The 288,358-nt window shown below is 46.6% G+C and overlaps 1 protein-coding gene, 2 long non-coding RNA genes and 10 other non-coding genes across 15 annotated transcripts; 2 read left to right on the forward strand and 11 right to left on the reverse strand.

Annotated features, from left to right (window-relative positions):
* The first annotated feature begins 14,460 nt into the window (after nucleotides 1-14,460).
* Nucleotides 14,461-151,452, forward strand: BEST4 (bestrophin 4). 3 transcript variants are annotated; one of them, XM_086936124.1, is made up of 10 exons: nucleotides 14,461-14,575; nucleotides 70,049-70,236; nucleotides 79,882-79,976; nucleotides 100,320-100,553; nucleotides 105,574-105,728; nucleotides 109,024-109,101; nucleotides 132,161-132,313; nucleotides 142,539-142,619; nucleotides 147,779-147,933; nucleotides 150,260-151,452. In XM_086936124.1, exons 2-10 carry the CDS (start codon nucleotides 70,085-70,087, stop codon nucleotides 150,690-150,692), a joined length of 1,536 nt encoding a protein of 511 aa, XP_086792250.1. In that variant the 5' UTR covers nucleotides 14,461-14,575; nucleotides 70,049-70,084; the 3' UTR covers nucleotides 150,693-151,452. The 3 variants fall into 3 exon arrangements, with proteins under 3 accessions (XP_086792250.1, XP_086792252.1, XP_086792255.1); XM_086936126.1 differs by having other exon boundaries at nucleotides 14,505-16,906; XM_086936129.1 differs by lacking the exon at nucleotides 109,024-109,101 and having other exon boundaries at nucleotides 14,522-14,575; nucleotides 150,260-151,295.
* Nucleotides 151,453-182,072: 30,620 nt separating this feature from the next.
* Nucleotides 182,073-182,200, reverse strand: LOC147746925 (small nucleolar RNA SNORA35). Its single transcript, XR_015300300.1, has one exon. It is a non-coding gene; the product is annotated as a small nucleolar RNA SNORA35 (small nucleolar RNA).
* Nucleotides 182,201-199,264: 17,064 nt separating this feature from the next.
* Nucleotides 199,265-199,392, reverse strand: LOC147746926 (small nucleolar RNA SNORA35). The gene has a single exon (XR_015300301.1). It is a non-coding gene; the product is annotated as a small nucleolar RNA SNORA35 (small nucleolar RNA).
* Nucleotides 199,393-199,452: 60 nt separating this feature from the next.
* On the reverse strand, nucleotides 199,453-283,622 carry LOC147746927 (uncharacterized). The gene is made up of 6 exons (XR_015307500.1): nucleotides 283,603-283,622; nucleotides 201,467-201,556; nucleotides 201,053-201,121; nucleotides 200,604-200,665; nucleotides 199,879-199,940; nucleotides 199,453-199,540 (listed from the first exon to the last, which is right to left on the reverse strand). It is a non-coding gene; the product is annotated as an uncharacterized LOC147746927 (long non-coding RNA).
* LOC147746928 (small nucleolar RNA SNORD38) lies at nucleotides 199,608-199,678 on the reverse strand. Its single transcript, XR_015300158.1, has one exon. It is a non-coding gene; the product is annotated as a small nucleolar RNA SNORD38 (small nucleolar RNA).
* LOC147746929 (small nucleolar RNA SNORD38) lies at nucleotides 200,023-200,094 on the reverse strand. Its single transcript, XR_015300160.1, has one exon. It is a non-coding gene; the product is annotated as a small nucleolar RNA SNORD38 (small nucleolar RNA).
* On the reverse strand, nucleotides 201,627-201,701 carry LOC147746930 (small nucleolar RNA SNORD55/SNORD39). Its single transcript, XR_015300513.1, has one exon. It is a non-coding gene; the product is annotated as a small nucleolar RNA SNORD55/SNORD39 (small nucleolar RNA).
* On the forward strand, nucleotides 250,927-251,042 carry LOC147746931 (U5 spliceosomal RNA). The gene has a single exon (XR_015300440.1). It is a non-coding gene; the product is annotated as a U5 spliceosomal RNA (small nuclear RNA).
* On the reverse strand, nucleotides 280,917-281,044 carry LOC147746932 (small nucleolar RNA SNORA35). Its single transcript, XR_015300302.1, has one exon. It is a non-coding gene; the product is annotated as a small nucleolar RNA SNORA35 (small nucleolar RNA).
* Nucleotides 281,103-283,560, reverse strand: LOC147746933 (uncharacterized). The gene is made up of 5 exons (XR_015307501.1): nucleotides 283,376-283,560; nucleotides 283,073-283,162; nucleotides 282,644-282,712; nucleotides 281,534-281,595; nucleotides 281,103-281,192 (listed from the first exon to the last, which is right to left on the reverse strand). It is a non-coding gene; the product is annotated as an uncharacterized LOC147746933 (long non-coding RNA).
* Nucleotides 281,260-281,330, reverse strand: LOC147746934 (small nucleolar RNA SNORD38). The gene has a single exon (XR_015300159.1). It is a non-coding gene; the product is annotated as a small nucleolar RNA SNORD38 (small nucleolar RNA).
* LOC147746935 (small nucleolar RNA SNORD38) lies at nucleotides 281,674-281,745 on the reverse strand. The gene has a single exon (XR_015300161.1). It is a non-coding gene; the product is annotated as a small nucleolar RNA SNORD38 (small nucleolar RNA).
* LOC147746936 (small nucleolar RNA SNORD55/SNORD39) lies at nucleotides 283,233-283,307 on the reverse strand. The gene has a single exon (XR_015300514.1). It is a non-coding gene; the product is annotated as a small nucleolar RNA SNORD55/SNORD39 (small nucleolar RNA).
* Nucleotides 283,623-288,358: the final 4,736 nt, after the last annotated feature.

Below are 288,358 nucleotides of genomic sequence, written 5' to 3' on the forward strand. Positions count from 1 at the left end.
TGTTGTATTGACTGCGTTGTGATTCCCTGCGGCGCAAAAGATTGGGGGTAAACGTTGTTGGATGTTGGAAGGGTCAGATTTTCTATCCCCACTCCAAACTAGCCATATACATTGGGGAAAACATTGGACTTGGGGAGGTGGGGTCATATTCACTATTCTCACTCCCAACTAAGCAACATTGTGGAAAGCGTTGGTCACTTGGAGAGGCGAAGATGTCAAATTGATTATTCACACTCTACACTAATCAACGTTAAATGAAAAAGAATTGAAACAATATATGTAAATAAATGAAAAAAAGTCTGAAATGCATTACCTATTAATGTACAGAAAAATTGCAAATACGTATTATTTAAAAACTTGGGGCCTGAATTAGAGCTATTTGGACGGATTATGTACAGATGCCATGATAGATTGCTTTACCCCCGCCATGGCAAAGATACTCTGCCTCTCAAATTTAGAGAATTCTGCCAGCCCAGCAGAAATTTCTTGCATTTCAAGGAACCTCTGTCATGGTGGGTTCTCTAAACGTACTGAAAGCTTGACAAACGCCTCCATCAACATGAAGGAGCCACACGTCAAACTTTCAAAATGTTATGATTTTCACAAAAGAAAATACAGAAGTGGAATTTAGAATGTCCCCCTGCCATGAGGGTGTGGGGATTATTTTGCAGGTTTCACTGCCCCTTATCACTAGGTTTTACGTGAGAGACAGTGAAAACGTGTCTTTTGTCTACCCACTCTAAATAGGGTGGGCAAACAAATAGTAAAGCCTCCGATTGCCATTACTTTGTTGGCCCATCGGTTTATGTCTATAGCAGAGACACACCGAAGGTCAGCCTGACTCTAAATGACCTTCAGTTTGGCAGAGAATGGACTCCGTCACCATGTAATGGACTACCCTCTCGCCGAAATTCTAAATTGGGCCCGTAGGCCTATACATGTAATGTGAATAACAATAGTTCCATAAATGAAATAATATACATTTAGATTAGCATAATAATGTAATTAACAACATTTAAACAGATTTTTTTTTCTTATATATAAATGATCAATGTTTTTAAAAATCTGAAATGTTTTAAACTAAATACTTTATTCTTTTTTATTTAAACAATTAAAAACATTACAACTTTTCAACCAAAAAATGCACAAATAATAAAAAATAAAAAAAAATACTTCTCAGTCACTATCCCTATAAAACCAAACAACTCAAACATAAACCGTAAATAATGCATTTACATAATAAATAAAAAAAATAGTATAAAAAATGTAAGCACCGGGATACCCTCTCAGGTGATAATGTGCTTTGCAAATACGCATAACATAACAAACGTAACTTCAAAAATATTAAAAAGATTATTCAAAACATTCCTCCCATAAGCCTCCAAAAAACCAACATCCTGAAAAAAAATAACAAACATAATTTTTTTAATGTAATTAAAAGCAAAACAAATATTAAACTATTAAGAATTCGAAAACATTGATTTAAAAGACTATCCACCTCAAACCTATATAAAATGTAACAACCAAAAAAAACTTCAATGACAAATGTATTCGAAATAGTAAAAATACCCCAGTAATTCACTAAATTCAGAAAATGAAAGAATATTTAATAAATCATTAATAAAACTAATTACACTGCTACAGTCAGGCTTCATAAGGTAGGTCGAAGCCATGTTTGCATTACGACTGTAGTGAATGACAAAATAGGTGCTGCGGTCCACAAGTGACATTTTACTTACAGGCTCTGGATACACTTGTATAATATAATAAGGACTTAGAGGTAAGTTAGATACGTCAATTAGGGAAACGCCAATTCAACCACGTTTAAAAGGGGGACCACGTGCACTTTACCTCTGGTTAGCAGGGGTAAAGTGTCCAGAGTTCTGAAAACCAGCAAAAAGAAATGGTCCAGCCAAAGGTGAAAAATGTGGGGTGGCCACGAAGGAAAGGCAGATTTCCTACAAAACCTATGTGGCACAGTTGTAATTTACACAAAATTACACATAGTACAATCCTTACACCTTGCAGGCTGTCATAGTGTAAGCATCTCTACTTGAGTTTGTAACTCTAATAAAAGTTCCATACAAAACAGTGCTAGCTCTCTTCTGTGCCTTAGGCCAATACTTACTGTTGTGCTAAAAAAAACATTTTGCGGGAGATACCCAATTACATCCTCAGCACATCTCTCTATAGAGTCAGAAAGTTGGTGTTGATCACTTTTTCCATTGTTCGAGCAATGCAGCTCTACCCCTATTCATGCAGGGCAGTGCTGTATGTAGCTTAGTCAATTTGAGTCAATGTGTAGTAATTTCCATCTGTGATGATATTTTGAAAGCTGCTGATTGGTCCAATGCACGTACCTTCGCTCGTCATTATTGTAAACCCATCCAACACATGTCTGATGCTGTTTTAGGAAGCTTCCAACATGCATAATGTAGCCTCCGGTCTTGTAATGAAATTGCGATTCTCATATTTACATGACTAGAGAATCTGGATTTCATTAAAGACTCGGAGGCTGACATTATCCCTCCCTCCCTCCTCCAGAGGCATTCCAATTAATATTGCTACTTTGTATAATTTATTGTATTGGAATGTTTACTTTGATTTATGACCTTTGAATTTGATCTTTTCTCATGACATGTCTCTTGAGATTCTTTAGTTTAATTCCTTTATCTTTTTTCAGATAACGCCTGATCTGGACTGCGCCTTTTTCAAGCCTTCGTCCTGCCTGACTTCTTCTTTTTCGACCTTCTCCAGTCAAGTTTCAAGTTATGCGGTTTTTTCCTTGTTCCGAAGATTGATTCTTCTCCACTTCAACATTTGAACTTTGAACTTTATCTTCTTTGATGTCCTCATTTAAAAGAGGCTGTGTGTTGTTGGCTTATGACTTTTAGCTGTTGCCTTTGTTCTATTTGGAACTTTCTATTGTGATGCGGCTGCTGGGATCTGCATTAAAAGTTGTATGCATAATGTCAGCCTCCGAGTCTTTAATGAAATCCAGATTCTCTAGTCATGTAAATATGAGAATCGCAATTTCCATCTGTGAGTACAGTATGAATAAGTGTATTTAACTTACACAACAGTTTAAAGTACTTTACACAAATATAAATTAATACAACGTCCAGTTATCATATACTACAAATGACTAAATTCATAGTCTATACATAAAGATCTATACACTTCTCTTACTGTTACTCTGATACTTCCCCTATTAAAAATGCTAACTATTACTTACATAACACGTTTTAACACCTTAAGGATTCATAGCAACATCTACCATCCCACTAAACTCCTTGCATATCATTGTATGGTCCTACATATTAAACAAGAAAAATCATCCTAATTCCAATTTTTTTTTACACCTGAACAAAATATGCTCTTTATGCTCTAAGGTTTCTTCTTCAACATATATAAAAAAAGACAGGGTCTACAATTCCTATTTTTCTTATCAAACCCTGACTATACACCCATCATCTAGTTACGAGGACATGTAACTAGTTTAACCTTAACCTTGTATGCCTAAACCAGTGGTTGTTAACCTTTTGACTTCTGCGAACCCCCACAAAATCCTTTCTGGAATATGGGGGGCCCCAATGAATCATATTGGAATCCACGAACTCCACGGAAGCCAGGGACCCTGGGCTAAGCAATATTGATCATGTGAACCTCAAAATAATATTCAGAAACAAGCACTCATCAAACAAATACACAAATGAAGAACTATTTAATTTAATTTACAAAAACAATATAAAAACACCAACATTTTTATTTTAATGTTAAGGTTGGAGCTTTTCTAAGTTCAACTAAGACCACCCATTGTCTGAACCAAATTCTCTTTGACATATTTACCCTGCTCCCACGAATCAATGAACTTGATTTGAGGAAATCCAATTTAATTGTTAGCCATCAATTTCAAATTACTTCACAAGTACTTAACACAGAAATATTTTCAATTTTCGATTTGCTTTCTTTCTTTACATACACTTAATTAATCTGTTAATATTATTGTATTTTCTTAGCAACCGCACACGGTTGTATGACGTTACAACGCATACTTTTACCCCGCATGCCGTTACAATGCAATTTTTTACCACGACTTGCTGTCGGGGTGCACTGGCATTTGTAATAGTATAATTTACTATTCCAACTCCAGTTTGCTCCTCTATAAATAAAAAAAGGAGGGCCCGGCGGCGTTAGTCGGGACCGCGTTAAGCACCATAGATCTCGTGTCCTGTAATCAATTAGCACTCGCGGCACGCATGAGGTGCCTCCAGCTGAGCGTTATCACACTGGTGATGAGGCGGTAATGTTCACACACTATCACAGAGTAGAGCTTGGCTGCAAGGCCCCCCACAGAGGTGTTGCTGTTCCAGCAATCAGCGCAGGGTTCTGCTACCCTGCCTCCACGTGCCTCCTGGGGCCGGCCCTGTGATTCTGCCACCACCACTTCTCTCCACTCGTACCTGCCCAGCCCACAGTACACCCTGGCCACGTGGTTACTCAGCTGCAGCTGCCCTTGCTGGACGTCCACAACCTGCACTGCCAGGAATTGCCTGAAAAGTCAGGCCTGGCTCTACCTGGTCACATCTGCCCTCACACCGGCGGCTGCAGTTTCTGCTTTGGTGTGGCAGTGCTCGTGGCGCGAGGTGAACCCAGCAACGTCCTATGGCGGCAATCCCGCTGATGGAGCCATTTGTGGTAGATGGCGCACCCTCATTGCTCGCCCCAAAATGGAAACACCGGATGGAAAGCCTTCAGTTCTACTTCGAAGGGGCAGGCAACGCCCACGAACGGCACAGAGCTCTACTCCTACACCTAGGAGGTAAAGACATTCATCGCATCTACAAAACTCTGGTGGAGGCCACGCCCAAGACGTATGTGATGCTTTTTAATGCCCTAAACGCACACTTCGAGTGGGACAGGGACTATGAGCGATTTATTTTATTTATTTTACGCTAAGCTAAACAAGAAGCGAAGGAAGCGTTAGACACTTTCCATGGTCGCCTGATGGAACTGCCCAGCATGTGCAGCTTCCAGGATGAACAAGAGAAAATTAGAGCCCAAATCATTCCTCGAAGCTAAGGGAAACCATCCTCCAGGAGTCCGGCAAATCGTTAGCCTACATTCTCACGCTGGGAAGATCGAAGGAATTGTCAAAGGCCCGGTCATCGCACATGGAAGCTGCACTCCAACGCCCCATAAAGGTCGAGCAAGCGAACATCGTGAAGGCCAAACCCAGCCGGCCACCTGGCAAATGCACACAAGGCAGAGGAAAGGAATGTGGATATTGCGGAGGCACACCCTACCGCATGCAGGACTGTCCAGCAAAAGGAAAAAAGTGTACAGCATGCGGCAGGGTTAACCACTTTGTGGCCGTATGCAGGTCATCGAAAGCTCGGAAGGAGACGGCACAAGTGGTGGGAGAGTCACCTGACAGTGAAGACATGGGCGATGACACGGGAGACTACCCAGTCCACTATGTACTCACAGTAGACCACCCACTGAGGAAAAGGCGCAAACTCCAAAATGCCGCATAAGGATCCACGACCAAGAAGTGCGAGCAACCATAGACACCGGTGAGTCAGTAGAGCTTATGGCCGCCAACGTGTTCAGAAGCCTCAATCCACATCCACAGCTACGAGAAGCCAAAATCCGAGAGTTTGCGTATGGGCAGAAGATGCCCATCCCACTGATGGGATGTTTCAAAAGTGAACTTCGACATCTAGGTCTAAGCATCCCCACCACAGTATATGTGACAGAAGAAGGAAGCAGCTTGCTGGTCAGTGGCTACGCAGTGGAAGAACTGTGACTAACAGCCTGATTCATGAAGTGAAATTGCGCCCGCAATCGCTGCGAAAACGCAAATGCGGGCGCAATTTCCGTAATCGGCATTCAACAAGAAAATAGCGAATTCGCAAACACATATTAGCGAATTCGCTAATATAATCGCAGAATCCCTGCCGCAGAGCATTAGCGATTCGGAAATAGCGACACACCACGGAATCTGCGAAAATAATAGCGAATTCGCAAAATAAATCGCTATCGGCATTCAAGAAAAATCGCAATTAGCGAAAAACCCAAAAATCGCTATTTGCACGGCGCAAAATAAGGACAACTCAAAGCAGGTGGTAACCATGAAAGCCAATGAAATTTTTTTTCAAAAAACCGTTGTCCTATCACCAACAGGTACTGGCCTGACCAATCACACATAAGGACCTTCAGCAGCAGCAGCATTAGGAGTCCCACAATGCCAGGAATGTACATGGTGGTGAGGCGTCGCAGGCTACAGCGATTAGCACGGAGGAGACGCAGGATCCAGGCCAGGATATTCCGCCAGCGGGTCACCTTGCTGGGCCAAACCAGAGAGCAGATATATGCTAAATACAGGCTGAATGGGGAAATGATAATGCAGCTAATACAGGACCTTGACCCCCTGATGCAGCACCCAACAAACCATACCAATGCGGTGCCTACACATGTGCAGGTATTGTGTAGCCTGCACCTCCTGGCCTCCGGAAGCTTCCAGGGGGTAGTAGCGGCTGCTGGGGGAATATCCCAGCCCACCATGTCACGCTGCCTCAACAGTTTTGTTGACGCCATGCTCACCCAGCTACACCGTCACATCAAATTCCCCGCCAGCCAACAGGAATTGGACATGACAAAGCTACAATTCTACAATGTAGCCCATTTTCCACATGTGCTCGGATGTATAGACTGTACCCACGTCGCCATCTGCCCACCAGCTGGCATGGAGTATATGTTCCGCAATAGAAAGTGCTACCACTCCCTCAACATCCAGATGGTCTGCAATGCCAAGACATACATCACTGACATCGTCTCACGGTACCCAGGGAGTACCCATGACTCCTTCATCTTCCGGCACAGCGGACTCCACACAAGGCTGGCCAGGGGAGAGTTTGGGGAAGGACACCTACTTGGTAAGTACACTTTGATTGAAATGTCACATTGCAAAGATGTAACAGCGCAGCACAGGCAATCACCATCTGCTCCTCTCATTCAGGTGACAGTGGCTACGCCCTCCGTGAATACCTCCTGACCCCATACCTCAACCCTGCTACACCCGAGCAACGGAGCTACAATATTGCTCACATACGGACAAGGAATTGCATAGAAAGGACATTTGGCCTGCTCAAGAGCAGGTTCCGCATACTGCACAAGACAGGTGGGGCCATGTATTACAGTCCTGCAAAGTGCTGCCGCATAGTGGCTGTCTGCGCAATACTACATAACATTGCAACCAAGCGCCGGATACCTGTTGACATCTCTGGCAATGAATCTGAGGGGGACAACCGGCCACCTGCACATGCGCGCCATGCACAAGGGGAGACCCCAGCAGAAGGGCACAGACATTGCAACCACATCACAGTGAACAGTTTCTAGTACAACCACTGCCATCACCCCACTAATCAACAATGCATGCAAAATGTAATGATGACACAACGCTAATGTGTGTAGGAAAATAAATGTATTTGTTAAATGCACAAAATGATATATGAGGGTCTGTGCCAAAGTTCAAAATAAAAGTATGTGTTCAATTCACAAAATGAAATATAAGGGTCTGTGCCAAAGTTCAAAATAAAAGTACGTGTTCAATTCACAAAAGTAAATATAAGGGTCTGTGCCAAAGTTCAAAATAAAAGTATGTGTTCTATTCACAAAAGTAAATATAAGGGTCTGTGCCAAAGTTCAAAATAAAAGTACGTGTTCTATTCACAAAAGTAAATATAAGGGTCTGTGCCAAAGTTCAAAATAAAAGTACGTGTTCTATTCACAAAAGTAAATCTAAGGGTCTGTGCCAAATTAGTCCCACAAACAGTATTACGCCTTACTGCTGTGCTTGCCAGGCTTGACCTCAGCCTGTGCCAGTGGTGATTACAGTTCTCTAGGTGTGCCTAGAGCGTGTCCCTCCACAACGCCTCTGAGGGCCTTCCTCCTCCGGGGCGTCAGGCAATGGGGGGGTCCTGGTGCTTCGGGTGGGTAGTGGGGCCTGTGAGGCTGATTGTGAGCTCAGGCTGGACGCCCCCTCACTCGCATCATCACCCCCCACAACAGATGGAATCGGTGGAGGGTGAAGAGCCACGACAGCCGTGGTGAGGGTCTCCAGCACCCTCGTCATGTCCACACTGCACTGGATGACAGTGTGCTGCTGTGTCAGACAGCGCCGCGCCAATAGGGATGTGGCATTTGCCGACACATAGCTTGCCCTGCTGTAGGTGCCAAGCTGGGTCAACAGTTGGCGGTGGTGCCGGCGTTGGCCACCGTACATTCTATTCATGGCACGGGTGTTGGCCTCCACGGCTGCAGCAATGCGGGCCATTCCATCGCCCACACCGGCCAGGTCGGCCCTCATGCCTTCAATGTGGGTAGCAACACATGCCACGTTGCGGCCAATGTTGTATAGTTGGAGGTGAATTGCCCCCTGCTGCCATGCCTGGCGCTGGTGTATGTGCAGCATCCGTCGCTCGATGCTGAGCCGCGCCTGTCCATCACCATTGGCCCGCCTGGTAGCAGCTGCGGAGCGCTGGCGTGACCTGCCACGCCTGCCCTGCTGGCCGGATTGTGAGGCTGGGGGCTGAGTGGACAGTGGCCCAGCCCCGGATGTTGAGGCGCCAGCTGCTGGGGGTAAGGCCACCGGTGTTGCAGGTGTGCTCGTCGCAGGGGGTGTGCCTGCTGGTGTGGCTGTCGCAGTCGCTTGAGGGGCCACAGGAGTGACTGACCTGGCTGCAGCTCTTGGAGGAGCAGCGGTGGCAGGGAGCACAATGGGGCCTGCCATGGCAGCGGATGAGGGCGCTGCAGCAGTTGCAGGTGGGCCGCTGCTGGTGGTAGTTGCTGGTGGTACAGTTGCAGCGGAAGGGGCTGGTGCCTGGGTAGGTGTTGGCACCTCCAGGACGCTGTCGTCGATCACCAGCCTGTCACTGTCACTGGTATCGCCACCTGTGGGGGTAAGTGGAGGACCATTAGTTGTATGCATCTGGCAGACGTGCAGTTGCTACATGCATGCTGGGTGACATTCCCTGAATGGCAGTGGCTTTGTGTGCATTGGGACCTGACTGGCTGCATTGTGGTACTACTACATTGTGGCCAGACTACATCTCCCACAATGCTTCAGGACAATCCTTGATGTGCAACAATTACATGCCTATGGGACATTGGGGGAGCCTATTTGGTCATGGACATCCATAGGGGGCAGGGTCGCAGTCGCATGCCACTTACCTTGGGTGTCTTGTGTGGGGCCAGATGAGTCCAGTGCAGTGAAACCCACACAGGCCTCCCTCTCCAGGGTGTTTTCAACCTGGTCCTCCAGGGCGGTGTTCGGTGGTACCGTCGGACCTCCTCCTCCTGTGCCCGAGGACTCCCCAAGGCGCGCCGTCACCTTCTCCTTGGCACGGCCTCGGAGGTCGTACCACCGCTTTTTAAGTTCTTCCAGGGACCTTGCCGCCACTCCCACCGAGTTTACTGCAGAGGCTATCCCCTGCCAAATGCGCCTCTTCTCCATTTCTGGGACCCTCCTGGAATTGGCACCGAACAGTTGGTCGTGGTTAGCCACGACTCCCTCGATAAGGTGCTCCAGCTCCTGCTCGGAGAATTTGAGCTTTCGCTTTCTCCCAGACGAGCTGCTGGTCCCTGGTGCAGCTTCCTCAGACATGGTATGGTTGTGGCTCTGTGGATCACTCTACTAGCCAAGATGTGCAGCAGCTCTTCTATGTGCTCCCTGTCTCTCTGCCTCAATGTGCAAAATGGTGCTGGGAACCGGCAGCTTCCTGGTTGTGATGTCATCACTGGGCTCGAAATGCGACTTCCCGTTTTCCCGATCTCGCGAGTTTGCGATCTCGCAAATAGCGATATCGCTAATAGCGATATCGCTATTTGCGAGATCGCAGTCCAGCCGCGGGTAGGCCGAAATTGCGATTAATCTGCGATTAATCGCAATTTCGATCGGATCGCTATCGGATTTTGCGATCGCGTGCGAATTGCTTTTTTTTATCGCAATTCTTCATGAATTCGGATTTGCGATTTCTGAATAGCGATTCGCTATTTTTCGCTATTTCAGAATCGCAAATGCCGATTTTCATGAATATGGCGGTAATTTCCTTCTCCCTCGCCGTCCAAGAAGAAGAATTGGCGGCCCTCATGGAAGAGTTTGACAACGTCTTCCCAGGGATAGGGTGCCTTAAGGGTAGAGAGGTCTACCTCCACATCGACCAGTCAGTCCAATCGGTGGCGCTGAGACACCAACGCATATCCTTACACCTAAGACAGAAAGTAGAAGAGGAACTTGAGGCGTTGGAATAGTAAGGCTTTACAGAAAAGGTCAGGGGGGCCACTCTCTGGGTAGCTCCAATCGTAGTAGCCAGAAAACGGAAGCAACCAGGCCAGGTGCGCATCTGCATAGACATGCGCCTTCCAAACGTGCCCATCAAGAGGGAACGTCACTTAACCCCCACCATCGACGACATCCTCAGTGAGTTAAATGGTGCCGTCTGGTTTTCAAAAATGGACTTACACTCAGATTATCACCATCTGCCCCTACCTTCTGAATCCAGATACAGAACCACCTTCACTAATCATGTAGGCCTGAGAAGATACAAAAGGCTGAACTTCGGGATTTCAAGTGCAGCCGAGATGTTTCAGAACACCATTAGAGGGGTCCTGAGCGGGCTCCCAGGAGTCTTAAACGTTAGCGTCGACCTCCTGTTCTATGCTACGTCACTGGAAGATCACCATAGAAGGCTCTGCGACGTGTTTCAATGGATCCGAGATGCCGGCGTCACCCTGCATAGGGAGAATGACCAGTTCCTACAAAAGAAAATCAGCTTCTTTTGGTATATGTTCTCCGACAAAGGAGTAGCCCCTGATCCGGACAAAGTCCGTGACATTCAAGATGCCCCGGCTCCCACCAACATATCCGAAATGTGGAGTTTCCTGGGGATGGTCAATTTCTGTGGCCATTTCAGCCCCGGTTTGACTAACGTCACGAAATCACTTCGAGAACTGACGAAAGCTGGTGCGTCATGGCAGTGGGGACCTGAACAGGAAACAAGCCTTCAGGGACACTAAAGCAGCCCTCTCGGCAGACACCACGCTGTCGTATTTCGGCCAGGCATGGCCCACAAACATCGCTGTAGACACCAGTCCCTACGGCCTAGGCGCTGTGCTCACCCAACAGCAACGCAACAAAGAATGGGCCCCCGTAGCCTACGCAAGCCGGACGGAAACCGAGCAGCGCTACTCACAGATTGAAAAGGAGGCAATAGCCATCCATTGGGCCTGTCGGCACTTTCATTTCTACATATATGGCCACCAATTCACAGTGTCCACCGACCACAAGCCTCTCATCCCCTCTTCCAAGGGTCCGCCTCAAAGCCCCCTCAGAGGATAGAAAAATGGATACCCCAACTGCAAGGCTATGATTACCGGGTAGACTACAAACCTGGTTCATCCAACCCCACAGTCTACCTCTCGAGACACCCGAGGGCAGCGATCAAAGCAGAAGAGGACGAAGCTGAGGAAACCGAGGAATACGTCCGTCTCGTAGCCGAACAATCCCGGCCGATGCCCATGAAGATGTAAATGCTGGTAGAAGCCACAAGGAACGATGAATGTCTGCAGCTAGCCGTCGCAGCAGTCCAACAAATGACTGGCGACCCATCCAGACCAGCATGGCTAGGCGGACGGTCCCGGCGAAAGACATCCTGGAGTCACTGATGAGAGTCAAGGAAGAGCTGTCCACCGACAGTAGCGGATACCTTCTGAGGGGTCGAAGGCTAGTCCTTCCATCGAGCCTAACACAGCAGGCAGTGGACCTTGCACACCGAGGGCACCAAGGCTTGGTAAAAACAAAAAGTAGGCTAAGATCAAAAGTGTGGTTCCCAGGAATGGATCCGATCGTGGAACAGGTCGTCAAGACGTGCCAATGGTGCCAAGTATCAGGCCAGATAAAGCGACCTGCTCCTATCATCACCGAAGCCAACCCACAACATCCCTGGGAGTGCCTCAGCATGGACTTTGGACATTTGCCTGATGGACGCTACGCCCTGCTAGTCCTAGACCATTACACCAAATATCCGGAGATTGAAATTGTGGGAAGCCAAATGGCAGGCGAAGTGATCACCAAGGTGGAAAAGATCCATACATGGGATCTTTGAGATAGTCAAGACGGACAACGGCCCACCCTTTCAGGGACAAGAATTTGCGGACTACCTCGCGTCCTGGGGCATCCGCCATTATCGGAAAGTGACACTGCATTGGCCCCAAGCAAATGGGGAAGTTGAGCGGTTTATGCGTACCTTAACAAGGTCATCTGCATTTCTCATGCCGAGGAGGCGCCCCTGGAAGGAGCGATATACAGCTTTCTGAGGGAATACAGTCTGACGCCCCATCTCACAACGGAGCGAGCACCGGGACCTGCCAGCATGGACCGGGTTGTAAGAGACACGATCCCCCATCACCCGGCATGGGTCCCTTCCCCCATTAAAGGGTTCGAGTCCTAGCGTAAAGAACCACCACAAACGTCTGGGCCAGCGCTAACACAAAGGCGAAAGCGTCAAACATCCATGCAGGAGACAAGGTGTACGTCATGGACAGGCATCCGGGGAGTAAATTCCACCTCCTGTTTGAGCATCTCCAGGGACAGTAGCTCGCAGAAGAGGCACAATGGTCACCGCCCGGAAAGGCACAGGAGAACTTACACGGAATGTGTCCTTCTTCAAAAAAGTACATGTTGGGACCCCCAGTCTCACAGTGAGAGATAGTGGAGATGCAAGTCCAAGCCGGAGAGCATCGGGAGTAGGTGACCTTGGTGCGAGAGTGCTACCAGAGACAGCCCCGAGCACACCAGGCCTAGAGTCTCCGTCTCCAAAAAGAAGTCTGGAGAGTGAACTATCCTGCTCCCCGCCGGAGTCTCCCGGTGGACGCACCAACAGAGAAGAAACTCCGTCTCCGGACCATCCGGAGACAATCGTTCACAGTACCGCCTGAGAAGCAATCCTGTGCAGCTGTAAGAAGTTAAATATTTGTTGGGTTACGTAATATACCACTGCACTGCCAATGGGCACGTGGCCCATCCATGAAATTCCCACAGCCTACCCGCATGAGTAGCATGCTTCTCTATGCCCACTGGCAAGAGCATGGGAGGTAGACAGGTTGTGAGGTGGGGTCTTTCCCAACTCTCTTCAGGTGGATGAGGAGATATGTTGTCACGGCGACTAAGTGTGCACATATAGCCTGATTCATCAAAGACCCGTTTTGCGAGTCCATAATAGCAATTCATAAGGAATCGCTATCACAGACTCGCAAAACGGGATTCATGTAGGAATCGCAAAATAAAATGCGATTCCTACATATTCCTTATTTGCGATTAGCAAATTGCTAATCGCAAATAAGGAATAACTCCCCATTCATTCCTATGGGCCAAAAGGCCCATAGGAATGAATGGGGAGTATTCCTTATTTGCGATTAGCAATTTGCTAATCGCAAATAAGATAGCGATTTAAAGGGTGCCAGGGATGTCCAAAGGACACCCTGTAGCACCCCTTAAATGCCAATTTGAACAGGTGTTGCACACACACATGTCCAAAGGACATGTGTGTGTGCAACATTCAACTTAGAAAAATGCTTTTAAAAGCATTTTTCTAAGTTTTCGCTATTTACCACGAGGTTTGACCTCGCGGTAAATAGCGGGCCGAAATTGCGAATTCGCTATTTAAAAATGGATGATGAATTGCATTTAAGGAATCTCAAATAGAGATTCCTTAAATGTAATTCGTCGCAAAATAGCGAAATCGCTATTACTGATTTTTGCATTTGGGATGATGAATCCCAAATGCAAAAATCACACTCGCAAAGGGCCAGATTCTCAGAATCTGGCCCTTTGCGAGCGCAATTCAGCTTGATGAATCAGGCTGATAGTACCATACATGCCAATATACCCGATGTAGACAGGATACTGTAGATTTTTTTAATCACAACATGGCTTTTATTTTAGCTGTCTCCCACCTGAAATTGCATTTGCTTCAATGTATACCGGCAAAGTTAACTCTCCCAATATTGTTTTCAAATGTTCCCTCTTTAATGTTTCAAAATGTTGGCATGTGTGTAGCACACAGTGTCCTGAACCAGGTGAGTTGGAAGTAATGCCTGGAGCCTGGGGTCCCTACGGTCTGTAACTCATGGCTGGCGATAGGATAGTGAGGGTGTACTCGAGGTCTGGTGGTCCTGAAAAGGAGTGGTACGTTCAGTATGTAAAAAGCATGTCTGTTCCAGATCCCACAGTCCAGAGGGGACTTCATGTGATCACAATGCTCCAGGTTTCACCACAGCTGAAAGCTGTTCTTTGATTCTCAACACTTGGCCTGCTCTCAGAAAAGGGTCGTGTGCATACCTTGCCAAGCTATAAGCAATAAAGTGAGCCCATAAATCAGTGTGATGAATTCCACTACAAGCACTGGAGAGGAGTATTTAAGAGGAAGTGCAAAGCTCGGGCTGGCTGTACTCACTGGACACATGATTGGCAGGACAGTGAGCAAAGACGGCCAAGGCAGCACCGGCAGCACAGGTAGGAGGACGCCCGTCCGCATGGGTGCCCAATGCACATGTCCATATCTGCCCGTGGGGTGGTGTAGTTGGGCATAGAAGGGAAGACAAGCGCCCCTGGTAGGATGGACCCCCATGGAAGGTCTTTGCTGTGCGCCACTCGCCCAAAGAGAGATTGTGACTACAGTGGCATGTTTTTCCCATGTGGTTCTCAAGGTTGGCCTGTGGATTGGCAGTAACAGACACTGATCACAGTACAAATTGACACATGTGTAACCAGCCCTTTATCGCTGTGACTGCACACATTCCCGCTAGGTAATCTGGTCCTGTGCCAGGCTGAAACTATGCCAACACCTCGACTTAGTTATTTTCTTCAAAGGCTGGGTCCTTCTGGCTCACCCACCTGCCTTGCCGCGTCTGAGGGAAGATCAGTGTTTGCAGGTCCCACCGCACAGTCGGAGCTGTGGGACTTGATGGCTCTGCGGGTGAGGTCCCAGTGGGACTCTACTGGCGGATGCCTCCGTGCGCTCAGGCTGAGGAGCCCATTCTCGAAGTTCTGAGTTCCAGACCCACTCAGACTTGGAGGAGGTAATGGTGCCACCACCAGGCTCTTCCACTGTCGTGAGTGAGGCTGGAACTGGCTTTCTGGTCGTATGCGGGGTCCTTGACCTGTAGGACATCTCTTTTCATTGCTGTCATGGTCGTGAGTTATATATAGGTCTCCCAGGTCTTGAAGTGAAAGCCGCAAGCCCCCTGAGTCCAGTCAGGGGAATCACAGCCTCTCTCTTCCCTTTGGGGAAGCAGGGTGGCAGCTCTGATGTCCAAAAGAAGAGGAGATCTAGAAAGACACCAGAGATAGATCCTGTGTCCTCCTGCATGGAAACAGAAAAAAGACGACTTTGGTACCTTCTGCTATATTTGAACAGGAGAGATGTTGTTGCTATGGAGACCTCAGTACTGTCTTCTGAATGGAAATAGAGTGTTCTGGATGTGAACAGAGCCTGGGCGTGAAGAGTACCTCTTACTTCATGGGGACAGAAGCGGGAGACGTTGGCGCCTTCTCCTGTATTTGAACAGAAGTGAGACTTTGGTTCCTTCTCCTGGATAGAAATGGAAGTGAGGGCTGGGGTACCTTCTCCCGGATGGGAATTGAAGTGAGAAACGTGGGTGCCTTCTGGAATGCCAGAGAAGGCTCTTTGAACCCAAGGTACTGCGTTCTCCTCGATGGGAACATAAGGGAGTGCCTTTAGTACTTTCTCTCTGAAGGGAACAGTCGAGAGAGACTTTGGGAGCCGGTATGGAGAATCTGGAGGCTGCGGGGCCCCCATACATAGCTGAAGAGATTCATAGGATGGAAACTCCACACAAAGCCCACGTGTAGGATTGCAGCTCCCCACAAACGAACTGGGCCTCATCGACTTTTAAGACACCCTTTGATCCCAGTGACTTAAACTGAAAACGATAACATTATTTTATACCGCATGTTACCATGTCAGCGTCTCTGATCACCTCTGAGACGATTTAGGCTTCCTAACTAGTCTCAAAGGTTAAAATGCCCCCACAATGAGGCTGGAATGTCAAATCCAGGACTAGTATTAGCCCCAAGCACGGTGTATGTACACCTTCCCTGGAACATTGGCGGGCTTTCGGCTGAGGACTGGAGGTCTCCCCAAAAACAGCCCAGCTCACTTCTTCCATCCATGGTTATCTCTCACTGGTCACAGGTGCGGTCTTTCTGATAGCGGACCCATGCCCTCTCCTAACCCGGCTCTAACTGCGGGTGGCGTCTGAGATTTCTACAATAAACCCGGAGACAGTAAGGGAACAATTGAGGTCTGGAGGCCATGAAAGAGTCTTAAACGCAGCACCCAGAACTGCGTCTGTAGCATGTGTCCGAGAGGGGCACATTGCACCACACAGGTGACATTTATTTTTATATTCCCATCAACTTCAATGCTGTCGGAAAAAAGGCCCTTGTTGTGCTAGACCACATACGTTCAATGCTACTGAGCAGGTTTGCACTAATGGCATGCACTTTTGCACCAGGATTCCTTTCCTCTGCCCTGGTACAGATTCTGCACTCTTCCCTCAGTGCAAATGTAATTTTTGCTCATATGAGTCAGGACAAGCAACAGTGTAAAAGTGCCAGGCACCGATGCACTTCGCTGTGTACACCTGCTCACACGGCCCTGTCAGCGATGCAATGACCCAATAAATCAGAGTGAAAGATTCCAGCCATAAGCACTGGACAGTATTTAAGGGGCAGTGCAAAGCTCAGGCTGGTTTTCAAAGTGGACTCCTCCTTGAAGGGACGGTGCAGCGAAGCCTTCCTCTAGCAGCGCGTGCAGCACAGGTACGAGAGCTCCAGACGCCATTTTACATGACGGGCGCGTGCCCACCTGCCTTCCCGTCGGGAGGTGGGCACATTCGGGAACAGCGACCCCCTGATCCGCGCGCGCTCGTGGCGTCGAGGGTCTCACCTCTGCACCGGTCGCCACAGATCTCCGACAGGCAGGGCTCGAAAATATTGTCGATCCCACTGCAAGATTTTCCTGATTGATCTAAAGGCCGTGAGGTCAACAGGGATCGAATTCATAATCGCCTTTTAATGTAACGGTTGTTTTTATGGTTTCCGTGCTTACCAATAGTTAAAGTCAGCCTCAAATTATGACGTTAATCGGAATTACACTGTGAAATTTGCATTATGTAAATGAACGTCTGTACACTGATGACAGTGGAAACTTGGCATTCTTTTTATATTTATTCATGCTGCTTAAATTGGCCACAGTGAATATTTATAGCATGTTTGTGGGGCTCGGCTGTCTTTACAAGATGCCATTGAAGAGCCAGTGATTATGGTTTAAGTACACCTGAAATAAGAAATGTGTTTTTTTAACATTGCTAATAACTTTGGTGCAATTTGTTGAACCAGGAAAAAAATTGGCAGTCCATGTATCCAGAGTAATTTCTTTATGTTACACTTCATACACATTGGTAAAGGGGGGATAAAGGAATTTGTAGTGATTAAACATGAATTTTCTATTTTAAGTCCCATACGAGCAGAGTTCCACTCAGAATTGTCCTGGTATAGGTCTGACCTACAGACGGTTTAAACTATTGTTCAAGATATATTGTATCTAATATAATAAATATATACATTGAGTGGGCTTTGGGTTAACCCCTTCCAGTTGACTGGATGGCTTCTTGACAATATCATGTCCATGCATCTTATGCCTTTCCTCCCTAGTCTTTACTTGCCCCGGGATTGCAGCATTTTTTTTACCATGATTTGACTGAATGCTTGTGTCCTTCTACTGCTTGCTTAAGAGAACTACTTTTGTTTTTAGCACTCCATGTTTATTTTATTTTATTGCTCTCTACCTCATATGCATCTCCCACACTCAAACCACCGCCTGTTGCCTGTCACTATTTCTCCCTCCCTCCGCAGCTCTTTCATTGTTTTCCAATCACTCCCCATCAAGATTCTTTTTAAACCCCTCCCTGTTCACCCCACCCCAGCTCCCTATTGTCCTAGGGCCCGATTCACAGAACTAACTTAAGACAGAATCCTAAACTTACTACTTTTTTGGTATTCACAGAATGCACTTACTACTTTTGGCATTCACAGAATGAACTTACTACTTTTGGCATTCACAGAAGTTAGGATTTTGTCTTAAGTGTGTCTTAAGTCTGTCTTAAGTTTGTCTTAAGACAAACTTAAGACAAAATCCTAACTTCTGTGAATACCAAAAGTAGTAAGTTCATTCTGTGAATACCAAAATAGTAGTAAGTTTAAGATTGAGTCTTAAGTTCATTCTGTGAATCGGGCCCATAGTCACGTTCTTTTTTTACGATTTTTTGGAGAGGATGCTGGAGCTGCAATTTGCTGCTGGACCTCTCCTTTCACAAGAAGAGTTTCATGGACATTTTAGTAATTTGTTTTTATTTAGCACTCCAAGAGAAGTCCAACATCTTGGAAAGGTAAATAAAACAAGCAGTTGCAATATAATAGGTCTCGCATTTACGAGAGTTTGAGCTATTTGTTTCCAAGCACCCCATGCCGTGCTTTCATGTTAATAGAGGCCACACCCCTTTTTTTAGACAAGCGGCGTTTAAAGAAAGGGGCGCAGCCGCAATTGAAGTGAAAACGTGAAATGGGGTGCTTTAACCAGAAAGGCGTTGATTGAAAACAAATGCTTTTTTGGGGGGGTAAAAGTGCCACCAAACAGCGCTTTCATTTTAATGGTGGCCACGCCTCTTTCATTAGACGCGGCTCGTCTAAAGAAAGGGGTGTGGTCTCTATTAACATGCATGCCGAGTGGATGAAGAACAGCCGCCTGAAACTGAACTCAGACAAGACGGAAGTCCTCATCCTGGGGTCATCGCCCTCCGCCTGGGACGACTCCTGGTGGCCCCCTGCCCTGGGCACCACTCCCAAGCCAATGGACCACGCACAAAACCTGGGCTTCATCCTGGACTCCTCCCTCTCGATGACCAGACAAGTCACTGCCATCTCATCATCGTGATTCAACACCCTGTGCATGCTCCGAAAGATCTTCCGATGGATCCCCACCGAAACCAGGAAGACGGTCACCCAGACACTCGTCTACAGCCGACTGTACTACGGAAACACCCTCTACGCCGGAACCACAGCCAAACTTCAGAAAAGACTCCAACGCATCCAGAACGCCTCCGCACAACTCGTCCTGGACATCCCCCGACACAGCCACATCTCCGGCCACCTGAGAGACCTGCACTGGCTCCCAGTCAGCAAGAGGATCACGTTCAGACTCCTCACCCACACACACAAGGCTCTCCACGACCAAGGCCCCAAGTACCTCAACAATCGCCTGTCCTTCTACACGCCCACCCGCCAGCTACGGTCGACCAGCCTCGCCCTCGCCGCCGTTCCACGCATCCGCAGAGCCACCGCCGGAGGAAGATCCTTCTCCTACCTGGCAGCCAAGACGTGGAACTCCCTTCCCATCCACCTTCGGCTAACCCAGGACCATCTCTCCTTCAGGAAGCAACTCAAGACCTGGCTTTTCGAGCAGTAACGGACCCCTCTACCCCCAGCGCCTTGAAACCCATTCAGGTGAGTAGCACACTGTACAAATGTCATGATTGATTGATTGATTGAAGCGTGGCATTGGGCGCGTGGAAACAACCCTAAAAAAAGTGAAGATTTATTTTTTTTAACATCCGCCTGCATTCGGCGCTGCAAATAAACTAATGGGGCAGCCGCCATTGTGGAGTGCCATGCCATAAAAAATAAAGCATTAGGTGCAAGCGTGTACTGCTTGCAACAGAAGGCAGGTGAAAACAATTTAAACAAAATAGTGCTCGGTGGCTGTAATTAAAGCCTACTGAGTAACAACACATGTAGGAGGGTCAGTCCTTATGGGAGGTTACAAAATGAGACAAGGCAGTACTAAAAAAGGATGTAGCCTTACGGCTTGAGCGGTCGACCTCTAAGCTGAGGAACCAGGTTCAAGTCTCGGCAACAACGCTCAACATTCTTTGATTTTTGGCAAATCACTTAGTCTCCCTGTGCCTAACAAAAATGAATGTGTCCATATGTAATGAAACTGGTGTCTCGGGTCAAGTTCGTGCAATATAAAAGTAAAAAAAAAAGGAGAGACTCCTAAGCCTATTGACCAATGAAGAGCCGGTGTTTACAAAGGACAATGACACACGTCAATAAAAAATATGGGCGGAGAGTGGGCAGAGCTTCAAATCCATACCTGAATACAGCATGACTTGCAGAGTAGTGCATGCGCTGCCCAGGCTCGACCTAAAATGGCTGCTGCATCATGGTTCAGCATCACCAAACAAGCATTTTTATTTTATTTTTGCCAAAGCAGCACAGCATTTGAAAAAAGCACTGGCAAAGCCAATAGGTCTGAATACATTTTAAAAGGTGAGACAGATTGGCTTTCCCAATACAAGTTATTATTTTGTATAAAGCCACTCAGTAGTTTTTAATATATTTGTTGCATTAGCTTCAAAGGGTTAAGATTTTCTAGTTGTGAACAGTTAGATTCGGGAAGGGTTTAAGAACTGTCAGTTGGAGAATTTATTTTAAATGTAAAAAAAAAATACTGAATAACTGATGTTCCCATCATGCATGGGGTTCATAAGTATTTCAAAAGGTGCTGTAATCTGATTGACTCACCTATTGAAAATTTTGCTCCAGTCGGCACTAGATGATCTGAGCAGTTCCAGAGCCCACACGGTGGAAGAAATCTTCTGGGTAGCAATTGAACTCCACCTTAACTCCAGGCAGTCAGGGGACATTGTAAAAAAGTGCAAAAGGCCTTGAGTTGTACAACAAAGATTTAATCTTCACTATGTAACCAAGAATCTGTTCGTTAACAGCAAAAAAAATGCAAAACGCACAAAAAATTGGCAATCTGCAGTGTGTTCTGGGAACATAAAGACTGGAGCATGCCATGACAAGAAGGCATGTTCTGTGCCCATGACCTGCACCCTGCACCCAGGTTCCACCGGCCTTCCACTGGTGTATCTTCCTTTGACCATGTGCCATAATATATCATTAGATACAAGCATTTGCAATGCAATATGTCTAGCATTTGTTAGAGTTGGAGTTATTTGCATTATAAATGTCAATGTTTTTTACTTAGCCATGTTGCAGGGTTCAGTACCATATGTGGCCAAAAAAGGTCCCACTGGACCTCTTTTAGTCACATATGGTACTGCACTTTGCAGAAGATATGGTAAATCCACCTTACCCATAATGCATTGCATGCAAGACAGTACCACAAGTAAATTCAAATAGCTATGTTCATATATACAATTAGTAGCTTTGAAATGTGACAAAATAACTATAATATTAATTCAAGATTAGGTTGTACTCTGTGTGGAGTTGATGAAGGGAAATTTATAGAGAGTCACATATGAATGTGAGATGTGCTAGTGAGTAAAGTAACCACTTCCAGCCTTGCTTAGGATCGAGTGTGTGATCTGCCTGAAGCCTTTTAAGAAAATTTTGCTCCGAGACTATAATGAAAACCTAGGGAATAACAACACATGTAACAGGGGGTGTACTTATGGGATGTTAAGTTAAAAGAAGAGACAAAGGTACTAAGAAGGCACTACTAAGCCTGTTTGGCCAATGAAGAGACACCATTACAAAGGACAGGGACAGGAACCAACTAAAAAGATTGGCAGAAAGGGGGCGGAGCTTTATGCCCATATCGTGAATAAAGCATATCTCGAAGAGACAGCACAAGCGCTGCCTAGACGAGACCTAAAAACACTTACAATCTTTGTGAAAGAGAAGTTATGGTATCAGTATATAACCAAGACTGTAAACAAATCCGTACCAAACGCTACTTGGTCTTTGAACACCTACCTCTTGTCTACAATACCACGACTGTAAGAGGAGCACCGAGAGGAAAGTGAGTAAGTTAGAAGGCAGAAACCAGTCACAGTGGCTTCTTGTCGGGGCTTTCGATCATGCCAATCTCCATTCTCTTGTCTCCCACTTGTACCACAGATAAACAACAGTGTGACTTAACCAAGAAATAGGTATACTTCCAATTATATAAGGAGAGCTTCAGTTTCTCTTACCTGCCTTTGTAGTTGTGGATGTGGTAACAAACACTGGGGAAAACCAGGACTCCAACTCAAAATCTACAAAGATCGCAGAGCCAAGATGACAAAGAGCTGCTGTTGTATAGTGTTTTAGGACCCAAGTGAAATTTTCCTGATTCATACCCTTATATAGGTCTAATTCACATTGCCCTTATAAAAGCATAGAAATCTTGACCATATTTAGACATAGCCCATGCAGTCCAATTACAGGCATGGATACTTCCACAAGTTCCAAAAAGCCACAACGATTTCTTAGAAAACTCGGCTTCAGCAGTCAGGGACATCCCCTTGCTTGAATATTGATTTGTCCTCGAAATCATTGAGTTTTCAAAGAACTACCATTCCTCGGAGTTCTTTGATGACGTTATTATATCCGACTTTACGTCAAACCAGGCACCTTCAAGGTATAAATATGCCTTCACTTGCCCTAGCAAACACACAGTGGTTTGGAGCAGTTCGACTATCTACTTGCCCAACGCAGCTCACTTCAGCAAGTGCCGAAGGAAGCCGACCCTCCAGCTGACGCACTGACAGAGAGGCTGCCTTTCTCTTGCTGAGAATCCAGCTCCAGTGTTTCCAAGCTCCCCTTGCGGGATGCTGGGAAATCGAGTAGCAAGACAGAGATACCAGACCTCCTTCATTCTAAACCAAGGTACGGAGCTGATTAGACCCTAAGAGAAACTCTTGGATAGATTCTTGGCAAAGGAACTAAAACCTATGCTACACCATACTTACTTCTTCCCTCGTACTAGACTTAGGTTAGGTACATTGGGGTAGGCGTATTTTAGAAGCACCAGTTGAGTATTTTTAGTCTTTTTGTTATTTATGTATACATGTTATGGCTTAGAAACCATACCATGCTTTTACAGTATTATTTTATAATACTCTTCTTGCTGTACGCATTGTACTTTACAGCCAGTATTACGATTGTAGCAGTTCATTTCTTTTGCATGAGAAGGAGTAGTTTATTTTCTGTAACTCCAGTTCTGTAGTAGGGGTATCTCTGTTATAGTCATAATCTAGTGAATAGTCCCGCCCATGTGCGTGGACCCCGGAGCAATCAAAAATAATCTCTTAAAGTGTCGAAAAAAATGCAGAACTGCACAGACACTTAAGAGAGAATTTAAAGACATATAATGCAGCCTATAACAGGCTACACTGTCCAGTACTTCAGCTAGAAATTCCACCAAAAATCCACAAAACAGCAAAGCCTGTCCAGATTTCCCTTGCCTTCAGCACAAACCCCTCTGGATGATAGAGAGGAAGACATGGACAGACAAGCCCTATAGGCTGCCATTATGTGGCTCAGAATAGGATACTGTGCCTTTAAGAGAACTTTCCAGAACTTCACAGTATCCCAGAATGCCCTGCAGGTCTCTCTTACTTTCAGTTCTTTTTGAAGGCATAACACGCCAGACCTGTACCATTCCTTACATGAATATCTGTCTCCACCGGGGAGGAGGGCGGGCGCTTATGACTATAACAGAGATACCCCTACTACAGAACTGGAGTTACAGAAAAGAAACTACTCCTTCTGTAGTAGGGGATCTCTGTGTATAGTCATAATCTAGTGAATAGAATGGCAAGCCCATCCCCACACCAAAGCGGCGGTGGAGAAAAGAAACCAACACCACTATTGTGAGAACAAATTCCGCAGCAAAGCCTGTCCAACCTGAACATCCGCCCTGGCATCAGTGTCCAGACAGTAATGCTTAGCAAAGGTATGAACCGACTTCCAAGTGGCGGCCTTGCAAATTTCTGCAATCGGCACATTACGGAGCAAGGCTGTCGTGGCAGCTTTGCCCCTGGTGGAATGAGCCTTAGGCTTACCTCCTAAGGTCTTATTAGCTTTCTGGTAACATAGTTGTATGCAGGACACAATCCACCTAGAGATGGATTGCTTAGAGGTCGCAAGACCCGCCCTGACCGATCCATAATTGATAAACAATAGGTCAGACCTACGAATACCTTTGGTCTTATCCAGATAAAATTTCAACACCCTCCTAACATCCAGGGAATGTAAAGACCTTTCCGCTGGAGATGAAGGATTCTGAAAAAATGTAGGCAAAGTTATAGTTTGGTTGACATGAAAGTCAGAAATAACCTTGGGAAGAAATTTAGGGTGAGTACGCATAACGCCCTTAGCAGCATGAAATACAGTATAAGGTTTATTACAACACGTCGCCTGAATTTCACTCACCCTGCGGGCCGACGTAATGGCCACGAGAAACGCCGCCTTCCAGGACAGGTGGTGCAACGAAGCCTTATGAATGGGTTCAAAAGGCTCCTTCATCAAACTGGACAGCACCACATTCAATTCCCATGAAGGCGAAGGAAGCCTGACAGGAGGGAACACTTTCTTCAAGCCTTCAAAAAAGTCTTTGATCACAGGGATCTGGAAGAAGGAAGTCTGTGAAGGGCTTTTCCTGTAGTCAGTCAATGCAGCAAGATGAACCTTAATGGAATGAACATTAAGGCCAGACCGCGCACAAATGCAGAAGGTAAGGAAGGATGACATCTTCCTTGCACGTCGTTGGGTCAAAGTTCCTGGACACACACCAGATACAAAACCTCTTCCACTTGTAAGCATAGGACGTTCGAGTGGAAGGTCTCTTAGACTCCTTCAGTATGTCCATGCAATCTTCGGGCAGATTTAAATGGCCATATTGCACTATCTCAGGAGCCATGCCGCCAAACTCAAGGACGAGAGGTTGGGGTGCAACATCTGCCCCCCGAACTTCGTGAGAAGGTCCGGCCTGCACGGCAACCGTATGTGTGGAAGGAGGGACCGGTGTAGAAGGTCCGTGAACCACCACTGTCTGGGCCATTCCGGGGCAATCAGGATCATCCGTGCCATGGACCGGGACAGCTTGATGAGCACCGCTGGAATCAGGGGAATGGGCGGAAAAGCGTAAACACAGTTGTTGGACCAGTTGATCCAGAGAGCATTCCCCAGCGCCCCTTGCTGGTAGTACCTGGAGGCGAAGTCTCGGCATTTGCTGTTTTCGGCGGTGGCGAACAGATCTACGTCTGGAGTCCCCCACCTTTCGAAGACTTCTCCTAGTACGTCGTCGTTTATGACCAATTCGTGGTTTTCCTGAATCAGTCTGCTCAGTGCGTCCGCCTGAACATTCTGCACACCTGGCAGAGGGGCAGCCGTTATCGTCAATCCTCTGGCCAGAAGCCAGCGCCAGATCGTCTGCGCCTCCCGTGACAGGGTGCGCGATCTCGACCCCCCCTGCTTGTTGAGGTAATACATCGTGGTCGTATTGTCCATCTGTACAAGTAGAGAGTTGGTCCGGAAGGACGGATGAAAGGCCTTCAGTGCCAAGTGAACAGCTCTGAGTTCCAGGAAATTGATGTGATACGTGGACTCTGTCTGAGACCACGTGCCTTGGATCTGTAAGTCTCCCGAATGCGCTTCCCAGCCTTGGAGAGAAGCATCCATCACGATAGTCTGAGTAGGAATGTCCTTGTGGAAGGGAACCCCTCTGAGGAGATTCTCCGCTGAACACCACCACTTCAGAGACTGAAGAGCATGCAGAGACAGTCGTATCCTGTCGTCCCAAGATCCTCTCCTCTGGTCCCATTGGTCCTCCAAGCACTCCTGCAGAGGTCTCATGTGTAGTCGTGCATGAGGAGTGAGGAAGATACAAGAGGCCATCGACCCCAGTAGAGAAGACACCGTCCTCACTGTTGTAGATGGAGCGGTTATAAGAGCCTGAGCCTTCCAAAGGATCGATCGCCGTCGCTCCTCCGAAGGAGACACGCTTGCTGACAGCGTATTGATGGTGGCTCCCAAGTATTGAATGCTTTGGACCGGGATCGGGACAGACTTGGACATGTTGATGTGCAACCCCTAACTTGTTCAAGAGAACGCACGTCTTCTGGAAGTCTGCTTGAGCTTCCGAGAAGGAGAAGGCCTTGATCAACCAGTCATCCAGGTACGGGTAGAGAAACACCTTGTTCATCCTGAGGTGTGCCGCTACCACTGCCATGCACTTCGAGAATGTCCTGGGCGCAGATTTCAGCCCGAAAGGCAGCACTGTGTATTGGTAATGGTTGGTGCCGACTTGAAATCGCAGAAACTTCCTGTGTCTGTACGCGATGGGCACGTGGAAGTACGCATCCTGTAGGTCTATGGCACAAAGCCAGTCCCCCTGTTGCAGCTGAGGATAAATCTGATGCAACGACAGCATGCAAAACTTTTCTCTGCGAATCCACTTGTTTGCCCGCCGCAAGTCCAGAATGGGCCTGAACTTGTTCTTGTCCTTCTTGCGAACCAGAAAGAACCGGGAGTACAGACCTCTTCCTCTTTGAGACAGAGGTACGTCTTCTATCGCCCTTTTCCTTAACAGGATATCGGCCTCCGCCTGGAGCTCGCGCAGTTGATACTGCGAGCTGACCAGAGGGATCGCTGGAGGAGGGCTGATGAATCGAAGACTGTATCCATTGCAAACAATATTCAGCACCCACTTGTCCTGAGTAATATTTCTCCACTCTGCCAGAAAGAATTGAACGCTTCCCCCCACCGGAGCGGGTAACGGATGACGGGGAAGTAACCGCTCAGGGTCGAGACCCGGCCGGGCCCTTGTTCGCGGTAGAGGACTGCTGTCCACCTCTACCCCTCTGGCGTTTCTGGAAGGGTCTTCGGAACTGCTGCTGTTGTTGCTGCTGCTGTTGTCCCGAAGACTGTCCTCTTCCTTTCCCTTGCGAGCCGAACCGCCGTTGGAACTGGCGGTAGGGTTTCTTGTCTTTGGGCTTCTCCAAGCCCACAGCCGTCAAGGTTTCCGCCTCGGCCTTCATCCGGGCCATTTCGTCATCTGCGTGTTTACCGAAGAGCGTGTCCCCGGAAAACGGCAGATCGGCCACTCGCTGTTGCGCCTCAGGCTTGAGCGACATAAGCCTGAGCCACGCATGGCGGTGTTGGTTGATACCCTGGCAGTAGCCATGTGCAGCCAACAAGGAGATATCCGCCGCGGCACTGATGGCCTGGTTCGAGACCAGCAACCCCTCCTTGACGATTTCCATGAAGTCCTCCTTCCTGTCACGCGGCACAAGGTCCTCGAACTGCTCCATGGAATCCCAAAGCGCACGGTCATATCGTCCCAGTAATGCCGAGTCGCTGGAAGCCTTCATCGTGGTGGAAGAAGTCCCACATGCCTTCCTTCCGGCCGAATCAATCCAGCGGCTCTCCTTATCCGGAGGCACGGTGGAGGACGGGGAGGTAGAATGTTGCTTCCTGGCCGCCTTCACTATCACTGAGTCGGGCACTGGGTCCATCCTCAAGAAGGCCGGGTCCGAGTCCGGTGCCCTGTATTACTTCAAAAGTCTGGACGGGGCATGTTTATGCGGTTGTCAGAAACAAATCACTTCTTGTTTATTCGGAAAGATTTTAGTAACCCCTGAGCTAGCTGGCAATCACAATTAAGTCTAATATATTCGATAGAGACCTAGATCTAGTCGACATAAGTCCTACATCAAATCTATAGGATATATTATTCCAATGCGCAGAGCCTATTGGGAATATAGGAACTACACTACACTGCAAAAGGTAAATATCTTCCTCTGAGGCAAAGGAGGACCTGAGAGGAACCGGAAGGAAAAACAAAATGAAGGTGCAGGAACGTGAGGCCGGGTGCGAAATAGAGTCACAACAACTTTGAAACATTGAGAGCCAAGGATTTCCTGTGTTGATTGCTTCGGATACTGTCTGTATAAACCGGGAATGAGCACCCATCACCCAGAAACTGGCTGCCAGTCAGTCAAGATTGGGACACACCCCCAGGTGTCATCCATTGGTGTACCAAAGCAGCTTCCATAGCCAATGAGGGTTTGTAAAGCAAAACTGTAGGGTAAACGTTCGGCCCTTGATGTGATCACTGATTTACTCCTAGAAGCTTTTGTGACTGATGACCAGTATGCATGAGAAAAGGTTCCTTATTCTAAAGAGCAATAATGCTAATGAAAAACATTGAAATTCCTCGAAAAAACATGTTGAAGAAACGTTATGTTTACGATGCAGCACCCAAAACTCTCAAAATTACTCCAGTGAAGGTGAGCAACACACTCATAACTCCCCACATAAGCACCACACATGACCTCACATATGTCAGAGCACACGGGGCATGGGCAACTTACTCATAACTCCCCACTAGAGCACCACGTGTGACCTCACTTATAGCAGAGTGCATGGGGCCTGGGCAACACACTCATACCTTCCCACCAGAACACCTTGTATGACCTCACATATATCAGAGCACACAGGGCAGGTTGTGTGATGGAACCACGCATGCGCTTACCACGCATGCAGATTCCACACATTCTCAACAGAGCAAGTCTTAACCACGAATATGCCTTTACCACGCATTCCTTTACAAGGAATTATGCGTTGTTAAGGCATGTATGGTAAATACATATCCGTGGTTAAGACTTGACAGGTAAGTCTTAAGCCCCTGACCCCTGCTCCCTGATTCCTAAAACTACCCCCTCCCTCCTGAAAAGCACCCCCCTCCCCCGAGCCCTAGAAACATCCCTTCCTCCAGTCCTACAAACTACCCATTAAGCCCAAAAAACTACACCCACCTCCCTCTGAGCCCTAAAAATTACCCTGCTCCCGCCTACTAACAAAAAACTACCCCAACCCCCCCCCGGCCCTAAAAAGTATTACGATCCTTGCCCCGCCCTGAGCCCTAAAACGGCCCCCCAAACCCCCACCCTGACAGCTAAAACTACCATCTCCATCCTAAAAAAACAATCCCCTTCCCCAACCCTGAAAACTACCCCCAGCCCTAAAAGCAGCACAATCCCCCAGCCCTGAAAACTACCTAGACTCCCCAGCCCTGAAAACTACCCTGACCCCCACCCCTGAAAACGACCCCAACCCCCCTAGCCCTGAAAGCTAGCTATCCCGAACCCGCCAGATCTGAAAAGTACCCAAGCCCCTCCAGCCCTGAAAACTAGCCCTACCCCCCAAAACCATACAAACTACCCCCCAAAACCCAGCCCCAGCACCAGTTACCTCACCGCGTTGAGTCCTCTCCTTTTCCTTCCTGCTGCTTGGTTGCTTTCTGCTTCTGCCAGCAAGTAGCTAGAAGCTTGACCGCGCACTGCCTTAACCACGCATATGCATAGTGTGTTATGCTACTGAAACTTGTATAGCGCGCCTACTCCTGTAGGTGTTAAGGCATATGCGTGGTTAATGCAAGCGTGGTAGAGCTTCCGTAGTCGGAACACACATGGCTGAGGCCGTGGTGTTCCGACTGTGTCCCCACAGGGTATGGACAACATATATGTAACTCCCCACCAGAGCACCACGCATAACTTCACGTATGTCAGAGCACACAGGGCATGGGCAACATACTCGCAACTCCCCTACCAAAGCACCACACGTAACCTCATGTATGTCATAGCACACATGGTATGGCCACCGTATTCATAACTCCCCTCCGGAGCACCATGAATGACTTCTTGTATGTCAGAGCACACAGGGCATGGGCAGCATACTCATAACTCCCCACTGGAGCACCACGCATGACCTCACGTATGTCAGAGCACACAGAGCATGGCTTCCAGTGTTTGCAGTGTTGGGCGAAGGCCCTGCTCATTTGCCCAAGCCCTGCACCTAGAATAGTCTGGTCAATGATGAACTGAGAACAGGGCTCAGAACTCCTTCATACTCATAGCATCTAACAAGGATATACATGGGTCATGCACAATGTCACAGGAAAAGTTATGGTTGCCGGTTGCACTCTTCGCCACAGCGGAAATTTTCAGTAACATTTTTAGGTTTTAAAAAAAAAAAAAAATGTATGCCCTGTTGTAGTTTCCTCCCGGCAACTGCCATTTATCCATTTCAAATGCAGGATTTGGCATAGGGCCATACATGGCATGATTTATTGCACTCAACTGGGATGCCCAGTAATAGCGTTTGATGTCCGGTAACGCAATACCCCCATCGTACCAGGGCAGCGTCAATTTCGCTAGGGCAATGCGAGGACGCCCGCCCCATACCAACTGCCTCTGTAGGCACTCTACCTCGCGGAAATAACTAGCAGGTACGAGATCAAGTGTATTTTGGAGGGCATATAGAAATCGAGGTAGGGACATCATCTTTAAAAGAGCTGCCCTCCCGACCGGGGACAACGGCAGGCCACCCCAGACCGCGACGTCGGACTTAAGCCAAAGAAGCGGAGGAAGCAAGTTACGTTCATATCGAATGGCAGGGCCGAGTGATATGAAAATCCCCAAATATTTAAAACCAATCTGCGATATCTGTATCGGGCAGATACGCGGCAAGGGGGGTACATCCCCAGTGAGAGCATAAACACTAGACTTAGCCCAATTGATCACTAGACCGAAGTTCTTTCCGAATGAACTAAGTACATCAAACACCACTCCCAGTGATTTCCAAGGGGAAGTGAGGTATAATAGAATATCATCTGCATATAGCGATATGCGGTCCTCAAAGTCGGGGGTCCACCTAATACCCTTAAGCGATGGTTCCCACCGCAACCAAGCAGCTATGGGTTCTAAAGCGAGCGCGAAGAGCAAAGGAGACAATGGGCACCCCTGTCACGTGCCCCTCCCGAGAACAAAGGACTCCGAGACCCTGCCGTTGACCACCACCTGGGCCAGCGGTTCCTCATAAAGGAGTTTAACCCAACCGATAAACCTTGGGCCAAAACCGAACTTCGCGAGAGCAGCCCACAAATATGGCCATTCCACAGTGTCAAAGGCCATCGTGGCATCCAAGGAGACCAAGATGGCCGGCTCACGCAACAACTCCGCTCTCGCCAGGACGCCATGAAGACGACGCAGGTTCAACGCGGTATTGCGGTGAGGAATAAACCCGGTCTGATCCGGGTGTATCAAGTCGCCGACCACCATTATCAGCCGATTCGCCAGTAGTTTTGCCAAGATTTTAGGTTCGGCATTTAAAAGTGATATTGGTCTGTAAGAAGCACATAGGTCCCGGGGTTTCCCTTCTTTATGGATCACAACAATGGACGCAAGTCTCTGGTCTCGGGGAAGGGACCCGACATCTTGCGACTCCAGAAACATCTCACGGAGATACGGCGCCATTTTATCCGGGCCCAACTTATACAGCTCAATGGGGATACCATTTGGGCCTGTAGCTTTTCCCGAGCGGATGGAGCGGATATGCGAGCGCTATTTCATCGTTGGAAAATTCCGCCTCCATAAGCTCTCTGTCAGAATCAGACAAGCAAGGCAATGCGATATCTCTAAGCAACAAATGCGAGTCCTCCTCCGGTCTGTCTGAGACTGGCGCGTACACCTTTTGGAAATGATGTGCGAAACCCTCCACTATCTCCACAGGATCCACAACTCGCGCTCCATCAGCTCTCTCTATCACAGGCACAACACGATTCAATCTTTCCTTTTTATCCAACCAGGCAATCAGCTTCCCCGCTTTATCGCCGACATCATACAGCCGCCCCTGCTGTTCACGACTCATGGCCTTGGCCGCATCAGTCACCAAGGCTCTATAATCAAACTGTTTGAGATTTAGAGCGTGTAGTTTATCCTGGTGGCACCAGACTCCAACTCACTCTCCAATTCAGTGATTTCAGCCTCTAGCCGTACTACCTCCTCATTCTTTCTTCTCTTTGCAACGACAGAGCTTGACCACGAATTACCGTCTTGAAGGCTTCCCATAGGGAAATGGAGGAGAATACCGACCCTACATTTTCGGTGAAATAATGATCAATAGACTTAACCACACCCGCCCGGGTTTTAGGATTACGAAGATGCCAGGGATTGATCGGGGCCACTCGACCCTCCGCTCCCAGCTGAATAACAATAGAGAGCCACAATGGGGAGTGGTCCGAAATATCCCTGGCTAGGTGTCTGACCTCCCTCACCAAGACGGCCTGCACTGCCGGGATAAGGACATAGTCAAGCCTAGCAAGGCTCCCGTGTGCACCAGAGGGAAAGTGTATTGAGCCTGTCCAGGGTGCATCAGCCTCCAACAATCCACCAGACCCAGTGTCTCCAGGAAGTTACCCAGCCAAGATTGCGATCTCACAAGATCCCTAGGGGGGCTGCGGTCCTCTCTACCACAGACAACAGAGTTGAAGTCTCCACCCACAACTAAAATACCCTCGGGGAGCCCCAGTACCACCCTCCCCAAATCAGCAAATGTCATAGTTTGTAGGCCTGGCGGAACATACACAGAGAGTATGGAAATCGTCTTCCCCTCCCATCTGCCCGTGATAGCAGCATATCGTCCCCTATCATCTAGGATAGTATCATCTACTTCTAAGGGGAGGGAGCTCCTGATCAGAACACCTGCCCCCCTCGACCCAGTAGTGAATCCCGAGTGGGCGACTAAACAATAACCTCGCCGATTCATTGCATGGCACGTGTTCCCTATCAAGTGTGTTTCCTGCAGCAACACTACATCAGGGGAAAGACGTTTCAAAAACTGTAGTACTATCCCCTGTTTTATCTAGTCCCCCAAACCATTAACATTCCAGCTTAGTACCCTCAACCCCCTACCCCCCATCCCAGGAATGAAAGCAGACTCCCCCCCCACAGTGAACCGGACACCAAAATCAAAATATGCAGTGATACATTGCCTCTAAACCAAACAAAAGAAAGCAAAGTCCCCCCCACCAACCCCCAAAGAAATTCCCTGAACATACCCCCCCACCCTGCACCCCTGCGTTAGACCAAAATGCCACCCCAACTTGCAGTGTGCCTGTTGCCCCAACATGAAACTAATCTACAAGAAGAAGAAGAACCCCGGAAGGAGGGAGAGTCCCGTCTCCCCTACCGCCTCTGGGTGTGAAGGATTGTATGTACAAACACAAAAAGTCATCTAACCACTGCTGCGAAGTCCGTATACTGCACGTGCCGGTCATTGCTCCCTACTCCTGTTCCAGCGGGCCACCTTCTGCGCCCCCCGAGTGCTCCCGGCGATCTCGATGTGTCGGCAGAGTGTCAAGCCAGTCACTAACGACCTCAGGCCGGTCAAAGAAGAGCATCCGTTCATGGTATTCGACGCGTAGTTGAGCAGGAAAGAGCATAGAATATTTCAATCCCATGTCTCTCAGTCTCCGTTTCACCCCCATGAATCCCATCCTCTGCTTCTGTACAGCTTGAGTGAAGTCTGGGTAGAAGCCAATTGCCGCATTCTCAAATTTTGTGGCGCCATTGGCCCGCGACGCCTGCAGGATAGCGTCTCTATCCCTAAAATTGAAGATTCTAGCTATTATGGGCCATGGCGGAGCGCCTGGTTTATGTTTCCCACCCGGAACTCTGTGGGCGCGTTCAACCGCAAAAAAGTTACTGAGGCCCTTGGGAGCCAGATGATTCAATATCAGGTCCTCCACGAGGAGATCAGTAGTCAACTCGGTGTATTTCTCCGGAACCCCGATGATATGAACGTTGTAGCGCCTTGCACGACTTTCGAAGTCTTCCAGCCGGCGGGCAAACAGATCGTTAGAGGATCGTAGATTGCGAACCTCTGTTTGGAGATCGGATATGTCGATCGTAAGGCTGGCGGTCTTGATATCTAAAGACTTGGCCCGTTCATTGGTCTTCACCAGGTTGGTCCTGATCAAGTTAACATCGATAGCCACCGTGTCGAGCTTTAGAGCCAATGTCTCATATTGCTGGCCCATGGATGTCTTCATGCTCGCAATGGCGCCCATGACGCCTCGTAAAGTCAACTCCTCCGTCGCTGAGGAGCCATCTCCGGTCTCATCCAAGGTCTTACCAACACCACTGGGGGATCCTTTAGGGCGAGTGTAGCGATCCATGATGTGTGATTGAATGGCGCCCCCTCGGTGCGTGACTTTGGTCGTCCGTTTCTCGCTTTCTGGCTTGCTCGCCATGTTGAGCGATGCGCCTTGGAGGGGCCTTTGAGACCCGGTATGAATGGCTCCTCACAAATCAGTCTTAGAAGAGTCTAGATACGAGACGCGGCGGGCAAGCGTACAGCCCAAAGTTAGACCATGGGCCACCGAAGTCAGGTGATGACTGGTTTTAGTAAAGAAGATCCAAAAACGAAACCGAAAGTACTTCACGGGTACAAGTCAACTTCCACTGGCCGTTGTTATTCAATTACTACCCGGGTATCTCGGGGACTCGAGTCCCAGGCTGTTCCTCGGTGTAGGCCGTCAACTTTCGGAGTGGAATAAGTCCGGTTCCCGGCATCCAAATCGATTCCTGAAAAGAGCTTTCATGTCAGCAGGGTCATGTCTTTAATAACCCGTCGTCTGCATCAGGATTAGTGACAGGATATATGCGGGAGGCGGCGAGGGTCTCAGGAGCCCAGTGCTCAAGCGACCATCTTGGATGCTCGCTAAGCTCCTCCCCCCACATTTTTAGGTTTTGTATTGTAACTATAGGGTCCCTCTAAACATTTGATCAACCGCTTCTCTCAACTGTTCAGCCTGTGAGGGGGATCATTCTCCTCTGCAATGCAGTTCAAGCCTCAACAATCAGTTTCCAGTTGAACCATTTCTTCAGATTAGAATTTGCAGAACCTCAGCAGACCAGGTGTCATTATTAACACAAAGGTAAGTGCAAGGCAAGAGTCCTTAGCAAGAACTCTAAAGTTGCCAAACATGGCCGCTAGAGCACAGACCATGTAGCCGAGATCTGTTTGGGACCACGAAAGATCTACTTGTGCGTAAGGAAGGGCTGAGATGAAGTGCAATTCTTAAGGTTTTCTCTGATCTGCAGTGGGCAAGCGGTTTTTGAGTTGTTACCTGGACGCTGAATAATTGACATGCCAGGTGTTATATCCTAAGTTTTACATGTATATGTAAATCAGCCTAGGTTCTCCTAGCTGCTCAGCCAGAGTGAGAGATGGTGACGGAATGTGTATGTGACTGTGATGAATGGAATGCCTGGGTGCCTGTGTGGAGGAGTGGTGACAGTTAGAGATGGGCTGAGCAGCTAGGCAGGCTGCTCCTGGTGGGGCTGGAATAGGAGATATTGGAGCTTGGTTAAGAGCTGTTACATGGCTGATCCTTGTTTGATATTACAAGACATGGATTAATAAAGAAGACTTTAAGAACTTACAACCTGGCTACCAGTGTCTTCCTATACAAAGTACAACATCTTTCTGGCGACGAGTGGACCTGGACCCCAGCGTACATATGGATTGAACAGAAACCCAGAGACTACAAAGAAATCATTATAACCAACGCAACTACAAAGAAAAAAAAAAGAAAAATACACCTAGCAGTATGGAGTAAAAGGCAAGCCAGCCCCACCAGTGTCCTGTCATCGGACGGCCCCAACCTGTGTCATGCCTGATCTTACTCCATGGACAAGACCACAGGTATGGTCTGTATGTTAGGGTCTTTTAATTTCTCTGCACCTCTGATGAAACGAAGCATGCACGATTGACTGAGTAAAATATCTATCTATTGTTTCCACGACTCTGAAGATACGTTTTATCTTGGGGAAACAAAGTTGTCATGTTTATGCGGTTGTCAGAAACTAATCCCTTCTTGTTTATTCGAGAAAGTTTGTAGTGACCTCTGAGCTAGCTGGCACACACAATTAAGTCTAATATATTCAATAGAGACCCAGTCAACATAAGTCCTACGTCAAATCTATAGGATATATTATTCCAATGCGCAGAGCCTATTGGGAATATAGGAACTACACTACACTGCAAAAGGTAAATATCTTCCTCTGAGGCAAAGGAGGACCTAAGAGGAACCGGAAGGAAAAACAAAATGAAGGTGCAGGCCCGTGAGGCCGGGTGCGAAATAGAGTCACAACAACCTTGAAACATTGAGAGCTTAGGATTTTCTGTGTTGATTGCTCCGGATACTGTCTGTATAAACGGGGAATACACTCATATTTTCCGACCAGAACACCTTGCGTGACCTCACACATATCAGAGCACACAGGGCAGGTTGTGTGATGGAACCACGCATACGCTTACCACGCATGCAGATCCCACACATTCTCAACAGCTCAAGTCTTAACTACGAATATGCCTTTACCATGCATTCCTTTACAACAAATTATGCATTGTTAAGGCATGTATTGTAAATACATATCCGTGGTTAAGACTTGACAGGTAAGTCTTAAGCCCCCGACCCCTGCTCCCACCCTGAGTCCTAAAACTACCCCCTCCATCCTGAAAACCACCCCCCTCCCTCGAGCCCTAGAAACATCCCTTCCTCCAGACCTACAAACTACCCATTAAGCCCAAAAAACTACACCGACCTACCTCTGACCCCTAAAAATTACCCTGCTCCCCCCTACTACCAAAAACTACCCGAACCACCCCCCCGGCCCTAAAAAGTATTACGATCCATGCCCCGCCCTGAGCCCTAAAATGACCCCCAAACCCCCGCCCTGACAACTAAAACTACCATCTCCATCCTAAAAAAACAATCCCCTCCCCCAACCCTGAAAACTACCCCCAGCCCTGAAAGCAGCAAAATCCCCCAGCCCTGAAAACTACCCAGACTCCCCAGCCCTAAAAACTACCCTGACCCCCACCCCTGAAAACTACCCCAACCCCCCTAGCCCTGAAAGCTAGCTATCCCGAACCCACCAGATCTGAAAAGTACCCAAGCCCCTCCAGCCCTGAAAACTAGCCCTACCCCCCCAAAACCATACAAACTAACCCCCCAAAACCCAGTCCCAGCACCAGTTACCTCGCCGCATTGGGTCCTCTCCTTATCCTTCCTGCTGCTTGGTTGCTTTCTGCTTCTGCCAGCAAGTAGCTAGAATCTTGACCGTGCACTGCCATTACCACGCATATGCGTAGTTATGTTATGTTACCGAAACATGTATAGCGCGCGTATTCCTGTAGGTGTTAAGGCATATGCGTGGTTAATGCAAGCGTGGTAGAGCTTCTGTAGTCGGAACACACATGGCTGAGGCCATGGTGTTCCGGCTGTTTCCCCACAGGGTATGGGCAACATATTCGTAACTCCCCACCAGAGCACCACGCATGACCACATGTATGTTAGAGCACACAGGGGCTTGGGTAACATACTCATAACTTCCCCCAGATCACCCCTCATGACCTCACATTTTTCAGAGCACACGGGCTATGGGCAACATACTCGTAACTCCCCAGCAGAGCACCACGCCTGACCTCAGGTATGTCAGAGCACTCAAGCATTGACAACATTCTCATAACGTCCCACCAGAGCACCACTCAGGACCCCACATATGTCAGAGCACACATGGCATGGGTAAAATACTCATAAGGTCCCACTAGAGCACCACTTATAACCTCACGTATGTCAGAGCACACAGGGCATAGGCATCATACTTGTAACTCCCCACCAGAGAACCACAAATGACCTCATGTATGTCAGAGCGGACAGGGCATCAGCAACATATTCGTAACTCCCCACTAGAGCACCACGAATGACCTCACGTATGTTAGAGCACATCGGGCATGGACAACATACTCTTAACTTTCCACCAGAGCACCCCGCATAACCTCACGTATGTCAGAGCACACAGGGCATCGGCAACATACTCGCAACTCCCCTACCAAAGCACCACATGTGACCTCGTGTATGTCATAGCACACGGGGTATGGCCAACGTATTCATAAGTCCCCTCCGGAGTACCATGCATGACTTCATGTATGTCAGAGCACACAGAGCATGGGCAGCAAACTCATAACTCCCCACTGGAGCACCACGCATGACCTCACGTATGTCAGAGCACACAGAGCATGGCTTCCAGTGGTTGCAGTGTTGGGCGAAGGCCCTGCTCATTTGCCCAAGCCCTGCACCTAGAATAGTCTGGTCAATGATGAACTGAGAACAGGGCTCAGAACTCCTTCATACTCATAGCATCTCACAAGGATATACATGGATCATGCACAGTGTCACAGGAAAAGTTATGGTTGCTGGTTGCACTCTTCGCCACAGCGGAAATTTTCAGTAAAATTTTTAGGTTTTGTTTTGTAACTATAGGGTCCCTCTAAACATTTGATCAACCGCTTCTCTCAACTGTTGAGCCTGTGAGGGGGTCATTCTCCTCTGCAATGCAGTTCAAGCCTCAACAATCAGTTTCCAGTTGAACCATTTCTTCAGATTAGAATTTGCAGAACCTCAGCAGACCAGGTGTCATTATTAACACAAAAGTAAGTGCAAGGCAAGAGTCCTTAGCAAGAACTCTAAAGTTGCCAAACGTGGCCACTAGTGCACTGACCATGTAGCCGACATCTGTTTGGGACCGCGAAAGATCTACTTGTGCGTAAGGAAGGGCTGAGATCAAGTGCAATTCTTAAGGTTTTCTCTGAATCTGCAGTGGGCATAGGGTTTTTGAGCTTTTTCCTGGACGCTGAATTATTGACATGCCAGGGATAGAGGAAGTGACATCACTCATCCTTTGCCATCAGTGAAATCAGAGGTTTGACACTGTTATGTTACCCATCCTTAACTCCTCATATGTTTGCTGCTGTGGAAATAGAAGAAGGGCAAGGAGTGCAAACTAAAGATATCTCTTGTGCACTCGTGAAGTTCATATCTGATTTCAAGCACAAGCCTGGCCCTGGGGGAGAACAGTGTGCTGGAAGTAGGGACTGGATGGAAATGACCAACTCAGGCTTACTGAGGCAAGGATGCGCAGGCACATGCATCAAAGCATTTTGCGATCGCAAACGGTGCGATTCGCAAAAATCAGGCGTTTGCTATCGCAAAATTAGCTTTTGCGATGCATCAAGGGTCAAGGCCCTCGCAATTTGACAATTCGCAAATATTTGAGAATTCTCAAATTGCGATTGCATTTAAGGAATCGCATTTTGTGATTCCTTAAATGCAATTCATGAAAGTTTTTAAATTAGCGATTTCGCAATTTAGGGGAGCAAATTACCATGAAGTTGAAGTTCATGGTAATTTGCGAAAACTTTGAAAAATGCACTTTTGTGCATTTTTCAAAGTTTCATGGTATGCACACACATGCCCCAACATATGTGCATGGGTCAATTTCAGGGGTGTCACATTGTGTCCTTTTGACACCCTGGCACCTTTGAAATTGCATTCTCAATTTGTGGTTCTCTAATTAAGAATCGCAAATTGCGAATGTCTTCCCATTCATTCCTATGGGCCTCTAGGCCTATAGGAATGAATGGGGAGGGATTCCTTAATTGCGACTCGCAATTTGCGAGTCGCAATTAAGGAATGTTTAGAAATCGCAAATTGTTGAGCGATTTCTACATGCATAGGCATTTGTGATTTCTTAATTGCGATTCCTTAAAAATCGCAATTAAGAAATCGCAAATCCCTACAATGATGCATGTGCCTGTTTGTGTATAAAGTGCCAGAAACGGTAAAAGCAGGCGAAGTTTATGTAGCAGAGGTTTGATTAATTGCAAAAATGATCCTTTGTTCAAGGAAACGGTTGTTAGAGGGAAGGTATATGTGAGAAAAAAAAGACCAGAGAGCAAGAGAAAAAGCTACAGAAGAGTCAGGCTGAAGGTCGCCTCGTGGGGAGAGATCGAGCATTCAAGGGGGGTTTGAAAAGAAATGTTTTGATTTTTTTTCAGAAAAGCCCAAGGTTGTCAGTCAGTCAAAATACTCTTTATTCGATTTTTGTTAAAATCATAAAAGGACAAAATACAATACAAATACAATTTTTAAAACAACAATAAATCTGATTACTGAGTTATAACATGTTAATTTCATTTTTTCACAAAATTACAATGATTAAAATTATTACAATAATTAAAATTTGCAGTTAAAACCAGGTTTGGATTAAAATAAGGCTTTCTTAGGTATTCTTTTCTTCCTTGATCTGAATGCAGCTGTTAGATAACATGCAACGCTAAAGATGGTATGCGTATCTGCTAACAATTGAAGGAAAATTAAAGCTGGCCTTACTTGGATGAAACCAGCAGCCCAAGGTTGTCTTCTGGTCTTGTCTCTTCGGGAAGAGAGTTCCAGAGTGGAGGGGACACACCGGAGAAGGACTTGTCTGCAGCTTGGTGGAATTTCAATGTCTTGGCTTCAAGGCAGAAGTCTTCTTTGCTCCTCAGATTTCTTACCCCGTCGGAAATGCTTAGTAGTGAATGAAGGAGGGTGGGGAGTGAGATGGTAGGGAAGCAGGTAGGTAGAACTCTGGAAACACAGGGACATTGATGGGGACACGAGGCATGTGGTGTCATTTGTCTGGCATAGGAAGGCACTGCAGTAACAAGCGGGTCTTAAGATCCTTCTCAAGCCGGTCAAGAAAACCAGAGTCCTCTGGTCAGCTTGGGAGACGGTCCCAGGGTCTGCGAGCACAGATTGAAAATGATTGTCTCCTGGTTCTGTCTATCTGTAGTCTTACTGGGGTTTCTTGACGTGGCTGCTCACATTATGGGGCCCTCATTTATGAGAAGTGACGCACCGCTGCGTGAAAACAGCGATGCGTCACTTTTCACTGCGCCCTCCTTGCGACCCCAATGATGCGTCATATTTACAATATGACGCATCATTGCGCAAGGACTTACAGATACGTCAGTATTTCTGGCGTATCTGTAAGCGCAAAAGTGACACATTGCTGGAGTGTGTCACAAAAGTGACGCAACTCCAGCAATGCGCCCTTTCACATGGGGCAAGCCCCATGTGAAAGGGCCTGCGTCAGTCTTACGCCTGCTGTGAGGCAGGTGCAAGATTTTGACACAACCGCATCCTACAATAGACGCAGTAAAATCTCATAGATTTCAGTGCGTCACTTCTACGACCTTTCTTGCGTCAATATGCCCCCCTTGCATACATTATATCCGGCGCAGGTATAATGTGGCGCAGGGGTTTACAAAGTGACACATCTACCTAGATGCGTCACTTTGTAAATATGGCGCAACAAGGCGCATTTTTTTACGCCACTGTGCATCACAAAAAGTGACGCACCGGCGGCGTAAAAGTGACGCACAGCCTCATAAATGAGGCCCTATCTTTTTACTCACTGGATAAAGAACCGTTGTTAAAAAAAACATTCCATTGGGATTCCGTTGGAAATCTTCATTTGAAAGGACGATCTGGATAAAGTACAAAGCTCAAACCCCTCTGAAATGTGCCTTTTACAGAGAGCATGAAAGCACAAACAAACCACCCATATGCACTGCCAAGGGGCTCGCCTATGGCACCACATAGTGTTTCAGAGGCGGCAGCAGATAAAATAATTTGGGGCATTTTACCAAGAACACGCGATAAGTATCGCAAATCGTACTTTGCACATTTTTCATTATCGCCCTCTATCGCTGAATTACATTGGCGTGTTAGCGGCATATTAGCAACACTTTGCTAACAGGCGATGTACAATCCAGTGATAGACTGCGATAATCATCATTAGAATGTGAAATCCAGCAATGATTTCACAGCGCTAATGAAAAGCTTGTTAATAGGGGAGTATGGAATTAACCAGACAATCCACCTCCCATACAAAACATGCTTAAGTCAGTTTTTACCAGGCATAAGAATCTGGCGATAACCGAGGTTACCACGACTTTTTTAATCGCTCTGCATTTCCAGGGCCGCGTTGTAAATACCGCGATATCGTGTTTGCGACTTTTTTCATGTTGTTTTTGCATCTCATTAGCAATATATATCGCTAACATGAGAAATGTTACAAAAACCTTAGCTAACATGCTCTAATGCATGTTAGCGATGCCTTGATGATTGTGCGATAGGAAAATCGCCGATTTTCAGACGATAAGTGCCGGAAATTTGGCAATACAACTGTTGATAATATGCCCCTTTGTGTGTAGGGCTCTCCACACTTGTGTGGCTGTATTCTACTGTCTATAGGGTCTTCCAGTGCTTTTCCAAACTGGATGCTCTGGGTCTCTATGGTCAGGGGCAGCCGACAGCAAGAAGATGTGGCTTAATCTTTCAGATGTTACCTGATCAGCTGAAACCCAGTCATTGGTCTCTAGTTGCTATCAAGAGCTGATACTCAGGGTCAAGCTCAAGAGGTTTTGAACGGCAGGTCTGCAAAAAGGTAATGTCTTCGATGGCTGCGTCAGTGAGCCTTGGTAGAGAACCATAGCATACATCTCTCTTGGTTACGTTCGCTTTCAGTAAGCCGAAGGGATCCAGATTTGTAGAATGTTCAGAAAGTTTACCAGGAGTTCAGTCGATGAATACCAAAAGTAGTAAGTTCATTCTGTGAATGCCAAAAGTAGTAAGTGCATTCTGTGAATACCAAAATAGTAGTAAGTTTAGGATTGAGTCTTAAGTTCATTCTGTGAATCAGGCCCAATGGGCCCTGAAGGTTATATCCACATTTACAATGAGTGTTTCCGATGGACGTGCCTTCAGGACACCAAGGCACCGGCTGACCAAGGGTCTTCCTTTTTCACTGTGGTTTCTGGACTTCTAAAGAGGGGCTGACCCTCCATGTCTCTCTGTCCTCATTACTGCTGCTGAACCTGACCTGACACTGAGGGATGTCCACTCTCCACCATTGTCAGGGCTTGGAGGCTGACAGGGTGGATCAGAAGGTCCAGGATGTCATCGCCGAGTGAGAGCCAAATGCCATTTGGTGGCTCCAAAGACATTGGCCTGGGCATATACAACCAATGATCAGTGGCCTTTTTTGCCAAAGAATGTGGCTAAAAAACAACTGATTGAAAATGAGTTTGTTGAGAATTTACAGAACCTGTCCTTCACATATGGAGCTTTTTACCTCTTCAAAACCGCTGTGGAGTGAGGCGCACTGTCCTTGATGTAAATTGTAAATTGATACTTGTATAGCACACTACTCACCCACAAGGGTCTCAAGGCACTTGTACAAATACCGCTGTGGAACCCATCCTGGCTTTCCCTGTGAGGGGTCCACTCCTGGGCAGAGGCCAGGCATCCTTAGCATTGTGGGGGCCGATGTGGAGATTAAGCAAGCTATTGCCCAGAGTTGCAAAGTGGGACTCCATGTTTGGAATAGGCACCGAGGCGAGAATTATCAGGTCCGTGGAATTTTGAGCCCAAACCCGCCGAGGCAGGGAATTGAACCCTGGTCCCGGGCTAGATCTCTGCATCAGGGTCTGTCACTCTAACCATCGAGCCACACTTCTCCACTTCTCCACTTGATCCGACAGAGTATATAATTATTTGTATTATTTTTTTGTAACACACTGATATGGCCAATGGTGGTCAAGAGCGCTGGACATAGAGGGGGCCGGGTAGAAGACACTACATGATGGAGAAGTAGTTATTCAATACCAAAAACGTGAGCAAGAAACGGGGTTTCAGTAGTTTATCCGATATTTATTTGGTGGTGAAGTGGCAATGGAAGAGCGCTCCAATCAGGAGAGCCTTAAAGGGACAGGGAGCTGAGCTCATGTAGAGTATCTAAAAAGACAACATAGTGATACAGGTCTGCTACGTGACCTTCAGCATCAGGTCAGGCTGTGACCAGCTTTGAACGATAAGCCGGAGATGCCCCACACAAGCTTTGTGTACCAGGCAGATTTGCTAAGACTTTGCACTAGTGCAGAGTTACGCACTTTAACTGACACAAATAGCGCTCTGCATCACACTGCGTCTAGGGAGCGTTACAAGGGTGTGAACTAGGTGGGTCACTGCAAACACCCATAGGGGCAGATTTATGTCGGACTTGCGCCACGTTTACGCCGTCGTTGCGTGACGAAACGGCGCGTAAACGTGGCGCATCCCTGCGACCTATTTACAACGTGACGCATCTAGGCAGATGCATCACGTTGTAAAGCCCTGCGCCACATGAAACCTGCGTCAGGTTTCATGTGGGCGTTCTGTCGCAGCGTGGGCGTTCCCTCGTAGGAAAGCCCCGTAAAACTCACGCAGTGAAATCTACAAGATTTAACTGAGTCAGTTTTATGACGCTGCTGCGACAAATCCGTACGCCTGCTTGAAGCAGGCGTAAGGAGTGATGCACCACGTTATGTATGGGTGGCCTCTGTACATTGCAGGAGTTGCGTCGCACTTGCAACGCTACTCCAGCAATGCGCCACCCGTACACCACAAGATGCGTCTCGCATCTGCCCTTCCTTGCACCATGGTGCGCCGCATTGTAAATGCAGCGCATCTGTGGTGCCGCAAGGAGGGAATTGCGTGACGCATCAGTTCTGGCGCATCCCTGCTGATTTGCAGAGATGCGCCAGAACTCATAAATATGCCCCATAGTCTTTGACGCAAGTCCTGATCTACGGAGATACGTTGGGCTTTGCATCTCCTTGAAGCAAGCACTTACTTGGAAACATTTTTTATTTCTCCAAACGTTTTGCACATTCCATTTGTGGTGCACTGTACAGCACAGACCCATTGTTAGAAATGTTTTAGAAATTGTGTAGGTATGGGAGTTTGCACTACAGTGGGGGATGCTTCTTATAGAAAACCTATGCTAGACATTACCCATGCATCTTTGCACTGTCCAGCACAGGAGTGGTCACTGCTACATACTCCCTAGCAGAGAAGAACAGTGTGGATTTTATTAGGAATCATTTCCTAGCTGTGGAGTTATGATAATAAGTGTATTTATTACATAATTCACACCCAGAGTTGATTGTCTCTAAGAGCTTTAATAATAGATGCTATGTTAACTTTACTTGATGGCATTCATTTTATCTACCTCGGGAGGATGATGGGCTGTGTCTGCCCTACCAGGAGGGTGAAGCTATGGCCAACACTTCCCTGGATAGGTATCCAGCCTTCTCAGCCAGCTATATTGCTGGTACATGAAGCAAGATGTGACATGCTCAGAATGAGGAGGTGTGTCTTCATGCCTGGTCCTGAAGGTGTGTAGGCCTTTCTCCAGGTAATCCTGGACTGAGCATGTATGTTGCTTTGTAAGTGAAACAGTATTTTGTTGTCAGTCACTGAAGACTGAACACGGACATGCACTCATTCGTCAATCCTAGACTCACAACTTAAGAGTGGTTATGACTATGGACCATCGGAAGACGAGCTGTCTGATTCAGTGGATGACCCAACCAGGAAGTTATTCCCTGTAGTCTTCCATTTTGTATTGACTCTCTATTTAGTGTTTTTATATCAGCATGCTGCCTTCTGGCTTCTTCAGGGCCTGTCAGCCTCAGAGCCAGGGCTACTTGTACAGGTTCCTGAGTAGTTATTCTGAAGGGATGCTGCCTCATTCACGCCAGCTAATGACATTTTACCATCAAGAGGGCAGCAGGCAGCTTCTTTCCAATGCAAGAGGGGAGCAGATGTTGGTGTGATCTGTCTGCTTGGCTGGTTCCACCTGTTTCGTCAATGTGAGCCTGTTTGGAAGTTAGATCACTGCCCAGCAATGATCTCCAAAACCCTCACCCAATATTGACAGAAGGATCTGCTGAGATTTAGATCTTTACAGTAATATCACTCTAATATATTTGTATTACTTAAGCCCTGAGAGTAGCCCCTGGGCACATATGTGGGAGTCCATTACTACTGCAATGGTCAAAGGTAAGAATGCCCAAAAGCCCCGCCACACAGAACCAGTGTGCCAGCAATGCAGAGGGCACCTTACCCAAACAGACACCAACCACACTTTCCTGGCAAAGGCTGACACACCCTGCAAAAGGTACGGAGAATCTGGCATCCGTGTCACTGATAGAGCGCGCGGGTCACCCGGGTCACTTAGATTTCCAAATTTCCCACGCACTGGGCCCTGGCGTGCATATGATGACAGTGTTTTGCAAATGAACCGGGTGAAAACCTCTAACACGCTCTTATCAGTAATCGGGTTGGGTGTCTCCTACACCACTCACTATTCATGTACCTGACTTACCACAGGCACATTACTCCTGACAGATCAGGAGCTAGCAGTGGACAGGTGATAAGGGTTTTCCTAAAAGGGAGAAAATTCTAATTTACACATTTAATACCTTTAATATTACTTTAATGTATAATGACCACAGACACCTTGATGGTTTTAAGGGTTTTATATAGTATAAGTTTAGGACGAAAATGCCATTACAAGTAGGCAAATGCAAAGCAATACATCAATGATTAGTATTAGGACCAGAATGTAACTCTGGATCAAAGTGAGTATCATAGAGTAAAAGGGAACACTATAGGGCATGAATCATATGGACAGTCATCTAATACAGTTTAATCTAGGGCAAGGACGTGAGGAAAACCTAATGTTCAACCTAATAATTTTATACTATTTCCTAAACCTTATGCTATCTTTCTAGCTCACGGCAACCATACTAAGGGAAAGGGAATAAGTGGAACAAGCTAGATAAACAGTCGGGTTTAACAATGTCCTATAGGAAGGGTAAAAGTGGAACATTTACTAATAATCAATTGCATGAAATTACATTCAAAGGAGATATGGAGAATATCACAGGCAAGATTGCTTTAATCAGAGGAGGAAAAGTTGAGGGTATAGTATAGACAGACACCTATGTCAATAGTTACCTAGGTGAGAATGAGGACTAACCCTGGCCACGGGTCAGTTGGGAAAGAAACGGGACAAGGACCCTCAAGGATTCAGGGAATACCAGAAGGTGAGCAGGTACAGCTCATGGACAGTCAGGACAGGATACCCCTCAGGTCTGGGTCAGGACTGGGTTCACCAAGGCACGACCAACCCCTCACAGCATCGGATGCAACGCCAGCGTTACCCCCTCTTCTGCACGGAATCCGCCAATAACCCCGATTGGGTTTTCAAATCTCCCAGCAAAGTGCTTCGCTTAGCACTTAGGACTAATTTCCACCCCTTTGGAGTTTGTGGAAAAGTTTCAGGCAGAATGCTCCGCAGCACTCTGTATCAGGCACCTATAGAGTTCGTAGGGTCAGTGACAGGTCTGCTACTCGGACAAGTCGGACGATTTCTCTAAGCTAAGCTAGGCTATTTATACAAGTTTAGATCCCCAAGACCACCCATAAATGTTGCAAAATGACAAAGTCCCATCTTCTGATTGGTCAAGGGAGGTGGTTTGGTCATAGGTACCACCTATACTGCACGTGACATTACCCCTCCCCCTAACACCTGGTTCCCAGGCCTACGTGTGGGAAAGTACAATAGTGAAGAAAAGGTTTGCAACATTGTTGCGCATTTCAGAATACAAATAGCACATCTTCAAGGGCAAAGGTGCGCCTGGAAAGGTCAGTCCCCTTTTCAATGGCCAACTGGCCAGGTTCCATTGCTGCACGTCCCAGATCTTTGATCACATGATGAGGGATACGTCAGCGTCAAAATGGATTCCATCCTCAATTCAAGGCCCTCATTTACGCGGTACATGAAAAGTAAGCGAAAACAAATTAATAACACGGAATAAAATGAATACACTGTACACCATGACCAACTACTCTTAATCCCTTATTTTATAATACTTATAGCATTAAGAGTTAGTGCAGAAAAGATGCATAGACATAAGCGGCTTAAGATAGCATGAAGCATGATTAGTGACAAGCGGCCATTTTAACATCACTGCGCATGTGCGAACTTTTCCCTCCAGATTGCGAGTGCGTCACGTCACATGGGTATGACCGACGCAAACGCAGACTGGATTTCTGCAAAGCGGCCATTTTATTAATGTGCAAGCTTGATTACGATGAAAAACACATAGGCAAGCCTCCTAGGGACACCCGTCTGTTGGGGAAATACAAATAAATGACAAACAATCGGAGTTAGTACAGTTATGATTTAAGGCGAGGTTCATGAAGAGAGCAAGTCGCGTTACGTGCGAATCCTTGCTCCATCAATCCCCTCTTTGATGATATTTACTATCATCACTACACATGAAAACAGATGCCAACTTCATCCATCAAATTCGTCCATCTCAACCTCAATGAACTTATTGTTGAGCTTTCTCTCCGCCTCTCTGTGTGTATGATTGTTCTTTATTTTCTTATATATCTGGTTTCTTAATTCTTCTAATTCTAAGTCTTCAGCCTTTCGCTTTCCTCTTTTATTCACTACATATTTTCTGCATTTCTGGCATTTGCAACAGATGAATATGATCAGAACAATCACACCTATTCCAACTATTGGCATCAGTATTTTCCATAAAAGACTTTTACCTAAGTTAGAGAACCAACTACCTACAGAGGAGAGACCATCAGTCAGTCTCTTCCAGGCACTGTCAACCTCTAATGGTTTGAGCTCTTTTTCCAAATTAGTAATGTTTCTTATATACTTCTTAATTTCAACACTTTTATCAGGAATGTAAGTGCAACAATGTTGTGCCCTCAGCATCCTGCAGACTCCGCCCTCTTTTGCCAATAAGGTATCAAGAGCAAGGCGATTCTGTAAAACCATTGATCTGATCGCAACCATTTCGGTATTGATCATCAGAAATCCAGCAGCAGTGTCAGTTGATAACCGATCCACTACTGTAGATAATTTGCAGATTCTATGAGTATTCAGAGCTACCCCCATTCCAGGTATCAGTGCGCTAAAAATATCACCTATAATTTCTCCTACACTTTCACGTTTTCTACGCACTAAGCCATTAGTAATCTCATTGCTTCCAGCTGCATTGTTCACATGGTATATTTTCGGAAAGACAATGCCAAAGTAGCAGCTTCCATACCAGTGATCCGGTAATTTGAAATAAGCCTTGTTTCCACATATATAATAAATTCCTGGAAACACAGGTTCTGACCCATTTTTGAAACCCCAACCTCCAATTACCTTGTAATTATGTTCACACTCGCTGGAACCAATGAATACATTGTTATAATAACTAGTCTTTTCTCTATGAAGACAGAGCTTTCCTTTCCGTTCAAAATCCAGCAACAGAGCAGGAGTAACTTCGCTTTGTGAGGTGTTATCCATGTTTTCTGCCCATCTAGGGGTTCTGTTCTGTTCATCATTTGCCTTTTTCTGAAACTTTTCCCTTCTCTTCTCTGCCATTTTCAAGAACATTTTCTCTTGTGCATGTAAGGAACACGTCAAGTTGTCTCTACGAGCTTCATTCAGATCTATGTCACCTATAGTCAGGAAATATTCCCCCATGTAGCGAGTCACTCCCCCAAGGGTATGTACAAGGTTCAGATTCCCTCTAATAGGAAGTTCTGAAAAGATAACGTCAGTGTTCGAGTAATAATACTGTAAAGTGCTTCTATAAAATAAACTAGCTAAAATGCTACAGGAAATTCCATAGGTCAGGGGTAAATGGTGGTATGTCACGCCTTCGGCTACTGAAGTAGGTAGCATCATGCAGACATAGCAATCTTCTATTTCCATAGCTTCTACATAGTGCACTAAAAGGTTTGCGAAAACATTTAAGTGTGTCCTGTTCTTCATTTGGGGATAATGCAGTTCTCCCTCATCTGATGCTTCTAAGTCGGGTTGTGTATGTCTCAGACTCATTGCATTGTCACGTCTTTCTACACTTCGTGGTGTTTCTTCAGTATGTACAACTTCTGCGTCTTGTGTCGTCAAGTCTGTAGGATACATGTTAGGGTCTTTGCTTATCATAAAAAGTATAAACACTGTTAATCCTATCCATATTATTACTAGCACCACTACACTACAGATGCATATTTTACAGCATGTTCTGCAACAACTAAATCTGGACCTTCCAGTGACATTTGAATCAGACATTTTATCTTACAGGTGGCTTTCTCAGCCCCTCTTCGTTTCTTCTCAGCTGAGGTTTTACTTCGCTTCACCTCAAGGAGGGTCTTCGTCAGAACTCCGATCAGCAATGGACCCTTCGTCGCTTTTGCCACAAGCTTCGGGCTCATCAATTTCTTCCAACACCAAATAGGTCCACTCAGGGCTTCGATACAGTCTGTTCTGTTTCTTTACTCTGCCGCCCTTTCGGATGGACTTTCCTCGGGCTTCTTTCCTTTCACTTTCAGCCCGTTGTTGGTCCTTTAGTTTTTCTTCGACTGTTTTTATTCTTATTCTTAGTCTTTTTACATATCGGGGTTCATCCTTCTTTTCGATCCTGTTTGTAGTCGAGGAAACTTGCTCTTCCTCGTGAACCCTTTTGCTTTTTCTTCTTTGTCGCACTATTGCTTCAGCAGTGTCTTTTTCCCTTCCTGTCTGACTAGTTCCAGGTCTTTCATCTATTTCTTCTGCCTGGTCCTTAATCTGACCTAGTTCAGGGGTAGACTGTATTTGATCTTCGTTTGTGAGTGATTCACTGGACTCTTCTTCCTGAACACGTTCATCTATTACTAACTGGCCTGGTTCATGCTCTTCGATCTCTTGATTTTCTTCCGCATGAACTTCTGCTTTGACTACTATCTGTCCTTTTCCAGTCTCCTCTGTCTCAGAAGGAGTGTCGATGACTTGATCTGTCCCTACTTGGCCTATTCCCTGATCAGATTTTATGATGGCTTTGATGATCTGACCTTCTCCTTCTTGTTCTGACTCACCTGCACTGTCCCACTCACTACCTAGGTAAGAGTATTTTCTGGTTCTTATTGGATCAAGAACCTGGTCATCCGCAGGAAACCATTCAACTTCTTGACTTGTGCCTGGTAGTTCGATGTCAGCGGGATCCGGACCCTCTTCTGGAGTCTCCTCAGCTGGACTACCTTCGGCTTCAGTCGCGTTTTCTCCAGTCACCTTCTTCGTGTGACTTGCATGGATCCACTTTGGTACACCAGCACACTTCACAGCAGTTGTGGTGACAAGGATCACTTGTCGAGGCTTGCCCCACTTCGGTTTAAGGCAACTCTTCCGGGTATGTTTCTTCAACACTACCCAATCACCTGGTTTCAGCTTGTGTGCTGGGGTGGTAGGCCATTCGACAGCAGTCTCTCCAATCTGGTGAGAGATAGAACGCACTTGGTCACCCAACTGCCTGCAGTATTCTAGCACCATATCATCAGAAATACTTAGCAGTTTGTGTCCAGGTACCCATGCCTGTCGCATCATTCTTCCCATCAGCACTTCATGGGGGCTCAAGCCTGTCTTTCTGTTTGGAATACTTCTCAAGCTCATCAGCACCATGGGCAAAGCTTCTATCCAGTTCATTTTTGTGGAGTCACACAGTTTTGCCAACCTGGACTTGAGAGTGCCGTTTATCTGCTCGACTATTCCAGAAGCCTCTGGATGATAGGCACAGTGCAGCCTTTGCTCCATTTTGAATGCTTTGCAGAGTTCTTTTAAGACTTCGTTTGAAAAATGTCCACCTTGGTCTGTTTCAATTGTCTCAGGAATTCCAAAGCGTGGTATCAGTTCCCTAAGTAATAATTTAGCTACAGTCAGGGCATCATTCTTCTTGGTTGGATAAGCCTCCACCCACCGGGAAAACAAGCAAACTATGACCAGGACATATTGATATCCCTTGCACAGGGGTAGTTTTATGAAGTCTGCCTGCATCCTAATGAAGGGACCCTCTGCTCTCCCAATGGTACTTTGCTCCACTACTGTCTTCTTTCCTGCATTGAACTGTTGACACACTAAACACCTCTGACAAAGTTTGTCTGCTGTGCTCCTGAATTTTGGACTGTAGAACACCTTTTCAAACATTCGGCACATGGCATCCCTCCCAATATGTGTTGGTTCATGTATTATCCGTGCCATTGCGGTAACCAGTCGTTCAGGTAGTACAGGCATACCAGTCTTGTGGACCACAACACCATCTCCTTTCCTGGGTTGACATTCATCCTGCCTCCACATGTCCCTTTCTTTCTTGTCTGTTGTCTGTTGTAATTCTCTCAATTCATCCCATGTTCCCAATCTTTCAAACAACATCAGTTGGCAGCTGCTTTCACCTCCCCATAATTTAATTAGGAGGGACATTTTGTGTCGGGCGCAGTACTGGGCAATTTGGTCTGCATATCTGTTTCCGGCCGTCACCTCGTCATTTCCAGATCGGTTAGCCGCACACTTGACCACAGCCAATTCTTTGGGCAATTGGATGGCTTCTAGTAAGTTTTGTACTGGTTTTCCATTTCGGATAGGAGAACCTGAGGAAGTCATGAATTCTCTTTGCAACCAGAGCTGGCCGAAGTCATGAACAACCCCGTAACAGTACTGACTGTCAGTATATACAGTTATTCTTTTGTTTTTCCCAATTTTACAGGCTCTTGTTAGAGCAATGAGCTCCGCTACTTGAGCAGATTTAACTTCGAACAGATAGGAAGCTTCCAGGGTCTTTTCCAATGTGACTACAGCGTAGGCAGCACTCAAACCTCCATTCTCATGTCTCAAGCATGAACCATCCACAAACATTTTGAGGTCTTCGTCAACTAAGGCCACTTCTCTGATATCAGGACGGGGTTTTGTGCTAAATTCAGTCAAATCTATGCAGTTATGGTCAATTTCACCTCCTGCCTCTACATCAATGGGAAGGGGCAATAGAGTTGCAGGGTTTAAAATATTGCATCGGGAGATTATTACATTTTCTGCGCCAATGAGAATCCTCTCATACTTAGTCAGCCGACTAGGGGTGAGATACTGTGTCTTGGTTCGGGTGAGCAAGATCACAACTGAATGTGGAACAAATACAGTGACAGGATGTCCTATCACAATGTTCTCACTCTGCTCTAGGCTTGTACAGGTAGCAGCTACTGCTTTCAGGCACCCAGGTAATCCAGCAGCCACTGGATCTAGGGTGGCTGAAAAGTAGGCCCGGGACGTCTAATCAGACCATGTTCCTGGGTTAGGACCGAGAGCGCACAATTGTCTCTCGTGTCACAGAATAGTTCAAAGTTCTTAGAATAGTCAAGCATTCCTAAGGCTGGAGCTGTGCACAGACAATTTCGCAATGTTACCCAAGCAGTCATGCATTCATCATTCCAACAAACTGGGTCTTCCGCTCCTTTCTTTGTCATGTTAATCAAGGGTTTAGCTATAGCCGCGAAACCCACGATCCACTGTCTGCAGTACCCAACAACCCCTAGGAACATTCTTACTTCTTTCTGGGTTACTGGTAGTGACATTTCTCGAATTATTTTAATTCTTTCTGTAGTAACTTTCCTGATCCCTTTCTCTATCTGGTGCCCCAGATATTTTACTGAAGTTTTGCAGAACTGTAATTTGTCTGGTGAGACCTTATGTCCTCCTTTTCCTAGGTGATTCAGCAAGGCAATGGTATCAGTGACACAGTCGTCTTGACTTCTAGATGCCACCAGTAGGTCATCTATGTACTGTACCAGGACAGACTCTTTAGGCAGTACTAAGGATTCAAGACATTTCTTTAGGATCTGGTTGAAAATCGATGGACTTTCGGTGTACCCCTGGGGGACACGATTCCAGACATAGACCTGGCTGTTGAATTCAAAACTGAAAAGGAATTTGCTTTCGGGATGCAATGGGATGGAAAAGAACGCATGGCACAAGTCTATGACAGTGAACCATTCCGCCTCCCAAGGAATTTGATACAGTATTACTGCGGGGTTTGGCACTATGGGACAGCAAGGTACTACAATTTGGTTTACCTTGCGCAGGTCCTGCACTACCCTATACTTTCCGCTAGGCTTCTTAATTCCAAGTATGGGTGAATTACAGGGACTACTCATCACTTCCTGAATGATGTTTGCTTTGAGCAATCTGTTTAATTCCTTTGCGACTCCTTCTTTCACTTCTGCACTCATTTTATACTGTTTGGTATTTGGGTATACAGCATTTGCTTTTATAGTTATTTTAATTGGGTCTACATTTGCCATTAAGCCTACATCTTTTCCAGTAAAATCCCAAACTTCAGGTATTACGCTCGATTGGAGTTCTTCAGGTAGACTTTCAATGGACATGGGCTTAATGTCTGTGTCGGGCCTTAGTAACATCAATTTATATAGGCCATCTTCATCTGGGGTCTGGATTTCAACACCATTTGGTGAGCAAAAGATGGTGCAACGCATTTTGCACAACAAATCTCGTCCTAATAGGTTTACGGGACTGGAATCACAGACCACAAATCTGTGCATTTCCTTGAAATTTCCTATGGAAATTTCCATAGGTTCTGTTACCGGAGTACTGATTATCTGATTTGAAACTCCCACTACTTGGATAGCTTCTCCCGAGAGGGGTAGGTTAGGAACGTCCGCTGTTCTCACAGTGGAACGGGTAGCACCAGTGTCCAACAGAAAGGTGACATCTGTCCCTTCAACCTTTCCTTCAATGTATGGTCCAGTCTGGTCTACCGGTAAGGAGGCACCAAGCACGCACTCCTTGTCCTCCCCTCTCAGGCCCCGTCAGTATTGATCATCGCAGAGAAAAGTATCATTTAACAGGTACTGTGGAATGGGTGCATTTCTTTCATTCTCTCCTTCCCACACTTCGACCCTTTCATTCTGTTGACCCTGATTCCTAAAATTCTGTCTAGGTGCGCGTGGCACCGGGGGTTGATTTACCTGCTGTTGGGTCTTTCGGATCCCCTCTTTCTGCACCTGTGGATTTAAACCATTTACGGGGGCATTACCAGCCTGCAATTGCGGACATTTATCTCTCCAATGTCCCATGTGACCACATCCGTGACAGGGGAATTTTTCCATAGCCTCTTCCCTACTCATCTTTACCCGGGGCCTGCCTCCACCCCCAGCATTCGGATTTGAAGCATTATTACTGTTAGTCATTTTACTTAACTGTTTTTCTTGTTGTTCAGCTAATTTCACCTGAGCCCACATAACTTTCTCCTTTAGGGCTTTCTTTTTGTTCTCGATTTCATCTTCGCAGTATTTGGCATATTTGAGAACATCATCAATGGGTTTCCCTTGCCAACTGATTTTGTTATCCCTAATCCACTGGGATATTTCAGGTCTCAATCCTAACACGAATCGATAACAGAAATGTGTCATATCCTTCAAGTCCACATTATCGATTCCACTGTAAGTTTTGAAGACCTGCAGTAACCTTTCATAATAAGAGTGGACTGATTCATCACGCTCTTGGGTAGTTCTATCTATGCGGGTCCAATCAGTTTCTTTTGCGGGCACCTTCTTCTTGAGGTACTGTATGACTTGCTCATACTTCCTCATTACTTCAGGTGCGGGAGCTCCTGTTATCTCGTCTCTCGCATATTCTTCGCTAGGCCAATCAATTTCAATTTTGCAGTCGGTCCACAAATCTACAGGGACCACAATGTCGAAAAACCCATCCAGGTCTTTCAGAAGACATTTCTGAACTTTTATGAAGCGTTCGACCTGTCGGTACCAATCGACTGGTTTCTCCCGTAATTTTGGAAAGTCATTGGTAAATGATACTATATCTTGTCTGGACCAAGGGACATGGACATATTTTCCCCCTGGGACTTCTCTCATGGGACATAACTTTTCTGGTTTGTCAGCTTCTTGTAAGACGTACTCAGCAGTCCGTGGTCTCTCCTTGCTATCCTCCTTTTTCTTTGCCCACCTTGCTTTCCACTTGTCTAGATCTCCCCATTTCTGTGCTAAGTTTATCAGTTCTTTAATCTGCGTCTTCTTCCCTGCGGTATTCAGGTTTTCTAGATCTTTGTCTGAAAATTCCACTCTGTAGGATTTCTGTAGTACTTTGGATCTGCTGATATCTATTCCCATACATACTGCTGTGTCCATTAATTTGTCATAGTATATTTTTGCGTTTCGAGTAAGGTGTTTGCACATGAACAACAACTCATCTTCCTCCCGGACATTCAATCGTTCCAAACCAACATTCCCTGCGCTCAGTTCCTCTAGCTCTATTCTTAGCTTATAAATATCTAGTGGTTTCGGATGAGGGGTTCCCTTTTCTAATTCTCGGGTCCATCTTTCTATTTCCTCGGGAGTTACCACTGTCGCACTCTGAGTTCCTGATGAGGACTCTATTAGTACGTCTTTGTTCCCAGTCTGAGTTCTCATTCGAGACATACTAGGTCCCTGCTCCCTGTTAGGCAGATCCATCAAGGAAGCCATGGACTTACATTCACTTGCTTGGTCATCAATAATGAGTGGTTCCCTTCTGGGCGGGGGCATCATCGGGGTTATGACTGGAGTTTTAGGAGTATTCATTCTGTCCCCATATAGAGGAAAAACTGGACCAATGGTTACTGGAATGGTCAGGGCTTCAGGATTTGGATTTATCTGAGCTATGGCATGTATGAGATCATTCCGCTGTCCTCTCAGGGCATCCCTTTCCTGCTCGTGTAATACTCGATTCATGGGGGGATCCTGTATCATTTGGGGTACTAGAGAAGGATATAAATTCGGAGCGGATGGAGTGGATAAAACTGATCTTTCCTCACCAAAGGGGTTGTAATTCGGGACCACGGGGTCTGGTCTACCAAATCCTTCTCCTCCCGCTCTTTTCTGTTCTATCCCTGTGGAATCGGCTTCACTAGTGCTTCTTCTTCCTGAAGGTCTCAATGGAGTGGTTAAGCTTTGAGATCGGGTGTCTTCATTATAAGGCGGGGAACCTTTCATAAATAAGTCCTCTAAGAACTCATCTTCCGATTCACCCAGGGGCATCATGTGTCTGGTTTTCTCAGTACATTTCTTCCCTCCCGCCATTTCATTAGCTCCGAACATGGGGAATAACCCTTCTACCATCATATTTTGTCTCCACTGTTTCAATTTCTGCTCCTTGGTTTCCTTTACCATTTTTGGATACCATCGGGTCACCCCTTTGTCCATCCGGGGTCTGTCTCGCTCTAGAGCCTCAATTTCCCATTCCTCTAAAGCTTCATACTGGGTTAATCTAGGTCTGGGATGTAATTCATTCATTCGGGTCCTTAGGTTAAATAGGACTCTCCCGTTAAAAGTACCATCAATGGGAAAGGCTAAAACTCCATCCTCCGCAGTGTACTTTACCCAGTTCTCTAACCATACACAGGTATGATACCCTTTTTCTAACATCATGAAAGAGGCTGGAGTATCTGGCGGAGGAATGATCACGCCCTCCCTAGTTCGTACGGGTTTGTCAGTTTTGAAGAAATTCTTTATTTTGCTGGCAAATGACATTTTTCTCTTTCCTCCGTACATGTTGTGAGGTCTGCCTTTGCTCATCAACTCTTTATGACACCCTAGATTTCGTGGATCAGGCAGAAAATCAGGGTACCACATACACCGCTCGTAACAACCTATAAGCTCGGTGCGGAAAATGTTTACTTCGTTTGTGCTTCCAATGCTAGCGCGACTCCAATTTCTCAACAACCAATCAGTGCAGAGGTTGCAAAGGTTCTTGACCAATGGGTGTGCGGCCTTTTCGCGAGACGCGTTCTCACGCTCAGGCACTCACCCCTCCCTTACAAGTTCGGCTTCACTACACACCCGCTGGTTTAACCAATCCCAGCGCGGCACGGAGTGACGTCAGAGCAGCCCTTCGGCTGACTCCCTCCTTCACAAGGTAACGGAAACTTTGTATTTTCTCTAAGGTACTATGGTTAATTTTAGTCAACAACGTATAACATTCGCCATTGTGTAGGAGTGTTCTAAAGAGATAGAAAGTTCTTCTTTTACTGCAAGTAAACCACTTCTGTCTACTTTTCATACACTTCGGATAGACTTCTCTTGCCTACCCTCACGCAAGCATTAGAAAACCTGCTATTACCCAGTCTCATCCACTTCTTTCCGGGATATATACTAAGCCTGGGGTTCGTCAGCGTTTCCCTTTGCTATCATACAAGCTCCGATGACTCTATTACTCCCTTAGTGTGACCCTTACTAGGTGATATCAGACCAAGGTTTCTATCAGAAGTCCGTCACTTTCATTCATACAGTTTTCTGAAAAAGACCTAATTAGCGCTTCCAGTTCCACTTGAACCATGCACTAACCTTTCCTCCCTACAAATGACCTCAGAACGCGATGGATTCTACTCACCATCCGTTATACAATTCCCCGGGGATTTCAGACAACACTCAACAATCACACACAATTGGTTAACAAAACATATAATATTTAGCAGCAATACATATATAAATCATTTAAAACAGTTTTGAAATCGATTTCTTTTGCAATAAAATATTAAGTAACATAATCAATATTAAAAAACAATTTTAGCAGCACATTTATTTTTCACGGTTTATTTTCTAACTATCTTATCTACCTATCTTACTAGTCCTAACCATTCCTCTGCTTACCAGAAATTACTGATAGAGCGCGCGGGTCACCCGGGTCACTTAGATTACCAAATTTCCCACGCACTGGGCCCTGGCGTGCATATGATGACAGTGTTTTGCAAATGAACCGGGTGAAAACCTCTAACACGCTCTTATCAGTAATCGGGTTGGGTGTCTCCTACACCACTCACTATTCATGTACCTGACTTACCACAGGCACATTACTCCTGACAGATCAGGAGCTAGCAGTGGACAGGTGATAAGGGTTTTCCTAAAAGGGAGAAAATTCTAATTTACACATTTAATACCTTTAATATTACTTTAATGTATAATGACCACAGACACCTTGATGGTTTTAAGGGTTTTATATAGTATAAGTTTAGGACGAAAATGCCATTACAAGTAGGCAAATGCAAAGCAATACATCAATGATTAGTATTAGGACCAGAATGTAACTCTGGATCAAAGTGAGTATCATAGAGTAAAAGGGAACACTATAGGGCATGAATCATATGGACAGTTATCTAATACAGTTTAATCTAGGGCAAGGACGTGAGGAAAACCTAATGTTCAACCTAATAATTTTATACTATTTCCTAAACCTTATGCTATCTTTCTAGCTCACGGCAACCATACTAAGGGAAAGGGAATAAGTGGAACAAGCTAGATAAACAGTCGGGTTTAACAATGTCCTATAGGAAGGGTAAAAGTGGAACATTTACTAATAATCAATTGCATGAAATTACATTCAAAGGAGATATGGAGAATATCACAGGCAAGATTGCTTTAATCAGAGGAGGAAAAGTTGAGGGTATAGTATAGACAGACACCTATGTCAATAGTTACCTAGGTGAGAATGAGGACTAACCCTGGCCACGGGTCAGTTGGGAAAGAAACGGGACAAGGACCCTCAAGGATTCAGGGAATACCAGAAGGTGAGCAGGTACAGCTCATGGACAGTCAGGACAGGATACCCCTCAGGTCTGGGTCAGGACTGGGTTCACCAAGGCACGACCAACCCCTCACAGCATCGGATGCAACGCCAGCGTTACCCCCTCTTCTGCACGGAATCCGCCAATAACCCCGATTGGGTTTTCAAATCTCCCAGCAAAGTGCTTCGCTTAGCACTTAGGACTAATTTCCACCCCTTTGGAGTTTGTGGAAAAGTTTCAGGCAGAATGCTCCGCAGCACTCTGTATCAGGCACCTATAGAGTTCGTAGGGTCAGTGACAGGTCTGCTACTCGGACAAGTCGGACGATTTCTCTAAGCTAAGCTAGGCTATTTATACAAGTTTAGATCCCCAAGACCACCCATAAATGTTGCAAAATGACAAAGTCCCATCTTCTGATTGGTCAAGGGAGGTGGTTTGGTCATAGGTACCACCTATACTGCACGTGACATTACCCCTCCCCCTAACACCTGGTTCCCAGGCCTACGTGTGGGAAAGTACAATAGTGAAGAAAAGGTTTGCAACATTGTTGCGCATTTCAGAATACAAATAGCACATCTTCAAGGGCAAAGGTGCGCCTGGAAAGGTCAGTCCCCTTTTCAATGGCCAACTGGCCAGGTTCCATTGCTGCACGTCCCAGATCTTTGATCACATGATGAGGGATACGTCAGCGTCAAAATGGATTCCATCCTCAATTCAAGGCCCTCATTTACGCGGTACATGAAAAGTAAGCGAAAACAAATTAATAACACGGAATAAAATGAATACACTGTACACCATGACCAACTACTCTTAATCCCTTATTTTATAATACTTATAGCATTAAGAGTTAGTGCAGAAAAGATGCATAGACATAAGCGGCTTAAGATAGCATGAAGCATGATTAGTGACAAGCGGCCATTTTAACATCACTGCGCATGTGCGAACTTTTCCCTCCAGATTGCGAGTGCGTCACGTCACATGGGTATGACCGACGCATGCGCAGACTGGATTTCTGCAAAGCGGCCATTTTATTAATGTGCAAGCTTGATTACGATGAAAAACACATAGGCAAGCCTCCTAGGGACACCCGTGTGTTGGGGAAATACAAATAAATGACAAACAATCGGAGTTAGTACAGTTATGATTTAAGGCGAGGTTCATGAAGAGAGCAAGTCGCGTTACGTGCGAATCCTTGCTCCATCATCACTACAAACTCTCACCTCAATAACAATCTTTACTTTTCGGTAAAGAAAATCTCTTGCACCCGTGTCTCTTGGTGAACATGCCAAAATGCAGTATGGATACTTCAGTTCCCCCAGGGCATTAAGCATTTTTTATTGCCTATTGCCCTCAACTCCTTACTTGCTCTTGCACATTCAATGTGCAAATCACATAGCTTTTCTGTGAGTAGTTGTACCTTACTCCTCCTGTCCTAGGTTTCAATTTCTCCTCAATGGCTATGTCGGATTCACATAACATTTTTTGATAGTAGACTTGTCTTACTCCGGGCTTTGGTGTAAGTTGCGAATGTCCAGGAGTAACACATGCTTACTTCTAGGACTGTTACATAAAGCTCTTTTTCCATGGCTATGCATGCCTTACTCCTGTAAATCAATAAGCAAGATACTTCTAAACCTGAAGTAAGACACAGTAGCTTGCAGGAAATGCTTAGTGAATCAGGCTGGAAAATTCAGGAGTAATTCACACCTGAGACAGTATTCCACACATTTAACTACAGAATTATTTTGTGAATGGACCATCAAAGAGAATCGATAAGGGGGTTAGACTGAAAAGTTGTCATGGAAATCAAGGCAGCTAAAAAACATTGAGGGGCCGATTACGATGAGGCTCGGAAGGCTCCGACTGACGGTTGGAGCCTTCCGAGCCGCATTGTAATGTGCCGGTCGGATTCGTTTCCGACCACCTCATTTTCATTGAGGCGGTCGGAAAGGAATCTGGCCGGTCATTCTGGCTGGCTTCCGACAACCTTTCCGCCCTTGAGATTACGATGACGGTTTCCAGTATGATTTCCAGGCCGGTCTGTCCGACATGAAAACCATTAATATAGGAAAATTTATAGCTAGAGAACGATTTCAACCAGATCTATTAATAAGATTACCTCTCAATGTATGGGATATAAACATGTACTTAAAGAGCACCCTATAGAAACAAGGTAAACACGTACAGAAAGTTAAGATGATAGATTTATTTACTTATTTTATTTTTTTAAATATATATAGTTCATACTTCAATTAATATTACAATGATTCAAATGTGCATTTAGGAATCAAAGTGGTCATTCCAGAGAATTGATTTCAAAAGCCATCATAAATGTATACAAATCGTATGATAGACGAAACGTTGACTCAGGCAGTGCGGCAGATGTCTACAACCCGCTTTTCGGCATACAGGCCTTCATCAGGTAGCCGTCTATTGCACATAAAGCCGATTCTGGATGTAACAAATAATGTACTGTGGGTTCAACTAGATCTCTACTTCGATGAAGATTGTGCAGGACAATGTATATATGCAGAAATATGTAGTTTTGTAGGTATAGGTACTTTAGAAGATTGCGCCGTGAGAATCGTGCTACAGTAGGGCGACCGAACCATGCGTGGTCTCTTAATATAATGGAAAAACCTCACATTGAGGTTATAGGTAGGCGATGATGTCACAACCAGAGAATTAATCAAAAGAACGACTTAAATATACCGGATATGGTTTCCTAACTTGATAATGTAAAGACGTAGCGGCTCATTGTCACCGCGAAACACCACGTATGAGTAGAGATCGGATGAATAACAGCCTCCGGTCCAGAATGATACGGAGGGATTCTCCTTGAGAGTGGAGAAAATGATGTAAACGGAGGCGCTAGGGGGCGCACGGCGACATGGCTGCCTGAGCAGCAGCTCCGCCGGGCGATCGTCAATTCTGGTGGATATCGCCGGTCCCGCCCCGGCCGCCGGCCCCCGGACGCCTCAGCGGATGTGGGAAGTGCTGTAGCACATAATGCGGTGAGGAAAGGCCCCCGGCGGACAGAGATTGCCCCACAGTTTGCGGATGACCAGGGCGGAATGTCCGGATGCCTGACAAGATGGCCGCCGCATTGGGACATAGGCACAGCAGCTTGGCGGCAAGCGGTCACCGATCTGCCGTCCATGCTCCCAGCAGCGCATCGGAGGTAGGGTTTTGAGGACTGGCCCATCCGCTGCCACTGCATCATAATTTGTCGCGCTGCGGTGCGCCAAGGACCCACGTTCAAGCGCTGGAGTCACTGCCTGACAAGATGGCGGCCGCAGCTCGAAAAACGCGGGCATAGCCGACTCATCTCCAGCTCCAGCGGCTGTGCCACGACCCTGGCGGTGGCTCGGTACAGCGGAAGAGAGAACAGAGAGCTGATATACGCCCAGCGTGGAGGGCAGTACTGAGCGCGAGCGGAGAGGGGGGCATACACACGCTCCTACAGGTTAGGTGGTGTTGGCTGATGGCGATGCGCGTTGTGAGCAGCGGACAGACTGCGCTTGTCGGTGCTGCCTGATGCGCTACGTGGGCTCGCCCTTCCATCGGGAACCTGTGGCCACCGCTGCCCTGCCCCGTCAGCCCATGAGAGCCGGTGCTTTCATTTTGTGGCGCCCGGATCGGTGGCTGACGTGTGTAACGGGGGCTTACTAGCGACCACGTGCGTGGCCGCCCCTCTTGGTCCGAAGCTCGTAGACCCCGGCATTGCAGGCCCGCTGAGGCTGGAAAGAGAGACTGCAACCTGGCATGCGTTTGGGCCTGCGGAAGCGACACACCTGCTGCGATGGCTGCTTGAAAAATACTGCGTGTGGAGGGAGTGGGCTGGCAATATCGCGACAACACGCCACCTGTAGGGTCAGTGAGGCCCGAGTTCTCATCTGCACAGCGAGCTGCCACACTGGGTCGCCTTCTCTGCACAACTGAGAGGCCACAAGCCAGCTAAGTGGAGGGGGTTTGTTGGACGGCGGAGAGGTCAGCATACAGCCAGCATTCGGTCACACCACCTCGCGCCCAGGAGAGTGTCACCCTCACCCTGTGCATTTAGCGCTGTGACGATCTTTTCGGCGGCAGACACCCCAAGGGTGGGGTTCACCACGGCGTCAGCGACCAGGCATACGAGGGCATCGGGGTCCACGTGCAGGAAGGCGGTCTCCCCGCCCGCCAGCATGGGCAAGCCGGACAAACACCAACAGAAGCTGCCCTTTGAGGCGAAAAAAACGCAGAAATCCACTGACGGGGTGGTGGAGGATGAGGCAGGGCATGCGCCCAATAACAACATTGAAAAGATCCTGCTAGCGATACAATCGAACCTGCAGGACATTAATGGCAAGTTGGACAACTTAACTTGCAGAATGGACACCATGGCGGCACGACAAGAAAAGCATGGAGAGAGACTGGATGAGGCCGAAACACGCATATCCGCGGTCGAGGATGAGGCGCGGGCCTCCACCTCAAAATGCGCAGATATGGAACGGCTCCTGGAGGTGATCAGGGCGAAGGAGGAGGATTTAGAAGCGCGCTCGAGGCGCAACAACGTACGAATCGCGGGCCTGCCGGAGTCCACCAACACAGGCCGCATGGAAACCTACGTGGAAACCCTGTGCAAAGACCTGTTCGGAGCTGAGGCCCTATCGCCCCTCTTCATCGTGGAGCGTGCTCATAGGTCACTGGCCCCGAAACCACCGCCCGGCGCCACGCCAAGACCGATTGTGGCGCGAATCCTCAACTACCGCGACAGGGATACGATCCTTCGGCTAGCAAGAGAGAAAGGGAAGATCCAGCATCAAGGGAACTCCTTGGAATTTTATCCTGATCACACAGTTGCGGTCCAACAGGCCCGGAAAGAATACACTGCAGTGAAGGCCAAATTGCGTGATTTGAACATTGTGTATTCCATGATGTATCCGGCGCGCCTAAGGGTGGTATGGAAAGAGAAAGCGACTGTACTACCGTCTCCGAAAGCAGCACAAGAATTTATCAAGAGGGTGCAACGGGAGATGAGAGACAACTCGCAAAATGAACAGCGACGTGACTCGGACTAACAGTAAGGGGTTGATTCATGGTCTGCCACTGGTGAGTGTACCGTTCTGTTCCAAATCATGCGTTTTAGCATGGACTCTAATCTCCGCACTTGGCTAGCCTGCTTGATACTGTTTTCCGGTTTGACTGGTTGTGGGGTTGGTTCAACATGCATAGCGTGTCTGGGTGAAGAGGTCCCGCTGGGGCTCAGAGGCTACTGCTCAATGATGCGGATCACTGCTAACTTTGAATTGTGAATGCCTAACGACCCATGCACGCTACATAACGCAGTATTGGCCTACACAACTGAGAGATACTAATACCCTATGGCGTTTGCTCTCTGCAGGCTGGTGCACGTGTGGCAAAAGGATGCCCCCATGTTTGCTGTGCTCTGCTCAATATGCTTTAACTATGGGACACCTCAATCACTGACTGTCAGCGATCCCCGATGCACTCTATGTGGCGAGCAGTACAAGTGGGAGGCGAGGGATTCTGTGCCTTGCTGATTCATTGGTATAACTGCATTGGAGACGCACTGTTCCAGACATGTTGCTCAGCCAGGGGTTCTGTTGTTGGCTGTTCGGGGGGTGGGGGGGGGGGGGGGCGGCGAGTATTCACCTGAACTGCGTTTCATACAGCTTCTTTAGCATCGCCCACACCTGTACACCGGGTGGAGAGTTGTGCCCCTGGCGGACCTCTACAAGGGTATAACCCAGTAAGAGTTTGGTTCTGGGCACTGTATTTATGGTTGTGGAAGTTACAGATTGGTGCACTGGATGGGACTGGCTTCGGCAGGTTGGGGTTGCTGGAGTGGGTGGGTTCAGGGGGGGTGGGTTGTTTGATTGTACTATTAGACCGACAGAATGTGTAATGTCTTTTCGTGCTGGTTCCAAGTTAGTCCTAGCTACTGTTGTGTCGAATGGGGCACCTAAAGGAGAGACACTGGCTGTCCCTATGCAATTGATTTGTAGTGTGCGATCATGCCTTATGTCATTGGATTTTGATGGGGACCAGGGAGGCGGGTAGGCACGGTTTAAACGTTCTTACATGGAACATTAGAGGGTTCTCACAGCCACGTAAAATACGGCAGATATTTGCCAGCCTGACAAGGTGGAATGTGGACATAGCATTCCTACAGGAGTCTCACCTGGCCCCGCATTCGCACGCACAGCTGGGGTCAAGATGGGCGGAGGAGGTTTACAGGGCCTAGTACTCTTCTTACTCTAGAGGGGTGATCATTTTGGTGAAACGGGGGGTGGGTTTCGTGAATCGCACAGTAACACAGGACCCTTTAGGCAGATTTTTAATGGTATCAGGTACATTGAGATGCCCTCTCAATGTACCTGATACCATTAAAAATCTGCCTGAAGGGTCCTGTGAAGGTGACATTGTTGAATGTGTACGGTCCTAACACAGACGCCCCGGATTTCTTCCGGGAGGTATGGGGGCACCTGCAGAAACACAATAGCACGCACATATTATGTGGTGGTGATTGGAACGTGACGCTACGTGACGGTTTGGACCGTTCAACTAACTCAGTGGAATAACACAAGCAATCACGCATACTGGTGGGACACATGATGAAAGACCTGGGTCTAGAGGATCTTTGGAGGTTGAGGAACACCGACGCACCTGGGGCCACACACATTACAGCTTCCCACAACAGCTGGTCTAGGCTGGATTACTGGCTGGGCTCCTCTGACCTGGCACTATGGGTGCGACACCTACAGGTGCTCCCTCGCACACTATCTGACCACAATCCTGTCCTCCTGCAGCTGGACATTCCAAGATACACACCTCCCCCCTTCCAGTGGCGCTTTAACGCGCGTGCTCTAAGTGACGCAGTTTACGCAGACACGATCAAGAGGGCGATTAAGGATTACTTTGACCTTAATGCCCCATCGACTGATGACCCTGGCATCCTCTGGGAGGCATTCAAGGCCACGATTAGAGGGGTCTGTATTAGCACCACAGTGGGGGTTCTGAAGGATATTAGAGCTCAGATACGCAGATGTGAGCAGCAGATGAGGGACCTGGAATCCCTATATGAGTCCACTCAGGATATCATGCACCTGGCCACACTCCGTGAAACACACCCAGAGCACGCAGACTTTCTCGACTCCGAAATGAAATATTTGAACCGCACACATGTGGCTAGAGCCTTTGGGGAAGGAGGTAGACCGGGGGCTTTCTTAGCTCGGAAGATATGTACGGGTCGCGGCCCAACTGCGATCCTTAGGGTGAAGAACGGGGAGGGAGACACACAAACCCATGCTACCGACATATTGAAATGCTTTGTTAACTCCTTTGGATCCCTCTACAAGTCCCAGCCCACTGCCCCGGCTGCTGACACCTATGAATACCTGCACGATGTAGCGATAGGGTGGCTGTCAGATGCACACAGGGAGTACTTAGCGAGGCCTATCACGGCGGATGAGGTTACTGAGATCATAGGCTCACTTCCAAATGGCAAGGCGCCTGGCCCGGATGGGTTCACCCCGGAATTTTACAAACAATATGCAGACATCTTAGCGCCGCACTTAGTGGATATGTATGGCAACTCCTTTGAGAAAGGAGTGCTCCCCCCCACATTACGCGAAGCTATGATTATCGCTCTCCTGAAACCATCTAAAGATCCGGAGGAATGTGACTCGTACAGACCGCTATCTTTAATAAACGTAGATTCGAAAATTCTTGCGAAGCTTATAGCCAAGCGGCTGTCACCACTGATGACCAGTCTGGTACTGCCGGACCAGTCCGGCTTTGTGCCCTCAAGATCGACAGCACATAACACCAGGACTCTATTTGCACTATCACACTATCTGCAACCTTCAGTCAAAGCTGTAGCGGTCATGTTGGACGCGGCGAAGGCATTTGACTCCATTGAATGGCGGTATATGATCACTGTCCTCAATAGAATGGGGTTCCCTAAACGTTTTGTGCAATGGGTCACCCTGCTTTACACGCAACCACGTGCCAGGGTCAGAATCAATGGGTACATTTCGGATCAATTTGCAATTGAGCGAGGGACGCGGCAAGGCTGCCCGCTCTCGCCGCTATTATTTGCGTTAGCACTAGAACCTCTGGCGTGTCTGATACGACAGAACTACAAGGAATCGGCACTGCACTTCATAGCCAGGCCGCTTCACATATCATTACATGCGGACGACATGTTACTGTATGTCCGGGACCCGGAGACTCACTTGAACGCCATACTCCGGGAATACATCAGGTTCGGAGGGCATTCGGGTCTGGCCATAAATTGGTCCAAATCCTCTATAATACCCCTCACTGACACCACTTCTACATTTGTAGTGGACTTTCCGCTGGGGTGGCAACAGGACCCTATCAGATACCTAGGGGTCATGTACCACAGAGATCCGGATGAGGTGCTTAGGGCAAACTACGGGGTGGTACTGTCGAAACTGGAGGACAGTGTAAAACGTTGGATACATCTGCCCCTTTCACTGGCAGACAGGATAGCGATTGTCAAAATGAACATACTACCCAAGCTACTATACCTGTTTAATAACATTCCAGTCACACCGCCGCAGGCTATCTTCCGTCACATAAACTCCCTGGTGCGCACCTTGATTTGGGCGGGTAAGCAGGCCCGTGTGGATCTGCGGACTCTTACACTTCCACTTGCACGGGGCGGATTCGGGGTACCTGATTTCCTCCTGTACTACCTGTGCGCGCAGGCTCAATACGCGGCGTATTGGTATCACGCAGTTCCATACCTCACTCACACCGCTATAGAGGAGAGCGACGCACCCCCTATTCCACTCACAGCAATAATCTCACACACCCGCCCCCCGTTGCATGCTAGAGATATCAACACGGTAGATACTACGATCAAAGCCTGGCATAGGCTAGGGCACCTAGCACACAAGACCCCACTATATGCACCAGCCATGATGCTACACCACCATCAGGAGCTCTCGGTAACTGGGGAAAGCGTCGGAATGTCTCTACTGACCAGGGCCGGTATTGATAGGATGGGGGACGTGTTCCAGGATGGCGAGTTCGTGGGCCTAGACAAACTGGGTTATGTCCATAACCAAACATCCATGTTTCGCTTCACATATTTCAGACTCACTAGAGCCCTGAGGGAGCACTACCCTACGTTCCCATCGGAGCCGGAATGCCTTGCACCACTGCAACTGTTAATCACAACTAATGATTTGTCACACTTGGTGTCTAGGCTGTATTCAGCCGCACAATCGGAACTAGACGGACAGGAGTTCAAGGCAAAGGGGCGGTGGGATGCACTACTTGACACACCATTGTCTGATGAAGAATGGGCTAGCGCATGCGCCCTGACACAGATACTTACACCAAATGGTAATCTGAGGATAATTCACTTTAAATTCCTCCATCAAGTGTATTACACGCCAGCGAAATTGTTAAAATTTGGGTTTCAGGAGGAGGACAGATGTAAAAGGTGTAACCAGGAGGGTGCGGGCTTTGCACATTTGGCGTGGGACTGCGCCAAGGTGGAAGGATACTGGGGGGAGGTAACTGCCACTTTATCTGTTATGCTGGAGGAGGAGGTACACTGTACACCCAAAGTCTGCTTACTGGGGATAGTACCGCAGTTCAGGGCCTTGAAGAGGAAGTTCTGTGCGATAGCACTCTTATTGGCTAAGAGACAAGTGGCGCAATGCTGGCACAGTCGTAAAGTGACGAAGTTAAAAACATGGTTGCATGACATGTCCACCTGTCGTGACAAGTTGCAAACTTATGAAGAATTGTTACCAGCTAAGTCGCGACCAAAAAATATGTGGGGTTATTTGGAGGATTATCTGACCTCCCTGCAGGATGATGAGGAACTTCCACCCATGGACTGAACGGGTTGAATGACTGAATGAGTGCTAATGGGACGGGTGTGGGATGACGGCGGGAAGAGGGGGAACCTAAGTATGTCAACACAACTGCTAGGTAGTACGCTAAGGTTACACTGTACGGTCTGAATTGGGGTATGTTGTTTTATTGTTCTTGTTATTAAAAGAGAAAAAGTGAGACTCAGTTCTAAAACCAGCTATTAGCCATACATACGATAACCTACAGTATTCTGCGACATGTGTAACATTCACTCACAATGTTGGTTAATGACATAAACGTAGCGGGCTGGCCCCAGGGTTGTAGGCTCATGCTGTGTCAACTGCTTGATTTTCAATAAAGGTCTTGCGCAAAAAAAAAAAAAGAAAATGATGTAAACAGCCTCTCGCCCGGACGTCACAGGCTATCATACGGATTTGTATACATTTATGATGGCTTTTGAAATCCATTCTCTGGAATGACCACTTTGATTCCTAAATGCACATTTGAATCATTGTAATATTAATTGAAGTATGAACTATATATATTTAAAAAAATAAAATAAGTAAATAAATCTATCATGTTAACTTTCTGTATGTGTTTACCTTGTTTCTATAGGGTGCTCTTTAAGTACATGTTTATATCCCATACATAGAGAGGTAATCTTATTAATAGATCTGGTTGAAATCGTTCTCTAGCTATAAATTTTCCTATATTAGTTCATTTCCCTATGTTATAGCTAGCTGTTCCTATAGGGGCCCCTTGTTTTCTAAACCGACATGAAAACCATGCCGGAAAGCATCTTTGGGGGCCTCAGCAGGGCCCCCTTTGGTGCACTGCTCCGGTTGCAGGGGCCCCCCTGTTGAGCCCTGTACCTTGTGGCAGGCACGCTGTGGTGCCTGCCACAGGGTGCAGGGATGAACCGCACCTCCCATTTTACTATGGGATTATGCACAACGGCCGGTTTATGGCCAGAATGCATGCTCCCATAGTAAAAAATAGGAATACGACAAAACAGTTTTTGGTCGCATCCTAATGGGAAGATCGGGATCGTTGACCGGGTGTCGGTCGGTCCCATGACCGATGTGGTGTCGGTGGAAGTGATTCCGGCCGACATCGTAATGAGCCCCTGAACTATGTCTAATATGCTGAACTGTCCACCAATGCAGATCCTCACTCACTGTACAATTTGTTTCACTTTGTACCAAACTTCACAGTAACTAGATCCTCTCTCTGCAGTTTTCAATGACACTGTGAACGCCGTGGAAGTAGACCATGACAGTCTCCTACACACTGAAGGTGGCCAATGCCCGCTTCGGGGGCTTCTCGAAGCTGCTCTTCAGGTGGAAGGGGAGTATCTACAAACTGCTCTACAAGGAGTTCTTCGTCTTTATCACACTCTACGCGATCCTCAGCGTCACTTACAGGTACGTCAACCGCATCCAATTTCTTCTCTTAAAAATAGATTGTAACCTGCTAATATTATTTTTTAATTATTTATTCTATATTGGTGGTTGATGTAAAATTTGAGAACTGGGACGGGTAGTAAGTCGGTGTCCATGGCTCTCTTGGGTTGTAGAGGTTTGAACTGTTGATGCATGAACTAGCTAAATGCCAAGTGGTGAGTGGAGTATGGTTTTTCTTCGCCGAGAAGTCCTGCCAAGGGGTCCTACACCGTGGTAAAATCCCAAGGTAATATTTTACACCCAGAATTAAAAGATCCTGTCTGAGACAGCAACCTTGCAAATTGTTATGGTTACATAAAGGAAGTATCTAGATGGTCGATAGAACAGAGTAATCTTGTGTGTTTTTCATGCGTAATACAACAAAGGATCTCCATTTGAAGGGTACGTCTTAATGTCGCTGTCGATCTGTTGAATGTACATAAAAGACCAATGCTTTTTTGGTGATTTCAGCATTAGGATAAGAATTGAAAAGAGCCCTGTTTGCATTATTTGCCTTGATGGGATATTCCCCCTATTTCCACATGCACACGTGTATTCCACATACCATACATTATCATAACTTACTTCCTACCATCCCACATACATCCTAATTTAAACAAACCACCAGGAAACACACACTCGGGTGTTTCGCCTCTCCAAAAAAAAGCTGAAAACTAAAAATCCATTATGTAATCTGCAAATCTAGGCGAGTAGGCATCCTGGCTCCTTCATACAGAATGCTTTCATCCTCCTAGTGGAATTCCCAAACCCCTTCAAAGCTCAACAACTCCTTCACCACTCCCTTGTCTTCCACTTGACTATCTGTGATCCAGAAAACTGCCACCACCGGAAAACCACTAACAACCACATGTTCATGCAAATCCATAATTATGTCCCTCATAATGCCTCATAGAACCACCTTTCCACAACCATCCAAGCAACCTTGACGAAATGATGCTCAGTTGAAATTCCAAATCCTACAAACCGATTTCTAACTTCATACGAAAATGCTACCACAACTCTCAAGGGTACTGACTTTCGTAAGAAAATACCACCACAGCTCTCAAGGGTACTGACTTTCGTAAGAAAATACCACCACAACTCTCAAGGGTACTGACTTTCGTAAGAAAATACCACCACAGCTCTCAAGGGTACTGACTTTCGTAAGAAAATACCACCACAGCTCTCAAGGGTACTGACATTCATAGGAAAATGCTACCACAACACCCAAGGGTACTGACCTTTAGGAAAATACTACCACAGCTCTCAAGGGTACTGACTTTCATAGGAAAATGCTACCACAGCTCTCAAGGGTACTGACATTCATAGGAAAATGCTACCACAACACCCAAGGGTACTGACCTTTAGGAAAATACTACCACAGCTCTCAAGGGTACTGACTTTCATAGGAAAATGCTACCACAGCTCTCAAGGGTACTGACTTTCATAAGAAAATACTACCACAACTCTCAGGGGTGCTGACCTTTAGGAAAATACTACCACAGCTCTCAAGGGTACTGACCTTTAGGAAAATACTACCACAGCTCTCAAGGGTACTGACTTTCATGGGAAAATGCTACCACAGCTCTCAAGAGTACTGACTTTCATAAGAAAATACTACCACAACTCTCAAGGGTACTGACTTTCATAAGAAAATACTACCACAACACCCAAGGGTACTGACCTTTAGGAAAATACTACCACAGCTCTCAAGGGTACTGACTTTCATAAGAAAATGCTACCACAGCTCTCACGGGCACTGACATTCATAAGAAAATACTACCACAACTCTCAAGGGCACTGACTTTCATAAGAAAATACTACCACAACACCCAAGGGTACTGACCTTTAGGAAAATACTACCACAACTCTCAAGGGTACTGACTTTCATAGGAAAATGCTACCACAGCTCTCAAGGGTACTGCCTTTCATGGGAAAATACTACCACAGCTCTCAAGGGTACTGACTTTCATAAGAAAATACTACCACAACACCCAAGGGTACTGACCTTTAGGAAAATACTACCACAGCTCTCAAGGGTACTGATTTTCATAGGAAAATGCTACCACAGCTCTCAAGGGTACTGACTTTCATAGGAAAATGCTACCACAGCTCTCAAGGTTCTGACTTTCATAGGAAAATGCTACCACAACTCTCAAGGGTACTGACTCTCATAGGTAAATACTACCACAGCTCTCAAGGGTACTGACCTTTAGGAAAATACTACCACAACTCTCAAGGGTACTGACCTTTAGGAAAATACTACCACAGCTCTCAAGGGTAATGACCTTTAGGAAAATACTACCACAACTCTCAAGGGTACTGACCTTTAGGAAAATACTACCACAGCTCTCAAGGGTACTGACCTTTAGGAAAATACTCCCACGGCTCTCAAGGATACTGACTTTCATAGGAAAATGCTACCACAGCTCTCAAGGGTACTGACCTGTAGGAAAATACTAACACAGCTCTCAAGGGTACTGACTTTCATAGGAAAATACTACCACAGATCTCAAGGGTACTGACCTTTAGGAAAATACTCCCACAGCTCTCAAGGGTACTGACTTTCATAGGAAAATGCTACCACAGCTCTCAAGGGTACTGACGTTCATAGGAAAATACTACCACAGCTCTCAAGGGTACTGACTTTCATAAGAAAATACTACCACAGCTCTCAAGGGTACTGACCTGTAGGAAAATACTACCACAGCTCTCAAGGGTACTGACTTTCATAGGAAAATACTACCACAGCTCTCAAGGGTACTGACCTTTAGGAAAATACTATCACAACTCTCAAGGGTGCTGACTCTTATAGGTAAATACTACCACAGCTCTCAAGGGTACTGACCTTCATAGGAAAATACTACCACAACTCTCAAGGGTAATGACCTTTAGGAAAATACTACCACAGCTCTCAAGGGTACTGACCTTTAGGAAAATACTACCACAGCTCTCAAGGGTACTGACTTTCATAGGAAAATACTACCACAGCTCTCAAGGGTACTGACTTTCATAAGAAAATACTACCACAGCTCTCAAGGGTACTGACTTTCATAGGAAAATACTACCACAACTCTCAAGGGTACTGAACTTCATAGGAAAATACTACACACCTGTGTCTGGTGAAAAACTCATTATTTTGAACAAAGAAATCCCATTTAACTATAAGTTCTAGTGTTGCAGTTGTTTAAAAAAAATCCCCCAAAATAGGTTTCACTGCAGCCTATCATGGTTACGATGGGCCCAATTCACAGAATGAACTTAAGACTAAATCCTAAACTTACTACTATTTGGTATTCACAGAATGCACTTACTACTTTCGGAATTCACAGAGTGCACTTACTACTTTCGGGATTCACAGAATGAACTTACTACTTTCGGTATTCACAGAATAGATTTAAGACTACTAACTTTACGTCAGTCCTCGGGCCAGAAATTCTAGCCCGGAGGCGGAGCTTCCGGCTTGGGGGCAGAGCTTACGTCCCAGAGGCGGAGCTTGTGGCTTGGAGGCGGAGTTTGCGGCTCGGAGGTGGGATTTAGCCATGGCTGAAATCTCCACCTCTGGGCCGGAAGCTCCGCCTCCGGGCCACAAGCCCCGCCTCCAAGCTGCAAGCTCCGCCTCTGGGCCATAAACTCCGCCCCCAATCAGGAAGTTCCGCCTCCGGGCCAGAATTTCCGTCCCGAGTTCGGACATAAAGTTAGTAGTCTTAAATCTATTCTGTGAATACCGAAAGTAGTAAGTTCATTCTGTGAATCCCGAAAGTAGTAAGTTCACTCTGTGAATCCCGAAAGTAGTAAGTGTATTCTGTGAATACCGAATAGTAAAGACCAAAGGCAATGCACTGCATCCAGAGTCCATTGAGCATGGTTGGATGCTGTATGCAGTGGAATATGAAACAGTATATGATGTCAGTATGGCAGTAGGCTATACTCTGTGCCTAGATACCACTGCTCATGGTTCAAGGCAGTATGAAGCAGAGCCAGGAGTTAGTATGTGGGTATGTTTTACTCATGACAAAAAAAGGTTGTAAAAAAAAGATAAAAATTCCCATAAAAAATCTACTAGTAAGGTGTGTTGTGGTTTTGATGGAAAACCTAAAACTACTGAAATCTTGTAGTTATGTAAATGTATGTAAATGTACATGTATTTATAGAGTGCAAATCACCGACCCGGTATCTAAGCGCTTGCTTAGGGAACCCGTCCTGGTATTCCCCTGTGAGATAACCCCAGGCAGGGTATCCACAAGGTGAAAGCCAGGCATCCCGCCGCGAGGGGCCGTTGTGGAGATTAAGCAAGCTATTGCCCAGAGTCGCAGAGTGTGAACCCATGAATCGAGTAGGCACCGGAGCGAGAATTGTCTAGTCCGTGGACATTTTAGGACTCAAGACCCCGCCGAGCCGGGAATCGAACCCTGGTCCCTGGCTGACCTCTGCTTCCAGGTCTGTCTCCTCTAACCAGTGAGCCACACTTCTCCACGAGTGTGAATTTGCTGTCAGCGTGCAGGCCCATACTCTATTTCTGCTCTCCTTAGCGCGCTGGATCGGGAGAGATGTGGGGGCATATTATCAAGCCTGGGCGATAAAATTATCACTGCTTTCTCGGCAGGAAACTGCCGATAAAGTGGCGATAATGGGCTTGATAATATGCTCTATGGAATTCCAATCGAAGCTCATGTTAAATGTGAATGGCATCTAAAATGAGCTTCGATTGGAATTCCATAGAGCATATTATTAAGCCCATTATCGCCACTTTATCAGCAGTTTCCTGCTCATAAAGCGGCGATAATTTTATCACCCAGGCTTGATAATATGCCCCATAATCCCCATCAGATTGTGGTGCTCCCCGATGGACCCATCTCTCTTTAGGTTAAAGTGTGAAGGTACAGAAGGCAAGACTAAAACATTTCTTCTCAAGAATCTCACTTTAAAGATCAAGGGGGAGATTTACTAAATCCCCACGGAACGCAGCACAGCCTCCCGCAAGACTGCGCTGCATTGTGCGACAGGGAAGAAGCAGGAGCGCACCATATTTTCTCTCTCCTCCCTTTCCTTTGTGCCGGTGCTGATTACAGCTGCTGTGCGCCATGAAACACCTTAGCACCATAGTGCTAGGGTGTGTGTGTGTGAGTCTAGCATAGGTTTTGTGCAGAAAGGTTAACCTTCCTGTACAAAATACTATTCCTAAACACAAGGGAACGTTTTTCCCACTTTGTATGCGTGCTGCACAGTGCAGGACGTATGCAAAGTCGGAAAAGGAAGGAGAAATGAAAGCATTGCTCCTTCCTTGCGCCTAGTTGAAAAGGGCGCCGTTTTCTCATGCTAAATTAGATCTATTGTTTTTAGTAAATTGGGTTCGGCATGAGAAACCATGGGTGGTTGCATGGTAATGACCATGTACTACCCATGTGGTGTCCCCATGGCGCAAAGTAATGAGTTGCAGCGCTATTCTCTGCTTCTCTTTACTTTTACGTTATTTCCAGCGGTAAACAAGTTTAGCGCTGAAAAGTAAATTAGGAAGAAAAGATTTTGCACTTTTTGTATCACGTTTATGATTTTATGATGCAAACATGGCATAAAATCTTAGTAACTCTCTCCCAACTCAATTAATTAAAGTATAGGGATGCACAAGCGGGCCATCGAGTGATAAACAAATAAAGAAAGATTATAGCAATGAACGCAGTAAAGTTCTAGTGAAAAAACAGATTATATTAGCCTCCAATGGGTGGGGAAAGGGTCTCCTTCGAGCATGGACAAAATACACGCCTTTTTAGGGTTTTAGAAAAAAGCTACATGCATTTACTACACCAGTACATGGTTCAAAGGCTCACAGCCAATAGAAATCAAGCACATGAGCGACAGTTGCAACAAAATGCATTTGAAGATGTTCTCACTATTCTACTACAAGGAGTTCCAGTATCTGTTTTCAGTACATGAATTGTTAAATAATATGTTCTTCAGTCTGGGACAGTCGCTCTGTCCTTGGGAAAGTACACTCTGCTTAGTTAGCAACAGGGGTGACTCCTCCATTAAGGCGGAAGAGTGTCGCTCCAATGATTGAAATGTCACCCATTCCCCAGAGATGTAAAATAAAATGGTAACACAGTTCAGGCGCGCAACACCCATTGGGCTCACGGGCCTTCAGGCCCCCCCCCGTCGTGTGTGTCAGCCCAGGCGGAGACAGCTTCGCGGGCTGGCGAGCATTTAATTGCAGCCGCACCCGAGTACTTAACAGGTCTTTAAAAGACCATTTACTTGTAAATGAGGGTTTTGTTGTGTGTTCACCCCTTCTTACAGCCGCTCTGTCTATGGTTGGAAGAATTAGACCCCCCCTCCCCCTGAAATATTTTTCAGCCCCCCAACCCCGAAATATGGCTCTAGTTACCCACCTGATACAGTTAATTTATTGCCATTTTATCTTTAAATAACCCTTGTCACGAGCTGAGTGTCAGGACAGGGCATGGCAGCTGCTGACTGGCAGCCGGAGAAAGAAGTTATGGGCACGGCACTTATGTTTAAAGTGCATATGTCCCTTTGCATAGCCGTCTTGCGACGGCCAGCCAGACATGCGCACTTTAAACCTCTCAACCCAGCTGTCTTAGACAGGTGGGTTGAGGCCAAGCAAAGGCCTCCGGTGCTCTTTGGAACTCTGAGAGCCCACTCCATCCAAATCCTGGTGCTGCTCTCATGTTGTTTGACAGCAGCACCAGGATTGGTTAGGGAAGTAGCCTGGGGCAAGCGCTGGAGGAGTGAAGAACACCGGACGGGAGTGCGGACATGCCAAAAGATAAATGAGTTTTCTTTTATTTTTTTCAATCTTTTCAATATTTTACTGTATGTGCACCAAATTGCCGACATGCATTACATTTACTGTTTTAAAGTTACGATAATGTAATGCATGTCGCCAATTTTGTTGAAGTGAAGTTGCGCCGCATGCATCTGCACCCACCTCCCATTCGCCCGCCCCCACCACTCCACATAGGGGGTAGCCGCCACTGGTTAGCAATGGAAACTCACTTCCTCATCTAGTGAAGCTTACAAATTCTTTATTATGGCAAAGAATAAATCAGCAGCTCGAATCACTTGTTAGAATGCAATATCACAGTTAAGATGGACAACAAGTCCTAAGCTATCCTACGTTTAGCTAAAACCTGAGGGCCCGATTCACAGAAGGAACTTAAGACTCAATCCTAAACTTACTACTATTTTGGTATTCACAGAATGCACTTACTACTTTTGGAATTCACAGAAGTTAGGATTTTGTCTTAAGATAGACTTAAGACAGACTTAAGACAGACTTCAGACAAACTTATGACAGAGTTAAGACAGACTTAAGACAAAATCCTAACTTAAGTCTGTCTTAAGTCTGTCTTAAGACAAACGTAAGACAAAATCCTAACTTCTGTGAATACCAAAAGTAGTAAGTTCATTCTGTGAATACCAAAAGTAGTAAGTTCATTCTGTGAATGCTAAAAGTAGTAAGTGCATTCTGTGAATACCAAGATAGTAGTAAGTTTAGGATTGAGTCTTAAGTTCATTCTATGAATCGGGCCCTGAATGTTCACACTCTAAGCATAGCATTTTAAGCAATTCACATTCACGGCATTGTGGTTTTGATGCAAAACCTAAGACCACTGAAATCTGTTAATTATGGTAAGCTGCTCAACCATAACTCCAAACCCTACCAGGCACTTCTTGTAACCTCACACATGGCATCCCCAAAGACATCATCGAAGATATCTCTTAAAGATTAATGAATTATAAATGCGACTTATGGTTTGCAATTAAATATTATAATGTTTTACTGTTTATGGTACTTTTAAATCCCATCAATGCTTACAAGGCACACAGTATGGCACAAGACTGGAGCAAACCCGCACTTGTGTGTTCTGTAATACAAACCAGTTTTATGCATCACAGTGTACCTACTTTAGCAATGTGCGACAGGGCACTGGCTATATGTGTAAGTGAACAAATGAGTGCATTTGATTGATTGAGTTAGTGATCAGATATCGAAGTAGATGGGTACTGCTGGGAATGGTGTTCTTATACTTCTATAATATGTGCAAATCAGTTCCAATCCTTAAAAAAATATATATATATTAAATAAAATAAAAATAAAATGAAAGGCACTGCTCAATAGAGGTGATCAGAGTTGTCAGAGACCGTAGCGAATTGGGAGCGTGGAGCTCCATGTACCACAGTGTACAAATCAGGAACCACTTGGCAATGGTTTAAACGTAGCAGACGAGAGGCCGCACCAACAATAGCCACAAAATTCTGTGTAAAAACTGTGAGGCAGATTTACAAGAAACTGACTCATCTGTACAGATGCGTCAGTTTCCCTGCACCTGAGTGAAAAACCCTTGCGCCACCATAGATGTGCCGTACTTACAGTACGGCGCACTATAGCACACGGATCGACAGATGCGTCGGAAATTCTGACGCATCTGTTGGTGGAAAAGTCATGCATTGCTGGAGTTGTGTCGCAAGCAAGATGCAACTTCAGCAATGCGTGTTGTTGCTTTTTTCCAATACACTGCGTCACTCCTTATGCCTGCTTCAAGCAGATGTAAGGTTTTGACGCAGTGGCGTCCTAAAAGTCACGCAGTGAAATCTTGGAGATTTCACTGCGTCACTTCTACAAGGCTTTCCTGTGTGGGAACGCCCACCCGGATACATTATACCTGTCGCAGGTATAATGTCACGCAGGGCTTTACAACGTGACACATCTCCCTAAATGCGTCATGTAGTAAAATTGCCGCATTTTTTACACCGCCGTTGCGTCACAAAAGTGATGCAACAGCAGCATAAAAGTGACGCAAGGGGCTTGTACATCTGCCCCTGTGCTTTTCAAAGAATAACTGATACCAGTTCTGAAGCCTTTAGCACTCACTGTACTAATTCGAAGCCATTTGGAAAGCCACTGGGCGATGACTAGTATGGGTTCATCTGCTATTTTCCATTTGTATCCAAGGTACTGCAAAATACTGCATAACTTAACCCTCCAGGATGGCAAATTTTCTTTATATCTCAAAATACACAACAATATTTTTCTCGCTCAAGCCACACCTCTTTCAGTTTATGTAAATTCATTGATCATATGGATGTGAGAGAACTGCCCTTTTAGCGTCATTTATGAGCTCCAATAACTCCTAGCAGAGTCCAGGGGCATAAGGCACTTGGGGCCCGATTCACAGAATGAACTTAAGACTCAATCCTAAACTTACTACTATTTCGGTATTCACAGAATGCACTTACTACTTTTGGCATTCACAGAATGAACTTACTACTTTTGAGATTCACAGAAGTTAGGATTTTGTCTTAAATTTGTCTTAAGTCTGTCTTAAGTCTGTCTTAAGTTTGTCTTAAGACAAAATCCTAACTTCTGTGAATACCAAAAGTAGTAAGTGCATTCTGAGAATGCCAAAAGTAGTAAATTTAGGATTGAGTCTTAATTTCATTCTGTGAATCGGGCCCTTGAACCCCAAAGGAGGGCGAACTCGCATTAATTTAATATATACATTGACTGCACCATTCTTAAAATCAATTCCCCTTGAATAGCAGTGCATTTCTAATATACCAGTGATGGAAAACTGACTTGGAGCGCTGTATCTGATGTCATTGTAGGTTCTTGCTATGCGAAGAACAGAAAAAAATGTTTGAGAAGGTGTCGCTGTACTGCAACCGATCGACAGATCTGATCCCCATCTCCTTTGTGCTTGGTAAGTCTTACTTAATTTTTGCTATTGTTTCTGAAATGCCCTAGAGATCACTTTATCCCTCCATTTTGTAACCGATTCTGCCCAGGGAACAGCAAACAACTGTCATATGGAGGATTTGTTGTAATCCTTCTATAGGTGCATTTCTTCTATGCGCTAGCGATACAACTCCCAAAGTAATCAATGGGTTAAATTGAGGGGCATATTTACAAGCCCTCACCCGCACAGGAGCGTCACATTTTCTGCTGCTCCTGTAGCGTTGCACCATATCCCATATTTACAAGGTGGCGCTAAGCCACTTAACACAGCTTAACTCCACTTTGTAAATAAGCCCCTTTCTGCTGCATTCTGCTGCGGCAAAGGGGCGTGCAGTGGGTGTTGCAGTGGACGTTCCACCACAACACTCATCGCTTTTTTATGCTGACCCATATTTACAAGGTTGGCACAGCGCCTAAAACTAAGGCCAGGGAATACCTGGCCTTAGGATGGTGATACGAGGAGAGATTATTCATTTCTCCTTGTTTTTTGCTCATTTCATGTGTGCTGCATTTTGCAACACACATAGAAAGAGCAAATCATCATCACTATTGTTTATGTGTGGAAAAGTGACCCTTCCTGCACATAAGCAATAATCCCTGCAGGGCAGGCACCCTTGCCACATGGTGGCAGGGTGCCTGGGCCTGCAGTAGCCAGCTTTTTAAGTGCCAGCGCTAGGGGAAACGGAGATGGTGCACCGTATTTTTGTAAATACGGCGCATACCTTCATTTTGAAAATGTCAGAGCCTGGCATTGCCAAATTTGGCGAAATACCGCCATCTGGCATTTTCTTGTAAATATCCCAATGAGGAAGAATAGGTAACTCAAGAGAGGAAAGATAACTTGTGTCTGCAGGGGAAAAAAAAAACATTGTTCTGAAGACAAATTTGAGATTCCTTCAAAAGAAGGTTTCTAAATGGACCTACTGTAAACCCTTTGCCTGAGCATTTCAGCATTTCACAATCGGATTTCATGACAATAGGTAGTTGTCAGAGCAGTTTATAAGCAACTTTTGCAAATATGTTCAAATGAAGAGACACATGATTTTTATTCTATAACTATTAAGGTTATTTGAGGGGCAGCAGCACTGAGGTTTTTAATGTTGCAGTTTATGAAGACCTTACGCAGCCCATTGCGTCACTTTTTGTGACGCTGCAGCGGCATAACAAATGTGCCACACTGCGTCATATTTTCAAAGTGATGAGTCTAGGCAGATGCGTCACTTTGTAAACCCCTGAGCCACATTATACCTGTGGCAGGTATAATGTATGCAGGGTGGGCATTCCCCCATAAAAAAGGCTCGTAGAAGAGGCTCAGTGAAATCTATGATATTTCACTTCACCACTTCTACAAGTTCACTGCTTCAAATCCTTACACCTGCTTCACAGCAGGCATAAGGTCTGACACATTGCTGGAGTTGCGTTTGTTTTGCAGCCCACTCCAGCAATGCGTCATTACTGAGCCACGAGATACGTCAGGATTCCTGACGTATCTGGTCAATACTTGCAACATGGAGCTCCGTACTGTAAATATGGGGCATCCAAGGTGTCACCAGGAGGGCGCAATGAAAAGTGTTGCATCGCTGATTGCAACCAGCGATACAACACTTTTCATAAATGAGGCCCCAAGTGTCAACGGGGCATATTACCAACAACTAGCGATAATTTTTGTCTCTAACTTGTTTAGAGACAAAAATTATTGCCGCACATCGGCGATTTTTATCGCAGATAAACCTTGCTATTAACAAGGTTTATCGCAAATGCGATAAAAAACGGCCGAAATGCATGAATATCGCTGAAAAGTCCGCGATATTCATGCATTATCGAGCAAATGCTCTTAGCCATGTTATCCACCTCCCATTGGATAACATGGCTAAGAACTGCTCAGGGCAGGTGTTAGCTTTTGGAGATATTCGCGCTTAGCGCGAATATCTCCAAAAGTTGGTAATAGGAGATAGCGATGTTAGCGACTGTTTCCAGTCTCTAACATCTTGGCACGCCCACTTTGCATCTCATTAGTGATAAATATCACTGACATGCAAAGTGGGGCCCAAGATGGTCGCTATCTCCTACTAGCTGTCGCTAACTGGTGTTAGCGACAGCTTGGTAATAGGGAGATAATTTTTTCTCCGCTTTCTTGGCTTTTAAAGCCAAAAAAGCGGAGATTAACCCCTTGATAATATGCCCCCAACATTTCCTAGTTCAGTTGAGAGCAGCTTATTGATCTGGAAAGGGTGAAAGTTCTTAAAAGTTTAAGTCATGACCGACATATGACGCAGATGTCAACAGCGTGTGCATAACTCAGTGAGCCAACTAAAAAGCATACATAAATCAAATCAAATCAGATGTTTGTTAAGCGCGACTACTCACCCGTAAGGGTCTCGTCGCTGGGGTGTGGGGGGGGTTCGCGGGTTCCAGTCCATCAAGAAGGGAATCTGTCGAAGAGCCAGGTTTTGAGGTTTGATGCGAAGAATGGGAGCGGACTGCTGGGAATGGTGTTCTTATACTTCTTTAATATTTGTAAATTAGTTCCAATCCTTAAAAAAAAACCATTAAATAAAATAAAAGGCACTGCTCAACAGAGGTGATCAGAGTTGTCAGAGACCGTAGCGAATTGGGAGCGTGGAGCTCCATGTACCACGGTGTACAAATCAGGAACCACTTGGCAATGGTTTAAATGTAGCAGACGAGCGGCCGCACCAACAATAGCGACAGAATTCTGTGTAAAAACTATACTTATTAAAGAATTACTGAATCCAGTTCTGAAGACTTTAGCACTCAATGTACAAGTTGGAGCGGAAGGTCGTTTCAGGCACTGGCCGCGCGAAAGGAGAAGGAGCGGCCTCCCGATCTGGTCTTTCTGGTGTTGGGGCCCAAGGCGTAGGAGAGCTGGGCTCATCATAGGGTCCTTTGGGGTGCGTGGAATTTGAGCCGGCTGTTCAGGTATGCTGGTCCAGTGTCGTGGAGGGCCTTGTGAGCGTGGTTTAGCATCTTGGCGGTGACTCTAGCTTCGATGGGGAGCCAGTGGAGTGTGCGCAGGTGCTGGCAGATGTGGCAGAGGCTTGGCAAGTTGAGGACCAGTCTTGCGGCGGCGTTTTGGATGTTCTGTAGCTTGCAGGTGAGGTTTTTGTTTATTCCAGCAAAGAGTACGTTGCCGTAGTCGAGTCAGCTGGTGACCAGGGCGTGACTGACGGTCTTTCTGTGTTTGAGGGGGATCCATTTGAAGGTCTTACATAGGAGGCGGAGGGTGTGGAAGCAGGAGGACGAGACGGAGTTGATCTGGCGGTCCATTTTGAGCTCTGAGTCCAGGATGATTCCCAAGTTGCGTGCGTGGTCCATGGGGGTGGGCGGGCTTCCGAGGGTGACGGGCCACTAGGTGTCATTCCAGGCATCTGGGTTTGGGCCAATGATGAGTACTTCCGTTTTGTTTGTGTTTAGTTGTAGGCAGCTGTTTTTCATCCATTTGGCGACTGTTTCCATGCCTTCGTGAAAGTTGTGTCTAGTGGTGTTGGGTTCATTGGATAGGGAGAGGATGAGTTGGGTGTCGACTGCATATGACACAATGTTGTGTCCGTAGGTTCTGGCGATGGGGGCGAGCGGAGCCATATAGATGTTGAAGAGCGTAGGACTGAGGGATGACGACTGGGGGACTCCGCAGGTGGTAGGTGTAGGGTCTGAGAGGAAAGTGGGGAGTCTGACCCGCTGCTTTCTGCCAGTGAGGAAGGAGCGGATCCAGTCGAGGGCCTTGTCTTGGATTCCTGCGTCGTGGATTCTGCGTATTAGGGTGCGGTGAGAGACTTTGTCGAACGCCGCTGAGAGGTCGAGGAGGATTAGGGCAGCTGTTTCTCCTTTGTCCAGTAAGGTACGGATGTCGTCTGTTGCGGCAAGGGGGTGCGGTTTCCGTACTGTGTTTTCTTCTGAAGCCAGATTGGGAGGAGTCGAGGATGTTGTGCTCTTCGATGAATGTGGCTAGTTGGCTGTTGATGGCTTTCTCAAAGACTTTTTCTGGGAACGGGAGCAGGGAGATGGGTCTGTAGTTTTTGAGGTCGGTGGGGTCCGCCTAGGGTTTCTTCAGGAGGGGGTTGGTCTCAGCGTGTTTCCAATAGTCAGGGAATGAGGCGGTTGCCAGGGAGCTGAGCTGAATTGTCAGTGCACTAAATTCAAAAGTGCCAAAAGAGAGGACAGAAAGTGACACAAGTGGTCCGATTTAGAAGATGGTGGTAAGGGAACTTCAACACAACACGAAGGGTATCTGACAACCTGTGAGCACCAGTGGCTAGTAAACCCAAGAAAGGCATCCTTGTTGTTTTGGAAGATCATCACCCACTCTGTTAGCGGCATGCTTCATCATCGTTTCTCATCCTGGTTCCTTAAGATCAGAATGTGCTCAACAATAGTACAGAGGTCACTTGTGATATTCTCCTACTGGAGTCTCAATCTAAGTTAAAAATACCTAGAGGACACCCAGGTATCCCTTTAATGTCGGGTGTCCCTCGAGTAAATAAAAATATTGATTTGGGAGTTGATAGGGTGAAATGTCCATACACCCTCATCGGTGTCGACATGTTTCAGCCTGTTATGTGGGCCACCATCGTGCAATTGTCATTGCACATATGGTTCTCTGGAAGAACCCATTGCCCACATAACAAATGTTCCATGTCCCTGAGGTGCTGCCAGACTTCTCCAATCACTTTAGGGACATGTAAATGCCTTTAGGTGGATAGCCACCTTGCCGAGAGGTGGCACAGTCAAAATGGCATCTCTAATTTTGCCAACCAATTGACATGTGATATCATGACCACATGATGTCCTTTTCAATGGTGGAAAGGTGGCAACTTTACTAGTCTGCCCAACGGCATCCCTTGCAGGGAAAATTTACAGTAACCTCTTACTGAAACAGCTACCTTTCCAGTTTGTTGGTCAGATTGTCACAAATGCTTAATTCTGGTTGAAGGAAGTTCCACAGCTATAGAACAATGCGTGGGATGGCCCTGTGTGCTATGTTCAGCCTCAGAAACATTGAGATGGGATTTGGTACACTGGGCAAGAAGAGGCGAGGAATTTATGCTAATACTCAATTGACCAGACATAATGGCTGCCCGCGCATCCAGATTTCCTCTGCTTCGTCATAGGACAGTGACACTGGCGTCATCCTCCATCTTTTGCTTGACCTCTCCTCAATTACTATCAAGGGTCTGTTTGCTGTAACATTTTATGTCGGAATGCAAACCTTTTTGTGACACAAACTGCAGAGAAAGTCAAGCAAGTCCACCAGTTTAGTTGACACAAACTGCAGAGAAAGTCAAGCAAGTCCACCAGTGTCTCGATATTGCCGGCACGACAACAACACACACTGTACTAACTGACTTCCGGTGATTTTCAGCTGCACAGTGATCGGACCACAGCTATCTGGGCTCCAGTGTTATCAGGACCTATTGCAGATCCATTCCCTGGTAGTGAAATTAACTGCACAGCACAACAGGAATCCTGGTTCCACAAGCCGTTGACATCTGTATGTTGCTGCAGCCAGGTCAAATGTGCTTGGTTCATCTGTCGAGAACGATACATGAGCCGGTCATTCTCTGGTAGTGCCATGAGAATCTGGAACCATCCGCCTCCCTCCCTTCACCTAACTACCTGCCTGGTCACCTTCAAAAACGACCTCCAGCTCCTCCTATTTGACAGACACCTTGGTTAATCACCCTCGACCATACTTAAGTACTCTCCCCACCAGGATCTGATCTACCTTCGTTATGTGACCCCACCATCTAAATCGATGCTTTAACTGTGTACTACCTTTGACCAACTGCTGCAATTGTCTCATGTGGTAATTCCTGCATGCATCCACCGATGTAAACGTCCAAGTTTAATGATTGTAACTGGTACTTGTGGTAACCCATGTATCCTGCTACTGTTGTAAAGCGCTACGATGCCTCCTGGCCATGTCTGCAATACATAAAATTGCAAAAATAAAATGCAAAAATCAAATCGGTCAACCAAGAGACACTACAAATGTGATCCATTCTTTCATGTGAAACTAGCAGTAGAACATCCATCCAAGGCCAATTTTTTGACAAGCTCATTAAGCTGCATACATAAAGATGACAACAGCAAACCCAACACCCTAGTTTTCTTGTTATCAAAACAAAAGAAAGAGCAGATCTCACTTATTCAAGGTGCACGTTTATCACTTAGAATAGGCTTTTACAATTTATTTATTTATTTTAAAGGTTTTATATAGCGCTGGTTATACCCGGAGGTATCAGAGCGCTTTACATGAGCATCAGATTGTAGTTACAGGTTACATCGTTACAAAGGTTACACTGTTATTAGAGCATGGCAGCATAGTTACTTGTAAGGTCAAGATAAACAATAAGCACAAATACGAAAGGGGAAAAGCAAGCAAGGGGAAATATTCCGGGGAGGGGGAAGGAGCTGGGGAAGTAGATAGGTAATGAAGGCGGGAAAGAGGAGGGGAGGGTGAAGGACAATGCAAGGGAAGAGGAGGGGAAGGGCGACAGGGACACAAACCGGTAGACGAGTCAAAGCAACGTCCAAAGTCCAGTAAGCTGTGATCCCAGGGGAAGTGGTATCACTTCCCTATCTCTGTTGCGGGAGGCTCCCTTTACGCAGTGGACTCTCTCAGTGGGGTCTCTGAGACCCAAAGGCCTATATACTGAATCCTTCCCCAAAAAGGGGAGAGGGAGTGCTCTGGCAAGGGGTGCCATACCATACCTCAGCCGTGAGTGGCTTCCTTTCCGCAGTGGACTCTCTCAGCGGGTACGCTGAGACTCCAGAGAATAAATATGGAATCTTTCCCCAACAAGGGGAGAAGGAGTGCTTAGTCAAAGGGCACAAAGGACAGGGGGATAGGCAGACTAGCAGGCAAGGTGAGAGATTCAGGGGAGAGAGGCTAGGAGCTAGGGAGGTAGGCAAAGGGAGAAAGAGTACTAAATGGGAACACATTTAATTAATTAATTATTATATACCGCTGGCTAGACCCGATGGAATCAGAGCGCTTTACATGAGGTACAATAATGTTGCAAATTACATCAGTTAAAAAATACATAAGTATCAACAAAAGCATTTAAAGAACACAGGGGAACACGGTGAATGGAGCAGGAAGGATAAGGGGATAAATGTTTGCAAAGAACAAACCACACAACTATAGTCAACGGAACTATGTCATTCTGCAGCTACGGCGTTTTTGCATAATCATTGAATTGCCTCATTAGCCACATAATGGAACCTACGCTGCATAATTTGCAGTCTTTACCCAAAAAAAAATTCTTTCTATTAGTTCATAAGTTACTAAAAATGCAGTGACACGTTCGCGTGCAGTGTAAGGCCTTGAGTGCTACACTGTAACCAATGAGGTGGAATCATTACCTTGCAGTCGCAGCATGTGCAAGAAAGACAAAATAATGGAGTAATGTTGTCACTGAATGTGTCACATTACATAGCATACATTGCCTTTTCTTCGTGTCATAATTTAGTCGACTGTCGTATAATTTGGCCCTCCACTGTCTGGTAATTCCAGTACACACACACACACACATTTGATATATATACATATACATAGATATATACACTAGCAGCCCGTCCCGACGTTGTCCGGGTATGAATTGCTGCCGGCCAGTATTATATTGTTTTGTAGGATTTCGTTGTAATAGCATTTTTTATCTATGACAGGCCTGTGAAACGCTCCGATTCACAGTGCAATGCTGATGCACTTAAGAGTGTGCGTTCAGTAGTGTGTGAACTCGAGTTTCCCTACTTTATTTTTCCTTGCAATATTATATAGCGCGAACTCGACAACATGGCATGAGCACAATTTACATTACAGAAGAACACATTAATTTGTGGTAGGCACGGGGAGACAAAGCAATTTGCCTGGAATCACAGGATGTTGACCTGATGCCGAGATTCGAACGTAGCTCCCCAGCTCTAAAGTTCGCAATTCTAGAACTTGTGGCGGGTGGTGTGCCTCAAAGTGTATGTCGGTGCCGGCCATCAATGAGAGAGACCTGTGCATTTTTCAAATCGATGGTGAAAAAATATGAGTATGTTGCTGGAGATGTGGGCCGCCGTACCACCAATGTACTTACCGGGGGAGGGTAAACACCCATTATTCCGCAACTTTCTTTCCGCAGACCATCACTCCGCATACTTTCATTATGAAAGTACCATGACTCCGCAATGCCATTATAACGCATGGCATTACATTTTACATGCTTTTACCATGCATGCATTTACAACGAAATTCGTTGTAAATGCATGAATGGTAAAAGCATGTTTTTTTTAATGTTTGGATAAGGTAAGTATGGGTATAGGGGTATATGTTTTGGGGTACTGATGTATATGTTTTGGGGTGTTTGGATATTTAAGGGTTCAGATATAGTTTTGTGTTATGGGGTACAGGGGTAGTTTTAGCGTTTAGGTATAGGTATGGGTTTTGGGGTACAAGCGTATTTTTAGGGTTTAGGGCTAGGTTTGGGTTTTGGGGTATAGGGGTATTTCTAGGGTTCGGGGGTAGTTTTGGGTTTTGGGGTACAAGGGTATTTTAAGGGTTCAGGGCTAGGTTTGGGTTTTGCCGTACAGGGGTATTTTTAGGGTTCAGGGCTAGGTTTGGGTTTTGGTGTAGAGGGGTATTTTAGGGTTCCGGGGTAGGTTTGTGTTTTGGGGTACAGGGTTATTTTTATGGTTCAGGGCTAAGTTTGGGTTTTGAGGTGCAGGGGTATTTTTAGGGTTCAGGGGTAGGTTTGGGTTTTGGGGTACAGGGGCATTTTAAGGGCTCAGGGCTAGGTTTGGGTTTTGGGGTACAGGGGTATTTTAGGATTCAGGGGTAGGTTTGGTTTTTGGGGTACAGGGGTATTTTTAGGATTTAGATATAGGTTTGGGTTTTGGGGTACAGGGTATATTTATAGGGTTAAGATGGGTTAGTGTTTAAGGGTGTTGGGGTATTTTAAGGAGTAAGGGTGGGTTTTGATTAGGGGGTGCAGGAGTATTTAAAGGGAGCAGGGTGGACACCCGGAGAACGCGCGCCCCGCACATGCCCACACCCCCAGCACACGATATGAGACATGGCATGAAGGGCGAAATGTAAAAACAACAGTTGATGGACAGAATGCAGAACAATGTCATACATTCACCCCAATACAGAGATCTGGGCCTAAATCCATCATTTTATTTGCACTCCACACCACCCCAGTTCAGACATGGCCATATGCAAATCAGCCTTGACCCTATGTCTCATGGGAACATTCCAGGCCAAACTGCCAAGCCATGTCTTTCCTGGACCAGACTCAGGCATCCTAAGACCGTTTTCTGGCTATCAGCCGTTTTCAGCCAGGATAGCTTGACTCCAGTGGTGTGGAGAGCATGGGACTCACGTCTGAGCATACCCATCCCACTCGGGGTAACAAATGCAAAAACAACAGTTGATGGACTGAATGCAGAACAATGTCATACATTCAGCCCAGTACAGAGATCTGGGCCTAAATACATCGTTTTTTTGCACTCCACACCACCCCAGTTCAGACATGGCCATATGCAAATCAGCCTTGACCCTGTGCCTCATGGGAACAGTCCAGCCCGAAGGGCGGAACGTACCACACGCCCCCAGCACATGCCCACAGCACAACGCAGACACGCCCACATGGGACTACTTTGCTGGCACGGTTCTTTTACCTTTTAAATGTATATGGTGGGCGCCTGCATAGCCTATGTCCTTCTGCTGCAACTGCCCTTTCCAACGCTGTATTGGGTGTTGTGATTGGTGCTGTGGTTCCTGAGATTACCCGCCTCAAAGGTTTGGGCTCTCTCTTTATTACAGTAGTATGGATAATAATTTGAACCTACACTTTAGTGGGCAGATGAGTAAAAAAGAAGTGTCCTTCCTAGGTTTGAAAGTTTTTATTGAGCAAGGTAGAATATGCACATCCTTATTAAGGAAAGAGACTGCTGGAAATTCGACCTTAGAAGCCTTGAGTAGCCACCCAAAAAAATCTAAAAGACAGCATAACCCACGGGGAACTTCTACGTCTAAAAAGGAATTGTAAATGTAAATGTAAATTGATACTTGTATAGCGCACTACTCACCCGCAAGGGTCTCAAGGCGCTTGTACGAATACCGCTGTGGAACCCATCCTGGCTTTCCCTGTGAGGCGACCACTCCTGGGCACCCCCAAGGTGGAGGCCAGGCATCCTTAGCGTTGTGGGGGCCGTTGTGGAGATTAAGCAAGCTATTGCCCAGAGTTGCAGAGTGGGACTCCATGATTGGAATAGGCACCGAGGCGAGAATTATCAGGTCCGTGGAATTTTTGAGCCCAAGACCCGCCGAGGCGGGGAATTGAACCCTGGTCCCGGGCTAGACCTCTGCATCAGGGTCTGCCGCTCTAATCATTGCACCACACTTCTCCACACCAACGTAGATGACTTCTATATTTCAGCATATGAAGCTATAGACAGATTGAAGATGAGGGGCTATTGTGAGAAGCTTCTTTTTAAAACTCTAGCTAAGGTGGAAAAAATACCCAGACACTGCCTACTTAAAGACAAAGCACAGGCATCTGAAAGGGAGGACGTTGTATGTAGATTCATAACAACTTACTCAAGTGTGGAAGGAACTTTGAGAAAAATACTAAGTAGGAATTGGCATATCCTTAAAACAGACCAGATAATAGGGAGGACATTACCTGACTAGCTGCTGATAACATTTAGGCGGAGTCAGTGCAACAGACCTTATTGTGTATACTGCCGCTACTGTCCTTGCATGAAAAAGTACGTAGGGAGTACCATACCTCCCACAAAAAAGAGAATTTTAGAACATGCACGAGCGATAGAAAACAAAGACTTTTTATATCCTGTGTCAAGACACTTCGCGCAGCATCACAATAGTGACAGGAACCTGCTAAAATTCTTCTGTTTGGATCACATCTCTGCAAATGACCGCGGGGGAATAGGGAACTTAAACTTAGAAGGCTCGAATCAAGATACTTAGTTGATATACAAACAGAAATCCCTGATGGCTTAAACACTGAGGAAGAATTTTCAATTCACTTGGGCTGATATGGCAATATAGGAGTTCATGTATGAAGATCGACAGTATATGCTGATGTCTAGAGAATAGAGCTGAGATAATTAATTGAGTAAGTGTCTGCAGCACATGTAAATATTCACCCACGTACAAGCATAATTTTGCACAAAGTTATTTTGAGCTATAACATGATTAATAGGCGCTTTAAATCAAATTGAAAAATAACTATTGATGTAAGTGGTTTGGAATCTTACATGATTCTCTAAGCCCATTCAGGGCTCAATTGTGTTTGAAGAAGCAGTAAACATGAAAGTATGAAAGATATTTCTATCATGAAAAGGGCTCGAGAGAGCACATAAGTTGATATTTGAAGATAGACATAATGAATTATAACAAATTGTGTGTGAATTGTAGGAAGTTTAGTAATTGAATATAATTTTTGAATTAATCATAAGCGCTCACAAAGCTTGCCTTTTGCAAATTGTAAATAGTAACATTTATTTCTTATAATTTGTATACCAAACCGTAGTTTAGAGACTTAAGTTTGAAGATAATATACTCTAAAATGGCGCTCACTTTGTAAAAATATTCACTTTGGAGAAAGTCCCCTGTTTATATCACTGACTTCTACGTGCAGGGAATACTGCTGGCGTTTGTTTAAGAATGGCGATGAATTCAAGCGTATTTGTGCAACGCCGAAACGCGTCCTGTGTTAATTTATTTGATGCATGAATAAACCATCTGATAAAGATACTCTTTCGAGTGTGGCCCGTTCTTTACCCGTCATTGGGGATCGAAGCTGAAGCAAAATATATATTCGTGGTGAAATGATGGGCTGCTCCGTGCCCATTTTTGTGAGGCCACTCCGTAGGGTCAGGCTCCAGAACGGGGAACTTGCTGTAAATACTTATCACAGTGCACTATGGGACCTGTAGGAATTAACAACAGTCATGTGATGTACTTACTTTTAAAAGCGCGCCAGGGCACACCTGCTATCAATAGATTCCTTACCGTGATCAAGGCAGAGCGCCGAAACGTTGGTGAATGGAATCGGTGCTGCTTTCAAACCTGAATAAAAGCCTGCCAGCAGTATTGGGCCTCACTTGGTGTTGTTTTCGTGGTGAAATGATGGGCTGCTCCGTGCCCATTTTTGTGAGGCCACTCCGTAGGGTCAGGCTCCAGAACGGGGAACTTGCTGTGTATACATATATATATATATATATATGTATAAATTATTTCCTGGGTCACTCGGTTTTCGTCGGGGCTTGGCGCCTCTTTTAGCGGTGCGATTTCCACGGCAGAGCCCAGTCGTAAAATATTCTTCTACTCTCCCAAAGAAGAAAGGATTCGCACTCATGGGCACTTTCCAGGTATTTTCTTTATTTTCAATGATGAATGCACAACCAACGCGTTTCAGTGTCTGCTGACACCTTGATCACGGACCGTGATCGAGGTGTCAGCAGACAATCCTAGGATTGACTAAACGTTCTAACCTGTTATTACAGCACACCTCTTATCCCACAATGTCCTTCAAATCATAGCAACAATGGAACAAATAATAGGGCTCTTGAAGAATTTCTTGTCCTCTTTTACTCTTTCCAACTCCAATCTCCACAAGCCAAAGCGTTTTGCCGAGGTTAACAAAAACTAAACAGCTTCATCAGGCTTGATCTTTCTTTTCTGTACCTTTCTCCTGAAACTCGCGTTTCTTATCCTTACACCTCTGCCTGTTTTCTGGCTTTTACAAAGTCCCTCTTCACCTCTTTCGTGAAGTAATTTCTTTCTCCTCCAGACTTATATTTAGCGAGGCAGTCAGCCGTCGGTTGTCATGCGATCCACTCCCTTTACAAATGAAGGGGCATATTATCAAGGGGGTTTATCTCCGCTTTTTTGGCTTTAAAAGCCAAGAAAGCAGAGATAATTTTATCTCCCTATTACCTAGCTGTCGCTAACACCAGTTAGCGACAGCTAGTAGGAGATAGCGACCATCTTGGGCCCCACTTTGCATGTCAGTGATATTTATCACTAATGACATGCAAAGTGGGTGTGCCAAGATGTTAGCGACTGAAAACAGTCGCTAACATCACTATCTCCTATTACCAACGTTTGGAGATATTCGCGCTAAGCGCGAATATCTCCAAAAGCTAACACCTGCCCTGAGCAGTTCTTAGCCATGTTATCCAATGGGAGGTGGATAACATGGCTAAGAGCATTAGCTCGGTAATGCATGAAAATCGCTGACTTTTCAGCGATATTCATGCATTGCGGAGATTTTTATTGCATTTGCGATAAACCTTGGTAATACCAAGGTTTATTTGCGGTAAAAATCGCCGCAGCTCAGCGGTAAATTTTTGTCTCTAACCAAGCAATAGCGATAATTATCTCTATTGCTTGGTAATATGACCCGAAGTCCGCCTCCTTCTCTCGTTCCGTATCGCCGAGTGCAATCTTTATTGTCACGCTGCCGCCCGCTCTCTAACGTAGGTCTCCCCTCGTAATTAGGACGCTGAAGACCGAGTGCAGGCATCCAAGCTATTTAGGTCGCACGACACAGCGGCTGCGCAGCGGTGAAAGCGGACGGTGGCAGAGTCTGCTCTGACCCGTATTTGCGGTACTGCTTTGTGCTGGCGCTAAAACTGTTTTTAATTTGATTCTACATTCTTGAACACATCCTTTTTAAAATATAAATTGTCGCTTGCTTTTAACTTTGGGGATTGAATAGGAGCTTACCTACACCAGTGGATACCTGGGTTTAGCGGTCTGCCTTTCCCGACCCGGTCCGACACGGTAGCTAGTACCGTTGCAAGGAGGGCGTGGAAGGAGAGCCAGGTACTTCCGCCTTACGGAGTGGTTAGCACGCTAGTTGGCAGGGTAGACAAGCTATTTAGGATGCATGACACAGCGGCCGTGCAGCGGGCGCGCCAGCGGCAAGCCCGTCCGCGGCTGAACGGGGCACGGGGCCAGAAGCCCTGGCCGAATTGGACAGGCACTGAGCTATACTTCCCTTCAGTTACATGCGTTATGCCACACCATTAGAGAGTCGCGTAAGCACAGTATAATGGCATGGAGTACGAGTCTTAATTGCAGTCATTGCCCTTTTATGGTGGATTCATATTTGAAATCCAGGGAGATAGGTCAGAAGCTCAGCCTCTCTTTGATTAACTGCAGATCCCTGAGGAAACAAACTGGAAATGTATGACCATTTTGTTAAATGGCCAGCCAGATGTATTATTCCTCACGGAAACCTGGCTAAACGAGGATTCTGCTACGGAAATTCTCGAGGCCTCCCAGTGGTGGGCTACCTGGCGGTACAGACATTGACTCTGTGGTCCTTGAAATCGTCGGGTAGACAATTAAAATCCGCTCCCTGGTTCAGTGGGGAACTTAGAATAGCCAAATCAGCCTGTAAACGCCTTAAAAGAATGTGGAGAAGGAACTTCTCAGCTCTTAGAAAGAGTGAATATAAAGCTAGTCTTAAAAACTATCACTCTCTTATTAGGAAGGCTTAGGCCGCCTATTGTAAAGAGAGGATCGGGACAGCGGAGAACTCGGCTAAGGAACTTTTTACTGTCTTTAAAGAGATATCTTTACTAGCAAGAACCACAGCTCCTAATATTGGCTCAGTGGATTCTTGCAATTTGGTGGCCGACTTCTTCTTGGAGAAGGTGGGGAAGATTTATTATACCTTCCCGGATTCAGCACGCAACGGGCGCGTGGATGATGATGGGACGTCTATCATAGTGGAGGCAGAACGTCTCAGTGAGTTTACCGTCCAATCATGTGACACGCTTAATAAGGTAGCCCGAAGCATTAAGTCAGACTCGCCTAGAGATCCTGCTACTCCCAAGGTGCTAAGAGGGAGCATTGAGATTCTTGAGCCCTACATTAGACACCTCCTTGAGCTCTCTTTCATTTCAGGATAGGTCCCAAAAAAATGGAAAGAGGCGATCGTTCTCCCGTTAAAAAAGAAACCGAATGTTAGCATGAGCCAACTGGAGAATTTACACCCTATCTCATTTCTACCATACTTTGCTAAAATTGCAGAGAAGGTGGTTAATACCCAACTGACAGCCCACATTAGTAAACTCAGCTTACTTCATTTTACTCAATCTGGCTTTCGGTCATCCTACTCCACCAAATCGGCTCTGCTCATTTCCACGGAAATCATCTGTAAATATGTAGACGAGGGAAAGACGGTGGCCTTAATTTTATTAGATCTAAGTGCCCCATTTGACACTGTGGCCCATCATACCCTACTCCACCGCCTTAAGAAAGGAGGTTTGGCAGGCCGAGTTTTGAAATGGCTGGAGACTTTTCTGCATGATCGTAGTTTTCAGGTGTCGCAGGGACCTTACCACTCTAAAACAAGGGGTCCCACAGAGCTGCACTCTCAGCCCTACCCTGTTTAATCTCTACGTCACTCCTTTGGCAGAGATTACTGAAACATTTGGGGTCAGTGTTGTGTCCTATACGGACGACACACAATTGGTGGTGTCCCTAACACAAGCAAATGAGAAGCCAGCCATCAATGTTTCGACGTGCTTACAAGAACTGGCGTCCTGGATGGCTAACAACTGCCTTAAACTGAATGGTAATAAAACTGAAGTGCTAGTGATAGGTAAAGCGCCCTCGGTTTGGTCATCGGCATGGTGGCCTCAGACACTGGGACCAACCCCCTCCCCTTTGAGCAGGTTAGGAATCTAGGGATGTGCTTGGACGCCAAGCTCTCTTTTGAGAACCACACTAGGCGAGTGACAGGAACATGTTCTGGAGTTTTGCGGGGACTCCGGAAGACTATAGATGCGCTGCCAATTAAAGCAAGGAAAACTATGGTTCACGAGCTGGTGACATCACGCTTGGACTATGGTAATGCACTCTACCTGGGAGCTAATACCAAATATATACAGAGACTCCAATGCATCCAGAATGCAGCAGCGGGTCTCGTTCTGATGTTACCCAGGAGAGACCCTTCTAACAAGGCCTTGGCCTCCCTTCACTGGCTTCTGGTAAGGGAGCGAATTCTGTTTAAGGCTCTATGTGTCAGCCATCGTATCCTACAAAGAAAGGGGCCCACCTACCTGCACGATTTACTAACCCCTTATTTCCGAACCCGTCAATTGAGATCAACCGGGACGGGGCAGAGTAGCATTCCTTCTATCAGGAGAGCAAGGATGGGTGGTCGCTACTTGCGTTTTTTAGCAGCCAAGCATTGGAATAAACTCCCCCCGGGGCTCCGCTTGGAGGCTTCGGAGACTATCTTCCGAAAGGAGTTGAAAACGTGGCTTTTCCCCTCTGTAAGCCCTTCTGTCGAACCGTTCTCTGCTTTCTTTGCCCTGTCTGGAAAATGTTCCGCTTTGTACCGCAGCGCGGGGACACACTAGTCAGTGTAGCCATGCGCTTTATACATTTGTTTATTATTGTTATTATTGAGTGCGCATGACTGGATTGGTCGCCCCCAACAGTCATGAGCACTCTGCCTTTCTCCATGTAGGCTGAAATGCAGCCTACATGGAGAACATGGCTGGGCCATTAGCCCCTGGCTGGGCAGCGTCCCGACCAATCACAACACTGCTTGCAGCGTTGTGATTGACTTAGGGGTGGGAGCCTGGCTGTCTGCTTCCTGTTCCTGCCGGAGGCAGAAGAGCAGGAGCAGGCGCCGAGAAAACGCGGGACCCAGCCGGCGGCCAGGTAAGTTTTTTATTTCTTATTAAATGAAACTCTCCTCATTCCCGCCCTCCCCTGACTGTCACAAACCTTGCTAGATCTCATTGGGTTTCTCAGATAAAACAAGGAGGTCTAGTAGGACAAACACAGGGTTATCAGCAATTGGAAATATCAACCTAATGGAATGTTGGTTTTAAGTAGATGGATTATTGTCATTTAATGATGTTTATGACTGCCAGTGAAGATAAAGGTGGGCTGATAAAACAGGTATTTGGAACAAGTGTATAAATAAACAGGCACAGACAGATTTATTACCACAGTTCAAAGATCAAATGTTATTAGACTAGTTCAATAACTGATAAGAAAACCCAAGTTATTGTCTCACAGAATTCATGTTCCCATGACTTGACAGATGAAAACATCTCAGCTAATGGTCAAATCAGTGTGGTCTTATTCCAATGCATAGATTTAACCCTTTGTATCCTGGTTACGGTTAAAACCCTTTGGGGCATATTTATGAAGGTTTCGCACAAGGGTGATGCAAACCCTAAGTCAGATTTTTTAAGAAACACAACAGGCCACCTTGCGGGGCCCTGCATGAATTGACAAATTCTGAATAATGCACAAATCACTGCGTTGCGTTACCCTGCAGAGGGAGACGTTCCATGGGTGGAGCATGGTGTTCTCTCGCATCCACCCATGGATTTTGACACATTCCCAGATTTACCAATACTAATATACCTGGGAGTGTGTCAAAATGCTATGCTTCCCAAGGGGAGGCGTAACAAAGAGAAATATGTTAATTTCTCCTCGGTTTTTCCTCGTTCTACGTGTGCAGCATTTTGCAGCACATTTGGAAAGCTGTAAACCCTTAGGGGATTGGTTTTTTTTTGCAGGAAGATGTTCCTTCTTGCACAAAACCAATCCTGCCTACAAACAAGCACCCTTGCACGGCAGCACAATGTTGCCTGCATTGGGCTAGCCAACCAAAAGGGCGCCAGTACAAGGGAAAGACAGGAATGAGTTGTATTATGTTAAACTAGCAGCCCGTCCCGACGTTGTACGGGTATGAATTGCTGCCGGCCAGTAGTATATTGTTTTGTAGGATTTCGTTTTGATAGCATTTCTTATCTGTGACAGGCCTGTGAAACGCTCCGATTCACAGTGCACTGCTGATGCACTTAATAGTGCGCATTCAGTAGTGTGTGAACTCGAGTTTCCCTATTTTATTTTTCCTTGCAATATTATATAGCGCGAACTCGACAACATGGCATGAGCACAATTTACATTACAGAAGAACACATTCATTTGTGGTAGGCACGGGGGGACAAAGCAATTTGCCTGGAATCACAGGATGTTGATCTGATGCCGAGATTCGAACGTAGCTCCCCAGCTCTAAAGTTCGCAATTCTAGAACTTGTGGCTGGAGGTGTGTCTAAAAGTGTATGTCGGTGCTGGCCATCAATGAAAGAGACCTGTGCATTTTTCAAATCGGTGGTGAAAAAATATGAGTATGTTGCTGGAGATGTGGGCCGCCGTGCCATCAATGTACTTACCGGGGTAGGGTAAACACCCATTATTCTGCAACTTTCTTTCCGCAGGCCATCACTCCGCATGCTTTCATTACGAAAGTACCATGACCCAGCAATGCCATTATAACGCATGGCATTACATTTTATATGTTTTTACCACGCATACATTTACAACGAAATTCGTTGTAAATGCATGAATGGTAAAAGCATGTTTTTTAAAATGTTTGGAGAAGGTAAGTATGGGTATAGGGGTATATGTTTTGGGGTACTGAGGTATATGTTTTGGGGTGTTTGGGTATTTTAGGGGTTCAGATATAGTTTTGGGTTATGGGGTACAGGGGTAGATTTAGGGTTTAGGGATAGGTATGGGTTTTGGGGTACAGGGGTATTTTTAGGGTTAAGGGCTAGGTTTGGGTTTTGGGGTATAGGGATATTTTTAGGGTTCAGGGGTAGGTTTGGGTTTTGGGATACAGGGGTATTTTAAGGGTTCAGGGCTAGGTTTGGGTTTTGGGGTATAGGGGTATTTTTAGGGTTGAGGGGCTAGGTTTGGGTTTTGGGGTACCTGGGTATTTTAGGGTTCAGGGGTAGGTTTGGGTTTTGGGGTACAGGGTTATTTTTAGGGTTCAGGGCTAGGTTGGGGTTTTGGGGTACAGGGGTATTTTTAGGGTTCAGGGGTAGGTTTGGGTTTTGGGGTACAGGGGTATTTTAAGGTTTCAGGGCTAGGTTTGGGTTTTTGGGGTACAGGGGTATTTTAGGGTTCAGGGGTAGGTTTGGGTTTTGGGGTACAGTGGTATTTTTAGGGTTCAGGGCTAGGTTTGGGTTTGGGGGTACAGGGTATATTTATAGGGTTAAGATGGGTTAGTGTTTAAGGGTATTGGGGTATTTTAAGGAGTAAGGGTGGGTTATGATTATGGGGTGCAGGGGTATTTAAAGGGAGCAGGGTGGGATTAGCACACGATATGAGACATGGCATGAAGGGCGGAACGTACCACACGCCCCCAGGGTTTGTCACGCCCACAGCCCAACGCAGACACGCCCACAAGGGACTACTTTGCTGGCACGATTCTTTTACCTTTTAAATGTATATGGTGGGCGTCTGCATAGCCTATGTCCTTCTGCTGCAACTGCCCTTTCCAACGCTGTATTGGGTATTGTGATTGGTGCTGTGATTCCTGAGATTACCCGCCTCAAAGGTTTGGGCTCTCTCTTTATTATATTAGTATGGATACCATAGGCCTCATTTATGAGAAATGACGCATCGCTGCGTGAAAGCAGCGATGCGTCACTTCTCAGTGCGCACTCCTTGCGACATTCCTGATGCGTCATACTGAATGTATGACGCATCATGTCGCAAGGAGTCAGTATTTATGACGTATCTGTATTGCGCAAAAGTGACGCATTGCTGGAGTGTGTCACAAAAGTGACGCAACTCCAGCAATGCGTCCTTTCACATGGGGCAAGCCCCATGTGAAAGGGCCTGCGTCAGTCTTACGCCTGCTGTGAGGCAGGCGCAAGATTTTGACGCAACGGCGTCCTAAAAGTGACGCAGTGAAATCTGATACGACCCTTCCTTGCGTCAATACGCCCCCCCTGCATACATTATACTTGGCGCAGGTATAATGTGACGCAGGGGTTTCTGAAGTGACGCATCTACCTAGGTGTGTCACTTTGTAAATATGGCGTAACAAGGCGCAATTTTTACGCCACTGGCGCGTCACAAAAAGTGACGCACCGGCGACGTAAAAGTGACTCACAGCCTCATAAATGAGGCCCCATGCATTCCAGCCCTTTACCTGTCACGTAGCATAGCAAGTTGGCATGCTGCGCTACGTGAAAGCTTCCTAAATATGCCCCTTAGTTTACAACTACTACTCATGGCAGGGCTCTGGGAGGAAAAATGTGATGGAAATTCAATGTATGCAGGATCTCAAGGTTAGGAAATATGTCCACAGTATACGTATATCAGTATGGTTTACCACAAGAACTTGTTTCCAATGTCCCAGAAGTGCCTGCTTCTACTGAGACGCTGCTTTGACCTTGAAGGCACTATAACCATCCACATTGTTTTCTTCTGCAGGTTTTTATGTGACGCTGATCGTGAACCGCTGGTGGGGCCAGTACACCAACATCCCGCTGCCAGACCAGCTAATGTGCGTCATCTCTAGCAACGTGCATGGCGGAGACGAGAGAGGCCGCATCCTCCGCCGCACCCTGATCCGCTACGCAAACCTGTCCTCCGTGCTAATCCTGCGCTCCGTCAGCACTCGCGTGCTCAAGAGGTTCCCCACGATGGACCACGTGGTGGAAGCAGGTCATTTCCTAGCACATGTCCATAGCCCCTCATTGGTCAGTCGCTGGTGGATGCCCGGAACTAAGTCAAAGCGTTCCCAGTAAAGTAGTCCAGTTCCCAGCCCCTGGCTGTACTAGCCTTCTGGCCAGCAGATCCAGGGACGTAAATTTGCAATGACAGATTTAGGTATGAGAATACTCACCGGAATAGGAGAATCAAGGGCCATATTATCAAGAGAGGGCAATACATTATCGCCGCTTGTATCGGCAGGAAACTGCAGTTAAAGCGGCGATAATGGACTTGATAATATGCCCTTGTGAATTCCCATAGAAGCCCAGGTTCTGGTGTTAACCTGGGCTTCTATGGGAATTCACAAGGGCATATTATCAAGCCCATTATCGCCGCTTTAGCGGCAGTTTCCTGCTGATAAAAGCTTCGATAATGTATCTCCCTTTCTTGATAATATGGCCCCGATCCCCCTTGGCCTCTCTGCATCAAATAAAGTTCTACTCCGAAGCCATTTTGGTCGCACAAGGCTCTAGTCGGTAGTGCCATATAAGGTCCCATCCTTCATTGCCGTATACGGTCCCACACATCACAGTCACATCAAGCTTTCACTTTAGTGTAACTTACTTTTGCTTCATTTGGATTTTTTAATTAATCATTTCGGCCTTGTTTTGAAGTTTATTTCGGTCTAATATTCTGTGTATTTACTTAAGGAGCATTTTATCTGGTTCCCATTTAGTGGGAGCGTTTTGTGTGTCATAAAGACTAGAGAGGCCGACTTTGAAGCTGGGGAACTATGGGGCATATTACCAAGGGCCTTATCGCTGCTTTAGCGGGAATTTTTCCGCTAAAGTGGCGATAATTTTATCGCCCTATTACCTAGCTGTCGCTAACACCAGTTAGCAACAGCTAGTAGGAGATAGCGATCATCTTGGGGCCCGCTTTGCATGTCAGCGATATTTATCGCTAATGACATGCAAAGTGGGCATGCCAATATGTTAGCGACTGTAAACAGTTGCTAACATCGCTATCTCCAAAAGCTAACGCCTGCCCAGAGCAGTTCTTAGCCATGTTATTCAATGATAGGTGGATAACATGGCTAAGAGCATTAGCTCGGTAATGCATGAATATCGCTGACTTTTCAGCGATATTCATGCATTTCGGCCGATTTTTATCGCTTAGGACAGTGTTTCCCAAACTGTGGTCCGCGGACCCCCAGGGGTCCGTGACACATTCCCAGGGGGTCCGTAGGCAACAGTTTTAAAAGCACTGAAACGTTTCTTGTATATTTAGCAGCTTTCCAGCAACAATAAAAGTGTCAGGAGAATGCCATTGATTAATGTACCTGCTGGAGAGCAAGGAGAGTTTTTTTCAGTGGCAGCTTTGATTTAACTAATGTAGCACAGAGGGTTAATGTGCCTACTGCAAAGAACGTGTAACATGCATCTTAAAAAGCAGTATTTTATGTGCCTAGGTTCGTGGTTACTGCTTTTGTCACAGAGTTTCTTTTGTTACTGTGCACTTCATAAGCAACAATCGTAATCTAGCAGAGGGACCTATAAACTGTCATCAAAGAGCTGCTTGCAAACTGCATGGTACCAGTTAGTAACTTATATTTTGTCCCAGTTATTCATTGTCCTGATGCTACTAAAAAGATATATTTGGGTGGAAATACATTTTTTATGTTAAAGTCAATACTAGCCACTGTGTTATGTTCTGAATCCTGAGTTTGTGCTTTTCCAGACCAAGCACTCTTTAAACATTTTATATACACACTGATTTACATGTATGATTCACTGTCTCTATATGTTTGTGATGTAAAGTGCTTGGACATCCTACAATGGTATGAGAGATGCTATAAAACAAATGAAATGCATGTAACAGAGGGGCCTTATTTCAATATAAAATACTAAGGGCCAGATTTACGATCTGTTTTCATATGCGTGAACGGGTTCGCGAACCCGTTTGCGCATGCAAAAACCTATTGGGCCATGTATATAGCCTATTTCACAAGTCACAATTTGTTTGCGACTCTCCAAATAGATTTTGCAACTTGCTATTTGGAAGGGGCATTCCCTTCCAAATAGCGAGTCTCAAAACCATGTACAAATGTTTTGCGGTCGCAAAACAGTCACAATTACCAACTACTTCAAGTAGATGGTAATGCATTCGCAAATGGGAAGGGGACCCCTTCCCCTTTGCAAATGCATTATTTTTTTAAGGGCAGGCAGTGGTCTCAGGGACCTCTGCCTGCCCTTAGAAAATTAAACGAAAACATTTCATTTTTTTTTTTTTTAAATGCATGGTAAACGGGCTGCATTTTTTTTTTTTTAAACTGCTTTATTTAAAAGCAGTCCGAGACATGGTGGCCTGCAGAGCCCAGCAGGCCACCATCGCTGTGAGGGCTGGCATTCCTAACGGGCTCGCAAATTGCAAGAGGCTCATTAATATTAATGAACCTCGCAATTTGCGACCCCATTGGGAATCCCAAACAGTGTTAAACACACTGTTGTACATTTCATTTAGCGACTCGTAATTTGCCACTCGCAATGTGTCGCCAATTGCGAGGCGCTAAAAGAAATGGTCGTACATCTGGCCCCAAAATCCTTAGTACTTTGAATATTTGTTTTGTGTGCACACGTGTGTATTGTTTTCCAATTACTGTTTTAATGTTTGAAATTTAACTCCTAGAAATTACTTGGGGGTCCCCTGCTTCCAGTGGTGACTCAATGGGGGTCCTCAGGAGTCAAAAGTTTGGGAACCACTGGCTTAGGAGATAATAGCAAGGTTTATCTGCGATAAAAATCGGCGGAGCTCGGCGATAATCATATTGCCGCTAACCGTGTTAAGCGATGATTATCGCTTGATCTTGGTAATAGGCCCCTAGGATGGAGTCTGGCGGAGGCACAAGCATCCTGTGATTCTGGGCAAATCACTTTATCTCCCTGTGCCAAAAAAGGGAATGTAATGCAACTGGTCCTCATGTAAGATTTAGGTAAGGTGAGCAACCCAATAAACCCTTGCGGGCTTGGGCAATAGAAATGTTTAGAAAATAGGCCAGCAAGGGATTTGTTTGTGAAACTATTTTTTAGCGAGAATGAAAGGAACTGTACTAAGTCAAGTTACCACACTTTGTCAAATTAGTGACTAAAATATTTTTAGAAAAAACATCAATAATGTTACCACACTAACATATTGAAACAATCGAAAAGAATGAAAGAACCAGGTATTGTTGTATCAAAAGATTATTATTTTCTTTATAGCAAAAAAAGTGCATAGGGTACAAAACAATGCAAGTGCGATAAGAAAGGAATGTGTTTTAGATATTCCTGTACTATATCACAAAATGGGTCTAAGCTGCTTACCTACTACAAACACAATGATTCCAACACAATAATTGAAAATCAAAAGTGGTTACAACATAACAAGCAGGATTTAGACGCAGCGGTCGACGTTTCAGTCTTTTGTGGATGATTTCATAAGACCATCATCAGGACTTGAATTTTAGAGCATATGAAGATGGTTGACAGGTCATTTTTAAATAAGTCTTTGTCTTTTTGTAATATTTAACCAGGTTATAACACAATATTATTGTGTCACAGTTTGTTTCAGGGTCAACCATCTTCATCTTCTAAATCCTGCTTGTTATGTTGTAACCACTTTTGATTTTCAATTATTGTGTTGGAATCATTGTGTTTGTAGTAGGTAAGCAGCTTAGACCCATTTTGTGATATAGTACAGGAATATCTAAAACACATTCCTTTCTTATCGCACTTGCATTGTTTTGTACCCTATGCACTTTTTTTGCTATAAAGAAAATAATAATCTTTTGATACAACAATACCTGGTTCTTTCATTCTTTTCGATTGTTTCAATATGTTAGTGTGGTAACATTATTGATGTTTTTTCTAAAAATATTTTAGTCACTAATTTGACAAAGTGTGGTAACTTGACTTAGTACAGTTCCTTTCATTCTCGCTAAAAAATAGTTTCACAAACAAATCCCTTGCTGGCCTATTTTCTAAACGGTCCTCATGTAAATCGCTCTGATACTTTCGGGTTGAGTTTGCGCTTATATATAATTGCAGCAGAAAAAAATGACTTTGGGGCATATTTACAAGCCCCTATCTCCACAGGAACATCAATTTATACGACATTCCTGTGGCAATAGGTGTTTTTCCTTATTTACAAGGCTGCGTTAAGCCATGTTATTAACATGGCTTAAAGCAGCCTTGTAAATAAGGCCCCCTTACATGCTACCCTTAGCCTGAAAGGGGTGGGAAAAGGGTGTTGCAGTGGGCGTTCCACCGCAACAACTATTCATTTTTGCCCCTATTTACAAGGATGGCGTAAATAGGATGTAGCGCCAAAATTAAGACCAGAGAAAACTGGTCTTAACATGATGAAATGAGGAGAAATGATTAATTTCTCCTCGTTTTTGCTGTTTCTATGAGTGCTGCATTGTGTAGCACACATAGAAACAGCAAAACACCATGAATGTTTATGTGAAGCAAGGTGTCCTTCCTGCACATAAACATTCATTAAAAAAATGACGATTTGCAACTTTTATGTGTGCTGTACAATGTAGCACAAATAGAAGTTACAAATCGCCATTTGTGATTATTTATGTGCAGGAAGGCACACCTTCCTGCACCTAAACAATCAATCCATCAACGCAGGCACCCTTGCACTATGGTGCAAGAATGCCTGTGTTGGCGCTAGGCAGCTAGGTTCAGCGTCAGCGCTAGGGGAAACGCAGGGGTGCACCGCATTCTTGTGAATACGGCCCATCCCTGCATTTTCAGAATGACGAAGCGTTGTGGTAGCAATTTTTGCTTAATGCCATGCTTCGCCATTCTAGCAAAAATATGCCCCATTGCTTCTTCATGTCTCTTATTGGAGGTAGATCACTCCTACCTGAGATCTGTGTGACTTCCAAATATCACAATGACGTCTGCAGAGAATCACCAGCGTTGAGGGAGTGCAAGGCCAGACCCAGTGATACAATGGCGTAACCTTGACTTGTCCATTACAGGATTCATGACGCGGGATGAACTCAAGAAGTTTGACAGCCTTCACTCAGATTTCAACAAGTACTGGATCCCTTGCGTGTGGTTCACCAACCTGGCGGCCCAGGCCAGGAGGGATGGCAAAGTCAGGGACGACGTCGCCCTCCGCCTTCTGATTGACGTAAGTAGGCATGCACAGGTGGACTCACTAAAAGATACCATTCAGGTGACACCACAACTGACCAATTACCTGTCCTACAACATCCAGGCAGCATTCAATGAAAAATGTGTGTCTTTTAGTTGCACCAAATTTTGTTACACTGGTAAGGATCACAAAACCATTCTAACTGCTAAAGTCAAAGGTAATTTTAAAGGACGTTTGATGTCTCAAAAGGTCTGGGTGATGACCATCTTAAAAACATGAAAGTTTACTGGACCGGGAAACCTAGAAGAATTTGTCCACGGCAAAGTGCACCACATGAGAGAAAACCATGGAAATCGGTGTACAGAGTTCAATATCCCCAGTTAGTCATCATTCTGAGCACTTCAGCTAAAATCAGGGTCGGCCTTAGGCATGTGCAAGCTGTGCACCTGCACAGGGCGGCCAAACCCCAGGGGCCGCCACGCCAATATATATCCTTAATATAATAATCCTCTGAGGATGGATACATATTTGTGTGGCGGCCCCTGGCAGGGATTTGGCAGCCTCTGGCTCTGTTCCACTTCCAAACACCCTGACCCCCCCCCCCTCTTCACTGGCCTCCGCGCTCCGCCCCGCACAGACCCCCTCTTACGGGGCCCCCTACCTATGCTCCCTGCCCTGGGCCGCCATGAGCCTAGAGCCGCCCCTGCTAAAATAATCTCATATTGCAAAATACCAAACCCCATAGTACTTACATTTGCCCATCAAGACATTCCCAGACAGTTTACCAACATGTGGATGAGAAGACCCTCAGTGGTCAGTGAGGGTGAGAGGTCAAGCTTTCTTCTTGGAGGGTGACATTGTCAGATTGGTAGGGTGGGCACTTGGGCAATGGGCCGGTATCTGAGTTACAACTGTGGGCCTCTTTTCTAGGAAGAGTGGAGGTCAACTTGGACTGTTTCTGTGCAGTTCAGATGGCACCAGCGGCCCAGTGGGGGGCCTGAGCAGCCTTACCGGGACCAGATTAGCGTCTATTACCTCCCTATACCAAGGGGGCGGAGGTGTCATTCCCAGTCTCTCGCTAGGTCGGCCCATTAATGAATGCAGATTGAGCTGATGGCCTGAGCCGAAGTGGCCTCACTTATATTCAGGTGTGGGTCACCAGTGTGAACTAATGCGTGCACAAAGAGTCCTGGCAACATTGCCTTTTTTTTTACCTCAGTGAACTTAAGACAACATGTGTCTTTTAGAAATCCCACCCCCCTTCTTATCCTAATACTGAAGCAGTGTTTCGCGAAAATGTGCAATCCACAAATGTGGGCTGATTCTCACACAGCAGCCACAAACACTGTGTCACTTATTTACTGAAGTATGGCACTCTCCTACCCCTCTCCTTGGCGCAGAAATGTGCTGCTGTGCGCCACTGAGACACCTTTGCACCATAGTGAACCCTTCCAGTACAAAGTACTATTCTTTGGCACACGTTAACCCTTTTTCCTCTTTGTATGTGTGCTATAAAGTACAGCACAGTTGGTAAAGGAAGGAGAAATAAAAGCAATTCTCCTTTGTTGCGCCTACTTCAAATGGGCGCAATTTTCTGACACTAAACCCTTTCTACGTTACTTAGTAAATTGGACTTAGCGTCAGAAACCGTAGGTGGCTGCATGGCAACGCCCATGCACCACCCATGGTACGCCCCCTTGGCGCTAAGTAATGCAAAGCAGCGCTAAGCGCTGCTTTGCGTCACTTTCAAATTAATTCCAGTGCTAAACAAGTTTAGCGCTGGAAAGTAAATCAGTAATAAAGATTTTGCCCAATGTGCATCACTCTTGTGATGCAAAGACGATGTAAAATCGTATTAAATATACGCCGAAGTAACTTGAAATTTCTTTGTTCCCCTAGAAAAATGACTTGCTTGTGAACAAGTCTTCACATTATTACATGTAGCATATCTGAAATAAACTTCAGATAAAGCATCTAACTCAGAGAGGACAGGACGTGTTGCACTGTGGGAATTTTGCGATTCCTTACTTTTTCTTTCATACATACCACTGAGCCAAATTCCGATCGCAAACGCCGACATTCTGCGAATGTCGGCATTTGCGATCGCAATTTGGAATGATATATATGGCCCTTACTTATTATATAATGACAGTAATTTTCCAATAAAATTCAAGTGTTTAGGTTACCTTGCTCTTTTCCTCATGGAAGGAGGCAGGTAGTGGTAGTTGTTCGATGTGGAGTACAGTCAAGTGGACATACTGGGATGAGCTAGGTCAGTGGTTCTTCCCCAGTGGTCTGGGTACCGTTGGAGGTCTGCTAGGGCTAATCAGGGGGTCCACAACTGCTTAGAACTTTAAATAATATTAACAGGTTAACAAAGTGTATATGCATAAGCAAGATGTACAGTTAAAGCATTTAACACATTCTGTAAATGTGAAGGAATTTGAAATTGGAGGGTAAAAATGAAGTAGGTATCCACGGTTTGATTGGTGGGAGCAGAACAAGAGCAACAAAAAGAATATAGTATGGACGATGAGTGGCCTCTATTGAATTTAGAATAGCTCCAACCTTCCAATAAAATACAAATTGTGGGTTATGTTATATTTGCTTGATGCAAGCTTGTTTCTATTTTTGTGTGCATTGTTTTGTGATTCAAATCCTCAAAATTACTTAGGAAGGGGTTCCCAGATTCAACTAATGACTCAATGGGGTTCCCAGATTCCAATAATGAATCAGTGAGGGTCCCTGGATTCCAATAATGATTCTGTGGGGGTTCACAGACGTTCACCTGGTGGTATGCTGTATGCTATAATCATAGACTAGACAGAGCTTTTGTTTATCCTATTCATTTAGTTACAAAATGCCTAAATTTATGGTCACCTATCACAAAACACGTTTCTCCCAAACTCCCATCCAGCAAGAAGTTACCCAACCTCCGTGACATTCCTCAAGTTTAGCAACATACCCTTTTGCATCCGTTTATGTCAACTTTGTTTACTTTATAAAGATTACAGTATTTTAAGAATTATACTACTATTTCTTTGTATTTGTACCGGCATTCCACTGCAGTCATGTATATTTGGCATTTTTTCTTAACAAGTTTTATTCAATGTTTAATTGTTCATTGATATGGTTTTATATTGCTTATTGTATCATTGTATATTTATACTTTCTGTTTCTTCAATAAACTCATTTTTGAACTAAAGGTTAAGAAACACTAAAGGGCATTAGAGTATCATTAATGATCTTTGTATCGAATAATTTTGCAGGATGACACACAATTTGATGGCACTTCCTCAACTTCTCATCCATTCTTTTTCTGACCTGGCAGGAACTGAATAAGTATCGGGCGAAATGCAGCATGTTGTTCCATTATGACTGGATCAGTATCCCACTGGTGTACACACAGGTATGTGCCTTCCTCTTTCCTCAGTCCATCTTTGCATCTAGAACCTAAAGCTGATGAACCACCCAGGAAATTTTGACATTCTCCATTTATCACCATTTTAGAGCACTTCCAGCAATACAAAAGGGGATATCTACAACAAAATGTCAGTGTGTGGTGTTACGCCAAAATTGGTAACGCTGTGCTCTGACATTTTTAAAACGCAGAGATGCGCCATATTTACAAAAATATGGCACACCCCTGTGTTTCCCCTAGCACTGGCGCTAATAAAGCTGTTAGCGCCAGCGCCCGCACCCATTCATCATGTTGCGAGGGTGCCTACACTGCAGGGGCAATTGTTTATGTGAAAGGGAATTTGCTTTTTCTATCTTCTTTCTATGTGTGCTGCAGAATGCAGAGATAGCAAGAGCAAACAATTAGTAGAAATTAATAATTTCTCCTAGTATCGCCAGTCTAAGACCAGGTATTCCCTGGCCTTCGTTTTTGGCACTGCCCCAGACATGTAAGGATACTTTGGGGCAGATGTATCAAACGTCTTTTTTTTTGTCGCAAACGCTGCGAATCGCAAAATAGCAGCGTTTGCGACAAAAAAATCGGAAATTGCGATGTATCATTGAAATCGCATCGCAAACTTAAGGAATCGCAAAATAGCAGCGTTTGCGACAAAAAAATCGGAAATTGCGATGTATCATTGAAATCGCATCGCAAACTTAAGGAATCGCAAAATGTGCGATTCCTTAAAATTGGTCAGCATTTAAGGAATCACAAATTGCGATTCCTTAAATGCTATGTATGAAGCATTCAGGTTTTGCGAATTTACACTAAGAAATCAAAAATTACCACCAACTTGTTGTTGGTGTTAATTTGCAGATTCTTTTACAAATGCACTTTTTGACATTTGTAAAGGAGCCATGTGGCGCTCATACATGCCCTTAGGGCATGTATGTGCGCCATATGCGCACACATGTAAATTTCAGGGGGCGCAGCAGGGTGTCCTTAAGACACCCTAGCACCCTTGAAATTATTCTCAATTTGCGATTAGCAAATTGCGAATCGCAAATTGAGAATAACTTCCCATTCCTTCCTATAGGCCTCCTGGCCCATAGAAATGAATGGGAAATTATTCCTTAATTGCGATTAGCAATTTACTAATCGCAATTAAGGAATTTTAAGAAATCACTAAAAAATAGCAAATTTTAACATACATACCATTTTGCTATTCTCAAATAGCGATTCTCAAAAAATCGCTATTAGAAAATCGCAAATAGGTATTTTGATACATCTGCCCCTTAGTGAAGAGTGAAAGGAGCCTTATTTACAAGGAGCTGTTAAGCCAATTAAGTGGTTTAATGCAGTTTTGGAAATAAGGAGAAGGTGATATAGCAACCAGAATGTCCTTAAAAGTGCCCCAAAGTTCAATAAAATGATGGTTCTGGATATGCCAGTCGTTTGTGGTGGCACAGACATGCAGTACTGTAACATCTCGCCTTTGTAGGTCCATCGCCTTGGTAACCCAAAGTGAGGCCAGGTATCCAGGAGGACACTGAATCCTTCCTTTTATAAGATTGGTAAAAGTGAAACCATTTGAGCGATCTATGAAGTACATAGCCAGATGAGTACTAGCGAATAACACAGGATTCAGAAGCAGGGTGCATAAGGACCATGATGGTTTGTTCCGGTTCACAACGAGGGACTTGGGGTCAGGTGTAGGGGAGGGGGCGGCAAGGTGCAGTGCCTTCTGCAATAACTACTGTGCAGGGGTGGTTCCTCCATTAGGGCGGAGGGGCGGCACCCCACTGTTTTTTCGAAGTGCTAGAAGCACAAACATAAAATGGTATTTTTCAAATACCATTTTATGCTTCTGCTTCTCGTGCTGCGAGAAAACAGAAGACAGGGGTATGCCTGGTTGGGGGCGGGCGGGAGGGTATGTCTGGTTGGGGGCGGGCGGGAGGGTATGCCTGGTTGGGGACGCGGCGGGTGGCAGGTCGGGGAGGAGTGGCTTGCACCACTTTGACTACCTGGGGCCGATCAAAGCAGTTATGCGCACTCTACATTTTCTCTATATAGGCTGCATGCAGCCTACATAGAGAAAATGGCCTCCCTACAGGTGCCTGCTGGGCGCTGTCCGCGACTCCGCACCAATCACAACGCTGCCCTTGCAGCGTTGTGATTGGCTTACAGGAGGGGAGGGAGCATGTCTGTTCCTGTTTCTGTTGAGGGGCAGGAAAAGGCAGGACCCGGCCCAGGAGCAAAGGCAGCTAGGGACCCAGTCAGGTAAGTTTTATATTTATTATAACCCCACCGCCCGGTGGTAACCCCCGCATAAACCCTTATGTGCCCCGCCCCCCCCCCCACCCATGAGTATTACGAGCAGCGACTGCTACTGTGACATAGAAAACCATCTGGTGGCTCTAGTTGCACTTAACACATTTTGGAAGAAGCCGGTGCCAGACATTAAGAAGTAATATTATGGATATATAGGGTTTATAATGATAGTTTGTAGTACTCTTGTTAATGGCGTCCAACCAAGTTTAGATCGCTAAAATAATCTTTGACATGGTAGCCGCTTTGTCACTCTTGTCGATACCACTGCAAACTAATATGATATTTGGTAGGGCGTGGCTATGCAAGACGGCTCCCGTTGGCATCATCATAATCCTCCTTCATCCTGGGGACTAACTACCTTCTGTATCCCCTTACACCTATTAACTACAGTGCAGAGACTCTCTGTGGCTGCTGGTGAGTCATTTGTGGTTCAGAAAATCCAATGGATGAGACCAGGCGGACTGCGGTGAGATGACAAGCGGTGTGGCGCTGGTGTGAGAATCGGCCCTTGTGTACCGAAGGGGCAGCTGGCATTGGCAGTGGAGGTCTGCTGGAGAGGAGACCAGGGCCCGATACATCTCGGTGACCCGAGGACCATGCCTGAAAGCTGAGAGGGCTGTGTGGGGAGGACAGCACGCTGTCAGTGGGCTGAATTGGGCCGTGAGAACAGACGACATGACGGCGGCGAGTTCTTCAGGGTGGGACGCCTGAATAATACAGCAGCTAATGTTGAGGGAGCACTGTCACTGGGGCCCGCAACAGTGGGAGCCCAGGGCCCTACAGGTGTGGAGGAGGAGTGCCAGTGGATGACAGAGGCATCTTTGAGGGTGCCTAGGCCCTGGCAGAGGATAGCAGGACATTGCTGCATGTGCGGGCCGGATTGATGGTTGAGACACGCCCGGGCTCTGAAGAACCGGGGTTTAACCCAGCGGCGTCAGGGGCACGCCTAAGATCTTCGAGTTCACCTGTCTTGGTATACAGAGACACGGAATTCTTCTGGATGGCATTAGAGACCACGTTTATTAGCTGCAGCTAGTAACAGTGATCCTAGAAATACATCACGGTGTAAATTCTCAGGAGACTGCTCATTTTATTAAGGCGAGACGTCTCCTTTTATACCCAATATTCACATTATAAATGTACACCCACTGCACAAAATTCTAGCCAATAAGGTTAATTTTCAAACAAAGTATCACATAACAAAAACTCAATTTACAGTATCCCAACCCAAAAGTTAATTATTAGGAATGTCCCAAATTCAATCACCGCAAGCCGGACAAACCTATAATAGAAAGCATAGCCCATGTAATGAAGAAACATAAAAAAGAAACAGTAACAGATGCTGAACAAGATAAGGCATGTGCAAGGAAACTAAAAGTTAACGATGTCCTGAACATTGATTGTCAATCTCAGACACAGATCGATCACGGAAATTGGCTTTGCGAGGTCAGTTTCAGGTGAAGAGGTCAGTTTCTTACAGTTCATTTCAGAGACAAAAAGAAACCAAGTTAATGTATACATGAACTAAGAAGGCCAGGCCACTTTGTTCGCCAGGCTACCTTCACAGGCCTACGTGAGGGCAACACAAAATGGTGGCACAGAACAAAATGGAGTCAGACTCGAGAATTACAAAACCTCAGACCCTCCTTTTGCAATTACGTAGGCAATAACCTAAGATTCATGTTAATCTGCATCTAGGTCTATATCGATATTCATTAGGTCATCAAGATGTTGCTGTAGCATCATCTTATTATTCTCTACTTCTCTCGGGACAGGTCTCCGAACACACATAGTAGCACAAAGACTACAAATGGCGGGACCACACTGAATGCAAAGACAACAAGAGAAAAGGATGGTTAAAACCATACCAAGGAATGTCAGAGTCTTCCATCCCCATTTGGACAGCAGTCCCCAAAACCATCCCGTCAATGACCAGTCTCCTTCGTTTACATGGATAGACTCAGAGATTTTATACAATTTAGAGATGGTTTGGTACACTGTAGGGGCATTATCTGGCATGTAAACACAGCAACTGGATCCAATCAATTTACATACTCCTCCTCGATCTGCAAGTATGATGTATAATACCATACGGTTCTGCAAAGTCATAAGGTGGTCAGCTTGAAGCTCAGCTGTCACATCACTAAGAGCACCTGCTGTCTCATTAATAGTAGCTTCAACAACGCGGACAAGCTGTTGAATATGCCTACTATTGATCATAGGACCCCAAAAGGGCAGGAAGCCCTTGAAGAAATCTCCTACTTCGCGTGCTGCAGTATCTTCCTGATTGAAGACACCTCTACCATATCTTGTTCTATGATAGTCTGAAGCAGTAGTTTATGTAGGGGGAAGTAGAAACGCCACATAACACGTTCCTGAAAAATCAGGTGGCAACCATGTGTAGGCTCTGTCCTGACAAACAAAATATGTGCCTTTAGCTGGCACAAACGGTAGAGAAGTCCGAGATGAATAGATATAGGTTTGAGCACACACACTCTTACCTAGCTGAGCTTTCGGATTCCGACCATTACCTTGTAAACAAAAATGGCCTCGGTGGGGTACAATCCAAATAGGGGGAGACCTTTTTCATCTCTCCTTCTCTGTCAAGCTGGTACTATATCCAGTCACGTTCTAACCAATGTAAGCCTGCACCTCATCCTTAGGGATAGCATTATATGCATCAATATCTCGGATCATAGCTACTATTCCCCTTATCAAGGCACTATTGCTCGAGTTATCTTTAAGGGAACGTAAGGGGCGTACCTCATTTGCATAGATAAACATTGTCTGAAAAGCCCACACAGACCCATTAAAAGAAAAAGGCAAAACCAAATATGGCATACCTTTATCTGTCGTATGAGGCATAAGACCACAAACCCAACAATTAGTGGTGTTTACTACTAACTGATGCTAATGCAACAACTGTATGAACGAGTTGTTGACAAATTCTGATCTCCTTGTCTGTTCATGTTCAGGCAACGTATAAAACTGGCGCAAAGAAACAGTTGTGAAAGAAAGCATAGGTTGGGAGGTGGTGCAGATATCTGTTGTGTAGCATAGGCAGTCCAACCTACACAAGCTAACGTGATACTTAAAAACATCAAAAAGCACAATATTATAAAGCATTTGCTATGTATAAATGTACAAAATCTTGTCTTAAGATCTATTCTCTAAACATCTCTTTCAGTTACAACAGACTCCATCCTCGAACGTGCTGCTCGCGGCAATTTTCCTTCTTCACTCAAGTGTGCGTCCAGGCGTCCTAGATGTCCCTAGAACCGCAAACCTTTCGTCAATACGCGGGCCACCCCTTAAGTCTTATACCGCGACCCTGCAGCTGAACCCGGATGGTGGTTCGAAAAAGAAAAAGAAAAATAGTCTCGTCTGAAAGAGTGTAATTCACAAAAAAATTCAGATTTTATTTGTCCTTTTTAGACCTTAAGTTGTAGCGTTCTTTACCAGGCACAGTTTGATCCTGAAAGAGTGTCTCTGGGTGCGTTGTATCAAGTCTCAAACACGGCGGCACAGCTTCTTGCAAGACTTCATCATCCGCACGTTCTGACTGAGTTCATTCCAGATGTGCATCGCTAAAGGGTACAAATCTCGGAACCCTTTCACTCTCGGAATCGGCAACACCTTCCCGGACCCACTTATCATACGGTAAGGGCAAAGGAATCTTCTTGCAATGGGTACCATGTACCAAATTTTTCTTGCCGAACACCTTAATAGCAGTCCGAGTTGATAACATGACTTGGTATGGACCGGTCCATCTTGGTTCCAAGTTCTTTGACCTCTGGAAATTCCTGGTTAGAATCCAGTCGCCAGGTTGAATCGTGTGGCCTGCGTCTACAGAAACTGAAGGCACAGTGTCATGGACCTGTTGGTGAAGAACACTCAATTTAGCAGTCAAATCATGTAAGTAGTCAACCAACATAGGGTACTCAATATCACTGTACTTCTTAGGCCTCGGCACACCCCAGACATTCGCTGGACGTCCAAAAACAATCTCGTATGGGCTAAGTCCCACGCGAGAATGTACTGTCGTTCTCGTGGACAAAAGTGCCAATGGTATGGCATCGGGCCATGTAAGACCAGAGCTCGCTTGCACCTTGGCCAACTTCAGCTTCAGAGTGCCGTTATAGCACTCGACCAGGCCTGCTGACTGGGGGTGATTCGCAGCGTGAAATTTATGTTTGATACCCAGAACCGCACATACTTTCTTCATAATCTGACCCACAAATTCACTTCCATTATCACTCCATACCATCCTCGGCAAGCCATATCTGGGAAAGAATTCTTTGAGCAAAGCCTTGGCTGTAGACAAGGCAGTATTATCCTTTGGGGGTAGGCCTCTATCCATCTGGAAAAGGCACAAACAACCACAAGGACATACTCAAGTTATTGCATCTTTCCATATGAATGTAGTCTATCTGCAGCACCTCAAACGGATACGTTGGAGGAGCAAAAGGACCCGCTGGAGTTGGGGTTCCCTTTCCAGGATTATGCATCAAGCAAATCATGCAGTGTTTAACCAAATTCTCAGCACACCTAGGAATTCCACCATTCTGCCATACCAGAGCCAACAACTTACATATCCCTTTTGAACTAATGTGAGCCAACCCATGAGCCATAGTAACCACCGGAAGCACATATGCATCCGGCAACAACCATCGCTGGTGCTCTGACAACTCAACCCAACAGCCTGTTGAATCCAACATTCCCGTACTCTCTCTCCACATACTCAATTCTTTCTCATTAGCTTCTGCCTGAATCATCTTCACACTTTCTGTTGTATCTTCACACATTCCTCCTTCCACAACCCATCTGGCAGGACCTGCAACATACATCCGACTCGTCACATCTTTCGCTGTTTCTCTCACTACTTCATCTGCAAGCGCATTCCCTCGACCCACATCATCCGTAACCTTCTTATGCACACTACACTTCACTATCGCAATTTGGGTCGGCAAAGTAAGTGATTCAAGAAGTTCACTCACTAATTGTCCATGCTGAATTTTCGTACCATGGGAAGTAAGAAATCCTCTCTCTTTCCACAAGCGGCCAAAACTGTGAGCCACGCCAAATGCGTATTGGCTATCAGTATAAACATTCACTCTCTTTCCTTTTGACAACACACACGCTCTAGTCAATGCTATCAACTCCGCTGCTTGCGCTGAATTCTGTGCAATACGTGCTGTTTCAACAATCGTGTGCAAAGTTGTGACAGCATATGCTGCAGTCGTCTCTCCATTCGGAAGCTTAAAGCACGAACCATCTACCCATAGGGTACCATCAGGATTCGAAAGATGAGTATCTTTCAGATCAAATCTACCCTTCGTTTCCTCCTCTGTCCGGAGAAAACAGTCAAGCTGTTCCTGAGCATCTGTCTCTACAAAAATCGGCAACAATGTAGCTGGATTCAATGTGTTGCACCGCTTGATGTGCACATGGCTAGCCAAAAGCGTCAACTAAGTAGGTCACTTCTTGGCGGCAATACTGCAACTTAGAAGGTGACACTTTATGATGAAGGTCAGACAGGTGTCGCAAAAAAGAAAGAGTAACTTCTTTACAAATCTCTTCATCATCAGCAGCAACCAACAGATCATCAACATACTGGATAAGAGTAGCACCAGAAGGCAATGCAAGAGTATCAAGCTGAGTTTTCAAAGCCTGACTATAAATGGAGGGACTCTCACAATAACCTTGAGGAGCGCGCTTAAACCGGAAACTGCGGCCTCCTAAAGAGAAGCCAAAAATATCCCTACTTTCCTCAGCAATCGGAATACTGAAGAAAGCGTTTTCAGATCACTAACAGAAAACCAAGCAGCTGAATCAGGGATCATAGTCAATAAAGCATTAATGTCCGGGACAACAGGAAACTGTGGCATAACGATCTTATTGACCTCTCGAAGGTCAATCACAAACCCATACACAGGTTGCTGAGAAGAGTCAGTACGCTTAAGGACAGGCAGAACAGGACTGTTACACACATTACCTCTAGTTTCTTCAACCACACCTTTCACAACCAAATCATAGATAATCGCTAAAAGAGCTCTTTCGCCATTACTGGAAATTTTATACTGAGGAATGCGAGGTAATTTAGCATTCGACTTAAGGATAACAACGTAGGGTGGAATCTACAAGAGACCAACATCATTGGGACCTGTAGCCCAAAGTGTATCAGGGAGAGAACGCAGTTCCAGTGGAAGGCGATCCTTAGACAGATACATCGGGGAAATCACTTTCTTACCCACCGTAAGATGTACTCCCGATGGAGAACAATGTAATGTTGCATGCAATCTTTTCAACAAGTCCAAACCCAACAGATTCTCGCCACAGCCAGTCGTTAGAATAAGGGGAGCCTCCAATTCACAGGGACCAATAGAAAGGGGCAAAGGACAAAAAACCGGGTTACGAACTGGGGCGCCAGAAAATCCTACTGAAACATTGGTCAAGCCAGACAAAGGTGCGCCAGGGAGTTTAGAGTGCATGATAGAACTCTTTGCTGCACCAGTATCTAAAAGAAAAGGTTCTGCCACACCTGATGTAATCACTTCAACATAAGGTCCACTCTGGTCTACTGGAACTGACACCCTCCCTTTGTCCATGGCTGTCCTAACTATCATTAAAACCAGCACTCTCACTTCCAACATAATAATCATCAGTGTAGTACTGAGCGGACTGGATGGTCGGAACATTCTGTTGGTCAAAATAATTCATAGAATTCTGAGGGGAAAAGGAACGTTCATTCTGAGGAAACGTACCACGTCCCCTACCCCTAGGTACTTGTTGGAAACCACCACGACCTCTCAGACCAGACATACCATTCGCACGCTGTAGCAAGATCGGGCAACTATTCTTGAAGTGACCTTCTTCTTTACAATAAGCACACTGATTAGGGCCTAGCGGGAGTCGCGAAGCAAAAGACTCAGGCTTCTGCAACAGTTTCTGAAACTGTGGGGGTTGCTGAAACTTGGAAGGTTGCTGAAACTGACGCTGATTAGGGCGAAGCGGATAAGCCTGCAGCAGAAGAACTTTCGTTTTAAATTCTCTAGTCTTCTTCTCTACTTTATCCTTCTCATCTTTATCTCTCTTCTCATAGTATTGTGCAGTAGCCAATATCTGGGCCGAAGAAGAAACAGCCCATGAACTCTCAGAGTCCTTTAACTTATTAGAAAGTTCAGGAAGTAAATTAAAAACAGACTTATCTACAAACAACCTCTGACCACCTCTGTACTCATGTCCTGACCACTATGATCAATGAATGTTTCCTCAAACCTAGTGAAGAAGTCAGACACACTCTCGTCTTTTGTTTGCATGCTGCTAACTTGTCCCAATTCAGCCGCAGAGGAGGCATCATAGTTTTCATTAAATTAATAATCCTACCAGGTAGTTCTGCAACTAAGGGTTCAGGTTTGGCACCTCCTACCTGCCGACCATCTGCAGCAGTAATATTAACCCACGTATCTCCTAACTCTGGCACGTGATCCTCGTGTCGGATCTTCGCCTACAAGGGTTGACGAACTACATTACCCATCAACATATCTATGTCAGCTAAGTTCATAACACACGCATCACCTGCCTGAGACAACTCCTTGTAATAACCAGCAGGATTTTTACGGGGTCGGGCAAGGTCTGCTTAAGAGCCAGGACCTCAGCTCTCTTCCAAGGGACATGCACCCACACTCGCTGAAAATGAGCCGGTGCAGCCGCAATACCATGAGCGGCATTAGCCACAACTGCCTCTCTCCATACCGGGGGAACCTCTCTCATAGGATACTGCTTCACTTTTCTCCTAACAGAAGGGTCAGGTTCGAACAATGACGGAGGTGGAAGTCTAGACCTAAAAGTGAGTAGTGTCTCTACCGCTTCCTCAACATTGGAACATACTATCGTCCCTTTAGCAAATTCAGACTGAACATTAAGCAATTCCAGTGGAATTGAACCCAACTCATTATGTTCCCACTCCTGACGAAGGAAGGTACACATGAGATCAAAAACATACGTTTGTTTTGGTGCCTCCCACTGTAGGAAGATATCCATAACCACTTGTGGACTGCACTTGGAGGTATTCGAAACCCATCTATGAGCAAGGAGATCTAACACTGCCCGCTCTTCGGGACCAGGGAGCTGACTACGTCTCTGCTTACGTTCAGAAACAGGGGTCATATTCAGTGACCCAAAGAAAGGAGACAAAAGACTAGCGACAGTCTCAGTCATTCGTTGCAGAGCAGAAGGAGAAGAAGTTGACATGAGGACAGGAGACAAAGTGTTTTGAGGTGACAGAGACATAGGGACAGAAATAAGAGAAGTTGAAGATAAAGGAGTGTAAGGCAAAGGAGTTTGAGGCAAGGCTGGTGACAAGGCTGGCGGCCCTGGAGGGGGCTGCGCCGGGGGAGGAAGAACCACCTGTGAAGCAACGGGTGGCTGAACAACAACAGTGGGTTGAACGACAACGAGGGGTGCAACAACTGGAGGTAACGGAGGTGCAGTAGCACCCTGCACATAAGGGGGTGGTAATCTCAGTAAATGTGAATCAAAGGACCCTTTTCAGGGTCTTCAGTCACATTTGAAAGGGGAGTGGCAGAGCCGGGTAACATTTGTCAATGGCCATGCAATGTTGTCTATCTGACACTTCAATCGCACGATCTTCTTCATCTTCCTTAACCTGCCTACCAGCTTGCATTACCGATATATTCCTTTCCTTCCTATCTCTCTTAGCTTGCTTAATTTCTCGCTGTTTGGCTTCCTTACGCCAAAGGCGGAAAGAGTCAAACATCGCCGGCCGGGCTTTCTTCATAAATAGCGCAACTTCTAGGTTATCTAAAACATCCGATTCAAAACTACCATGTTGGGGCCATCGTAAAACACCATCTTTCCTTGTATAACGGACCCATACTTCATTAAAGGTAATGGGGCCTACACCATGCTTTGAATAGAGCTCATACTTTGGAGTTCCAACCGGAGGTATCGGACATGAGTCCTCCAATCAGGAATCCCTATTACAACTACAACAAAACCATTTCCTAAATTTGCTAAAACCAGGCATCTTTTAGCTCACTAGTCTTGGTTCAAAATTCAAGGGGTTATCAAAATTAATACACTCGCAAATATACGAACCAGTCGGCTTCGACTATTGTAATGGCCGAATCAAAACCAAGAAACAAAACAAAGTCGTGGGAGCGACCCACTTATACTTAACCAAAATGTCTGTCACGCCACCAGAAGACCGTCTAACGTCTCGCCTTACAAATGATCACAAGAGGATCCAAGACAGGGCGACAGTCAGGGCAGCAGTCCTTCGCAGCCGTTGGAAGGGGGAAGCCTCGCAGAAAAAAACCTTCGGTCCACGTCGACATGCAGGGGTCGATGAAGTGGCGCCCGTCCTCCAGAATATCCTCACGGGGCTCCTCACAATCTTCGGGCTTGGACCAGTACCGCTGAAGTCGCCCCACATTGAGCACCAGTTGAAGAACCGGGGTTTAACCCAGCGGCGTCAGGGGCACGCCTAAGATCTTCGAGTTCACCTGTCTTGGTATACAGAGACACAGAATACTTCTGTATGGCATCAGAGACCAAGTTTATTAGCTGCAGCTAGTAACAGTGATCCTAGAAATACATCACGGTGTAAATTCTCTGGAGTCTGCTCATTTTACTAAGGCGAGACGTCTCCTTTTATACCCAATATTCACATTATAAATGTACACCCACAGCACAAAATTCTAGCCAATAAGGTACATTTTCAAACAAAGTATCACATAACAAAAACTCAATTTACAGTATCCCAACCCAAAAGTTAATTATTAGGAATGTCCCAAATTCAATCTCCACAAGTCGGACAAACCTATAATTGAAAGCATAACCCATGTAATGAAGAAACATAAAAAAGAAACAGTAACAGATGCTGAACAAGATAAGGCATGTGCAAGGAAACTAAAAGTTAATGGTGTCCTGAACATTGATTGGCAATCTCAGACAAAGATCTATCAGGGAAATTGGCTTTGCGAGGTCAGTTTCAGGTGAAGAGGTCAGTTTCTTACAGTTCATTTCAGAGTCAAAAAGAAACCTAGTTAATGTATACATGAACTAAGAAGGCCAGGCCACTTTGTTCGCCAGGCTACCTTCACAGGCCTACGTGAGGGCAACACAAAATGGTGGCACGGAACAAAATGGAGTCAGACTCGAGAATTACAAAAGCTCAGCTTCAGAGGAGAGAGGAATCCTGTGCCCGCCCTGTGTGAAGAGGCAATCACGGTGAAGGAAGGCATGTATGGTTGGACTGCAGGTTAACAGGGAGCCCCATTCTGGACTTCTTATGTGGGGGCCTTGGACGGAGACGGCTCTGGTCACTGGCAAGAACTGATATTGACCGTGGAGGTAGGGGGTCACCTCTATTGGTGGTAGCCCTTACTGGCAGCATGATCTGCTCTTACTGGGCCTTCTGGAGGTGCATGTGGTAAATGGTGGCACAACTCCTTTCTGGGTTTCTGGTCAGTGGACTCGTCCCTGAACTGGGACCCTTGGACCTCAGGGGCAACGGGTACTTAGTGAGCTGGCCTCTGCTATCTGGCCCTTGGGCACAGAGATCAGCAAATGTCACATTCCTCACACTTGAGATTGTGGAGCACTAGGGGGACCAGCCTGTTCCCGACGATGGGAGAAGATAAGCCTGTGAAGTGTGTGCAATCCAATATAATGGACAAGTATACTCTTCTGGTGATGACAAATGGGGCTGCTGGAAATCAGGACAGGCAGGCCCGGACTGAGGACGCGAGGGGCCCGACCATGGCAGACATTATGGCAGAACTACAAGGGACACATGAGGTCATGTTGAACATGACTGACAGAGTCGCAATCGAGGTATGACTTCTAAGCAGTGATGTACGGAAAATATCAGAGAGGGTCACGGACGGTGAGCGCAACAGTAAAGAGCCTGAAAAGGAGGTGTACTCCCCCAATTAGACTGTTGTAGTGCCTCAATCCTTACTTGTGGTGGAGGAACAAATTGAGGACTCGGAGGTTAGGTCCTAAAGAAATTAACTGCGTGTTGTGGGCTTTTCTGAAAGAGCAGAGGGGCAATCTGCTGAATCATTCCTGGAGGACTGGATTGTGAACTGTCTGAATCCCAAGCTGTCGAAGTGCTTCACCACTGAGAGGGTTCACCGGGCACTGGCCCCGGGTGCCCAGACTGGAAGCACCCCTTTGCGCCATTGTTGCCTGCCTCATTAATTTCAGGGATCGGGATGCCCTCCTCCAGCATGTTCGCAGTACAATGGTAGCACTATTATGTTAGTCCCGGACTACACTCATAAAGTACAGGATCTCCGTAGGGATTATCTACCAGTCAAAAAGAGGCTGTGCAACCTTAACTTTCAATACAACATCATGTTCCCAGCTAAGCTCCGGATGCAACAGAATGGTAGGGTGTACTTTTTCACCTCATCTGGCGAGGTAGCTCACGGGTTGGATACTCTAGAAGAAGGGCCCCGGAGACAGCATGTAAGCTGTTGGGCTTGTGGTGGAGGTGAGCCCAGCCGGCAGTTGCCCCGTCTGAGGAGGCATTCCACTGGCAAAAAAGCTGAATCTGGGATGTGTCAGATAGGGAGGATCCTAGTGCCACCTGTTGGAACAATGGAAGATTCCAACTGTGAGCCAGACAGTAGAGACTAATTCTTGAAGCATAGGGGTGATCGGGCTTCCCTGAATGAAAGCACAGATTTACGAGGACCTAAAACTACTGGCTTCCTGGATGCCTGTTTGCCTTAACAAATAAGTTTCTTTGCAGCATTTTATTGTACTAATGTTGATTGAAAGGAGAAGTGCTTTTTGGACTCTTAATGTAATCACTGTGTGGCTGGTGGTATAGGGTGCTGCGATTTGCTTTTTTATTTAATCTGTTCCTAAGGTGGTCAGTATGAGTTGCGCCAGCGGGGGTCAACGAAGGAGTACAGTCCCATAGGGGGGGTTTGAGCGCCTTTGGCCTTGCTCACCAGGTGGGATGCTAGGCCCTCAGCTTGGTGCAGTTGGTGAGGTTCAGGCTTTGGCCTCCGGGGAATGGGCCGGTGGGTGTTCACTGTTGGCCTGGATGTTCGAGTTGTTTTGGGTTCTTGGGAAGTTCTTTTTGCGGGATGTTGGGAATGTTGTTGGTTTAGAATTGCTCTATGATGTATGGTCAGGACATACGGTACAATGCAGGTGTGGGGTTGTGAGAGTGGGGAGTGTGTGTAGTGCACTGTGGGACATGAGAGTGCGGCCTCCTTTGATGGGATGGATGCTGTTTGAAGTTTTATTGTGGAAAATTAGGAATCTGCATTTTGCTAAAGGTGTGAAGCTAGACACTTAAGGGAGATATGTGATTGTGTGCAGTAGTACGCTAGATGCTAGAGACATATGCTTGGTGAACATTTAGGCTCCTAACGTGGATATGCTGGATTTTTTGGGACTGTGTTGAGTACTGCTGCGGAGCATCTTTGTCCAGAAGTGCTGCTGGCTGGTGATTTAAATTGTGTGTTGGATGGCAATTTGTTTTCCCTCGAAGACTGACACTATACTTGCAATGACGAGTGCCATAAGGGAGGTTATGAGTGATCTGGGGTTACAGGATGAGTCGAGGGTTCGTTATCCTCCGGGTCACGTATATTCCTGCTTTGTACCTGCAACGGGAACTTATAGGCGTGTGGACTATTGCTGGATGTCTGGAACTATGATTCAGAATATTGCTAATGTTTCCTATTTGGCGAGATATCTATCTGATCATTCCCCCTTGTTCATCTCCTATCAGGTGAGCAGAAGAGCCCCAGGGTGACACTATGGAGGCTAAGAGTTGAGGCATTGGCAAACCCGGTTTTTGTACATACTGTGGCTGAGGTACTGGATAACTAATTTGAGGGGAATTATGGACGAACGAATGCGAGGGCCACAGAATGGCATGCTATGAAGGTGGTACTGTGTGGGGAATGTATGAAGGTGTTGTAAGGAGTGAAACAACAGCTTTCTTGGATGCTTGCAGTCCTGGAGAAGAAGCTGAGGGGGATATTTACATGAAAATGGTGTGGCACTACAAGCCATCTTGCTGCACCGAGTTGCTTCTTTAGCAAAGTGCAGGGATGCATCGTATTTACAGCAATACGACATATCCCTGTACTTTCCTCCTCACTGGCACACAACTGTCTGCCTAGAACCAATGCAGGCACCTTTGCACCATGGTGCAAGGGTGCCTGTGTTGCAGGGGTGATTGTTTTTGTGCAGGAAGGGAACACTTTCTGCACAAAAACAATCATTGATGGGTTTCTTCCTCCTTCTATGTGTGCTGCACAGTGCAGCACATACAAAGAGCAAAGAACGAGGAGAAAGACATTTATTTATTCAGGCAATTTGTAGAGCGCAACAAATACCCGTGGGTGTCTCAGCCTTGAGGACATAGATGAGTAAAGGCCGCAGGTTGTTTATTGAGTGAATAACCAAGTCTTTAGTAGCTTCCTGAAGAAGAGCAACGTAGGGGAAGATTTGATTTGTGAGGGGAGGGAATTCCATAGTTTGGCCGTGGCTACGGTAAATCTTTCATCTCCCCAGGAATCCTTGTGGGTGCGGGGAACCGTCAGGAGATTGGCCGAAGAGTACCGTAGAGTTCTGCCTGGTGTGTGTGTGGACTAGGCTCTCCTTAGATAGAAGGGACCTGGTTGATGCATTGCTTTATAGGCTCTGCAGAGTGCCTTGAATTTAATGTGGTTGGGGGTTTCACCTTGTTGCACCACTCCCAGGAGAGGAATTAGAATCTGACGCATTCCCAGGTTTACAATACCTTAAAAATCTGGGAATGCAACAGATTCCATGACTGTTGCATGGGAACACCCACAGCAACACCCATGGAATGCCTCTTTCACGCAGAGTAATGCATGAAGGGGGGCCATATTTACAAGACCATGAAAAGCCATGCAGAGTGGCTTTGTGTGGCTTTGTAAATATGGGCCAGCTCAATGCACCACTGGAGCGTCAAAATAAGTGACTCTCCAGTGGCACAAGGGGCTTGTAAATATGCACCTTGGTGTCCTCGAGGAGAGTATGGTTGCAGCGATTGGTTGAGTGGAAGGAGTGCTGGTGGGATTTTTTGAAGATATGGATCACTTGGATAAGTTTGCCTGCGCCAGATATAGATAGCCTCTCCATGTGGAGTGGGAGAAGGCTAGCAGGATGCTTACCATGCTTCTCCACAGCAAAAAAAAAAGAAACCCCCGGTGGTTGGGGTCCAGAAGGTGCAGGAGCGGGAAGTACATACCCAAACGGGTATTACTGAGGTCTTTGCAGTGCATGTACAAAAGATATATGCAGCGCCTGCTGAGTCCCTGCCTATGGTGATAGAGGCATAATTTACTGGTTCACAGATTGCCTCCTTTTTGAGAGGTGGCAGGGATGGTTTAGATGCACCTATAACCTGGGAGGCGATAGTGGTCATGATTTGGGCTCTGAAGATGGCTAAGGCCCCAGGTGATGACGGTCTGCCAGCTGAACTGTACCAACATAAGGCTGACAATTATGCAGGCCACCTGTTGGTGGTATATATTCAGGCTTGCTAGAGGGGTCTGTTATCTGAATCTATGAGCGAGGCACTCATTGTCATGTAACCTAAACCGGACAAGGATACTAAGGAGGTAACTTACTATAACCCGCTCTCGATGTTAAATGTGGATATAAAAATCCTCAATAAAATGTTGGCATCCAGGTTGCTGGAGCATCTGTTACAGTTGGTAGATGAGGACCAGTGTGGCTTTATTCTGTGCACAAACACATTATGTAACCTGCGGAGGCTATTGCTCATCATGCATGCTCCCATTTTGGAGGACCACCACGACACTCTGGCGCTGCTCGACATAGAGTAAACATTTGATTCCCTGTTGTGGGAATTCTTGTGGTGAGTACTGCGGAAGGTAGGCATTCTGGAGTGGTATATCACATGTGTGCAGCTGTTTAATAGCACCCAGGTGGCAAGAGTGCATGTGGGCGAGACAGTATCGCAGCGCTTCTTTTGTATCAGGGAACCAGGCAGGGCTGCCCACTGTCACCACTAATCTTCGTGTTGGCGATGGAGCCCCTAGTGTGCCGGCTGCATTCTGTGATGCAGGGGATTGGGGATCTATAGACGTATCTGGTCCCTATTTTGCTGGCTGTCCTGTCAGAATTTGGTGAAACCTTAGGGTTGATAGGGAATCATAAAAACTCAAAACTGTTCCTGCTGGGAGAATTGGGTGGGAGACCGGTGCAGGATTTCCGCGTCTGGACCTTCCCTGGGAGATGTCCAATGTCTGATATCTCAGGACCAGGATTGCGTGTGAGGCAGCGGCGTTTGAGGCTTAGACGATAGGAAGGGTGCTAGTGGGGCTAAAATCCATGGTGAAATTCTGGAACACTCTTTGGTTATCCCTGATGAACAAGCTGGCGTTGGCGAAAATTCTTATTCTGCTGCACTGTCAATATGTTTTTCGAGGGGCCATGTTCGAGATCCCTTGGAAATATTTAGTTAAAGTGGACAAATTGATTGGCCTCTGGGAGGAAGAGAGTTGGCCTGGCCACTCTCAAGCACCCTTGGAGGAACGGGGGCCTTAAACTGCCATACCTGGCCCTCTGTCAGCTAGCAGCTCAACTGTAGCATGCGGTGCATTGGTTTGATGAGGTACAGAATTGGAGCAGAGGATACTGCTTGGTACGCGTGCTGGAGTGCCCTTGCAAGAACCGTCTTGATGTTGGGGGCTTGGGTTCCGGACCCAGTGCCGTTTATGGTCAGGCAGATGTGTTGAGCCTGGTAGAGGCAGTCAAACATGTATTGCATCGTCCTCCATACACACCAGATATGTGCATTTGGATGCTGCACCCATTTGCACTCATGGCGAAGACAATGGGGCCGATTCACAGAACTAACTTAAGACAAAATCCTAAACTTACTACTTTTGGTATTCACAGAAGTTAGAATTTTGTCTTAAGTTTGTCTTAAGACAAACTGAAGACAGACTTAAGACAAAATCCTAACTTAAGTCTGTCTTAAGTTTGTCTTAAGACAAACTTAAGACAAAATCCTAACTTCTGTGAATACGAAAAGTAGTAAGTTTAGGATTTTGTCTTAAGTTAGTTCTGTGAATCGGGCCCAATGTCAGTAGATAGATGGCAAGCCGGGGGGTGTGACTCCCTGTGAGACGTATACCCGAATGATCAGTTTATTTAGCTGAAGCAGTTGTGTTGTTTGACTTGGGGACCGGACACTTTTTTCGTTTTGCTAAAATCACGGCGACAACCTGAAAAATGTGGCTTTCCTTCCTTGATGTCCCACGGGACTCACAGACATTGGGGATACTGCTGAGTATGGCTGGGGGTCAGAGGCTGATCTGGCATGTCTATAGGGCGCTGCAGGAAGATTTACCTTTGTATGACCTACCGGTGCATAATAAGTGGCATGAGATTCTGGGTGCTCCTCTTTACGAGAAAGAATGAGAGGGTGTCCGTGAAGGAGACCGCCATGAATGCGAAATTTAAACTGCTTCAGTATAATGTAGTCCACCAGGCATATCTAACCCCAACCACAGTGCATGCAATTTACCGGGGGTGTTCGACCTCCTTTCCCCAATGTGCCAGGCAAGGGGTGGATTTTCTATATATCTTCTGAGAGTACCCCACATTGGATACTTTCTGGCAGACTATATTGGAGACCTTGAATGCGGTTACTGGGTGGTCCATTCCCAGGAATGTTGGACAGTGCCTGCCGGGATGATCCCGGCTCGACAGGAGTGAGTTGAAATCAAAGGGGAAGGAAATATCGAGATTGACCGATATGGAATATTTAGCGAAAAAGAAATCAATAACACATATGATGGGCGCTTGGCTAAATGAAAACTGGTTCCCCTACCTAGACATCCTTCCCAACCGCGGCCTTAGGCAGGAGATCTTAAGGCTGAGGGTTGGTTTAAACCCATTGTTAACAAATAAAGATAAACAAATAAAGATCTGAAAAAGAAATTGTTAGATCAAAATGGATGTTGTAAGTGTAATTTGGGGTGCAAAGGAGACCTGGTACACATCCTTCTTGATTGCCTGTTATTATTGGAACAGCGGAAACTGTGGTTACGACCCGTGTTCCTAAAATATGCTATAAGCTCTAGAGCGCAGGCAGCTAACTTATTAACTGAAATACCCACTATCGATATTGCGATTGCTCTTGGGAAATACATAAAAGCAGCATTGAGTGATCTGAGAAACCGGGAATAACATGTATATTCTAAAGCATTTTAAATTAATGAAATTAGTCTGGCAGAAGGAAGTATAATGGGTTTTATTCATAAATGCTGAATGCTAACTTAAATGCAATTTTATGGTTGTCGACAAAGGAAGAAGCGTGTGTAAGAGTTTTAACTTATATTTGACGGATTTTATTGTTATAATGTTTTAACCTTTTGATACTCTCTTGCACCTGTTTAAATGACTACGGTCATAATAAACATACCTTTGACTTTGACTTTGACAGGAAAAACATTTAGCAGAATATTTTTCCTTTTAGGTTTAGTACTTCCTAAGCAGAGGGTTGTCATTAGATGGTTGTCTCCTACGCCCTGAGGGTGACTGATTGGCTGCGACATATAGCTGAATGTGATGTAGTTGAGGAGAGCCATATGCCCAAAACACCCAGAGAAAATTAGCTAGCGGACAACCTGCAGGCCTAGCCAGCAATGCTTGCGAAGCTTCTGGCGTCTCCTGATGCCCTACCTTTGTGAACTGCGGGCTGGAAGAGGGGGTGGGGGGGTTAAGATGCTTCAATGGAGGGCTGGGATTGGTAGGTGCTCATATTGTGTGTCCTAGTGCAGAGCCATCTCTTCGCACAAGCTCTTGCATAAGATCATTTCATTAGTTCACCATGTAGTCTTTCTATGTGATATGGTAGAGCATGTTGGACTTGGGGGATGGGGGGTTGTTTTCTTCAAAAATGATATGCGATGTGATATGTTTGTCATATATAAATGCCAATAAAAATGTATACTATAAAAAAACTAATATGATGTGTGTCCGACTACCCAACCATCTTCCTAATTTAGGAACAATTTGGATAAAGAGAACAAGAACTTACAAGCATCTGTACATAAACATCCCATCTATGCCATCACGGAACACCCCATTCCACCGACAAAGCCCTTGTGTTATTGACCTTACAGAGAGGAGCACCCCAACACAAAGGGGACTTTGGCGGGCGGGAGCCCTGACTGATTTACGCCAGGGATACCGTTTGGAGCACACTGTCATAAATACATTACTGATTAACAGCTAGGCTCTCGCGTCACCAAACTTTAAAGGAGGCTCTAAGTCTATACTCAAAGAGCCTAAAGCCAGATAGGATGGCGCCAGCTGTTGGGATGTTATGTTGCATGCATGCATACATACCTCAGCAATAAGGTGCTATGGGCCTTATTTTTGAAGCCTTGCAACACTTTTGCACCGCCGATGCGTCACTCTTTGTGACGCACCAGCGGGTTAAAAAAATGTGCCATGTTGCGCCCTATTTTCAAAGTGACGCATCAAGGCAGATTTGTCACTTTGTAGACTCCTGTGCCAAATTATACCTGCGACAGGTATAATGTATGCAAGGCAGGCGTTCCGACGCAGGAAAGCCTCATATAAGTAGAGCATTGAAATCTATAAGATTTCAGTGCGCCACTTCTAGGACGCCTCTGCGTCAATATCTTACGCCTGCCTCACAGCAGGCGTCTACGACTGATGCCGGCCCCTTCACATGGGGCTTGTCCCATGTAAAAGGACACATTATTGGAGTTGCATTTGTTTTCAGACACATCCCAGCAATGCAACATTTTTGTACCTACAGATACGTCAGAAATACTGAAGTATCTGTATTTCCTTGCGACGTGGAGCCCTGTACATTAAATACAGTGCATCTATTATGTCACAAGGAGGGCGCAGTGAAAACTTTTGCATCGCTGTTTTCACGCAGCAATGTGAAAGTTTTCATGAATGAGGCCCTAAATGCATATATTTCATGTGAGCCATGGATTATGACAAAAAGGTGAAAAGTTCCAGGATGGTGTTTCAGCCACTTCTTACAGCATGAGAGAAAAATACTGTAAAATCTTTTTTTGCCCTTGTGCCAATACCATTTGCTCCATTTAGTATCACACAAGCTGCAAAATAGTCGAAATGATTTTGCACTGTTTTGCACAAAAGCAAAATTCCTACAATGGCAATCAGTCTCCAAGTATTTTTACTGAGCATACAGTGTGATACAGTTAAATCAATCTCTCTTAATTCGAATGTCATCGACAATCATAAAAGATATATATACAAAATATAAAAGCATACACATCAGTTAATAGAACGACAACACAGAAATATTTCAGCCCAACAAAACTGGATTTCTACAGCAAAATAATCCAAAACAGAGATATCACAGCTTAAAAATCAAGATTTGTGCGGTGGTACACAGTTGCGTTGAGAAAACTTCTCTTTCTAAAACAGACATCAGTACCTGATAGCGATTGTAAAAGGTTAAGGGCAACCCCACACTGTTTTAAATCATGAGCCTTAAAAAGCAGTAATAAATAACTTGCTCTAAAAGATTTATATAAAGTGCAAAATATCATAAAGTGCAACAAGGATTGGGAGGAAACATTATCACAATCACATTTCTTGTTAACTAATGGGCACATGTATCATTGTCAATTGCATTCGCAAACGGTGCAAATCGCAATTTTCGGCCGTTTGCGAATGCAATTGACAAAATTGGGATGCATCATGTTTTTCGCAATTTTAGAAATCGCAATCATGTTACGATTTCTAAAATTGCGATTGCATTTAAGAAATCGCAATTTGAGATTTCTTAAATGCAATGCATGAACATTTTAAATTTACGAATTCGCAAATAGGGAGAGGTAAATTACCATGAAGTTGACCTTCATGGTAATTTGCAAAAACTTTCAAAAATGCACAAAAGTGCATTTTTGAAAGTTTCATTTTACACACACACATGCCCTTAGGGCATGTGTGTGTGAAAAATGCACTTAAATTATATTTCAGGGGTGCAGGGGGGGTCCTTTGGACCCCTCCTGCACCCTTGAAATTGCATTCTCAATTTGCGATTCGCAAATTGCTAATCGCAAATTGAGAATGACTTCCCATTGATTCATATGGCCCTCTTGGCCCACAGGAATCAATGGGAAGGGATTCCTTAATTGTGATTCGCAAATTGTGAATCGCAATTAAGGAATTTTTAGAAATCGCAAAAAAAATGGTGATTTCTTGATGCATAGCCTTTTGCGATTTCTTAATTGCAATTCCTTAATTTTTGCAATTAAGAAATCGCAAACGGTAACAACGATGCATGTGGCCGTAAATCTCCATAATATCCCAGCGGAAAGCACTATATGTGATATATAATACCGGCTCTGCAGTGTGATTCAGTCAATCTTCCTTTTCCCTAACTCTGAAATATGAAATGGCAGCTCCTAGAAGTAAGCATCTTATAAGCAGCACTATGAATGTGATACATTTAATCAACAATTTACATGGAGAAACTTGAAGTATATGAGCTCTTGTTGCCTAGATTTGTGAACTCATGTGACAATAAAATTTAATTTCGACTAGCCGCGTCCTGTAAATTTGCTAGTGGCCATCTCACTAGGGCTGATACTACAAGCAGTGGCAATGGACGTATTACTCTACGATTGAATCTCTCTTCTCATATCACTCCTCGTAGGTGGTCACCATTGCGGTCTATTCCTTCTTTGCATTCTGTCTGATTGGGCGCCAGTTCCTGGATCCACGCCAGGGCTACAAGGGGCACGACATTGACATGTACGTGCCCATCTTTACGCTGCTCCAGTTCTTCTTTTACTCTGGATGGTTAAAGGTGAGTACATGATTAAATCCACCTTAAGGTGCAAAATAACCTTAGCACTGTTCTGTCAATCAACTTACCTGCTAATGAAGTGGGAAAGGACTTGCGCAGGACTTTGTGATACCTGTAAATCATCCGAATGTTTTAAGCTTAGATTTTTGCATTACTAGTAATGTCTTACCTGATATGCTGAATGTATCCAGGAGTAGTCTGCTAATGCATCCTATTTTTCTCCTCCACTCTACCTTTCAATGCACCCCTGCATACCTGTTTCCCCACTTTTGATCAGTGGGATTACCTATGCTTCAGACCTTTATTTCCCTATATCTAAGTTATTTTGTTACTGTATAACATGATTTATGCATTGCTGTCCTTATAATTATTAGTTATTGCACAAATAATCTGATTTCCGTGGTTCAGCGCTCAGACAGGGGCTGGGGGCCAGGGCCTGTTCTGTCCTGGGCCAGTTCTCCACCCGGGCGGCCGAAGCGTTATGCGCACTTACAGAGTGCACACACCACTCACACACAGCAGTAGGAAAATAAAATGATAATAATGTTGTTGTAAGTTCTGGGCCTTAGAGGGGAGTTGAGTATCACACAAAAGTCTCCGGAAAAGAAGGCTAGGCAACTTGCAGTTAAGTGACAAGGCAGTTCAAGGTGTTTTATCCATACTAATATAATAAAGAGAGAGCCCAAACCTTTGAGGCGGGTAATCTCAGGAACCACAGCACCAATCACAACACCCAATACAGCGTTGGAAAGGGCAGTTGCAGCAGAAGGACATAGGCTATGCAGACGCCCACCATATACATTTAAAAAGTAAAAGTACCGTGCCAGCAAAGTAGTCCCTTGTGGGCGTGTCTGTGTTGTGCTGTGGACTTGTGCTGGGGGGGCATGACAAATGCTGGGGGCGTGTGGTACGTTCCGCCCTTCCGGCTGGACTGTTCCCATGAGGCACAGGGTCAAGGCTGATTTGCATATGGCCATGTCTGAACTGTGGTGGTGTGGAGTGCAAAAAAACGATGGATTTAGGCCCAGATCTCTGTACTGGGGTGAATGTATGACATTGTTCTGCATTCTGTCCATCAACTGTTGTTTTTGCATTTGTCACCCCGAGTGGGATGGGTATGCTCAGACGTGAGTCCCATGCTCTCCACACCACTGGAGTCAAGCTCTCCTGGTTGAAGATGGTTGATAGCCAGTAATCATTTGTAGATGATTGAGTCCAGGTCCAGGAAAGTCATGGCTTGGCAGTTCAGCCTGGAATGTTCCCATGAGGCACAGGGTCAAGGCTGAGGTGGTGTGGAGTGCAAAACAAATGATGGATTTAGGCCCAGATCTCTGTATTGGAGTGAATGTATGACATTGTTCTCTATTCTGTCCATCAACTGTTGTTTTTACATTCCACCCTTCATGCCATGTCTCATTTCGTGTGCTGGGGGTGTGGGCGTGTGCGGGGCGTGCGTTGTGTCAAATATTTCATTGTTTTTTCTACCCAGGTTCTGTACATTCCAGCTCCGGGTGTCCACCCTGCTCCCTTTAAATACCCCTGCACCCCATAATCAAAACCCACCCTTACTCCTTAAAATACCCCAACACCCTTAAACACTAACCCATCTTAACCCTATAAATACCCCTGCACCCCAAAAACCAAACCTACCCCTGAACCCTAAAAATACCCCTGTACCCCAAAACCCAAACTTAGCCCTGAACCCTTAAAATACCCCTGTACCCCAAAACCCAAACCTACCCCTGAACCCTAAAAATACCCCTGCACCCCAAAACCCAAACCTAGCCCTGAACCATAAAAATAACCCTGTACCCCAAAACCCAAACCTACCCCTGAACCCTAAAATACCCCTGTACCCCAAAACCCAAACCTAGCCCTGAACCCTAAAATACCCCTGTACCCCAAAACCCAAACCTAGCCCTGAACCCTTAAAATACCCCTGTACACCAAAACCCAAACCTACCCCTGAACCCTAAATATACCCCTATACCCCAAAACCCAAACCTAGCCCTGAACCCTAAAAATACCCCTGTACCCCAAAACCCATACCTATCCCTAAACCCTAAAACTACCCCTGTACCCCATAACCCAAAACTATATCTGAACCCTTAAAATACCCAAACACTCCAAAACATATACCTCAGTACCCCAAAACATATACCCCTATACCCATACTTACCTTATCCAAACATTAAAAAAACATGCTTTTACCATTCATGCATTTACAACGAATTTCGTTGTAAATGTATGTGTGGTAAAAGCATATAAAATGTAATGCCGTGCGTTATAATGGCATTGCGGAGTCATGGTACTTTCGTAATGAAAGTATGCAGAGTGATGGTATGCGGAAAGAAAGTTGCGGAAAAATGGGTGTTTACCCTCCCCCGGTAAGTACATTGGTGGCACGGCGGCCCACATCTCCAGCAACATACTCATATTTTTTCACCACCGATTTGAAAAATGCATAGGTCTCTCTCATTGATGGCCAGCACCGACATACACTTTTAGACACACCTCCCGCCACAAGTTCTAGAATTGCGAACTTTAGAGCTGAGGAGCTACGTTCGAATCTCGGCATCAGCTCAACATCCTGTGATTCCAGGCAAATCGCGTTTTCTCCCCGTGCCTACCACAAATTAATGTGTTCTTCTGTAATGTAAATTGTGCTCATGCCATGTTATCGAGTTCGCGCTTTATAATATTGCAAGGAAAAATAAAGTAGGGAAACTCGAGTTCACACACTACTGAACGCGCACTCTTAAGTGCATTAGCAGTGCACTGTGAATCGGAGCGTTTCACAGGCCTGTCACAGATAAGAAATGCTATCAAAACGAAATCCTACAAAACAATATACTACTGGCCGGCAGCAATTCATACCCGGACAACATTGGGACGGGCTGCTAGTTTGTAAATAAAGAAGGAAAAAAATCAAAGAAACAAAACTCAATTTCCACGACATGGAAACCCACGTGTTACCCGGAATGTGATCCAACAAACAAATATTGTTGTTGGCAGGTTCTCGTGTTCATGAGTCATCTGGAAATTAGATGTCTGATTCGGAGCTGTCCCTGACCATCTAAGCCCCATCTTGGTTCCAACCACGATGGGTCACCCCTCCAGAGCAATTACGCCTGGTGTTGAAGCTCAGCCTGCTGTTTCCTTTGCTTCAGCTTTGTTCCAAGAATGATCGGGTCAGTTCGCCTTTGAGCTTCTTCTTCACCCCCTTCTTTAAGTCTCTCCTCCCTGCTACTCAGCCCCAGGCTACTTCTTGCATGTTGGAGTAGAAGGCCCTCTAGTTGTAAATTACATTTAGTATATCTGGGAACAGTCACATAGTTCTCCGATGCATCACTATACGTTTCTTCTTCTTCTCTTGAATGGACTTTCTTTGCATCTGCACCAGCCTTGAATAATGCATGAGCTGTCTCTCCAAGGCATTTTGTGTACTGTTAGTGGGCTTGGAGCCCTTCCATTACTTATCATTGGTGGGCTTCCAAGCCACTCTCAATTGCTCGCTTTCTGCTGATCAGTTCTGCGGTCAGCACTTCCCTCTTCTCGGGTGTGGCCTTCCCCTCGAGCATGGTCCAAGTCCTTGTGTCCATTCCACTGCTTGCACTTTTGGGACCGATTTGTTTCTTTTTGTTGAGCCACTTTACAGAGTGCATCTTTCCTTGCTACCTTTGTTGTCTTCTCCATCCCATTAACTGTCTATGTTTGCTTGTTCCCCCTCCCTCCCATTGCCGTACCCCCACTCTGGTTTATTTAGCGTTCAGCACTGTTTACAACTGCACCTCGGCCACATCCTGTGGTATTTTTTTTAAACAATTTTAATTTGCCTGAGTTTATCTGTTTAAGGTGTGACTGTGAGGGGACCTTGCACATGTTTGTTTATTCTTAGCTCAAGCACACGTTATCATATTAGGTTGACTGCCTGCTTGTGTTACACACACTCTGTCGCATTCAATTTCCTTTGAGACAAGAAAATGTGCTTTTAACACCCGCTTCACTTGCAATGTTACGGGAAAATTTCTCATTCATCTTTTTAGGTCGAGGACCTAAAGGCTGCGCTTGCGCAGTCTCCGGTCGGAGAGATTGTGTTTTTTAGACGGGGCTTGAACCCGCCTCTCTCCTCCATCTCTCCTCCATTTGCTGGCTTCGTAAACGGAGGCCATCCATTGGAGGAGAGGGGCATCACTCCAATCAAGCCCTGTCTCTTTCGGATTCAGGGGTGTGTTTTTGGTCTTCTTTCCACCTGTGACGTCATCGGTCACCGCTGGAATTCAAAGCTGGGACACAGCAGGGGCGTAACATAGGCCCCCTAAGCGCACAGTGAAGTAATTGACAGACAGCAGGGTCCACTGCGTCATAGTTTTAGTTATGTTCTACTCCCATTATAATATAATAAATAAAAGGTGCGTGGTGCGCCGTGCACATCTAAGTGGTCTTCAGCTAACGTGGGGTAGGGCTGGTATAGAATGGTCATGCGCAGTGTAAGCATGTGAGGCTTCCGGTGCATGCGGAAAACTAAGACTGAGAGGCCATAATATTGCTAGCCATGGCCTTCTGCCGCCCACCTATGTCTGCCATCGAAGCTGCGGATGACTGTAAGTGGCTGTAATTTGTCTCCTTTGACGCACTTCTCCATGGCGCAGCAGCTGCGATGCGCATAGACCTGCTATGAGAGCCCTGCATCCGGTGTCTTTTCTCCCTTCGAGTCAGGCTCTCCTTCCTGCAAACCCATCTCTCTAAGGGAAGGAGGGCCGAAGCCGACCACTGCAAAGTGCTTTGGCCGGTCAGTGATACGGGCTTCATAATTGAAGGTGGGTGGCCACATGCGTTACTGCTAGTGGGTCACGGCTGTAGCGACATTCACACCTCGGTGCTGCACCTCTCATGACGTGGGACCGGGGTACTATGGCCGCCTTCTTCACCTTTCCCAAGCAGAAACTGCTCTCTTCCAGGGAGCGCGGCAGGTGGAGTCAGATCCCCGATCATGCAGGCCTCTCTACTAGCGTGCCAGCGCACATGTGCACCATGAGGTACCCCCACAATGAAAGGGGTACACGCTTCCTGCTCAGTGCTTACTTTCTGCTATGGTTTACATGCACATTATTTTACTTGTTTGTAAAAGTGAGCAGGGGAGTATGTTTTAATGAAAGATGTTAGTGATTTGTGCAGATTCAGAGTGCACATTCAGAGTGCAGAGTGTGAGTGTACATTCAGAGTGCAGAGTGTGAGTGCAGAGTGCGAGTGCAGATTGCGAGTGCAGATTGCGAGTGCAGAGTGCAGATTCAGGGTGCAGAGTGCAGATTCAGGGTGCAGAGTGCAGAGTGCAGATTCAGAGTGCAGAGTGCAGATTCAGAGTGCAGATTCATAGTGCAGAGTGCAGATTCAGAGTGCAGATATTCAGAGTGCATATTCAGAGTGCAGAGTGCAGATTCAGAGTGCAGAGTGCAGATTCAGAGTGCTGGTGCAGAGTGCAGATTCAGAGTGCAGATTCAGAGCGGATTCAGAGTGCAGTTTCAGAGCAGATTCAGAGTGCAGAGTGCAGATTCAGAGCAGATTCAGAGTGCAGAGTGCAGATTCAGAGTGAAGATTCAGAGTGCAGATTCAGAGTGCAGATTCAGAGTGCAGATTCAGAGTGCAGATTCAGAGTGCAGATTGCGAGTGCAGATTGCGAGTGCAGATTCAGAGTGCAGATTCAGAGTGCTGTTGCAGAGTGCAGATTCAGAGTGGAGGTGCAGCGTGCAGATTGCGAGTGGAGAGTGCAGGTGCAGAGTGCAGATTCAGAGCAGATTCAGAGTGCAGAGTGCAAATTCTGAGTGCAGATTGCGAGTGTAGAGTGCAGATTGTGAGTGTAGAGTGCAGATTGCGAGTGCAGAGTGCAGATTCAGAGTGCAAGTGCAGAGTGCAGATTCAGAGTGCAGAGTGCAGATTGCAAGTGCAGAGTGTAGATTCAGAGTGCAGGTGCAGAGTGCAGATTCAGAGTGCAGATTCAGAGTGCAGATTCAGAGTGCAGATTCAGAGTGCAGAGTGTGAGTGCAGATTCAGAGTGCAAAGTGCAGATTCAGAGTGCAGATTGAGAGTGCAGAGTGCAGATTGCAGATTGCGAGTGCAGAGTGGCTCTGTGTGTGTGGGTGGCTTTGTGTGTGTGGGTGGCTTTGTGTGTGTGTGTGGGTGGCTTTGTGTGTGTGTGTGGGTGGCTTTGTGTGTGTGTGTGGGTGGCTTTGTGTGTGTGTGTGTGGGTGGCTATGTGTGTGTGTGTGGGTGGCTATGTGTGTGTGTGTGGGTGGCTATGTGTGTGTGGCTCTGTGTGGTTGTAAATGCAATAGGTCATGCATTTGCGAGCGATTAAGCTATTGGCATTGTAAATGGCAATGCCATTTATTTAACGATTACGCTATTGGCAATGAAAACGACAATGCCATTTATTTATGATTTTTTTTTTAAAATGTCATGAGCAATGCCAATAGCTCTACCTTTAATAATGCCGAGACCATTGCATTGTAAATGCTTGTTTACACCTTTTTTACAGGAATTTTACGGGTTCCCCAGCTTCTAAGGCCACTGATCTACAGATAACCTGTTTTATTGTGTGTAGAATGAGGCAGTTGAAGCTGGAGAACCTCATTCCAGTCCCAGCAGCGCTACAACTTCTTGAGATTGTGGTGCAAGTTAGCTAAGGTAGACATTTAAAAAACAGAATAATCCAGCCCCCTTCTCCCTCCCTTAACATTGCAAGTGAAAGCAGTATGGGAAGCAAATTGTCTTATCTCAAACTAAAGGTACTTAGCATGTGAGGGCTTGTTTATTTACCTTTATTCCACCTTCGACAATGCTACCTCATTGGTTAAGTTAGACCGCTTTAAACAATATTTGTGACTGCATTTCAACCACAACCTAAGTTTTACCCCCTAGAACAATGCTGCCTTTCAATTCTTTTGTCAGGCAGCTTTAAACAATAGTTGTGACTGTGAAATGACAGGATGTGTGTAAGGTAAAGGGGAAAATGTTATCCTTCACTTATTTTAGTTTATAAGGGGCATATTAGCAAGAACCTTGTTAAAATTATCGCAGTTTTAGCGGCAGGAAACGGCCGCTAAAACGGCGATAATGGGCTTGCTAATATGGGTTATAGAATTCCAATAGAAACCCAGGTTATATGTCCTGCACATGTAACCTGGGCTTCTATTGGAATTCGATAACGCATATTAGCAAGCCCATTATCGCAGTTTTAGCGGCAGTTTCCTGCCGCTAAAACTGCGATTATTTTAACGAGGTTCTTGCTAATATGCCCCCAAGTTTAGCCACTATTGAATTGGAGAAAAACAGTTGGACTTGTTAAATGGCAGGTTCTCCATTTTGTCTGTGCTGCAGTTTAAGTGGGTCCATTGCATCCATAAGACAACTTCAGTCCGACAGTTTTGGAAATAAAGTTCTGCGCCAAAGGACCCTTTGTCCAAAGAGAGAATCAGCTGTATATCATCTGGATATGATGTCGTAGCGATTCCAAAAGACGCTATCAGGAAGACTCTGTTGCATTACGTTTCATTTGCGATAAGAAAATGTGCTTCCCACCGCTCTTTACTTGCAATGTTACAGCGGATATTTCAATTTTTTTTTTTTACATGTGTATGTTAATTAATTTTCACCATTTCCATCATTTTAAAATAAATTATTTCATAAATTAAAATTAAACAGTCCTTTCCACTAAACACGATGAGTTTTTACTATCAAACTTCCCATTATTCTCCTTACTTATTACCTACCACTCCCCATCACATTCTCTATATTTAGCACCATCACCCCCTATAAAAAAGTGCGGTTTTCACTATATCATAAAACTTTATTAAGACAGCCGTGGCTCGTGTTGCTACTTACCTTCCACTTCACATTTTAATTCAAAACTCACACCATCCCTCACACATTAATAAATAACAAAAGAATAGAGTCTGTTTCATAGCAATTTAGAATAAAACTTTAAACATACTTCAAAACCATAGTGCTGTCCAACACGGACAATACAGCTAAAGTAAACTAAATCAATATCTATCGCTGATTGGTGGTAAGGTCCCCATGTCTTCCACCATTTTTTAAAGCGTGGAGAGATGTTTATATGGCTTTACCATGATGGTTTTAGTGCAGGCCAATGTTGCCAATCTCTTGTGCACCTCATTTCTGCTGTTGCTCTGCCAGTTGCAGTCCTCACCCCGTACCCCAGGTGGGTACCATTACATTTCTCAGCCTTTCCCGATCATTACTCAGGACACTCAAGTCCCGGCAGCCAGTCTTTTCCCGGCTCTTTGGTTGCATAAGGACTGTGGGAGCAGTTACGTCATAAACGATGGCGAATCACACAAGCTGCCTCTACCCCACCACTTTCGGTGAAATTTTCCCAGGGGTATAGTTCTTGGCTATTTTTTGTCAGCACTCTTTTCAGACACTTTCCCACCTGGGGTTTTTAATTTCCTCTCTTCACCTGGTCTCTTGGTCTGCAGCTCAGGCATAATGGTCATGCAGTTTGCTGTATCAGGTTCTTTACGGGTTAAACGGCGTACTCTCCAGAGACGCAGCAGGGTTCAGCTTCCACCTTGCTCTACTAGGCAACAAACACTTTGTACAATTTTTTTAAAAAGCCAGTGCTCATTCCCGCTGTAATATTCAGTATAAGCCATGGCTGAGACATTGATATCTCAGTGCATATGCATTAAATGGGCAATGCTTTAGAATTTGTGATAAAATACATTAAAATGATGCCTATCCTATTCGCTAATCGGGGTTGAGGTAAAAGCGCATAGTGACCCTCTATTTATTATGTAGGATGATTTGTGCAATAAAATGAGTATTTAGTAAGTAATCCTGTAGTAGGAGGCAAAGAAAGAGCTATATCTTAGCCCCCTAAATCTGATGCCAGACATTGTCTCAGATATTATGAAGCACATTTTGGAATCTCTGATTTGGCTTAAAATAGATGGGAACATTTGAATCCTTATTAGGATAATTGACTGGGTACATCAGTCATAATTACTAATCAAAGAACTGAAAAAAGAATGAGGACTGGATATCGTTTTCACAATTGAAGCCTATACTTTAAAAAATACAACTACAAACGTATACAGCGTACTCATATAACTCTAAGGAAGCGAAACATTATTATTACAACCAGGATGGTGCACCAACTTTATCATCATTTGTGAACTGTAAGTGATACTTGGCAAATGGACCACATCTCAGGGTGGCACTTTGCATCGGTCATAACCACTTTGGGCAAATTAATTTGAAAAAATCCTGCATATGAGGGATTAGTATGATAGCTCTATAAAGCAACTTGATAGTAACTGTTGTAAAATTCCTTATTCCCCATTATGGATCTATCATGGTTTTGATCCAAAGATCTCTTAGCAAGGTAACCTTTCTAATCCAAAGGGTACATGTCTGCTTTGTTCTTTTTTAGGTGCTATCAGAGAGTGTACCCCGACTCATGGTACCCAATATAACTTCAAAACCTGCTCTCTACATATTAAAGACAGTTCTTCGATGAACACTTAGAGGATGGAATGACTTTCATCTTTTCTTTTCATATTGTATCTGGGTTTTTACCTCATCATGCAAATGTATTATTTGTTCTTGAAACATTTTCATTTGTAATGTGAGTATTCATCAGTTGTTTGTCTAGACAACTTGTGCAATGGATTCCTCTGAGGATTGTTTAATTTTCTAATAGTGAATTTATTTCTGTACGAATCATATGTTTTTCTTGATTTTCAAATTGTTTTCCTTTTAAATTGTTTTCAGTTCATCAATTCTCCTTTCCCAAAAATTTCGGACCAATCTTGATCCTTACCCTAGGGGAAGAACGAATGGGGGAAATGACAAGAGTTTTCTCAGTTGAACTGATCGGTAATAAAGAAACAGATTATGAGAAAAGCAAAATTCTCGTGGTGTCTCTAGTCAATGGATGACTTTAACACACCGCAAGATAGATACTGTGTCAGGACTGTAGATTACAGCAAATAACCCTCTCCAACTATGTATTTGAGGGTACTTAAGTTACTCATAAATTCCACATGCACCAGCAACAGAAAGGAACAATACCCAGAACATATCCCTACCCGTACCAAAAACTTAATATAGTTCTCAAGCTATTTGGGCGAAAAACAATGGAATTGAAATGTTTGATTTTGGTGCTACCTTAACTGACTTTTCTCCTCCTTTTCTTCTCCAGGTCGCAGAACAAATTATCAACCCATTTGGGGAGGACGACGACGACTTTGAAACCAACAAACTGATAGATAGAAACCTGCAGGTGAGGGTGGCATTAACCCTATGTCTTCTGTACAGTGTATGTAGAAGATAACCAATACTAAGAAAATTCCCTCAAGACCTATATACTTTTCATTATAAACATAATTTACATTAATTTACTTTGCTCGTCCAATAATGAATAAACAAAGAATGATGAATTCACAAGAAATACAAATGAAATAAGAATGATGAAATACAATACTAAAATGAAATTCATTAGTTCTATGGTTATTGTTGTGCATGAGCAAAGTAAATTAATGTAAAGTATGTTTATAATGAAAAGTATATAGGTCTTGAGGGAATTTTCTTAGTATTGGTTACTTTCTTACCCCTCTTTTCCCTGACCTCAAAGTGAAGTCAAAGTAAAGTCAGAGGGGTCCCCTCCTATATGTGCCCAGTGTATGTAGAAGAGCCTTGATTGGTCTACTTGAGATTAAACTATCATAGCTTCTCTACAGATATTGTTGCCCATAATAGCCTAAGTTTAGCTCGTAGTAGGAAATCCTACTACATTTTAAGTTATCAGCCATGGTGACTGAAATGTCCCCACCAAAATTACTTTGGTTGGGACTGAAATGTCCCCACCAAAGTTACTTTCTCTATCATGGGAGTAGGACCATCAGAGGGAAATTTGAAAACCTACCAGTGCCCATTTTGTGTAGAGAAATTTCATGCATCATTGTCTAAAATGGAGCACAATGTCAGCACATACAGGTTTGCTTCCAATTGCGGGAGGGCCTGTCCTGGGGGGTGGGAACCGAGAGTAGTTGGGGACACTCAGGTTGTTTTTGGGGGGTTGGGGGGTTCACTTGTTTGGAGTGGAAGGGGGGGACAGCTCGTTGTTGGCAAAAGCGCATGGTCGATGGCTTTTATTGTTCTGCCTGTATGTGCAAGGGGACATGGCTAGTACGGGGGCTTTGAAATGTGTGACCTGGAATGTGCGGGGTCTCCATACTATGGTGCGTAGACACAAGGTTCACGCGTATCTAAAGCGTAGGGGTGTGCATATAGCTTTCCTACAAGAGACGCATCTCACCAAGCAGGAGGTAATTGCGCTGCAAAGAAGGTGGAGGGGGCAGCTGTTCAACACGACATATTCGGCCTTTGCGAGGGGGACATTGATTTGGGTACGGGCGGGGGTCCTTTTCCAGGTCACTAAGACGGTGGTGGACCCAGAGGGTAGGTTTGTGGCGGTGGAGGGGAGACTCAGGGGCCGGGTGGTATCTCTCTGCAGTGTGTATGCCCCAAATGTAGATTTGCCCGCTTTTCTAACGACACTCTCGGGCAAACTGGCGAGTTATTTGGCAGGGCCGATGCTCATGGGGGGGGATTTTAACTCTGTGGTGGATATTGATTTGGATAGATCTCATCCCCCGCTGCACACATCCCCAGTACACAGGGTAGCGAAGCGCAGACTGGAATGGCAGGAGAGTTGGGGCCTGGGGGACGCCTGGAGAACACTACACCCCACCACGAGGGACAATTCCTTTCATTCACATTTACATGACCTGCATGTTAGACTGGATGCATTTCTGTGCTCGTCACATATGCTCTCAACAGTGGGTAGCGCTGAGTATTTGGCTCGCACGATGTCGGACCACAACCCTTTATTGTTGTCCCTGAACTGGATGGTGGAAATCAACTGTGTACTAACATGGCGGCTGCAACCTGATACCTTAGATGACTTGCTCTTTAGGGAGGCCTTGGGGGAGCGAATAGCGCGTTACTTTGAGGAGAATAGTGGCTCCGCCTCTACTAGAGCTGTGGAGTGGGACGCGTTTAAGGTGGTGGTCAGGGGTCACTGTATTGGGAACACTGCAGGGGCTCGTAAAACTTTGCTAGATGATCTCGAGAAGGCGGAGAGGCGATTGAGGGAGAAGGAGAGGTAACGCCCGAATCACCCCGAGCTTCAGGAGGGGATTAGTGGCGCCAGGGAAGCGCTAGCGGTGGAGTTGGAGCGGCTGCGTAGCTTCGACCATAAGGCGTATATGACAAAGGCGCATGCGGAAGGTGATAAGGCGGGGTCGATGCTGGCGTGGCTTGCCAACCCGGTCAGGTGGGGCACGCCGATCATGGCGATTCAGGCGGAGGGGTGGGGGGGGGGGGGGGTTTGCCACACCCAAGCCGGGATTCTGGATAGGTTTAGGGCGTACTACGAGGGTTTGTATGAGAGCGGACAGACGGGCGGGGCGGACGAGCTGGGCACCTTTCTCGAAGGGTTGCAGCTACCACGATTGGAGGACTCGGAAGCAGAGGAGCTGGGTCGGCCTATAACGATTGGGGAGATAGGGAGTGCAGTGAAGCAGATGGCTAGGAATAAGACTCCGGGGCTTGATGGTCTCCCGATAGAGTTTTATAGCAAATACTTGGAGTATCTGGCTCCGCAACTGCAATTGGTTTATAATGAAGCGCAATCACGAGGTAGGCTCCCGAGCTCCATGTGCGAGGCCCTTATGATCCCATTGTTAAAGCCTGGCAGAGAGGGCCTGCCCTTTCATCCTACCGTCCATTGTCTATGCTCACGACGGATTACAAGATCCTGAGCAAAATCCTGGCAAATAGATTATTGACCCACATGACCGGTCTGATTCATAAGGATCAATGGGGCTTTATCCCGACACGTAACACTACCCACAATATCCGCAGGCTTACAAGGCTGATGGGGGCCCAGTGGTCGGAAGCCACTACTCCATTCGTGCTCTCTATAGATATCGAGAAGGCCTTCGATAGTCTTGAATGGGACTATCTGTATGAGGTGATGAGGCGTCTCGGGCTGGGGGACGGGTATATCAACTGGACCAAAGTCCTATATACGGAAGCCACTGCTAGAGTCAGAGTGGGTTCATTGATCTCGAAGCAATATCCGGTACGACGAGGCACTAGGCAGGGGTGCTACCTTTCTCCCCTCTTGTTCGCTTTGGCAATGGAACCTTCTGCAGCGGAAGCCAGGTCTGGCCGCCATTATACGGGGCTGATATACAGGGACAGGCCGCATGTCATCTCCTTGTATGCGGATGACCTACTGATGTTCTTGGCTGATGCGGAAGCAGAGTTACTGGGGGCGAGGCGTTTGTTGGAGCTGTTCGGGCGGCTGTCGGGCTTGAGGGTCAATTGGCCCAAATCTTGTCTATACCCTCTGAGACAGGGAGAGCCATGCCCTCTCACGGCGCAGGAACTTCAATGGGAACCGCATTGTCTGCACTATCTCGGCGTTTACATCTACCATACCCCAACGGATATGCTGGATGGCAATATTAACCGCTGTATTACTGCCCTGAGAGGGTGTATGGATTTCTGGGCCACTCTTCCACTCTCACTGGCTGGTCGGGTCTCCCTACTTAAGATGGTGGCTTTGCCCAGGCTGTTGTATTACTTTAGGACTCTTCCGGTATGGATTCCGGGCTCCGTCTTTCGACGCTTGAGATCATTGACCATAGCGCTTCTCTGGGGCACGGGCAGGCGACGAATCGCGCTGGATACCCTCTTGCGACCCAAGAATGAGGGAGGCATGGCGGTGCCGACTTCGAAGGCTATTATCTGGCGGCTCAGCTGCAGACTTTCACTCAGGAGGTCGCGAGGGTGTATCGAGGCCCGGAGCATTCTAGAGATGAGGGCACCCCGCGGCACATGCTGGCATATATCACGCTGCATCAGAAGCTCTTGGTTAGAGATTTGACAGTGGAGGAACAGACGTTCCGACTTTGCTGGAACCGGGCGCGCAAACGAGCAGGTGTTCGCCATATGTATGCTCCGGAAATTCCGCTGGGAATGGTTACAGCCCTGCCTCATGGTGGGGACTGGTCGCGATTACTAGACTGGGAAGATGCTGGGGTTCAAATGCTGGGCGACTTGTATGAGGATGGTGCGTTGCTTCCGTTTCAGGAGTTGCAGGAGCGGTTCGACCTCCCGCGAGGAGATTACTTGTTACATGCGGCGGTAACAGGCGCCATGCAAGACAACTGGGGAGAGGGTTTGCAGGAACCTGCGACATCCATGGCGTGCCAATATACGATGATGGCAGCCGGGACCTTTAAGGCGGTAACCTGCCTGTACTCCAGAATGTTGCGGGAGGCCTTGCAGCCGCTCGCAGCTTTGAAAGCTAAATGGGAGTTGGACCTCCAAATGGAGATCCCTGATACAACTTGGGGTCAATTGCTGCGAAGGGCGCGGAAAAGCTCAAGGAACGCTAGGTTCCAGCTCATACACTTTTATATTATTCATCGGGCATACCTCACGCTTGGGAAAATACGGCAATACTTTGGGGTGGAACAGGCGGCCTGTCCCAGGTGTAACACAGTTGGAGCAGACCTGGGTCACATGTTGTGGGACTGCCCTGCCTTGGTGGAATACTGGCAGGAAATTGGGAGGGCCCTGAATAATGCCACAGATAGGGAAATACAGTACACTAAGGCAGTGGGGGTCCTACATTGGTTTCCACACACGCCAAAAAATAAAAATACCAGCCGATTTATAGATTTGGGGCTGATTCTGGCAAAGAGGGAAATAACGAGGAATTGGAAGTCAAAAGTGGGACCCACGTATAAACGGTGGTATGGTGAATGTCTGTGGTGGGCAGCCTGTGAAAGCACTTTGAGGTACCAGATGGCTAGGAGGACTGATGATGAGAAAGCCATGGAGAGGGCAACAGCGTGGGAAATGATGGTGCAGGCGCTCCGGGATGATAATGATGAGGAGGAAGGAGAGGAGGACTCGGTAGCAGCTGACCCCACCAACACACCTAGGAACACACCTTAGTGAATGTATAGGACCTCCTTGCACACACCAGACCTTAATCTGACTGGGATTATCACACAGCGCTGCCACGGGGGGCGGGGGGGTGTTTGGGACTGCAAGACGTTGGGGGGAGGGTGGTTGATGGGGGTGGGGGAGGGGCGAAAATCACAAAAGCAGTCCACTTCTTCCTGTGACTGTGACCACGGACATTGAACTATGCAGCAGGGAATGGACTCAGCACGATGGCAGCTTGGTCTTCTTTCTGGAGACGTGCCTGGTGTGGTGGGGGGAGAGAACTGATAATGTGCCTTCCTGCTATGCTTAATGGTTATGCCATAACAAGATATTGTCTGTACAATTATTTTGGTGCTGCAATAAAAACGATGTTACAAAAAAAAAATGAAGTCTGGCATCTTCTGTCCACAGGTGTCACTGCTGTCAGTAGATGACATGTACCAGAATCTCCCTCCCACCGTCAAAGACAAGTACTGGAATGAATCCACTACTCTGCCACCTTACACCATAGCAACGGCGGCCGAGACCCTGAAGCCATCCTTCTTGGGATCCACTTTTGATATGCGGTGAGTAGGATGCAAGACCAGTCCTAAGCAGATAAATCTGGTGACCACACAGGGAGAGCTATTCCCCAGAAATGTAATATAAATACTTCCGGGCAACCTTATTTTCTAAAACAATTTTGAGAATCTGAAGAGGTCTTAATCTGGGGCCAGACTATCCTGAAATCAGTGCACCTTACAGTGGCACTCAATCTCCCTCTCTGTACTTCGCCAATGAGAGTTCTCCCTATCGCTGAACACCCCAATCTCACTCACCCGCCAATAAAACCAGGTATACTCCCTCCCATCCAATAAACAGAGCTGCACTTACTAGGCTTGCTTTATAAAACACAAAGGTGGTGGCTAGAAAGGATTGCATAAAACTTAGCCACTAGCAATTGTTCAGATGCTTTCCTGAGTCCATCCTTTTTCACCCGCTGAGCTACTTCAAAGACTAGTCATATGCAAATTACGCTTGGCCGTGCTCCAATAGGAACAGTTCAAACCAACCAGCAAGGTCTGGTCACACGATAGGTGCATCCCCATTCTTTCCAGCCTTTGAAGGACATGGTGTCCATCATCTCTCTGACCGGTTTTAATGTCCTGACTCTTAGTTCCCTATGGAGCGGAGCCCGCTTCAAGGCTGCCTGGGTAAATATTTGACATAGAGCTGCTGTCTGTCGGACTATGTACGGAATTTCCATAGGGAGGCCAAATCCCTCGATCAAGAGTTCCAGTAGGCGGTCTATTGCTATGCTGCCAGATAATAGGCATGTTGTCTGGTCACTGTCGACAAGGCCACCCTGCAGCGCCACCGCGCCCAGAGTAGCGAGGTAAGAATGGCATTCAGTTGATTGAAGACCTTAAAAGGGAGGGGACAACCAGTGCATACTTGCTGCAGTCTCCTTCAAACTCTGGATGCAATCAGAGAGATCCCCTTGATGCTGTGCCCACCACGGCTTCAGAACCCACTGTGGAGGCCACATGTCATCTGGCATGCTTCATCAGCAGGAGGCCATCAATCTCAGCAGCCTCAGAGTCAGCATCACTCAAATCCAGGACGGAGGCTGAAATATCAGAATCACAGACCAAATATCCTGGATTCTGCTCTAGGGGAAAGGCACAAAACACTGTTGCAGAATAGAGCTGATGAATGGGATCCTCTGCGGCACATTGTGAACCCCACTAATGTTTGTGGTTTGGCTGTAGCCCAGATGTTGGTGACAACTAGCTGGGGGCAACCTCACCTTCAATGTCAATCACTGAGGTAGGGAAAGACAGGGATCCTTGACCTCTGAAGATGGGCCGCAATGACCACCATCACTTTCGTGAACTCCCAGGGGGCACTGGTGAGGCCAAATGGAACCACTGAGAACTGAAAATGCTTGCAGTCCACAATGAACCACATATAACACTAGTGGGCCTACAGAACTAGGATGTTAAAATAAGCTCCGTCCTTGTTCATCAGCAGGAAGTGGCAGTAGTAGTAATCAATTCCTACTTCTGATGCCAGGACTCACTCTGTGGCTCATTTGGCTGAAAAGCTCTGCACTTCCCGCTGTAAAATAGACCGTACATTCTATGAATACCAAAATAGTAGTAAGTTTAGGATTTAGTCTTAAATTCATTCCGTGAATCGGGCCCGGAGTTAGCAACATGTGCAGTGCTTGAGCTAGTCAGGTCTTAAGTAGAAGGAGCATTTGCATGCATAAAGTCCCCATCTACGACCAACAAGTTTGGGTTTAATAATCTGGTATTTGTAAAGCGCTAACTAATCACCCCTAAGGGTCTCAAGGCGCTAGGGGCCATCAGGAAGATTAAGTGAGCTATTGCCCAGTCCCATGATGCAGAGCAGCCACCAGGATCGTATCGTGAAAGTTGTGCATGCAAAATGTAATTTGAGGTCTTTCCTTTTGTTTCTCTAACACCCCCAGTCATGTTCAGTTTTTATTTAAGAAAGTGTTTTCTTCTAGCTGAATGGCTTTGAAGCTGATTTTGAAAATGATGCAGTCTAGAAGGCCAGTTTATATTGGATAGTAGAAAGAGGAACTCGTGAATGGCCTTTTTTTCAACTGCATCATATTTAAGAGTATTTCTGTCTGGGGTGAATATATTCCGAAGACAAAAACTGAATGGGAGGGACCGTTATGATAGATTTAAACCTGCAATTGTCATTCTGGTTATATGCAGGAAGTATCATAACTAGCCCCAGAAAGCAAAGATAGGGAAGCTTCAGACAAAGTAGGAGAGGGACAGAGGTGCATTTAGTGATGAATGTCCAGTGAATGTATAATTCAGCACTAATCAATTGTTAAATCTTTGCAAAGTACATTTTCTCTTTTATTCACAGCATGAGTGAAGACCCTGAGCAAAGCCATCAGGTAGACATGCCACCGAGCACTCCCAAGATACACACGCCCTTGCTGAACCGCTTCCTGTCAGCAGCAGCTTCCCCTGCCATCAGCCTCAAAAACTTTGGGAAAAACAGGGCTGCCCATCACCTGCTCCGGTTCAGAGGGGAAGGAGGCTTCCCTTCACCGTACCCTGCCTCCCGCTACAGCGAGGACCCTGAATCCGTGGGGCGTATTGAGGAGGAGGACACTGAAGACGAGAAAGAGAGTGAGGTCGGGGAGCCGTCTTCGCCTCACGTACACCTAACCCTACCCAGACGACTCGAGGCTTCCGAGCAGCAGAAAAAGAGGGAAAGCCCCAAGACGTCACCATTGGTGATATCCGTGAGGAGGCCATCCAATGAAAGCACGAACAATGACGCATCAGCCTGATAACTGTGCTCTCCATGACCGCTGACCCAAACCTTTTGGATTTATCCTTTGCCTTTACCTACATGTGCTACAACAAAGTGATTTTTTTATATACTGTATACAATCATTAATACTGTTACAGGGTAAGTCACAATTGGTATACGTAGTTAGTACATTGTTGTAGTGTGATTACCCTCTCGTTGGCTGGATTTTACTAGGAGATGGAACAGTAAGGAGGAAAGAACAAAAAGTTAGAAAGAAGAAAGAGGAGGGGTCGGGTAGACCCCTGGATGGGTATACATACAAGGCTTAAGGCATTATTGAGCGAAACATCGACTGACATACTTGCTAGCTCCGACCCTTTTAGTCCATGCCCAGAAACACATTGCAACATTTTAACACGACCTACTTCTGTTCAGATGTACAAAAATGTATTTCCACAGCAATCGGCTCTGTAAGCTGAAACTTTGTTTATTATTGTGTTTTTCTGAGGTTCTTTTTTTACAGCATCTTTTGTCTAAAAACATTACACTAAAAATACAATTTCTTTCCCATAAGTCTTTCTTGAAACTTTCTTATTACATTCAACTGCCAAATCACTAAATAAACAAGTGCACAAACCTAGTAGGGCTTCGTGTTGGGGACGCAAATGTAATTTATTCAAAGAAAAAAAAATCACGTGGTCACCAAATTTGCTTTTGCGAGAATGACCCACTTTTGGATCAGAGAAAAATGTGATGTTACTTGTGAAAATAATGGATTAAAAGAATGATCAATCGTTTTTGTTGAGATAAGTTAACTGTAAATTCAGTGAGAAATATCCAGGTGCCCCAACCTAATTGTCGCTCTGCACACTTCCATATCCTTCAGGTTTTGCAATTCTTTTTTTGGTCCTAATTTGCCTTCGGTTTAACCTCTGAAATATCCTTCTATGAGCGCCTTGCCTCAGAAGATCCTTTAGAATAAAGGCATAAAACCCAATTTTCTTCAACTTCAGTGTGGCCAGCCAGGCCAGTTTGCAGGACAAAAAAAGTAAAGATCAGGATCATCGGACCTTCCCCTGTTGGAAATCTTGCGGCATATTATCAAGGGCATGCGATAATATTGTAACCGTTTTTGCGGCAGTTTTCGGGTGAAAAACAGCGATATCGCATTAATTAAAAGGACACGCTAGCGCGTTTCCTTGTGTTAGCGCCCTTTGTCAGCACACCTTGCATCGTTAATGAGAGGCAAAGGAGGCACGCCTCACAATACGAATGCGTATCAAGAGAGAGAGAGAGGACAAGGTAGCTAGTCCGTATCCCCGAGGTTTATATATGATTAATCAAAAGGAGACTAGCTCATCTATTACAAAATTACCGAAAGTAAAGGACTCGGGTATGTGTCGTCAGGGGGTGGGAACACCTGGTAGGTGTGTTCATGAAGCCCTCACCCACCAACCTAGTTGGTGGCATGCTTCATCATCGGGCCCACCCAGTGACACCTAACGTGTCCCGGGTGTGCTTAGATGCCTGATTACAGCGGAGCAGGTATGTGGCTGAGTGTGCAGTGAGGAGTGTCAAGGTAGTGATGTTAAAACGGCTTGGCGGGGGTCCCAGTACCCAAGGGTAAATTAAACTTTAATACCTGGGCCTCCGTCAGCGGTTAAAAAATAGGCTATTGGATGTTGGAGGCGAGTTACGACCTCTCACATCCAGTGGTGGGTCGACATGTTTCAGCCAGTGCCTTATGAATATGCTGGCTTTCTTCAGGACCTAAATAAAACGGTGTGGGTGTGACTAAAACTAGTGGGTGTGTAATTCAGACTATGTGTATACACGCCCTAAAGTGTTTATCTATGTGTGAGAGGGGGGATTCCCTTCTCAAAAACACCTGTACATGTAACACATATGGACAAGGACAAAACATACAGGGAAAAAGAGAGTCACTAAGATGTATGGCATTATACATATCTGATTGCCGGCACTATAGCGGTAGGGGTGTAGACTATAGACGGCTACAGTGTAATGGTACTGGTGGTACCATTAAGGTGAGATTCGCACTCTTAGTTCGGGCGTGGCGTGGCTAAAACACGGGTGTCACATACATTGTGCATATGTGTGAAGAGGCGCAAGAGTTGCTTCTTATGCTTGTTTTAGCAGTTTTTGGCTTCAAGGTGGAGAAGTGGCAAGGGGTTGACCCTATGGGGAGAAAGGTTTTGGCCACTCAAGTTAGGAGACCTGTAAAGGAAGAAAAGGTAGCGCTTACCAGTGGTAGTTGTGGTTGTTTCTCATACTCACAGCTTTTCTGGGCAGAGCCTGCTCTGGACCTGTAGTGCCTCCTTCGCATACCGGTGGGTAATGGCCGGTTCTGCTGCGTGTTATATACTGGGGTTGATTGGATAATCATGTGCACCTGCAATTGGTGGAGGTAAGAGTAGAAGGACTCGAAACGCTATGTTTCGCCGAGTCATTGTGCCTGAGAGGGCGCCTGGGCGCTGTTGTGCTGCTACGAGATACAGGCGCACATGCGCAGTGGCCGTTGGTTGTAATGCGCATGCGCGGGTCAGTAGTGTTATGCCTGCGCGAGTATAGTCAATCGCCCCGGTTGGAAATAGGAGCGGTGGAGATTAACACACAATACCACTGTCTCGCGGTTATAAAGGGGTTGTTCATGAGGATAAAAATACATTAATAGACTATATTGGGCCATAATGTGTTGTCATTCACTCCGGTTGGGAATCGAGTGGGACAGTTTAACCGGAGCAGTGGAGGTTAACACACAATGCCGTTCCACTGTCTAGCGGCTAAGAGCGGGGTGTGAATGAGGTTAGAAGTACAGTGAAGGGCTGTATTAGGCCATAATGTGTTGGCAAATTAGTAAACAATAAAGAAATAATGAAAACAGTGGGAGATACACTGTGTCTGTGGCCATTGTAAGCGCGTTATTGTGTGACTTAACGTGAATGGCAATAATAGTGAATGTGGGTAAAGTCATGGGGGGCGCCAGGATCCCCAATACTCAGAACTGTAGGGCTCTATCTCACGAAGAGATATGTTACATGGGGACTCATTTGCAGGTTCTAGAGAGTTAAGTGACAACCCGCCCAGGATGGGTGCGATTGTCACAGGTTAGTCAAAGAGGTGGTATAGTTCCTGTGGTCAGGGACATGTCAGGGAATTCCATGGGATGGCATCGTTGAGGCCCTGGGTTGCTGTTGAAAGGAGATATATCCATCGCTGTTCTTTACTCAATAGTTTTTTGTCATTGTCAATTGCGCTCTCTGGGATTTGTTCAATACCAGTCCAGGTTAGGTCGTTGGGTGTGTGGCAGTGGGTGATAAAGTGACTGGTGAGTCTGCTGATGTTCTTCCTGCATCTTATTGTACTCCTATGCTCTGTTATTCTTGTCTTGACTTTGCGTGTTGTCATTCCGACATGGCGGAGACCGCACGTGCATGTGAGTAGATATATCACGTTGCGGGAGTTGTAATTGGTGTGGTTTCGTTGAGTTCTCAAAACCCGGGACTTATGTTAGTGATTATCTAACAGGCATGCGACTTTAATCCGCCTAAATTCTCAGAGGGTAGAATCTCGGAAAAACACCCGATATTAATTTTATATTGAGGTGTTTGTTGTCTCTAATGCCTTACTGTCCTAAGACAGACAGTCTGGTCTGTCATTGTTTACTGATTGTGGGGGGTTACATATATTTTCAACTCGGTGCAACCAAAAAAATGTGTCAGCCCTGCATAGAACCATACACAGACCCACACATATACCAAAATAATAAATGAAAAAATGTGTGGCGGAGAGGAAGGCACCTCACGGGCGAACACCCTCGGGGCAATCTGGTCAGATGTTTACCAGAGACTTGGCCCCTTTCTCATCATAGGCGGCCGTTCCTATTCCAGAAAATTGGTGAATAAGTGAGAAGAAAGTAAAGAGAAGGTGCATAGCAAGGAGATTTAGAGCGTAACTCCTTGAACAAACAAAACAGAGTGAAGGATAAAATCAACAGCCACACCACTTGAACTACTTTTATATCAACCGTACGCAAGAGGAACTGGGGCGTTGTATCATCCCAGTTCCTCTTGCGTACGGTTGATGTGACAACCGACTGCTTGGCGGAGTACCCTTTGTTCAGCTGGTACGAGGGAGCATAGCTGAATAAGGCTTCCTGTTTAAAAGATGTTGGAAGTGGGTGCAGTAACAGAGTATTGACCCTGATGAATCTGCCATAAAGGTTTCTGGGCAGTGAAACATGTCGGTCACAGGTAGTGGTATGCAATTTTAAGCTACCAGCCTTTTTATTTCAACTTCTCACACCCTATTCATAAATAAAAGTAGTTCAAGTGGTGTGGCTGTTGATTTTATCCTTCACTCTGTTTTGTTTGTTCAAGGAGTTACGCTCTAAATCTCCTTGCTATGCACCTTCTCTTTACTTTCTTCTCACTTATTCACCAATTTTCTGGAATCGGAACGGCCGCCTATGATGAGAAAGGGGCCAAGTCTCTGGTAAACATCTGACCAGATTGCCCCGAGGGTGTTCGCCCGTGAGGTGCCTTCCTCTCCGCCACACATTTTTTCATTTATTATTTTGGTATATGTGTGGGTCTGTGTATGGTTCTATGCAGGGCTGACACATTTTTTTGGTTGCGCCGAGTTGAAAATATATGGAACCCCCCACAATCAGTAAACAATGACAGACCAGACTGTCTGTCTTAGGACAGTAAGGCATTAGAGACAACAAACACCTCAATATAGAATTAATATCTGGTGTTTTTCCGAGATTCTACCCTCTGAGAATTTAGGCGGATTAAAGGCGCATGCCTGTTAGATAATCACTAACATAAGTCCCGGGTTTTGGGAATTCGTTTGGATTGTATTCAATGACTGGAGGGCCTTTCCCATTAATACCCGTAATTTTCCCTCTAAGCTCCCCTTGTTATTGAAAGTGGTTTCGTTGAGTGCAGACCTTATTGGGCTCCAAGTCCAGGGTTTTGGTGTGTGTGGTAAGGTGACATACGCTGCAGTCATTGCAGGGGTAATGTCCAGTGATCTTTGGGAGGCCCCATGCGTTTAGGATGGTGTTCATGGGTTGCTTGGGTTGCGGTCTGGGTCGGGTACTGACCAGTTGGTCTTTCATATTGTTGCATCGTTTGTACGCAAATCTCGGGCTGTCCCATTTCCTCTGTCCAGAGTTGATGATTTTCCAGTGTTTTTTGATGACTTTGGCTACTTCATTGGACGCTGTGTTATAGGTGATGACACAGGTGATGGGTTGTTCTTGTTTGTCCTTTGTGATGTTCTCGAGTAAGGCTTCACGATTCTGGTTCCTTGCTCTTTTCTGCGTTTTTCTGATGATGGCCTTAGGGTAGCCTCGGTGTTCCAGTTTTGTGGCCAGTTCCGTAGATTGTTTCTTGTAGTCGGTAATGTTGGTGCAGTTTCTGCGTATACGCAGGAACTGGCCGAAGGGCAGGTTTTCTCTGAGGGGGCGATGGTGGAAGCTCGTGAAGTGGAGCAGTGAGTTCCTCGCAGTTGGCTTGTAGTAGGTTGTCGTGACCAGGGTCCCGTCCTTGACTGTGATGTCCAGGTCTAGGAAGGGTAGATGATTGTTGCTAGCCGTGCTAGTGAATTTTAGGTATGGGTTCCTGCTGTTAAGCCAGGTCATGAATCTGTCTAGGTCAGTCTGGGATCCTTGCTAGAGTACCAGAATGTCATCTATGTATCTGCGCCAGTTCAGGATGTGATGATTGAAGGGGTTGGTATCTGCTGCTATGTTGGAGCGTTCAAAGTGGGGGACATACAGTCCCGCCACGCTTGGGGCGAAAACGCTGCCCATGGATGTACCATTTGTTTGCGAGTAAAAGGTGCCATCATATTCAAAGTAGTTTTCTTTTAGAGCTAGGGTTGCACAGGCCATGACAAACTCCCTAGGGGTGTGGTAAGGCCAGGGGGATTCCATTAGGATGTTGTTGAGTACTGCTAGGGTGGCATCTTGGGGGAGGCTGGTGTACAGGCTCTCCACGTCCAATCCTACTAGCAGTTGGGTGTCAGTATTGAACTCCATGTTGTTTATGACCTGTAGGAGATGTTTGGTATCTTTGATATACGTGGGTGTTCTTTGCACTAAAGGGTTCAGGAAGAAGTCACAGTACCGTGACAGTGGTTCCAGCAAGGAGTTTACGCCCGACACTATGGGTCTACCGGGAGGTAGAGTTATGCCCTTATGTACTTTAGGTACTGTGTAGAAGTACGGAATCTTGGTGTTCTGGGGGCATAAGTAGTCTGCTTCCTGTTGGGAAATATGCTCAGCATCAGCTGCCCTCTTGACTAGTGCGTGGATTGTTGCCCGTAGTTCTTCTGTTGGGTCATGTTCCAATCTGCGTTAATTTCTGTTGTCACTCAGTAATCTGCGGCACTCTGTGTCGTAGTCTTTTTTGTCCTGTAAGACGATGCCTCCCCCTTTGTCTGCCGGTTTAATGACAATTGTGGGGTTGTTTTGTAGGCGTTGTATAGTATTCCTGTCTTCCCAGGATAGATTGTTGAAGTGGTTGGTAGGGTTGAGGTTCTCTATGTCATTGTACACAGCTGGTTCAAATGTCGTAATTTCTGGAGGGATGGCTGAGGGAGGTGGGACGAACGTGGATTTCGTTCCGAGGCCGGTGATGTTGGGGTTTTCGTTGGTTTGGCCTAATACATGGCAAGGAGGACAACATGGACATTTCTACGGTCACCCACCAAATTTTGGTCACATGCTAAATGTTATGTTATGTTATGTTATGTTATGTTATGTTATCCCGGGGTTTTATATAGCGTACGGCTACTCAGAAGAGTGTCCCGACGCTTTGAATTGCACACAATCTCATAACACAACAAGGAGAGTAAATAAAAACAGAGAGAAAGAAACCTAATAGGGCCAGGAACTAAGAGGTAAAAAGCCACGTTTTGAGCCCCTTCCTAAATGTTAACAGGTTAGGGGAGCTGCGCAGGGACACAGGCAGTTTATTCCACAACTGAGGCGCCAGTAGTTTAAAAGAGCGGCCTCCGATGCGGGCTCTCTTGACACGAGGAACCGTAGCAAGAAACAAGGCTCCTGACCTGAGCGGCCTAGCAGGGTGGTAAAATGTTAGCCTTTTCTGAAGGTATTTTGCTCCGGAGGAATGCAAGGCTTTGTATGCCAGAGTAAGAGTCTTAAAAATTATCCGCTTCCGGACAGGAAGCCAGTGCAGAGCCTCCAGGAGACCCGAGGCTCTGGCACGGCGAGAAAGTCCATAAATGGCGCGTGCTGCCGAGTTCTGGACAACCTGTAACCGTTGGAGCAGGTATTCTGGCAGGCCGAGATAGAGGACGTTGGAATAGTCAATTCTCGAACCTATAAACGCCTGAACCGTGATCTTCCTGTGTTCCTCCGATAACATGGGAAGAAACTTGCGTAGCATCCGGAGCAGTCTGAAGCAGGTGCCAGTGAGACCGATTACCTGTGAGCGTAGTGTGAGGCCATTGTCGATCTTGATCCCAAGGTTTTTTGCCACCTGGGACGAACTTGCTGGTGGAAACATGTTCTCAGGCCACCACACTTTCCAGTCCGGGTCCGAACTGCACCCAAAAAAGAGGGCCTCGGATTTATCCGAGTTGCACTTGAGGCTGTTATGTTGGAACCACTGAAACACAGCCTCAAGGCAACCCTGGATCCTACCTCCATCGAAGTCCGCACCCTTCTCACAGGTGAAGAGGAGCTGGGTGTCATCGGCATAGGAAACGATCTGAGCCCCGAAAGACTCCGCCAGTGCCGCCAGAGGGGTCATGAAGATGTTAAAAAGAGTTGGGCTCAGTACTGAGCCCTGAGGAACTCCGACACCCAATGGCGACTGTAGGAAATGGGACCCCCGGCCGGCCAGGGCTTGCGCCACAGCCAGTCAGAGACCGCCACTCCTATGAAAAGTCGACCCCTGCTCGCCCTCTGGGTAACGCGGCGCGGGCAGCCAGGCCTATCTCGGAGGACATGTGAAGCATTTGCGCACGCACCCACCGACAACAACATCCCCGGCCTCCCACAAAAGGAACTCCACACCAGATATATATATAAAAATAGTCTTTGTATTAAGCAGGACACATAGGAACATACATTGTACAAGGTGCCAGGGGCACGGGCAGGGGCTACAGGGAAGAGGGTACAGCACAGGGCCAAGGGACCCTGCCAGGAATCACATACAGGGGACATCTGGTATTCCGAGGGGGGTGAAGGAGGTCAAGGTACACAACATACAGGAGCACCGGTAGAGGTGCAACATAGAATACTTGTAGGGATCACCTTAGTCTTAGTCCATAGCCATCCACAGGCCAGCGGGCCTTTCTGGGGCAAGGGGCCCAGGAGTCTCGACGTTCAGGGCAGGGAGCCCGGGGCAAACCTAAACGTAGTAGTTGCCCACTAAGTGCTGGGCAACTGAGGGACATCGTGTGAGCCTCGCCGGCCCTGGGGAAAAAGGGTGCCAACTGGTGGAGCCACTCGGGCTCGAGAACGAGGGGGGTAGTGGCACGGTGGAGCCTCTCGGGGCTCTGGGGCTGCCATATGGATGGAGCCTCTCGGGGCTCGGAGGCCGACATGAAAATGGAGCCTTCTCGGGGCTCGGGGGTTGAGGGGGCCACAGGGGAGCCTCGCCGGGCTCAGACCATTAGTAGGGCAGGCTGAGTCCCTCTCGGGGGACTCGGCTTCGTGGGAGGCCTCACGGGCCTCAGGGCACAACCAGGGATTCACTCGAGGGGAGGGGCGGACACCGACAACGTGTCCCGACGCCCCTCCTCTCCATTGCTGGCCGCAGCACTCACCGGGTCTGGTGCGCCGGTCTCCTTTGCTGCGCCAGCCTTCTCCTTGTGCTCCGGGGCTCTCTCTCTCTCGGGAGCCCCGGGGAAGGTCAGCAGCTTCACGGGGGTATCGCAGGAGCGCGGAGTGGGCTCCCGCCGCTCCTGCTTCGTCGTCCTTCTTCGGCCGGCCTCTCTCCTTCTCTCAGGCCGGCAGCCAATCACGGCGCGGCCTGGGGGATGACGCTAGTGGGGAATCCCGGGCCGGCAGCCAATACCAGCGCGGCCCGGGGATGACATCACTAGGGTCCCGGGCGGCGGCGGTGAACTCGGGGGAAATCGACGAGGAGTGGGCTCCCTCGTAAGGCACAAGGGCAGGGAATAAAGCGAGGTAGGCACTCGCTGGGGGGGTGTCGAATCTTGGTAGCACGGTGCAGACGCCGGGTGAGCACCGGCTTGTTGAATATAGCGCTACCAGCGATCGTGCAGGAGTGAAGCACCCCAAAGCGGTAGGGGGCAGGGAACAGCGCTTCCAGGCGCTGGGCAGAAGGGACAGCGCTCCCCCAGCGCTAGATGCGGGTTATCAAAGTCCATAGGTAGTCCAGGACCTCAGGGGGGGCCCAGCAGCGCCAGGAAGGGGAAAGGGCCTTCCTCAGTCCAGGAGTAGGGCAGGGCCCAGGGAGGCACGCCACCCCTGAGCCCCAGCAGCAGCAGCTCCGGGTAGATTCAAGTTGAGAACAAGAACAAGTCCAGAGTGTCACAGCACCCTTTTTATACACACATTCTTGGTCTGAAGGGGCAGGCAGGGGGAGAACCAGCTGGAACTGGTTATGGGGGGATTCTTTACACTGGCCAGGCTAGGAACATCAGCCGCACCCCAGGGGGTGGAGCCAGCATTGTCTGGGGAAAACCCAGCCTCATTCATGACACTCAAACCAGACAGTCAATCCACAAGCAGACCCAGGCTCACTCCTCCCCTCACATCAGTATGCTAAACACTCCATTCACCACCGGGGCAGACCCTCCCAGATCCTGGGAGCCAGGCTCACCAGCCAGCCCCGGCCAATCATACGCCAGGCACATATTCCACAAATATGCCAACTTCCAAAAGGGGGACTTCTACACTAGACACACTCATACCTCATATACCGTTGCGCAGCATTCAATCTCACGAGTTCATACATACCAGACTTGACCCTGCACACCCTACGCACCGGGAACTACAGAGGACTCATCCATTCCCCATGTATTCCTATGGAAGGGTAGGTCGCTCTCTCCTCACACTCACTCAGAGGGGGAATCACCATCCCCAGGTTACATATACCATAAAAACTTCAGGGGCGGACCTGCCAGATGGGCCACGTCCAACACATGCCCCTCCCAGCCCAAACGCAGGGTAGACCAATCACTACCGTGATGGACTTCCCTGCTGCAGGGCGATAGAACATGGACGTGGCTCGCGCTACCGAGCCACCCTCCAGTTCGACGCCTACCTGGGCCGATAGACACACACAGGCTAAAAATTAAGAAAAATAAAAAAATAAAAAAAATAATAAAGACATAGGTCCAACCAGGCTACCCCCCTGGCACGCCTTAGTTGTCCGTGACTAGGACCAGGCCCTAGGCCACCCAGATACCACTGGTCCCTGCGAATCCGAAGTGGGGGGTGGTAACCCCGGGCCCACAATAGCCCTTCTCCACTCCCTTTCTCAGGGTAGCCACGACTACCACTGTTCCTTCCACCTAGGGTCCACACCCTCAGGCTTGCCAGAGGTCACGGGCAAGAATGCCCCACCCTACCTCTACTTCTGAGGTTCCGCGTTCTCCCAGGAGAAACACCCTCAGAACACACTTTCCTAACAGTCTTGGAACTTCCTCCCTCCACTGGTCTTCCACCTGGGAACTAAGCGTTTTAGCTCTCCCCAAGGCAAGCCGCGGCCGCGCCAGCAGGTCTTCCTTGTCTGGGATACAACTAACATGAATTAAAAAAAAAACGAGCCGCGGCAGTACTAGCCGGTCTCAAGGTTCAGCTCTCCCCAAGGCAAGCCGCGGCCGAGCCAGCAGGTCTTCCTTGTCCGGGATACAACTACCATAACTTTAACAAAACGAGCTGCAGCAGCGCCAGCCGGTCTCAAGGTTCAGCTCTCCCCAAGGCAAGCCGCGGCCGGGCCAGCAGGTCTTCCTTGTCCGGGATACAACTTAACATAAATTCAGCCAGGGCGACACCTGACGCCTAAACCACATTCAGCGGGGTACGGAACGCATGATGCATCAAACACAATTAGCAGGGCAAAAAAGGGGGGGGGGGACACCTGACGCATCAACCACATTCAGCGGTGCACGGAACACATGATGCCTCCAACACATTCATCGGGATAAGGAAGGACAAGATTAACGTTGATTCAGCAAGCTCCCCATCCCAGAGAACTTATACTCCATTACTCAGCATACCTCAACATTCATGCACATACCGTTCCCTAGACTGGTAGGACAGTTTTCCACCGCCCCTGATTCCTCAACCTGACCCTCGGGGCACAGGTACCATTACTCTAGGGCAGGGACAAGGACCATACATATTTGAACACAATTTTGCAACCACCACTGGATCCCACCCTTCTGGTGAATCCAGAAAACCATATTACACTAGGGAGATGATTTACCCTCCCAAGCTAGGGACACCTAACTCTCAGTATACATGTACATTTTTTTCTACAGAACAGATATTTAAGTAACCCTTAAAACTTTCCACAGGACGGGTATTTCTAACAATCTTTAACATTTTTCACAGACATTTTTAGCCACCTGACCTGACCCTATGTGGCACAGGTACCATTATTCTAAGGAAGGGACAGGGACCATATACATTGAACCTAATTATGCTGTCACCACTGGATCCCACCCTTCCGGTGAGTTCCAGAAAACACATTGTACTAGGGAGTTGATCTACCCTCCCTAGCTAGGGCCATCTAACCAGAACACATCTTTCATAGGACGGACATTTACGTAAACTCTTAAAACAATAATCTCTTTTCTTTGCGACCATTTACAATACAGAGTTTTGTAGGGAGGCCAGTTATCATTGTGGTACTGCGCAAACACAAGTCCGGATCCCACCGCTAGCCACCAGTGTAGGAAATGGGACCCCCGGCCGGCCAGGGCTTGCACCACAGCCAGTCAGAGACCGCCACTCCTATGAAAAGTCGACCCCTGCTCGCCCTCTGGGTAACGCGGCGCGGGCAGCCAGGCCTATCTCGGAGGACATGTGAAGCAATTGCGCACGCACCCACCGACAACAACATCCCCTGCCTCCCACAAAAGGAACTCCACACCAGATATATATATAAAAATAGTCTTTGTATTAAGCAGGACACATAGGAACATACATTGTACAAGGTGCCAGGGGCACGGGCAGGGGCTACAGGGAAGAGGGTACAGCACAGGGCCAAGGGACCCTGCCAGGAATCACATACAGGGGACATCTGGTATTCCGAGGGGGGTGAAGGAGGTCAAGGTACACAACATACAGGAGCACCGGTAGAGGTGCAACATAGAATACTTGTAGGGATCACCTTAGTCTTAGTCCATAGCCATCCACAGGCCAGCGGGCCTTTCTGGGGCAAGGGGCCCAGGAGTCTCGACGTTCAGGGCAGGGAGCCCGGGGCAAACCTAAACGTAGTAGTTGCCCACTAAGTGCTGGGCAACTGAGGGACATCGTGTGAGCCTCGCCGGCCCTGGGGAAAAAGGGTGCCAACTGGTGGAGCCACTCGGGCTCGAGAACGAGGGGGGTAGTGGCACGGTGGAGCCTCTCGGGGCTCTGGGGCTGCCATATGGATGGAGCCTCTCGGGGCTCGGAGGCCGACATGAAAATGGAGCCTTCTCGGGGCTCGGGGGTTGAGGGGGCCACAGGGGAGCCTCGCCGGGCTCAGACCATTAGTAGGGCAGGCGGAGTCCCTCTCGGGGGACTCGGCTTCGTGGGAGGCCTCAGGGCCTCAGGGCACAACCAGGGATTCACTCGAGGGGAGGGGCGGACACCGACAACGTGTCCCGACGCCCCTCCTCTCCATTGCTGGCCGCAGCACTCACCGGGTCTGGTGCGCCGGTCTCCTTTGCTGCGCCAGCCTTCTCCTTGTGCTCCGGGGCTCTCTCTCTCTCGGGAGCCCCGGGGAAGGTCAGCAGCTTCACGGGGGTATCGCAGGAGCGCGGAGTGGGCTCCCGCCGCTCCTGCTTCGTCGTCCTTCTTCGGCCGGCCTCTCTCCTTCTCTCAGGCCGGCAGCCAATCACGGCGCGGCCTGGGGGATGACGCTAGTGGGGAATCCCGGGCCGGCAGCCAATACCAGCGCGGCCCGGGGATGACATCACTAGGGTCCCGGGCGGCGGCGGTGAACTCGGGGGAAATCGACGAGGAGTGGGCTCCCTCGTAAGGCACAAGGGCAGGGAATAAAGCGAGGTAGGCACTCGCTGGGGGGGTGTCGAATCTTGGTAGCACGGTGCAGACGCCGGGTGAGCACCGGCTTGTTGAATATAGCGCTACCAGCGATCGTGCAGGAGTGAAGCACCCCAAAGCAGTAGGGGGCAGGGAACAGCGCTTCCAGGCGCTGGGCAGAAGGGACAGCGCTCCCCCAGCGCTAGATGCGGGTTATCAAAGTCCATAGGTAGTCCAGGACCTCAGGGGGGGCCCAGCAGCACCAGGAAGGGGAAAGGGCCTTCCTCAGTCCAGGAGTAGGGCAGGGCCCAGGGAGGCATGCCACCCCTGAGCCCCAGCAGCAGCAGCTCCGGGTAGATTCAAGTTGAGAACAAGAACAAGTCCAGAGTGTCACAGCACCCTTTTTATACACACATTCTTGGTCTGAAGGGGCAGGCAGGGGGAGAACCAGCTGGAACTGGTTATGGGGGGATTCTTTACACTGGCCAGGCTAGGAACATCAGCCGCACCCCAGGGGGTGGAGCCAGCATCATTCATGACACTCAAACCAGACAGTCAGCCAGCCTCATTCATGACACTCAAACCAGACAGTCAATCCACAAGCAGACCCAGGCTCACTCCTCCCCTCACATCAGTATGCTAAACACTCCATTCACCACCGGGGCAGACCCTCCCAGATCCTGGGAGCCAGGCTCACCAGCCAGCCCCGGCCAATCATACGCCAGGCACATATTCCACAAATATGCCAACTTCCAAAAGGGGGACTTCTACACTAGACACACGCATACCTCATATACCGTTGCGCAGCATTCAATCTCACGAGTTCATACATACCAGACTTGACCCTGCACACCCTACGCACCGGGAACTACAGAGGACTCATCCATTCCCCATGTATTCCTATGGAAGGGTAGGTCGCTCTCTCCTCACACTCACTCAGAGGGGGAATCACCATCCCCAGGTTACATATACCATAAAAACTTCAGGGGCGGACCTGCCAGATGGGCCACGTCCAACAGCGACATCTCGGCGGAGCAAGCAGAGGCCCAGACCGTTTGTCGACGGCCTGCCAGAAAAGATCGAAACCACTGGAGCACCGTCCCCTGGAGACCGATCTCTGAGAGTCTTTCAAGAAGACCCTCATGGGGGACGGTGTCAAAGGCCGCCGACAGATCTAACATCACCAGCATCGCTCTCCCACCCGAATCCAGCACCTCCTTTATCGCCTCCGAGACTTCCAGGAGAGCTGTTTCGGTGCTAAGATTGGCGCGGAAACCTGACTGGGTAGGGTGCAGTAGGTCGTGGGACTCCAAGTAATCGGCAAGCACCTTATGCACATGCTTTTCAATGACCTTCGCGAAGGCCGGCAGGAGCGAGATAGGTCTATAATTCGCCAACACCTCCGCATCCAGACCAGGCTTTTTAAGCAGGGGAATAATCATTGCCTGCTTCCAGGCCTGGGGAACCACGCCCTGTGCAAGAGAACACTTCAACAGGGGGTTCACAAGTGGATTAATGACAGCTGCCATTTTAGCCAGAAATTTAGCGGGGCAGGCATCCCGAGGGGAACCGGATTTAAGCCCAGCCATCAGGTCAAATGACGCGGCCATCGAGAGAGGCGGGAAGGCTACCAGGGCCACACCTGCGTTAGGCAGGGTAACAGCGGTATCCTCCACCCGATCGGGCATCTCAGGCTCCAGCACAGGGAAGGAGTACTGGATCCGTTGGATCTTAGATGTGAAAAAGTCCGCAATCGCCCTGACCCACGGCGCAGGAGGGGGGGCCTGAGTTGGTACCTCGCGTGAGGTTGTAAACTCCCGCACAATGGCGAAAAGCTCCTTACAGGAATTGGAGGCAGCTTCAAATTTTCTCGCGAAATAAGCCTTTTTCTCCGAGAGGATGTTCCGATGATAGGCTTTAGCCAAAGACCTGTAGGCGAGTTTCGCCGTTGCGTCGTATTTCACGCGCCATGCTCTTTCCGCTACCTTGCATTGCCGACGTGAAGCCGCCAATGCTGCCGTAAACCAAGGGGCAGATGCACCTTTTTCAGGTTTGCGGAGGGGTCTCAGAGGCGCCAGGTCATTAAGTCTCTCTGAAAGCCAGGCCTGCACTCGCTCCACATCCTCCTCTAAGACCCCCGTTAGCGCACAGGGATGGTCAACGCAGGACTGAGCCAGCAGTTCCGGAGTAACCCGGTGAAGTGCCCTGAATCCCACGGGAGTCTGCCGGGGGGCAGCGGAAGGCTTCCTAACTTCCGGGAAATAAAATTTCACCAGCCTATGATCAGACCAAAGCACCTGAATAGGAGCCAGCATCTCTATGGGGGTCGTAGAAAAGGTCAGATCTAGGGTATGTCCCTTCTCATGGGTCAGTCCAACATGATAGGGAACCAGGCCCAGAGGGGCTGTGACATCCAGCATTTTAATCGCGTCAGTATCCGTTTCCACGTCCATGTGGACATTAAAGTCCCCGGCAACAATACAATGCTCTGACGTGAGTAGCAAGGAGGAGGTCACCGACTGAAACTCTTCAAAGAAAGAGCCCGTGGGCCCTGGCGGCCGATAAACTAGAAGACCCTTCAGCGATTGGTGTGGAGAAAGGATAATGGCAAAGGCAAGGGATTCGCAATCCTTAATCGCGTCCGAGGGGATGATGGTACAGGTGGCCATTTTGTTCACTATTAGTGCAACCCCACCTCCACGCCCCTTTGGCCTATCCTGCCTGAAGATATTATACTCGGGCGGAATAGCAGTGGCAATATCTGGGTTGGACGCCTCGCCGAGCCACGTCTCGGTGAGCATCAGAAATAAAGGTTTTTCTGACTCTAACAGATCGAATATATCCAGAGCATGCCGACCAAGAGATCTAGTATTAAGCAGTACCCTACTACGGTTTCCCACCGATGTATCCCCAAGGACCAATGCCACTGTTCGCAGGCCAATGGCCAACCATCTCTGGTATTTAACCTATCCGGCACCCCTCTGACTACCAAAGAACAGTCAGTACTGGAAAAAGGCCTATCATTTGTCCCCACCACCAGGCTCGACAAATTTAAATTACATGTAGAATTGGCCCAATTCTTTAGAAAATTAAAACTGAAATCCTTCTTTGAGAAATCCACCCCCGAGACTGACCAAACCAAAGAAAACCCCAACATCACCGGCCTCAGAACGAAATCCACGTTCGTCCCACCTCCCTCAGCCATCCCTCCAGAAATTACGACAACCTACTACAAGCCAACTGCGAGGAACTCACTGCTCCACTTCACGAGCTTCCACCCTCGCCCCCTCAGAGAAAACCTGCCCTTCGGCCAGTTCTTGCGTATACGCAGAAACTGCACCAACATTACCGACTACAAGAAACAATCTACGGAACTGGCCACAAAACTGGAGTACCGAGGCTACCCTAAGGCCATCATCAGAAAAACGCAGAAAAGAGCAAGGAACCAGAATCGTGAAGCCTTACTCGAGAACATCACAAACGACAAACAAGAACAACCCATCACCTGTGTCACCACCTATAACACAGCGTCCAATGAAGTAGCCAAAGTCATCAAAAAACACTGGAAAATCATCAACTCTGGACAGAGGAAATGGAACAGCCCAAGATTTGCGTACAAACGATGCAACAATCTGAAAGACCAACTGTTCAGTACCCGACCCAGACCGCAACCCAAGCAACCCATGAACACTATCCTAAACGCATGGGGCCTCCCAAAGATCACTGGACATTACCCCTGCAATGACTGCAGCGTATGTCACCTTACCACACACACCAAAACCCTGGACTTGGAGCCCAATAAGGTCTGGACTCAACGAAACCACACCAATTGCAACTCCCGCAACGTGATATATCTACTCACATGCACGTGCGGTCTCCGCTATGTCGGAATGACAACACGCAGTCAAGACAGGAATAAGGAGTAGTTTCTTTTCTGTAACTCCAGTTCTGTAGTAGGGGTATCTCTGTTATAGGCATAATCTAGTGATAAGTCCCGCCCATGTGCGTGGACCCCGGAGCAATCAAAAATAATCTCTAAAGTGTCGAAAAAATGCAGAACTGCACAGACACTTAAGAGAGAATTTAAAGACATATAATGCAGCTTAAATGGGCTACACTGTCCAGTACTTCAGCTAGAAATTCCACCAAAAACCCACAAAACAGCAAAGTCTGTCCAGATTTCCCTTGCCTTCAGCAAAAACCCCTCTGAATGATAGAGAGGAAGACATGGACAGACAAGCCCCATAGGCTGCCATTATGTGGCTCAGAATAGGATACTGTGCCTTTAAGAGAACTTTCCATAACTTCACAGTATCCCAGAATGCCCTGCAGGTCTCTCTTACTTTCAGTTCTTTTTGAAGGCGTAACACGCCAGACCTGTAGCATTCCGTACATGAATATCTGTCTCCACCGGGGAGGAGGGTGGGCGCTTATGACTATAACAGAGATAACCCTACTACAGAACTGGAGTTACAGAAAAGAAACTACTCCTTCTGTAGTAGGGGATCTCTGTGTATAGTCATAATCTAGTGAATAGAATGGCAAGCCCATCCCCACACCAAAAAAGGCGGTGGAGAAAGAGAACCAACACCACTATTGTGCGAACAAATTCCGCAGCGAAGCCTGTCCAACCTGAGCATCTGCCCTGGCATCAGCGTCCAGACAGTAATGCTTAGCAAAGGTATGAACCGACTTCCAAGTGGCGCCTTGCAAATTTCTGCAATCGGCACATTACGGAGCAAGGCTGTCGTGGCAGCTTTGCCCCTGGTGGAATGAGCCTTAGGCTTACCTCCTAAGGGCTTATTAGCTTTCTGGTAACAAAACTGTATGCAGGACACAATCCACCTAGAGATGGACTGCTTAGAGGTCGCAAGACCCGTCCTGACTGACCCGTAATTGATAAACAATTGGTCTGACCTACGAATATCTTTGGTCTTATCCAGATAAAATTTCAACACCCTCCTAACATCCAGGGAATGTAAAGACCTTTCCGCTGGAGATGAAGGATTCAGAAAAAACGTAGGCAAAGTTATAGTTTGGTTGACATGAAAGTCAGAAATAACCTTGGGAAGAAATTTAGGGTGAGTACGCATAACAACCTTAGCAGCATGAAATACAGTATAAGGTTCATTACAACACAACGCCTGAATTTCACTCACCCTGCGGGCCGATGTAATGGCCACGAGGAACGCCGCCTTCCAGGACAGGTGCTGCAACAAAGCCTTGTGAATGGGTTCAAAAGGCTCCTTCATCAAACTGGACAGCACCACATTCAATTCCCATGAAGGCGAAGGAAGCCTGACAGGAGGGAACACCTTCTTCAAGCCTTCCAAAAAATCCTTGATCACAGGGATCTGAAAGAAGGAAGTCTGTGAAGGGCTTTTCCTGTAGGCAGTCAATGCAGCAAGATGAATCCTAATAGAGTGAACATTAAGGCCAGATCGCGCCAAATGCAGAAGGTAGGGAAGGATGACATCTACCTTACACGTAGTAGGATCAAAGTTCCTGGACACACACCAGATACAAAACCTCTTCCACTTGTAAGCGTAGGACGTCCGAGTGGAGGGCCTCTTAGACTCCTTCAGTATGTCCATGCAATCCTCTGGTAGATTCAAATGGCCATATTGCACTACCTCACGAGCCATGCCGCCAAACTCAAGGATGAGAGGTTGGGGTGCACCATCTGCCCCCCGAACTTCGTGAGAAGGTCCGGCCTGCACGGCAACCATATGTGTGGAAGGAGGGACCGGTGTAGAAGGTCCGTGAACCACCACTGTCTGGGCCATTCCGGGGCAATCAGGATCATCCGTGCCCTGGACCGGGACAGCTTGATGAGCACTGCCGGAATCAGAGGGATGGGCGGAAAAGCGTAAACAAAGCTGTTCGACCAGTTGATCCAGAGTGCATTCCCCAGCGTCCCCTGCTGGAAGTACCTGGAGGCGAAGTCTCGCATTTGCTGTTTTCGGCGGTGGCGAACAGATCTACGTCTGGAGTCCCCCACCGTGCGAAGACTTCTCCTAGTACGTCGTCGTTTATGACCCACTCGTGATTTTCCAGAAGCAGTCTGCTCAGTGCGTCTGCCTGAACATTCTGCACACCCGGCAGATGTGTAGCCGTTATCGTCAATCCTCTCACCAGAAGCCAGTGCCAGATCGTCTGCGCCTCTCGAGACAGGGTGCGCGATCTCGACCCCCCCTGCTTGTTGAGGTAATACATCGTGGTCGTATTGTCAGTCTGTACAAGCAGAGAGTTGGTCCGGAAGGACGGATGAAAGGCCTTCAGTGCCAAGTGAACAGCCCTGAGTTCCAGGAAATTGATGTGATACGTGGACTCCGCCGGAGACCACGTGCCTTGGATCTGTAAGTCCCCCGAATGCGCTCCCCAGCCCTGGAGAGAAGCATCCGTCACGATTGTCTGAGTAGGGATGTCCTTGTGGAAGGGAACTCCTCTGAGGAGATTCTCCGCTGAACACCACCACTTCAGAGACTGAAGAGCATGCAGAGACAGTCGTATCTTGTCGTCCCAAGATCCTTTCCTCTGGTCCCATTGGTCCTCCAAGCACTCCTGCAGAGGTCTCATGTGTAGCCGTGCGTGAGGAAGATACAAGAGGCCATCGACCCCAGTAGAGAAGACACCGTCCTCACTGTTGTAGATGGAGCGGTCATAAGAGCCTGAGCCTTCCGAAGGATCGATCGCCGTCGCTCCTCCGAAGGAGACACGCTTGCTGACAGCGTATCGATGGTGGCCCCCAAGTATTGAATACATTGGACCGGGATCGGGACAGACTTGGACATGTTGTGCGAAAACGGCAGGTTGGCCACTCGCTGTTGTGCCTCAGGCTTGAGAGACGTAAGTCTGAGCCACGCATGGCGGCGCTGGTTGATACCGTGGCAGTAGCCATGTGCGGCCAACAAGGAGATATCCGCCGCGGCACTGATGGCCTGGTTCGAGACCAGCATCCCCTCCTTGACAATCTCCATGAAGTCCTCCCTCCTGTCACGCGGCACAAGGTCCGCGAACTGCTCCATGGAGTCCCACAGCGCACGGTCATATCGTCCCAGTAATGCCGAGTCGCTGGAAGCCTTCATCGTGGTGGAAGAGGTGCCACATGCCTTCCTTTCCGCCGAGTCAATCCAGCGGCTCTCCTTGTCCGGAGGCACGGTGGAGGACGGGGAGGTAGAATGCTGTTTCCTGGCCGCCGTAACAATCACTGAGTCGGGGACTGGGTCCAACCTCAGGAAGGCAGGGTCTGAGTCCGGTGCCCTGTACTTTTTCAAAAGTCTAGACGGGGCGGCCTTCACCACTGCAGGTGTAAGAAATAGTACTTCTGCCGGTTCAACCAGTCCCGGAACCAAGGGCAGCAGAGGGCGCGAAAGGAGCTTCTTGTGCAAAGTCTCGAATATCACGGACGTCGTAGGTGTAGGAGCCGTCACCGTGATACCCAGCTTCGCGGCCCCCCTCAGGAGAACCTCCTGGAATGTACCTATGTCATCGATAGGAGACACCCTAGTCTCCGGGGAATCGGACAAAGTAGGGGAATAGGAGCGGGTCCTGGAAGATGTGTCGGTCCTGGATCTATGTCTCCGTATGGCGCCGTCTGGAGCGGGTGGAGGACCTGTGCCTGCTCCTCGACCGTTCCCTGCGTCTGGAGCGAGACTTCGATCTCCTGGGCCTCGGCCGGTCCACCGGTTTCTCCGGGGTGGCCGACTTGGGCTTCCGCGGTTCCTTAGAGGTAGGGAGTCTTCTTCGGAGGGGTAGGGAGATCGGGCAACGAGACCGACCTCGGCGGAATAGGTGGAGGCTTTTCATGCGGAGGAGGCAAAGGAGGAGGAGTAGGCATCCTCGGACGCGGGCCTCTAGGTAACGGAGGAGGAGGTTGAACAGGCTTCTCTGGCGTATACACCTCCGAGTACACCGATCCCGGTGACCCACCATCCTTCCTGGGCTGAGGGGAGCCCCCCACAGCCTTAGGCCGAGCAGCACAATCCTTAGACGCCTCCGACCGGCGTTCAGGCGGCAACCGTCGGCCCCTCGACGTCGAACGACCCTTCGGCGTCGACCGTCTCCTCCTCTTCGGCGTCGAACGGCTGCCGTGTCTCGACGTCGACCCGGACCATCTCGATGACGACCCTCTGCGCCTTGACGGCGAATTCTTGCGCCTCGACGGCGACCTCTTGGAGCGTCTCGACGTCGACCTCGACCTCCTACGCCTCGACGGCGAACGCCTCCGTCTCGCCGCCGAATGCTTCGACGGCGGGCTTGATGACGAGGATCCCCTCGACGACGATGAAGCCTTGCGTCTTGACGGCGATCGACGGTATTGCCTCGGCGGCGTGCGTCGACGCCGATCCTGTCGACGCCGAGAGCTCGACGTCGACGCCGAAGACAGCGACGATGAGACAGTCTCTGCGTTCGACGGCGGCCTATGCAGGTCCCTCGACGTCGACGTTTACTCGACCCAGAGCCCTGGGGAGATGGGGAGCCGGCCTTAGACCTTCCCCTCGACGTCTTGGGGGGTGCCACCGACCCAGACGGAGAATGGGGAGGAGAGCTGGTCTTCCTGCCCCCGGGGAGCCCCCCAGGGGCCTCAGCATGGGCAGAGGAAGTCCCTCCAGACCCACCTTGCGTCTTCTGTCTTCTTTCTTCGAGGCCCTGAAGCCTGATCTTCAGTCTGTCCTTCAGGGTTCTGCCAGAGAAACCTTGGCAGATCTCACACTCCTCAGGGATGTGGGAAGAGGGGAGGCAGAGGATACAGACCTCATGGGGGTCTGTCTTGGCCTTCTTCCTGGAGCACTCCGGGCATTTGTCAAATAATGCAGGCATTATGGACAACAAAAGGGTGCAAAAACCAAGAAGAAAGTCACCAAAGTACTTTAAAAGTACACAAAATCGAATTTAGTGAAAAAACACCAACAAAAACCTTTGAAAAGGGAGAGCTCAATGCTCCAGGGTCCTGCTTGCAGGAGTCGGAAAAAAGAACTGAAAGTAAGAGACCTGCAGGGCATTCTGGGATACTGTGAAGTTCTGGAAAGTTCTCTTAAAGGCACAGTATCCTATTCTGAGCCACATAATGGCAGCCTATGGGGCTTGTCTGTCCATGTCTTCCTCTCTATCATTCAGAGGGGTTTTTGATGAAGGCAAGGGAAATCTGGACAGACTTTGCTGTTTTGTGGATTTTTGGTGGAATTTCTAGCTGAAGTACTGGACAGTGTAGCCCTTTTAGGCTGCATTATATGTCTTTAAATTCTCTCTTAAGTGTCTGTGCAGTTCTGCATTTTTTCGACACTTTAGAGATTATTTTTGATTGCTCCGAGGTCCACGCACATGGGCGGGACTATTCACTAGATTATGACTATACACAGAGATCCCCTACTACAGAACAGAGCATAGGAGTACAATAAGATGCAGGAAGAACATCAGCAGACTCACCACTCACTTTATCACCCACTGCCACACACCCAACGACCTAACCTGGACTGTTATTGAACAAATCCCAGAGAGCGCAATTGACAATGACAAAAAACTATTGAGTAAAGAACAGCGATGGATATATCGCCTTTCAACAGCAACCCAGGGCCTCAACGATGCCATCCCATGGAATTCTCTGACATGTCCCTGACCACAGGAACTATACCACCTCCTTGACTAACCTGTGACAATCACACCCATCCTGGGCGGGTTGTCACTTAACTCTCTACAACCTGCAAATGAGTCCCCATGTAACATATCTCTTCGTGAGATAGAGCCCTACAGTTCTGAGTATTGGGGATCCTGGCGCCCCCCATGACTTTACCCACATTCACTATTATTGCCATTCACGTTAAGTCACACAATAACGCGCTTACAATGGCCACAGAGTATCTCCCACTGTTTTCATTATTTCTTTATTGTTTACTAATTTGCCAACACATTATGGCCTAATACAGCCCTTCACTGTACTTCTAACCTCATTCACACCCCGCTCTTAGCCGCTAGACAGTGGAACGGCATTGTGTGTTAACCTCCACTGCTCCGGTTAAACTGTCCCACTCGATTCCCAACCGGAGTGAATGACAACACAGTATGGCCCAATATAGTCTATCAATGTATTTTTATCCTCATGAACAACCCATTTATAACTGCGAGACAGTGGTATTGTGTGTTAATCTCCACCGCTCCTATTCCCAACCGGGCGATTGACTATACTCGCGCATGCGCAGGCATAACACTATCGACCCGCGCATGCGCATTACAACCAACGGCCACTGCGCATGCACGCCTCTATCTCGTAGCAGCACAGCAGCGCCCAGGCGCCCTCTCGGGCACAATGACTCGGCGAAACATAGCGTTTCGAGTCCTTCTACTCTTACCTCCACCAATTGCAGGTGCACATGATTATCCAATCAACCACAGTATATAACACGCAGCAGAACCGGCCATTACCCACCAGTATGCAAAGGAGGCACTACAGGTCCAGAGCAGGCTCTGCCCAGAAAAGCTGTGAGTATGAGAAACAACCACCACTACCACTGGTAAGCGCTACCTTTTCTTCCTTTACAGGTCTCCTAACTTGAGTGGCCAAAACCTTTCTCCCCATAGGGTCAACCCCTTGCCACTTCTCCACCTTGAAGCCAAAAACTGCTAAAACAAGCGTAAGAAGCAACGCTTGCGCCTCTTCACACATATGCACAATGTATGTGACACCCGTGTTTTAGCCACGCCACGCCCGAACTAAGATTTCAAATCTCACCTTAATGGTACCACCAGTACCATTACACTGTAGCCGTCTATAGTCTACACCCCTATCGCTATAGTGCCGGCAATCAGATATGTATAATGCCATACATCTTAGCGACTTTCTTTTTCCCTGTATGTTTTGTCCTTGTCCATATGTGTTACATGTACAGGTGTTTTTGAGAAGGGAATCCCCCCTCTCACACATAGATAAAACACTTTAGGGCGTGTATACACATAGTCTGAATTACACACCCACTAGTTTTAGTCACACCCACACCGTTTTATTTAGGTCCTGAAGAAAGCCAGCATATTCATAAGGCACTGGCTGAAACATGTCGACCCACCACTGGATGTGAGAGGTCGTAACTCGCCTCCAACATCCAATAGCCTATTTTTTAACCGCTGACGGAGGCCCAGGTATTAAAGTTTAATTTACCCTTGGGTACTGGGACCCCCGCCAAGCCGGTTTAACATCACTACCCTGACACTCCTCACTGCACACTCAGCAACATACCTGCTCCGCTGTAATCAGGCGCCGAAGCACACCCGGGACACGTTAGGTGTCACTGGGTGGGCTCGATGATGAAGCATGCCACCAACTAGGTTGGTGGGTGAGGGCTTCATGAACACACCTACCAGGTGTCCCCACCCCCGACGAAACATACGAGTCCTTTACTTTCGGTAATTTTGTAATAGATGAGCTAGTCTCCTTTTGATTAATCACGCCTCACAATACTCCATGTGAAAATATCGCTAAACAAGGTTTGTGGTATTTACAAGGACCCCAAATCCGGCGTAGCGATAATCTTAATCGCGCCAATGCGCCCGTAGCTCTGGATTTTAACATCTATTAAAATTCAGACTAGGGCATACTTTACATGGGATGTGGATTATGTGGTTACGACCACATGTTTGTATCAGCAATGTGTTCGCTGTTTAGCGGTTTGCCCATCTTTGCGCCAAGGCAGGACTATTTATCACCTAGGTTATACATGTTTTAAATAACGCATTAACCATGCGATAAATATGAAAGCGCGTTCTGCAATATTTATCGCTGTCTGTTGCTAATTTGCCCCCAGATTGCCAGCCTTTCATTGCTTTGGAAAAACTTACCCCCAGGACAGCGTTAACATCCTGCGTGATGTGAATACCTAAATATCTCATCTTTCTTACGCAAGTCCAATTACTTCTCCAGTGTCGTGCAGTATGTCCTAATTTCAGAGTTAGGCTAATGATTAATGGGACCGCTGCATGTAAATCTGGGGTGTATGCCTTGAGAATGCGCACATACAAGACCACCTTTTCCCAATACTTATATCTAAAATCAATCCCTCGTCCGTCAGTGGTTCAATATAAAGACTGAATAATAATGGAATTGGAGGGCAGCCCGGCCTGGTCCCCCCTCATGATTTTAAAGGGTGCAGTAAGGTTCCTATTCGCTACGACACTGGCAGTGTGTTTGGTATGTCATGGCCAATACCCTACAAAAAGTTCTACCAAGAGTATACAGTTCTAACATTGTCTGTAGGTAAACCCAATTTACCTGATCAAAAGCCTTTGTGGCTTCTAGAGCAATAACTCAGGGGTACTTTATATGTGGTGTCCCCATCAATTGCACCTTTCAGAGTGAACTTGTGCATTCATCTCACTCTTCCAAAATCCTTCTGGTTTTAATGAAGGAGGTCCCCAACTACTCCATTCAATCTCCACCAGAATTTTAGAAAATTCATACTAATATAATAAAGAGAGAGCCCAAACCTTTGAGGTTGGTAATCCCAGGAACCACAGCACCTATCACAACACCCAATACAGCGTTGGATAGGGCAGTTGCAGCAGAAGGACATAGGCTATGCAGACGCCCACCCTATACATTTAAAAATTAAAAGAACCATGCCAGAAAAGTAGTCCCTCGTGGGCGTGTCTGCTTTGTGCTGTGGGCTTGTGCTGGGGGGTGGGGGGGCATGACAAGTGCTGGGGGCGTGTGGTACGTTCCGCCCTTCGGGCTTGACTGTTTCCATGAGGCACAGGGTCAAGGCTGATTTGCATATGGCCATGTCTGAACTGGGGTGGTGTGGAGTGCAAAAAAAAATGATGGATTTAGGCCCAGATCTCTGTATTGGGGTGAATGTATGACATTGTTCTGCATTCTGTCCATCAACTGTTGTTTTTACGTTCTGCCCTTCATGCCATGTCTCATATCATGTGCTGTGGGCGTGTGCGGGCGCGCATTATGTCAAATATTTCATTGTATTTTCTTGCCAGTTTCTGTACATTCCAGCTCGGGGTGTCCACCCTGCTCCCTTTAAATACCCCTGCACCCCATAATCAAAACCCACCCGTACTCCTTAAAATACCCCAACACCCTTAAACACTAACCCATCTTAACCCTATAAATATACCCTGTACCCCAAAACCCAAACCTAAATCCTAAAAATACCCCTGAACCCCAAAAACCAAACCTACCCCTGAACCCTAATACCCCTGTACCCCAAACCTAGCCCTGAACCCTAAAAATACACCTGTACCTCAAAACCCATACCTATCCCTAAACGCTAAAACTACCCCTGTACCCCATAACCCAAAACTATAGCTGAACTCTTAAAATACCCAAACACCCCAAAACATATACCTCAGTACCCCAAAACATATACCCCTATACCCATACTTACCTTATCCAAACATTTAAAATAAACATGCTTTTACCATTCATGCATTTACAACGAATTCGTTGTAAATGTATGCGTGTTAAAAGCATATAAAATGTAATGCCATGCGTTATAATGGCATTGCGGAGTCATGGTACTTTTATAATGAAAGTATGCGGAGTGATGGTCTACGGAAAGAAAGTTGCGGGATAATGGGCATTTACCCTCCCCCGGTAAGTACATTGGTGGCACAGCGGCCCACATCTCCAGCAACATACTCATATTTTTTCACCACCGATTTGAAAAATGCACAGGTCTCTCTCATTGATGGCCAGCACCGACATACACTTTTAGACACACCTCCCACAAGTTCTAGAATTGCAAACTTTAGAGCTGGGGAGCTACGTTCGAATCTCGGCATCAGCTCAACATCCTGTGATTCCAGGCAAATTGCTTTGTCTCCCTGTGCCTATCACAAATTAATGTGTTCTTCTGTAATGTAAATTGTGCTCATGCCATGTTGCCGAGTTCGCGCTATATAATATTGCAAGGAAAAATAATGTAGGGAAACTAGAGTTCACACACTACTGAATGCGCACTCTTAAGTGCATCAGCAGTGCACTGTGAATAAGCGTTTCACATGCCTGTCACAGATAAGAAATGCTATCAAAACTAAATCATACAAAACAATACACTACTGGCCGGCAGCAATTGACACCTGGAAAACGTCGGGAGGGGCTGCTAGTATTCCATAATTTTATATCCTCAAGAGACTTCTCTGGTTTTAAAATTAGGGTCACTAGGGCCTCATTCCAAGATGCAGGCATTTCCGCAACATTCTGGAAGATGTCTGGAAACAGCTTAGTAATAACCAGGAACAAGACATCTCCTTATAGCGTACATATTTATGTTGGTCGCCCATCCAGTCTTACTGCTTTACCCAACCTAATTGTTCTCTTGACTTTAATGGGCATTATACTGTGAATAGCTGTATTACTATCCTCACTAATACTAGGTGGAATATCCTGGTTCAGCCCGGTTTTAACCTCTTCCTATGTGGTCACTGACCACTCCCGATATAGACCTTAACAGTAGTTCTGAAAAGCTTCCGATATCCTCCTGTTAAGAAGGCCTTGTGGGTATCCAAAACCACCCCCACAGGGGTACTATCCCAGTTCATATTAAAGCATTCCTGTCTCTAGCATTAACCGCTTTTATAGCTGCCTCATCCTGCAGCTGTGTGAAATTTACGGTCCAACTTCTTTAACCTATCCTAGTAGACAGACATAACTAGTGTCTGCAGAATGATCTGACAAGTGGGCACCTAAGAGGGTCTTATTTACAAGGCAGCATTAAGTAGCTTAACACCACCTTGTAAATATGGCAAGGCCAGATCACTATAGGAATGTCAGGAAAAGTAACCAATCCCACTGAAATAGAGGCTTGTACATATGCCTTAGAGCAGGGGGTCTTCAAACTGTGGGGCGCAACCCCCAGGGGGGCCGTGGAGCAATGCAAAGGGGGTCACGCCTTCAGTCATACTTCTTCCAAGGCCCACAGGCTGCAGCACCCCTCCTCATGTTTCAGCCCGGCAGCTGCTGCAGTGTAACTCAAGCTGTGGGCTGGGCAGTGTCTAGTCATCTCCAACACAAGTCTTTAAAGACCATTTGCATATTTACATGCCTTTGTAAACTGATTAGAGAGGTGTCGTTTTTTTCCTGGTTTCAGTACCCCCTGGGCCCCCACTGTGCCTGTTCCTTACATTTGCATTTTACAATTACTGCTATAGTGTGAAAATGTATTTAATGAAAAGGAATATAAAGTATGGTTTGCCAAAAGAAAAATGCCTGCCTCTTTTGTTCAAAGATCGCCTCTTGACACTAAATAGACTCTTAAATACAAAATAATCAATGCATTAGTTACATGACTTCTGTCTTTTTCCCTCTTTGTGAGTCAGGGGATCATGGAGGCAGCCCTAGAACACAATCAAGTGTTTTCCATTTATATTTGTTGTTCAAATATGCACAGATAAGTGCTTAAAATACAGCTTTAGGTGTCAACTTATTTTTGTATCGACTGAGCCATCAAAATAATCTGCTGGCAACTTTAACTATAGGATTAAGTTTGTTGCAGAATCAGCACATTATTTATTTCCTCCACCCTCGATCCATGCCGCAGTAGTATAACTTAGATCTTAAACCCTACACCGCCATCAAGAACATGCTGAGTTACTTAGAGTGTATGGAAATGCACTCTGCATTCAGACAAATCGCCCCTCATTCTCGGCCTTCACTTTCACCGCGCACTCACACCGATCATCATGCACTCACTGATCAACATGCACTCACCATTCACCCTGCACTCACAGTGATCACTGCACTCACAATGCGTTGCGCTATTCACCCTATACCTCATGCTGCAGTCACACGAGTTCACTACTCATCCTGCACTCTTGACACTTCACTCACCGGACCCCCTCACTGCTCAATAAGCAACTCAAACAAGCCCATCAGTAATCATACATTTGTTCGTCCCATTCTGAACTTTCATCCGCACCCAAATTCATACGCCACCTCACACCTTGCAGTTACCTCTTACCCTACTCTCGCACTGTTGCATCGTTCATCGTGCACTGTCACCCACAGCGTGCAGAGGGTTAATGTGCCTGCTAGAAAGAACATGTACCATGCAGATCACAGAACAGAATAAACTAGGAGTAGCGCTGTAAAAAAAAAGTTTGTCAGAAAGGTGCTAGATATATGCGGTGCATTGTTAAAGTGAGAGGTTGAATGGGGAGAGATGCTGTGAAAAGGGGTAAAAGAAAATGGCCTGCAAAGTGAGAGAAGGAGAGAGGGGTGAGAGGAAAGCTGCATGGGTAAACTGTTTAACTCTGCACAAAACCGTGAGGTTTTTAAGGGACCCCTGCCTCTCCTGGCCAGGTGAGCTTCTAATGTGGCAGCACGTATTGCTGCAGACTGGAAGGCCCTTCTCAAAGGTGGACTAGAAATCTTTGATGTCAATTGCTGTATTGGTTATAAACGGTTACTGATGGGGTGAAATATTTCCTCAGTGTTACTGTGTGTAAAAAAAAAATGTCAGAATGAAGCAATGCTATCCCAAAATAGGCGGCATCACAACATCACTTACATTTTCTTCCCACACAATTTAGTCAAGCATGTTGCGTAATTTGGTCCTCACTTGCCTCAATTCTAGTAGCCCTGCCTACGGGTTTAGAAATTTGTCAGAGGGGAACCTTGCGCCTCGAAATGAAGACCTCTGCCTTGGAGTCACTGGTAAATATTCTCTTTTCTACAAGACATTGGTCTTTGGATTCTGCACCTAAAAGGTCACGCTTACGATTGGGGGGCCGCCGCCAGTGAGGAAATAAAAGGAGCCCAGCACCAGAATTAAATACAAGCACTGTCAAAGTCAATAGGTCTCACCTACACAAGAGCTATGAAAATGTTTGGAAATGTTGTGCACCAGCATGTCTGCTGTCAGGCATTGTTTAAAGTTAGGAGACTGGAGTACCATAAACCAGAGTGTCATGAAAGGAGTAGAATATGTATTAGTCAAATAGTGTGTCAAAGCTAAATGGCATAATTCCTTAGAAGGTGGTGTGCAGAATGTAGTACTTTTGGGAGTATATTGTAATGAAGTGGCATGGTATAGAAAGGAGTAACAGGTCGTGGACTAACGTGACATGAGGACACTGTGTAGAATGGCATATAATTGTGGTGTAGCATAAATAGTCCAGAGTGGACTGGAGATCATGGTAGTGGATTATAGGTGGAGTGTAGTAGATAAGAAATACAGGGTAGAGTGCTTTGGGCGCAGAGTAGATTGCAGTGCCCTAGTATCATTGAATTCATTGTTAGAGTACAGTCTTATAGTGTCAGAGTGGTCTTGTAGGTTGCAGTAGTGCACAGCTGTTGGCGCAGTAGTTGGCATAGGTGGTGCAGAGTAGCACAAAGTAGAGTGCAGTAGCAGAGTATCAGGCTGATAGCAGTGGGGAAATGAGCAGCAGCAAGTCATTCGGTAATGGGCCATCACTAGTGACAGAATTTAGCTGTGTAAAATACGCAGTCATTTAAATATTGTCAGTTGCATAGAATTATGAAAAATATGAAGGGGCCGATAAATTGTAGATGACATTTGCAGAGTGGACTGGTGCATGGTTGAAATAGAGTGTGAAGTGCCATTGAGTGACTATGGTGCAATGGCGTACAACTAATTGGCATAAAATGCAAGAGAATGGGGGAGATTTTTGTATAGCAGCATGTCTACCAGCCACTGAGAGCAAGATACCTGCTGTGAGTAAATGTGACACTTTGAAAGGGGAGTAAGTTCAACTGAAGAATGCATCACAAAAAAAATCTTCTAATTTTCTCCCATGTCAAAGGGTCTTTAAAAACAGCAGTCATTTGAAATCTGCTTTTAACACCTCACCTGGGTCAGTAAGTATAATTTTGTTGGTACCTTAACACACCAACCCTAAACAGCAGCATTACCACCCCATGGGTCCCGCACCCTACATGACCCAAGTCAAAACCAGCACACTATTATTTACTGGATGGCGAAATAATCCTGCAGTGTGATTATTAAAGAGTCTGGCAATTAACCACTTTAAAGTGATTTAACATCAAGACACCCCAATGATTGAAAGAAATGATAAACTGAACCAAACAAGCTTGATTACTCATGCGCATAGCTTCTACAGCATGGAATTAATACGAATCACACTGAAAACAGTCGATTGGCCAGAGCATGGGATTGTTAAAAGTATATGATTCCCCACCAAAAATGACTAGCAAAAATTGTAGGCAGTGTTCAATTCTGTACCCAACTTTCGGAAGGAGCAAGCTATTCAACAAGCCTGCCCTTTCTGCAAGAAGGGATTTGCTCTAGCACTGGAATGAGACCACAAGGCCAGTAAGACCAGATAGTCACTTGACAGTGCAGCCCACACGACTTTCATAGCATCTGGGCTCTACCCTAAAAAAAGTCATTCGACAGCCAATTAAAGATAAATACACTTTTATTAGACAGTAAAACAATTGCCGAAGCGCGTTCAATTCTTCAGGGGCGGACCTGCCAGATGGGCCACGTCCAACAGCGACATCTCGGCGGAGCAAGCAGAGGCCCAGACCGTTTGTCGACGGCCTGCCAGAAAAGATCGAAACCACTGGAGCACCGTCCCCTGGAGACCGATCTCTGAGAGTCTTTCAAGAAGACCCTCATGGGGGACGGTGTCAAAGGCCGCCGACAGATCTAACATCACCAGCATCGCTCTCCCACCCGAATCCAGCACCTCCTTTATCGCCTCCGAGACTTCCAGGAGAGCTGTTTCGGTGCTAAGATTGGCGCGGAAACCTGACTGGGTAGGGTGCAGTAGGTCGTGGGACTCCAAGTAATCGGCAAGCACCTTATGCACATGCTTTTCAATGACCTTCGCGAAGGCCGGCAGGAGCGAGATAGGTCTATAATTCGCCAACACCTCCGCATCCAGACCAGGCTTTTTAAGCAGGGGAATAATCATTGCCTGCTTCCAGGCCTGGGGAACCACGCCCTGTGCAAGAGAACAGTTCAACAGGGGGTTCACAAGTGGATTAATGACAGCTGCCATTTTAGCCAGAAATTTAGCGGGGCAGGCATCCCGAGGGGAACCGGATTTAAGCCCAGCCATCAGGTCAAATGACGCGGCCATCGAGAGAGGCGGGAAGGCTACCAGGGCCACACCTGCGTTAGGCAGGGTAACAGCGGTATTCTCCACCCGATCGGGCATCTCAGGCTCCAGCACAGGGAAGGAGTCCTGGATCCGTTGGATCTTAGATGTGAAAAAGTCCGCAATCGCCCTGACCCACGGCGCAGGAGGGGGGGCCTGAGTTGGTACCTCGCGTGAGGTTGTAAACTCCCGCACAATGGCGAAAAGCTCCTTACAGGAATTGGAGGCAGCTTCAATTTTTCTCGCGAAATAAGCCTTTTTCTCCGAGAGGATGTTCCGATGATAGGCTTTAGCCAAAGACCTGTAGGCGAGTTTCGCCGTTGCGTCGTATTTCACGCGCCATGCTCTTTCCGCTACCTTGCATTGCCGACGTGAAGCCGCCAATGCTGCCGTAAACCAAGGGGCAGATGCACCTTTTTCAGGTTTGCGGAGGGGTCTCAGAGGCGCCAGGTCATTAAGTCTCTCTGAAAGCCAGGCCTGCACTCGCTCCACATCCTCCTCTAAGACCCCCGTTAGCGCACAGGGATGGTCAACGCAGGACTGAGCCAGCAGTTCCGGAGTAACCCGGTGAAGTGCCCTGAATCCCACGGGAGTCTGCCGGGGGGCAGGGGAAGGCTTCCTAACTTCCGGGAAATAAAATTTCACCAGCCTATGATCAGACCAAAGCACCTGAATAGGAGCCAGCATCTCTATGGGGGTCGTAGAAAAGGTCAGATCTAGGGTATGTCCCTTCTCATGGGTCGGTCCAACATGATAGGGAACCAGGCCCAGAGGGGCTGTGACATCCAGCATTTTAATCGCGTCAGTATCCGTTTCCACGTCCATGTGGACATTAAAGTCCCCGGCAACAATACAATGCTCTGACGTGAGTAGCAAGGAGGAGGTCACCGACTGAAACTCTTCAAAGAAAGAGCCCGTGGGCCCTGGCGGCCGATAAACTAGAAGACCCTTCAGCGATTGGTGTGGAGAAAGGATAATGGCAAAGGCAAGGGATTCGCAATCCTTAATCGCGTCCGAGGGGATGATGGTACAGGTGGCCATTTTGTTCACTATTAGTGCAACCCCACCTCCACGCCCCTTTGGCCTATCCTGCCTGAAGATATTATACTCGGGCGGAATAGCAGTGGCAATATCTGGGTTGGACGCCTCGCCGAGCCACGTCTCGGTGAGCATCAGAAATAAAGGTTTTTCTGACTCTAACAGATCGAATATATCCAGAGCATGCCGACCAAGAGATCTAGTATTAAGCAGTACCCTACTACGGTTTCCCACCGATGTATCCCCAAGGACCAATGCCACTGTTCGCAGGCCAATGGCCAACCATCTCTGGTATTTAACCTATCCGGCACCCCTCTGACTACCAAAGAACAGTCAGTACTGGAAAAAGGCCTATCATTTGTCCCCACCACCAGGCTCGACAAATTTAAATTACATGTAGAATTGGCCCAATTCTTTAGAAAATTAAAACTGAAATCCTTCTTTGAGAAATCCACCCCCGAGACTGACCAAACCAAAGAAAACCCCAACATCACCGGCCTCAGAACGAAATCCACGTTCGTCCCACCTCCCTCAGCCATCCCTCCAGAAATTACGACAACCTACTACAAGCCAACTGCGAGGAACTCACTGCTCCACTTCACGAGCTTCCACCCTCGCCCCCTCAGAGAAAACCTGCCCTTCGGCCAGTTCTTGCGTATACGCAGAAACTGCACCAACATTACCGACTACAAGAAACAATCTACGGAACTGGCCACAAAACTGGAGTACAGAGGCTACCCTAAGGCCATCATCAGAAAAACGCAGAAAAGAGCAAGGAACCAGAATCGTGAAGCCTTACTCGAGAACATCACAAACGACAAACAAGAACAACCCATCACCTGTGTCACCACCTATAACACAGCGTCCAATGAAGTAGCCAAAGTCATCAAAAAACACTGGAAAATCATCAACTCTGGACAGAGGAAATGGAACAGCCCAAGATTTGCGTACAAACGATGCAACAATCTGAAAGACCAACTGGTCAGTACCCGACCCAGACCGCAACCCAAGCAACCCATGAACACTATCCTAAACGCATGGGGCCTCCCAAAGATCACTGGACATTACCCCTGCAATGACTGCAGCGTATGTCACCTTACCACACACACCAAAACCCTGGACTTGGAGCCCAATAAGGTCTGGACTCAACGAAACCACACCAATTGCAACTCCCGCAACGTGATATATCTACTCACATGCACGTGCGGTCTCCGCTATGTCGGAATGACAACACGCAGTCAAGACAGGAATAAGGAGTAGTTTCTTTTCTGTAACTCCAGTTCTGTAGTATGGGTATCTCTGTTATAGGCATAATCTAGTGATAAGTCCCGCCCATGTGCGTGGACCCCGGAGCAATCAAAAATAATCTCTAAAGTGTCGAAAAAATGCAGAACTGCACAGACACTTAAGAGAGAATTTAAAGACATATAATGCAGCTTAAATGGGCTACACTGTCCAGTACTTCAGCTAGAAATTCCACCAAAAACCCACAAAACAGAAAAGTCTGTCCAGATTTCCCTTGCCTTCAGCAAAAACCCCTCTGAATGATAGAGAGGAAGACATGGACAGACAAGCCCCATAGGCTGCCATTATGTGGCTCAGAATAGGATACTGTGCCTTTAAGAGAACTTTCCATAACTTCACAGTATCCCAGAATGCCCTGCAGGTCTCTCTTACTTTCAGTTCTTTTTGAAGGCGTAACACGCCAGACCTGTAGCATTCCGTACATGAATATCTGTCTCCACCGGGGAGGAGGGTGGGCGCTTATGACTATAACAGAGATAACCCTACTACAGAACTGGAGTTACAGAAAAGAAACTACTCCTTCTGTAGTAGGGGATCTCTGTGTATAGTCATAATCTAGTGAATAGAATGGCAAGCCCATCCCCACACCAAAAAAGGCGGTGGAGAAAGAGAACCAACACCACTATTGTGCGAACAAATTCCGCAGCGAAGCCTGTCCAACCTGAGCATCCGCCCTGGCATCAGCGTCCAGACAGTAATGCTTAGCAAAGGTATGAACCGACTTCCAAGTGGCGCCTTGCAAATTTCTGCAATCGGCACATTACGGAGCAAGGCTGTCGTGGCAGCTTTGCCCCTGGTGGAATGAGCCTTAGGCTTACCTCCTAAGGGCTTATTAGCTTTCTGGTAACAAAACTGTATGCAGGACACAATCCACCTAGAGATGGACTGCTTAGAGGTCGCAAGACCCGTCCTGACTGACCCGTAATTGATAAACAATTGGTCTGACCTACGAATATCTTTGGTCTTATCCAGATAAAATTTCAACACCCTCCTAACATCCAGGGAATGTAAAGACCTTTCCGCTGGAGATGAAGGATTCAGAAAAAACGTAGGCAAAGTTATAGTTTGGTTGACATGAAAGTCAGAAATAACCTTGGGAAGAAATTTAGGGTGAGTACGCATAACAACCTTAGCAGCATGAAATACAGTATAAGGTTCATTACAACACAACGCCTGAATTTCACTCACCCTGCGGGCCGATGTAATGGCCACGAGGAACGCCGCCTTCCAGGACAGGTGCTGCAACAAAGCCTTGTGAATGGGTTCAAAAGGCTCCTTCATCAAACTGGACAGCACCACATTCAATTCCCATGAAGGCGAAGGAAGCCTGACAGGAGGGAACACCTTCTTCAAGCCTTCCAAAAAATCCTTGATCACAGGGATCTGAAAGAAGGAAGTCTGTGAAGGGCTTTTCCTGTAGGCAGTCAATGCAGCAAGATGAATCCTAATAGAGTGAACATTAAGGCCAGATCGCGCCAAATGCAGAAGGTAGGGAAGGATGACATCTACCTTACACGTAGTAGGATCAAAGTTCCTGGACACACACCAGATACAAAACCTCTTCCACTTGTAAGCGTAGGACGTCCGAGTGGAGGGCCTCTTAGACTCCTTCAGTATGTCCATGCAATCCTCTGGTAGATTCAAATGGCCATATTGCACTACCTCAGGAGCCATGCCGCCAAACTCAAGGATGAGAGGTTGGGGTGCACCATCTGCCCCCCGAACTTCGTGAGAAGGTCCGGCCTGCACGGCAACCATATGTGTGGAAGGAGGGACCGGTGTAGAAGGTCCGTGAACCACCACTGTCTGGGCCATCCCGGGGCAATCAGGATCATCCGTGCCCTGGACCGGGACAGCTTGATGAGCACTGCCGGAATCAGAGGGATGGGCGGAAAAGCGTAAACAAAGCTGTTCGACCAGTTGATCCAGAGTGCATTCCCCAGCGTCCCCTGCTGGAAGTACCTGGAGGCGAAGTCTCGCATTTGCTGTTTTCGGCGGTGGCGAACAGATCTACGTCTGGAGTCCCCCACCGTGCGAAGACTTCTCCTAGTACGTCGTCGTTTATGACCCACTCGTGATTTTCCAGAAGCAGTCTGCTCAGTGCGTCTGCCTGAACATTCTGCACACCCGGCAGATGTGTAGCCGTTATCGTCAATCCTCTCACCAGAAGCCAGTGCCAGATCGTCTGCGCCTCTCGAGACAGGGTGCGCGATCTCGACCCCCCCTGCTTGTTGAGGTAATACATCGTGGTCGTATTGTCAGTCTGTACAAGCAGAGAGTTGGTCCGGAAGGACGGATGAAAGGCCTTCAGTGCCAAGTGAACAGCCCTGAGTTCCAGGAAATTGATGTGATACGTGGACTCCGCCGGAGACCACGTGCCTTGGATCTGTAAGTCCCCCGAATGCGCTCCCCAGCCCTGGAGAGAAGCATCCGTCACGATTGTCTGAGTAGGGATGTCCTTGAGGAAGGGAACTCCTCTGAGGAGATTCTCCGCTGAACACCACCACTTCAGAGACTGAAGAGCATGCAGAGACAGTCGTATCTTGTCGTCCCAAGATCCTTTCCTCTGGTCCCATTGGTCCTCCAAGCACTCCTGCAGAGGTCTCATGTGTAGCCGTGCGTGAGGAAGATACAAGAGGCCATCGACCCCAGTAGAGAAGACACCGTCCTCACTGTTGTAGATGGAGCGGTCATAAGAGCCTGAGCCTTCCGAAGGATCGATCGCCGTCGCTCCTCCGAAGGAGACACGCTTGCTGACAGCGTATCGATGGTGGCCCCCAAGTATTGAATACATTGGACCGGGATCGGGACAGACTTGGACATGTTGTGCGAAAACGGCAGGTTGGCCACTCGCTGTTGTGCCTCAGGCTTGAGAGACGTAAGTCTGAGCCACGCATGGCGGCGCTGGTTGATACCGTGGCAGTAGCCATGTGCGGCCAACAAGGAGATATCCGCCGCGGCACTGATGGCCTGGTTCGAGACCAGCATCCCCTCCTTGACAATCTCCATGAAGTCCTCCCTCCTGTCACGCGGCACAAGGTCCGCGAACTGCTCCATGGAGTCCCACAGCGCACGGTCATATCGTCCCAGTAATGCCGAGTCGCTGGAAGCCTTCATCGTGGTGGAAGAGGTGCCACATGCCTTCCTTTCCGCCGAGTCAATCCAGCGGCTCTCCTTGTCCGGAGGCACGGTGGAGGACGGGGAGGTAGAATGCTGTTTCCTGGCCGCCGTAACAATCACTGAGTCGGGGACTGGGTCCAACCTCAGGAAGGCAGGGTCTGAGTCCGGTGCCCTGTACTTTTTCAAAAGTCTAGACGGGGCGGCCTTCACCACTGCAGGTGTAAGAAATAGTACTTCTGCCGGTTCAACCAGTCCCGGAACCAAGGGCAGCAGAGGGCGCGAAAGGAGCTTCTTGTGCAAAGTCTCGAATATCACGGACGTCGTAGGTGTAGGAGCCGTCACCGTGATACCCAGCTTCGCGGCCCCCCTCAGGAGAACCTCCTGGAATGTACCTATGTCATCGATAGGAGACACCCTAGTCTCCGGGGAATCGGACAAAGTAGGGGAATAGGAGCGGGTCCTGGAAGATGTGTCGGTCCTGGATCTATGTCTCCTATGGCGCCGTCTGGAGCGGGTGGAGGACCTGTGCCTGCTCCTCGACCGTTCCCTGCGTCTGGAGCGAGACTTCGATCTCCTGGGCCTCGGCCGGTCCACCGGTTTCTCCGGGGTGGCCGACTTGGGCTTCCGCGGTTCCTTAGAGGTAGGGAGTCTTCTTCGGAGGGGTAGGGAGATCGGGCAACGAGACCGACCTCGGCGGAATAGGTGGAGGCTTTTCATGCGGAGGAGGCAAAGGAGGAGGAGTAGGCATCCTCGGACGCGGGCCTCTAGGTAACGGAGGAGGAGGTTGAACAGGCTTCTCTGGCGTATACACCTCCGAGTACACCGATCCCGGTGACCCACCATCCTTCCTGGGCTGAGGGGAGCCCCCCACAGCCTTAGGCCGAGCAGCACAATCCTTAGACGCCTCCGACCGGCGTTCAGGCGGCAACCGTCGGCCCCTCGACGTCGAACGACCCTTCGGCGTCGACCGTCTCCTCCTCTTCGGCGTCGAACGGCTGCCGTGTCTCGACGTCGACCCGGACCATCTCGATGACGACCCTCTGCGCCTTGACGGCGAATTCTTGCGCCTCGACGGCGACCTCTTGGAGCGTCTCGACGTCGACCTCGACCTCCTACGCCTCGACGGCGAACGCCTCCTTCTCGCCGCCGAATGCTTCGACGGCGGGCTTGATGACGAGGATCCCCTCGACGACGATGAAGCCTTGCGTCTTGACGGCGATCGACGGTATTGCCTCGGCGGCGTGCGTCGACGCCGATCCTGTCGACGCCGAGAGCGCGACGTCGACGCCGAAGACAGCGACGATGAGACAGTCTCTGCGTTCGACGGCGGCCTATGCAGGTCCCTCGACGTCGACGTTTACTCGACCCAGAGCCCTGGGGAGATGGGGAGCCGGCCTTAGACCTTCCCCTCGACGTCTTGGGGGGTGCCACCGACCCAGACGGAGAATGGGGAGGAGAGCTGGTCTTCCTGCCCCCGGGGAGCCCCCCAGGGGCCTCAGCATGGGCAGAGGAAGCCCCTCCAGACCCACCTTGCGTCTTCTGTCTTCTTTCTTCGAGGCCCTGAAGCCTGATCTTCAGTCTGTCCTTCAGGGTTCTGCCAGAGAAACCTTGGCAGATCTCACACTCCTCAGGGATGTGGGAAGAGGGGAGGCAGAGGATACAGACCTCATGGGGGTCTGTCTTGGCCTTCTTCCTGGAGCACTCCGGGCATTTGTCAAATAATGCAGGCATTATGGACAACAAAAGGGTGCAAAAACCAAGAAGAAAGTCACCAAAGTACTTTAAAAGTACACAAAATCGAATTTAGTGAAAAAACACCAACAAAAACCCTTGAAAAGGGAGAGCTCAATGCTCCAGGGTCCTGCTTGCAGGAGTCGGAAAAAAGAACTGAAAGTAAGAGACCTGCAGGGCATTCTGGGATACTGTGAAGTTCTGGAAAGTTCTCTTAAAGGCACAGTATCCTATTCTGAGCCACATAATGGCAGCCTATGGGGCTTGTCTGTCCATGTCTTCCTCTCTATCATTCAGAGGGGTTTTTGATGAAGGCAAGGGAAATCTGGACAGACTTTGCTGTTTTGTGGATTTTTGGTGGAATTTCTAGCTGAAGTACTGGACAGTGTAGCCCTTTTAGGCTGCATTATATGTCTTTAAATTCTCTCTTAAGTGTCTGTGCAGTTCTGCATTTTTTCGACACTTTAGAGATTATTTTTGATTGCTCCGAGGTCCACGCACATGGGCGGGACTATTCACTAGATTATGACTATACACAGAGATCCCCTACTACAGAACAGAGCATAGGAGTACAATAAGATGCAGAAAGAACATCAGCAGACTCACCACTCACTTTATCACCCACTGCCACACACCCAACGACCTAACCTGGACTGTTATTGAACAAATCCCAGAGAGCGCAATTGACAATGACAAAAAACTATTGAGTAAAGAACAGCGATGGATATATCGCCTTTCAACAGCAACCCAGGGCCTCAACGATGCCATCCCATGGAATTCTCTGACATGTCCCTGACCACAGGAACTATACCACCTCCTTGACTAACCTGTGACAATCACACCCATCCTGGGCGGGTTGTCACTTAACTCTCTACAACCTGCAAATGAGTCCCCATGTAACATATCTCTTCGTGAGATAGAGCCCTACAGTTCTGAGTATTGGGGATCCTGGCGCCCCCCATGACTTTACCCACATTCACTATTATTGCCATTCACGTTAAGTCACACAATAACGCGCTTACAATGGCCACAGAGTATCTCCCACTGTTTTCATTATTTCTTTATTGTTTACTAATTTGCCAACACATTATGGCCTAATACAGCCCTTCACTGTACTTCTAACCTCATTCACACCCCGCTCTTAGCCACTAGACAGTGGAACGGCATTGTGTGTTAACCTCCACTGCTCCGGTTAAACTGTCCCACTCGATTCCCAACCGGAGTGAATGACAACACAGTATGGCCCAATATAGTCTATCAATGTATTTTTATCCTCATGAACAACCCATTTATAACTGCGAGACAGTGGTATTGTGTGTTAATCTCCACCGCTCCTATTCCCAACCGGGCGATTGACTATACTCGCGCATGCGCAGGCATAACACTATCGACCCGCGCATGCGCATTACAACCAACGGCCACTGCGCATGCGCGCCTCTATCTCGTAGCAGCACAGCAGCGCCCAGGCGCCCTCTCGGGCACAATGACTCGGCGAAACATAGCGTTTCGAGTCCTTCTACTCTTACCTCCACCAATTGCAGGTGCACATGATTATCCAATCAACCACAGTATATAACACGCAGCAGAACCGGCCATTACCCACCAGTATGCAAAGGAGGCACTACAGGTCCAGAGCAGGCTCTGCCCAGAAAAGCTGTGAGTATGAGAAACAACCACCACTACCACTGGTAAGCGCTACCTTTTCTTCCTTTACAGGTCTCCTAACTTGAGTGGCCAAAACCTCTCTCCCCATAGGGTCAACCCCTTGCCACTTCTCCACCTTGAAGCCAAAAACTGCTAAAACAAGCGTAAGAAGCAACGCTTGCGCCTCTTCACACATATGCACAATGTATGTGACACCCGTGTTTTAGCCACGCCACGCCCGAACTAAGATTTCAAATCTCACCTTAATGGTACCACCAGTACCATTACACTGTAGCCGTCTATAGTCTACACCCCTATCGCTATAGTGCCGGCAATCAGATATGTATAATGCCATACATCTTAGCGACTTTCTTTTTCCCTGTATGTTTTGTCCTTGTCCATATGTGTTACATGTACAGGTGTTTTTGAGAAGGGAATCCCCCCTCTCACACATAGATAAAACACTTTAGGGCGTGTATACACATAGTCTGAATTACACACCCACTAGTTTTAGTCACACCCACACCGTTTTATTTAGGTCCTGAAGAAAGCCAGCATATTCATAAGGCACTGGCTGAAACATGTCGACCCACCACTGCATGTGAGAGGTCGTAACTCGCCTCCAACATCCAATAGCCTATTTTTTAACCGCTGACGGAGGCCCAGGTATTAAAGTTTAATTTACCCTTGGGTACTGGGACCCCCGCCAAGCCGGTTTAACATCACTACCCTGACACTCCTCACTGCACACTCAGCAACATACCTGCTCCGCTGTAATCAGGCGCCGAAGCACACCCGGGACACGTTAGGTGTCACTGGGTGGGCTCGATGATGAAGCATGCCACCAACTAGGTTGGTGGGTGAGGGCTTCATGAACACACCTACCAGGTGTCCCCACCCCCGACGAAACATACGAGTCCTTTACTTTCGGTAATTTTGTAATAGATGAGCTAGTCTCCTTTTGATTAATCACGCCTCACAATACTCCATGTGAAAATATCGCTAAACAAGGTTTGTGGTATTTACAAGGACCCCAAATCCGGCGTAGCGATAATCTTAATCGCGCCAATGCGCCCGTAGCTCTGGATTTTAACATCTATTAAAATTCAGACTAGGGCATACTTTACATGGGATGTGGATTATGTGGTTACGACCACATGTTTGTATCAGCAATGTGTTCGCTGTTTAGCGGTTTGCCCATCTTTGCGCCAAGGCAGGACTATTTATCACCTAGGTTATACATGTTTTAAATAACGCATTAACCATGCGATAAATATGAAAGCGCGTTCTGCAATATTTATCGCTGTCTGTTGCTAATTTGCCCCCAGATTGCCAGCCTTTCATTGCTTTGGAAAAACTTACCCCCAGGACAGCGTTAACATCCTGCGTGATGTGAATACCTAAATATCTCATCTTTCTTACGCAAGTCCAATTACTTCTCCAGTGTCGTGCAGTATGTCCTAATTTCAGAGTTAGGCTAATGATTAATGGGACCGCTGCATGTAAATCTGGGGTGTATGCCTTGAGAATGCGCACATACAAGACCACCTTTTCCCAATACTTATATCTAAAATCAATCCCTCGTCCGTCAGTGGTTCAATATAAAGACTGAATAATAATGGAATTGGAGGGCAGCCCGGCCTGGTCCCCCCTCATGATTTTAAAGGGTGCAGTAAGGTTCCTATTCGCTACGACACTGGCAGTGTGTTTGGTATGTCATGGCCAATACCCTACAAAAAGTTCTACCAAGAGTATACAGTTCTAACATTGTCTGTAGGTAAACCCAATTTACCTGATCAAAAGCCTTTGTGGCTTCTAGAGCAATAACTCAGGGGTACTTTATATGTGGTGTCCCCATCAATTGCACCTTTCAGAGTGAACTTGTGCATTCATCTCACTCTTCCAAAATCCTTCTGGTTTTAATGAAGGAGGTCCCCAACTACTCCATTCAAACTCCACCAGAATTTTAGAAAATTCATACTAATATAATAAAGAGAGAGCCCAAACCTTTGAGGTTGGTAATCCCAGGAACCACAGCACCTATCACAACACCCAATACAGCGTTGGATAGGGCAGTTGCAGCAGAAGGACATAGGCTATGCAGACGCCCACCCTATACATTTAAAAATTAAAAGAACCATGCCAGAAAAGTAGTCCCTCGTGGGCGTGTCTGCTTTGTGCTGTGGGCTTGTGCTGGGGGGTGGGGGGGCATGACAAGTGCTGGGGGCGTGTGGTACGTTCCGCCCTTCGGGCTTGACTGTTTCCATGAGGCACAGGGTCAAGGCTGATTTGTATATGGCCATGTCTGAACTGGGGTGGTGTGGAGTGCAAAAAAAAATGATGGATTTAGGCCCAGATCTCTGTATTGGGGTGAATGTATGACATTGTTCTGCATTCTGTCCATCAACTGTTGTTTTTACGTTCTGCCCTTCATGCCATGTCTCATATCATGTGCTGTGGGCGTGTGCGGGCGCGCATTATGTCAAATATTTCATTGTATTTTCTTGCCAGTTTCTGTACATTCCAGCTCGGGGTGTCCACCCTGCTCCCTTTAAATACCCCTGCACCCCATAATCAAAACCCACCCGTACTCCTTAAAATACCCCAACACCCTTAAACACTAACCCATCTTAACCCTATAAATATACCCTGTACCCCAAAACCCAAACCTAAATCCTAAAAATACCCCTGAACCCCAAAAACCAAACCTACCCCTGAACCCTAATACCCCTGTACCCCAAACCTAGCCCTGAACCCTAAAAATACACCTGTACCTCAAAACCCATACCTATCCCTAAACGCTAAAACTACCCCTGTACCCCATAACCCAAAACTATAGCTGAACTCTTAAAATACCCAAACACCCCAAAACATATACCTCAGTACCCCAAAACATATACCCCTATACCCATACTTACCTTATCCAAACATTTAAAATAAACATGCTTTTACCATTCATGCATTTACAACGAATTCGTTGTAAATGTATGCGTGTTAAAAGCATATAAAATGTAATGCCATGCGTTATAATGGCATTGCGGAGTCATGGTACTTTTATAATGAAAGTATGCGGAGTGATGGTCTACGGAAAGAAAGTTGCGGGATAATGGGCATTTACCCTCCCCCGGTAAGTACATTGGTGGGACAGCGGCTCACATCTCCAGCAACATACTCATATTTTTTCACCACCGATTTGAAAAATGCACAGGTCTCTCTCATTGATGGCCAGCACCGACATACACTTTTAGACACACCTCCCACAAGTTCTAGAATTGCAAACTTTAGAGCTGGGGAGCTACGTTCGAATCTCGGCATCAGCTCAACATCCTGTGATTCCAGGCAAATTGCTTTGTCTCCCTGTGCCTATCACAAATTAATGTGTTCTTCTGTAATGTAAATTGTGCTCATGCCATGTTGCCGAGTTCGCGCTATATAATATTGCAAGGAAAAATAATGTAGGGAAACTAGAGTTCACACACTACTGAATGCGCACTCTTAAGTGCATCAGCAGTGCACTGTGAATAAGCGTTTCACATGCCTGTCACAGATAAGAAATGCTATCAAAACTAAATCATACAAAACAATACACTACTGGCCGGCAGCAATTGACACCTGGAAAACGTCGGGAGGGGCTGCTAGTATTCCATAATTTTATATCCTCAAGAGACTTCTCTGGTTTTAGAATTAGGGTCACTAGGGCCTCATTCCAAGATGCAGGCATTTCCGCAACATTCTGGAAGATGTCTGGAAACAGCTTAGTAATAACCAGGAACAAGACATCTCCTTATAGCGTACATATTTATGTTGGTCGCCCATCCAGTCTTACTGCTTTACCCAACCTAATTGTTCTCTTGACTTTAATGGGCATTATACTGTGAATAGCTGTATTACTATCCTCACTAATACTAGGTGGAATATCCTGGTTCAGCCCGGTTTTAACCTCTTCCTATGTGGTCACTGACCACTCCCGATATAGACCTTAACAGTAGTTCTGAAAAGCTTCCGATATCCTCCTGTTAAGGCCTTGTGGGTATCCAAAACCACCCCCACAGGGGTACTATCCCAGTTCATATTAAAGCATTCCTGTCTCTAGCATTAACCGCTTTTATAGCTGCCTCATCCTGCAGCTGTGTGAAATTTACGGTCCAACTTCTTTAACCTATCCTAGTAGACAGACATAACTAGTGTCTGCAGAATGATCTGACAAGTGGGCACCTAAGAGGGTCTTATTTACAAGGCAGCATTAAGTAGCTTAACACCACCTTGTAAATATGGCAAGGCCAGATCACTATAGGAATGTCAGGAAAAGTAACCAATCCCACTGAAATAGAGGCTTGTACATATGCCTTAGAGCAGGGGGGTCTTCAAACTGTGGGGCGCAACCCCCAGGGGGGCCGTGGAGCAATGCAAAGGGGGTCACGCCTTCAGTCATACTTCTTCCAAGGCCCACAGGCTGCAGCACCCCTCCTCATGTTTCAGCCCGGCAGCTGCTGCAGTGTAACTCAAGCTGTGGGCTGGGCAGTGTCTAGTCATCTCCAACACAAGTCTTTAAAGACCATTTGCATATTTACATGCCTTTGTAAACTGATTAGAGGTGTCGTTTTTTTCCTGGTTTCAGTACCCCCTGGGCCCCCACTGTGCCTGTTCCTTACATTTGCATTTTACAATTACTGCTATAGTGTGAAAATGTATTTAATGAAAAGGAATATAAAGTATGGTTTGCCAAAAGAAAAATGCCTGCCTCTTTTGTTCAAAGATCGCCTCTTGACACTAAATAGACTCTTAAATACAAAATAATCAATGCATTAGTTACATGACTTCTGTCTTTTTCCCGCTTTGTGAGTCAGGGGATCATGGAGGCAGCCCTAGAACACAATCAAGTGTTTTCCATTTATATTTGTTGTTCAAATATGCACAGATAAGTGCTTAAAATACAGCTTTAGGTGTCAACTTATTTTTGTATCGACTGAGCCATCAAAATAATCTGCTGGCAACTTTAACTATAGGATTAAGTTTGTTGCAGAATCAGCACATTATTTATTTCCTCCACCCTCGATCCATGCCGCAGTAGTATAACTTAGATCTTAAACCCTACACCGCCATCAAGAACATGCTGAGTTACTTAGAGTGTATGGAAATGCACTCTGCATTCAGACAAATCGCCCCTCATTCTCGGCCTTCACTTTCACCGCGCACTCACACCGATCATCATGCACTCACTGATCAACATGCACTCACCATTCACCCTGCACTCAGTGATCACTGCACTCACAATTCGTTGCGCTATTCACCCTATACCTCATGCTGCAGTCACACAAGTTCACTACTCATCCTGCACTCTTGACACTTCACTCACCGGACCCCCTCACTGCTCAATAAGCAACTCAAACAAGCCCATCAGTAATCATACATTTGTTCGTCCCATTCTGAACTTTCATCCGCACCCAAATTCATACGCCACCTCACACCTTGCAGTTACCTCTTACCCTACTCTCGCACTGTTGCATCGTTCATCGTGCACTGTCACCCACAGCGTGCAGAGGGTTAATGTGCCTGCTAGAAAGAACATGTACCATGCAGATCACAGAACAGAATAAACTAGGAGTAGCGCTGTAAAAAAAAAAGTTTGTCAGAAAGGTGCTAGATATATGTGGTGCATTGTTAAAGTGAGAGGTTGAATGGGGAGAGATGCTGTGAAAAGGGGTAAAAGAAAATGGCCTGCAAAGTGAGAGAAGGAGAGAGGGGTGAGAGGAAAGCTGCATGGGTAAACTGTTTAACTCTGCACAAAACCGTGAGGTTTTTAAGGGACCCCTGCCTCTCCTGGCCAGGTGAGCTTCTAATGTGGCAGCACGTATTGCTGCAGACTGGAAGGCCCTTCTCAAAGGTGGACTAGAAATCTTTGATGTCAATTGCTGTATTGGTTATAAACGGTTACTGATGGGGTGACATTGGTCTTTGGATTCTGCACCTAAAAGGTCACGCTTACGATTGGGGGGCCGCCGCCAGTGAGGAAATAAAAGGAGCCCTGCACCAGAATTAAATACAAGCACTGTCAAAGTCAATAGGTCTCACCTACACAAGAGCTATGAAAATGTTTGGAAATGTTGTGCACCAGCATGTCTGCTGTCAGGCATTGTTTAAAGTTAGGAGACTGGAGTACCATAAACCAGAGTGTCATGAAAGGAGTAGAATATGTATTAGTCAAATAGTGTGTCAAAGCTAAATGGCATAATTCCTTAGAAGGTGGTGTGCAGAATGTAGTACTTTTGGGAGTATATTGTAATGAAGTGGCATGGTATAGAAAGGAGTAACAGGTCGTGGACTAACGTGACATGAGGACACTGTGTAGAATGGCATATAATTGTGGTGTAGCATAAATAGTCCAGAGTGGACTGGAGATCATGGTAGTGGATTATAGGTGGAGTGTAGTAGATAAGAAATACAGGGTAGAGTGCTTTGGGCGCAGAGTAGATTGCAGTGCCCTAGTATCATTGAATTCATTGTTAGAGTACAGTCTTATAGTGTCAGAGTGGTCTTGTAGGTTGCAGTAGTGCACAGCTGTTGGCGCAGTAGTTGGCATAGGTGGTGCAGAGTAGCACAAAGTAGAGTGCAGTAGCAGAGTATCAGGCTGATAGCAGTGGGGAAATGAGCAGCAGCAAGTCATTCGGTAATGGGCCATCACTAGTGACAGAATTTAGCTGTGTAAAATACGCAGTCATTTAAATATTGTCAGTTGCATAGAATTATGAAAAATATGAAGGGGCCGATAAATTGTAGATGACATTTGCAGAGTGGACTGGTGCATGGTTGAAATAGAGTGTGAAGTGCCATTGAGTGACTATGGTGCAATGGCGTACAACTAATTGGCATAAAATGCAAGAGAATGGGGGAGATTTTTGTATAGCAGCATGTCTACCAGCCACTGAGAGCAAGATACCTGCTGTGAGTAAATGTGACACTTTGAAAGGGGAGTAAGTTCAACTGAAGAATGCATCACAAAAAAAATCTTCTAATTTTCTCCCATGTCAAAGGGTCTTTAAAAACAGCAGTCATTTGAAATCTGCTTTTAACACCTCACCTGGGTCAGTAAGTATAATTTTGTTGGTACCTTAACACACCAACCCTAAACAGCAGCATTACCACCCCATGGGTCCCGCACCCTACATGACCCAAGTCAAAACCAGCACACTATTATTTACTGGATGGCGAAATAATCCTGCAGTGTGATTATTAAAGAGTCTGGCAATTAACCACTTTAAAGTGATTTAACATCAAGACACCCCAATGATTGAAAGAAATGATAAACTGAACCAAACAAGCTTGATTACTCATGCGCATAGCTTCTACAGCATGGAATTAATACGAATCACACTGAAAACAGTCGATTGGCCAGAGCATGGGATTGTTAAAAGTATATGATTCCCCACCAAAAATGACTAGCAAAAATTGTAGGCAGTGTTCAATTCTGTACCCAACTTTCGGAAGGAGCAAGCTATTCAACAAGCCTGCCCTTTCTGCAAGAAGGGATTTGCTCTAGCACTGGAATGAGACCACAAGGCCAGTAAGACCAGATAGTCACTTGACAGTGCAGCCCACACGACTTTCATAGCATCTGGGCTCTACCCTAAAAAAAGTCATTCGACAGCCAATTAAAGATAAATACACTTTTATTAGACAGTAAAACAATTGCCGAAGCGCGTTCAATTCTTCAGACAGCGGTCCTTCATGACAAACAGCAACTGCAATGAAAACAAAGCTTCAGTTACACTTGTTGGAAACAATATTAAAACATATCACAGAGCAAGTCTTCCTCAGATTCCAAATTGTCATCGCTTAAATTCAGTAGCAGAACTGGACAAGATTCTCCTCACAGGAAGACGTTACATGAGGGTTCAACAAGGAGCGGATGATAAATGCACCTGAGTTCAGAGGGCGAATAGCAATGCAGGGGGCCAAATCCAACTTAGTACTGACGCCCAAACAAGCAGGCGCTGTATCTTTGGAATGGGAGAACACTCCAAAATCATTGCATAGCGCTGTAGTATGTGGATCACACAACAAATTACAGTGTACTCACCAATTCACTTGCCTGGAAATGGTCACAAGTAACTGACCAGGGTATTACATTCCAAGTTCTGGCTGCAAAAAAAAACAAAAAAAAACAACAAATTATGACTTCAGTGCCCTTTGTCATCCCCGGTGAAGAAAGAAATTGCTGTGTCTCCTTCAGTTGCCAAACTGTCATCCATTATGATTTCAGTAGCAGAACTGGACAAAGTTATCATCAGCAGAAGACATTTCATGGACCGAATAACGCAGTTGAAGTGGTAGCCATATGTCAATACACTAGATCTGGTGAACAACAAGATCGCGGTAGACTATTTAAAACAAATTAGATGCTACTTAATATCCAAAACTACATTAAAAATATTGGGAGACCTAGGAATTATAGGAAGACCTTGGGGAGCCCTGCGTACAGATCACGTGCTCCTTTTCACTAAACCAATTCAGATGTTCAATACTTTCCACTCTATTTGCTCTTGGGCACTGTGAAGGCCGGGCCTGCAGCACAAATGTTGATCTTAGAGGTCCTGACTCGGTTTTAAAGACTCCTGGAAACAGCTTCTCCTTGAACCCTGGCACTCCCACCTCTGGGTTTCCACTCTTCAGTCCAGACTAATTTTAATGCTCAACCTCACTGTCTGCATGACCTTCCCACCGTAGACTACAGAGGGCACGTAGACTACAGAGGGCACCCACAGAGCTATTATTGCAGTGAGTAGTAAAAATGACGGTACTTACATTCAAATGTCCACGGTCGGCAGCGCGTATTTTCGGGCTTTGACGGAGTGTTAAGGAGCCGGCTAAAACAAAACGGAAAGAAAGGTCACAAGGCATCGTGAACGCGTGGAAGGCGGAGAAGCAGCAGCACTAGGCAATCAGTCAGAGTAACTATGACATTCCTATCACTGGCAGGGGCGAGGGCAGTAGACTGCCGTCGTTACCCACCTAAGGCAAAGCTTTCATCACACAAGTTGCCTTGAACTAAACGCATGTAGACCCCCCTACACCAAATCGCTATAGTAAGTCAACACTAATCATCTTGGGTTCTCTCTAGAGTAGTGCGCCACTCGCAGCAAAGCGCTTTGACGCCTCGCCTGGGGTAGTTAAGCGCTATAAACATTCACCTCCAATACATCTGCCAGAAAAGCGGTTTGAACGAGCATTAATAAATACATAAATAAACTCACCTTCATATCAAGGCATGATGAGGACTCCGCCCCCTGTGCGCCTTTGTCGTGGTGCCTCAGCAACTTTCACTGCAAAACAGGAAAATAAAAGTTAACATGCGCAAAACGTAGACGTGCCAGCGCGGGTAGTGTTCATGCGCGCAGCACCAACATCTCACCCCCCCCCCCCCCCCAGCTCTAGTGCGGGAAGAAAGCAAGTACAGTACCGTTCTACGTAAAGGACCTCGAGGCGCTAGGTCAACTTCATAAATGCATCAAGGCGCATTGCTACAAAAGACTATAGCGCTAAGAAAACACTGAATACGTGTGGAAGGAACCAGAGCCGCGCGTGAGTGAAACACGGGCCTTCGATAACAGCTGGACCTCCGTGCAAGGTTAGAGACCACGAGGCGGCGGCGTTACACTACTACTCACCAGTGCACACGCGGCGGTTCCTTCACGTGCCGACTCTATTTTCCTTCGTTCTTGCTGCGCTCCGGGCGGAGACCAGGACGAGAGGGGGCCCTGTGGGGAGCAAGAACGAGACATGAAGCGGCTGATGGGGGTGGAGGGGGCCGGCGTTGACACGCTGCGCTGAGTGTTCAGTTCTCCAAGGTTTATCCACACACGAGATTCAGGTTTAATCCGCAATAGAGTTTCATCACTTACACTCAGAGCACCAAACCCCTCCCACGAGCATAAAACGAACCAGGATCCTGGTACCCAAAGCCAACCATTAAACATGGACCCAAACCGTTAAATGTGGACCCAACCGCAACAATCGCTGGGTAGGGCGCCCCTTGCCACGCGCTAATCAGTGACAGAAGGCAGGGCCTTCAAAGAGTGAACCGGACTCCACATGAGGCGGCCGCGTGCCCACACGCCTCACGTGGTCAAGTCCCGTTATATCGGGACGGGTCAAGCATTACCAGACCCCATGCTGATTGAGCAGGGGACTGTGCACGCGGACAGACGGAGCGCGCCCTCTCCCTGAACGAGACACCATACTCCTCTTACCCATTATCAAGGCAGCAGAGATGAAACAGAAGTCTCCCGACTTGCGCTGCCTACTCATATACCTAGGAAGTCTCGCGAGAACTCACGTTCAGTGATGTCACGGAAAATAGGGGAGTGTCGAAGGTCGTTCAGCCTGCGTAACGTGCAAGGCCTGCGTGGAATTCAAATCACCCGGTTCTCCACAAAGGCTCTCTTCGCTACACTGTGCTCCATCTTTAAATGTTTACTTCGAGACTTACCGAGGAGGACATTGGTCAAACTTAAATAATTAGCAAACGTAGTTTCCAGAGACAAGCAGGGAAATAGATACAAATAATTTTGCCGAACATTTTAGATTTTTTAATTTGAAATTGTAAATAAATGATAATGCAGAAACTAACCTTTGATTGCCGCCAATTTTTCAAGGTGAATGCATAACTAGATGCCGCAGTTTAGGTTGTGTTTCAGTATCTTGATTTCCTAGTGTGCTTCACTGCGTATGCTTATTGGACAACCATGCCTACCCCATTGGACTATCCCCTTCGTGTTGTAAAGCTTTTATTCGACATATTTGTCATAAAGCCAAAACATATAAAAATACATTCATATACACAATTTTTAAAAAAATTTGTATAACCTGCAGGCGCTGCAGAAGGCCCTTGTTGGCCCCGGCGTAAAGTGAATTACAATAATCGAGTCTTGAACCAACAAGGGCGATCACCACCTGTTTCCGTGCCTGTGGGGAAAGATAATGGACGATCCTTTTCAGGGTCTTGATGACGCCCCAACAGGTAGCCACCGTTCTGTTGACCTGAAGCTCCATCGAGAGTTGGGTGTCAAAGATGACACCGAGGTTCCTGGCAGATTGTGTAGGTGTGTAGGTGTGGGGCAGATGCCTAAAGAGGGAGGCCACCACTCATCTGACCACATGCCCTGATCTTTGCCTGATATTGGTGTTAAGATTGAAAGGGGCAAGAGCCTCGTTAGTAAAATTTCTGAAGCTCCTTTTAGAGACCTTTTTGCCAATGCCCAAATCAACATCAGAGCGGGGGATGTAAAGGGACAGTGGGACAGCTAGGTGGTCGGACCAGGTAATCGGTACCGGCGTTCCAACATCTAGTCTAGGGTTGTTAGAAAAGATCCCATCAAGGATATGCCCCGCTTTATGGGTCGGGTGGAGAACTCTTTGGACAAAGTCGCACGCCTCCAAAGAGTTAAGCAAAGAGGAAGTATCTTTCGAGGCCGTATCCTCTAAGTGGAAATTGATGTCCCCCAAAATGGTAAGATGTGGTCTACCAAAATAGGGTTCGAAAATTCTAAAGAGATCTGGGCAAAAATTAGCTCTGGACCCGGGGGGCCTATACAGTAAAATACCAGAAAAGGAGCTCGAAGGAGCTTGCACAATACAAAAGTATAGGGCCTCGAAGGGGTCAGTAGGAACTGATAGGGGTTTTATGGTGCAGGAGAGAGTGGATTTAAAAAGAATAGCTATTCCACCGCCTCTACAACGTTCTCTATCTAACCTCAGGAGGGTGTATCCTTCAGGTGTGGCCAAAAGGAGATCATGGCCAGAAGAGTTAGAGGCCCACGTCTCGGTAACAAAGACCCAGTCCGGATGCCTCGTACTAACAAAGTCATGGAATTCAATCCCACGTCTGATCAAAGAGCGAGCGTTGATCAGATAGCCATGTTTAGATTGGGAGACATGACTAACAGACGCAGGAGGGGTGGAATGCATACGGGCCTGAATTAAACAATTAAAAGAAATATTACAGGAAGGACACGCACGCGCCAAAAGCAGTACCTCGGGTCTAAGCTGATGATGACAAAAGTGTGCAGGGGGTCTCAGTAACAGGAGGTTGCGAAACAAGGCATCCCGGGTGGAGGACATGGATATGTCGGAAGTCCCAGAGTCCAGCACGTCCTGCATCCCGTCCTCAGCGCGGACGGGCGCAGACGGGCTGAACTCTGGCGTAACTCCGGCGTCAATCAGGCGTCCCCGCTGCGCGTAACCGCTGCGCGTCTGCATGACTGATTTAAATACACGCCTAGCGTCCTTCTGACGACTAGAGCGTCAAGCCTACCTGCTAGCGCCGAAAAGCGGCACAAAGTACTTCCAATATGGCGCTACTAGGAAGAGATTACGCAAGGAAGCGGACCCGCCCAACAGCGGTGTGGTTCCCACAAGTTAGAGTGCAGGTGAGGGCCAGGCGCAGTTTAAAAGCAGGGGAAAATTTAAATAAATCCAAAATAAATGAAAAACAAGGTATTTTTAAAATCGAGCAGCAGCTCTGGTCCTGAAGCGCACACAGCGCGTGCAAAGGTCGATTAACAGCTGACAAGGGGGAGCCTACGATTTACCTGACTTAAATACACGCCTAGCGTCCTTCTGACGACTAGAGCGTCAAGCCTACCTGCTAGCGCCGAAAAGCGGCACAAAGTACTTCCAATATGGCGCTACTAGGAAGAGATTACGCGAGGAAGCGGACCCGCCCAACAGCGGTGTGGTTCCCACAAGTTAGAGTGCAGGTGAGGGCCAGGCGCAGTTTAAAAGCAGGGGAAAATTTAAATAAATCCAAAATAAATGAAAAACGAGGTATTTTTAAAATCGAGCAGCAGCTCTGGTCCTGAAGCGCACACAGCGCGTGCAAAGGTCGATTAACAGCTGACAAGGGGGAGCCTACGATTTACCTGACTTAAATACACGCCTAGCGTCCTTCTGACGACTAGAGCGCCAAGCCTACCTGCTAGCGCCGAAAAGCGGCACAAAGTACTTCCAATATGGCGCTACTAGGAAGAGATTACGCGAGGAAGCGGACCCGCCCAACAGCGGTGTGGTTCCCACAAGTTAGAGTGCAGGTGAGGGCCAGGCGCAGTTTAAAAGCAGGGGAAAATTTAAATAAATCCAAAATGAATGAAAAACAAGGTATTTTTAAAATTGAGCAGCAGCTCTGGTCCTGAAGCGCACACAGCGCGTGCAAAGGTCGATTAACAGCTGACAAGAAAAAGAAGCTATATACATTATATAAATAAATAAAATGCCAGTGGTTAAAAAGACTTATTGTTCTATGTTTTAAGCCCAAGTTTCTTTCTAATCAAGCAGACACTATGGAGATACCTACTGACTCCAAAGGTTACCAACTGAGAGGTCGAGGATCTAAGTATCCTTTCAGCCTCTTTGAAGGATCTTATGCCCAAATTTTTGCAAAGAGGTTTAATCCATTTCATACGTTGAAGTTTATATAACGGACAAAAGAAAAGGATATGGGCCTCGTCTTCTTTTTGGTTAAGTTCGCACAATTTGCAATATGATTCATTCCCCTTGAAGTTTCCCCACCGACAGGTGTTTGCATTTATTTGTAAAACCCCATATCTGTATTGTAGGTATACAGTTTTGGCCAAGGGTGGCTCAACTTCGTCCATGAATTGTTCGAACATGGGGGTATTCTTAAATTGCAAAAACTTCTGGGCTAATGAGCCAGTGCCACGTTCATATGAATATGCATTATTAGTCATGTAACACCAAAAAGCAGCTTTTACCTGTTCTTTACAATTAATTTGCAAAGCAGCAGGGTTTTTCCAGAAGTGTGAAAGACCTATTTTTGTGAACCAAGTGGATATATGTCTCAGCCACTTGATTGAATTGAATGTGTCCAGTTCCCTAATTTCCAATAAACCAGTTCTATAGTCAGTGAGTTCCGGGGTAGGCCATAGTCTTACCCAGTAAAGAAGTGGCCTCAACCAGCATAAGAAATCTGTACGTTTTATATTAATATCTAGATAGACAGGCACTAAGGGCGTTCTTAATGGTAATCTTAGTAGGCGCCTAAAGAACGCGTTCTCATCAATATCAAATGTCTTGTTTGAGTAAGGCCCCCAAATCTCTGCCCCGTATAGGGCTGCAGATTGCGCTTTAGCTTTGAACACTTCTATCGCAGGAGTTATAGCTTTTGAAGTGCTCCCTCCATGAATTTTTAAAATAGGGAGTGAGTTGTGTTTAAGTGTCAGCCTACTTTTTTCTAGTTGTTTTTTCCAGGACATTTTACTATCTAGCCTGATACCCAGGTAATCAAAAAATTCCACGTACTCTAATTTGGTATTTTTTAAGGCCAAATTCTTCTTGAAAGTTTTTTGGGGATTAATGGCCATGTATTTAGTTTTTGATGAATTGATTTCTAGCCCCTTTAACTCACAATAACTGTTGAATTGGTTTATTAAATTTTGTAAGCCTTTGGGTGTTTGTGATATTAAAATGGTGTCATCCGCAAATAACAGTGCTGTAATTGCCTCATTGCATAGTTTCGGGAAATCGTGGTTGCATTGTGCCAGATAAGGGGGGATATCGTTTACAAATAAAGAAAAAAGGGTGGGTGCCAACACGCACCCTTGTCGTACCCCCCTTTTTACTGGTATAGCTTGGGTAAGTTCGCCATTTCTTCCCCACCTTACTCATGCAAAATTATCAGTGTGAAGCTTTATAAGGTTAAACAGCAATTCATCCGGGACACCCATATTCCTTAAGGTATCCCATAGTAGAGAACGTGGGACAAGATCAAACGCTGAGCGTAGATCCATAAATGCTACGTATAGGCTACTCTTCTTTAATTGGACATATTTCCAACAAATACACATAAACCTATACACCTGGTCCACAGTGCTTGTATTGATTCTGAACCCTGCTTGATATTTTGAGAGGATTTTGGATTCCTCTATCCAGTCTAAAAGTCGGTTTAAAATATGCCTGGCAAAGATTTTTTGTAAAATGTCGATTAAACTAATCGGTCTGTAATTACCTGGGTTATAGCGGTCCCCTTTTTTGTAAATGGTAACTTTTTCCGCCCCCTTCCACGTTTCAGGAATCGGGGTCCCTGACAGAATAGAGTTACACAAAAAATTTATATAGGGGCACCATACTTCAATGTTATGAGTAAATAAATCCCCAGGTAGTTTGTCCGGGCCTGGTGCCTTGCCCGCCTTAATTGCCTTGATTGCACATAGAGTCTCTTCAGTACTAAATTTGGGTGAGCTGGTACACGGGGGTAGAGAACCTAGGTTATTTTGGTCTGGGGACACATCTGCCAAATCATATAGTTTTACAAAATGGTCGTACCAAATTTTTTCATCCAGAAAAAAGTCCCTGTTGGAGCTACCCGTTTTATTATTTTTTTATATCAAGCTCCAAAAGGTACTTTGGTCGTGCTTCCTAGCAACATTTAGAAGATCTTCCCAGATCAAATTATCCCATTCCTTTTTTGCACTAGAGAGGAGTCTTTTGTATTCGTATCTACACTCTCTTACCCTCATCTGGTCTTTGGATTTCACGGCATTGATTAGGTTACTTTTTGCTAGACGACACTGTTTGTTATACCACGGTGTCTCTAGTTCCAGTTGCCTTCTTGTGTTACCTTTATCGATACGACATGTTTTACTCAGGAGGGGAATTAATGCTTCTACTAGATGGTTGTGCATTTTAAGGACTTCCTGGGTACCCAAACTCAAGTTGTCATATAAGGGGATGATGTCTGAAAAGGTGTTGTAAATACCCACGAGTGTATCTTTTTTTGCTAGTATGTGTGGCCACTTTATAGCTCTTCTATTATTGGAAACCTCGACCTCTCCCACCTCCCTGATAGATTCTGTTTCACCATCTAATGTAAAAGATGGATGAGAAAGTAACCCCAGTTGTAGAGGGAAGTGGTCGCTTTCTGGTCTATTCACGACTTTAAAGGCCAACAACAGATGCCACAAGTTGGTTGTGATCAGCATAAAATCAATCAATGATTTAGAGGTCCCCTTGTTATATGTATAATTTGCTGGTTTATCTGGATCAAGGCGACCGTTACATGCCCTTAAATCATTGGATACAGTCAGTTCAAAAATCTGCATGGCTGCCACTGAGCTTTTAACTGATTTTACACTGTCTAGGGAAGGAATCTCGTGTATCCTATCTTCATTTTCTAATAGATTTTCAAGCCCCAACACAGGCTCGAATTGGCAGTTTAAGTCCCCACCTATAATTACTTGGGAGTTTAGCTCCAGGTTACCCAAATACGAGCTTAGTTGTTCTACAACCATTGATTCCTTGTTTTGGGGGTTTGGTCTGTTGTAAATATTTATCAGGTAGACATCCCCCATATCCTTCATGGTCATCTTTACCCCAAGCAAGTCATTGGAAACAAAGTTCAAAGGTGAAACAACAACATTCAGGGATATTCTTATCCAAATTATTAAACCCCCTGAAGGTCTACCTCTTACAGATGCAATCACCCCACAGTGAAATGCTTTATAACCGAGTCTATGAACCATATTGATTGCCCAGGTTTCTTGTAAGAGTATGATATCATGCTCTTCCAAGAAAGAACTCCAGTTCCTGTCACAAAGGTTTCTTGACAACCCTGCAATATTCCATGGCAGAATTTTTATATCTCGTATTAATTTACATTGTACTGAGTTACTGGGATATTCGTTGCATACATTTGGTGTTTCCCCCTCAATAGGACCGTCCTGAAGCTCAGTACATGCCATTAGTGACGTGTTTTGGTCCTGTGCAGTACAAATATCCGCTGATGCCCTCACTTGATGATCTCTAAGGATGCTAGCAGTCAATGTTCCAGCCCGTGTAATTTTGGCTGGTTCGGTTGCAGAGGGCGTTACACAGGTACTTGAGCTTAGTCTCACACAATAACAATAACGCATTTCAGTGTGGTGATCCGCATCACTGCACTGAAATGCATTGTCACGCATTATAGCGCCTCCTCAGCTGCCACGTGGAGCGCTGCTATAATGCACATATGATGGACCGAGGTGCCTCTCAGCGCCGTGCGCACTGCTCCTGGTAGGGAGAGGCTAAAGAGGCTGTATAAATCTGCTGCAGCTCTACAAGTACTGACTGCTACAATGTAATTGTATCCAAGTTAGGCATAAGCTGGGGGCCGATTTACGTGGCGCCGAATTTAGACTGACGTCACTACAGTCAGTGTCCAATGGTAGACTCTGACTGACAGTGAGATAAATAGGGTGCCATCAGGGTCCATCCTCCTGATGGCACCCCACGTTTTTCAAAGTTCAATGGCGCAGCTCCTGACCTCGCCGCTCTCTCTGCAGTGGGGTGCGGGCCGGGGATGAGGTGGTGGATTTCCACCGTCGCTGGCTCATTAATCCAATCTAGAATCGGATCCCACCTGCAGCATTCGGCCACAGGCTGACTCTCCAGTCAGTATCATCGAGGCAGCACCGGGGGCCAGTTCCAGTAAGAGAGTGGGTGCAGCATGATTAATGGCACAGCGGCAGCCGTCATAGCTAAGACAACCAGGACCTTCACCTTCACCAAGCGCACCGGGCCTCGCCACCCCTACCCTGGCTCAGCTGCCCAGTGAGGATCATGATTTTTCAGTAAGTGCTTGGGACAGCAGGAAATCTTAACTGTAATTTTACATTGCGTCTTAAAAAAACTTCTTTGTTTGCGCTCGCATTTCAAGTGCTTGCGGATGTTTATTTCAAGTCAAGTCAACAACGCTTTATTTCGATATGTGATATCATAAAAGCACAGATAGAGATTAAAAACACAATTCATAATAAATACATTAAAAAAGGAATTTCATCTAAAAGACTTTTTACAGCGGGTGAATAAAAGATATATTAAACATTAGCAGTTTTGCGAATGATTAGAAACAGTTAATTACACAGATTCTTTATAAAACCTTTTGTCTGATTAACCATACCCAGCTTATGAATTTAGCCACCCCACAGGCTAGAGTTGTACTAGGGTCAACCTTAAGTATTCTTAGTGCAACAGAGTGGTCCCTAGTTTAAAGCTGCTGGCACACAGGTTTAAGCCATTTCAGTCTGGGTTTTGTGTAGGCTGGGCAGACAAAGAATGGAAAGGGGCGACCACTCGGTCCCCCCGAACGTATGGCGGAGTGCCTCGATCCCCCCGGGAAGCCATTTTTGGGCGGGAGGCGCGTCTCGGCTGGTATGCCCGAAGCGGCGTAGCCGGGGCGCGCTTTTTCCCGCCCTAGAGTGGGCTGGCCTAGACACCGACGTAGCCAGCCCCGCCCTAGGGGCAGGCAAGGGCGGGTTTACGCCCGCCCTGAAGACGGATAAAAAGAGACGCAAGACCAGAAGACGTCCTCTTGTTCTTGTGCTCCGAAGCTGCACCTCCTCGCTACACGTGAGCTCGGGACAGAACGAAGAGCCAATTTTGAGCGTTTTAATCTTTTTCTTTGCCTTCTAGATACTTCGTCGGAGAGATGCCCAAGAAAGGCGCAAAGAGAATGACGACTGAGCAAATGGTTCGGGCCCTTTGTAAGGATATGTCCGACATAAAGAAGCGGTTGGCGGAGCGAGACGGGGAGGAGGGATCGGGCCAACCACCGGTTGGAGGGAGACCTAAGAGGCCGAGAAGGGTTCCAGCCGGGGGAGATGTCCCGGCTCCCTCCGCCCCGCTCGAGGTGCCGACCCCGCTACCGATGGAGGGGAATCCAATCCCCGTTGTCATCACCCCGACATCCAATGAGGATATGCCCCCCGAGCTGGCAGCACAGCTAGCAGCGTGGTTGGGCGATAGTACTGAGGGCGCCACGGCTGCCGAGGCACAGGCGCTGATAAGAAAGCTGCGTAAGGAAAAAGAAGCAGCCAAGGTGACCGCGCCGGTGGCGGTGATAGAAAAGCCACAAGTGGCGGAAGCAGCATCGGGTTCAGGTAAGCGGCCATTGCCGATCGCAAGGGACGAGTCAGCACCCTCTCGTAGAGAAAGATTGGGGCAGCATGTTCCTTTAGCAATTAAAGAAAAGATTTGGGCGGGGGAATACGTGAATATATTCTCCCTGCTTGTCGATCATTATGAGGTAGAGCATGTAAAGAGTCAAAAGGACCTAATGCATCCAAGTGTTTGGCGCGCAAAAATGGCCGCCTTTAAGGTAAATGAGAATATTGGCAACTGGGGCAATGCGTGGGGTATTTTTACATCGATTTTGGGGGAACGTAGGCCCGAGTTGCTTCCTGAGTTTCCCATTTATCAATCACGAATTATGGGTTACTCGACAGCATATCAAGGTAACCATTGGTTCTGTTATGACAATCTGTTCAGGAAGGAGAAGGAGCATAACAAAGGTTTGACTTGGGATTGTTACGATTCTGTGACGTGGAATAAAATGAAAGAATCAGGAATGTTAAAAATGCCATTGGTTGGGAGCAATGTTGTTGATTACTCCCGCCAAAATGTGGGGACGCCCTTTCGACCAGGTACGAGCACCGACGATCATTCGAGACCCGCCGGCAATACAGGGAAAAGGGGTTTCTGCTTTAATTTCAACAAAGGGAAATGTACTAGGCCACCGGGATCGTGTAAATTCAAACATGAATGTAGTACTTGTGGGTCGTCCCATCCTGAGTCATCGTGCAGAGCCAGAACGAGTGAGAATGGGGGTAAGGGAGGCGCCAAACAGGTCTAAGATAGTCCGAGGGGCGCCTTTACCGACCCCGATTGATACCTTGGCAATGATTCCCTGGCTTAGCGAATACCCGGATCGTACTTCTGCTGGGGTGCTGCGGAACGGTTTTACACATGGTTTCCGCATCCCGGTAGGGGACTTTCAGGGTGTAGGGACGTGCAAAAATCAACTTTCCGTTTTACAACATACATCTGTAGTGCAAGAGAAGATTCAGAAAGAGGTTAGCCGGGGTCGGGTCGCCGGCCCGTTTAGTGTACCCCCGGTACCGTATTTTGTCTGTTCTCCGTTAGGGGTGGTCCCCAAGAAGGACCCAGGTGAGTTTCGTTTGATCCATAATCTGTCTGCTCCACATGGTCTTTCGGTGAACGATGCAATTGATCCAGAGGTTTGTTCGGTGCGATACGCATCTTTTGATGAGGCAGTAGCCATCTTGAATCGCCTGGGGCCCGGGACGTTGATGGCGAAATCAGATATCGAATCAGCGTTTCGGTTGCTCCCGGTACACCCAGACGACCAGCGTCTTCTGGGATTCGGGTTTCAGGGATCATTTTACATGGATAGGTGTATGCCAATGGGATGCTCTATATCATGTGCTTATTTTGAGAAATTCAGTACTTTCCTGCAATGGGTATTCACTAAGAAAACGGGTTTCCGAAATGTAATGCACTACCTTGACGACTTTCTGTTTCTTGGCCCCGCCGGAAATCCCGAATGTGCTCAGGCCTTAGCTGAATTCTGTGTGTTGATGGGTCATTTTGGCGTGCCATTGGCACCAGGTAAAACTATGGGTCCCACGACTTGCCTCGAGTTTTTGGGGATCGAGTTGGACTCAAGGGAGGGGTGTTTCCGTTTACCAGCTAGCAAAGTGTTGAAATTCAGGGCAGCCCTCCAAGTATGTTTAAATGCATCTAAGGTTACACTGCATCAGTTGCAACAATTGGTGGGAAAGTTGAACTTTGCCTTGAGGGTCATCCCAATGGCCCGCCCCTTTTCCCGCTCAATTGCCCAAGCGATGGTTGGCCTAAAGGAGGGTCATCATCGCACGAGGTTATCGGCTGAGGTCCGCCAGGACATGCGGATTTGGTTAGCATTTTTGGCGGACTTCAATGGTCGAGTCGTCTGGAACAAGCCAGCCGTGTCCTCCGAAGAGCTTGGGCTATGGACAGATTCAGCAGGAAGCATAGGCTTTGGCGCCATCTTCGGCACAAAATGGTCTGCACAAAGGTGGCCCCCATGGTGGCACGAGAAGGGGCTGACGAGTAATATTGCTTTCCTTGAACTATTTCCCATTCTGGTGGCCCTGAGAACCTGGCCTGAAGGGTTCAGAGATCATTCTGTCGTGTTCTGGTCCGACAATATGACCGTTGTAGAATGCATCAATAGTCAGGCAGCCCGTTGTAAATTGATTTTGAGGCTGCTCAAAGAAATTGTCTTACTGTGTATGCAACTGAACGTGATATTCAGAGCAAAACATGTCCCGGGGGTGATGAATCAGGCGGCTGATGCACTGTCTCGTTTTCACATGCAGGCTTTCTCGGGTTTCCTTCCTTCAGCGGACCCAGAGCCGGCACCCTTCCCCGAAGCTCTCTGGTCTCTCGGTGCCCCGAACTTCGTCACCTCGTGGGAGAGAGTCTAGCACCCAGGACAAGGAAGGCATATGAAGGGGCGTTTCAGGCCTATTTAGCCTTTTTGGGGGCTGAGAGAGGGGGACTTTGGGGTCAGGAAGAGTGGGTAGTACATTTTCTGATGTCCTTACGTAGGGCTGGGAAGTCGGTGGCTACGGCCCAAAGGCATCGTGCCGCCATTTCCTTTGTTGCCAGGGCCCATGGCATCCAGGACCCGACAGCGTCTTTTACAGTACAAAAGGCGCTGCGTGGGTGGCAACGCCTAGAGGGTCGCAGAGTAGACGTAAGACGACCGATAGGTCTGGATAGGTTGTCCCAGTTACTGGCCACACTCCCTAACACGTGCTCGTCTCCTTTCGAGACCTGTTTGTTCCGGACTGCATTTACGCTGGCATTTCACGGGGCTATGAGAATAAGTGAGCTGGTTGCAAGGAACAAACAGGATGTGGCGGGGGGGTTGTGCAGGGAACATGTTCAGATCAGGGGCGATGCGATGATTGTCTCCTTTCTCAGGTCCAAGACCGACCAAGATGGGAGGGGGGACTGCACGATCATTCGCAGGACCCCCGGGTCCTCCATGTGTCCGGTACAGTGTTTAGAAGATTACCTAGCACGAAGGGTGGCATCATGGGGGGGGACATTGTTGAGGCATGCAGACGCCACCCCGCTGACGAGGTTTCAGTTTCAGCGGGTGCTTGCGATGGCCATTGCCGCAGCGGGCTTGGACCCGGGCGAATTTGGGACCCATTCCTTTCGAATAGGGGCTGCCACTGAAGCTACAGCCAGGGGTCTTAATGTAGAACAAGTGAAACGAGTGGGGCGTTGGTCCTCCAATTGTTATAAGAGGTATGTGCGATTGCACATGTTGTGAAGCTGTAATCATGTACTCACGCTTCTTGTCTTTTGTTTGTTTTCAGTTGCGCAAGCCTACGCGGCAGGGCGGACTGTGCAGTCGACCCAACACCAGGCCAGCGGTCACACATCACCGGCTGCGAGAAAGGAGGTGTGGGTCGTGGGCCACTCATACGTGAGACGGGCCGCAGACGTATTCAAAGCAGGTGACATGATTCACGTACCTGGGGAATACGGGTACAGAGTGTCCTTCTACGGAAGAGGCGGTCTCTGTATTGACCAGTTTCAAGCATTCTTTGAGGGTTTGTTAGAGCGGATGAGGTCACCGCCGTCCATAGTCATAGTGCATTTAGGGGGCAATGATTTGGTCACCACCGGTAGACGACTTCTCCTGGAGGCTATGCTTTCCACGGTAAGTTGGTTAGCGAGGAGAGTTCCGGGGTGCATAATTGCGTGGTCTCATATGATCCCACGAAAAGTGTGGCGGGGGGCTATCTCGATCCCTGCTTTGAATCATTCTGTTAGAAAACTGAATAACAAAGTGAGTAGGTTGTTCCGTTCCAAGACATTGCATTCGATCTCACATAGTTGTATTAACGATGACAGTATGTATCTGGGGGATGGTGTGCATTTGTCAAGGGTGGGGAATGAGTTACTCATAGGAAACTTCTTAGCTTGGTTAAAAACATTAAAACATGACCTTTAGGTAGGAGTTTTGTGGGGGGTCCGGATAGCCGGTCAACTATCCGGACCTGTGGCGGTAAGGTCATGATCGGTGAGCACTAATTAGAAGATCCCTATGAGTGGGCGTCACCCAACACGGATGGGAGCGCTCGGGAGAGGTGGCCATTGGCCCCTCAATGGGGAGGCGGTCCCGTCTAAGGGTGGGTCGCCGGAAGTAAAGGAAAGGCGGTCAAGGCCCCTTCCTTTGTAGGAGGGGTTACAGCCCCCTCCTGGGGAATTTCCCGGGGCCAGTGTCATCTGCGACGGCAGATGCGGTAAGTTGTGTGGGGTGGGGGGAGGTCCACGATACCTTCTAGATACCTCACACAAGTCTTCGAACGACCTTTAAATGGCGTCGAGTCTTAAGTGCCCCCGTCAAGTCAAGGGAAATTGTTAGTAGTTGCACTTGAGGTAAGCCTCTGTGCTGTCGCCCCTCCCAAGTGGGAGGGGTAAGTCTGGTTAGGGATCTTGACACCGGTTATGACCTTGCCGTTGGCCCTTAAACGTTAGGATGTACAATTTCAGTGTTTCTAGAGAATGTTTTGTAGGATGCTAGTTCGGCTAGGAGAACCTCTGTATTAGAGAATATGTTAAGGTTAGCCAAACATCGCAATGTGATAATGAAATTGTACATAACATGAAACGTTTAATGTTTTAATTTTGTTTTAATAAATACGGCCGGGAGGGTCACTCCCTCCCACATCCAAAAACTTTAAGAACTGTTTCCGGTTTCCCTCCTTTTGGGGATTGTGTTGAGAGGGGGTGGCGGGTATCTCAGCCATATGGAAAGGGGCGACCACTCGGTCCCCCCGAACGTATGGCGGAGTGCCTCGATCCCCCCGGGAAGCCATTTTTGTGCGGGAGGCGCGTCTCGGCTGGTATGCCCGAAGCGGCGTAGCCGGGGCGCGCTTTTTCCCGCCCTAGAGTGGGCTGGCCTAGACACCGACGTAGCCAGCCCCGCCCTAGGGGCAGGCAAGGGCGGGTTTACGCCCGCCCTGAAGACGGATAAAAAGAGACGCAAGACCAGAAGACGTCCTCTTGTTCTTGTGCTCCGAAGCTGCACCTCCTCGCTACACGTGAGCTCGGGACAGAACGAAGAGCCAATTTTGACCCACCCACCAGCCCCTGAGGACAGCCAGTTGTTGTGTAATAAAGTGAATTTTATAAGTATGTTTTCCGTTTCGTTTACAGGCTGTGAAAGTATCAGTTTGTTGTTGATCATAATAAAGAATGGTGAATATCGTGTAGGTTGTTACGATTAAAATGATTTGATGTAGTGTTGCATTTTAAGCATGCTCTTTCGGTCGTAGCGACCAATGTTTCATAGGTTTGAGTAAGAATTGTCGTATTTATTTTTTGGTAGGCGGTAAGGTCATGATCGGTGAGCACTAATTAGAAGATCCCTATGAGTGGGCGTCACCCAACACGGATGGGAGCGCTCGGGAGAGGTGGCCATTGGCCCCTCAATGGGGAGGCGGTCCCGTCTAAGGGTGGGTCGCCGGAAGTAAAGGAAAGGCGGTCAAGGCCCCTTCCTTTGTAGGAGGGGTTACAGCCCCCTCCTGGGGAATTTCCCGGGGCCAGTGTCATCTGCGACGGCAGATGCGGTAAGTTGTGTGGGGTGGGGGGAGGTCCACGATACCTTCTAGATACCTCACACAAGTCTTCGAACGACCTTTAAATGGCGTCGAGTCTTAAGTGCCCCCGTCAAGTCAAGGGAAATTGTTAGTAGTTGCACTTGAGGTAAGCCTCTGTGCTGTCGCCCCTCCCAAGTGGGAGGGGTAAGTCTGGTTAGGGATCTTGACACCGGTTATGACCTTGCCGTTGGCCCTTAAACGTTAGGATGTACAATTTCAGTGTTTCTAGAGAATGTTTTGTAGGATGCTAGTTCGGCTAGGAGAACCTCTGTATTAGAGAATATGTTAAGGTTAGCCAAACATCGCAATGTGATAATGAAATTGTACATAACATGAAACGTTTAATGTTTTAATTTTGTTTTAATAAATACGGCCGGGAGGGTCACTCCCTCCCACATCCAAAAACTTTAAGAACTGTTTCCGGTTTCCCTCCTTTTGGGGATTGTGTTGAGAGGGGGTGGCGGGTATCTCAGCCATAGAAATTAGGGATATTTTCAGCGACTCCTGCACAATTTGGACAATCCGTATGCGTTTGGTGCGGGGGCTTCCATTTACTGGTACGATCATGAAGAGGAAGGGTACCCATCCTAAACTGAATAAAAAGAGTCCTATCTCTCGGCTTTGTAATGAAGTCCAGATAGGGCTCCAGACGAGGTATATGCTTGTGTTGACACAATACCTCTGTCAACCTGCCTTGGTTTGGGCCCCCCTGTTCTTGATCGTCAACCCATGCCCAGAAGGCTCTCTTGGTTTCTACCTTTGATAATACTGCCCCAGACTCCCAAGCAGTTGAGAGGCCCGTGGCCAAGAGGAGCTTCCTAATGTTAGTTAGCCATGTGATCTTGTAGGATCCTTGGAGGTTCATTGTCTCTATTAGGCCCTCTGCATACTTGGAAAGCTCTGTGGTACGCCATAACCGGGCCCAATATAAAAGAGGACGCAGGGTGACTAGGTCCTTAATTGAACGGCGACCCAGATCACTCAAAAGTGGCTTAGTTGGGGTGCACCTGGGGAGCGAGAGAAGTTCCCTAAAGAACTTGTTTTCTGAGGTGACTAGCACGTCTACACATCCGAAGCCCCAGAGTTCTGCTCTATATAGGGCACAATCTACGACTTTGGCAGCATAAATTTCCAGAGCAGGAGCAATGGGCCTAGTAGTGGACGCACGATGTTCCCTCCCTATTACTCCTACTACCCGTTTGTGGTTTAGGGCCATTTTATCAATATGTAACTGCCAGTTGAATTTATCAGAAATTCTAATCCCCAGATAATCAAACACTTTTACGCGCTCAAGTGGCACCCCATCAAGAGTAAAGGTAGATCTAGACGATCTGCTTGGATTGAAATAGAGAAGCTTAGTTTTGGAGGTGTTAATGACAAGACCCCTCATCTTACAAAACAAACAGAAGCGATCCAACAACTTCTGCAACCCTGCAGGGGTTTTAGATACTAACAGCGTATCGTACGTAAAGAGTAATGCGGGAACTTTATCACCTGCCAGGACCGGGGCATCAGCATTAATTTGAAGCAGGAAGGAGACTACGCCGTTCACGAAAAGCGTAAATAGTGTGGGAGCCAGTACGCATCCCTGGTGGACGCCTCTACTCACAAGAATTTTATACGTTTTTTGTTCCTGTGAACCCCACCTAATGCGGGCGTAGTTTCCATCGTGCATACAGGCCAATAGATTCAGAATGGGCAAAGGAATCCCCATCTCCAGCGGAACCAGCCATAGGCGGTCTCTGGGGACCAGGTCAAAGGCGCTCTTTAAGTCAATGAACGCCAAATAAAGACTGCCTTTGCCTATGGTAACCACCTTCCAATGCAAGAGTGCTAACCTGATTGCCTGGTCGATCGTACTTGTGCAGGCCCTAAAGCCCGCCTGGAACTGTGAGATGATATTATTTTCTTCTGCCCATGAAAGGATCCTCTCCAGGAGAACCCTACCAACCAGCTTTTGTCCAGCGTCTATAAGACTTATTGGCCGATAGTTGGCAGGCTCCCCCCTGGAACCCTTCTTATAAATGGGGATTACTTCAGCCCCTTCCAAGAATATGGGACCGGTGAGCCTTCCAACAGGGCATTGATGAGAAGTACAAAAAAGGTAGCCCACTCTTCAGCGTTAGCTCTAAATAGGTCGCCCGGTATGCCATCTTGTCCCGGAGCCTTAGCGGATACAATCTTATTAATAGCAGCCACCACCTCCTTCTTCTCTATCCTAGGAAAAATACCCTGAGCAGGGGCGGCTATCATGAAACTGCTTGGGGGCCCTGTGCTATCTGTTTCGTCAACCCCTGCATAGAGCTTCCTAAAGTGCTCAAACCACTCCCTGTCGGGTATATGGTTGGGGATTTGGTCCGGTTCGCAACCGTTAGATCTTCTCACCAAAGCCCTAAAGAGCTCACCATTCTTGGACTGGCTTGCTGTTTTTAGACTGTCCCAGTGTAAATCCTCCCAGCCCCTCTTTGCATCTAGGATCGCTTGTCTATACTCCATTCTTGCTAGCCTAACCACAGCAGGATTGTTAGTTTTAATAGCACGAATCAGATTGGTTTTTTTTATCTACAATTTTTGTCAAACCACTTATGTGCTGGATTGGCACTCTTCGGGCGCTTTTTGCTAGAACCTATGAACAATGTGCCAATCTTATCTATTGTGTCAACATAGATAGTTTCCGCTGCAACAGACCCAGCCTCTTTCATACATGCTGCAGAAAGCCTAATGGTCTGATCACTAAGTATTTCACCTAGGGTGCTTAATCTTTGCTCATTCATGATAAACTTCGGCCATTTAATAATAATAATAATAATAATAATAATAAAGCCATTTTTAAAGCGCCTGGCTGCACTAAAAATAGTGTGTCCCCGTGCTAGAATGCTAGTACATCTCAAGAAACAAAAGTGAGGGAGAGTGAAACGGGGGTCAGAGGGAGGAGGGAGAGTTGGTGCCTGGATACAGATGAGTTTTGAGTTTGGCACGGAATCTGCTTTCTGAAGGTTCCTATTACAGTTAGAAGGTAGGACTACCTTTGTTAGCATTCTCAGTCCAGTAGTAGAATCGTCCACCTTCCTTTCCCACATTTCCATCATTGTGAGGGACAAGGGGTTGTGATCACTGTCTATTGATGGTATAATGATCATATCAACCACAAACTTCCATGACCTCCTATCAACCATTATATAATCAATTCTACTTTGACAGGAGACCCTGTTATATGTATTTGCTCCCATTACGTCAGAGGACGTACGACCATTTACAGCTCTTAGCCCAAATTCTAACATCAAAGCATTCATTTGAATGACCACTGGCGACCATTTTTTCACTGGCGCAAGTGACAAAGCGGGTATGCCCCACCTGGCATCTGCCTCATAAGTTCCTAAAATGTCTTCCGTTGCTAAAGGCTCAAATGAGCAATTTAGATCGCCGGCGACCATTACAAAAGAATCAGAAGGACAAGAGAGGAGCATTTCGAAAAGGACAGTAATGGTGGAAGATTTAGCCCCCCCTTGGGTACCTCTAGCATATATATTAAAAAGTTACCAAGTCTCATTACATCTGGTGAGGTACATGAACAATGGGTAATCTTAAAATTAAGCTCTGCCCTAATCCAAACCATAAGTCCTCCAGATGGGCGACCTCGGCCAGACGCGGTAGCAGGTACAAAAAAACAAGTGAAACCAGGCTTGTACAAAGGTTCAAGGCACCATGTTTCCTGAAAAAAACACAGATCATATCCATCAATAAAATCATTCCAGTCCGGTAATGAAAGCTTATTACGTAAGCCTGCAACGTTCCATGAGATGAATCTGAGGTTACTAGTAAGACCTTTACAAGGGATTAGGACACTTGAGGATTGATCTGAGACCTGACCATCAATGTTGTTAACCCTCTGAGGAGATAAGGTAGAAGTTAGTATTTCAGAACCCGGAAACTCGGGTGCGACGGGGGGGGGGGGGCCAAGAGTACAGCAACATTTGGGAGAAGCCGAAATAGTTGGTGCTCCTTCTTGGACCTGAAGTCAGTCGACAGCCTCCAGACAGCTGAATCGATTTTGAATGGGGGTTTGGCTTGGAAAAAAAAGGAGGCTTAGACCACCCCCCCTGCAGAATCCCCCTTCCATTTTGCTGCACTAGTGTCCACCCATCCGCTACTGAGGTAAAGTGGCCTGAGGGATAAAAGTAGGTCAGTGGGAGAGGGCGAATGTTAACTCCTGGGCTGGGATATCTCCAGTTACAGATATACTTAACCGTTCTTGGATCATTAAAAACTGTTTATTTCCTGCCTCAGCACTGCCCCAGCCCGGGCCCCTAGATATTCTTCCTGTCGGCTGGCAGCACTAGCACTCCCGAACACTGCTCTGAGTCCGGGAGAGGCTGAGCAGATCGTGTTTAGGGCAGGCACGCCTCTCATACAGGCCTAGCAGGGAACTACAAATCCAACTAAAGTAATTGTTTAACAGAAACAAACCATGCAGGTTTGAAGGATCTCTAATTCAGATAAAAAGATTCCCATTAATGCACAAAACATAAATATGCATCTCAGTGACCAGTTTTTCATTCAGAGGTCCTCAGCAGTCGTGACTGGGGACAGACTGACTTCGATACTGTGCAGCAGGTGAGAGAGTATGCAGCCGGCTGAGCAGACAGAGATTTTTCTCTCAAGGACTTCGGCAGATGAACAATTTTTTTATTTTTCCCAGTCTAGGTGCGGGACGGTAGTGTTGTAACTTTACTGGAGAAAAGGTAACCGTGATTTCGCACAGAGGGGTTAAATATCCCTGTTGAAAGCTATTAGCTGTACAGCAGTTTTAACATTTTCTTAGTTTCTTGTTGCTCAAATGGTTGTTATTTCTAATATTTATATGTTTCCCTTGTCTTTATTACTTGATTTTGTTCGAGAGAAAGTGTCACTCATTGTGGTTGAAATGTCACTCATAATTACACTGAAATTATAAAAATGTCACACATGGCCATCTGAAACCTTGGCAGCTATGTCCACGTGACAGGGTCCCAGAAGAGACAACTTTTCCATGAACTGGTGTAGAGAGGACCAACAAGATGTGAATCTCCAGAATTTAGTTTTGTTTCGAATCCGTCCCAGAAATCAAAAATAAGTTTGAATACCATTGAATCTCTGAACCTAAATATGTCAAGGGTGGGAAAAACAATCATGTCAAACTCAATCATATGACATCTTGACAGTTGAAATACAACTCTTACCTGTCCTAACTTGTGGGATAATCCTCGCCTCCGTGTCCTTAATAGAATCTAAAATTCTTGTTGCATGTTCTAGACAATATTCTATTCTATGGCAGGACCGGAGGCTCAGATTATGCTGGTTCAAAACTCACCAACAAAAATAGATGAAGCATGTACAATAGGTTTATAATAGAATATTTTAAACATAGAATGAGATGACCAATCAGCAGCTTTGAGAATATCATCCAATCTAGAACCCATGACAAAGGCTTTAGACGCCAAAACACCTGTAGTAGAGTGGGCACCATATACAGAAATATATATGCCAGCTTCAGACATGACCCAACGAACCCAACTAGTCAGAGTAGCCGCCGAGACAGGTCGGAATGGCTTCTGGATAGACAGAAGTAACTGGCCCAAGGGTTCGGTTCTGTGAGACAAAGTAAGTTCTTCATAAACCTTTAGGCATTTAACCATGCATAACTTATCATTGTGAGGAAAGGCAGGATAATCAATGGAAAGTGAAGTAGTCTTAGTTCTTCTGGAGATAACAAAAGATATACCATGTGGAGAAAACAACCTTCCTGCTAGGTACAGTGCAAGTACATCCGACACACGGAAAGAAATGAGACACAAAAGTCTGGTAAGTTTAACTGAATGTTGCTTTAAAGATAAATCCTTATTCTCCCACCAAGATTCCAACAACAATAACACATTAGTAACATCCCATAATGCATTATATCTGGGGCTCGATACCGAAACCATTGACCCTTCCATTGAAATTGGAGGTAATGTTCAAGAGGAGGATAGATCGGAACTGTGAGATATGCATCTTTTAGATCTAGCCGGACCATCCAGTCTTTTTCTAGCAGAAGGTCTCACAAAAGATGGGTGTCTTCCATCTTGAAATGTCTGTAGATCACAAAGGGATTGAATGCTCTGAGGTTTAAAACTTATCTCTGACCACCTCCTTTCTTTTGAACCAAGAAGACGTTGCTGCAAAAGACCTCTGGTGGAAGAGGTCCTGCAGCAATGCCTGCTCTGCCAAAAGGTCTTGAAGTTCGGTGTCTATAAAATAATCTTCTTGTCACGAAAAATGGAGAGTGGGTGTGTGTGTATTGGGTCGGTGAGTGTGGCAACTCTATCTGATAGCCTTGAATGGTGTTCAGGACCCACGTGTCCAATGTCATTTTAACCAGTTGTTTACAAAATGCATCCACCTGCCCCCCAAGGGGATTGAAGGAAGAAAAGGATGAATCATTACCTGAGGACTGGGTATTATTGTTTCGTAAGCCTCTATTGACACCTTTGCTATTCTCGGGATGCCCCTTTAACACAGAAAACGGTGTTAAAGGGAACAATATTTACAAGGCAGAATTAAGCAAAAAAAGTGGATTAGGGCTGCCTGGTAAATATGGAGCAGGCTCCTGCGCCACCAGAGAGTCACAAAAAAAGATGCAGCAGCTGCAGTTCTAATTGATGGAAAGAAGTGTGTGAGTACAGTCTGACATTCTATTGCAGTGTATTGGTGTGTGGATATGACTGAAGCTGAGTCATACGCCAAGTACCACGCATATGGGGTTAGACTAAAGCATTGCATGCTGATTGACGCATCACCACACTAAGATGCATGAGTCACACATTTGTAGCCCTCCAGGGACCACCTCGAAGTGCACTCTAGTAGGAGGGTTGCCTGAAGGTTTAATCAGTGAGCATGCTCTGCTGCTTAGCTGCGTGCTCAGCTCTGTTCTCAGAACACTATGGGCGTATTGATTTTACTTATACGTTTTTAATGGACACGTTTTTATTGGTAACGGACTTTAACCATCATTTGGAGGTTCTCGCCAATGCAGACTCTGCCTGTTTAGCTGCAGCTATAGAGTCACTTGATCTCTCTTCAAGAGTCCTCAACCTCACACGTGTTGCTGGCCATTTGGGAACTTAGACGTAATCTAAGGGACATTAACAATGAAGCGCTGGGTGGAGGAGCCTAGCCTGCGACCGAGATGGCCGCCTAAACCCTCGGCTCCGCTGGTCCGTCCGCTTTTCTCCCGAGCCGCTGACTATCCTGCAACCTTTCCTGATTTTCACTAGCGGTTTCGGACTCGGCAGGCGATGCTGCATCCGACGGTGTGCTCCCCGTCGTGTTTCACGCGGTAATGGTGGAGAGGCGTCCCAGTCTTCTTCCCGGCGATCAGGACGGCAGCCAGGTCTTTGTTCTTGTGGGAGGCCGGCCCCGGCGGGGTTAACAGCGGCCGAAGGCGGCAGGTCGGAGCTGGCTGGCGGCGGACGGCTGTGGTATCGAGTTCCCAACAACATTGTGGCATTGGCTCTCCTTTTAACTCTGCGCTACTTCGAGACCGCGGACATCGGCGATACTTTTGTATCTCTTCCCCTTGATGTTTTCGTCAGCTTCCACTTTCTGATCACTTGGGGGCCATTTTGAGCCGAGCGCTCCGTGCTTGCCGCTGAAGACCCGTCCTTCTGCCGAGGGTGCCTGAGACTGCTACCCTTGCACTGCGACAGTGTGTATGGCCAACATGGACGGTGATGCCCTTGTCCCTGAGATCTGGTCGCGCTTGCCGAGGCACCGGAGTATTGATGGGCCACTGGAAAGAGATGTGGGCAGAGGGGCTCGAGAATCGCCATACGACTGTGGGACCCATGTACATGGAGATGTGACGCTCTCTTCTCCTGAGCCCCCCCTGAGCATTGGAGACATTCTCGGAGCCCTGGCTGATTTGCGAGAGGATATGTGCGCTCAAGCCGTTGACCTGGGAAACCGACTGGATGCCATTGTGCCATTGTGCCCGAGCTGCCCCCGGCTGACCGAGCCAGCTTACATCTGCGGGGTGCTTCGCCACACCCTGAGCTCGCTGGTGGTGAACTGCCTAGTCGGAGGTACATGGGGGCGCCATTAGTACTGGAACTGGAGACCTTTACGACCCCGTCTGCATTGACTGAGGAACGCCATGGGACTCCTGTAATATCATATCGGCTGGAGAGTTGCCACTGGGCGCCATGTTCTGGACTTGCTTTGGGAACTGATGGTGGCACTAACTATTGTGGATTGGGCATGCTGCAGATGCCTCGATGGGTCGCCATTGGTGAATCGTCGCATTGCACTGCTTCTCTCTGTACGTTTGTGGAGCGCCTTACATTGGTCTGGTTGGACATTGGTGGTAAGCGCCTTATTCCGTGGTGGTTCCTGAGAATGCCCTCTCTGCGGCTGACTGCTGCTTTGATCTTATACCTTATTGAAGGGGACAGGGCTGAGGATGTTTCTTTCTCTTTTGTTTACTACTAGTGGACTGATTTGCCGGGACTGTGTTTGGTAGACGGGAGAGCCAGGCATTGGGTCTGTTTTCACTTGGGGTCGGAGGTGGAGTGGCCGCGGTTACACAGTTTGCATGTCCTTGGACACACTAGTTTGGCCCTCCTCCCGCGTCACAGGTACATCTTTTTCCTCCTTTTCCTTTCTTCTGTATTTTGGGTATTCTTTTTTGGGCGACAGACACACTGCTGGGGGGGCGGGGGGGGTAGGCCGTAGCCTCTGCATGCGTGTTGGGTGGGGGGTAGGGGGGGGGATTTCTTTTTTGGTCAGTTTCAGTTTCTATGGGCCTTAATTTTTCTATTTTCTCCGATTCCTTTTCCTCACCTTTCTCTCTGGGTCAATGGACTGTGTCGAGTTGGGATGGGTGGCGTCTAGCACGTAACATGCTCTGTGATTACCGCTCCTTATAAGAGGTCCTGGTGCTGCCATTTTGGTTCTGTATTACTGCTTGCTCTTCCTTTGCAGGACGTCACCAATGTCAGTATTTAGATGGATCGATTGAACTCTGATCCTTTCTAACGTTTGATATTTTATTACGCTTTATGAAAACTGTAAAATTAAACCTTCAACTCTCCTTCTTCTCGGTAATGTACGTATTTCCAGTGTAACTTAACTTGCTTGCATTTTACCTTATGACGATACCGAGTTGCCGTATTGTTTGCTACTGTGCCTTACAATGATGTCGAGGCCGGCCGGATGGTTGTAGGCCCGTATTTGTTTTCTGCTAATGTACAATAAAGCGCTGGCCCCTTTTATGAATAGTCTTAGCTCTCTTTCTAGCAAGACTACTAATTTAGCTGCAGCAGAGCTCTTGAATACCATTTCTTAGGCGGTAGATACCATAGCCCCCGCCAAACATCACTACTCTGCCAGAAAAGTCCCTCTGCTCCCTGGTTCTCTGACAAACTTAGACTACTGAGACAGGGCTGCAGAAGGCAAGAGAGGCTCTGGCGCACCCACTTAGACTCCACGGAACACAAGCAACGACATAAACTTCTTCTAAGGGAATATAAATTAGCCATCATCGAAGAGAAAAAGGCGCACATCCTTAATTTGACCACCTCAATGAATTCCTCTAGGGATCTTTTTAGGATTATTGATTCCCTCTCTGCTCTGCAGATGGTGGATACCATTGTTGAGTCTCAGGAGCTGTGTAATAAAATGTCTTCCTTTTTTCATACTAAAATTGTAGACATCTACAGCTCCCTGGAACTACTAAATCAGAAATTGGATCTTCCTTCTCCCCCTTCTTTGGTTGCTGTAGTCCACGAGCCGGCAGATCCAGGAGCTGGCCTTCTTTCATTCCCTCTCCTTACCCTTGAAGAGACAAGTTGCCTCCTCGATAAAATTAAATCTGGCTCCCCATTGGACCCTTGTCCGCTGAAATTCCTGAAAATGTGCAGGGAGATGATTCTGCCTCCTCTGCTAGAGGTTCTTAACCTTGCCATCTCCGAGGGGGTTTTTCCCCTCCCCTGGAAACATGCAGTGGTCAAGCCCCTCTTGAAGAAAGCCTCCCTGGATCCTGCGGTCTTGACAAACTTCCGGCCTATTTCTCTGCTTCCGGCCCCTGCCAAAATTTTAGAGCCTCATCTCAATTACCATCTTACTACCTTCCTTAATGACTCAAGCCTGTTGGATAGTTCCCAACATGGTTTCTAACGATCCCACATTACTGAATCCGCCCTTACTGTGGTGATTAACAACATTTGTTCGAAGGTTGACAGGGGGCAGGTCACTTTGCTGGTCTTACTCGATCTGACGGCTGCCTTCGATACCCTATCTCCCGCTGTCCTGATTTCTAGGCTTAGGGATATAGGCGTGGGTGGCCTTGCTCTCAGCCTTCTAGCCTCTTTTCTCCACCAAAGGGAGCAGAGAGTAAAATTGGGAGATTTTCTGTCCCCTGCCACACCTGTGCAATGCAGGGTTCCCCAGGGATCTTCTTTATGCCCCATCTTATTCAACATCTATGTGGCCCCACTTGCCAGAGTAGTGAGATCCTTTGGGTTTGAAGTGTTATTGTTCGCCGACGACACACAAATTATGGTCTCTCTAACACAGCCAGCGAACGAAGTGGCCCTCACTTTTAGATCCTGTATGGAGGCAGTCTCTTGTTGGATGGTTAAAAATTTTCTCAAACTCAATGGAGAAAAAACTGAGGTCTTGATCTTCGGGAGTAGCCAGGACACCTGGTCCAGGGACGGGTGGCCAGACTCTCGCGGGGATTACCCTCTTCCCTCCAACACGGCCAGGAATCTGGGGTGTGAGAAGTTGGCCTGATATATGATGCTCACTAGTTCTAGTGATCACCTTGTATCAGTCCAAACAACCCTTATGGTGATTGGTTCTAAGTCAACCTTATAGACCAGCTATCCTAATGGTAGCTTGGACAAAGCAGTCTTAGGCTAAACTCTTTTGGCATGTGAAGCCAGCTGTTTTACCACATATAACCCCTTGAATACCAAATGAAAGGACACCACACAGGTAGTTATGAATATAAACAAGATATTTATTAACTAAAATACACCTCTGAACTCTTTATGAGGTCAGAGGGCTAAGCACATGACAAGACTCTTAAGAAAAATACTTTAAGTTGCACAAATTAAAATGTTGCCCTAGGGGCCCAACAAACCATATACTAAACAAGTGGTATAAGGAAGTCGATAGAAGGAATGGAGCTGTCCAGAGGCTGTAGGATCGCTGGGACTACACTACCTTAACTTTAGGTAAGTAATAGGAGGCCCACGGAACGCATGTGCAGAGTGTGAACTCACACGCAAGATGCGTAACAACGTCTATGGACAGTACAGTCCAAGAAAAAGGTGAGTATGGACAATCCTGACTAGTTAGGACTAAAACGACTGTGAAACTGGACACTAGGAGAGTCAATCTACCCTTGAGCACCGAAATGCTCTTGTTACCTCACCCACGGGCTGCAGGTGCATAGGTGCGAAGTCGTGTCGGGTTTCTGCATTGAAGTCTATGGAGCCTGAAAGAAAAGATGCTGCAGGCGACCAGGAGGAAGATGTCCGGTGTGATCCAAGGGTGGATCAGAGATGCTGAAGACCTGAAAGCAGAGGGGATAATGTTCAAAGTCACTAGCCAGTGACTGGCATGGAACCAGGAGTGGAACCAGATGCTGTTGTCGCGGTCAGGTGAAGAGTGGATGCTTGACTCTGCAGCCACGTGGACCAGGTGGTGTCTTCGACGACCAGGATGGAGGCACGAGCTGTCCCACGCAGGCTCTCGCTGTCGGATCCGGATTTGGAGTCAACATGCCTTGGCAAAGGCAACCCACGTGGTGAGTGGAAAAGAGGTCTAGTGCGGACCAGGAGGGTCCGGGATGCCTCTCTTTTGGAAGGAAGCAAGGGCCAGTCTGGAGCAACCAGACCAGTGGTGTTGAAGTCGTGGATCGTCGTCTAGGAGGCCACTAGCCAGCCGGCAAGGGATCAGGCAACGCGTCGAGCAGCAAACAGGCAGAAGGGCCCCACGCAGATCTCATGGATGCTGGAGGGCTGGTCTTGGTGCAGGAGCTGCTCGGGGCTGGGGCTTCTCAATCCCCAAAGCACTTCATCGAGGTTACCTCAGAAGTCGTGCTGGAAGCGAAGTGCAGTTTCTCCAAGATGGTCGGTCCCACGTGTCTCGTCGCACCCACGGATCTCAGCTGAGTTGCAGATGTAGGTAGACGTCGGAGAGGTCTGGGAATCCAGGTCTCGTCGGGCTCTGAAGTCTGGATCCTCGAGGGAAGACGACAAAGTGAAGCCGCTGGACGCTTGATGGTGCCTTCTTGTGCAGGGTGGACACTCCTTGCCCACAAGGGAGATTTCTTCAGTCTTCTGTGCAGAAAGTCGAAGTCCATAGTTTCTTCTTGTAGAATTTCAGTTCAGGATTAATCTGATTTGGAATGGGACCAGCTCCTACCTTTATCCTGCTAAAGGGGGCTGTACTATCACTAGGTCCCTCCTATGGGTGGGACCAGGAAGGGGGGGTTACACCCCCTATACTTTGTCCCGTGTCGCACCACTGCTGGGGATGGAGTGCACCAGCAACTGGTTTGAACCGGTGTATGCGCAGGGCACCTTGTGTGCCCCAGGCATGTTTCATTCCTTTCAGCCCGGTCCTACCTAATACACAAAATCCTGTCTGGGGTGGTGCTAGCACCTCCCAAGGCAGGAAACCCTTTGTCCAAGCCTCCCTCGCTGGAAGGACTCCCAGCAGCAGGAGGTCAGACTTGTGTCTGTGGTGGCAGCATCCATTTTGTGATGCTGAGGCTCGAGTTAACTTTAACCGGGGTTCACAGTTAGGTACATGTCGTGTCCCTCTAGAAGGGTGGAATGCTACCCCCGTCGCCAGAATTGGCGAGGGGGTAGTATTCTAATTCGTATGACACCTTACTCGACATGTTTTGATAATGCTATGCCAAAGTTAGCAATAACCATGAGGTTATAATGCACTTAAGAGTATATGGTATAGCGTTATCATCGAAACAGCTAAAGGACTTGGTTCCGAAAGCTGTAGACAGGCTCAGCTCATGCCAGAGCACTATCTCACATAATTCCAAGCACTCTGCCTCCAGGATTGTTAAGGCCTGCCATAGGAGTGACTTATAGGAGTATATGTGTCCATTCTAGGTTTAGATATAGGTATACTATATCTAAAGCAAAGGGTGATTACACCACCTTGCCCCAGCTGATTGATCAGCCTGTTGTGTCAGATTTGGATGGCCAGCCAGGGGTGGCATAATACATGCTGCAGCCCCTGATAGGCCTTGGGTTCACTTATGCCCTGGGTACCTATGGTACACTGTACAAGGACTTACAAGAGTGACCCAATACCAATTGGTAAATGCACCTAAGGTACATGGATGTCAATTTAGAGAGAGAACAGCTAGGCTGTGGGTCTCATTAGCAGGCCCACAGCCAGGGAAAGTCGTAAACCAGTGAAGCAAAAAGCAAAAATCTGGGGTGACCATAGGATTGCAGACCCTACTCTCCTACATGGGGGTCCTGATTGATACCAATCTTTCCTTCGACCATCAGGTCAGCAGGACTGTGTCCACCTGCTGTGGTATCATCAGGATCCTCAGAAAGGTTGGATCCTATCTCCCCCCTGAGGCGAGGAAGCAGGCTACTGTGGCCCTGGTCCTGTCAAGGCTTGATTATTGCAGCGCATTGTATGCAGGCATGAATAAGAGTCTATTCTATCGCCTACAGATGATCCAGAATGCCGCTGCTAGGCTGGTCTTAAATCTTCCCAGGCGCTCATCAGCATTCATGGCCAGGAAAGACCTTCATTGGCTTCCTGTCCAGTCTAGGATCGCCTTCAAACTTCTCTGCTTTCCCCATGGAGCTATCTATGGTTCGGGACCAGAAGGCATTAGGTCCCTTCTTGTTCCCTATCTCCCAGGTAGAGCCCTTCGATCTTCCACCAAAAATCTACTCCTTGTTCCTAGATTCTCTAAGACTAAATGGGGAGGCAGAGCTTTTTCCTTCTTGGCTCCCAAACTATGGAACTCCCTCCCCCCTGCCCTGGTAGGGCAACCATCTTTTCTACTCTTTCGAAAAGAGTTGAAAACTTTGCTCTTTCGAGAGCCCTATCTATAGCCATGGACACAGTGACCCAAGATTGGTATTTCGATTTATGCTTTGTCTGGTGCCTTGATGCCCTTGGGCTAAGTAGCGCCATATAAATTGACTTTCATTCATTCATTCATTTGCTGGATACTATCTTCACTAACATCCCTGAATTAGAAGGAGAACCCCCTCTAATACTAGGCTGGACTGACCATTTGGTGGTAAGTTTTTCCTGGACGCTTACGAAATTGGCTGGACATTCGCATGTCCATAGGGACCTTCATAGAGCATGGAAAAAGGTTACATCCTCCGCCTTTAGTCAGGTGTACACACCTCCTTCGTTTATGAGCCATGAAGATTGTGACACAGCTTTAGTAAAATTCGAGGCTTCAATAACAGACACCCTCGATTTTATTGCACCACTCAAGAGGGTAAAAATTCAGGACAAGGCAACCCCAGGAGCTCTTTGGTATACAGAGAAAAGGCCCTATGCAGGATTTAGGAAAGAAAATGGAGGAAATCACAATCTGAGCTAGATAGAGTGCCTTATCGAATTGCATACAGAGCTTATTTAAAAAGCTGCAACTCAGCCAGAAGAGCACATTTAGGCTCTCGCATCACAGACGTAAAGAATTTTTCTAAGGAACTCTTTAAGATTCTTAAAGAGTTCACTAACCCGAAGGCCAATAACCTGCTACCTCCGCCCACTCAGGAGTTATGCGAGAACCTAGCCAGTTATTTTATCCAAAAGATTAAGCTAATTTATCGCTCCTTTGGGCCTGAGGAGGTAGATCTCGATGGAGCTTCACCCGAGGATAACCCCTGTCCGTCAAGCCTAGAATCCTTTCCTGAAACACCAAAGGGCCTTGACTCTACTCAGTAAGGCTGAGTCACTATAACAACAAAACTGAACAATTGCCAATACTGAGCATAAATCCTTAGATTATTTAGTATCTAGACCCAAAGAAACTAAACATATAGGACCACACTCTTTAAAGTGCCATTAGTTATTTATTTGGCAAGAAGCTTATTAATTGCTTAAACGCAACCCTCTATCTATGTACAGAATCAATATTTACAAAAAAACGACTTCATAATCAACAGACCACAGAGACACCAATACACACTCTATGCATCTTTCAAGCGCTCCTTCGAACATACTCTGCAAGCAACGATCAAAAAGTACAGTAATTATTTACAGTGCACCAGTGGAAAAAATATAGGTAGGTTTGTTTGACAAGACAACAAACAACAAAGGTCGACGCGTTTCGAACCCAACAGGTTACAGGGTTACCCGGAATGCAAGCCTACTTAAGGTAAGCCTTGCTGGCTGTTATATAATGGCACCTAACTCGGATTAAAGCACTTCCTAGTATCAATAGGCATGCAATTACCCGGCAGGTTCTTCTGGAAACTCAGCTCTACGGATTGGGGAGACACATATGAGACATCTCTCTGTAAGTTGATACTACAATGTTTGATGACATGACTAGATAGGACCGATATGCTTTAGAATAATCCGTGTAAGACTGTGTTTGTTTTATATTTTTTTGAGACACTCTCTGTCGTTTCAACTTTGACTTTAGCAGATTTGGTGTGCCTATTGAATAAGGTAGGCGGCATTCACCACGTGGTGTGTTCTTTCAGGTATTTGATGTGGTAATTCTTCTAAATAAGAGTCTTTGTTTCTTTCTTTTTAGAACTATGTGGTCTTGATGAGAACCCTGTGACCTGTTGGGTTTGAAACGAGTCAACCTTTTTTGTTTGTTGTCTTGTCAAACAAACCTACCTATATTTTTTCCACTGGTGCACTGTACATAATTACTATACTTTTTGATCGTGATAGCTTTGATTTAGTTGTGCGCCGTTGTGAGATTGGAGTGGAACTGTTTGGTTGTTTGACCCCTGGTGTGAGAGTTTGCCCTCCTGGTTGGTGGCCACCTAAAAAAAATTGTTATCTATGTGGCTTGATTAGGACCGACCGGCTGTGGCGTATGGATGTTGTGAGGATTGTGTGTAATTGCTTGCAGAGTATGTTTGAAGAAGCGATTGAAGGGTTGCATTGAGTGTGTATTGGTGTCTCTGTGGTCTGTTGATTATGAAGTCGGTTTGTTTGTAAATATTGATTCTGTACATAGATAGAGCGTTGTGTTTAAGCAATTAATAAGCTTCTTGCCAAATAAATGACTAATGGCACTTTAAAGAGTGTGGTCCTATATGTTTAGTTTCTTTGTGTCTAGATACTAAATAATCTAAGGAGTTATGCTCAGTATTGGCAATTGTTCTGTTTTGTTGTTAGAATACTTTCCTGTCATCACTGGTGAGGAAGTGGGCGCCTTAATAATGCATGTGAAATCTGGATCCCCACTAGATCCGGTCCAGCCTGTAGTTATGTCAGAACTCACGTTAGCAGACGTGCTGGCTGAAGTCTGTAACATCTCGTTAGCGACAGCTACGTTTCCTAGTTAGTGGGAAAATGCACGCATTAAACCATGACTGAAAAAGGCTCTAGCAGATCCTTCTGATCTTCAAAACTACAGGCCGATCTCTCTTCTCCCTTGCTGCTCAAAGATCATCGAGACGCTAATCAATCGTCATCTTTCTGGCTATCTGGAACAGAATAACCTGCCGGACTCATCCCAGTCGGGTTTTCGTGCCTGTTACAGCACTGAGGCTGCATTGCTGGAAGTCACAGACACCATAAGGATGTCTTTGGATATTGGGAATCCATCGATGTTAGTGCTCCTTGATCTGTCGGCAGCCTTTGACACCATCTCTCATTGTATCCTTCTAGATAGGCTCTGAGATATTGGTGTCAGAGGCATGGCCTTTAAGTGGATCCAAAGCTACTTGACCGACCAAACTCAATGTATCCAGTTGGATTCCTTTGTGTCACTGACTAATCGGGAGGATACGGGTGTACCGCAGGGATCCATCCTAAGTTCTACCCTGTTTAATATGTATGTAGCCCCTTTGGCTGCAATTATCCGATGTTCTGGGTTTGATACTATATCGTACACAAACGACACGCAGGTGATAGTTCCCATAGAGTCAGATCCTGTAGTGACCAAAATAAAGTTTAAGAACTGTATGTCTGATATAGCCACCTGGATGAGAAAGAACTACCTCCAGCTTAATTCCATCAAAACTGAGATACTGCTATTTGGTAAGACTGAGGAATTGTGGTCACCAGACTAGGGGAGGCCCCATCCCCCAAAGAATGTGCCAAGAATGTAGGCATCAGAATTGATAACAAGTTGTCCATGGAAGAACAGGTGAAGACTTTGTCAGGCACCTGCTTTGGAATAATGAGGATGCTTAGAAAGATCTTCCCGTGTATCCCTCTTACGGCAAGAAAAACCCTTATCCAGTCACTCTTGGTTAGTCGAATGGTCTATGGCAACTCTCTCCTGGTTGGAATAGGGGAGGACTTATTATCAAAACTGCAGGTAGTTCAGAACACAGCAGCCCACCTTGCCCTTAACAAACCGGCACGGACCTCATCTGTACCTCTCCTACACCAACTACACTGACTTCCTGTTAGAAAAAGAGCTATCTTTAAGCTGCTATTGTACTGTCTTTAAGTCTCTCCAGGGAACAGGCCCTTCTTATCTTAAGAAGAAACTTGAACTGTACGTACACGCGCGTCAGTTAGGATCTAGCAATCGTAACCTGCTCTGCACACGGAGAATCAGAAAGGCAAAGGCAGGCGGTAGGACCATTTCTCATCTAGCCCCCAGCCATTGGAACAGTCTCCCTGAGGAAAGCCGGTCCTGCCAGTACTTGCCACGTTTCAAGAAACTGCTCAAGACCTGGTTGTTTTAAGATTCTATGTCCCATTTGGTGACCTCTTCTCAGGCGCCGAGAGATCCCCCTGGGGATGAGTCGCTGCACCCTACAAATGATTATAATAATAAATAATATAATAATAGTTATATTCATTATATAATTATACACCAATAAAAATGCGCCATGCGCCAGTGCCATATAATGATCACTGACCATCACGCTTCCCCAGGCGAACGTCCATCCCCGAGCGTCAGCAGTCTAAGTCAAGCGGCATCCCTGCTCCTGTCCGCAGATGCCACGGGTGAAGATCAGCACTGACTGTCCACCCTCACAACACCTCAAGATGCAGTCGGCAGTGGCCCCAAGACAGGCAAGAGAAGATTTGAACACTCTACGTGTCAAGCCATCACCGAAGATCAACCTCTGGGCTGCTAGGTCCCTCCTGACACCCGGCTCTCCCAGCATGTCACCACCCCCTGTCATCCCGACTCACCACATGGCTGGCAGCTGCCATGACGCTAGCCCTCAACACATACGTCAAGCACCACTACCAGAGTACCGATGGACTGGAGTCCTACACCGTTGCCACACCAGCTGACTAAGGAAATCAGAAGCTACATGTGAACCTGGCCTACATTGGAGTCTCAACAGTGAGAGCAAGTCTTGGCCAAGACTCATCCACTCGCGAGGGTTGTGCGTGCAACTAAGTAACAGCTCCTCGGCGGTCCTGCAGCTGCCCCCAGTCGGCACACAAGCGGCACTGGTGTAACGAAAATTGAGGGGGCCCCCCTGCAAGCTACATAGAGGGGGCCCCCACATGTATTGCTGCCAAGGTTCCAGGTTGCATATGTGTGACAGTTCAACGGCTGGAGGGTGCTTATGTGTGACACTGAGTTACACTTTATCACATGCCAATGTAGCTGTGCCTGTGTTATAATGCTAATTTCAAAATTTTCTGACCAGCCCTGAAAGAGTAAAGTGAAGGTGAGTGTAGATAGACATCTAGTTGTTTCCTGCAAATGGGAAATAGCATGGTGAGTGTTGCATGTACCCAGGCTAACCTATAAAAATATAAGAAAATAACCCAAATACCAGGCTGGCTATACTGGGTTTTTGCCAGGGCACAGCTGTCTCTAGTAAGCACTGGTGTCACCATGTGCTGAGTTCCGCCACACGTAGTTGCAGTAAAGAAAACACCACAAGGCTGAGACTGTAACAGCTAGGGCACGCTACGACCAGGACATTACTCTTTAAGCTGGTGCTTCCTTTTATGTATCACTCTACTAGCATCTCTCATTTACAAACAAACTGGATGTGTTAATAATTTAGACTTGTTAGAGGCAATGAAGTCAGATATATAAGGGTAGCCCTTTGACTGACTAACCACATACTGCCTACTTTCCCACCACATACTGGAAGTCATCCACCAGCATCCACATCTGGGCTCCCCATCCCCGTCCTCCAACAGTGAATCTGTAGCCTCATGCCCAGTGTGTCTGCCATTCAGGCCTGCTGCTTTGGCATGGGAGTCTGGGCTTTTTCGCATGAAACAAATAATAAAATGGTTGCCTCTTGCCTCTACAAACTTGATTGGTGGAGACAGAGCCAAAGGGAAAGAAAAAAATCAGATGTACTCCCTGGGGGACTACACTACCTTGCGAGGGATTTCTATGCCTGATCCTTTCTCTTTCATTTCTTGTCGCCTCAATTAACACTAACATTCTACAAAATGGGGACCAATATCTAGCAATAATTAGGATACAGTGGTCCTATCATAGGCTTTGCGCCATTGCCACAGCTTCTGTTGCACTGATAAGTGCTATGCCCTGTCCCTTCTGCACAACCCAATGGTACTGGCCAAGTTTGTGTTTCACTACCACCCGCAGGCTCTAGGCGCTATCTTTGGAGTTGCCACTGTGTGCAAGAGTCACCCGTGCCTTGTAAACTGCTTCTAGGCGGAAGTCGAAAAGAGCAGCGTGAACTCAATTTAGCGCCCTAGAAATAGCATCTGAGACAAAAGCGGCCTGGAGTGAGAGTTAATTTTATCTGAGTGCAACAAGGTCGCCGTAAGGCCCTCAGTGAGTGTTTGCCCTGCTGCGTGCCTGTGCCAGGAGGCATACATCATAGTGCCTACCGCAGTGAAGGCTGGCGCCGCTGCGTTCTTGTACCCAGGCACCACGCCTGAAGACCTATCTCGTGGTACCCACCCGGGTAAGGACAGGCACTGCTGCGTGCCTTGAGGCCTATCTCGTGGTGCCCTCCCTGGTGAAGGCTGGCACCGCTGCGTGCTTGTGCCAGGGTCACGAGCCTGGAAGTTGTGCGCCCGCCTGAGGTGACCGCGGCCGGCCCCGGCCAGAAATGAGCAGCAGTAAGGCTCACGAATGAGCCGAGTGTGCATCGTGGTGCTGGAGGATGTGGAAGACGATGACCCCTCCACAGCCCTCATGCCCTGGCCACCCGGGGAGAGAGTCTTCCACCGCCCCTGGAGGGAGACTTAATGGTAAGGTGTGTGTGGGGCAGGTGGGGTGCTGAGCGGGGTCTGTGGCAGGTGTGTGAATAATAGGGTAGGCAGAACAGGCTCTGTGGCAATTGAGTGAATAGTAGGGTAGGCAGAACAGGCTCTGTGGCAGGTGAGTGAATAGTAGGGTAGGCAGAACAGGGTCTGTGGCAGGTGTGTGAATAGTAGGGTAGGCAGAACAGGGTCTGTGGCAGGTGAGTGAATAGTAGGGTAGGCAGAACAGGGTCTGTGGCAGGTGTGTGAATAGTAGGGTAGGCAGAACAGGGTCTGTGCAGGTGTGTGAATAGTAGGGTAGACGGAACAGGGTCTGTGGCAGGTGTGTGAATAGTAGGGCAGGCAGAACAGGGTCTGTGGCAGGTGTGTGAATAGTAGGGTAGGCAGAACAGGGTCTGTGCAGGTGTGTGAATAGTAGGGTAGGCAGAACAGGGTCTGTGGCAGGTGTGTGAATAGTAGGGCAGGCAGAACAGGCTCTGTGGCAGGTGAGTGAATAGTAGGGTAGGCAGAACAGGCTCTGTGGCAGGTGAGTGAATAGTAGGGTAGGCAGAACAGGCTCTGTGGCAGGTGAGTGAATAGTAGGGTAGGCAGAACAGGCTCTGTGGCAGGTGGGTGAATAGTTGGGTAGGCAGAACAGGGTCTGTGGCAGGTGTGTGAATAGTAGGGCAGGCAGAACAGGGTCTGTGGCAGGGGAGTGAATAGTAGGGTAGTCAGAACAGGGTCTGTGGCAGGTGTGTGAATAGTAGGGTAGGACGAACAGGGTCTGTGGCAGGTAAATTAATAGTAGGGTAGGCAGACCAGGGTCTGTGGCAGGTGTGTGAATAGTAGGCCAGACAGAGCAGGGTCTGTGGCAGGAGAGTGAATAGTGGGTAGGCAGAACGGGCTATGTGGCAGGTGAGTGAATAGTAGGGTAGGCAGAACAGGGTCTGTAACAGGTGTGTGAATAGTAGGGTATGCAGAACAGGGTCTGTGGCAGGTGTGTGATTAGTAGGGCAGGCAGAACAGGGTCTGTGGCAGGTGTGTGAATAGTAGGGCAGGCAGAACAGGCTCTGTGGCAGGTGAGTGAATAGTAGGGTAGGCAGAACAGGGTCTGTGGCAGGAGAGTGAATAGTGGGTAGGCAGAACGGGATATGTGGCAGGTGAGTGAATAGTAGGGTAGGCAGAACAGGGTCTGTAACAGGTGTGTGAATAGTAGGGTAGGCAGAACAGGGTCTGTGGCAGGTGTGTGAATAGTAGGGTAGGCAGAACAGGGTCTGTGGCAGGTGTGTGAATAGTAGGGTAGGCAGAACAGGCTCTGTGGCAGGTGAGTGAATAGTAGGGTAGGCAGAACAGGGTCTGTTGCAGGTGTGTGAATAGTAGGGCAGGCAGAACAGATCTGTGGCAGGTGTGTGAATAGTAGGGCAGGGAGAACAGGGTCTGTGGCAGGTGTGTGAATAGGGTAGATGGCTCATTGTGCGAGGGCCCAGCCCACTCCAGGGTCTGCAGGGGGCATGGGCAGGGTAGGTAGGCCCATAGTGCAGGATCTGCGGGAGGCAGGGACAACCTCGGTGGGGCCATAGCTTGTGGACTAATTTCTGTTTCTAGGTCATCTGTGTATCTTTTCACTAACCTTTTGTACATACGCTTTCGCACTCCTTCACATACTATCACACACAGTGACTTGCACCTCTTCATTCACACTTGCACACAGTTTATCGACTGTCTCTCTCACACGCACATATTCACGTGCTTCGTCACTTTTAGTGATACATTCACACTCATTTTCACATATGATAACATTGACCCCAACCACACCCCATTACACAGGTTTGCACTCCTAATGCAATAACTTCTAATCATTCAAGCTCGCACTCACAGTTTAGAACTGATGTGCACTCGGTTATGGTTACATGCTCCCTCATGCATAATGTCATTGACCAATCTTTCTCACTCATGCTCACTCATTCATTCATTCACATTCATTCAGTAGCTCAGTCTCATTTACACTCATTCACATTCGAATTCAGGCCCTCGCTCTTTTACATGTACAAATTCACGCCCTCATTCTCACAATTACTATTAAACACGTGCAGGCACACACTCGCACTTTGTTGGATGCACTTTAACTCACTTTGCATCATCCATTCTCTGAAAAGTCTTGTCAGTATATGAAACTGATGAGTCTAAGGGGAGTTCTCTTCTCTGTAGGGGTAGGAGGACGGGGGTGCTCATTCTCAGAAGGGCTGTACACAATTGTGTGTTTTTTATTTGTTACAAAATGAAGCTTTTAGATGGATGTGGTTCGCCAGGATCTCATTCATGTGACTTGTTTTCGTGCAAGGGCGTACTGTGCGGAAAAAGTGACATGCCATACGAAAGCCCTGGTGTGAGCAGAAAAAGTCCAAGTACATGTTTTTATTTGCAAGATTGGGTGACCATTGTCCGTTGTCCGAGAGGATCCCTTTTACGGACGCCTTTTGTCCATAATTTTGGGCCTTTCAGGAAACAGAGGTGTTCCCCTGCGAGAGGCCTCGCCCCCTGATGGGGTGCCTCGCACTCCTCCTCGGAGCACTAGAGCAGCCCCACCCGCCCATTGTCTTTCTGTCTGGGATAACTGTCACATACAGAACGACAATGGGCCAGTCTGGGCTGTGAAAGCATGTGGTGGCCTCCTCCAGCCTTGGTCTAGGGCAGGGCATTCTGCCCCATGGAAGTGCAAAAACGCCCATACTGCTGCTACCTGAGAATCCAGTTAATCAAACACAGGCGGGGAAAGAAGTTAAAAAGAACGGGTTACAGTTCTTTCAGAGTCTCATCATTTTCAAACTGACACATTTTCAATATTTAATTTAATTTAATTGTGGGTTTCTAACGCGCTAGAATGGACTCCTGAAGGAGTATCTCTGAGCAATAGACCGCTGGGAAACCCGTCCTGGCTTTCCCTGTGAGATGGTCCCTACTGGGTTTCTCCAAGGGGAAACCAGGCATCCCCGGCGTATGTGGGGGGCCGTTGTGGAGATGAGGCAAGCTAATGCCCAGAGTTGCTGAGTGTGATCTCTGATTAGAGTAGGCACCGAGGTGAGAATTATCGAGTCCGCTGACCCTGGTCCACGATAATATATTCAAGGAAGCCTTGGTTGCTGCTTTTTTATTTTATGCGGCTAACAACCATTGACAAAGCCAATAGTTCTAGCTTGTTGTAGGTGTAACATTACTTGTTCTAGGTGTAACGTTATTGTATTATATATCTTGGTGCAATGACAGAAGCAACAAAAACACTGGTCTGGCTGCACATTATACTAAGCACAGATTTTTAGCTTAGGTGTTTTAAGCAAAGCCCTTAATTACACTGAACACTCAATTTGGAGAGACCCCCAGTTTTTTCATCCCACTTAAAGCTCTGGAAACAACACCATGTCACAGTCGCCTCACGTCCGGGCACTATGCATCATGCACGACTCATGCCTTTAACTTTTTCAGATTGCCTATGTGCAGGGGCATAGTGAACCCTCTCCCACCCCACCCCTTGCTTTAGGAACTACAGTGAGGGTAGAGTTCTTGATGGGCCTCTTCTGTCTGCAACTCTGCAGAAAAAGGCTCAGCTCATAATTGATGTGAAAAGGCGAGTGAGTAAGTAAGGGATTGGATGGATGAGTGAAATGATGGATGGATGAGTGAAAGGGTGGATGATGGGTGAGTGAATGGGTGGATGAATGAGTGAAATGATGGATGGATTGATGAATTGATAAGTGAAAGGGTGAATGGATGGACGGATGAGTGAAAGGGTGGATGTAAGGCTGGATGAGTGAGTGAAAGGGTGGGTAGATGGACAAAAGGATGGATAGATGAGTGAAGAAGTGAAAGGGTGGATGGATAAGAGAAAGGATGGATGGATGAGTGAAAGGATGGATGAGTGATAGGTTCAATGGATGGATTCATGAGTGGATGAGGAGACGGAAGGGTGAGTGGATGGAATGATAGATGGCTAAGTGAAAGGGGGATGAAGAGAGAAAGGGAGGATGAGCGGATGGCTGACTGAACGGGTGAATGGGTGGAAGGATGAGTGACTGGGTGGATGAAAGAGTAAGTTAAAGGATGGCTGGATAGGTAAATGGCTGGATGGATAAGTGAATGTATGGATGGGTGGAAGAGTGGATGGATGAGCACGGATGGATAGGGTGAAAGGGTGGATGGATGGATAATGGGTGGATGAGTAAAAGGGTGGATGGAAGGATGGATGAGTGAAATGATGGATGGAAGGATGCATGATAGATAAGCTTGTAAATTGTTGAATATGGACATGGATGGGCACACACATGGAAGGTCAGAATGAATGGTGAAAGACTGAATAATGGATGAAAGTATGATTACACATTGTAAGCCCCATTATCTTAAGCAACATTTTCTATACATTGACTTTCACGTTTATATGAGTCATTGTCTATATAATATGTGTGTGATGTAACGCACTCTGACACCCTGCCGTACATACGTCGAATGAGTAGCACTATAAAATAAATTAAATACACATGAGAGAAGGTCTATGTGAAGATGAGGGGCACCATTGAAGTGTGGTAGCATGGCCCAACTGGCCGGACCGGACATCGGACATCGGGCATCTCCCTGTGAAATTGGAAAGGTGGGGTGGGGCAAGTTTTCTTACCACAAAAAGACCTGTACTTTTGCTTAAAGCGCAGCGCATACTGAAAAACCATGAAGTGCACAATTTTCTCAACCTAAAACAAACTTATTTTCACTTGTGCTTAAGTGGTTGTCTATTCACTTATTTATATACTATGGCGCAACCTCCTCTAATGTGTCTGTAAAACTTTCCTTTTGTCCTGAATTTTGACCACCTGTCCTGAATTTTTGTCCTGAATGTTGACCCTTTGTCCTGAATTTTTACACTCACTGTCCTGAATTTCCACTCATGCCAGTTGGTCACCCTATTGCAAGAACGAGTTTCCTGCGGGTGAAAATGATGCGACATTGGGTAATTCAAGTTTCACCAGCATAATTAAGATGTCACTCCGGCTTATTCTGAGATTGTGGAAGTGGAAGAGTATGGGTTGGTGGGGTGAAACCACATCATTGGCTCATGTGACAAGGAGCGGTGTGATGCCGCAGAAGTGGTTTTAACAGGGAGGTGATATATCGTTTCATTCATCAGGACTAGCACGAGGCAGTCGGTGGAATTCTCTAAAATACTTGTCGATGGGACGTATACCCCGAACATTTTGTCACTTTCTCTAGAAATGCACAGGTCCCATTCGGTGACCTACGATGAGGTGACCAATCAGGACAATGTCCTCCTCGTGTCCGAGCTCTGATATTGCCCTCTCTGGTTTTGCGAGGCTTCGGGTCTTGGTAAGGCCCTGTTGATGCCACATTTCTACCCGGCTTGTCACCTAGTTGTACTCTTTTTATGAATGAATTTTCACAGGCTCTGTTTGCGAATGGACTCCGCCTGGGACAGCTATGATCAGTGGGTCGAGGTCAGAGAATGTTACTGTAAATAAACCCAGATTATATTTGAGTCTGACGCCTAGATTGTGAAGGGTTCACCAAGGCTGCCCACAGCCTCAGTGTTTACACTTGACAATGTGTATAAACCACCTCACCAAGCCTCAGTCTCATTTTTACCATGATTGTGAGAACAGACTAGATTAATGGCTGGTTTACATTTTAGAATCAGACGGCCTCTGCAAGGTCTTGCCAGAGTCACTGTTATGGGTCTCATTCGCAAAGCTATTCTTGCATGTAAGTTTGGCACACACATGTAGAAGGATTTATTTGCACAAAACTTTTGGTGTGAGCAGAATTACTCACAGGTGTTGGAAATAGGCAGGAAGTAGTAGTTCCTGGGCTGGAATGCGGTGAATGTGGACCCCACAAACTTAAATGTTTAACTTACAACACCCTGAAAAAAGTCAACAATGTATTTGTGATGAGTAGGATAAGAACCTTTTCTGAGATGAGAAAGGCACCCTCCATTCAAAAACAAGCATTTGCAATGCAATAGGTCTCGTATTTACACGACTTTGAGCTATTGACATTGCAAATGACAATGCCTTTTATTTTTCGTTTTTAAAACACAAATAAAAGGCATTGTGATTTACAATGCCACTAGCTTAAACTCGCGTACATGAAAGAGAGACCTATTGCTTTGCAAATGCTTGTTAGTTCCAACTACTACTTTCAAATAAATCTTTCCAGTTTGTGGGTAAAATGACGCCACTAAACTGAAAACCTTCTACAAGAGCACGTAGGCAAAAGATCGGATACTTTCCTTATGTAATAAAAACAACTCCTGCTCTGTGTGAGATATCTGCGTATTCTGATATCAAATACTACGCATACAGGATAATGTAGTTTCAGTCATTGGTTTACTTGAAGTTGTAGTGCCTGTTCTGCTGTGAACATGCTCTGGGGGCCATAAGGGCTGCCTGGGCTGGCTAGTTCCTGCTCTGCAATCTGGGTGTGCAGGGTTGCAGGCCTGGCTCCCACTATTTGTTCTCTGCTTAGAGTTCACCCGACCCTGGAAAAAGGGATGCCAAGAGCTCTGGGCGCTTACCTTCTCACTTAAAAGCTGGCTTTCAACATGCTGCTGAGAGGGCCGTCCTTGCATCTGGTACACGTGGTCGTCCGGGTGTTTCAAAGACCCTGATGTTATGTTTCTGGGCTTCTAAGACACCACCCATTATTGCCTGTAAAGAGAGCCTTATCCAATCACAGCAGCACGGGGTCCCGGGGTCGGACGAAATGTAACAAAAGGAGTGCAAGACATAAAATTGTATAGTTAATCAAAAGAGGACTAGCTGGGATGGGGTTGGTATGATATTATATTGTAATCATACTGGTGACTCAGTATTGTTTTGTCAGGGGGAGATGGCACCTGTTGGGTGTCTTTAGAAAGCCCTCACCCACCAACCTAGTTGGTGGCATGCTTCATCATCGGGCCCACCCAGTGACACCTAGCGTGTCCCGGGTGTGCTACGACGCCTGGCTACAGCGGAGCAGGTATGTCACTGTGTGTGCGGTGAAGGGTGTAAAGTAAGTGAGTTTAAAACGGCTTGGCGGGGGCAATCGGGCCCAGAGGGGATTCCTATAGCAACCATTGCTACCTTGCCTCAGGGCCCGGGCTCGTACTTCCTCGTACACATTGTTATGAGTAAATAGACGAGTGCTGACTATGCCGAAATGACCCCAAAGAGCTTTGTTAAATGGAGACGCGAAAAATATGGGTGATAATCCTTTTTTTATTGCGGTGATGTTGGGACATGCCTTTAAATGCACTAGGCCAACCTGGGATACTTGGCACGGCTGGGACACTCTCCAGAGCCAGGCAGGAACCTGGCCGTGCACAGTGCCAAGGGGCCCCCCAGGAGATCGGGCCCCCCGCACCGCGGGGGCTGCGGGGGTTATTGTTACGCCCATAACAAGCTGCCCCAGTGCTGCCCTCCTGCAGTCCCGCAGCAACCCCAACAACGGGCCTCCCCAGGCGGGAGAGGGAGAATAGACATTGCTCCTCAAACAGGTTATCGGTTACAGCCAACCAGGTCAACAGGGGCATTTGATCAGGCAACACTTCTGTGAACTCTCACCTGGGACTCCATCCATGTCTATGGTCCAAACCCACCATAAGGAACTGGCTAATTCATAACACATTATGAGGACAACATATGATAAACACACAAATGGTAAAAAACAATTAGTACAACAGACTATTATGATATAAAAAATATATTTTTAATCTCGATATCTTTTTTTAAAAAATAGCATAATAAATGATTTAGAAAATGTTGCTGTGTAAACATGATGAATATAGTACATTGATTATGAAATGACAAATCTGATACATTTTTAAAACCAAAATATAAAAAAATACAAAAAAGTTAATTTCCAGATTATTCCTTCAGATTTTGTTAGACTTGGGCTGTGTCAACGCGTTTCGACAATCTTTTGTCTTCATCAGGACTTTAAAATATGCAGCCACTTTTTTCTAAATAGAATAGAACAGATTTTAGATAGATGTAAGGTCAACACTTTCTAAGTTATATACAGCAACTTTTGTTTTTGACTGACCAAAGCTGACCAACAATTCATAACAATTTATAACAGTCTGTTGACAATTTTTTTTAAAAAATATTTCTAATAAACACATGTCGAGCATTAGCTCAAAAAGGGACAATAAAATAGAATAAAATTTCTTAGCCAGGCTTGTATGATGCATAAGAGTGATAATACAGAATCGTAGAGACTACAGAGTACAGAGCACATTTGTATTAACTATTTATAGTTTGGCCAGGACAGAAAGGAAAGTATTCTCTCGGGAATAGTGTGAAGGTGAATTCTTATTGGCAAAGCTTTCTGAAGGCTTATTCTTATTGGACAATTTTAGATGTCTAAAGGGAGTTTAAAGGGAGTTTATCCTGCTAGATCTTTGTTTATTTGTTGGTATATATAAAACACAGTCATTGTCTAATAGGCTATTTTAGTAACTGCTATTTAATTATATATCTATGCTCTTTCTTGGTTTCATAATACCTTCAAATAATATCTTACCTGTAAAGGGTTTTGTAGTAACCTTCCACTGTATTCTTTTTTAGAAAACTGTACAAGAATGATATTGGGAGTGAGGCACCTTTTCTATATTGGTCGTGCGGTATGTGATATCTGTTAAAATTGAAAAGACAAAACATATTGGTATTTCAGTTTTTTAACTCTATTTTTATTACTTTAATCTCTAGTCTTGAAAGCGAGACGAGTTATTTACTCTGACCCCTTTTATTTCCTCATCGTTGGTATTACCTGTAAATGCAGTATTAGCTTGAAGGAATTTCTGCTTTGGCTGAACCTGACTGATAAAAATTTGCACTTTACTGCACATATAAATGAGTCAAAAGTTGAGTTTTTGGATATTTACATACAAAACAATGAGGGCTCCCTTGAAGTGGACCTATATTCAAAGCCTACTGCACGTAATACGCTTTTACATTTCAGCAGCTATCACCCACGATGCCAGAAAGATAGCATACCGTTCTCTCAATTTCTGAGAGTCAGACGGAATTGCACAAATATCAGAGATTTCGATATGCAAGCGGTAAAAATGAAAGAAAAGTTCATCCAGAGGGGTTACCCGCACCGTTTGGTAAGAACAGCTTATAAAAGAGCTCGTTTTTACGATCGGGATATGTTACTGAACTCCCAAAAACAGAAAAATGATTCCAAACTAGTGTGTATAACAAAACACTCAACGATGGATTCAACTATAAGACAAATAATCAACTCCAACTGGCATCTCTTAAACACCACAGATAACCAGGAGAAAATACAGAAACCTATGTTCGCGCACAGACGGAATAGGAATTTAAAAGACCAAATAGTCCATTCTCGCCACAAACCAAAGACTCAGGATACCGCATTCATCCAGAAATCAATTACTGGAACAAACGCAATCAAAGGTACCTCTAGGTGCGGATCATGCCACTCATGCGACAGCATTATAACTGGTGAAAGTATGCAATTCAAAACGACAACCATTCGGGCTAAAGAGCTATGGAATTGCAAGACGAAAAATGTGATCTATTTGATCATATGCCCCTGCAATCTGGGCTATGTGGGGGAAACGTCACGCATGATCAAAACGAGACTCACAGAACATAGGTCGGCAATCAAAACGAAACGACTAACAGCCCCACTCGTAAATCATTTTTCAGAATACAAACATAAACCAGAGGACATAAGATGGCGCATCCTGGAGAAAATTCATGTGCAGGAGAACCAAGGTGGTAATGAAATACGAAAGAAGCGTGAGGTCTATTGGATATTTACCCTTGGGACTTTCGAGCAGGGTCTTAATCAGGATCTGCCCTGGGAGAACGCAATATTATGAACACATAATCTGCCACCAATTTATATACCCCCAATGTAATGAGTCTGATTATCAAACCCTTAGAAACATAATTAAGCGATATCACTCTAAACTTTAGCCTCACCTCCGCTTTTGAATTAAGCGATATCACTTTAAACTTTAGCCTCACCTCCGTTTTGGACTAGGTAATATGACAAAATAGATGAGGTTCCTTTAAAAGCTAACCCCGCCTCCTTCTTAGGAAGTATATATAGAGCAATGGAAGAAGGACTTTCTGTGATCGTCCATTTTCTTATTTGGAACTCTGACGGAAGGAGACGTACGACGCTTCTGCTTGCAAGAAACGGTAAGAGCTTAACAAACTCCGCGCTTTGTCTGCTTGACTCCCTGCAGACTTACCTATCAGCCGCTAACTGAAAGCCTTGTTTGGCGAAACTCTATTTGAGATACTAGATGCCTATCGAATCCTAACTAGTCACTAAGGACAGTATTTTCCTTTCATTTTCCCCAGATTTTGGGTCATTGCTGCACCGCCTTGGGCACTCTGACCTATGCTATCGATATCCACACGAAGGATCCGCATTGATTTAACCGCCAGGAAGCTAAAAGCCGTACAAGCGAATCCGTCGTCGTCATGTTGATTTGATTTCGAGAGGTAAACAAACGTGAAGGAATGCGGATAGAACTTAGCAACAAACCGAATTAACTTCTAACCCCTTGTTACTCTTATCTTTTTTCGAGGGATAAAACACTGAATGTTTTGTTTTCCTTCTATTTTCAGGATGGTGTTAATTTTCAAATTTTAATATCATTACGAGTTTTAACCACGGTCACTCGTCAAAACATAGGGAGCGGTGACACCTGAAAGATACACCTAAAAGACCACAGCTCCCCCCTTTTCCCGGCTTTTCATCGTGTACGATTTAATTTGGAGCAACTATGCTCACTGAATAAGGTAAATTATGAAATAAATAAGGATTAACAATTGACAATGATATCTGAATTTGTTCTGACAACATTAGTCTAAATGCAAGTAGATTTGAATCTCTTTCTTATATACACAGGAGCGTGCCACTTGAAAACAATTAAGTGGACCGTTCTGCGGCCGTCGCCTAAATGAAACCGACCCTTGGCCATATTCTCTGATTGAAGAGTGCTAAGAAGGAAACGAGGGTAGGAGTAATAAGTGTGCAGCTAATACTGCATTTACAGGTAATACCAACGATGAGGAAATAAAAGGGGTCAGAGTAAATAACTCGTCTCGCTTTCAAGACTAGAGATTAAAGTAATAAAAATAGAGTTAAAAAACTGAAATACCAATATGTTTTGTCTTTTCAATTTTAACAGATATCACATACCGCACGACCAATATAGAAAAGGTGCCTCACTCCCAATATCATTCTTGTACAGTTTTCTAAAAAAGAATACAGTGGAAGGTTACTACAAAACCCTTTATAGGTAAGATATTATTTGAAGGTATTATGAAACCAAGAAAGAGCATAGATATATAATTAAATAGCAGTTACTAAAATAGCCTATTAGACAATGACTGTGTTTTATATATACCAACAAATAAACAAAGATCTAGCAGGATAAACTCCCTTTAAACTCCCTTTAGACATCTAAAATTGTCCAATAAGAATAAGCCTTCAGAAAGCTTTGCCAATAAGAATTCACCTTCACACTATTCCCGAGAGAATACTTTCCTTTCTGTCCTGGCCAAACTATAAATAGTTAATACAAATGTGCTCTGTACTCTGTAGTCTCTACGATTCTGTATTATCACTCTTATGCATCATACAAGCCTGGCTAAGAAATTTTATTCTATTTTATTGTCCCTTTTTGAGCTAATGCTCGACATGTGTTTATTAGAAATATTTTTTAAAAAAATTGTCAACAGACTGTTATAAATTGTTATGAATTGTTGGTCAGCTTTGGTCAGTCAAAAACAAAAGTTGCTGTATATAACTTAGAAAGTGTTGACCTTACATCTATCTAAAATCTGTTCTATTCTATTTAGAAAAAAGTGGCTGCATATTTTAAAGTCCTGATGAAGGCAAAAGATTGTCGAAACGCGTTGACACAGCCCAAGTCTAACAAAATCTGAAGGAATAATCTGGAAATTAACTTTTTTGTATTTTTTTATATTTTGGTTTTAAAAATGTATCAGATTTGTCATTTCATAATCAATGTACTATATTCATCATGTTTACATAGCAACATTTTCTAAATCATTTATTATGCTATTTTTTAAAAAAAGATATCGAGATTAAAAATATATTTTTTATATCATAATAGTCTGTTGTACTAATTGTTTTTTACCATTTGTGTGTTTATCATATGTTGTCCTCATAATGTGTTATGAATTAGCCAGTTCCTTGTAGCCTAAGTCTGCCTGGGTATATACTGTTTCAAAAATTATTGTTTCCCTGACCCAGGAGTAGATCCTAACAGGGGGTCCCTGATACTTACCCAACCAAACCCACCATAAGGAACTGTTAGAACTCATCACAGACCATCACTGAAGTCAGCAAGGTGGGAGCCAGGCAAGACCGCAAGACATGTCATCATCAGTGAACTAACGGTATGGAGCGGACGTACCAAAACCAGCGGTCGTGTCCTGAACCCCTCAGGTTAAACTGCGGGTACCCGCCGGGAAGGTCCTGCCACAAGTAAAGTCACCAGCTCATGTCTGACGTCGTCCTGCCACCTGAATCGGAAGACTGATGGACCCTGTAGTATTTAGTTAACTGTTTGTTTTGTCCCCACAGGTTGGACTAACGTTTTGTTTGTTCTTCAATAAAGTTGGGGAGGAATGTAGTGTCCTGCAGGACACATTCTAGGGCGCAGCAGGAAGTTGTATACCCAGCCACTCCCTCTAGGGCTGGACACACTCGCACCCCCACACCCATCCATCACGGGTGTCACGAGTGACGTGGGCCCGCCAATAAAAGGGCCCGGGTGCACATGCTTGTGCTCGTGGCCCGTTATCGATCCATACTACCAGCTATCTGTGTCCGTCCTTTCCTGCCATGTGGGCCTGAGGCCCATCACCACACGACCCACAGTGAATAATGGCCCTTTAATTAAAAAAAAAAAATAATCCTATTTTATTTCAGTTTTGTATAGCGCGATGCTGGCCCGGGAGCACTTCTGCGCTTTACAAGGCAACCAGACACCTTCCAGGCACGGAGAAGAGTGATTGTTCTTGTGGTTTGCGAGTCTGCCATTTATTGCAGTATTATACGTCTACTTGTATAGTGTACTCCTTTGAAACATGCACACGTCACTTTCCCTCTTGTAATGTATCATTTGCTACCTTTTGATACATGCAAAATTGCCACCATTGCCTCATGTAACGTAACGTTTGTTCTTGTGTTTTGAGTATCTGCCACTTAGTGCAGTATTATACCTCTATTTGTACTTTGTACGCTTTTGTAACATACACACGTCACTTTTTTGCCTCTTGTAACATATCGTTTGCTAACTCTTGTTTGCTCGATACATACACAATTGTCACTATTGCCTTATGTAACGTAACGTTTGCTTTTGTAACCTGCTCACTTGTAATTTTCCCTCATGTTTCACCACTGTTTCTATTGTGAAGCGCTCCGACAGCTTCGGGAAAAGTCAGAGCTAAATAAAGCGCATCAAATAAATAAATAAAATAAATAAATCAAAACGTTTTCTCAGAATCCCCTGCATCGGGTGGAAACCGTGATCCGAGCCGGGTCACCGGCTCCAAAATGTGCAGCTTTTGCTGCTGTTCTGCGGGTGAGCCCCATTCAGTGACCCGAAAACACAGCTGGGGGAAGGGGGTGGACTGATCCGGCGGTGCCTGGGCCGGTCAGACCCTCAGACACCCTGCGGGAGCTTCAGCTGCGAGAGAGGCGGAGGGAGGGGCGACTTAACAGCCAGAGCTGCGACCTGGACCAGGGTTCGAGTCCGGCTGCGGCTCAACAGCAAATCACGAAAAGACCCCGCGGGTAATTAAATATTTATTTAAAACTGCCCACGTGTAGTGTAGGCAGACTAGTGCTCCTGTAAAGCGCTGTAATACCTAGAAAAGCAAATTGCACGAAGAGAGCAACAAAAGTAAACCCTGATACACTCCCGAGGGTCACGTGTGACTGAAAAGCCGCGTCGCGAGTGCTCCAGTAGGGGTTATTTGCATACCCACAATCCCCTGTCACTTGTAATCCTTCTCATTAGTTTAATTAAATTTATTACTTAATGTAATCAAAATAAAGATAATAATATTAATATATTTTATTAGACTTTGTCTCGTTTTTTTGTCTCACACTCAGAGTCATAGGAGTTGTGTTCAGTGCGCCCTCTGCTTCCGACACATTTCAGTATACTCTAGTTTCTCTTCAAACCGAATAAATCTTTCGCCTTTTACTAAAGATTTCCGTGGAGAGGAACATTAAAGAGTTTCATTCAATTTTTGAAAGCTCCATCTCTGATGGAGTTGCCCAATCATGTCAAAGAAAGATATTATCTACTGGATCTATATGGATGGCGATCGTTATTTGATACAGGTAGACGCCCCGCCACAATAATGTGCATTCATTTGTTCGGTGAGAGAGGCGGAGGGACGAATGAACAGCCAGCGCTGCAGATTCTGACCCTAAAACAAGGAATGGGGTTCGAGTCCTGGCTGCAGCTCAACAGCCTGATACCCCTAGCAAATGACCTAAAGACCCCGCTGGTAAATAATATACGGGCAGATTTACAAGCCCCTTGCACTTTTGCGTCATTTTTCCAATGTTAAAAGTGGCGCAATGGGCTTGTAAATCTGCCCCCAAACACTTAAAAATCGACTTAATCAGATCAACACCTCAATCAAAATGTATTCACTGAGACATGTTTCAAGTATTCATTTACTTTTGTGTCCCACACTCGGGCTGATTTACAAGCCCCATGTGACACTTTTACGCCGCCGTTGCGTCATTTTTGTGACGCAGCGGCGGCGTAAACAATGCGCCACTATGCGACATATTCGCAACTTGATGCATCTAGTGAGATGCGTCACGTTGTAAAGCCCTGCGCTACATTATACCTGCGTCAGGTATAATGTATGCAGGGTGGGCGTTCCGTCACAAGGAAAGTGATGCAGTGAAATGCCCCCCCCCCCCCCCCCAGCACAAGCCCACAGCACAACGCAGACACGCCCACAAGGGAATACTTTTCTGGCATGGTTCTTTTACTTTTTAAATGTATATGGTGGGCGTCTGCACAGCCTATGTCCTTCTGCTGCAACTGCCCTTTCCAACGCTGTATTGGGTGTTGTGATTGGTGCTGTGGGTCCTGAGATTACCCGCCTCAAAGGTTTGGGCTCTCTCTTTATTATATTAGTATAGACTAGCAGCCCGTCCCGACGTTGTCCGGGTATGAATTGCTGCCGGCCAGTAGTATATTGTTTCGTAGGATTTCATTTTGATAGCATTTCTTATCCGCTCCGATTCACAGTGCACTGCTGATGCACTTAAGAGTGCGCGTTCAGTAGTGTGTGAACTCGAGTTTCCCTACTTCATTTTCCTTGCAATATTATATAGCGCGAACTCGACAACATGGCATGAGCACAATTTACATTACAGAAGAACACATTGATTTGTGGTAGGCACGGGGAGACAAAGCGATTTGCCTGGAATCACTATTGAGCTGATGCCGAGATTCTAACGTAGCTCCCCAGCTCTAAAGTTCGCAATCCTCGAACTTGTGGTGGGAGGTGTGTCTAAAAGTGTATGTCGGTGCTGGGCATCAATGAGAGAGACCTGTGCATTTTTCCAATTGGTGGTGAAAAAATATGAGTATGTTGCTGGAGATGTGGGCCGCCGTGCCACCAATGTACTTACGGGGGAGGGTAAACACCCATTATTCCGCAAATTTCTTTCCGCATACCATCACTCTGCATACTTTCATTACGAAAGTACCATGACTCCGCAATGCCATTATAACGCATGGCATTACATTTTTTATGCTTTTACCACGCATACATTTACAACGAATTTCGTTGTAAATGCATGAATGGTAAAAGCATGTTTTTTAAAAATGTTTGGATAACGCAAGTATGGGTATAGGGGTATATGTTTTGGGGGACTGAGGTATATGTTTTGGGGTGTTTGGGTATTTTAATGGTTCAGATATAGTTTTGGGTTATGGGGTACAGGGGTATTTTTAGGGTTCAGGGCTCAGTTTGGGTTTTGGGGTATAGGGGTATTTTTAGGGTTCAGGGGTAGGTTTGGGTTTTGGGGTACAGGGGTATTTTAAGGGTTCAGGGCTAGGTTTGGGTTTTGGGGTACAGGTGTATTTTTAGGGATCAGGGTTAGGTTTGGGTTTTGGGATACAGGGGTATTTTAGGGTTCTGGGCTAGGTTTGGGTTTTTTGGTACAGGGGTATTTTTAGGGTTATGGGGTAGGTTTGGGTTTTGGGGTACAGGGGTATGTTAAGGGTTATGGGCTAGGTTTGGGTTTTGGGCTACAGGGGTATTTTAGGGTTCAGGGGTAGGTTTGAGTTTTGGGGTACAGGGGTATTTTTAGGGTTCAGGGGTTTGTTTGGGTTCTGAGGTACAGGGGTAATTATAGGGATCAGGGCTAGGTTTTGGTTTTGGGTACAGGGGTATTTTTAGGGTTTAGGGATAGGTTTGGGTTTTGGTTTACAGGGTAGATTTTTAGGGTTAAGATGGGTTAGTGTTTAAGGGTGTTGGGGTATTTTATAGAGTAAGGGTGGGTTATGATTATGGGGTGCAGGGGTATTTAAAGTAGGGGTGGGTGGAATTGGCACGAACTTGGTATACAATAGATCCGCAATATTTTGTTCCGTCAGATTTCCAATTATTAAAACAGAAACCTCATATATTCAAGGTAAAATAACAAGTATTTCTACATGCTAAAATGCATATAGTCATTTCACAAAAGTGAAATAAGCTTCCAGCAAGCAGTGAGAGAGGTGATGATTTTTTAAGATCAAGCCCATGCAAACCATTATGCGAAGAGATTAGCAGTGGGAAGTGAATATTATAGTATCCATATAATTCTACGAGCTGCAGTTCACCTCGTTCTCCCCAGTTGTCCCCAAGAGACAAATGCAATAGCATTTAAAACATTATATATCAAGCTGCAGTTCACCTCGCCGTCCCTAGATGTCCCTGATGAGGCAAATGCAATAGCATTTAAAATATTATACATCATGCTGCAGTTCACCTCGTCGTCCCAAGATGTCCCTGATGAGTAAAATTCAAAAACATTGAAACCCTTTCATGAATGCTAAAAATTATGCTAAGCTTATCCCATAATGCTTTGCAGGGCCTTTTAGTTGTATTTTTGCCCATAACTGTGCTTGGGGTGGTTCTAAGAGAATGGGACCTGCACTGAATTACTATTTAAAGGGAGCAGGAATGTATAGAACCTGGGTAGCAAAAACAACACTTGTGACGGAATGCCCCCAGCGATTGTCACGCCCCCAGCACACACCCACAGCACAATGCAGACACGCCCACAAGGGACTACTTTGCTGGCACGGTTCTTTTACATTTTAAATGTATATGGTGGGCGTCTGCATAGTCTATGTCCTTCTGCTGCAACTGCCCTTTCCAATGTTTTGGGGTGTTTGGGTATTTTAATGGTTCAGATATAGTTTTGGGTTATGGGGTACAGGGGTATTTTTAGGGTTCAGGGCTCAGTTTGGGTTTTGGGGTATAGGGGTATTTTTAGGGTTCAGGGGTAGGTTTGGGTTTTGGGGCACAGGGGTATTTTAAGGGTTCAGGGCTAGGTTTGGGTTTTGGGGTACAGGTGTATTTTTAGGGTTCAGGGTTAGGTTTGGGTTTAGGGATACAGGGGTATTTTAGGGTTCTGGGCTAGGTTTGGGTTTTTTGGTACAGGGGTATTTTTAGGGTTCAGGGGTAGGTTTGGGTTTTGGGGTACAGGGGTATGTTAAGGGTTATGGGCTAGGTTTGGGTTTTGGGCTACAGGGGTATTTTAGGGTTCAGGGGTAGGTTTGAGTTTTGGGGTACAGGGGTATTTTTAGGGTTCAGGGGTTTGTTTGGGTTCTGAGGTACAGGGGTAATTATAGGGATCAGGGCTAGGTTTTGGTTTTGGGTACAGGGGTATTTTTAGGGTTTAGGGATAGGTTTGGGTTTTGGTTTACAGGGTAGATTTATAGGGTTAAGATGGGTTAGTGTTTAAGGGTGTTGGGGTATTTTATAGAGTAAGGGTGGGTTATGATTATGGGGTGCAGGGGTATTTAAAGTAGGGGTGGGTGGAATTGGCACGAACTTGGTATACAATAGATCCGCAATATTTTGTTCCGTCAGATTTCCAATTATTAAAACAGAAACCTCATATATTCAAGGTAAAATAACAAGTATTTCTACATGCTAAAATGCATATAGTCATTTCACAAAAGTGAAATAAGCTTCCAGCAAGCAGTGAGAGAGGTGATGATTTTTTAAGATCAAGCCCATGCAAACCATTATGCGAAGAGATTAGCAGTGGGAAGTGAATATTATAGTATCCATATAATTCTACAACGAGCTGCAGTTCACCTCGTTCTCCCCAGTTGTCCCCAAGAGACAAATGCAATAGCATTTAAAACATTATATATCAAGCTGCAGTTCACCTCGCCGTCCCTAGATGTCCCTGATGAGGCAAATGCAATAGCATTTAAAATATTATACATCATGCTGCAGTTCACCTCGTCGTCCCAAGATGTCCCTGATGAGTAAAATTCAAAAACATTGAAACTCTTTCATGAATGCTAAAAATTATGCTAAGCTTATCCCATAATGCTTTGCAGGGCCTTTTAGTTGTATTTTTGCCCATAACTGTGCTTGGGGTGGTTCTAAGAGAATGGGACCTGCACTGAATTACTATTTAAAGGGAGCAGGAATGTATAGAACCTGGGTAGCAAAAACAACACTTGTGACGGAATGCCCCCAGCGATTGTCACGCCCCCAGCACACACCCACAGCACAATGCAGACACGCCCACAAGGGACTACTTTGCTGGCACGGTTCTTTTACATTTTAAATGTATATGGTGGGCGTCTGCATAGTCTATGTCCTTCTGCTGCAACTGCCCTTTCCAACGCTGTATTGGGTGTTGTGATTGGTACTGTGGTTCCCGAGTTTACCTGGCCAAAAGGTGCAAGTTCTCTCTTTATAATAGTAGTACTAGCAGCCCGTCCCGACGTTGTCCGGGGATGAATTGCTGCCGGCAAGTAGTATATTGTGTTGTAGGATTTCGTTTTGATAGCATTTCTTATCTGTGACAGGCCTGTAAAACGCTCCGATTCACAGTGCACTGCTGATGCACTTAAGAGTGCGCATTCAGTAGTGTGTGAACTCGAGTTTCCCTACTTTATTTTTCCTTGCAATATTATATAGCGCGAACTAGACAACATGGCATGAGCACAATTTACATTACAGAAGAACACATTAATTTGTGGTAGGCAAAGGGAGACAAAGCAATTTGCCTGGAATCACAGGATGTTGACCTGATACCAAGATTCGAACGTAGCTCCCCAGCTCTAAAGTTCGCAATTCTAGAACTTGTGGCAGGAGATGTGTCTAAAAGTGTATGTCGGTGCTGGCCATCAATCAGAGAGACCTGTGCATTTTTCAAATCGGTGGTGAAAAAATATGAGTATGTTGCTGGAGATGTGGGCAGCCGTGCCACCAATGTACTTGCCGGGGGAGGGTAAACACTCATTATTCCGCAACTTTCTTTCCGCAGACCATTACTCCGCATACTTTCATTATGAAAGTACCATGACTCCGCAATGCCATTATAACGCATAGCATTACATTTTATATGCTTTTACCACGCATACATTTACAACGAAGACATGTTTTATTTTAATGTTTGGATATGGTAAGTATGGGTATAGGGGTATATGTTTTGGGGTACTGAGGTATATGTTTTGGGGTGTTTGGGTATTTTAAGGATTCAGATATAGTTTTGGGTTATGGGGTACAGGGGTAGTTTTAGCGTTTAGGGATAGGTATGGGTTTTGGGGTACAGGCGTATTTTTAGGGTTCAGGGCTAGGTTTGGGTTTTGGGGTACAGCGGTATTTTTAGGGTTCAGGGGTAGTTTTAGGTATTGGGGTACAGGGGTATTTTAAGGGTTCAGGGCTGTGTTTGGTGTGGTTGTGTGCGGGGCGCGCGTTGTGTCAAATATTTCATTGTTTTTTCTTCCCAGGTTCTGTACATTCCAGCTCCGGGTGTCCACCCTGCTCCCTTTAAATACCCCTGCACCCCGTAATCAAAACCCACCCTTACTCCTTAAAATACCCCAACACCCTTAAACACTAACCCATCTTAACCCTATAAATATACCCTGTACCCCAAAACCCAAACCTATACCTAAATCCTAAAACTGCCCCTGTACCCCAAAAACCAAACCTAGCCCTGAACCCCATAACCCAAAACTATATCTAAAACCTTAAAATACCCAAACACCCCAAAACATTTACCTCAGTACCCCAAAACATATACCCCTATACCCATACTTACCTTATTCAAACATTAAAAAAAAACATACTTTTACCATTCATGCATTTACAACTAATTTAGTTGTAAATGTATGCGTGGTAAAAGCATATAAAATGTAATGCCATGCGTTATAATGGCATTACGGAGTCATGGTACTTTCATAATGAAAGTATGCGGACTGATGGTCTGCGGAAAGAAAGTTGCGGAATAATGGGTGTTTACCCTCCCCCGGTAAGTACATTGGTGGCACGGCGGCCCACATCTGCAGCAACATACTCATATTTTTTCACCACCGATTTGAAAAATGCACAGGTCTCTCTCATTGATGGCCAGCACTGACGTACACTTTTAGACACACCTCCCGCCACAAGTTCTAGAATTGCAAACTTTAGAGCTGGGGAGCTACGTTCGAATCTCGACATCAGCTCAACATCCTGTGATTCCAGGCAAATTGCTTTGTCTCCCCATGCCTACCACAAATGAATGTGTTCTTCTGTAATGTAAATTGTGCTCATGCCATGTTGTCGAGTTCGCGCTATATAATATTGCAAGGACAAATAAAGTAGGGAAACTCGAGTTCACACACTACTGAACGTGCACTCTTAAGTGCATCAGCAGTGCACTGTGAATCGGAGCGTTTCACAGGCCTGTCAAGGATAAGAAATGCTATCAAAACGAAATCCTACAAAACAATATACTACTGGCCGGCAGCAATTCATACCCGGAAAACGTCGGGACGGGCTGCTAGTCTATCTATACTACTATTATAAAGAGAGAACTGTGTCCTTTGAGCCAGGTAAACTCGAAAAGTACACCACCAATCGCAACACCCAATACAGCGTTGGAAAGAGCAGTTGCAGCTATGGCAAATTTCATCGGATGTGCAACTGACAGCCTTGGTTAGGCATTGGAAAATGCTATGACGCACATAAACACTTCAGGGGCGAATCTTGGCGCCTAATGCTAGATGGACGTATAAATGCACAAATATCCCTCAAAGGTAAAGCTTACAGCTGTTTCCTCTAGAGGGGGGTTGCTTGTGTGTTTTCTCATAGAGACCGGGACCCAGTGTGTGGTAGAGTTTAGAGCCAGACTTCATAGTCTGTGTATCAAGAATTGTTCTGGCCTCAGATGTCTGTAGTGGTGCTACAGTAGAGCCAGTACTTGCAGTTGTATTATTTTGCTTGTCAAAATAGGGCCTTGGATCTCGGTCATCGATCAATGTCATGGTGAGTGCAGGTATGTGAAATGTGCTCCAGGAAACCATCATGTCACCATTATATTACTACTGGCACCTACCAGCTTTTTTGTTTTTTTTAATTTGCAGCGGCTGGCGGTGATCCTCTCGTGAGTCTGAGTGTGTGAATATACTGCCGTCTTTTCCGCCAGGAGATAATGGGCACCCCAGCACAGCAGGCCTCTCCACCACAGCCCAGGGCACGAGATTTCCATATACCAGTCTGTGCGTCAGACGAAGGGGGGGCGCAATACTCTGCAGGACCCACCGAGGCTTGAAACGTGCAGCTGTCGTAATTTGACAATGGCCGAGTTAGCGCTTAGCTGTGCTACACGTTTTTCCCTCTAAATTGACTATACTCGAAAACGCCATTTTGTGTGTTACGGCGGCCATTTTAGGGAATGAGCGGCCTCGTGGTCAGCATGCCCTTTAGTCCGTTGTCCGTGCCACTGACCACTCGATTTTGCCCAGCAACAGGCTATTTTTAGCAACGGTCAAGCCTGTACATGCGCAGTTCCAACTGACCAGTCACCCCTCAGGAATGTGCCGCCAAACTGACCAGTGGGGTTGTAACCCCTCCCATGAGTTGGCTGTGCTCCAAAAATGACCATATATGTACATAAGCTCTGTAACCTTGTGCCGCCTATCTTTTTATTGCTTGTAAATTGTATAAAAGAGGGACTCACACCAACGTTCGGTGTGATACTTCTTGCATTGCCGAAGGGTTCTGTAGGAATGTACCACCACCCCATGGGGTCTTAATAAACTTGTTCTTTGTACTTTTCAGTTTCCGTGCCAACAGTTCTTTCGGTGTAAGTGGGTTATCTACGGAGCATGTAGGCCTTGGGAACCCGATACCACAAATTGGCGACCACGAAGGGACTCATCGGCGACTCGGATGCCCGAAAGAGAGGTCGTGCCGAAGGTTTAGAAACTCGCCATGGACGCGTACGCTGCCACCGAGTGACCCGAGTCTTGGCACCCACGGTGTTTCTTCCCTTCCTTCCGATCTGACCTTCCAGGTGGCGCCGGTCTCCGACTGAGTTCTTGATCGTCTGCGTTGCTGGATAAGTGCCGTTTGGCTGATTCGATTAAAGACCTTGGCAGTTGGAACCTGGATATTTGATTTGGGTAAGATTTGTGGTCGGTAAGGTAGTCTACGAACGCTTACTGAAGTTCTATGATTTGTGATCGGTAAGGTAGTCTACGGACGCTTACTGAAGTTCTATGATTGTGTCTATGATTTGAGTTAGCTAACATTTGTGACTTTGTGACCTTTGAATCATATGTGTAGTGCACTTCACATAGGCAGGCATGTAGAGATGTTTCTCTAATTTTGTTCTTTTTACTCTGAGCGGCACATTTGTGTGAAGTACTGTAAGTGCCAGTTATATAGTATCACGCTTTCGTGATACTCTTTTGAACATGCCTGTTTTAAGCACACTCCGAGGGATGTGCTGTCTTGGAAATGGTACCTCAATTAGGTTAGCGGAATCACAGCCGGCTCCCCCAGAAGGAACTCCAAATCGTGAAATGTACATAAAATTTGGCCTTCCCCCTATAATGTACAGTAAATTATGGCATAAATATACTAAAACTGATCCTGAGTTACAATGGCCTCTACATGGGTCGTTCGATTTGCGAAAGGTTCAGTTTGTGGAACAATGTTTGTTTCAGCGCAGGTCTAGACAAAATATGTTTGATTGTGTGCGAATGTGGGAGAAAGCGGTGCGTGAGCGTATGAAGCGTGAGGTTGCCTTGGCGGACAAAGAGCAGCGCAAGGCTGCTCGAGATAAGGCTTTACAGCTTGAGGAGAAGGAGGCACAGGAGAAGATAGAGAGGGAGGCACGGGAACGTAGTTTGCAAACAACTGGTCAATTTCCTATTCGTCGTCCGCTCTATCCTGTCCTTACTAATGACATTGATGATTTTTCATTACTAGATCGCTCCCCGCCGCCATATGTCAACCCTACGGCTCCGACCGAGGATTCCGGTGATGAAAAACAGGATAAGTCGGGAAAGGGAGGAAAATCTAGTGTCAGGTTAACTGCGGAGAGAGCCGCGGACTTCCGTAGTTGGGCCCGTAAAGTGAATACGAATTTTGTAACTGTGTCTGACGTTGTTGCCAAGAGGGGTAAATGGACAGAATGTGAATTGTTGTGTTTTCTGACTACTCTGGCTGATGAAGTTTTTAATACATTTCGTAAATATTCAGAGACGTTAGAACCTAAGGCTGTGTCGGTTCATCGTGAGAATTTGGATAAAGGTTTATTTGTCCTTGCAGATGTCGATACCTTTTTCAAGCAATTGATCCAGCTGCGGGATGAGACGTCCAAGCTACGGGAAGACCAGAGAAAGAATAAGGAGTCCGTGCCGGGGTCCGATGCCCAGTCGAAGGAGTGTTCTTTGCGGGGTTCAGATAAGAATTCTAACGTGCATGTTATGCCTATGCGTGAAGCTGCACCTTTGTATGTTCCCCCTAAGGGAGATGGTACAGATGAGGATAAAGCGTCGAAGGATGCGAAGGGGTACTTTATATATAATTGGGTGTATACACCTTGGAATAGAGCAGATGTTATGGCGCTTAAAAATTCTTTGCCTGATCTTAGGAAAAATCCGACCGCATTCTATGAAGGGGTGGAAGGGGCTATTTCGTCCTGTGTCATGACCCTTGTTGACATAGATCTGTTTTTTGGGTTAATTCTTCCTCCTGATATGTGGAGATTGATTCGTAAAAATAATGATGAAACACTGCTCGGGGGGACGTGGAAAGAAATAAACCAGGCTGATTTAGACAGGGAGCCTGCATGTAAGCCATGTGATTTGATTCTAGACCTTCCGGCGGCAATCCTAACTAAACTAAAAACGCTCGTTCCTTCTAAAAAGATTGATTGGACCATGCTAGCTTCGTGCAAACAAAAGTCAGATGAAACGGTGTCAGATTTGTTTACACGCTTCGAAGAGGCATTTCATGATTATAGTGGTCAATCGTTAACAGACGACACGGGTAGGCACTTGTTTGTAGATAAGTACGTGGCTAATCTCCTACCGGAGATTGCAAAAAGATTAAAGTCGAGTGAAAGTTCCTGGGCCACGGCGACCCCTGCATCTTTGTTAATTATGGCTCAGTATTATGAGCGGCAGGAATTGGAGGCTAAAGAAAGTGTTGATAAGAAAGCGAAGGAGTTGAAAACGAAGGTGATGTTGGCACAGGTTCGTGGAACGCAATCTAGAGGGAATGATAGAGGCAGGCGAGGAGGGGGTAATGCGTCGTACGGGCGTACGGATATAGCGGAGGATCAATGTGCCTATTGTAAGGAGTTTGGGCATTGGGCCGATGATTGTCCGGTGCTTCGTGAGCAACGTAGTCAGCGTGGTCGAGGAAGTGGAAGGTCGAGAGGTAGTTACTCGGGGGCGAGAGGTAGCGGAGGTGATCGTAGCAGGTTTGAAGACAGGGGCCGTGGCCAGGTTGAACGTAACACGTTTGATAGACGGAACCAGTATCAGATATCGGAGGGTGAGAATGTGGAGCATCAGGATTATGTACATGCATAGGATTGCGTAGGATGGGGTACGGAATCAGTTGAAGGGCCAGTAGATCAGAGTGGTCCATATATATTAGCGGGCATTTTGGGTTCTACTGATCAGTTTCTAGTCGACACAGGAGCTACTCGTAGCGCTTTGTCTAAAAACTTGGTTCCGAGGGCTCCCCTGTCTGGCGACATGATAACATGTGTAGGGTTTGATGGCACACCCACTCCTAGCCCATTATCGAAGCCTCTTGCACTTTGTCTTGATAAATTTTTCAGTTTTGGTCAATTTTTGTTGTCACCTTATACCGCAGATAATATTCTGGGCATTGATTTGCTCAAATATTTTCGAGCAACGATACGGTGCGCTCCGGAGGGAGTGCAAGTTATTTTGAACGACAACTATCCAGACTCAGACAGGTTTTGTACTATAAAAGAATGTGAAGCATTAGCTTCTCTCCCTCACACGTTATGGGCAACCTCAGATACGGATGTGGGACAGATGCTTATTCCACCTATTCGGATTACTGTAAAGGAGGGAGTACTCTTGCCACGTGTACCACAGTATAAGATCTCCAGGGAAGGTGAAATTGCTCTGACACACATTGTCCAATATTTGATCATTGCAGGGGTAGTGGAGGAAGTTCCCTATAATGTTTGCAATAGCCCTATTCTTCCAATTCTTAAGAAAGATACTGACGACAAGGTCTATCGATTTATTATTGATTTGAGAGAAATTAACAAAATTGTCATTCCCCAATATCCGGTGGTGTCCGACATCACGACATTGCTCACATTGGTTCCCCCGACGGCGACGACATTTAGTGTCATCGACCTGAAAAATGCGTTCTTTTCCATTCCCATTCATCCTGATAGCAGATATTTATTTGGCTTCACATTAAATAATAAATCGTATAGATTTTGTCGTGTTCCACAAGGTTACACAGAAAGTCCTAGCATTTATAGCCAGGCTCTAAAACGACAGCTTGATTCTTTTGAACTACAACGTGGAGTAGCCCTTATCCAGTATGTTGATGACCTCTTGTTGGCTGCAGACACTTATGCACAATGTGAGGAGAGTACGATTGCTTTACTTTCCTTTTTGGCTCAGAATAATCACAAAGTTTCGAAGAAAAAGATTCAATACTGTAGACCCAAGGTGACCTACCTTGGTCATCTTTTGTCTAAGGAGGGGCGTGCATTAACATCAGATCGAATTCAGGCGATACTAGACACACCAGTTCCCCGCACTCAGAGAGATGTACGCGCCTTCATAGGATTAACATCCTTTTGTAGACAGTGGATTATGGGGTTTTCACATATTATTAAACCTTTGTTAGTATTGCTGTCCAAAACTACACCAATGCCCCTTGAATGGACAGATGAATGTCAAAATGCTTTCGACCAACTGAGACAGGCTCTTTGCTCTGCACCCGTGTTAGGTACACCAGACTATTCAAAGATTTTCACATTGTACGTGCACGAGAAGGATGGGTGCGCGTTATCAGTGTTAGTGCAAGCACAAGGGGATAAGCAGAGGCCATGTGCGTATTTCTCAGCCATTCTTGATCCTGTAGCACGAGGATCACCTGGGTGTTTTCGAGCAGTTGCAGCAACAGCAGTAGCTATACGGCAGAGTGAGGGAATAGTATTATCGCACAAGTTGTTGGTGCTAGTTCCCCATGCAGTAGATGCCTTGTTAAATCAAACAAAGACTCAGTACCTCACGAGTGCACGGTTAACAGGATATGAGCTCACACTTTTGGCGCCACATATCACATTGAAAAGATGTGCTACCCTGAACCCTGCCACTTTATTGCCCTATCCGGTTGAGGAGGGTCAGGAAGAAAAACATCATGATTGTGTTTTCCTGACCGAGGAACAGACAAAGGGTCGTTGAGGCTGCCAGATGGTACGACTTCCGCAGCATATGCGATCACGACACTTAAGACAGTGGTAGAAACAGCACGAATACCACAAAAATCGGCTCAGGCAGCAGAGCTGATAGCCTTGACAAGAGCCTGCTAATTGAGTGCTGGCCTATGTGTGAACATATACACGGACAACCCGTACGCCTTGGGAGTAGCACATGACTTCGGGCTACTCTGGAGAGAACGCGGGTTTTTAACTTCTCATGGAGTACACATTATGCACGGAGAGCTGGTGCGTGATCTCCTAAATGCGTTGCTTTGTCCAAAGAAAGTAGCGATAATTAAATGCAGTGCCCATAAAAAGATCACTGATAAAGTGGGCCAAGGAAATGCTTTTGCAGACAGCATAGCGAGACAAACAGCCATGTCCCGATCTGACTCCCCCATGTACGTAACAAAATCGCAAGCTGAGCGATGGTACGATGCTAGAGCGGAGATACTAGACATCAAAAAATCAGCGACTGAAGCAGAACTTGCGGCATGGGCAGCAGATGGGGTGATAGATGATGAAGGTTGTTGGAGAAGCAAAGACATGGAGAAATGGAAATTGCCTGCAGCTTACTTGCAGGCGATGGTTCAGATGACGCATGGATTAGCGCACGTGGGAGCTCTTGCGATCACTCGATTGTTATCATGAGTTTGGGAGCATCCCGAGATTGCCAATGCTGCCAAGAGAGTAGTGCAGACCTGTCTGATATGTTTACAACACAATCCTGCGAAAGGGACCCATACTCCGAAAGGAGGGTTCGTTCCACCTTCTGCACCATTTGAGGTACTCCAAATGGATTACATCCAGCTTGAGCGCTGCAATAACCTTAAGTATGTCCTAGTGGTGGTGTGCGCTTTTAGCAAATGGGTTGAGGCCTTCCCCACGAAAGATAATACAGCTTTAACAACAGCTAAGGTGTTGCTCAAGGAGTACTTTCCTCGCTTCGGAGTTTGCAAATTTTTGTGGAGCGATAATGGGCCTCATTTTGTTGGGAAAATTGTGGAGTATGTGTTGAAGGGGTTAGGAATCCAGCAGAAGTTTCATGCTGTGTTCCACCCTCAACGATTTACAAAAAGGGGGTGGTGATGAACAGAGTGTCTGAGTTAAACAGACCACTCTTACCCAGTCCAAAGATCAGGGCTTGATCCATCACCGTTATTTATCTCACTGCCCCATCCCAGCTCAGAACCTGGCTATATGCAATTCAGAGCCTTCTGCTTAATTCAGAGACTCTGTCCCTCACCACCCCTTGTTGTAAATATTTTTGTCCACCCTAAGCGTGGAAGGGTATTCTCAGATGTGAGACCCTTGCTCATTGCACCATCAGGATTCAAGCAAACCGGGCCGAAGACGGCTGTAATGCCAGAAACCGGTCCCCGGGAGCTTGTTTCCTTCCCAGTGTAAGAATTGGCTTTTGTAGTTTGGTTTGCCCTGTTCCCATCATGCACTGGGACAGGAACAGACTAATTTGCATACAGCCAGGTTCTGAAACTGGGATGGTGCAGTGAGCTAAAAAACGTTGTTGGATCTAGCCCTGATCTCTTGACTGGGTGAGAGCTTTCTGCTTAATTCAGAGACTCTGTCCCTCACCACCCCTTGTTGTAAATATGTGTTCCACCCTCAGTCAGCAGGTCTTGTCGAGCGGTACAATGCCACGTTGAAGCTGAAACTGGCTAAGATTGTGGCGTCCACGTCATTGAAGTGGCCAGATGCCTTGCCGCTAGCATTGCTCTCTCTTAGATCAGTGGCCCACTCTCGAACAGGCCTCACACCGTATGAAGTGGTGTTTGGGAGGCCTATGAATATATGGGTGGTGCCTAAGCCGCGATTGATTCATGATGTGCCTTGTATAATGATGAATGACTATCTGGCACGATTAACAAATGATTTGCTTTCTATGACAATTCTACTGGAGAGGCTCATAATCTTCGTCCTGGGGACTTTGTGATGATCCGATCGTTTGAGAGGGCGAATAGCTTGGAACCGAGGTGGCGTGGCCCCGAGCAGGTCCTCCTGGCTACTCGAACAGCTGTACGAGTGACCAACAGAAAGCGGTGGGTGCACTCAACTCACTGCCGTCGTGTTTCTCCGGATCTGGTGAATCCTACCGTGCTGACTGACTACAAGGAGATTCTGGATAAAGAAAAGAGCCCAGCTGTGACATCGGCCGAAGTCGAGGGAGCCTTCCCGGACCACACCGTTTCTGGACGACAGCGTTACGATCTGCGGCCACGATAAGGAGAAGATTTTTTTGGTTTTCGAGACTGGTTGGTTACCGCTCTGGGGTTTGTGAAACGGAAACCGGGAATCTCAAGGGGGGGGATCAGTTCTGCCAAGAGTAGCGACACCCGTCTTGACCCCGGAGAAGAAAACAACGGCTACCTCGGAGCTCAGCACCGTATTTTTCTTTTTTAGGTATATATTTGAGACATTGAGAACTCTCTGAACTATGGCGTCTTCTGCATCACGTGACAAAAGAATACTTGGTGCCATCCTGTTTGTCTTGACAATCGTGGTGATAGCAGTAATAGCCTGGGTAGTGGAACTTGTGGTGCCTGTACGTGAACATTTGCTGCCAACTACCCCGGCTCCATCTGAACATTTTCACTTCACTTTGCCTTACCATGAAGAACGGCATCGACAGACTTATTTGAACAATAGCTTTATTCAAATTTTGCATCATACTCACAATATGACAAACACTTCAAATTGCTGGGTGTGTGGGATGTTGCCTGGGCATCAGAAAAAGGGGGGCACTCCACTCATTCCACTCCCATTTTCGCATAATGGTTCCTGTAACGCCTGGTACACTCTTCTTTTCACCTTACGATGGCCAACAAAAGGGGGGGTGCTCTTCCGTTTGAACAAAGTTTGTTACCATGACCGAGATGGGTATCCGTGAGCTGAGGGTACTCGATTCGAATGGGAAGAGTACCGCCCCGATAACGTGTCTGCTCCCCGTGTTTACAGTAATCAAAGGAACATTAATATGACCAGTACACATGTTATTAATGTCATCACTACTAAAGCAGACCTTTGCATTCGTAATAAAGGTATAATCCCGGTGGGAAAAAGTGAATGTAACACGACACTTACATTTGACAGTCCAAACGGTATATCATTTGTGGCATCCCAAAATACGTACTTTATTTGTGGCAATAAAGGTTACCATCAGCTTCCTTTAGGATGGTTAGGCACATGTTATGTATCGTTTGTGTTGCCCCCTGTATTCATCGCCCCACCAATGTACCATAATGACTATATCCTCTATCATGACTTTGTACTAAATCGTGCTAAACGTGCTGTGGTCTTGGATGACATCGATCAGACTGATACTGCCTTACAGCAATATGTGGACTTTAATTTGGGATTGTTTTCCTTTGTGGGGGCTGCACTGAACAGTCGGAAAATACGATGGCTGACCGTGTTGTTGAGGCTGTAGCCAATGATACTGCTATTGCATTGGGGAACATAACAGAAGAACTCCAAATTTCTAGGGTTGTTACGCTCCAGAATCGCATTGTTCTAGATGTGGTTCTAGCTGACCGTGGGGGGGCATGTAGAATTATCGGAAGTAGCTGCTGTGTGTACGTCCCGGATAATTCGCCTTCTGTTTATGATGCCATTTCCAAATTGCACAAAATAGCTGCTGAAATACACCCGGACAATGGAACTTGGACTCTTTCAGGGTGGTTCTGGTCGATGCTTACCACCTGGGGTTGGAAACCGCTGACAATTCTTTGTATCATTGTTGGGATACTGTTCTTTGTATGTTTATGTGTACAATGTGGTCCAGCTTTATGTTCCATGTGTTTATCGGTTTGTATACCATCAAGACGAGCTCTTGCTCAAAACAAAATGATGCTTCATAAAGAAGTAGCTCAAATCATGCTAATTGATATTGAAGATGAACATCCTGATTATGTCCACTATGAGGTAGCTTCAGCTAAACGCTAAAAGGGTCGTCTGTCGTAATTTGACAATGGCCGAGTTAGCGCTTAGCTGTGCTACACGTTTTTCCCTCTAAATTGACTATACTCAAAAACGCCATTTTGTGTGTTACGGCGGCCATTTTAGGGAATGAGCGGCCTCGTGGTCAGCATGCCCTTTAGTCCGTTGTCCGTGCCACTGACCACTCGATTTTGCCCAGCAACAGGCTATTTTTAGCAACGGTCAAGCCTGTACATGCGCAGTTCCAACTGACCAGTCACCCCTCAGGAATGTGCCGCCAAACTGACCAGTGGGGTTGTAACCCCTCCCATGAGTTGGCTGTGCTCCAAAAATGACCATATATGTACATAAGCTCTGTAACCTTGTGCCGCCTATCTTTTTATTGCTTGTAAATTGTATATAAGAGGGACTCACACCAACGTTCGGTGTGATACTTCTTGCATTGCCGAAGGGTTCTGTAGGAATGTACCACCACCCCATGGGGTCTTAATAAACTTGTTCTTTGTACTTTTCAGTTTCCGTGCCAACAGTTCTTTCGGTGTAAGTGGGTTATCTACGGAGCATGTAGGCCTTGGGAACCCGATACCACACAGCAGCACTCCCAGTCACAACTGGTCTCAAAATGGCAGTGAGCCTCAGGCAGGGCCCTTCCGACCTCTTCAATAGTGAACCTTGGGTACGTTATTGGTGCGCTTTCACGCTGGTCAGTTTGCTAGAGCTACAAGCTCTTGGCTGCCGCACCACAGGGGTTCTCTTCGTCTTTGCAATGAATCAGCTAGGGCACATCCCCGAGTAGCATGGGGCTCCTCAGCACTTTTCCGTAGGCTGGCCGGGCCTGCCCCAGCAGCCCACTGTTGCACTCGCAGCTCCTGGGTCCCCGGGTGGGAGGGGAGGGGGTTCAGCACTCCCTTCTGCCGTGGCCACAGCAAGCTCAGTCCTCCGAGGCTCAGGATGGGGCGTTGTTTTTCCTTTCCTTCTCCCTCTCGCTGTTACCGTCAGGACTCAGTGGTAGCAAAGCAGGCCGAATCTTCTGCAACCCTCTAAGGCCGCAAACGCTATCGGGCTGCCCGGCTATAGTGTCTCGGTCGCCACACCGGCAATGCCCAATTTGTGCCGGTGCTAAGCACCGGCACTTTTTTCTCAAAAACTCTATTGTAGGGGTGGGCAGAATGAATCATTTGTAAACATTCAAGCACAGGATACCTCACTGTGAGGTACAGAAAAAACACTGCTGCCCGCCGTGAGGGATAGGGTTTCATCTGAGGGAGGTACTCAGAGGATGGGCTCTGTGAGACATGATTTTTGAGCAGCTGTCGGAGCCTTTGTTAGTCTGTCTGGAGCTCTGTCCGTGTGTACTTCGCCTTATCTCTTCCAGTCACCTCTGTTTCTTTACCTCCCATCAATCAAACATCGTGCTTCGGGCCCCCTCTCTTCTCATGTCTCTGTTGGAAACTCTCTGCTCCTCGCTCTCTCTGCCTCTACACCCCGTGGGCTCCTCTGTGTGTCTCACTACCTCGAGCGCCCCCTGTCTCGCGGTTTTATTTACCATTCTGTGCCTCGAGCTAAAGCACCCTGCAAGCACAACATAACCCCACACAAATAACATAACCTAACCTAACATGACATGGGTATTTGTTAAGCACACGTTCACTCTTGGGTATCTTGGCGCTGAATAACAGATGTTTATTGTTACCCAACTCAATGAGACTCATTTTATCGTCCTCAGAAGGATGAAATGCTGAGTTGACCCAGTCTACTTACCTCTGTCTCTCGGTGTCTGACAGTGCTGTGGGTCTCTGAGTGTGAGTAAGCTGACAGTGTCTAACTGTATGACTGTGCCGTGAGTCTCGGAGTTTCAGTAAACGGTCTAGTTACTTACCTTGGTCTGTCTGTGTCTGACTATACTCAGTGCATGACTGAGCTGTTGGTCTCTAAGTGTCTGTAAACGGTCCTCTCTAGTTTCCACTGTCTGTCTGCCTCTCAAATAACGTCAGCCCACCTTCAGGTGTCTCTGATGCACCTCCAGCCATGCCTCCTTTCCTCTTTCTATTCTTGCTTTCTTACACCCTCATCCATTTCCCATCCTCCCATTCCTTGGTGCATTTCTTCCTTCTTCCTCCTTTCATTCCATTCTTTCTTTTTTCCTGGTCCTTCCTTCATCCCTTCTTTAATTTCTTCTTTTCTTACCTTCAACCCTTCCTTCTGCTTTCCTTCCTAATTTCCTTTCTTTCTATTCATCCATCATCCACTTCCTTTCTCCCTCATTCCTTCTTCTATCCCTTCATTTCTTCCTTTCACATTCTTTTCTTATTTCCTCCTTCTTTATCCATTACTCATTTAATTCCTCATTCCATTACTCACTGCCTGAATTTGTTGCGGTCTTCTTTGATGTATTCCTTCCTTTATACCTTTCTTTCTTTTAAACAGCACAGTACAAGCACATTCTCTTTAGTTTATAAAGCTGCATCAGGCCCTCAAATGACCCTACTACTGGTAAAGTTTGAATTTACACACATTTTCTAATTTGAGTTCACTTTAAAGTTGTTGCCATAGGCTTCCCAAATGTTACAATATGTTATATGGATTCGCAGAGCGCACTAATCAGGTGAGGTCTTTGATGTGCTTATGTGAAGAACTAGGTCTTCAGCTCCTTGTGAAACTCAAGTGAGGAGGTAGCTCTAATGTGTTTAGGCTTATGGATGTGGGTGGAGGTCAAAAAAGGAAGTGGGTGGAGCCACTGGAGGTTGTGGACGGAGCCGGGGAAGTGGATGTGGCCTCCTAAAAAATGTGAGCACCTGCACTTCATATTTTACAAATTAAGCACTGCACACCGGAAAGCGGAAACCACTTATACAGTAACCACAATAATCCACCTCCAAATTGTTTTTCTCATAACGCTGAATTAAGTTACCTTCCTAAATGAGCATTGCTTAAGCCAATGGCTCTGGCCTATAAATGAAAGAAGCTCTTCATTTCAACATTCAATAACTCATTATGCATGCTCTCATTCGACCTTGAACTCTTGAATTCATGCATTCATCCATTGACTCGATTTTCAATTCACTCCCTTATGAATGAATGATGAGATTTATAGAGCACAACTATCACACCGTGTGGGCATCATGGCACTAAAGCAGAAACGAGACAGGAGGGGAGAGCAGTGGTACGATTCTACCAGATCAGATGAGTGCGAAAACTAAATTGTCACACTCCCTTTGCAGCCAAACCTCCTGGCTTTCTCAATGCCAGGTTTTAAAAAGTCTTGAATTCAATGTGAAAATCCACATGACTAAAATATTGCGCAGCACACCTATAGCAATCCTAGTATTTGCAAAAATTATGTAAAAGTCATAAGGGAATTGTTTTTTTAGCTTTGCACACCTCCCAGACGTGATTGACTGTTATGTCAAAGTGAAACATGCTGTAATTCAAAAGCTAACATAATATTAGATTGCCATACATCTTTCTCCGTATTTCCTGAAGAAAAATGAAAATTGCACACAAGTGCACAAGGCACTGTGTAATCTGCTAACTAGTGCCGCTCCACCCCTTGAGACAAATTCCTAAACCTAGATATTTGTCACACTGGCGCTCCTGGCACTGCTCTGGAACAAATTCTCATTCTGCTCATGTCCAGCTGAAATTACTTTTTACGAGCAACTTACCCAGATGGTAGCATTTTAAAGTAATAAGTATTCTGTTACACGCTTCTGTAAAAGTCATTTGAATAGGACGTAAAAAAATGCTCCCCCTTTGATTAAAGTAAAAAAAAGTTTTAAAAGTTGAAAAGCATTTCTTGTCTGCCAAATTTGCCACAAGTACAAACCTGTTGCAGGGTTTGGATGGGGGTGCAAACCATGAACCCGCGCTTATTGGTGGGAAACGTGCTGCAGGGTGGCTGTACATCGAACAGAAAGGGCTCAGCGTCAGCTAAGGGGCTTCACTAAATCACGCTATCAGGACAATCATCTCAGAAAGTCGAACCATATTTTCAGTTATGTCAATTTCCTCTTACCCCAGCTCTAGTCACTTATCTCTGATCCCCTGCCTTCAGCAAGTAGCCAGCTGGATGGCCGGGTGTGAATTCAACGAGAACAAAACTGAAGTTATGCAGCTGGGCAACAACTTCTGCAGAAATCTCACTAGCCCTCTACAGTACGTTGCCTGCCTCACAAAGCTTGATAGAGAGTCTTGGGATGTAGCTGAACCACCAAACTAAAAAAACTTGCTGCCAGTTGTTACGGCACCCTGAGGCTGTTAAGGAAGGTCCTTTTGTAGGTGGCTCTATGTGTAGGTGGCTCCGTCTGTATGAGGGTGGCTCTGTGTAGGTTGCTCTATGTGGGTGGCTCTGTGTGGGTGGCTCTATGTGTGCGTGGGTGGCTTTGTGTGTGTGGCTGTAAATGCAATAGGTCATGCATTTGCGAGCGATTAAGCTATTGGCAATGTGAATGACAATGCCATTTATTTATGATTAAAAAAAAAAAGTCATGAGCAATGCCAATGGCTCTACCTTTAATAATGCCGAGACCATTGCATTGTAAATGCTTGTTTTTAATGTTTGGATAAGGTAAGTATGGGTATAGGGGTATATGTTTTGGGGTACTGAGGTATATGTTTTGGGGTGTTTGGGTATTTTAAGGGTTCAGATATAGTTTTGGGTTATGGGGTACAGGGGTAGTTTTAGCGTTTAGGGATAGGTATGGGTTTTGGGGTACAGATGTATTTTTAGGGTTCAGGGCTAGGTTTGGGTTTTGGGGTATAGGGGTATTTTTAGGGTACAGGGGTAGTTTTGGGGTATAGGGGTATTTTAAGGGTTCAGGGCTAGGTTTGGGTTTTGGGGTACAGGGTTATTTTCATGGTTCAGGGCTAGGTTTGGGTTTTGAGGTACAGGGGTATTTTAGGGTTCAGGGGTAGGTTTGGGTTTTTGGGTACAGGGTTATTTTTATGGTTCAGGGCTAGGTTTGGGTTTTGGTGTACAGTGGTATTTTAGGGTTCAGGGGTAGGTTTGGGTTTTAAGGTACAGGGTTATTTTTATGGTTCAGGGCTAGGTTTGGGTTTTGGGGTGCAGGGATATTTTTAGGGTTCAGGGCTAGGTTTGGGTTTTGGGGTACAGGGGTATTTTAGGGTTCAGGGGTAGGTTTGGTTTTTGAGGTACCGGGGTATTTTTAGGATTTAGGTATAGGTTTGGGTTGTGGGGTACAGCGTATATTTATAGGGTTAAGATGGGTTAGTGTTTAAGGGTGTAGGGGTAATTAAGGAGTAAGAGTGGGTTTTGATTATGGGGTGCAGGGGTATTTAAAGGGAGCAGGGTGGACACCCGGAGCTGGAATGTACAGAACCTGGGGAAAAAAAACAATGAAATATTTGATACAACGCGCACCCCGCACACGCCCACACCCCCAGCACACGATATGAGAAACGGCATGAAGGGCTGAAACATGGCATGAAGGGCGTAATGTAAAAACAACAGTTGATGGAAAGAATGCAGAACAATGTCATACATTCACCCCAATACAGAGATCTAGGCCTAAACCCATCATTTTTTTTTCACTCTACACCTCATCAGCCTTGACCCTGTGCTTCATGGGAACATTCCAGGCTGAAATGCCAAGCCATGTGTTTCCTGGACCGAACTCTAGCATCCTAGGACCGATTTCTGGCTATCAGCCGTCTTTAACAAGGATAACTTCACTCCAGTGGTTTGGCGAGCATGGGAGTCACGTCTGAGCATACCCATCCCACTCGGGGTGACAAATGCAAAAACAACAGTTGATGGACAGAATGCAGGACAATGTCATACATTCACCCCAGTACAGAGAGCTGGGCCTAAATCCATCATTTTTTTTGCACTCCACACCACCCCAGCTCAGACATGGCCATAAGCAAATCAGCCTTGACCCTGTGCCTCATGGGAACAGTCCAGCCCGAAGGGCGGAACGTACCACACGCCCCAGCATTTGTCACCCCCCCCCTCCCCCCCCAGCACAAGCCCACAGCACAACGCAGACACGCCCACAAGGGACTACTTTGCTGGCACTGTTCTTTTACTTTTTAAATGTATATGGTGGGCGTCTGCATAGCCTATGTCCTTCTGCTGCAACTGCCCTTTCCAACGCTGTATTGGGTATTGTGATTGGTGCTGTGGTTCCTGAGATTACCCGCCTCAAAGGTTTGGGCTCTCTCTTTATTATATTAGTATGGATCTCGGTGGAATGACAGAAGCAACAAAAATACCAGTCTGGCTGCACATTATACTAAGCACAGATTTTTAGCTTAGGTGTTTTAAGCAAAGCCCTTATTTACATTGAACACCCAATTTGGAGAGACCCCCAGTTTTTTCATCCCACTTAAGGCTCTGGAAACAACACCATGTCACAGTCGCCTAACGTCCAGGCACTTTGCATTATGCACGACTCATGCGTTTAACTTTTTCAGATTGCCTATGTGCAGGGGCATAGTGAACCCTCCTCCACCCCACCCCTTGCTTTGGGAACTACAGTCAGGGTAGAGTTCTTAATGGGCCTCTTCTGTCTGCAACTCTGCAGAAAAAGGCTCAGCTCATAATTGATGTGAAAAGGCGAGTAAGTAAGGGATGGGATTGATGAGTGAAACAATGGATGGATGAGTGAAAGGGTGGATGATGGGTAAGTGAATGGGTGGATGGATGAGTGAAATGATAGATGGATTGATGAATTGATAAGTGAAAGGGTGAAGGGATGGACGGATGAGTGAAAGGGTGGATGTAAGGCTGGATGAGTGAGTGAAAGGGTGGGTAGATGGACAAGGATAGATGAGTTTAGAAGTGAAAGGGTGCATGGATAAGAGAAAGGATGGATGGATGAAAATAGGTTCAATGGATGGATTCATGAGTGGATGAGGAGACAGACGGGTGAGTGGATGGAATGATGGATGGCTAAGTGAAAGGGGGATAAAGAGAGAAAGGGAGGATGAGTGGATGGCTGACTGAATGGGTGGAAAGATGAGTGACTGGGTGAATGAAAGAGTAAGTGAAAGGATGGCTGGATAGGTAAATGGCTGGATGGATGAGTGAATGGATGGGTGGGAGAGTTGAAGGATGAGCACGGATGGATAGGGCGAGTGGATGGATAATGGGTGGATGAGTAAAAGGGTGGATGGAAGGATGGATGAGTGAAATGATGGATGGAAGCATACGTGATAGATAAGCTTGTAAATTGTTGAATATGGACATGGATGGGCACACACATGGAAGGTCAGAATGAATGGTGAAAGACTGAATAATGGATGAAAGTATGATTACACATTGTAAGCCCCATTATCTTAAACAACATTTTCTATACATTGACTTTCATGTTTATATGAGTCATAGTCTATATAATACGTGTGTGATGTAACGCACTCCGACACTCTGCCGTACATACGTCGAATGAGTAACACTATAAAAGAAATTAAATACACATGAGAGAAGGTCTATGTGAAGATGAGGGGCACCATTGAAGTGTGGTAGCCTGGCCCAACTGGCCGGATCGGGCATCTCCCTGTGAGTTGGAAAGGTGGGGCGGGGCAAGTTTTCTTACCACAAAAAGACCTGTACTTTTGCTTAAAGCGCAGCGCATACTGAAAAACCATGAAGTGCACAATTTTCTCAACCTAAAACAAACTTATTTTCACTTGTGCTTAAGTGGTTGTCTATTCACTTACTTATATACTATGGCGCAACCTCCTCTAATGTGTCTGTAAAACTTTGCTTTTGTCCTGAATTTTGACCTCCTGTCCTGAATTTTTGTCCTGAATGTTGACCCTTTGTCCTGAATTTTTACACTCACTGTCCTGAATTTCCACTCATGCCAGTTGGTCACCCTATTGCAAGAACGAGTTTCCTGCAGGTGAAAATGATGCGACATTGGGTAATTCAAGTTTCACCAGCATAATTAAGATGTCACTTTGGCTTATTCTGAGATTGTGGAAGAGTAGGGGTTGGTGAGGTGAAGCCACATCATTGGCTCATGTGACAAGGAGCGGTGTGATGCCGCAGAAGTGGTTTTAACAGGGAGGTGATACTGATATATCGTTTCCTTCATCAGGACTAGCACAAGGCAGTCGGTGGAATTCTCTAAAATACTTGTCGACGGGACGTATACCCCGAACATTTAGTCGCTTTCCATAGAAATGCACAGGTCCCATTCGGTGATCTACAATGAGGTGACCAATCAGGACAATGTCCTCCTCATATCCGAGCTCTTGTAATGCCCTCTTTGGTTATGCGAGGCTTCGAGTCTTGGTAAGGCCCTGTTGATGCCACAATTCTACCCGGCTTGTCACCTAGTTGTTCTCTTTTTATGAATGAATTTTCACAGGCTCTGTTTACGAATGGACTCTGTCTGGGACAGCTATGATCAGTGGGTCGAGTTCAGAGAATGTTACTGTAAATAAACCCAGATTATATTTGAGTCTGACGCCTAGATTGTGGAGGGTTCACCAAGGCTGCCCACAGCCTCAGTGTTTACACTTGACAATGTGTATAAACCCCCTCACCAAGCCTCAGTCTCATTTTTACCACGATTGTGAGAACAGACTAGATTAATGGCTGGATTACATTTTTAGAATCAGACGACCTCTGCAAGGTCTTGCCAGAGTCACTGTTATGGGTCTCATTCGCAAAGCTGTTCTTGCATGTAAGTTTGGCACACATGTGTAGAAGGATTTATTTGCACAAAACTTTTGGTGTGAGCAGAATTACTCACAGGTGTTGGAAATAGGCAGGAAGTAGTAGTTCCTGGGCTGGAATGAGGTAAATGGGGACCCCGCAAACTTAAATGTTTAACTTACAACACCCTGAAAAAATTCAACAATGTATTTGTGATGAGTAGGATTAGAACCTTTTCTGTGATGAGGCACCCTCTATTCAAAAACAAGCATTTGCAATGCAATAGGTCTCGTACTTACGCGACTTTGAGCTATTGACATTGCAAATGACAATGCCTTTTAATATTGTTTTAATTTTTAAAACATAAATAAAAGGCATTGTGATTTACAATGCCAATAGCTTAAACTCGTGTAAATGCGAGACAGACCTATTGCATTGCAAATGCTTGTTAGTTCCAACTACTACTTTCAAATAAATCTTTCCAGTTTGTGGGTAAAATGACGCCACTAAACGTTACTGAAAATGAAAACCTTCTACAAGAGCACGTAGGCCAAAGATCGGATACTTTCCTTATGTAATAAAAGCATCTCCTGCTCTGTGTGCCTTATCAGAGATATCTGCGTATTCTGATATCAAATACTATGCATACAGGATAATGTAGTTTCAGTCATTGGTTTACTTGAATTTGTAGTGCCTGTTCTGGTGCCGATTTTCAGCGGAGCCCTCTGTGAACATGCTCTGGGGGCCGCAAGGGCTGCCTGGGCTGCTAGTTCCTGCTCTGCAATCTGGGTGTGCAGGCTCCCACTATTTGTCCTCCGCTTAGAGTTCACCCGACCCTGAAAAAAGGGATGCCCAGAGCTCTGGGCGCTTACCTTCTCACTTAAAAGCTGGCTTTCAACATGCTGCAAGAGGGGCGTCTGTGCATTTGGTACACGTGGTCGTCCAGGTGTGGCAAAGACCCTGATGTTTCTAGGCTTGTAAGACACCACCCATTACTGCCTGTAAAGAGAGCCTTATCCAATCACAGCAGCACGGGGTCCCGGTGTCGGACGAAATGTAACAAAAGGAGTGCAAGACATAAAATTGTAGCAATCGGGGCCCAGAGGGGATTCCTATGGCAACCATTGCTACCTTGCCTCAGGGCCCGGGCTCGTCCTTCCTGGGACACATTGTTAAGAGTAAATAGACGAGTGCTAGATGTAGTAACGGAGCCACCCGGCCCGTTCATGTACGCATAAACGCACGCATGCACCTCAGGGGCGGGGTAGCCCCTGGGTATAAATAAACGGCCGGAAAACCACTCGTGGTCTTTGGCCCTAATTAGCAGAGAGTGTCCGTGTATTCATTTCACAGTCAGTAAGGCCCCATTACGTGGCATAGGTCAACCTGCCCCTTTCGTGTCACAGACACTACACTGACTATGCCGAAATGACCCCAAAGAGCTTTGTTAAATGGAGACGCGAAAAATATGGGTGATTATCCTTTTTTATTGCGGTGATGTTGGGACATGCCTTTAAATGCACTAGGCCAACCTGGGATACTTGGCACGGCTGGGACACTCTCCAGAGCCAGGCAGGAACCTGGCCGTGCACAGTGCCCAAGGGGCCCCCCAGGAGATCGGGCCACCCGCACCGCAGGGTCTGCGGGGTTATTGTTACGCCCATGACAAGCTGCCCCAGTGCTGCCCTCCTGCAGTCCCGCAGCAACCCATACAACGGGCCTCCCCAGGCGGGAGAATAGACATTGCCCCTCAAACAGGTTATCGGTTACAGCCAACCAGGTCAACAGGGGCATTTGATCAGGCAACACTTCTGTAAGCTCTCACCTGGGACTCCATCCATGTCTATGGTCCAAACCCACTATAAGGAACTGTTAGAACTCACCACAGACCAGCACTGAAGTCAGCAACGTGGGAGCCAGGCAAGACCGCAAGACATGTCATCATCAGTGAACTGACGGTATGCAGCGGACGTACCAAAGCCAGCGGTCGTGTCCTGAACCCCTCAGGTTAAACTACGGGTGCCCGCGGGGAAGGTCCTGCCGCAAGTAAAGTCACCAACTCATGTCTGACGTCGTCCGGCCACTTGAATCAGAAGACTGATGGACCCTGTAGTATTTAGTTAACTGTTTGTTTTGTCCCCACAGGTTGGACTAACGTTTTGTTTGTTCTTCAATAAAGTTGGGGGGGAATGTAGTGTCCTGCAGGACACATTCTAGTGCCCAGCAGGAACTTGTATCCCCAGACACTCCCTCAAGGGCCGGACACACTTGCACCCCCACCCCCATCCATCACGTGTGTCACGAGTGACGTGGGCTCACCAATAAATGGGCCCGGGTGCACATGCTTGTGCTCGTGGCCAGTTATCGATCCATACTACCAGCTATCTGTGTCCGTCCTTTCCAACCATGTGGGCCTGAGGCCCATCACCACATGACCCACAGTGAATAATGGCCCTTTAATTTCGAGAAAAAAATAACTTTACTTGAATTTGCATTTTACAATTACTGCTATAGTGGGAAGATGTATTTAATGAAAAGAAATATAAAGTAGGGTTTGACAAAATAAAAATGCCCGAGGCGAGAGGGATGGAATGGAGGGGGTGAGAGGAAAGCTGCATGGGTACACTGCTTAACTCTGCACAAAACCGCCGGGTTTTTAAGGGACCCCTGCCTCTCCTGGCCAGGGCCAGGTGAGCTTCTGATGTGGCAGCAGGTATTGCTGCAGAGTGGAAGGCCCTTCTGAAAGGTTGACTAGAAATCTTCCTGATGTTAATTGCTGTATTTTGGTTATAAACTGGTACTAATGGAGTGAAATCTTTCCTTAGTGTTACTGTGTGTAAAAAATGTCAGAATAATGAAGTAATGCTATCCCAAAATACGTGGCATCACATAATATCACGTACATTTTCTTCCCACACAATTTAGTCAAGCCTGTTGCGTAATTTGGTCCTCACTTACCTCAATTCCAGTAGCCCTGCCTACGGGTTGACGGGGGGGGGGGTTTGGCATCCAAAAGTTTGAAGACCTCTGCCTAAGAGTCACTGGTAAATATTCTATCTTTTCTACAAGACATTGGTCTTTGGATTCTGCACCTAAAAGGTCACGCTTATGATTGGAGGGCCGCCACCAGTGGGGAAATAAAAAGGAGTCAAGCACTAGAATTAAATACAAGCATTGTCAAAGTCAATAGGTCTCGCCTACGCAAAAGCTTTGTGCTTTGAAAATGTTTGGAAATGTTGTGCACCAGCATGTCTTCTGTCAAGCATTGCTTCAAGTTAGCAGCATAAACTCGAGTGTCATGGAAGGAGTAGAATATGTATTAGTTAAATAGTGTGTCAAAGCGGAGTGGCATAATTCCTTAGAAGGTGGTGTGCAGAATGTAGTAGTGTTGGAGTATATTGTAATGAAGTTGCATGGTATAGAAAGAAGTAACAGGTCATGGACTAAGGTGAAATGAGTACGCTGTTTAGAATGGCATAATTGCGGTGTAGCATAAATAGTCCATAGTGGACTAGAGATCATGGTAGTGGATTATAGGTGGAGTGTAGTAGATTAGAAATACAGAGTAGAGTGCATTGGTTTGGGCTCAGAGTAGATTGCAGTGCCCTAGTGTCATTGAATTCATGGTTAGAGTAGTCTTGTAGAGTTGGCATAGGGTACATTGTTAAGTAAATGTGTGCATTGACGTGGAGCAGTGTAGCACAAAGTAGAGTGCAGTAGCAGAGTATCAGACTGATAGCAGTGAGGAAATGAGCAGCAGTAAGTCATTCAGTAATGGGCCATCACGAGTGACAGAATTTAGCTGTGTAAAATAAGCAGTCATTTAAATATTGTCAGTTGCATAGAATTGTGAAAAATATGAAGGGGCTGATAAATTGTAGAGTACATTTGCAGAGTGGACTGGTGCATGGTTGAAATAGAGTGTGAAGTGCCATTGAGAGACTAAGGTGTAGTGGCGTACAACTCATTGGCACAAAGTGCAATAGAATGGGGGAGATTTATCCCTGCTGGGAGTAAATGTGACACTTTGTAACGGGAGCATGTTCAACTGAAGAATGCATCACAAAAATATTCTAATTTTCTCCCATGTCAAAGTGTCTTTACAAACAGCAGTCACTTTACTTCCACTGGCCTGTGGACTGCAATATTCATAACAGGAAAATAAAATGACTGATTCAATTTGAGAGCTGAAATATGCTTTTAACACCTCACCTGGGTGAGTGAGTACAATTTTGTTGGTACCTTAACAGAGCAACCCTAAACAGCAGCATAACCACCCCATGGGACCCGCCCCCTAAATGACCCAAGTCAAAACCAGTACACTGTTATTTACTGGATGGCGAAATAATCCTGCTGTGAATTTTAAAGAGCCTGGCAATTAACCACTTTAAAATTAACAGCAAGACATCCCAATGATTGAAAGAAATGATAAACTGAACCAAACAAGCTTGATTACTCGTGCGCATAGCTTCTACAGCATGGAATTAATACGAATCACCCTGAAAACAGTTGATAGGCCAGAGCACGGGATTGTTCACGTATATGGATACCAACCAAAAATGACTAGCAAAAATTGTAGACAGTGTTCAATTCTGTACCCAACTTTCGGAAGGAGCAAGCTATTCAACTAGCCTGCCCTTTCTGCAAGAAGGGATTTGCTCTAGCACTGGAATGAGACCACAAGGCCAGTAAGACCAGATAGTCACTTGACAGTGCAGCCCACACGACTTTCATAGCATCTGGGCTCTACCCCCCAAAAAATAATTCAACAACCAATAAAAGATCAATAACATTTTATTAGACAGTAAAACAATTGACGAAGCGCGTTCAATTCGTCAGACAGCGGTCCTTCATGCCAAACAGGAACTGCAATGAAAACAAAGCTTTAGTTACACTTGTTGGAAACAATATTAAAACATATCACAAAGCAAGTCTTCCTCAGATTCCAAATTGTCATCGCTTAAATTCAGTAGCAGAACTGGACAAGATTCTCCTCACAGGAAGACGTTACATAAGGGTTCAACAAGGAACGGATGACAAATGCACCCTCGAGTTCAGAGGGCGAATAGCAATGCAGGGTGGCCAAATCCAACTTGGTACTGACGCCCAAACAAGCAGGCGCTGTATCTTTGGAATGGGAGAACACTCCAAAATCATTGCGTAGCGCTGTAGTATGTGGATCATACAACAAATTACAGTGTACTCACCAATTCACTTGCCTGGAAATGGTCACAAGTAACTGACCAGGGTATTACATTCCAAGTTCTGGCTGCAAAAAAAACAAAAAACTAAAAATTATGACTTCAGTGCCCTTTGTCATCCCCGGTGAAGAAAGAAATTGCTGTGTCTCCTTCAGTTGCCAAACTGTCATCCATTATGATTTCAGTAGCAGAACTGGACAAAGTTATCATCAGCAGAAGACATTTCATGGACCGAATAACGCAGTTGAAGTCGTAGCCATATTAAGAGCACATGGGTATATAGTCAATACACTAGATCTGGGTGAACAAGATCGCGAAAGACTATTAAAAACAAATCAGATCCCACATAATATCCAAAACTACATTAAAAATATTGGGAGACCTTCGGGGCAGACGAATGCCAATAGGAATTGAACAAAATATACGAAGACCTTGGGGAGCCCTGCGTACAGATCACGTGCTCCCTTTTCACTAAACCGATTCAGATGTTCAATACTTTCCACTCTATTTGCTCTTGGGCATTGTGAAAGCCGGGCCTGCAGCACAAATGTTGATCTTAAGAGGCCCTGAAAGCAGCTTCTCCTTGAACCCTGGTCACTTCCACCTCTGGGTTCCACTCTCTTCAGCCCTGACGTAATGCTCAACCTCACTGTCTGCATGACCTCCCACCGTAGACTACAGAGGGCACCACAGAGCTATTGCAGGGTGTAGTAAAAATGACGGTACTGACAAGGAGCCAGCTAAAACGGAAAGCAAGAGGTCACAAGGCATCGTGAAGGCGTGGAAGGCGGAGAAGCAGCACTAGGCAATCAGTCAGAGTATCTATGACATTCCTATCACTGGCAGGTGCGAGGGCAGTAAAGACTGCCGTCGCCACCCACCTAAGGCTAAGCTTTCACGCAAGTTGCCTTGAACTAAACGCATGTAGATCCCCCTACACCAAATCTCTATACTAAGTCACCGATAATCACCTTGGGTTCCAGAGTAGTGCGCCAATCGCAACAAAGCGCTTCGATGCCTCGCCTGGGGTAGTTAAGCGCTATAAACATTAATCCCCCCCCCCCCAATACATTTGCCAGAAAAGCGGTTTGAACGAGCATAAATAAATAAACTCACCTTCATATCAAGGCATGATGAGGACTCCGCCCCCTGTGCGCCTTTGTCGTGATGCCTCAGCAACTTTCACTGCAAAACAGGAAAATAAAAGTGTTAACACGCGTAAAACGTAGACGTGCCCCAGCGAGGGTAGAGTTCATGCGCGCAGCACCAATATCTCGCCCCACCCACCCACCAGCTCTAGTGCGGGTGGAAAGAAAGTACAGTACTGTTCTACGTAAAGGACCTCAAGGCGCTAGGTCAACTTCATAGATGCATCAAGGTGCAGTGCTGCAAGAGACTATAACGCTAAGAAAACACACTGAATACGTGTGTAAGGAACCAGAGCCGTGTGAGTGAAACACGGGCCTTCGATAACAGCTGGACCCCCACTGCGAGGGGGGGGCGGTAGAGACCACGAGGCGGCGGCGGCGTTACACTCCTACTCACCAGTGCACCCGCGGCGGTTCCTTCACGTGCCGGTTCCCGGGTCCTTCGTTCTTGCTGCGCTGCGGGCGGAGACCAGGACGAGAGGGGGCCCTGCGGGAACCAAGAAGGAGACATGAAGCGGCTGATGGGGGTGGAGGGGGCCGGCGTTGACACGCTGCGCTGAGTGTTCAGTTCTCCAAGGTTTATCCACACACGAGATTCAGGTTTAATCCGCAATAGAGTTTCATCACGTACACTCAAAGCACCAAACCACTCCCACGTTCATAAAACGAGCCATGACCCAGGTCTCTACCCAAAGCCCACCGTTAAACGTGGACCCAACATCAACAATCGCTGGGTAGGGCGACCCTTGCCACGCGCCAACCCGTGACAGAAGGAAGGGACTTCAAAGGGTGAACCGGACATGACCACATAAGGCGGCCGCGTGCCCACACGCGTCAAGCATTACCAGTCTGGTTGAGCGGGGGACTAGGCACGGGGACAGACGTGGGCGCGCCCTCTCCCTGAACGAAACACCATCCTCCTCTTACCCATTCCGAAGGCAGCAGCGATGAAACAAGTCTTCCGACCTGCGCTGCCTACTCATATACCTAGGAAGTCTCGCGATAACTCACGTTCGGTGATGTCACGGAAAATAGGGGAGTGTCGAAGATCGTTGAGCCTGCGTAACGTGCAAGGCCTGCGTGGAATTTAAGATTCTATTTATTTATTTATTCATGCAATTTTATATAGCGCGAACTTTACCCGAAGGTGTCAGAGCGCCTTACATAGGATCCAGTTGAAAACATAAGGACTGACGGTTACATGCGTAAAATGATTGCAAATTTTTGCATTACATAAGGACCAGTTGAAAGCATATGGATTTAGGATTACATGCGTTACAAAAAAGGTACAAACAGAAGAAATTGCAAATGTGAGGACAGGAACGGATCTCCCCTGGGAGTCAGGGCCGGCGCTAGGCATGGGCAGTGTGGGCAGCCGCCCAGGGCCTCGCGCTCGGCAAAACACAGGGGGCCTCGCGCCCCCGTGAAAGGTCACACGTTCACAGCTCACTGCAGGGCCCCCTGCCTCACCTGATCGCGCCCCCCGTGAAAGGCACACATTCACAGCTCACTACAGGGCCCCCTACCTCACCTGATCGCGCCCCCATGAAAGGCACACATTCACAGCTCACTACAGGGCCCCCTGCCTCACCTGATCGCGCCCCCCCCGTGAAAGGTCACACGTTCACAGCTCACTACAGGGCCCCCTGCCTCTCCTGATCACATTACAGGTGGGGGAAGGTGCAAACAGAATGGGGGGCGGCATAACAGCTGGGCCAGCAATTATGTTGGCTCACAATGTCAGGGGCGGGGAAGCGCCTCGGTTAAGTACTGGTCATTCTAGGCTCTGTTTCAGCATTTTGTTTCCAGGCAACGGAGGCCCCTTTGTTTCTTTGGGGCACCAGCCGGACACAGGTAAGAGGAGGTGGGTGAGGGGAGGAGGGAGCAGCAAGATCAACTGTCTTTTGTATACTTCGAATCTTGGTAGGGCAGTGTCTCTTATCTCAATTGAGCAGAATGTTTAAGACCAGAGGGTGGGGTATCTTGTCGTGTTAAGCAAAGGTGAACTGTTTACCCAGTAGCCCCACCATCAAAACGTTTATGTTGTAGATATCAACGTTTGCATTCTGAAACGTGTGTTTTGTTTTTGTATGTGTGCCAACAAATTCTGGCAAGCAAAAAGCTTTAATTTATAGAGAAATGTCTGGTTTAAGGAGTCCATACGGGTCGGGCAAAGCCCTTACGTTTCATAGGGCGAGACTTAAACCTCTTTCTACCCCATGAATTTGAAAAAAATGTTCCTTTATTTGTGAGGGCTTCACTTCAGAATGTGGAGATGGTCTCTGAATAGTTGCCCCTCCCCCCTCCCAAAGTTCATACACACTTTACTGCTCGCATCTGCTCGCTGTCCCACGGTTTTCCGCAAAGCCCTCAAGTTTCCCTAGTCCATGCATTAAGTATCCCATCCACTCCAGATTTGTGCTCGGTAGTACCGATTTAATGGCAAAGCCAACAGGTCTTGCATTTTGTGACTTATTTGTCATTGCCAATGGCTTTTAGCCCGGCTCTACAGTGCAGCATAGCTAAATAATATTAATAATAAAATTCCTATGACGGCTCCGTCATTTTGAATGTAGGTGCACCATGCATTTGCACACCTACAAAATGACTCAGGAACATTTTTTTAATACTTTTATTTTGCAATCCGAGTTGGAACAGGGAGGGCATGGGTAAGGGAAGGAGGAAAGCAAACATGCGAGAGAGGAACAGTGAGATGGGGAGAGAAGCACACGACTGAAAAGCAACAAGGGAGGAGAAGAGCACAATTGTGAGTGCATCACAAAAGGATGAGGGAGAGAAGCAATTGGGATTGAAAGAGCAACATCGAGCATGACAGGGGAAGAGAAGCACACTAGGGAGACCGCTTGAAAACACATGCATTCTTTTGGAGGGCTTGAGAAAAAAAAAAAAGCAATTCCCTAAAAGTAGAAGTGGAAGGGTAAAAGTAAATTGCATATGTTCCAGGGGAGTGATAGACATAAGATGGGCAAGGCAAGCCATTCAAACGGAAACAAGAGTGACAGTAAAGCTGACCAATGGAAATTAATGGGTGGGCTGCAAGTCCTTCTATGCTCCTTGTAATCCCACAATAAGTCTTTCACAACCAGAGAGGAATCGCCCTAAAAATGTGGATCAGGAATAGCTGCTTATTGCAAATCAGGCAGTTCTTACAATACACCACAAGATTGTGCAAAAAAAGCCCCAACAGTGACAAGTGCCATAACTATTGATGTTGACCTCTTAAAGGCAAAGCTAGCATGGCTATGCTATATAACTAAAAAAAGGAGTGGTAAGGACTGGTTTTGTGGAAGTAGGAGACCGTAAGATACTTTGTGTAGATTGGAGAAAGGTACCAAGCATGCCTCTGGAACACATTCACCTCTGCCAAGTGTTTGTCATAGCAAGCTCTGTTTTTTTTACCCTCACCCTGCCTTTCCTGGTCCATTGTTCATTGGAAGGGCAGAAACTCACAGGATAACTAGGGAGTGCTAGGGAGTACAGAGTGACTAGGGAGTGCTAGGGAGTGCAGAGTGACTGCAGAGTGCTAGGGGGAGCTAGGGAGTGCAGAGTGACTAGGGAGTACTGGGGAGTGCAAAGTGACTAGGGAGTGGAGAGTAACTAGGGAGTGCAGAGTGACTAGGGAGTGCCAGGGAGTGCTAAGGTGTGCTAGGGAGTGCAGAGTGACTAGGGAGTGCAGAGTGACTAGGGAGTGCAGAGTGACTAGGGAGTGCAGAGTGACGAGGGAGTGCAGAGTGACTAGGGAGTGCCAGGGAGTGCTAAGGTGTGCTAGGGAGTGCAGAGTGACTAGGGAGTGCATAGTGACTAGGGAGTGCAGAGTGACTAGGGAGTGCTAGGGAGTGCTAAGGTGTGCTAGGGAGTGCAGAGTGACTAGGGAGTGCAGAGTGACTAGGGAGTGCAGAGTGACTAGGGAGCGCAGAGTGCTAGGGAGTGCTAGGGAGTGCAGAGTGACTGCAGAGTGCTAGGGACTGCAGAGTGACTGAAGAGTGACTGCTAGGGAGTGCTAGGGAGTGCAGAGTGACTAGGGAGTGCTAGGGAGTGCAGAGTGACTAGGGAGTGCAGAGTGACTAGGGAGTGCTAGGGAGTGCTAAGGTGTGCTAGGGAGTGCAGAGTGACTAGGGAGTGCAGAGTGACTAGGGAGTGCTAGGGAGTGCAGAGTGACTAGGGAGTGCTAGGGAGTGCAGAGTGACTAGGGAGTGCTAGGGAGTGCAGAGTGACTAGGGAGTGCAGAGTGACGAGGGAGTGCAGAGTGACTAGGGAGTGCAGAGTGACGAGGGAGTGCAGAGTGACGAGGGAGTGCAGAGTGACGAGGGAGTGCAGAGTGACTAGGTAGTGCTGCAGAGTGCAAGGCAGTGCTGCAGAGTGCAAGGCAGTGCTGCAGAGTGCAAGGCAGTGCTGCAGAGTGCAAGGGAGTGCAGAGTGCAAGGGAATGCGAGGGAGTGCAGAGTGACGAGGGAGTGCAGAGCGACGAGGGAGTGCAGAGCGACGAGGGAGTGCAGAGCGACGAGGGAGTGAGAGGTGTGGCTCACTGGTTAGAGGCGGCAGACCCGAGTGCAGAGAACGGCCCGGGACCAGGGTTCGATTCCCGACGCGGCAGGGTTGTGGACCAGGGTCAGCGGACTGATAATTCTCGCATCGGTGCCTACTCCGACCAGGGAGCACACTCGGCAACTCTGGGCATTAGCTTGCCTCATCTCCACAACGGCCCCACACAAACGCCGGGGATGCCTGGTTTCACCTTGGAGACCCCCAGGAGGGACTATCTCACAGGGAAAGCCAGGACGGGTTCCCCAGCGGTCTATAGCGCTACGAGGCCTCCGGGTAGCAGTGCGCTTTACAAGACACAACAATTTACAATTTACTAGGGAGTGCTAGGGAGTGCAGAGTGACTATGGAGTGCTAGGGAGTGCACAGTGCTAGGTACGAAATGGTGTTACAAATTTGCTTTTGTTTATAAGATAATAAAAGCTCAACCAGCTTTTTATATCAGCTAATGCTGTTACTCAGTCCAAATGAACTATTCTTGGTTATTTTCAGAGGTTAAAATGGCTGATGTGGTCCTGCTGGCATTCAGATGAGTAGTGTGTAGTTACAAACAGATCACTGTAACAAGTGTTTTATGGCGGTGGGCTTTCTAACTTGTATCGGAACATGTGACCGAAAGTTTACACACAGATCTCTGCAGCAGGAACACGAACCAGGCTAGTTACCCTACAGGGGTTGTACCTGTAACCTGTATTATGTGTGGTAGAGCAAAACACACAAGATGATGGACGGAATGATGCACAATGGCAAAACATTCACCCCCAGTCACAGATCTGGGTTTAGTCCATCGTTATTTTGCTCACCAACCCACCCCAGTTCAAACATGGCCATATGCAAATCAGTCTTGACCCTGTGCCTCATGAGAACAGTCCAGCCCGAACTGCCAAGCCATGTCTTCTCTGGACCGGAATCAAGCATCCTAGGACCGGTTTCTGGCTATCAGAGCACTCCTCTGCGAGCCGTATATCAACTCCTAAGCTTTAACTGGGCATGCATGTTTGCGTTATGCATGATACACAGATGTTTGCGTTAGCACTCTCCGCACTGAACATTTTTATTGTGTGTAGGTGTTTGCACACATGCGTACCTCCATGCAGCCAGTACATGAGCGCCAGGAGCA

Source organism: Lissotriton vulgaris, chromosome 1_1 (genome assembly GCF_964263255.1).
Source record: "Lissotriton vulgaris chromosome 1_1, aLisVul1.2, whole genome shotgun sequence".
NCBI lineage: Eukaryota > Metazoa > Chordata > Amphibia > Caudata > Salamandridae > Lissotriton > Lissotriton vulgaris.

Bases quoted from the DNA above. Each gene is read 5' to 3' on its own strand.
- BEST4 (XM_086936124.1), top strand. From the start codon at position 70,085: ATGACAGTCTCCTACACACTGAAGGTGGCCAATGCCCGCTTCGGGGGC. The intron at 70,237-79,881 runs GTACGTCAACCG...ATGTCATTGTAG, and splicing joins ATCCTCAGCGTCACTTACAG to GTTCTTGCTATGCGAAGAAC. The intron at 142,620-147,778 runs GTGAGGGTGGCA...TTCTGTCCACAG, and splicing joins TGATAGATAGAAACCTGCAG to GTGTCACTGCTGTCAGTAGA.